The following is a 288358-nucleotide window of genomic DNA, read 5'->3' as shown; positions in this document are numbered from 1 at the left end:
AAAATAACTCTGTCCCTATCCAAGACTTCCACATGGATTAATAAAGGCCTAATAGTAACAGTCTACGCTGCCGTCCATCTATAGACACGGAGCTAACTCTTCTTATACCAGATCCACAGCACAAAATGAAGAGAACTATACTGGAGACACATATTGCTGCATATTAAATCATTGACTTCACTGTATATTAATTTTCACAATGTTGGTTACTTAATTATTTATTTTGCCTTCCCGAACATCTGACTCTATTGTACCATTAAGAGATAATGCCTAAACATGATTTTAGGCACAAATTGTAAGTTTCTCTGCCAGGTCTATGCAAATTGTCTTTTCAGAGAGAAAGAGGATTAGAACTATAGCGTCACCTATTGGAAGCAGCGATCCTAAAAGTCAATATCGACCCTTTATCAAACCTTGCAATAGGAGTTAGGATAAAAGCCAAACCAGAATCTCAATTTGGAGTCAGTCCATTGCTGCCTTCACACAGACCCCTTGTCACGCCGTTAACGGCGATAAAGGGGCAGGACGGCGTACTGGGACCCGCACCTGTCCCTGCCACTATAATGGGGCCCTGGCTTTCCCTTATCTCAGGGGTACCTATGATGGTTAAGAGGCCTGAGCCGCCAGCATATCCCTGTCTCCTGTGCAGGCCCTGTCAGTGGCCCCCTCTCCCCCCAAGGGAGGTGGACTGCACCAGTGTATAAATAAAACAATAAACAGGGTTTACAGACAAGGTAACTAAAAGTCTCAAACTCACCAAATGCTCACACAACCACAGAGGAAACACAAAGAAGGGAAGAGAAGGAAAAAACTAGGAAGGAAAACAGGTTTAACATGCAACCAAAACAGCAGACACCAATCTCTGTAAATAAACCTCCAAGCTCCTAATACCACGCTCCTTCACACTCCAAGCCAGGCAGCAGAACTGATCACTGACAACAGTTGTAGACAAAGCTGAGTCTATGTAGGAGCGCAGATTACCAAAAACAAATCAGCTGAGAGACATAGCTCTCAGTAACTTCAGTAACAAGATTTAACTCCTGCCCTGCTGGCACAAGACAGCCAGGTCAGAATTCAGGAGAAGAGCTTCTGTTCATCGTGTGTGAACGAGGGCCAGAGCGCTGCGGTTCTCTGAAACCTCTCTGTCGCGGTAGCCCCGTGACACCTCTGGATGGTGTTTGCTATGCTTCTAATGAAGTGAATAAGACCTGCAGAACCCAAAAATGGCCCCTACCCAATGTTAGAAGTTGTGCAGCTCTGCTCTGCTGCCGGCACTCAAACATCTGAACAGTAGGAATGCCGGATGTCGAAGCCCAACTGATTTGATATTGATTACTTATTTTCAGGAGTTTAGGTCATAAATATCTAAGTAGTGGAAAGAAACCTTTAACGACCCTGGAAAAAAATTGAATTTTTAACATTATTAGGTGCTATCAGCAAAATGGTTAATTTTTCTTGGCAAATGAGACCAATTTCTGTGCCAAATTCAGAATTTTCAATTTTAATACATCTCCTACTGTAAATAAATGTGTGTATCCACAAAATGACCATTGTGTATATGAGATTTTACTGCGTAAAATCTGTAGCTGTCAGGAGCATAATGTAATACCAATGAGGGAGACCTTTGCCCGGCGCACTTATAATTTATGGTTGATTTCTGTCTGGCTCGGAATCACCAGAGCTATCGTTCTAGAAGGACACGTTGCCTATTTGGTGCATAAAATACGAGCTTCTCCTAAAGGACAGGATAATTTAATTCATGCTTCATAAGATCCTGTGACAATGCAGAAGAATGTGTCATTTTTATCTGCTTTTTTTACATTTCCTTCTTCCTTTATCACATTATTTCCTAGAGGCGAATAATTACTTGCTTAAAATTCAGGCATTTAATCCACCGCTCTCTACGGATATTTTTTTTTAAATTTCTTAGGAAGAAATTGATAAGAGACAATCTTGCAGGTGAATATATGCATGAATGAAATATGAAGCGATAATATTTGACTTACAAATTGACATTTCGAATTTCTCTCCGGGACTGGAATCCGATCACTGTTAAATTTGTCAGGGAAATTCAAGAGGAAAATAGTGATTGCAAAAAAAGCTATCACTGCCTGAGAAATAATCCTGATGGTATTTTAGAAAGGGAAATGATAACGGGATGAAGGGATTCCCCAGTGCTGACAAATCATTGCAGAATACTTCAAGATTACTAACAATGATGATAGCTTATTATATATATATATTACATGTTATAATAGTTGTTTAGAACAGGATCAGAGATGAATCAGAGCTGTACCTGTGCTGATTGGTCAAGCAGAGTAGAGATACTTTATCAGAATCATTGCTACAAAATAGCAGATTTCAACTGCGATGTAGCAGTGTCTATATACAATAATGTCACAGAACTGACCTATTGATGTAGCAGTAGACACAATATTGCAGAACATTGGACCCAGTGTAGCTGCTGAGTTTGCAATGGTGGCAAAAGTGTAGTAGACCTGGCATAGCGTTGTAAAAGAACTGATTAGCGGCAGTACATCAACTATCCAAGAGGCTAAGAACAATGCTCAGTGCTCAAGCCAGGGCAAGTGAATAACTGTCACGCTCCACCAAGAAACAGACAAGAGTAAAAGAAAACAGCAATCACTCTAAGTGCCCCCCCCCCCCCCCCCCCGTCTATAGAATGGTATAAAAAGGGAAAGGAATGGATAGGCAAATCAAAAGGGAGATAAGGAAAAGGAGGACACCAGACAAACTTCCAGCATTCTCCAGAGATGACTCCAGCTCCAAAACCAATTCCAGGATATAGCAAGCTATCACTGGCAACTTCCCAAGCTAAGAGGTGAGTACTTACAGTATATCAGAGGGGAGTGGAGAACTCAGAACAGCTGAGATCACTCAGGACAGAAGGCTTTAGGAGACAAACAGGAGAGTTTAACTCTTTCAACGAACGAACAAGGGAAATCCCCAAAGCTAACTGGAAAGCAAATCAGATCCAACCAGTGCAGGTGTGCGTGTAGCCAAATGCTGTGATCTTCTGACCCATGAAATAGAGAAAAGCACTCTCTGTCCCATTATCCCCTTTACAGTAACACAATAACAAAAATCTTGTTTTTCAGTGTTCTTCCTTTCTTTGGTCTACCTAGAATTTCGCTTGGACAAGCAATAGGTTTCTCATGAGAACATACATATATACTGTATTTCAGGATTTGTCCTAGGGTTACTGTCAGACTGCTGCAGTGCAGTACAGCGCAACCTCCACCGGGGGGAGCTTGAGATGAAAGTAAGACTGCACACACAGGACAGCAGAACAGATGCCACCAAGTGGTGAGAAAGTGGTCAGGCAAGCCGAGTCAAAAAACACGAGATAGCACAACAGTATTATAGGATAAGACAGATGGATAGTCAGAACGTAGCCAGAGATCAGTAAACCAAAACGGGCAATATACGGTACAAAAGGGACAAACCGCAACAACGTAGAAAACCAAGCCAGGGGATCAGAACCGGAGAATCAAGCAGATAAACAGACAGAGAAACACTGGGAAAAAGGGCAGACAGAGGGAGTTAACAGACACAGGACAAGTCAGCATTCACAGCAGGGCAAATCAAGAGCTACCAGCAGGGTCAGGTTAACATGCCGAAGGCAGAACTATAGCTGACACTGCCAGCAAGATTCATGGGAGCTAAATAGCAAACCTGAACCCAAAATGAGGCAGAGCACAGTTAACCCTTGACATGATCCGTCCAGAAAGAAGGGCAGCCACTAATAAACCCTGGAACGGATCATGACAGTTACAACATTTTCTGTCCTGTGTTACACAGACGATTGATTTTACTCGCCTCTTTGTAATACTTAATTATCCCTGAAAGGAAAATTAGTATGCAAATTGCTTCTTCATAGAGCAAGAGGACTTGAACTTTAGTGCTACCTATCGGAAGTAGCAATCCTAAAAGTCAATATCACAACTTTAACGAGCCTTGTCACATGACACTATAAAAGCCAAACCAAAATCTGTATTTCAGACATGTATTTCGAGATATTGCCCCTCATCAGTGCAAAGCTTGAGATTTGATTGGCTGTATGAGAGGCCCCTGACTGAGGGTGTAAGGGGTAATGTCTCTCCTTGTAAAGAGTGAAATGCCAGTGTAAGGAGACTTATAAGCCATGCAATGCTCCTCTGAGAAAATAAATATGCAAATTTCTTCTTCAGAGAGGAAGAGGACTTGAATGTTAGAGTCACCTATTGAAAGTAGCAATCCTAAAAGTCAATATCGACCCTTTTAACCAGCCTTGCCACAAGACGTAGGGAAAAAGGCAAAACAGAATCTCTATCTGCAAACCTGTGTTTGAGGTGTTGCCTCTCCTCATGTGATTTGGTTGTGTGAGAGGCCTCTCAGGACTAAAGGGTAACAACTCTTCATGGGGAGAGTGACAGTGTAAGGAGAATTATAGGCCATTTAATGCTCATCTGGGAAATTAAATATGCAAATTTTCTCTTCAGAGAGGAAGGGGACTTGAACTCTACTGTCCAATTTTGGAAGCAGCAATCCTAAAAGTAAATATTGACCATTTGAACACTTAGGGTACTGTCACACAGTGGCATTTTGATCGCTACGACGGCACGATCCGTGGCGCTCCAGCATCGTAACAATATCGCTCCAGCGTCGTAGACTGCTGTCACACTTTGCAATGTACGACGCTGGAGTGATAATTTCATGACGTATGTGCGATGTAGAAGCCGTTGGCTACTATGCGCACATCGTATACAATATCGTGCACACCTTTGTTACACCATGCGATCATGCCGCCACAGCGGGACACTAGACGACGAAATAAAGTTTCAAACGATCTGCTACGACGTACGATTCTCAGCGGGGTCCCTGATCGCAGGAGCGTGTCAGACACAGCGAGATCGCTGGAACGTCACGGATATATCGCTGGAACGTCACAAATCGTGCCGTCGTAGCGATCAAAATGCCACTGTGTGACGGTACCCTTACTGCCTGGTTTAGATATCAGTAGATAAGCAAATGTTTCTCCAGCGACCATGTAAATATGTTGAATTTGTTCAAAAAGGAGAAAACTCCTTTAAGTAAGAAATGCTATTTACCGTATATACTCGAGTATAAGCTGAGATTTTCAGCCTATTTTTTGGGGCTGAAAGTCCCCCTCTCGGCTTATACTCGAGTCATACCCGGGGGTCGGCAGGTGAGGGGGAGCTGGGGCAGTGTAATTATACTTACCTGCTCCCGGCGCAGTCCTTGGATGTCGCTGCTTTTTCCAGCGCTGCAGCATCTTCCGGTACTGAGCGGTCACATGGTATCACTCATTACAGAAATGAGTATGCGGCTCCACCTCCCATAGAGGTGGAGCCGCATATTCATTACTGTATATGAGCGGTAATGCTGCCCACTCAATACAGGAAGAAGATGCAGCGCCGGGGAAGAAGCAGGGACGCAGCGCCAGGACCAGGTAAGTATACGGGGAGGGGGAGCGCTGCGCGACATTTACCTGCTTCTCATTCCAGTGCGGCTCCGTCTTCATCGTCCTCTGGCAGTGATGCTCAGGTGTTGTGAATTCTGTGGCAGAGCTCCCTCCTGTGGTCACAAGTGGTACTTCGGCTGATTCTCTCTGTGAGCTTCTGTTGGTGGAGGGAAGTGGTACTGTGGCTTCTGAGTTTCCTCCCTCAGGTGATCTGGTGAGGTCGTTAGGTGCTTCTCTACTTAACTCCACCTAATGCTTTGATCCTGGCTTCCTGTCAATGTTCCAGTGTTGGACTTGCTTTTCCCTGGATCTTTCCTGTGGCCTGCTGCTCTGCATAGCTAAGTTCTTCTTTGCTATTTGTTTGCTATTTTTTCTGTCCAGCTTGTCTAATTTGTTGCTGGAAGCTCTGGGACGCAAAGGGTGTACCTCCGTGCCGTTAGTTCGGTACGGAGGGTCTTTTTGCCCCCTTTGCGTGGTTTTCTTTAGGGTTTTGTGTAGACCGCAAAGTTACCTTTTCTATCCTCGATCTGTTAAGAAAGTCGGGCCTCACTTTGCTGAATCTATTTCATCTCTACGTTTGTCTTTTCATCTTAACTCACAGTCATTATATGTGGGGGCTGCCTTTTCCTTTGGGGTATTTCTCTGAGGCAAGGTAGGCTTATTTTCTATCTTCAGGCTAGTTAGTTTCTCAGGCTGTGCCGAGTTGCATAGGCAGAGTTAGGCGCAATCCACGGCTGCCTCTAGTGTTGTTTGGAGAGGATTAGGGATTGCGGTCTGCAGAGTTCCCACGTCTCAGAGCTCGTTCTATGATTTTGGGTTATTGTCAGATCACTGTATGTGCTCTGACCGCTATGTCCATTGTAGTACTGAATTGCCTTTCATAACAGTACAGGAAGCCAAAAGTACTAAAGATTCTCAATAGAGGGAAAAAAGAAGTTCTGAGACCATTTTTTTTTCTTTGCACTGTGTTTTGCCTTTTTTTCCCCTAGACATTTGGGTGGTTCAGTACACAGGTGTAGCGATGGACATTAGAAGTCTGTCTTCATTTGTGGATCAGCTCTCGGCAAGAGTACAAAAGATTCAAGACACTATTGATCAGAAAGCTATGTTGGAACCAAGAATTCCTATTCCTGATTAGTTTTTTGGAGATAGAACTAAGTTTCTGAGTTTCAAAAATAATTGTAAATTATTTCTGGCCTTGAAACCTCGCTCCTCTGGTGATCCAGTTCAACAGGTTTTGATTGTTATTTCTTTTTTGCGCGGCGACCCTCAGGACTGGGCATTTTCTCTTGTGCCAGGAGATCCTGCATTGAGTAATATCGATGCGTTTTTCCTGGCGCTCGGATTGCTGTACGATGAACCTAATTCAGTGGATCAGGCAGAGAAAAATTTGCTGGCTCTTTGTCAGGGTCAGGATGAGATAGAGGTATATTGTCAGAAATTTAGAAAGTGGTCCGTGCTCACTCAATGGAATGAATCTGCGCTGGCAGCTATGTTCAGAAAGGGTCTCTCTGAAGCCCTTAAGGATGTCATGGTGGGATTTCCTATGCCTGCTGGTTTGAATGAGTCTATGTCTTTGGCCATTCAGATCGGTCGACGCTTGCGTGAGCGTAAATCTGTGCACCATTTGGCGGTATTACCTGAGCTTAAACCTGAGCCTATGCAGTGCGATAGGACTTTGACCAGAGTTAAACTGCAAGAACACAGAAGTCTGAATGGGCTGTGTTTCTACTGTGGTGATTCCACTCATGCTATCTCTGATTGTCCTAAGCGCACTAAGCGGTTCGCTAGGTCTGCCACCATTGGTACGGTACAGTCAAAATTTCTTCTGTCCGTTACCTTGATCTGCTCTTTGTCATCATATTCTGTCATGGCGTTTGTGGATTCAGGCGCTGCTCTGAATTTGATGGACTTGGAATATGCTAAGCGTTGTGGGTTTCTCTTAGAGCCCTTGCAGTGTCCTATTCCATTGAGAGGAATTGATGCCACGCCTTTGGCCAAGAATAAGCCTCAATACTGGACCCAGCTGACCATGTGCATGGCTCCTGCACATCAGGAGGTTATTCGCTTTCTGGTGTTGCATAATCTGCATGATGTGGTCGTGTTGGGGTTGCCATGGCTACAAGCCCATAATCCAGTATTAGATTGGAAATCCATGTCGGTGTCCAGCTGGGGTTGTCAGGGGGTACATGGTGATGTTCCATTTCTGTCTATTTCGTCATCCACCCCTTCTGAGGTTCCAGAGTTCTTGTCTGATTACCGGGATGTATTTGATGAGCCCAAGTCCGATGCCCTGCCTCCGCATAGGGATTGTGATTGTGCTATCAATTTGATTCCTGGTAGTAAATTCCCAAAAGGTCGACTGTTTAATTTATCCGTGCCTGAGCACGCCGCTATGCGCAGTTATGTGAAGGAATCCCTGGAGAAGGGGCATATTCGCCCGTCATCGTCACCATTAGGAGCAGGGTTCTTTTTTGTAGCCAAGAAGGATGGTTCGCTGAGACCTTGTATAGATTACCGCCTTCTAAATAAGATCACGGTTAAATTTCAGTACCCCTTGCCATTGTTATCTGATTTGTTTGCTCGGATTAAGGGGGCTAGTTGGTTCACCAAGATAGATCTTCGTGGTGCGTATAATCTGGTGCGAATCAGGCGAGGAGATGAATGGAAAACTGCATTTAATACGCCCGAGGGTCATTTTGAGTATCTAGTGATGCCATTCGGACTTGCCAATGCTCCATCAGTGTTTCAGTCCTTTATGCATGACATCTTCCGAGAGTACCTGGATAAATTCCTGATTGTGTACTTGGATGACATTTTGATCTTCTCGGATGATTGGGAGTCTCATGTGAAGCAGGTCAGAACAGTTTTTCAGGTCCTGCGTGCTAATTCTTTGTTTGTGAAGGGATCAAAGTGTCTCTTTGGTGTGCAGAAGGTTTCATTTTTGGGGTTCATCTTTTCCCCTTCTACTATCGAGATGGATCCTGTTAAGGTCCAAGCCATCCATGATTGGACTCAGCCGACATCTCTGAAAAGTCTGCAAAAGTTCCTGGGCTTTGCTAATTTTTATCGTCGCTTCATCTGCAATTTTTCTAGTATTGCCAAACCATTGACCGATTTGACCAAGAAGGGTGCTGATTTGGTCAATTGGTCTTCTGCTGCTGTGAAAGCTTTTCAAGACTTGATGCGTCGTTTTTCTTCTGCCCCTGTGTTGTGTCAACCAGATGTTTCTCTTCCGTTCCAGGTCGAGGTTGATGCTTCTGAGATTGGAGCAGGGGCTGTTTTGTCGCAGAGAGGTTCTGATTGCTCAGTGATGAAACCATGCGCTTTTTTTTCCAGGAAGTTTTCGCCTGCTGAGCGAAATTATGATGTGGGCAACCGAGAGTTGCTGGCCATGAAGTGGGCATTCGAGGAGTGGCGTCATTGGCTTGAAGGAGCTAAGCATCGCGTGGTGGTATTGACTGATCATAAGAGCTTGACTTATCTTGAGTCTGCTAAGCGGTTGAATCCTAGACAGGCTCGTTGGTCGCTGTTTTTTGCCCGTTTTGACTTTGTGATTTTGTACCTTCCGGGCTCTAAAAATGTGAAGGCGGATGCTCTGTCTAGGAGTTTTGTGCCCGACTCTCCGGGTTTGTCTGAGCCGGTGGGTATCCTCAAGGAAGGAGTAATTGTGTCTGCCATCTCCCCTGATTTGCGGCGGGTGCTGCAAAAATTTCAGGCTAATAAACCTGATCGTTGTCCAGCGGAGAGACTGTTTGTCCCTGATAGGTGGACCAATAAAGTTATCTCTGAGGTTCATTGTTCGGTGTTGGCTGGTCATCCTGGAATCTTTGGTACCAGAGAGTTGGTGGCTAGATCCTTTTGGTGGCCGTCTCTGTCGCGGGATGTGCGTGTTTTTGTACAGTCCTGTGGGATTTGTGCTCGGGCTAAGCCCTGCTGTTCTCGTGCCAGTGTGTTGCTTTTGCCCTTGCCGGTCCCGAAGAGGCCTTGGACACATATCTCTATGGATTTTATTTCTGATCTTCCCGTTTCTCAAAAGATGTCAGTCATTTGGGTGGTCTGTGATCGCTTTTCTAAGATGGTCCATCTGGTACCCTTGTCTAAATTGCCTTCCTCCTCTGATTTGGTGCCATTGTTCTTCCAGCATGTGGTTCGTTTACATGGCATTCCAGAGAATATCGTTTCTGACAGAGGTTCCCAGTTTGTTTCAAGGTTTTGGCGAGCCTTTTGTGGTAGGATGGGCATTGACTTGTCTTTTTCCTCGGCTTTCCATCCTCAGACTAATGGCCAGACCGAACGAACCAATCAGACCTTGGAAACATATCTGAGATGCTTTGTTTCTGCCGATCAGGATGACTGGGTGTCCTTTTTGCCTTTGGCTGAGTTCGCCCTTAATAATCGGGCCAGCTCGGCTACCTTGGTTTCGCCATTTTTCTGCAATTCTGGGTTCCATCCTCGTTTCTCTTCAGGACAGGTTGAGTCTTCGGACTGTCCTGGTGTGGATACTGTGGTGGACTGGTTGCAGCAGATTTGGACTCATGTAGTGGACAATTTGACCTTGTCCCAGGAGAAGGCTCAACGTTTCGCTAATCGCAGACGCCGTGTGGGTCCCCGACTTCGTGTTGGGGATCTGGTTTGGTTATCTTCTCGTCATATTCCTATGAAGGTTTCCTCTCCTAAGTTTAAACCTCGTTTCATTGGTCCGTATAGGATTTCTGAGGTTCTTAATCCTGTGTCTTTTCGTCTGACCCTTCCAGATTCTTTTTCCATACATAACGTATTCCATAGGTCATTGTTGCGGAGATACGTGGCACCTATGGTTCCATCTGTTGATCCTCCTGCCCCGGTTTTGGTGGAGGGGGAATTGGAGTATATTGTGGAGAAGATTTTGGATTCTCGTGTTTCTAGACGGAAACTCCAGTATCTGGTTAAATGGAAGGGTTATGCTCAGGAAGATAATTCCTGGGTTTTTGCCTCTGATGTCCATGCTCCCGATCTTGTTCGTGCCTTTCATGTGGCTCATCCTGGTCGGCCTGGGGGCTCTGGTGAGGGTTCGGTGACCCCTCCTCAAGGGGGGGGTACTGTTGTGAATTCTGTGGCAGAGCTCCCTCCTGTGGTCACAAGTGGTACTTCGGCTGATTCTCTCTGTGAGCTTCTGTTGGTGGAGGGAAGTGGTACTGCGGCTTCTGAGTTTCCTCCCTCAGGTGATCTGGTGAGGTCGTTAGGTGCTTCTCTACTTAACTCCACCTAATGCTTTGATCCTGGCTTCCTGTCAATGTTCCAGTGTTGGACTTGCTTTTCCCTGGATCTTTCCTGTGGCCTGCTGCTCTGCATAGCTAAGTTTTTCTTTGCTATTTGTTTGCTATTTTTTCTGTCCAGCTTGTCTAATTTGTTGCTGGAAGCTCTGGGACGCAAAGGGTGTACCTCCGTGCCGTTAGTTCGGTACGGAGGGTCTTTTTGCCCCCTTTGCGTGGTTTTCTTTAGGGTTTTGTGTAGACCGCAAAGTTACTTTTTCTATCCTCGATCTGTTAAGAAAGTCGGGCCTCACTTTGCTGAATCTATTTCATCTCTACGTTTGTCTTTTCATCTTAACTCACAGTCATTATATGTGGGGGGCTGCCTTTTCCTTTGGGGTATTTCTCTGAGGCAAGGTAGGCTTAATGTCTATCTTCAGGCTAGTTAGTTTCTCAGGCTGTGCCGAGTTGCATAGGCAGAGTTAGGCGCAATCCACGGCTGCCTCTAGTGTTGTTTGGAGAGGATTAGGGATTGCGGTCTGCAGAGTTCCCACGTCTCAGAGCTCGTTCTATGATTTTGGGTTATTGTCAGATCACTGTATGTGCTCTGACCGCTATGTCCATTGTAGTAGTGAATTGCCTTTCATAACACTCAGGTCAGAGGGCGCGGTGACGTAGTCAGTGCGCGCCCTCTGCTGAACGTCAGTGCCGAAGACGGAGCCGCACGAGGAGCAGGTAAAAGTGCTGGGGTCCTGAGCGAAGAGAGGTGAGTATGTGTTTTTTTTTTTAATGGCAGCAAAAGCAAATGGGGCAAGTGGCTGTACGGAGCATCTTATGGGGTCATAACACTTGTGCAGCATTATATGAGGCAAGTGGCTGTGCGGAGCATCTTATGGGGCCCTTATTACCCTTTATGCAGGATTATGTGGGGCATATTTTAATATGGAGCATCTAATGGGGCCTATCAAACTTTATGGAGCATTATATGGGGCTCCTGATTCAATATGGATATTCAAAAACACGTAACCTACTGATGTCTCAATTAATTTTACTTTTATTGGTATCTATTTTTACTTTTGACATTTACCGGTAGCTGCTGCATTTTTCACCCTAGGCTTATACTCGAGTCATTAAGTTTTCCCAGTTTTTTGTGGCAAAATTAGGGGGGTCGGCTTATACTCGGGTCAGCTTATACTCGAGTATATACGGTAATTGATATTTGTACAGTAAAATGTATTTTTTTCACAACGTTTTCCATCCTAACTTAAAAAATTGGACGATCTGATAATATCCACAATTTCAACCTGTTTCATCAGACTTGTCACTACACATTCTGGGAATGATTGTCCAGCGGTGGAATCTTCTGCAGATCTCTGGGAATTATACCTAAATTTAGAATACTGTTACTGAGCCGGTATCTTATATCTTCGCCGTGCAGGTAATTCCCAGTGCACTTGCCATAATTTCCTGCAGAAGCTACAAAGGGCAATGGTTTAGCGATGACTTCACTCCTGGTAGCGGACAAATGCATGTTTCTACATTTCTTGAACTTGTATAATGCTGAGCTGATTTCTTTCTTCTCTTTCATTATGAAAGCCATAAAAATACCTCTGATTCTATTCTACTTCAGCAATGAAAGAATCACATGGCCACCTCTAATTTCTGCCTCCAAAATTCCATGCTTTTTACATTTTTTAATCCCTTCCCTTTGGAGTCAATTTTTCAATTTTGCGCTTTTGTTTTTAACTCCCAATCTTAGCGTTTTAAATTATTATTAATTTTTGTCTGCCAAATTAGCTATATAAGAGTTTGAGTTTTGCAGGATGACTTGCAGCTGTGAATGACACCATTCATTTTACTATATAACCTGCTGAAAAAATTGGGACAAAAAAATATTAATTTTTGTCAGTTTCATTTTTATTGCATTTAATGTGTGGTAAAAATGACCTGGCAATATGTATCTCCAAGTCATCTGGCAATTACAAACTTATATGTACTGTTGAAACTAGAAGTTTACATACACTATATATAAAGACACATATGCAGGTTTTTCCCAATATCTGACATGATATCAGAATAAACCTTTCCCGTTTTAGGTCAGTTAGGATTACCATAATTATTAATATTTGCCAAATGCCAGAATAATGAGAGAGAGAGAGAGAATGTTTTAAGTCATTTTTATTACTTATTGCAAAGTCAAAAGTTTACATACACTAAGATTACTATGCCTTTAAACAATTCTGGACTGCCCATATGATGATGTCATGTCTTTGGAAGCCTCTGATAGGCTTTTTGGCAACATCTGAGTTAATTAGAGACACAACTGCGGAAGTATTTTAATGCACACCTGAAACACAATGCTTCTTTGTGTAGCATCATGGGAAAGTCTCATGAAATCAGCCAAGATATCAGGAAGATAATTGTGGACTTGCACATGTTTGGGTACACAACAGCACTTGGTTCTGGTGTATAACAATTTTAGATTTATTTATCCATCATAAATCATAAATAGCCTGTCTTCTTTGGATGTGGATTTTATTGGTACAATTCTGGTGTACATAGTATTGCTTGATTGCTTTTAATTGCGTTTTTTAAAGGTTTTTAATGATGAGCAAACGTGCTCGGATAAGGTGTTATCCAAACATTCTCGGGTGCTAACCAAGTGACTTCAGAGTGCTCAAAAAATATATTCGAGTCCTCGCTGATGCATGTTTGTTTGTTAGGCACTTCATGCATGTGTTGTGGCTGTCTAAGAGCGTCGAGACACGCAGCATATTTTTTGAGCACTCCGAAGTCACTCAGTTAGCACCCGAACATGCTCAGATAACACCTTATCCCAGCACATTTGCTCTTTACTAAAAGTTTTGTGACCAATACCAGCAATTTTAGCTTTCAGATTTATTCTTTCCTCTTCATAGCGTTTACCATATGGGTTAAATTATTTAACATTGTAATAGATCATGCTTTTACAGATGAAGAATTAGTTAGATCAGGGTTTTACAGATGATGAATTAAAATGTGCTTTTCTAAGAAAAAAAAAATGAAATTTCAGTATTGAAAAGATGTAATTACTTACCGGTAATGGGATTTTTCAGAACTCATGACAGCACCACGGAGAGAGGGGATTTGCCCTTCAAGGACAGGAAACCTACAGGATAAAATGAGTTGAACCTCTCTCACGCAGCTGGATTGTAGAACATGAGAGAACCTCCACAATAGTAGCGAAGAAAAAAATGAGCACATCACACTATTTCCTTAAGCGCAATGTTACCTTCATATGAGAAAGCGAACTAGTGATGGGGGGGGGAATATAAGAGTGCTGTCATGAGTTCGTAAAAATCCTGCTACTGGTAAGTAACCTTTCTTTGAAAGTATAGAACAGTAGAAAAGGCCAAATCCAGTCTATAGTGCTTACAAAAGGCAGAAGGAGAGGTCTACGTTGTTACTTTACATATCTGATCAATGGACACATCTGCCCTCTCCACTCAGGAGGCTGCAATGGCTCTCGTAGAGTGAGCCCTCAGATCCCCTGGAACTGCTATATCACTTATGAAATAAGATAATTTCCTAGTGTCCTGGAATGAAATGAACAGTGACTGGCATCTTCTCCAAGATTCTGTAACCGATATATTTTTTATTAGGCTTCTCCTGAAATCCAGTGTCTGAAATTTATCTTCTTCACGAATTTTAGGGTCAGCGCAGAATGACTCAAGAATAACTTATTAACTCCTATAAAACCTGAAGGCCACCTTATGGAGATAGGCCGGATCTGGCTTTAATATGACTCTATCCTCCAGGATTTGAGTAAAGGGAGAACCTAAAGACAGGGTCTGGATATCGCTAACCCTACGGACTGAAGATAGGGCCACTAAACCGACAGTCTTTAACTTGAGGAATTTGACCGATGTCGAGTCCATGGGTTCAACGGATTCAAGAAAGAGGTTCTACCCATTTTATTTTGTAGGTTTCCTGTCCTTGAAGGGCGGATCCCCTCCCTCCATGCTGCTGTCATACATTGATGTAACTAGAGTCTGATGTGCCCCAATGTAAGATTTGGATTTGGACCTGGGGCCCCCTCCCCTCATGATGGTCAGATGTATGGGCCCTTGTAGCGGTCTAAATTCTATAAGGACATAAAAGTTGCACCTTCTCCCCCATTATGTAGTAATGTCCCTCATCCTGGGCTCCTTCCTAGTATATACAGTACAGTGGCATGTAAAAGTTTAGGCACCGCTGGTCAAAATGACTGTTATTGTGAATAGTTAAACAAGTAGAAGATGATCTCTAAAAGGGTTAAAGTTAAAGATGATATCTTTGCTTTGTATTTTAGGTAAAAAATATATATATACAGCTCTGGCAAAAATTGAGAGACCAGCACATCAAAACCCTGTTATGGGCAGCCCAATCTCCAGACCTGGGCGCCATTAAAAACCTCTGGAATTAAATCAAGAGGATGATGGATAGTCACAAGCCATCAAAGAAAGAAGAACTGCTTAAATATTTGCACCAGGAGCAGTGTGAAAGACTGGTGGAAAGCATGCCAAGACGAATGAAAGCTGGGATTAAAAATCATGGTTATTCCACAAAATATTGATTTCGGACCTCTTCCTGAGTTAAAATATTAGTATTGTTGTTTCTAAATGATTATGAAATTTGTTTTCTTTGCATTATTTGAGGTCTGAAAGCACTGGTTTTTTTTAAATTTTGACCATTTTTCTTTTTCAGAAAAAAATACAAAATTTATTGCTTGGAACTTCGGGGGGCTTATTGCCAGAAGTTAAGGAATAAAAGAACAATTTACATTTTACTCAAATATATACCTATAAAGAGAAAAATCAGACAAACTGAACATTTTGCAGTGGTCTATTAATTTTTGCCAGAGTTGTGTATATATATATTTTGTCATTTTTTACATTTTAAAAATTACCAAAAGGAAATGGGCTAATGCAAACGTTTGGGCACCCTGCATGGATAGTACCTAGTAGCACCCCCTTTTACAAGTATCACAGCTTGTCAAGACTTTTTGTAGTCAGACAAGAGTCTTTCAATTCTTGTTTGAGGGATTTTCATGCATTCCTCCTTGGTGCTGCATACAGGGGAGATGGATGAGAGCACGCCCGGCCGCGTATTGTTGGGGCTAAGTGTCCTATAGCAGGGGTGTCAAACTGCATTCCTTGAGGGCTACAAACAGGTCATGTTTTCAGGATTTCCTTGTACTGCACAGGTGATAATTTAATCACCAACTCATTATTTGTGTAGGTGATTAAATTATCACCTGTGCAGTACAAGGAAATCCTGAAAACATGACCTGTTTGCAGCCCTCGAGGAATGCAGTTTGACACCCCTGTCCTATAGGACTTTATAAGTCGTTTAAATCATGTTGCGAGATTGACATATTCCCTTTAAAAGGGATTTTTCAAAACTTAAATGAGCCATCATTGCTTCATTGGTAACTCAGAACTCTAAGGCTATGTGCACATTGAGTTTATGGGGAGAACTTGGAGCAGAAACTAAGCACAAACTCCACAAATCCTCCTCAAATGTGTAAAACGTCTCAATAATTTGGAGTTTCTGCTATGAAAATTCTGCAAAAACTCTGTGTGCATATATTCTAAGATCATCAGAATGAAGACACTGCAATGTTCCAGCGACCTTACTGTTTTGTCTGCGTAGTGCCATATATATTTTGTATTTTTACACTCATGTGCAGATAGGGTGTGCTGGAGCCCCCTTTCAATATACTGATTTAATGGGACGGAACCCTGACTAAACAAATATTGATGATCTACCTTAGGGCATCAATATTAAAGTCTATATTGAAAGCAGCATGGATATATATTAAAAATAAAAATGTAAAAAAATATTTCTATGTAGAAACAGCTTTTCTAAGTCTCCACAATGATTTATTATAGGTCTCCCTCTGAGATTACACATTGACAGACCGTAATGGGAGAAAAATGAATAATTCCTAATTTTGCAATATCTACCATAATTGTAGAAACTAAAATGCAAAAAGAAGTACAAGGAAAATATTATAAAATCCTAATACACTTTTTTTGCTTTATTTATATTTGTTCTAATTTGAAATGAAAATTAGAAATAATCAGTCGTCTTTATCACTACTTTCATGCACATGTCAAAAACACTGATATAGAAGGTTTATACTGAGCTTATAAAACTAATAGCACAAGTAATATTTAATGTCCATGTGAATTTTTTACATGTGGTCGTATTTCGAAGAGTCGCATTATGTGAATATATAATTATGGCTTTCTTACATGACCGTAGTAAAATGTAGCAAGGATAAGTCATCAAACCACTGAAAACCAATTGTTTAACCATATAAGAGCCCCAAGCCATCGAGAAGTTATCAATAAATGCCATCCTAACCCTAGACCCCTTATCTACCTTGGGTGTACCTACTGACCTCATGATGTTACATTCCCAGTAACGACATCATTAACTAGATATGAGTGGATGGATAAACAAATTTGCGTCGTATTTCCTGAAATTTGTGGTTTCATCTGAAACAACCTTGCCCAGCACCACTCCGCACACTGATGAAGCTTCAGAAGACCGTGATAGCAGCATTTTACATGGCTGCTTGGTCTCCCCCATAATGCCCTGCAGCTATGACATCTAGTGGATTATCATACATTGCTTAAGGGGTCAGAAGCGGGGTCATCATAGATCAGCGGTTCCCAGTGGAGGACAGTTTGTGAGACAGAGTCGTTTCCCGTCTCCAGATTGACTGTGTAAAGGTACCTTCACACTGAACAACATTACAACGATAGCGATCCGTGACGTTGCAGCGTCCTGGATAGCGATCTCGTTGTGTTTGACACGCAGCAGCGATCTGGATCCTGCTGTGACATCGCTGGTTGGAGCAAGAAGGCCAGAACTTTATTTCATCGCTGGATCACCCGCTGACATCGCTGAATCGGCGTGTGACACCGATTCAGCGATGTCTTCACTTGTAACCAGGGTAAACATCAGGTTACTAAGCGCAGGGCTTGTCATGTCCCCGGCATCCGCTTCCCTGCACTCCTCCTGCATCCTGTGTCAGCGCCGGCCGGTCGTAAAGCAGAGCACAGCGGTGACGTCACCGCTCGGCTTTACGGCCGGCGCTTACACAGGATGCAGGAGGAGTGCAGGGAAGCGGACGCCGGGGACATGACAGGCACCGGAATGTGAGTATGTGTTTTTTTTTTTTACATTTACAATGGTAACCAGGGTAAACATCGGGTTACTAAGCGCGGCCCTGCGCTTAGTAACCCGATGTTTACCCTGGTTACTTGGGGACTTCGGCATCGTTGGTCGCTGAAGGGCTGTCGTATCGCTGGTCGTGATCGTTGGAAAGTTGCTGAGTGTGACGGTACCTTGAGTCTCTCTGTCCTGAAGACTGTCAGCTCTTATGGTCAGCGGGAGGGTCGGCTCCAGGTTTTTGTGGGCGAAAGTGTCTCAGTGGGACCCTTTAACACATACCACGATTCATGATGCACAGATACAGCAGAGAAATATAGGTATAGTACACAGGGCCCAGTGTATCCCCTCATCCTTCACATATGCAGATACGCACACACACAGTACACGGATATGCACCCATACAATACATAAACAGTTATGTGAATTTTGTAGACAAAATTCACATTGTGCTATCAGTGATCTCATTGAGGTCACCACAGTTCATTGTCCCGGCTCACAGTGAACTGAGCCTATGAACGCAGCTTCAGTGACCGGCGGTGACCTCTATGATGTTACCGCTCGCCACTGAAGCTGCACTCCTGGTTTTTAGCCTGAACGGTCGCATTATGCCACCGTCCAGTTTGAAAACCAGATGTAGCAGAGATGGATTACGGCATGAGGCAGTATGGATTATCTTCACGTGGGACAGATGAGGGATATGGTTGTTTATTATTTTTGTTTTTTTTTACAGGGGACACAGGCTTCAATGGATTTTAGGCATAAAGTTGAGTATAACTTTGTTTTTTTTATTTTTTAATAAATGTGTAAAAGAGGGTGTTGAGTTTGATTTCAAATGAAGGATTTTATTCTTGCTGTGGGTCTATTTCAAAACTTACTATGGGGTTAGTAATGGGGGCATCTTATAGATGGCTCTCTATTAGTAACAACTGGGCTTGATGTCAGCTGACAATACAAAGCTGACATCAACCCAACCCTGTTACCACACTGGCCACCCTCACAGGGCAATTGGGAAAAGCGCCATTTCTGGGACAACTGAGTGCTGATGTTGGTAGCCTGGGAGGAGAGCAATATCTCAGGCCCCTTCCCAGGATATTAATATCAACCCACAGCTGTCTGTTTAGCCTTTGCTGGTTTAAATTTCAAGGGGGACCCTATGTCATTTTTTTCTGGGATCCACCATAAATTCACCAATAAAGTCTAAGCAAACAGCTGTAAGCTATTATTAATAGCCTGGGAACCTTTTGGGATATTGTCCTTTTTCCCAGATTATTAACATCAGCCCCCAGTTGTGGGCTTTCCCTTTGCAGGTTAAGAAAATTACAGGGGAGCCCACTCCATTTTTTAACTTTCTTAATTTTACATAGGAGGGACACAGCGGGTGCTGAATACAACTCCCATAATTGTCACCTGGTCGCACTGATCACAGGAAGACCAGGCGACAATGATGAGAGCTGCCTTCAGCAGCCGGCATCTGGGAACAATGTGAACTGTACCGCTTCTCTCCAGGCTCCGGTACATGTCACGCTGATGACACACGGGTGTCATCCGTATGTCATCAGTGTGCACATGTGCAGCACATATTTTGTCTGTTCTGCTGAATAAAAACGAAAATGTCTGGGTTTTTCACATGGACCATGTGAAAACTTGATGTGTGCACCACCATTGTATACAATAGATGTGCGTGAGTCCGTATTTGTGGGCCTTAAAAAAATGGACGTGTGACGGGGACTTTACGGCGTTTTCACATTAACTTGTTAATCAGCATTCTTGCTGCATTTTATAAAGAACAAGTTAGGAGAGAAGGAGAAAAAAGCAATAATAAGTAGTCAGGGGGATCGATGGTGACTCTTGAGACCTCTATAAATACGTCTAAGCGTAAATATTTACACTGACATTAAAGCTTACAGACTCTGATTTTTATAAGCTCAGTGCCATCAACACCTCCTACATCAATACTGACGTCTTGTGCATAAAAGTGATAATAAATAAGAGTAAGTATGTCTTTTTCTGATTATGTATACGGTACAGAAAAAAATACCAAAATGTTTTTGGATTTTTACAATTTTTTGAATTTGAAATTGTAGTTTTCACGTATAAAAATTAGATCATGCCAAATTGTAACTTGCTGCAGAATTATGCATCACTCTCCCTATGATGTGTTCATGTCTAATATGTGGGATATTACAAACCCGCAATAATTTGGTTTTACGGAATTATAAAAGCGGAGAAATCCTCTATTACCAGCCCCCCACCCCCTACTTTCTGCGACTGTCCTCAAGGAGATGATTGATGCTCATAGCTTTCATTGTGTTCAAGCAGCAGAAATCGCAGCATATGTATTATTAAAAAGCTCAACACCGAACACACAAGTGGATAAACGCAAGTCGGTGTCCAACCAGTGCTGGGCAGAAAGCAGAAAATAAGGCATGGATTGCATGAGAGGACATGAAAATAGAACTGTGAGCTTTGTTTGAACTGTTAGAAATTTTCTCAAATGCTGCATTAAAGGGGCCTGTCAGGGTTAGACAAGCCCTTGTTATTTGCTGGATTAGGGGCATACATTTTTACAGTCCGATACATACTAAATGTAATAAAATCCATATGTAATTAGGATTCAAAGCGACCTAAGGCTCCATATAAATCTTTTCATGTAGGCTGAAGTCATGAACTACCGAACTGTAAAATGGACTTCAAGGAGAAGTCAGTGTTCGGAGTTCAGGACCGGTACGAAACCTGAAATTTTACAGTTCAGGTTCGCTCATCTACGGACCCTTTTTTTCATAATTTGATACTTGTAAGATGTTGACTGCTTTTACAGCAGTAATACGACCCCTCACTTACTGGGCAGTTGTCAAGTTACATATATGCTGTATTTGTAAACATATATTGGAATATTTGTAAACATTTTTGTAAAAAGTCTATATGCTAAAATAATCGTGGTCTGACATGTGTGACCTGTACGTTAGCGCTGTGTTACCCCACTATTCAGCATATTGTCTAGCTTTTACAATAGTTTTCCCAGAAGGTATTAGAAGGTGTCACTCCGTCTCATGCACCAGACCCACAAAATGTGCGTTTTGATACTGGTGATCCATCTGGTGTCAGAGCATCCAGGCATTACGCACAAGAAATCTTCTCGGAGTGCTAGTTATCAGCTTTTTGGGAGATTTTGCCCATGTCTAGGGTGAGAGGACTACCTTTTATTGAGCTAAAGGAACTGGAGATATGCCATAAAGGGAATTTTCTTTTATGCTGCCATATAGTCCAGCAGTAGCTGCAGGAGCAGGAAAGTACAAGCGCTTCTCACTAAATTAGAATATCTACCACACTTTTTCCTTCCACTCAACTGTCCAATAATATGCTTAAATCCAGTGTCATGATCCGTTCCAGGGTTTATTAGTGTCTGCCCTTTTTTGGACGGATCATATCAAGGGTTAACTTTGCTCTGCCTCATTCTGGGTTCAGGTTTGCTATTTAGCTCCCATGAATCTTGCTTGCAGTGTCAGTTATAGTTCTGTCTTCGGCTTGTGAACCTGACTCTGGAAACCCTTGGTTTGTCCTGCTGTGAACCCTGACTTGTCCTGTGTCTGTTATTCCCCTCTGTCTGCCCTTTCCCTGCGTTTGTCTGTTCTGATTGATTCTCTGATTCTGATCTCCTGGCTTGGCTATTGACTCTGTCTTTATTTGTCCCTATTGTACCGTATTTTGCTCGCCTTGGTTTACTGATCTCTTGCTACGTCCTGACTATCCTTTCTGTTTTAATCCTTTTTGTACTGACGTGTTATCTTGTGCCCTGACTCGGCTTTTTCTGACTACTCTCTTGCCACTAGGTGGCATCTGTTCAGCTGCTCAGTGTGTGCTGTCTCACGTCCCTATTAAACTCCCCCTGGTGAAGGTTGCGCTGTATTGCACTGCAGCTTCATGACACCAGCACTCTGAACAGCCGGCTTCATTACCAATGACCTTTTGTGGCTTCCCCTCCTTGTGGAGTGTGTCAATGACTGCCTTCTGGACATCTGTCAAGTCAGCAGTCTTCCCCATGATTGTGGAGCTACTGAAACAGACTAAGGGACCCTTATAAATGCTTAGGAAGCCTTTACAGGTGTTTTTTGTTAATTATTCTAATTTACTGAGATACTGACTTTTGAGTTTCCATTGGCTTTAAGCCATAATCATCAACATCAATAGAAATAAACACTTGAAATACATCACTCTGTTTGTGATGACTCTATAGAATATAGGGGTTTCACTTTTTGCATTGAAGAACTGAAATAAATTGAGTTTTTGATGATATTCTTCTGTAGTGAGAAGCACCTGTATCTTACATGCACTTGATTTTGTGGGTGCAACTTTTTTAAATAATTTGAATTAAAAAGCTGTGACATATTTTGTATGCTCTAAGGCTATGTGCACACTGAGACTTTTTTCAGAGTTTTTTTTTTTTTAACAGAAATTGAGCAGAAACTCCCAGTTTTTGAGGATTTCGGAAGAGTTTTTAGAGTTGGAAGAGGATTCTACCTGTTTTTAGTTCCAAAAACTACTAGAAAACCATAATGTGCACATAACCTAACCGAGAAATGTAATTAGAAATCATTAGACATCCATCTGTGAAGTCCAAATAGGCTTGGTCTGTAAGAGGTTAAACTCACTAACTTCATTCCTGCACGGGAATTATAGATGTCCTTCCATGCACGTAAGACCAAAAACTTACTTGTAAATAGCGCAGAAGAAATAAAACTCCAAGGTGAATGACGAAATTCTTTCAGGATGAGTAGTTTTGTTGCTCTATACATGTAACGTCTGTCCTTGTCCTCAATAGCAGTGAGTAGGAGTAATGTAATCAGGATTTATGATCTGCGGCGGAGCTATGAACACTATGAATGCATAGTGCACTTGTGTAGTATTACCTGGAGCTATTGCATCGGCTTATTAAAAAAACTCTACTTAATGATTTACCTTAAGTTATATTTAATGATTTGCTGCACTATTTTAATTCTAGAACATTCCTGTAAAAATTACATTTTTTCTGTAGGGGAACATTAAATATTTCATAATGGGGCACAGGTATAGGTAATGCTAAAGTAGCAGTCGGGACACTGCTCTGTTCATTTTTCTCCCTGTGTAGATTATCCTCCTCTGCCTTATTAGATAGGGAGAGTGGCCGCTGACAACTATCTGTGCCCAGTATATACCGTATATATATATATATATATATATATATATATATATACTGTATATATATATATGTAGTACAGACCAAAAGTTTGGACAAACCTTCTCATTTAAAGATTTTCTGTATTTTCATGACTATGAAAATTGTAAATTCTCACTGAAGGCATCAAAACTGTATATAATGACTTAGTTAATTTGCTTTTCCGTAAGTGTGGTCATATAACTTGTAGCATGGCGTACAGAAACTTTAGCAGTGAGCCACGGGCTTAGTCTATGAGGATTTTCTCTACCTAAAGATCTAAATAGTATTCTGGCACTTGCCTCTGACTGCAGCGATCATAGCTAGCTCCAATAACTGCTGCTTAACTATTTAGATGCAATTCTCAATCACTAATATTTGCACTTAAATGGCTTCATGCAGTGGCATCCATTGCCTCCCTGCAACGTTATCGCAGGGTGGTGATCAAATACAATAGCAGTCCTCCGCTCTACCTGCTCCCCTGCATCCATGTACTACTTGTAGTGAATAAAGAAGGATTGTTTTATTGCATTACGGAGTGTCACCTATTTTTTCCTCTTTGGCCTGGATGCAATAGCAGCCCCAAAGCCTACTGTAGATAGGGCTTCAATTCCAATATATACTGTTGAACAAGTGATCAACTGATCGCAGGTTCAAATCTGCTAGTCAGATTAAAAATACAGTAACATTTATTTTAAATATGAAAATAATAATAATTAAAAAAACGTTTTAATTATTCCCCTTTTTTCAAATTCAAAAATATAGAAATATAAAAACAATGAACAAAAAAACATATTTCATATTGTTGCTCCTTTAACCCCTTTACCCCCAAGGGTGGTTTGCACGTCAATGACCAGGCCAATTTTTACAATTCTGACCACTGTCCCTTTATGAGGTTATAACTCCGAAACGCTTCAACGGATCCTGGTGATTCTGACATTGTTTTCTCGTGACATATTGTACTTCATGATAGTGGTAAAATTTCTTTGATAGTACCTGCGTTTATTTGTGAAAAAAACGGAAATTTGGCGAAAATTTTGAAAATTTCGCAATTTTCAAACTTTGAATTTTTATGCAATTAAATCACAGAGATATGTCACACAAAATACTTAATAAGTAACATTTCCCACATGTCTCCTTTACATCAGCATAATTTTGGAACCAATTTTTTTTTTTGTTAGGGAGTTATAAGGGTTAAAAGTTGACCAGCAATTTCTCATTTTTACAACACCATTTTTTTTTAGGGACCACGTCTCATTTGAAGTCATTTTGAGGGGTCTATATGATAGAAAATGCCCAAGTGTGACACCATTCTAAAAACTGCACCCCTCAAGGTGCTCAAAACCACATTCAAGAAGTTTATTAACCCTTCAGGTGTTTAATAGGAATTTTTGGAATGTTTAAATAAAAATGAACATTTAACTTTTTTACACAAAAAATTTACTTCAGCTCCAATTTGTTTTATTTTACCAAGGGTAACAGGAGAAATTGGACCTAAAAAGTTGTTGTCCAATTTGTCCTGAGTACGCTGATACCCCATATGTGGCAGTAAACCACTGTTTGGGCGCATGGGAGAGCTCGGAAGGGAAGGAGCGCTATTTGACTTTTCAATGCAAAATTGACAGGAATTGAGATGGGACGCCATGTTGCGTTTGGAGAGCCACTGATGTGCCTAAACATTGAAACCCCCCACAAGTGACACCATTTTGGAAAGTAGACCCCCTAAGGAACTTATCTGGATGTGTGGTGAGCACTTTGACCCACCAAGTGCTTCACAGAAGTTTATAATGCAGAACCGTAAAAATAAAAAATCATATTTTTTCACAAAAATTATATTTTTGCCCCCAATTTTTTATTTTTCCAAGGGTAAGAGAAGAAATTGGACCTTAAAAGTTGTTGTCCAATTTGTCCTGAGTACGCTGATACCCCATATGTGGCAGTAAACCACTGTTTGGGCGCATGGGAGAGCTCGGAAGGGAAGGAGCGCAGTTTGACTTTTCAATGCAAAATTGACAGAAATTGAGATGGGACGCCATGTTGCGTTTGGAGAGCCACTGATGTACCTAAACATTGAAACCCCCCACAAGTGACACCATTTTGCAAAGTAGACCCCCTAAGGAACTTATCTGGATGTGTGGTGAGCACTTTGACCCACCAAGGGCTTCACAGAAGTTTATAATGCAGAGCCATAAAAATAAAACAAAATTTTTTTTCCCACAAAAATTATTTTTTAGCCCCCAGTTTTGTATTTTCCCTAGGGTAACAGGAGAAATTGGACCCCAAAAGTTGTTGTCCAATTTGTCCTGAGTACGCTGATACCCCATATGTGGGGGGGAACCACCGTTTGGGCGCATGGGAGGGCTCGGAAGGGAAGGAGCGCCATTTGGAATGCAGACTTAGATGGAATGGTCTGCAGGCGTCACATTGCGTTTGCAGAGCCCCTAATGTACCTAAACAGTAGAAACCCCCCACAAGTGACACCATTTTGGAAAGTAGACCCCCTAAGGAACTCATCTTGATGTGTTGTGAGAGCTTTGAACCCCCAAGTATTTCACTACAGTTTATAACGCAGAGCCATGCAAATAAAAAATATTTTTTTTTCCACAAAAATTATATTTTAGCCCCCAGTTTTGTATTTTTCCAAGGTTAGCAGGAGAAATTGGACCCTAAATGTTGTTGTCCAATTTGTCCTGAGTACGCTGATACCCGATATGTGGGGGGGAACCACCGTTTGGGCGCATGGGAGGGCTCGGAAGGGAAGGAGCATCATTTGGAATGCAGACTTAGATGGATTGGTCTGCAGGCGTCACATTGCTTTTGCAGAGCCCCTAATGTACCTAAACAGTAGAAACCCCCCACAAGTGACCCCATATTGGAAACTAGACCCCTCAATGAACTTATCTAGATGTGTTGTGAGAACTTTGAACCCCCAAGTGTTTCACTACAGTTTATAACGCAGAGCCGTGAAAATAAAAAATCTTTTTGTTTTCCCACAAAAATTATTTTTTAGCCCCCAGTTTTGTATTTTCCCAAGGGTAACAGGAGAAATTGGTCCACAAAAGTTGTTGTCCAATTTGTCCTGAGTACGCTGATACCCCATATGTTGGGGTAAACTCCTGTTTGGGCACACAGGAGAGCTCGGAAGGGAAGGAGCACTGTTTTACTTTTTCAACGCAGAATTGGCTGGAATTGAGATCGGACGCCATGTCGTGTTTGGAGAGCCCCTGATGTGCCGAAACAGTGGAAACCCCCCAATTATAACTGAAACCCTAATCTAAACACACCCCTAACCTTAATTCCAACGGTAACCCTAACCACACCTCTAACCCTGACACACCCCTAACCCTAATCCCAACCCTATTCCCAACTGTAAATGTAATCTAAACCCTAACCCTAACTTTAGCCCCAACCCTAACTGTAGCCCCAACCCTAACCCTAACCCTAGCCCTAACCCTAGCCCTAACCCTAGCCCTAACCCTAACCCTAGCCCTAACCCTAGCCCTAACCCTAGCCCTAACCCTAGTCCTAACCCTAGCCCTAACCCTAGCCCTAGCCCTAACCCTAGCCCTAACCCTAGCCCTAACCCTAGCCCTAGCCCTAACCCTAGCCCTAACCCTAGCCCTAGCCCTAACCCTAGCCCTAACCCTAGCCCTAACCCTAGCCCTAACCCTAGCCCTAATGGGAAAATGGAAATAAATACATTTTTTTTTATTTTTCCCTAACTAAGGGGGTGATGAAGGGGGGTTTGATTTACTTTTATAGCGAGTTTTTTAGCGAATTTTTATGATTGGCAGCCGTCACACACTGAAAGACCCTTTTTATTGCAAAAAATATTTTTTGCAATACCACATTTTGAGAGCTATAATTTTTCCATATTTTGGTCCACAGAGTCATGTGAGGTCTTGTTTTTTGCGGGACGAGTTGACGTTTTTATTGAAAACATTTTTGGGCACGTGACATTTTTTGATCGCTTTTTATTCCGATTTTTGTGAGGAAGAATGACCAAAAGCCAGCTATTCATGAATTTCTATTGGGGGAGGCGTTTATACCGTTCCGCGTTTGGTAAAATTGATAAATCAGTTTTATTCTTCGGGTCAGTACGATTACAGCGATACCTCATTTATATCATTTTTTTATGGTTTGGCGCTTTTATACGATAAAAACTATTTTACAGAAAAAATAATTATTTTTGCATCGCTTTATTCTCAGGACTATAACTTTTTTATTTTTTTGCTGATGATGCTGTATGGCGGCTCTTTTTTTGCGGGACGATATGACGCTTTCAGCGGTACCATGGTTATTTATATCTGTCCTTTTGATCGCGTGTTATTCCACTTTTTGTTCGGCGGTATGATAATAAAGCGTTGTTTTTTGCCTCGTTTTTTTTTTTTTTCTTACGGTGTTTACTGAAGGGGTTAACTAGTGGGACAGTTTTATAGGTTGGGTCGTTACGGACGCGGCGATACTAAATATGTGTACTTTTATTGTTTTTTTTTTTTTATTTAGATGAAGAAATGTATTTATGGGAATAATATTTTTTTTTTTATTTCATTATTTTGGAATATTTTTTTTTATTTTTTTTACACATTTGGAAAATTTTTTTTTTACTTTTTTACTTTGTCCCAGGGGGGGACATCACAGATCAGTGATCTGACAGTTTGCACAGCACTCTGTCAGATCACTGATCTGACATGCAGCGCTGCAGCCTTCACAGTGCCTGCTCTGAGCAGGCTCTGTGAAGCCACCTCCCTCCCTGCAGGACCCGGATCCGCGGCCATCTTGGATCCGGGGCTGGAGGTAGCAGGGAGGGAGGTGAGACCCTCGCAGCAACGCGATCACATCGCGTTGCTCCGGGGGTCTCAGGGAAGCCCGCAGGGAGCCCCCTCCCTGCGCGGTGCTTCCCTGCACCGCCGGCACATCGCGATCATCTTTGATCGCGGTGTGCCAGGGGTTAATGTGCCGGGGGCGGTCCGTGACCGCTCCTGGCACATAGTGCCGGATGTCAGCTGCGATAAGCAGCTGACACCCGGCCGCGATCGGCCGCGCTCCCCCCGTGAGCGCGGCCGATCGGCTATGACGTACTATCCCGTCCAGGGTCAGATAAGCCCAGGGCACCTCGACGGGATAGTACGTCTAAGGTCACAGAGGGGTTAAAACATTTTCTGATTCCTTTTCAACCACCAAGATAGATAATAATATGTTTGGTACTGACATAATTGTACTGAACTGCAGAATAATGTTACTGGACAGAATATCATAAAAAGGAACCTCCCCACCCTCCCCCCACTCTAAAAATAAAAAATGGTGGAATTGCATTTTTTTTTTACTTTTTAATCTTTTTTCAATTCTTTCTTCCTTTTTCAATGCATTGCATGATAAATTGAATTCAAAACTTACTAAACTCATCCCTTAAAAAACAAGCCCGTATACGGCTCTATCTACAGAAATTTAAAAAAAAGTTATGGTTTTTGGAAAAAGGGGAGGAAAAAGAAACAAAAGTGCAAAAATGAATATTGGCCGCGGTAGGAAGGGGTTAATTTTATACCTGTATTCAGGGTTCTGAATTATTGAAGAAATGTATTATTTATCAGTGGGAATGCTCCTTTCCAACAGATATTTCCACTGTAACCATAGTTATTATTCTAAAACTTACAACACTTTAGTTTTCGGTTCGCATAATGAATTGGTGCTTTCTGCAAAACAATCATATCAAGTCTGACTTCCAGCAGTTTTCTACGAGCTTTGCACAACAATTTATTTTGCGCCTCAAGCTTTTTCTTTCTTGAACGAATTCCCAAAGCTCTCCCTGAAGACCGTTCACACACAACCCACACACAAGTAATGCTGCAGAGCTGAAATCTCAACGGAGGCCTGCGAATTACAAAGCAACAAGAAAAATGTTGATATGCAAAAAATGACTCGTTAGTAATCACAGGCGATAATCACCATGCAAATGGTAGAACTAACAAAGGGAAAATAAATGTGCAGGTGCAAATGTGCCGTAATGGCAATGCAGAAGCAAATTAGCACAAAGATGCTGAAGCTAAGATACATGCAAGAGTGTAATAGTCTTGATATTTTAAATTACTCAGTGCACATTTTGATCAAATTGTGTGAATCCACCTACCAGAATAAGATGACCTCACTCAACGTACATGCACTTCTCTTTCTTGGTTCCAGTACTTCAAAATAAACCCACGCTAAGGCCTCATTTACTGTAGTATGTTGACTGTATTACTGTATTTACTGGTTTGTGAAGTTTACCGGTATATTAAAAAGTGTTTTACAAAAATGTGATTATGTTATTTGTTTTCTTTTATTATGTTATGGGTAAAAAAAACTATTTTTCAGCATTTTTTGTTTTACTTTACCACTAATGTACTAGTATATAGAGATGTATTTATATGTACCTGTACACTGTGCCTGTAAAGAAGAAGAACACTTAGATCTTTAGGTAGAGAAAATTATATTATATTTAGTTGGGCAGCCTATGACTCACTGGTTTCTGATTGCTATGCTAGGTGTCCCAAGAAGGGCGAGGAGAAGGGTCCCTTCTCCCAATGTCCTGAGGCAGGGAAGAATCTACTAGGGGAGAAAACACTGCAGTGTCCTGAGTGAGATACCATGCCATATGTTGTACAGTGTTGTAGTGCTCCCAGTATAAGTGTTGCAACAGATTTTCCTCACTGGTTCCCTCACCCTCCTCCACCATTAGTCACTGAGCAACTGAACCATCTGTACAGGTGCTATGTCTACTGATGGGTGAGGAATCCATTTTGGATTCCAACAGTTTGTCAGCTAAACTGTTTTTTTTTTTTTTATTGTTTAAGAGGTAGGAAAAGTTTTGAAATACATACACGTGATGGTAAAAATGTACAGCGGACGAAAAATAGATGAAAATTGGATTCAGCACACTGACGAAAAACAGTTCCTTTTTTTATCTTATGCAAAAAAAATGACTTAGGCTACTTTCACACTATCGTCGGAATCTCCCCGTCGCAATGCGTCGGGCTGAGATTCCGACACTAGCGTTTTATGCGCCGCACAACGGGTGCAGCGGATGCATTTCTCCGGCGCATCCGCTGCCCCATTGTGAGGTGCGGGGAGGTGGGGGCAGAGTCCGTCGGCTGCAAAAAACATTTAACGTTTTTTGCTCCCGGCGGTCCGCCACAACACGGCGCAACCGTCGCTAGATGGTTGCGACGTGTGTCAATACGTCGCAATGCGTCGGTAATGTAACTCTATGGGGCAAAAACGCATCCTGCAAACAACTTTGCAGGATGCGTTTTTTCCCCTAAACGATGCATTGTGACGTAATAAAAAAACGCCAGTGTGAAAGTAGCCTTAGACAGTAAAATACGGATTGTACTTGGATGACACACAGTTGACATCAGCATATTATCAGTTTTTTTTATGGATTAATGCACTTGAAAGGGTGAGTTTGACCAACCACATTGGTCAAATCCAGTCTTCTTTCTGTAATTTTATTAGGACAATCAGTCCTCAAAAAAAAAAAGAACATACATCTGAATTTTCCTTTAGACTAAAATGGGTACACATGTATGACGCAAAATCGGAATGAGACCTATGTAGGTTCTGGAAAAGTTTTTCTTTTTTTTCTATGCCCTACTGTTCCAAGGTTATGTCCCTCAGTGAAAGAGAAGCAAATTTTCCCTTCAGCAAGGTTGGCACATATGGCCGGGGTCACACTTGCGAGTTCAATGCGAGAAACTCACGCAAGTCTCTAGAATCAAGTCCCGACACTGCCGCCGGAACTCGGGACCGGAGTGTGCGGCTGCATCTATTTCTATGCAGCCGCACGCTCCGGTCCTGAGTGCCGGTGGCAGTGCTGGGACTTGATGTGAGAGACTCGCGCGAGTTTCTCGCATTGAACTCGCAAGTGTGACCCCGGACTATCACAGAGCTTCTCAGTGAGTGCGGCTGTGTTTTGATTGGCCAGTGTCAAAGAAAGCAAATTAAACACCCAAAGAGAAGTTCTGTGGTATACACCCAGTTGGATAAATAGAAAATTTGCTTCTTTTTTACCAAAAGCCATAACTTTGGAATGGACAAACACAGAAAAAAAAGAAGACCTGTTCCAGAATCAGTGGAGAAGCACCAACTAGAGAAGGCAATTAGTTTAAATATAAAAAAAAATTTCATAGAAAGGTCGTCTTTCATTTTCTGTTTTAAGGTTGAGTAGTAGTGATGAGCAAGTATACTCGTTGCTCGGGTTTTCCTGAGCACGCTCGGGTGGTCTCCGAGTATTTGTGACTGCTCGGAGATTTAGTTTTTGTTGACTCAGCTGCCTGATTTATGGCTACTAGCCAGCCTGAGTATACGTGGGGGTTGCCTGGTTGCTAAGGAATCCCCACATGTAATCAAGCTGTCTAGTAGCCGCAAATCATGCAGCTGCGGCGATGAAAACTAAATCTCCGAGCAGTCACAAATACTCGGAGACCACCCGAGCGTGCTCGGGAAAACCCGAGCAACGAGTATACTCGCTCATCACTATTGAGTAGTAGAAAATACGTATATGTTTGAGACATTTTCAGAAAAATATTTCTCACTTCTCAAATTTCTAAGGAGCTGCCATTCTATTTTCTCAGGTTAAATAAATCAGTGGCCTGCAAATAAAAGTTCCTCCAGTGAATACACGAACATCAGACTCATGTTACTGAGCGGCTAATCTCTGGTTCTGTATTACCAGATTGCAGACTTCAGGTTACATGGCGCTGAGATGTGTCTAAAAGCACCTGGAGGGAAAATTATGTACAGATGGGGTCAACCTGCGATTGCCACTCCATATCTGAGCTATTGTTTAGGGGTAGTTTGCAAAAAAAAAAATCATAACTCTCAAAGGGTTTTTTTGACGTGTGTTTGCTCAAATGCATACAATACAAAAATGTAAAAATAACTGCAAATAGCAGATTTTTCTTCCCGTGCCGCTTTCTGTCACACTAGGGGCTCATTCAGACAAGCGTATAAATCGTTCAGTGTGCTATCTGTATGCGAAATGGGTAACATACGGACTGCACAATGACCAAGTCAAGTCAATGTAATAGTTCGCATGAACGTTTTTACACCCGGATTGGCGGTCTAGCGTAAAAAAATAGACTATTTTGTATCAGACTTGCCCATTATAAGTCAATGGATGCTCAGAAAACGGATCACATATGGGTCACCATCCTTATTCCATGTGATTTTCACAGATACATAATATTATAGAAATAGGAAACTGTATTTGACATTTCTTATTTATGAACATACAGATGGAGCACAGATAAAAAAAATGGACATACGGAACATAAAACAAATGTTAAATGTATTTTTTCAGGACAAAGGAGGGGATGATATTGCAGAGGCTCGTCTGGACTCAGCATAAGGCTGAAATATAATTGTCCGCACTCACCCAGGATCTACCCTAAAAGTATAGGATCTACCCTAAAAGTAGTGTCTTCTGTTTTCCAAGAACATACTGTATGTTTCTCCTTATTCATCCTCTCTATTTCCTATTTATGGCAATTCCTCCATTCCACAGAGTATGATTACCGTAGTTCTCATTCAGACTATGGCTTATGTAAGAAGATCATCTCTTTTTGGTCTCAATAGCTTAGACCTTAAAATTACACATGAACTAAATTCCATTTTGAGTGCCGTAGTGTAAGAACTGGGGAATCCATGACCTTTTTGGGCAAAACAATGAAATGATTTCCCATTTTAATTTTTCAATACTTTCTTAATCAATAAGGGGCATCATACACAATAGATAGCTGTCGGTCAAACAATGGTTCGGCCAGTCGTTTGACTTGCAGCTATCTTTCGTGATCCATCCATACACAGGAGTGTTTTTGGTCTACCGAGCGCTCCTATCTTCTCTATGATAGAGCCGCTTCTAGACTCTTCTGATGGCCCTTCTGGCAGCTTATCCTGGCAGTCCAAAATCGGACAAGCCAAATCCTTAGCTCCTCTGACTTCATTTGTCGGAGAAGTGTCGAAAGACCTCCATACCTATTGGATTGTTGGGTTCAGTTGACGTTACTCTAATGCATGGGGGCCTTTAGTTATACATATACAAACATATACAACAGTGGTAAATGTGTACCCCGCAGCTGTAGAATGTTTGTATATATTTTAAGAATCACAGTTTGCACAGGAAATAGAGTAATATAGACAATATTCCAGACTGCTGCCTAATAATATCGAATATGCTGTTTGGATTCAATACCTTTCCCTATCCACCCCAATTTTGCTGCTTCCTGGTGGCAAAAGAACTGCTATAATGGGGTTGTTTTTTAATATTGGTCAAAGATTCCTTTTTCGACTTAGCTGACAATAACTTCTAAGCTTTCACCATTTATAACTGAAATAGTTTCATCAAGTTATTGAATGTTTGCAAAAGCAAATTTACCGAGTGCCCCTAATAATCGCCGTTCCGCTTGTTTACATAAAAAGAACGCCGGTTATTTGGCTGTGCACACAAGGTCAGGGAGCTGGACAGATTTAGCATTGCAAAGTAGTTTGCTGTCAGCCTGCCATCTTCTCTGTGATGGTAAAACCACACTGGCATGGTGACAATGTCACCGCAATTATCAGTGATGAGGTTACCAGAATGGGTTCATGTGCATTGATTTATTCAAATTTTGATTTTTGTACATGATGTCCACTTAAGATGAATAGGTAAGAGGGATAACTGCAGCAATCAAAAAAATGTGCATAAAATGAAAAATATATTAGTTTTTTTTAGGGGGGGGGGTGCAGTATCCTCCTGCTTCTTTTGCAATCTGTCTGCAAATGTTCAGATATTTCCTTTTTTTTTGTTTTTTTCAACAAAAATAATTAAAAAAGTATCTAAGGAGAGACAGGAGAGAAGACCAGAGGAAAGCAGGGGAAAGAGGAGGAGAGGGATGAAGAGGAAAGGAGAACAGGGGAATGGGGAGAAAAGGAGTGGATAGTAGAAGAGAGGAGAGAAGGGAAAAGGTGAGGAGAGGAGAGAAGAGGTGAGCAGGAGAAAGGAGAGGAGAGGAGTGGAGAGAAAATGAGAAGTGAGCAGGGTAAAGGGTGAAAACAAGCAGATAGTGAAAGAGTGGAGATAAGAAGAGAGGAGAGGAGAGCAGGAGAAAGTGGAGGAGAAGAGAAGAAAGGAGAGTAGTGGAGGCAAGAGGAGAAGAGAGCAGGGGAAAGGGGGAGAGAAGAAGAAAGGATAGGAGAGCAGGGGAAGGGGAGGAGAGGAATGAAGAGGAAATGAGAGAACAGTGGAAAGTGGAGGCCAGGAGTGGAGAGGAGAAGAGAGCAGGGGAAAGGGGAGGAGAAGAGTGGAGAGAAGAAGAGAGAAGAGCAGTGGAAATGGGATGAGAGGAGAGGAGTAGAGAGAAGAAGAGAGCAGGAGAAATGGGAAGAGAGCAGACACAAAGAAAGGAGATAAGAACAGGGGAAAGGGGAGGAGAGGAGAAGAAAGGAGAGGAGTGGGGACAAAAAGAGAAGACAGCAGGGAAACGGGGAAATGAGCAGATAGGGAAGGCCTGGAGAGAAGAAGAAAGGAGAGGAGAGCAGGGAAAAGGGAAGGAGATGAGAAGAAAGGAGAGGAGTGGAAAGGAGAGCAGAGCAGGGGAAAGGGAAGGAGAGGAAAAGAAAGAGGAGTGGAGAGGATAAGAAAGGATAGGAGAGCAGCGGAAAGGGGAGGAGAGGAATGAAGAGGAAATGAGATGAGAACAAGGCAAAGGGGAGGAGAGGAGAAGAAAGAAGATGAGTGGAGATGTGGCACCCCAGGAGTCCGGTTGCCACAGTGGCATTGCCTTCCTCAGGGGAAGTGATGCCATGCCTGGAAGCAAGGTAATTCCAGGTAATTTAAGCATACAACACCTTTCCTGACTCCAGACCAGAAGGGGGAGCTCTAACACCTGTTTTAGGGGAACTTCCCTATAAATTCTGTCCTGGAGGCGGGGTTAGTCAGTTCAGTGTGAGAGAGCAGACAGTGAAGGAGGAAGAGGCAAGAACTGAGGAGAATCTGGGGGATAGGAGCTGCGACTGAGATCACCTCAGGACTAAGCGCCGAAGACTGGACACCGGAGTCCATGATTGTGTGGGAACTTCAGGCCCCGCAATCAAATCCGGAGGACAGGAGATTGCAGGTCTTCTGGCCCCAGCTGACACCCGAAGGCACAGCAGTATACGAGAGCCCGAAGTCACCACGAGGAAGTGACACCTGGAACAGGCTCATGCGGTTAGTGTTTCACTTAGTGGACAGACAGAGAGGGACTTGAGGAGAACTAAAAGCACCAAGCACACAGAGAACAGCGCAGTAGGAAGGCCTCCAACCCCACCTGGCTAGGTGGGCTCTGAATTACTTCCAGGATGCCAGGATCTCCATCACCAGCTGTGACGTGTGCCCCGGACTGCACCTTCAACCTGAGATTAAAGGTAAAGAAACTACAGTCCTTGTGTCCTCCACTCATTTCCTGCACCTCATTCCTGCACCCCAATGTCCACCATCCCTCATAAACTGTTCTGGTAGCCCTGGGGTCCCGCTCCACCTGTGGGGAGCCGAACCATCTCAGCTGCAACACCACTGGCTCCAGATCATAGATAGATAATAGATAAATGATAGATAGATAGATAATGAATAGGTAAATAATGGATAGATAATACATAGATAGCTAGATAATAGATAGATAATACATAGATAGCTAGATAATAGATAGATAATAGATAGATAGATAGATAGATAATACATAGATAGCTAGATAATAAATAGATTTGATCTCCAGTACATCTTATTTTTCTGGAATCAAAGCCATATTCTTAGAAGCTTTCCATAGACAGCAGACTATGACTTTATCATTATAGCAAGAAGTAATTGCTGTTCTCAAGAAAGAAAAGTTTGTCTCCTGAATGATGGCGATGATAGCAATTCTCTAATAATAGCCACATAGAGTGCAGGAGTTCTGCTTTTTATGTTTCTTTTTTTAAAGTCCTCTTTGATGGAAGTATGTGTCCCTGATTGTTTGGGAGTTGTTAGTCCAGTCTGTACTCTTAGGTTTTCAAAAAAACTTTTTCTTGTCATTACTGCAATTGCTGTGGCTCTTAGATGTCTTTTTTTGTAGGTCACTTTTACTCTGTATGAGATTTGCTCTTAATAACCTCCACTATTTGTAAGTCGCTTTGCTCCATTTCTTATTATTAGCGGTGAATTGCTCAGCTTATACTGGAATTTACTGTATCCTGCCTTCCCTACAGAAGTAGAGTCCAGGATTTGGGTGCTTCCTCCTGCTTTACCCCATCACGACCACAAGAAAAATAGATAAATGCAAGTTACATAAAGTTCTGTAGCAAGCAGCAAATTGTCACCTTGTTTGGGTACTTTTTACATCTGGTGCAAAAAGGTGTGGTGTCAGGGAATCTGGAAGAAACTATGCTATCCATGACCTAGTGTTGTAGACGTTATGACTTTCAGAATAGCACAGAAATTTGTGGCTTCAAGCTTGGGTGTATGTGTCATCAAGCCCTGAAAATCCAGGGCCTAGGGCGGCAGTAATAAAAGGGCGGCACAAAATGCAATGGAAAAAAATCTTTTTCATCTTCCTCTACTGCTTCCCACTGCAATTCTTTGCCAGCTTAGGCCATCAATATGTTATCAGTGGGAATGCTACACCCAGCACCCCTGCCAATTAGCTGTTGCCGATGCTGGACAGAAGTTTTTGAACACAGCAGCTCTGTCATTTCTACATTGGCCATGGTACTGCAGATCCACCCCTTATTCAGATGAATAGGAAGTGGATCTGCAGTACCCAGCCATCATCACTAGTTTTGATGGAGTTACTGTGTTCCAGCAGCATCCGAGAAGTTATGGCCCGCACCTGTAACAGCTGATTGGCAGAGGTGCCGAGTGTCACCCCCCACCAATCAGTTATTGATGACTTCTCCCAAGGATAAGTTATCAATAAAAAAGCTGTGGACAACTCCATTAAGTAGTACATGTCTTCACCCTGTAGTGCAGCGGGGTTGGCAGTGTGACAGACAGGCAGTAGCCCAGGAAAGTTCAAAACAAATGTGTTTCAATGTCCAGAACTCACAAAGTAAACAGCACATGGTATCCTCCGGATCGCAGCTGGGAATCAAGACAGTCTGTTTCCAAGACCAGTTGTCATGGGCGACTGAACCACTGAGCTACGCTAAGGGGTGCCAGGCGTTTTGGCTTCGCTTGGCTCCATGTTGTTACTTCCCACAGGCTGGGCTTTGCAGAGCTACCTGCTCTGCAAGTTTGCAAACCAAGTCTGACACCCCAACCCTTTGCTGCAGGGTTTTTAAATGGAATCTGTGGACGTGGACCACTTGTAAGACCTGGCCTGGAGGGAGCGAACTGCCCCACTACCATCCTGTAGTTCGCTCCAAAAATAAAAGCCCATGGCAGGTTTTCTTAAATCTGCCTTGGGCAAATGGCTTGTCCAAAACACACTTACTTTTAGCTATATCTGTGACTGCAATGATCTCCAGCTGTCTTAATACGCTTCTATGCGCATCCTGAGGGACACATAGCAACCCTCTCATATAACACCTGCCACTGCCTCACAACCCCAAATGTGTGAAGCAACTGAGCCAGCTCTTGCCCACCTGCAGCTGTCACTTTAAGCCAGCGCTGCGATTGATATAACTCTCTTTCCCGACAATGTCCATATTTGTCTGATGAAGGTCCAAGTACGATCGAAACGTTATAATTTAATGGATTGGTTTGGATAATAATATAATAATCACATTTTTCATCATGTAGTGCAGCGCCCCAGGGTCCTGGTCGTTGCAGTAATGTCATTTTCCTTTAGGGGGGAGTGATGTTACGTTTGGAGGCAAAGAAGGACAACTGAATCCAGGTATCACAAACATGCAACACATTTCACACTCCAGGCCACCAGGAGGAGCTCTGCTCCTATTTATTAGGGCACTTCTCACACTTAGGGCAGTCCCACATGTCCAGATAATTCCGGTACCGGAAAAATCGGTACCGGAATTATCCGTGTCCGTGTGCCCGTGCGTTTCTGTGGCACATCAGTGCGGCACACGTGTGCCGCCCGTGTGCCCACTGGGTACCACACGCACCGTGCAGGAGACAGCGCTAAAGTTTAGCGCTGTCCACTGCATCTGGTGCTGAAGCCGCAATTCATATCTTCCCTACAGCAGCATTTGCTTTAGAGAAGATATGAATATTCCTTTTTTTTTGTTTCTCGTGTTTAAAATAAATATCCCTGTCCCCAACCCCCTCCCACCCCCTGTGCGCCCGCCCGCTGTTCTTAAAATACTCACCCGGCTCCCTCGCTGGCTGGCGCTGCTTCCTGTCCTGGCCGCACTTTCTACTGTATGAGCGGTCACGTGGGGCCGCTCATTTACAGTAATGAATATGCGGCTCCGCCCCTATGGGAGATATTATTCATTATACAGTCATATTCATGACTGTAATCGGCGGCCCCACGTGACCGCTTATACAGTAGAAGATGCAGCGAGGACAGGAAGCAGCGTCAGCCAGCGAGGGAGGCGGGTGAGTATTTTAAGAACAGCGGGCGGGCGCACAGGGGGTGGGAGGGGGGTGGGGACATGGATCTTTATTTTAAACACGAGAAACAAAAAAAAAAGGAATATTCATATCTTCTCTACAGCAAATGCTGCTGCAGGGAAGATATGAATGGGGCTTCAGCACCAGTGGGGGGGACAGCGCCTACTGTAGCGCTGTCTCCTGCACGGCACACGGACTTTAATGGGTCCGTGTAATCCGTGCGCTCCCACGAACACTGACATGTCTCCGTGTTTGGCACACGGAGACACGGTCCGCAAAAATCAACGACATCTGCACAGATGCATTGATTTCAATGTGTCTACGTGTGTCAGTGGCTCTGGTAAGTGAGGAAACTGTCACCTCACGTACCGGAGCCACTGATGTGTGAAACCGGCCTTAGGTAAAACTGATTGCCTGGGGAGGAAGTTAGTTAGTTGCTGGCTGAGCTTCGCTCAGGTAGTTGGTCCCTAACAGGGGTGGGATCCTGTCAGAGATCGAGGAAGAAGGGCACGGAGCTGTGCATGCAATGAGAGTTGCAGCGTCTAGAAAGAGACACTGAAGGAGAACTGTATTGTAGAGAGGGTTAAAAAAGTCATAGCAAAGGAGTGGATTCCAGGAGGGGAACAGCCCTACACAGGCTGCCTCCTTCTGAGGCGCAAGATCCCGGTAGCTGGAACACCGAGGGAGCAACGATCCTTTATGCCTTGCTCCAGAGACCGGCAGGACAGCTAATTTCATGTTACCTGCCCGCACTATACCCAGGAGGCAAGGTGGCACCCCTAAGAGGCTGGGGCATGATAGAGTCCTTGTAAAATGCCTCAAGCCACCGGTCATACGGGTTTGTCCTATCCATCTGAGGGACAGAGAGAGAGAGAGACATCTATATCATCTGTGAGGACCTTATGAGAATCTTAGCAGTAAGGGACTACAACACTGCAGCGCTAGAGGAAGGCTACTGATTTCCACCTGGACAAGGGGACTCTAGACTTGCCTCCAAACCGGCCGGACTCTTTCTGTCCTGTGATCTGGTGCTCTGGACTATGGATGCTGAAGTCTTCAGTAAAGGTAAAGAGTAGTGAAAGAGACTGCAACCTTGTATCCTCGTTCTTCACTGCGTCATTCATCATACACCATCTACACACTAGGAATCCCTAGGGACATACTTCACCTGTGGGAAGGTATACCATCTAGCTGCCATAACATCACCCCAGCAGACCCCTTAAAGCAGCGTCAGTCACCCTGACCGAATACCACAGGTGGTGTCATGAATATTTCCCATTTAAAGACCTTGCTTTTTTACACGGACGTCCCAGGGCCACGGACCGGGTCAGCCACCGTGACAACCCCCCGAACCGAAGGGCCCGGTACCAAGTACCCCACGTGTTATGAATAGGTAATTCAGAACCACAATGGACCTTGAAATTCAGAGCACACAAGTGACCTGACAATAACCAAAAAACATAGGACGAGCTCTGAGACGTGGGAACTCTGCTGACCGCAATCCCTAATCCTATCACACCACACTAGAGGTAGCCGTGGATTGCGCCTAACGCTCCCTATGCAACTCGGCACAGCCTGAGAAACTAGCTAGGCCTGAAGACAGAAAAATAAGCCTACCTTGCCTCAGAGAAATTCCCCAAAGGAAAAAGGCAGCCCCCCACATATAATGACTGTGAGTAAGATGAAAACACAAACACAGAGATGAAATAGATTTAGCAAAGTGAGGCCCGACTTACTGAATAGACCGAGGATAGGAAAGATAGCTTTGCGGTCAACACAAAAACCTATAAACAACCACGCAGAGGGGCAAAAAGACCCTCCGCACCGACTAACGGTACGCAGGTGCTCCCTCTGCGTCTCAGAGCTTCCAGCAAGCAAGAAAAACCAATTAAGCAAGCTGGACAGAAAATATAGCAACAAAAGAAACACAAGCAGAACTTAGCTTATGCTGAGCAGACAGGCCACAGGAACGATCCAGGAGGAAGCAAGACCAATACTAGAACATTGACTGGAGGCCAGGATCAAAGCACTAGGTGGAGTTAAATAGAGCAGCACCTAAGGACTTAACCTCATCACATGAGGAAGGAAACTCAGAAGCCGCAGTACCACTCGTGACCACAGGAGGGAGCTTGATCACAGAGTTCACAACAGTACCCCCCCCTTGAGGAGGGGTCACCGATCCCTCACCAGAGCCCCCAGGCCGACCAGGATGAGCCATATGAAAGGCACGAACAAGATCGGCAGCATGGACATCAGAGGCAAAGACCCAGGAATTATCTTCCTGACCATAACCCTTCCACTTAACCAGATACTGGAGTTTCCGTCTCGAAACACGAGAATCCAAAATCTTCTCCACTATATACTCCAACTCCCCCTCCACCAAAACCGGGGCAGGAGGATTAACAGATGGAACCACAGGCGCCACGTATCTCCGCAACAATGACCTATGGAATACGTTATGGATGGAAAAAGAATCTGGAAGGGTCAAACGAAAAGACACAGGATTAAGAACCTCAGAAATCCTATACGGACCAATGAAACGAGGCTTAAACTTAGGAGAGGAAACCTTCATAGGAATATAACGAGATGACAACCAAACCAAATCCCCAACACGAAGTCGGGGACCCACACAGCGTCTGCGATTAGCGAAACGTTGAGCCTTCTCCTGGGACAAGGTCAAATTGTCCACTACATGAGTCCAAATCCGCTGCAACCTGTCCACCACAGTATCCACACCAGGACAGTCCGAAGACTCAACCTGCCCTGAAGAGAAACGAGGATGGAACCCAGAATTGCAGAAAAACGGTGAAACCAAGGTAGCCGAGCTGGCCCGATTATTAAGAGCGAACTCAGCTAATGGCAAAAAGGACACCCAATCATCCTGATCAGCAGAAACAAAACATCTCAGATATGTTTCCAAGGTCTGATTGGTTCGTTCGGTCTGGCCATTTGTCTGAGGATGGAAAGCCGAGGAAAAAGACAAATCAATGCCCATCCTAGCACAAAAGGCTCGCCAAAACCTCGAAACAAACTGGGAACCTCTGTCAGAGACGATGTTCTCTGGAATGCCATGTAAACGAACCACATGCTGGAAGAACAATGGCACCAAATCAGAGGAGGAAGGTAATTTAGACAAGGGTACCAAATGGATCATCTTAGAGAAGCGATCACAAACTACCCAAATGACCGACATTTTTTGAGAGACGGGGAGATCCGAAATAAAATCCATAGAGATATGTGTCCAAGGCCTCTTCGGGATCGGCAAGGGCAAAAGCAACCCACTGGCACGAGAACAGCAGGGCTTTGCCCGAGCACAAATCCCACAGGACTGCACAAAAGAACGCACATCCCGCGACAGAGACGGCCACCAAAAGGATCTAGCCACCAAATCTCTGGTACCAAAGATTCCAGGATGACCAGCCAACACCGAACAATGAACCTCAGAGATAACTTTATTCGTCCACCTATCAGGGACAATCAGTTTCTCTGCTGGGCAACGATCAGGTTTATTAGCCTGAAATTTTTGCAGCACCCGACGCAAATCAGGGGAGATGGCAGACACAATTACTCCCTCTTTGAGAATACCCGCCGGCTCAGGCAAACCCGGAGAGTCGGGCACAAAACTCCTAGACAGGGCATCCGCCTTCACATTTTTAGAGCCCGGAAGGTACGAAACCACAAGGTCAAAACGGGAGAAAAACAGCGACCAACGAGCCTGTCTAGGATTCAACCGTTTGGCAGACTCGAGATAAGTCAAGTTCTTGTGATCAGTCAAGACCACCACGCGATGCTTAGCTCCTTCAAGCCAATGACGCCACTCCTCGAATGCCCACTTCATGGCCAGCAACTCTCGATTGCCAACATCATAATTTCGCTCAGCAGGCAAAAACTTCCTGGAAAAGAAGGCGCATGGCTTCATCACCAAGCAATCAGCACCTCTTTGCGACAAAACAGCCCCCGCTCCAATTTCAGAAGCATCAACCTCAACCTGGAACGGAAGTGAAACATCTGGTTGACACAACACAGGGGCAGAAGAAAAACGACGCTTTAACTCTTGAAAAGCTTCCACAGCAGCAGAAGACCAATTGACCACATCAGCACCCTTCTTGGTCAAATCGGTCAATGGTTTAGCAATACTAGAAAAATTACAGATGAAGCGACGATAAAAATTAGCAAAGCCAAGGAACTTTTGCAGACTCTTCAGAGATGTCGGCTGAGTCCAATCATAAATGGCCTGGACCTTAACAGGGTCCATCTCGATGGTAGAAGGGGAAAAAATGAACCCCAAAAATGAAAGCTTCTGAACACCAAAGAGACACTTTGATCCCTTCACAAACAAAGAATTAGCACGCAGGACCTGGAACACCATTCTGACCTGCTTCACATGAGACTCCCAATCATCCGAGAAGACCAAAATATCATCCAAGTATACAATCAGGAATTTATCCAGGTACTCTCGGAAGATGTCATGCATAAAGGACTGAAATACTGATGGAGCATTGGCAAGTCCGAATGGCATAACTAGGTACTCAAAATGGCCCTCGGGCGTATTAAATGCAGTTTTCCATTCATCGCCCCGTTTAATACGCACAAGATTATATGCACCACGAAGATCTATCTTGGTGAACCAACTAGCCCCCTTAATCCGAGCAAACAAATCAGATAGCAGCGGCAAGGGGTACTGAAATTTGACCGTGATTTTATTTAGAAGGCGGTAATCAATATAAGGTCTCAGCGAACCATCCTTCTTGGCCACAAAAAAGAACCCTGCTCCCAATGGCGATGACGACGGCCGAATATGACCCTTCTCCAAGGATTCTTTTACGTAGCTCCGCATAGCAGCGTGCTCAGGTACAGATAAATTAAACAGTCGACCCTTAGGAAACTTACTACCAGGAATCAACTCGATAGCACAATCACAATCCCTATGCGGAGGTAGGGCATTGGACTTGGGCTCATCGAATACATCCCGGTAATCAGACAAGAACTCTGGGACCTCAGAAGGGGTGGATGATGAGATAGACAGAAATGGAACATCACCATGTACCCCCTGACAACCCCAGCTGGACACAGACATTGATTTCCAATCTAATACTGGGTTATGGATTTGTAGCCATGGCAACCCCAATACGACCACATCATGCAGATTTTGCAACACCAGAAAGCGAATATCCTCCTGGTGCGCAGGAGCCATGTACATGGTCAGCTGGGTCCAATACTGAGGCTTATTCTTAGCCAAAGGCGTAGCATCAATTCCTCTCAATGGAATAAGACACTGCAAGGGCTCCAAGACAAATCCACAGCGCCTAGCAAACTCCAAGTCCATCAAATTCAGGGCAGCGCCTGAATCCACAAATGCCATGACAGAATAGGAAGACAAAGAGCAGATCAAAGTAACGGACAAAAGAAATTTCGACTGTACCGTACCAATGGTGGCAGACTTAGCGAACCGCTTAGTGCGCTTAGGACAATCGGAGATAGCATGAGTGGAATCACCACAGTAGAAACACAGCCCATTCTGACGTCTGTGTTCCTGCCTTTCAGCTCTGGTCAAAGTCCTATCGCACTGCATAGGCTCAGGTTTATGCTCAGATAATACCGCCAAATGGTGCACAGATTTACGCTCACGCAAGCGTCGACCGATCTGAATGGCCAAAGACATAGACTCATTCAGACCAGCAGGCATAGGAAATCCCACCATGACATCCTTAAGGGCTTCAGAGAGACCCTTTCTGAAGATTGCTGCCAAAGCACATTCATTCCATTGAGTGAGCACAGACCACTTTCTAAACTTCTGACAATAAATCTCTATCTCATCCTGACCCTGACACAGAGCCAGCAAGATTTTCTCTGCCTGATCCACTGAATTAGGTTCATCGTACAGTAATCCGAGCGCCAGAAAAAACGCATCAATATTACATAATGCAGGATCTCCTGGCGCAAGGGAAAATGCCCAGTCTTGAGGGTCGCCACGTAATAAAGAAATAATGATCTTAACTTGTTGAACTGGGTCACCAGAGGAGCGAGGTTTCAACGCCAGAAACAGTTTGCAATTGTTTTTGAAACTCAGAAATTTAGCTCTATCTCCAGAAAACAAATCAGGAATAGGAATTCTTGGTTCTAACATAGAATTCTGAGCCACAAAGTCTTGAATATTTTGTACTCTTGCAGTGAGAAGATCCACACATGAAGACAGACCTTTAATGTCCATCACCACACCTGTGTTCTGAACCACCCAAATGTCTAGGGGAAAAAAAAGGCAAAACACAGTGCAAAGAAAAAAAAATGGTCTCAGAACTTCTTTTTTCCCTCTATTGAGAAGCATAGTACTTTGGGCCTCCAGTACTGTTATGAATAGGCAATTCAGAACCACAATGGACCTTGAAGTTCAGAGCACACAAGTGACCTGACAATAACCAAAAAACATAGGACGAGCTCTGAGACGTGGGAACTCTGCTGACTGCAATCCCTAATCCTATCACACCACACTAGAGGTAGCCGTGGATTGCGCCTAACGCTCCCTATACAACTCGGCACAGCCTGAGAAACTAGCTAGGCCTGAAGACAGAAAAATAAGCCTACCTTGCCTCAGAGAAATTCCCCAAAGGAAAAAGGCAGCCCCCCACATATAATGACTGTGAGTAAGATGAAAACACAAACACAGAGATGAAATAGATTTAGCAAAGTGAGGCCCGACTTACTGAATAGACCGAGGATAGGAAAGATAGCTTTGCGGTCAACACAAAAACCTATAAACAACCACGCAGAGGGGCAAAAAGACCCTCCGCACCGACTAACGGTACGGAGGTGCTCCCTCTGCGTCTCAGAGCTTCCAGCAAGCAAGAAAAACCAATTAAGCAAGCTGGACAGAAAATATAGCAACAAAAGAAACACAAGCAGAACTTAGCTTATGCTGAGCAGACAGGCCACAGGAACGATCCAGGAGGAAGCAAGACCAATACTAGAACATTGACTGGAGGCCAGGATCAAAGCACTAGGTGGAGTTAAATAGAGCAGCACCTAACGACTTAACCTCATCACCTGAGGAAGGAAACTCAGAAGCCGCAGTACCACTCGTGACCACGGAGGGAGCTTGATCACAGAATTCACAACACCCACGGCCCCATGGGGGCGCTTCAGTATCCCTCCAAGTGCCTAGTTTTACACTTACTATTCTAGAGACAGATCATCAATAAAAAAGTAGTAGACAACCTCTTCAAATATTTATGGAAACAGGAACACATGGGCTACTTGCACAGTGAACAAGTCTGTATGATCATGTTCACACACCACCAAGAAACCTGAAGACACAAAAGAGAATAGTAAAACCAAAAACACTCAGTTTGAAAAAATGTTGCAGTAATCCGCAAGTGCTAGTAAAAGATGTAAAAAACAGGGTATTTGGTTGATACGTTTTTTGCAAAAAATGTATACTAAGCTGCTCTACCAATCTTCACGGTATACCCTTATCAGAGCAGTCCTAACTAATGTATGCAATCCCTATCTGATGTATTTAAAAACCTGATCATCTGTATATAACCTGTGTGAACAGGGTTCAGAGAGGAAAAATCCATGTGTGCATACAGGGTAGAACAGCTTTTGTGCAGATAGCCCAAGAGGAGTGGTGGAACTCCCCAGTCTTGTAGACACAAGAGAACAATTATGGAAACAGGAACACATGGGCTACTTGCACAGTGAACAAGTCTGTATGATCATGTTCACACACCACCAAGAAACCTGAAGACACAAAAGAGAATAGTAAAACCAAAAACACTCAGTTTGAAAAAATGTTGCAGTAATCCGCAAGTGCTAGTAAAAGATGTAAAAAACAGGGTATTTGGTTGATACGTTTTTTGCAAAAAATGTATACTAAGCTGCTCTACCAATCTTCACGGTATACCCTTATCAGAGCAGTCCTAACTAATGTATGCAATCCCTATCTGATGTATTTAAAAACCTGATCATCTGTATATAACCTGTGTGAACAGGGTTCAGAGAGGAAAAATCCATGTGTGCATACAGGGTAGAACAGCTTTTGTGCAGATAGCCCAAGAGGAGTGGTGGAACTCGCCAGTCTTGTAGACACAAGAGAACAATTATGGAAACAGGAACACATGGGCTACTTGCACAGTGAACAAGTCTGTATGATCATGTTCACACACCACCAAGAAACCTGAAGACACAAAAGAGAATAGTAAAACCAAAAACACTCAGTTTGAAAAAATGTTGCAGTAATCCGCAAGTGCTAGTAAAAGATGTAAAAAACAGGGTATTTGGTTGATACGTTTTTTGCAAAAAATGTATACTAAGCTGCTCTACCAATCTTCACGTATCAACCAAATACCCTGTTTTTTACATCTTTTACTAGCACTTGCGGATTACTGCAACATTTTTTCAAACTGAGTGTTTTTGGTTTTACTATTCTCTTTTGTGTCTTCAGGTTTCTTGGTGGTGTGTGAACATGATCATACAGACTTGTTCACTGTGCAAGTAGCCCATGTGTTCCTGTTTCCATAATTGTTCTCTTGTGTCTACAAGACTGGCGAGTTCCACCACTCCTCTTGGGCTATCTGCACAAAAGCTGTTCTACCCTGTATGCACACATGGATTTTTCCTCTCTGAACCCTGTTCACACAGGTTATATACAGATGATCAGGTTTTTAAATACATCAGATAGGGATTGCATACATTAGTTAGGACTGCTCTGATAAGGGTATACCGTGAAGATTGGTAGAGCAGCTTAGTATACATTTTTTGCAAAAAACGTATCAACCAAATACCCTGTTTTTTACATCTTTTACTAGCACTTGCGGATTACTGCAACATTTTTTCAAACTGAGTGTTTTTGGTTTTACTATTCTCTTTTGTCTCTTCAAATATTTGTGCAGAGAAGGCACGGATGGCGCCTTAATCACTAAGAAGAAGGGTGAGCACAGGTGGCACATGCAGAGAATCAATTACTCCAGACTTGCATGAGAAGGGTATTTTCACAGCTCATTATTATATACATCGTAATATTTATTTTGCGTGTTTAAATGGATAATAATACATGTTAAAAACCACCTACATTTTTACCATAATTTGCCAAGGTTTTGTGACTTATTTTTTTGCAGAGCAATTTTTGTAAATTAAATTTCATTTCGGAATGTGCTTTACACATAAAAAAAACTGCTTTACAAAATTAAGGGGAAAACTCTCATGCAATTTTTAACTTGTTTTTTATATACCTTGTCAGGAAATAGGAAGTTCTGATTGCTTCAATTACACATACAGAGCTCTCAGCTGCAGTTTCCTCTGCCTGGCAGCACATGGTCAGCCATGAGATGAAATGATATTAACAAACTGTAAGTGCTTTTCAACTTTAGTCCCATTTTATTTGTAATTGTGTACTGTACATACGATACTTGTCTACTTTTGTAATATCTTTTTTTACTTCTGAAAACACTGCCTACCTTTTTTTGGAGTAAAATAGATAAAATTACTAGTTTTGTTTCTCCTTGCTCTATAACAAACTGTCACGTCCTCTGAAGTGAATTACGTTACTAATCTGGGTTGGCTCCGGGACAGTTATTAATTAAGAAGTCAGAGCTGGTGGCAGCAGATTTGTCCTGTGCGTTTGGAAAACTGGCAGTGTTGATAATTATTGTTCCGCCTGAGTGGGAGTAGTTATATCGCCCTCACTGCCGTGTACCCATTAGCCAGTACAAAGTAAGGCAGCCTTTCTGGTGACTAATTATATTAGGTGCAGTACCCTGTCTGACTGTATTGTATCTTGTCCTCCTGTATTCTTTATCAATAGGTTAAAAGTGTGCAGTTTGTGCTCTTATTTTAGTCCTGTTGCTCTTTTATATACCTGTTGGGTTTTTTTTTTGGTTTTTTGTTTTTTAAATCTGCCATATAGGTCCAGAGATAAGGACTCAGCAGATCGAGCGTTAGGGTACCGTCACACAGTGCAATTTTCATCGCTACAACGGTACGATCCGTGACGCTCCAGCATCGTAACAATATCGCTCCAGCGTCGTAGACTGCTGTCACACTTTGCAATCTACGACGCTGGAGCGATAATTTTATGACGTATGTGCGATGTAGAAGCCGTTGGTTACTATGCGCACATCGTATACGATATATGTTACACCATGCGATCATGCCGCCACAGCGGGACACTAGACGACAAAAGAAAGTTTCAAACGATCTGCTACGACGTACGATTCTCAGCGGGGTCCCTGATCGCAGGAGCGTGTCAGACACTGCGATATCGTAACTATATCGCTCGAACGTCACGAATCGTGCCGTCGTAGCGATCAAAATTGCACTGTGTGACGGTACCCTTACTGTGTATGTGAGAGTCAGAGGAGTTAGCTGAACAATGGGGGAATATCTACAGTACACGATATAAATGTAGGAATAATGATTATTTATTTAGCTCAGTTATATAGCGCCATTAGTTCTTCAGCACTTTACAGACTTCACCGTCAATATGATTGGCGCATGTTCTCTGATCAGTAATGGAGGGCTGACACTTCTTTAATATCAGAAGAAATCAAGTTCTATTATTTTTATTTGAATGGTTTCCTGGGGAAAAGAGAGATGAGGAGAGTATCACAAAAAGTAACACAAACTCCATACTTTCTACTGCTATCAATAGTGTTCGCATGTAATCTTCTGAAACAAATAGGAACGGCTGAGTGGCAACCTGCTGCTTTATAAATGAGATAGGGCCATTCATCAAAATCCATCAGACTCTTATCCACTCTTCATTCTTCAGAAACTTCAGAGGAAACAATAGTCTACAATTACCTGAAAGGCCCTGAATGTGCAGATAGAAAACGACAAGAAGTGCCGCTATCATCATCATCAGCCATTGTTACGTGGCCATGCAGGGGAATGCTCTGATTGACTAGTAGGTGGGTAAAACCTCCCTTTACAGAGGGGCATATGTAGGAGGGATGTGCATAAGAAGAAGATTAAACTTATGTATGTATGTAACATAGTATTCAAGTGGTCACATTTGCAGAAGAACATTGATTTTCCATCGTACACACCCAGGGGAACAACAAGCTCGATGATTAAAAATCTTATATAAGGCACTATTGTTTGAAAATTTCAGAAAGAAACACCCTTACAACCTGAAAAGTCTTCAATACACAGCGGCTATACTGCAGTTCTCTCCCTCTTTCACACACAGGTCACTGTTGGTTCTACTGGGACCTCATTACATTGTTAAAGGTCACTTGACTTCACGTCAACAGAGCAGCTCTTCCTCTTCTGATGTGCTCTGTTGACGGGACGTCATGCTGATTGACAGCTGGCTCCCCGCAATTGGGCATGATATAGGCAGTGATGCCCCATCGACAGAGGAGAGGGGAAGTGAAGAAGCTGCTCTGTTGACGTGATGTGAGCGAAAGCTGAAGAATCACCAGCAGGAGCGGTCCGTCACTGCTCTAAGCCATCAACGTTCGGCACCTGGTAGAATAGACAGGTAGTGTGCAACAGTCTTAGCCTTATAGGTAAAAATATCCAAAGTCCCAGATAACCCCTGTAACTTCACACAGAACCCCAAATAACGGTGACTTCACACTGCTTTTCACAGCCGCAACAAATAAATGAAGTTCAGCTTTATATCACAACTTGCCGGGTGGAGGAGGGTCAATACAATTCCATTCTTTCCTCTAAGAGCCCATTATCATCCACTCTCCTCTAATCACACTATCGCTTTAGTCTAAGTCACTGAACTAGGTCACTCCACTTTGGGTGTCCAACCGTCTGCTACATTTTTTTTTGTTTAACAGCCAATCTCACTTTGTCACTCTCTTACATTTCTAACAATAAAACATTTCTAGAGCACCTTTTCCTAAAATTCTTCCAAGAGCTGTTCCTCTGTTATTCTATCTAGAAATGTATGAATAAATTAACAACTGATTGTTGCTATACACAATTTTATATTGTCCAATCACTACTGACCCGATAATTCTAGAATTTGTAGGGAGAGACCCAAGCTCGGACTGGCCCACAGCAGAACAGGAGAATCCTCTGGTGGGCCGTCACCCTCTTATATGAGCAGTACTTGGCACTACATACTTGAACCACTATTTACAGACAGAGGCGGCATCTCATTCATGAAACAATCTACCCAGATAATTGATATAAAAATTTCATAATCCAAAATACAAGGCTTTGAAGCCCCTTAGAATGCTGGAGGGTGAATTCTAGGGACAGGAATTCACTACAATAATATAAGCTACAGATTAATCTCCTCTGACAGATTTTCATACCAGTTATCATGCTATCTTCACTTCTTCTAATAAATGCTAAATTACTTATGACAACATCCTATTTAAATAGTGATTAAAAACTAACTAGCTGAATCCTTCTAAGCTCTATGTAGAAACAGGAGGTCAATTTTCCCTGTATGAGTGGAAAAGTCCCTGACAGGGAGAGGAGGGAGCAACAGGGGAGTGATAAATGCAGGGACAAGAGACTTCCTGGTTAGAGCAAAGAGAAGAATTATCTTGGTAGAAAGGCAAAAGGAGCAATTGTACACAGTACACAGTGCTGTATAATATGATGATTGCAATATATTAAGAGGATAAAAACTTTGATGGGATGAGGAGGAAAGCTTCTTTAAAGCGACAATCACCTTTTTATTGATCCTATTCTATCTTTTCATTCAGTCTTCACTGGTAAAAAAAAATAATAGTCATAATATATGTATTTCTAGAAGTTTAAAACTTTGCATAATATTCCGTGAAATCACTCCTAAAATGCAGACAAATCAGGGACAGCCCCAGAAAATATGCATCAAAGAACATTAATGAACTGTATTTCCAACACAAGGGAGAGGTAAAAGGATACATTGGTGAACATACACTTTAATGGGTCTGGCTGTGGTGGACGCTTTAGATGGTTGGAGATTTAGAAAGCAATAATTTATATTTTTCTCCTGTATAAAAGCAGATCTTGCTGATAATTGTTGGTATTCATAACCCTGAATGTAACCGTTGTTGATATTTCAGAAGATAAGTGTACTGCACATGGAGGCATCTATACAATCGTCACATTACTTTAATGCAGCCAACGGAATAACGCTCTTTTGAATTAACTTCTCGCCCCTTTTATATAAAGCCGCAATCACGCCGTGGCTCGGAGAGCCTTGACATTCGATTCTATACAAAGCAAGTTTATTTCCAGAGACCAACATGGAACGTAATTGTAACTTATACACGCAACATCTGCTATTAAAATGCAAGAATCCCCATTTACAATGCGTTCAAGTCTCCAGAATATCTATTTCTCGGCACAGGGTTCGAATAGAAAAACAAGGAGGCTTTTTACTGGAGGCAGAAGTACGGTAGTTAGAGTTCATTTTCAGAGCTTTAATTTTGTAAGAATAGAAAAGAAAACTAAGTCACAGGTCGGGTCCCAATGGTTTGAAAAATCAAGATGGTTCAGTAATGGCGAAAAATAATTATACCATACTGTATATTTTAACCTTTAATTACAGCATAGTCCAGAATATACAAGACCTTGAAACGAACAAGCAGCAGGATGGAGTGCGTAATCTCAGATCATGGAAGAAAACTGACTCCCTTTATCTGAGCTGGCTAAGGCTACGTTCAGACTAGCGTTGCGCGCCGCTGCGTCGGCGACGCAACGCACGACGCACACAAAAACGCGGCAAAACGCACGCAAAAACGCTGCGTTTTGCGACGCGTGCGTCGTTTTTTGCCGAAAAACGGACGCAAGAAAAATGCAACTTGTTGCGTTTTCTTGGTCCGACGCTAGCGGCAAAAAAGACGCAAGTGTTGCAAAACGCAACACACAAAAACGCATGCGTCCCCCATGTTAAACATAGGGGCGCATGACGCGTGCGTCGCCGCTGCGTCGCCCGACGCTAAGGCGACACACACTAGCAGAACGCTAGTGTGAACGTAGCCTTAATTGAACCCCTTCACCCCGAAGCCTGTTTTCAACTTCCTGACCAGGCCATTTTTTTCAATTCTGACCACTGTCACTTTATGAGGTCATAACTCTGAAACGCTTCAACGGATTCTGTTGATTCTGAGAATGTTTTCTCATGACATATTGTACTTTATGATAGGGGTAAAAGTTCTTCAATTTGACTTGCGTTTATTTGTAGAAAAAAAAAGGAAATTTGGCGAAAAGTTTGAAAATTTTGCAATTTTTAAACTTTTAGTTTTTATACCCTTAAATTAGAGAGTCATATCATACAAAATAGTTAATAAATAACATTACCCACATGTCTGCTTTACATTAGCACAATTTTGGAAACATAATTTTTTTGTTAGCAAGTTATAAGGGTTAAAAGTTGACCAGCGATTTCTCATTTTTACAACAAAATTTGCAAAACCATTTTTTTTAGAGACCACCTCACACTTGAAGTCACTTTGAGGGGCCTATATGACAGAAAATGCCCAAACGTGACACCATTCTTAAAACTGCGCCCCTCAAGGTACTCAAAACCACATTCAAAAAGTTTATTAACCCTTCAGGTGCTTCATAGGAATTTTTGGAATGTTTAAAAAAAAATTGAACATTTATCTTTTTTCACAAAATGTTTAACTTCAGATCCAATTTGTTTTATTTTACCAAGGGTAACAGGAGAAATTGGACCACAAAAGTCGTTGTACAATTTGTCCTGAGTGTGCCGATACCCCATATATGGGGGTAAACCACTGTTTGGGCGCATGGCAGAGCTCGGAAGGGAAGGAGCGCTGTTTGACTTTTCAATGCAAAATTGGCTGGAATTGAGATCAGAACCCATGTCGCGTTTGGAGAGCCACTGATGTGCCTAAACAGTGGAAACCTTCCACAAGTGACCCCATTTTGGAAAGAAGACCCCCTAAGGAACTTATCTAGATGTGTGGTGAGCACTTTGAACCCCCAATTATTTCACTAAAGTTTAGAATGTAGAGCCGTGAAAATTAAAAAATCATTTTTTTTCCCACAAAATCATGTTTTAGCCCACAATTTTTTATTTTCCCAAGGGTAACAGTTGAAATTGGACCTCAAAGGTTGTTGTCCAATTTGTCCTGAGTACGCTAATACCACATATGTGGGGGAGGGGGAACCACCATTTGAGCGCATGGCAGAGCTCGGAAGGGAAGGAGCGTAATTTGGAATGCAGACTTAGATGGAATGGTCTGCAGGCGTCACATTGCGTTTGCAGAGCACCTAATGTACCTAAACAGTAGAACCCCCAACAAGTGACCCCATATTGGAAACTAGACCCCCCAAGGAACTTATCTAGATGTTTTGTGAGAACTTTGAACCCCCAAGTGTTTCACTACAGTTTATAACGCAGAGCCGTGAAAATAAAAAATCTTTTTGTTTTCCCACAAAAATTATTTTTTAGCCCCCAGTTTTGTATTTTTCCAAGGGTAACAGGAGAAATTGGACCCCAAAAGTTCTTGTCCAATGTGTCCTGAGTACGCTGATACCCCATATGTTGGGGTAAACCCCTGTTTAGGCGCACGGGAGAGCTCGGAAGGGAAGGAGCACTGTTTTAATTTTTCAACGCAGAATTGGCTGGAATTGAGATCTGACGCCATGTCGCGTGGAAACCCCCCAATTATAACTGAAACCCTAATCCAAACACACCCCTAACCCTATTCCCAATGGTAACCCTAACCACACCCGTAACCCTAATCCCAACCCTATTCCCAACCATAAATGTAATCCAAACCCTAACTTTAGCCCCAACCCTAACCCTAACTTTAGCCCCAACCCTAGCCCTAACCCTAACCCTAGCCCTAACCCTAACCCTAAACCTAATGGGAAAATGGAAATAAATTCATTTTTTAAATTTTTTAGTTTTTCCCTAACTAAGGGGGTGATGAAGGGGGGTTTGATTTACTTTTATATTGGGTTTTTTAGCGGATTTTTATGATTGGCAGCCGTCACACACTAAAAGATGCTTTTTATTGCAAAAAATATTTTTTGCATTACCACATTTTGAGAGCTATAATTTTTCCATATTTTGGTCCACAGAGTCACGTGAGGTCTTGTTTTTTGCGGGACGAGTTGACGTTTTTATTGGTAACATTTTCGGGCATGTGACATTTTTTGATCGCTTTTTATTCCGATTTTTGTGAGGCAGAATGACCAAAAACCAGCTATTCATGAATATCTTTTGGGGGAGGGCGTTTATACCGTTCCGCGTTTGGTAAAATGGATAAGGCAGTTTTATTCTTTGGGTCAGTACGATTACAGCAATACCTCATTTATATCATTTTTTTATGTTTTGGTGCTTTTATACGATAAAAACTATTTTATAGAAAAAATAATTATTTTTGCATCGCTTTATTCTGAGGACTATAACTTTTTTATTTTTTCGCTGATGATGCTGTATGGCGGCTCGTTTTTTGCGGGACAAGATGACGTTTTCAGCGGTACTTTGTTATTTTTATCCGTCTGATCGCGTGTTATTCCACTTTTTGTTTGGCGGCATGATAATAAAGCGTTGTTTTTTGCCCCGTTTTTTTTTTTTTACGGTGTTCACTGAAGGGGTTAACTAGTGGGACAGTTTTATAAGTTGGGTCGTTACGGACGCGGCGATACTAAATATGAGTACTTTTATTGTTTTTTTTTTTTATTTAGATAAAGAAATGTATTTATGGGAACAATATATATTTTTTTGGGGGGGAATTTTTTTAAATTTTTTTACACATGTGAATATTTTTTTTTCTTACACTATAACATTGCCCCGGGGGAGCGGAGGGCATCATGTTATTGTGTAAGATCGCTGATCTGACACTTTGCTGTGCACTGTGTCAGATCAGCGATCTGACGTGCACTCATAGAGGCTTCCCGGCGCCTGCTCTGAGCAGGCGCTGTAAAGCCACCTCCCTGCAGGACCCGGATGCAGCCCCGTGGCCATTTTGGATCCGGGGCCTGCAGGAACGAGGAGGTAGGAGACCCTCGGAGCAAAGCGATCACATCCCTCCCTGCACGATGCTTCTCTATACCGCCGGAACACTGCGATCATGTTTGATCGCAGTGTGTCGGGGGTTAATGTGCTGGGGGCGGTCCGTGACCGCTCCTGGCACATAGTGCCGGATGTCAGCTGCGATAGTCAGTTGGCACTCGGCCGCGCTCCCCCGTGAGCGTGGCCGATCGCTATGCCGTACTATCCCGTCGGTGGTCATACGGGCCCACCCCACCTCGACGGGATAGTACATCACATGTCAGAAAGGGGTTAAGCTGGTTTGGAGGCATTGTTCTAATTATGTCATCTTATGCACTGTTTCTAATAAGAATGCTATATACAAGTCTCTTTAGGGCTATAATTGTCTTGTATTTTCATCTGAGTGGGAGGTGGAAGAACTTTTGTATATACAGCTCTGTCAAAAGAGACCACTGCAAAATGTTCAGTTTGTCTGATTTTTCTCCTTATAGTTATAGTTTTGAGTAAAATGTAAATTGTTGTTTTATTCTATAAACTTCTGACAACATGTCTCCGAAGTTCCAAGCAATAAATTTTGCATTTTTTTTTCTGGCAAAGGAAAATGGTCAAAGTTAAAAAAAACAACAAACAAACAGTGCTTTGAGACCTCAAATAATGCAAAGAAACATCAATATTTTGTGCAATAACCATGATTATTATTCACAGCTTTCATGCGTCTTGGCATGCTTTCCACCAGTCTTTCACACTGCTTCTGGCGTAAAAATGTAAGCAGTTCTTCTTTGATGGCTTGTGACTATCCATCATCCTCTTGATTACATTCCAGAGGTTTTCAATGGAGTTCAGGTCTGGAGATTGGGCTGCCCATGACAGGGTTTTGATGTGGTGGTCTCTTGAATTTTGCCGGAGCTGTATTTGTAACGCTTGTTATACTTTTCTAAGAAATACCCTGCCATATCACACGGTTTTGTATGATTTGTAAGTTTATTGTCTGTTAAAGGGAACCCGTCAGCAGGAATACCTAATCAGAGCACCACATGCAGACCCCCTCTAGACCCACCTTAGGTCAAGAGCATCTCGTTAGCACAAAACCAAAAATAAAGATTAAAGAACAACCATAAGATGGACTGCATCAACCAAAGTATCATTTTAATCCGTAATCTACTGTGTGTCGATTACTGTGCACAATCCTGCTGACAGGTTCCCTTTAACTACTCAATAAAATCTCAATAAAAATTACAGTTATGCAATTTTTAAATGTCCTAAGAAGCCAATTGACCTATCGGTGTTTTTTTTAATATGAGTGAACACAAAGGAGACCATATATGTAGATGTTGGTTTTGATTTGATGGAACCCATGTAACAGTGCCAACCTCTGAGGTACCATGCTGCCCATGTATTGGAAAATAATGGCTTCCTCTGCTATTTTAAAATGTATTTAAATGGAGGGTGAAAGATGAGAATGCATTTTTAATAATGCTTTAATGTATATATGCACCTTTAGCGCCAAGTTAATACCATTTTAGACTGATTTCCCCCTACACGTATGGAAAGATATCTACATTTGTCATAGTTAGGGCGCAGCAAGACGACCATATACATCGGGCCACAGTGCACGGACTGGCTGGTGGTTCTCCCGACCCGAGCGTGACAGATCCATATATTTCTATGCTCGGGTTGGGATTACCAAGCTAGTCCGTGCATTGCGGTCCGATCTCGGTCTGATTTATACAGTCATCTGACTCTATAGCGTAAAGGTTCAGGCAGATGCTTTATTGCTCATACAATGTCAGCAAATAAGTATGCAAAAGAATAATGAACACGATGTCACCTTGATCTGGGATTAGCAAGATGCAGGGAAAGAAATAAGTGACTGTAAGGATTGTTTTTCCCTGGGGCCGGTGCCAGTCCGGCATTAGTCACACAGTGTTTGTATTCGGTCAATCCCCGCCATTGATTCCACATTAACCTGTTCTACTAAGTAACACAGGCAAGCGACTTTCCCTGCCATGCTCACAATTTATTGTGTCAGTCTTTTCACACCGATCAATAAACTAAGAAAACAGTGATTCGATGCCAGGACCACATTATAAGAGCATAAACATATTTACTTGCTGCTTTTTTTTATTTTAGTTTTTTTAGCATTACAATATGGCGTCATATTTTCCTTGATCTTATTAATGTGATTGTAGGTTTTGTAGGAGAGGACTAGAGACCTCACCTGGATGGATCATAGGACTGTGCATGTGTTAAGGTCGTAGAGATAGAAAGGCTTAAAATTGCTTCCACATAGAAATCTGCTGCTATTTATATTATAACCTATAATTTATAGGGCAGATATGGCAATAAGTGAAGTCCTGGACAGAGCCAAATTAAAGAGAGTCTGTCAGCCCAAATTGACAGTCTATGCTAAGTCCATAGTCTTGTAGCGGATAGGGCTCCTATAAAAATTACACCTTTACTGTTCTAATCGCTGCCTTCGTTCTGTAGAAACTGAAAATTAATCAAATATGCTAATTAGGATGATGAGTCTACCCTGGGTGTGGCCAAAAGGTGTACTGTTCCACCCACTAGTTTTGAATATCCCCGCCTGCACAGGAGCGCGATTGGGGGCGCTGAGGGGATGACATAGGACGCATCATCCACATGAACCAAAACAGGAGAAGGACAATTGCAGGGAGAGAGAAGACTCCGAGCAAGACCGGCGATGGCCATCGGACTGGATAGCCCCACATAGAGAGATTATAAAAGGTATTTTTGAGGATTTACAGACGGGGTTGGAGGTTTACATTCCGGTTTTTAGGCTACTGAATAAATGAGGAGGGACCGGTGGTGGCCTTAAGGAACCGTCACATTTAGCGACGCTGCAGCGATCTAGACAACGATGCCGATCGCTGCAGCTGTGTGACAGCTCTCCAGTGACCAACGATGCCGAAGTCCCCGGGGCACAAGGGTAAACATCGGGTTACTAAGCGCAGGGCCGCGCTTAGTAACCCGATGTTTACCCTGCTTACCAGTGTAAATGTAAAAAAAAACAAACACTACATACTTACATTCCGGTGTCTGTCCCCCGGCGTTCTGCTTCCCTGCACTGTGTAAGCGCCAGCCGTAAAACAGAGCGGTGAAGTCACCGCTGTGCTTTACGGCCAGCCGGCGCTCAGTCAGTGCAGGGAAGCAGGACGCCGGGGGACACGACAGACACCGGAATGTAAGTATGTAGTGTTTGTTTTTTTTACATTTACACTGGTAACCAGGGTAAACATCGGGTTACTAAGCGCGGCCCTGCGCTTAGTAACCCGATGTTTACCCTTGTGCCCCGGGGACTTCGGCATCGTTGGTCGCTGGAGAGATGTCACACAGCGTCACACACGCCAATTCAGCGATGTCAGCGGGAGATCCAGCGACGAAATAAAGTTCTGGCCTTTCTGCTCCGACCAACGATGTCACAGCAGGATCCAGATCGCTGCTGCCTGTCAAACACAACGATATCGCTATCCAGGACGCTGCAACGTCACGGATCGCTAGCGATATCGTTGTTAAGTTGTTCAGTGTGAAGGTACCTTTATTTTATAGTGGGAAAACCTGGTGACAGGTTCACTTTAATACTAATGTAAACTGTTTAATGAATTTGGGCCTCCGTTTTGGGGTAAAAGTATGGGTGTTGGTATACAGCAGTTCATTTTGGGTATTTTCTATGAGAGTTGAGCAAAAAGATTCATAGGACCTTGGTCCCGCAGTCACGTTGGTAGTCCATGGCTGTCAACCCCTCCTGATTTGTAGGCCTAGCACGATGCCAGATCCTGCGAATCTCCTATCACCGGCTGACATCCCCAGTGCCTCGTCTAATAGACCAAGTGTGACATTATATATGTGTCACACCGGGCCCAATAATCAGAAGAGGCACTGGGGATGCCGGCAGGTAGTAGGAGATTCGCAGGCTTTGGTATCACGCTAGGCCTTCAAATTAGGAGAGGCTGACAGCTATGGACTACCAACTAGTGATGAGCGAACGTGCTCAGATAACGCATCATGGGAGCACGTTTGCTCATCACTATTACCAAGTGACTGCCGGACCAAGGTCCTACAAATCTTTTTGTTCAATTCTCATAGAAAACAGTAAAAAACTAATAGGAGGAAATTCAAGGTGTTCTGGTTCAACAGCCACGGTCATGGAGTACCTAGGTGGCCGCTGGTGACTGGACCAAGGTGTTGCAAATTTTTCTTGCTGAATCTAGTATCTCGAGTAAACAGCCATAACCACAAATTCTTTGTGTTATCGATCTTTACCCCAGGATATTGAACACATTAAATGCAGAGATATAATTGAAGCAATATATCGTATGTAAAGTTTTTATAATCCTATGAAATAAAGCTGTCCCAAGGTGAAGCCTGTCACTGTGTCAGCAATATACTTCCACATCCCATTATTATTCCTATAAAGTACAGCTTGGGGACACATCACGCCACTGACTGCTGCTTTGCATATCAGGGAGTTGAGTTTTTCTTGGATAAATTCATTTATTTTTAATGTATGGGAATTCTATTTCTCAAGCTTGCTATTTTTCTTACTCCAGACATAAACCTACAGCAGTTTTGATCCTCGGGAATTATTCTTACACAAGATTTCCTGTGCACTTCACAGAACATAAAAATATAACATTTTTATTATGCTCAGTATGTGCATGAGAGTTTTTTCCACCTTTCCCGCTGTTATGGACCCTAGTTGGTGCATTATTCAGATCCATTCCTGCAGAGGATGTGCCAAGCTGAAAATCAATGTTTCCCGCTGCAATCATCCTCTTAAATTAATTCCAGTGTGGGCCATAGCGGCAGCTTTCTTGTGGTCCCAATTCAGATTGGCCCCAAATATTTTCCCGATGCTTGTGACATGAGTAAGGAAGCAACAGTGGTCCAAAATGCAAAAGTTGTAAGAGGGCCACCCCAAACTGCCTCGTGCCATTTATTTTACTAACTTAAATAGCGCCATCATATTCTGCAACACTTTTCAGACATCGGCACTGCTGTCCCCATCGGAGCTCACAATCTAAAGTCCCTATCAGTATGTCTTTGGAGAGTGGAAGGAAACTGGATAACCAGGAGGAAACCCACGCAAACACAGAACATATACTTCTTGCAGATGTTGTCCTTGGTGGGATTTGAACCCAGAGCACCAACACTGCAAAGCAACAGAGCTAACCACTGAGCCACCATACAGTGATAACCACTGAGCCACCGTGCAGCCATGAAAAAAGAAGCCCTCTTATATGGCACAGGGATCTTCAGACAGTAGGATCCAAGTGGGACTGCAAATTCTACATTTTGTGTTAAAGGATAGCATCTTTCTGAGCCTACCATTGGGACCCCACCAATCCTGAGAATAGGACTTTGGAATGGAGTGGTGGTTGCATTTGTGGTTGGCGATCTCCGGCAATTAAACAGAGAATGGATGGAACGGTACAGATCACGTCTGCCCAAAACTCCATTCCTACAGGACATTATAGAGACAGTTCCCGGGATCAGTGAGGGTCTCAGTGGAGGAAGCTGAGTGCTATAGTTGACTATCTCCGACAATCTCAAAGAAAGTGGATGGATCGGCGGCACGTGTGTTTACAACCACTGTTCCATTCCGATGAGTCATTTCAGAGCCCCATCCTTGGAACCAATGGAGACCCCCACTGATCCAAAAGTTATCACCGACTATTAACTTTCAAATTGGGAATAACCCTTTAATCATGAAATAATTAAATATACTCTATATTCCCACTCTAGACAACTATACGAGAGCCAAAGCATAGGTCAGAAACGTCTGATAGAGTACTTTCACGTTGATCCTGGGTGGAGAAGTTATTGGAGTGATCTGCGCATTTGAACCGTCATCTCTCCATTCATTCACTGGTCAGATCCCATGGATATGCCATAAATCTCTAAATTGGGAATACCCCTTTAAGAAACTTCTTGTTCTCAGTCCTTAGTCAATAGCCGCTACCACAAGTATAAAAAGCATCATCTGTTTCTCCTGATCTCCATTAGTAGCTGCATCGTGATCAGACTACAGAAGCAAAACGTCTCCTTAATCTGATTCCAATCATTTTCATTAGTTTAATGAAAAAAAAAAAGGAGAAGGAAAAAAGATGAACAATATCTTTATGGCAGCAATTACATTCCACTTCACGTGCAAAAATGGTATTAAAAGCCACAAAGGTATCGTTTTATGTGACAAGAGTTGCGATACAAAATCCCCGGAATGAAAAAAAACCCAAAGGAAATAAAATAGTGAAACGAACAGTAACAATAAAAAGAAATATAATATCAATGAAGTGCGTGGGGGCTCCGTCATGGTGGAGGAAGGGGATATGTAGTAGTATATCGTAAGTTTGCGCATGTAGCAAGTGTTGGTTGGTGTATGTATTTAGTGTATGTATATGCATGTAGGGAATGTTTGTGTGCAGATATGTAGTGTATGCCTATGTGCTTACCTACATAGTACACTTTAAAAAACCTTTTAGTTCTTAGTTTCATGGATTTTAACTTAACATGTTGATCCAAGGGAAGAAAAAAATCCCATGAAGTAAATGCTGATTCCTTCCTGCCTCCACCTACAGCAATCAGACTAGTTCCCTGGATGAACCGAATCTAATACCCCATAACCGGCAATAATATATTTTTAAAGAAACGTTTCCAGCCCCTTCTTGAACTTTTTTAGTGAATGAACCAATATAACATGTGCTAGAGAGTATCATAACCTAACTGCTCTTACAGTAGAGAATCACCGCCTGTAATGATGATTAAACCTTTTTCCTCTATTTATAAGGAATACCCCCTTGTCACTGTTGCAGTCCTAGGTGTAAAAAGATCATTATGAAGATCTCTGTACTGTCCCTTCATATGTTTGTATATAGTAATAAAATCCCCCCAAAGCCTTTCTTTCTCCAAACTGAATAACCCCAAGTTTGATGACCCGTCTTCTGCAGTTCACCCATTTCCTTAACAACCTTGATCGCTCTTCTCTACACCCGCTTTATTTCAGCAATGTCCTTCTTATACACCAGAGATCAAAATTGTACGCAGTATCTAAGTGTGGCCGCACTAGTGACCTCTATGGAGGAAAACTATGTTCTCGTCATGAGCGTCTATGCCTCTTTTAATGCATCCCATGATTTTATTTGCCTTGGCAGCAGCTGCCTGACACTGGCCACTAAAGTTGAGTTTGCTTACCACCCTTATGCCCAAGTATTTTTCAGTGACAGTTTTACCCAGTGCTTTAAATGTACAGTATGTATTCTGGGCTAAGATTAATCTTTGAAATCGGTTATCAATAAAACTTTTGCACCATTTGGTTTTAAGGCTGCTTGTTTCCCTGCTCATTGCTGGCTGCAGAATGATATTAGCCAGCCAGCTCGTTCTTATGGGCAGTTTTATCTTCTCTCATGTCAGCTGACTTATAACCATGAACAGGACTGATGTCACCACCCGACGCACCCGGGCAAGTGCCGGAGCCCTGAGCAAGTGCAGGGGGGGGCCCAGTCACCGTCGGGACACAGGCCCATGGGTCGGGGAAGCCCGGTGTCAGCGCCCATGAGTGAGCCCCCCAACTTGCTCAGGACCCTGGCACTTGCAATACTTACCTCTACCTGTTCCTGCCCAGCTCCGGTGTCTTCCGCGTTTTCTGACACTGTGACGTCTCAGGGCAGAAGGCGCGATAGATAACATCACTACTGTGTGTCCTCTGATCTCAGAAGTCACAGTACAGACAGCTGGAAGATGGTGACACTGAGGAGTCCGGACCTGCGGCCATCGAGGAGAGATGATTATTTGATTTTTATTTATGTAAAAATAAATGAAACTAATGTTATTCTATGATTCCCTTTTCATAGGAATATATGCACTATTGTTACCATTCTTAAACAAAAGACACAACACGGTTGGATAAAAATAGGCCGCAACGCTTTATTAAGGATAATGCATTAAATTAGATCAATAAATTACCTGATCTAATAACTGCTCAGTCCTTAAAGAGAATCTATCAGAAGATTTTGCTAAGTAAACTACAGACAGTGTCAGGTTGGCAGTGTTAAACTGATTAAAATGATACCTGGGGTGATGAAATCCGTCTTGTGGTTCTTGTGTAATCAGTGTTAGACGTTTTCAGCTAATGAGATGCCCGTGCTCCGGGGCGGGACTGTAGGCAGAGTCTTATCTTCCTGCTCTAAGCCAGATAAACCAAGGAAAGACCTGATCACAGGCACAAACAGTCTGTCTCTATGATCAGACCAATCTGCATATGAGGCCTGTGAGCGGTGCTACTGAGTGACTGACAACTATCCCTGCATGCACTGACATACAGGGGAGACTGTCAATCACTGGCTAGGACCGCCCACTGGACTCATGTGTACAAACAGCAGGGATTTCAATGAATAAAATGCAAGTTTTATAAAAAGTTTTCCAAATTTTTTTTTATCAGTCTGATTAGCTCGTCCTGCTCTATAACATCCTGCCTGCAGATCAGATGCCATTTTCAACATGACAGCTTATATTCAAGGCATTAACATATTTTATAGATATTACCTATGATAATGATTATGGCCATTATTGGACTATTAGCCCCTCTGTTATGGCTTTTTGGGGGATGTGTCCACTGCTGCATGTTTCAGTGTGTACTATTAAAAATGTTTTCTGTAGACCGCACAAATCTCCGCTGCCATCTCCAGCTGTCAGTAAGATATGCAGCAATCCAGGAGAAAATCAGCCCATAATTTATGATATTTCATAGCTGGAGAGAGCTGGAGGTGGGAGCTGAGGACTTATTAAAGGAGAATTGCAAGTGTGAAAAATGTTCGGTCTCCGGTTTTAAACATGAGATGACAACTTGATGAGAAACTGTATTCTTCGAACCAACTAATGGATATGAACTGAAGGACTAAAACTGATTCTTAGGCTATGTTCACACGTTTGCTGCATTTTTTTCTCCTTTTTTATGCAAATTAAAATTTGCTTTTTTACCGTACCAGCAAAAGCTAGGAGATTTCAGAAATCTCCTACACACGTTTTTTTTCCTGACTGATTTGGAAAACTGCTGTTTTTAAAAAAAAAAACATCAGCATGTCACTTGTTTCAGCATTTTTGCAACTTTTTTTATACCCATAGAAAGCAATGAATAAGTGCAAAAATGCAACAAAAAACATTGCTGCGTTTTTAGTGAAACGCGTTTATTTTTGGGATTTTTTTTAAAGTTTAAACCAAAATGTCTGGTCTCCACGCATGAGAAAGGCAGTTGGGATTAGTATACAATTCAATTAAATTAGTGATATGTGTAAAATTAAACATTGCCTGACCAACTCAATGGCTGTGACCAATGTGCGAAAGTAAACTATGTCCACCCTACAAAATGTACTGTTAATGTGTTAGGTAAACTATTCCAGACCAAATCATCTCCCCCTCCCCCTCCCCGCTGTTGTCACATTTGCAATTGTGTATTTTTTATTTATTTTTGTATTATTATTTTTATTGAGTTTAACAATAGGTAAATGATATATCAACAATATCAATAATAATTATCTTTTAACCGGGAAATAGAAAGAGGGAGGGAAATACGAGAAGGAAAAGAATGGAAAAATGAGGATGAATTTTATTAGCATAAAACTAAAATTATTCACTTAATAGGAATAAAGGAAAAAGAGCGAAAAGGGAAAGGGACAGGAGAGATTTGGGAAAGAAGGGTAAGGAGTCATACAAAAAAAATAAAATGTGGTGTTTTTTTAAGGCATGTTTAAGTTCATAAATATTTTGCTCAGCATTCCATGAACTCTTTTGTTCGGAATAGTCATTACTTTTTCAGACACAAAAATCTTTTTCCATTAAATAATTTGATCAATTTGCCCTTTTTTCCAAAAATGTTTTATGACTTCACATACGGTATTTCTTGCATTGATGGTCTAACGCCTTGCATTGCTTGTATGGTGGAAGCAAAGCTAAATTTTGGAATCCTGAAAAACTCAGCAAAAAATACAATAAAAACACAGCAAGAAAAGCAGCATAAACCCAGCAAAACCTGCTTTTTGTCTTCAGCTTTGTTTACTGCCAAAAGATCAGGTTTTGGCCGCAGAAAAAAAAGTTGCAAAAAAGCAACGGGCGAACATGGCCTAAAGAATATAAAAAATGTTATTTGCACTAGGAAATCTAAAAAATTTTTTATAACTATACCATGATAAAATAAAAAAGACTAATGAAACAGGTTGGCCCATATTCTGTCCTCAGGACTGCACTGCTCCCCAGATTTCCAGTTTGTGGCCTACCGGGGGAATGTTGTGCGTCTGATGATTGACAGATTGGATAAAAAGCATGGTTGAATCGCTTGTTCAAGCTGTGCATGCTCCGATGCTGCAAGCATGTGAGCACTGAAGCTGGTCAGATCCAGCATTTTTGTTAGCTTCGGAGGAGCTGTGTTCCTCACCTAGGAAACTATCTACCATTAAGGACTTGTTCACACTCTGCATTTTTTACGCGTTTTTTATATGGCCCCGTCTGCACATGTGTTCGAATCCCGTTTTGAGGGGATGATTAGACACAAACCCTGTCGGAACCAACAAACGTGGGCAAAAACACTGTATGAAAAGCTCCATAAAGGCATTCTCTTCTGAACGGTAAAGTATAATTATGTCAGTATATACTCAAATGAGAGATGCTGAAAAAAAACCTAAATTTTACCATAACTGTGTGGCCAAGTCAATGATCCAATAATTATGATCTCCGGAGACCGGGAAGAGTAGCTAAAAATGTACAGCAGTATGGTGTAAGAACTGATGGCGGAGCCAGGCTCTCAGTAATAATTACTACTGAGATGTTTGGGAAGAAACAGTTTTGTAACATATGACAAGAGAAGATCAATCATAAACAATAAGGAAAAAAAAAAGAAAATCAATCAGAATGTACATGATAGAAGTATAAAAGTGCATAGAAAAGATAGAATCAGGGAAAAGTCCTGGTAAGGAGGCCACATCCACCTCCAAAGCAGGTGGAATTGTGCATTTTGATGAGTTATTGCAAGGGGCCCAAATTTTTTTTTTGCACAAAGGACCTTCTCTGTCTGTGTCTTCCACTTGTGCGCATTGTAGGCAGGGAGTTGTAGCTTTCTTAGAAGGGATTTCTGTATTGTTTCGATTTTATTACTGCTACTATCTGCATGTTTCAATTTGTCCCTAAAGGTACCTTCACACATAACGATATTGTTAACGATATCGTTGCTATTTGTGACGTAGCAACGATTTCGTTAATGAAATCGTTATGTGTGACAGCGACCAACGATCAGGCCCCTGCTGGGAGATCGTTGGTCGCTGAATAAAGTCCAGAACTTTATTTCATCGCTGGATCTCCCGTGGACATCGCTGGATCGGCGTGTGTGACACCGATCCAGCGATGTCTTCACTGGTAACCAGGGTAAACATCGGGTAACTAAGCGCAGGGCCGCGCTTAGTAACCCGATGTTTACCCTGGTTACCATGCTAAAAGTAAAAAAAACAAACACTACATACTTACCTACAGCCGTCTGTCCTCCAGCGCTGCGCTCTGCTTCTCTGCTCTCCTCCTGTACTGGCTGTGAGCCGGAAAGCAGAGCGGTGACGTCACCGCTCTGCTTTCCGGCTCACAGACAGTACAGGAGGAGTGCAGAGAAGCAGAGCGCAGCGCTGGAGGACAGACGGCTGTAGGTAAGTATGTAGTGTTTTTTTTTTTTTGACTTTTAGCATGGTAACCAGGGTAAACATCGGGTTACTAAGCGCGGCCCTGCGCTTAGTTACCCGATGTTTACCCTGGTTGCCGGGGACCTCGGGATCGTTGGTCGCTGGAGAGCGGTCTGTGTGACAGCTCTCCAGCGACCAAACAGCGACGCTGCAGCGATCCGGATCGTTGTCGGTATCGCTGCAGCGTCGCTTAATGTGAAGGGGCCTTAATATTCTCTGTCCCTTTAAAACAGATCAGGGGAAAACTTTGGAATTCTTCAACCCAAAACTCAGACCGAGATAGTGCACTCCAATGTCATTTTACGACTGCCTGTATTTTATATAACTATTGATGGTATTTATTCAGAAAATGGATATGCTTATCTGTCTCATTGCTGAGCTTTACCAACCATGGTTGTGCAGATCTCCCTTTCAGAAATAATGACAGAAGATAACCTTGAAGTGGAATTATTTTTTACCATTTCATCTAGCCCCAGTTCAAGGGCTTTTGTTGGGCCACAATGTGTCTCACTCTTTGGAACTGAGACCTTGGTAATGATTTTTTTCACAGCTGAATGATGTTGGCTAGAAAAGTGTAAAAGACTATTTCTGTCAATGTCCTTCCTGTAGAAATCAGTATATAGATGGTCAACCAACCCTTTAATGAATCATGTATCCAAACAGACTGATTTTACACATTTGATGTTTTGCGAATTTCAATTGTAGAATTAAGATGGGTTCTGAAAATCTCTAGGGTCAGAATATCACCCCTATATATGCAAAAAACATAATCTATGAAATAATGCCATAACTTAAAATGCCCTAATGTAAAGTGAGTTTCAATCCAGGCCTTGTAGAGGTAAGCGGTATATTGAAAGCCTCCAGGGTCTGATTATTGCTCCTCCATATGCAAAACAACTCATCTATTAAACAAAGCTATCATTTACATTTGTAGAGAGGATGTGGATACACATAATACTCCTCTAACCAGCAATTTGCATGTAGAGGAGCGATGTTCGAACCCATTGTGGTCCCCTATTGCTGCAAGAAAAATATATTGCAGAATAAAAAATAATTGTCTCATTATATCATACTCACAAGGATCATAAAGGAAGCGATTTCCCATGGTGAAAAACTGCCCTCTAAAAGCTAGGATGTGTAACTGTCACCGTTTTAATTTGTAATGGATGTATATAAACTAAATACATCTCAAGTGACTACTATAAAATTATTATTAACCCCTTTATGACGGAGGTATTTTCGTTTTCGCGTTTTCGTTTTTGCTTCCCTTCTTTCCAGAGCCATAACTTTTTTATTTTTTGGTCAATATGGCCATGTGAGGGCTTTTTGTTTTGTAGGACAAGTTGTACGTTTGAATGATTGGTTTTACAATGTCGTGTACTGGAAAACGAGAAAAAAAATTCCAAGTGCGGTGAAATTGCAAAAATAGTGCGATTCTACAATTTTTTTTTTATTATGTTCACTAAATTCTAAAACTGACCTGCCATTATGATTCTCCAGGTCATTGTGAGTTCATAGACAGCAAATACGTCTAGGTTCTTTTTTATCTAAGCGGTGAAAAAATATCTAAAGTTTGTTAAAAAATGCACCATTTTCCAGTACCCGTAGCGTCTCCATTTTTTGTGATCTTGGGTCGGGTGAGGGCTTATTTTTTGCACGCTGAGCTGATGTTTTTAAATATACCATTTTGGTGCAGATACGATTTTTTTATCGCCCGTTATTGCACTTTAATGCAATGTTGTGGAGGCCAAAAAAGGTAATTCTGGTGTTTTTACTTTTTTCTTGCTATGCTGTTTGGCGATCGGATTAATTCTTTTTTTTTATATTGATAGATTCTGAACGCAGCGATACCAAATATGTGTAAATTTGATTTTATAGGGTTTTATTATTCTTTTATTGTGAATGGGGCGAAAGGGGGGTGATTTGAACTTTTATATTTTTTTATTTTTTAAATATTTTTAAAAACAATTTTTTTTACTTTTGGCATGCTTCAATAGCCTCCATGGGAGACTAGAAGCTGCCATAACCTGATCGTCTCTGCTACATACAGGCGATGATCAGATTGCCTGTATGTAGCAGAATTGTTGACTTACTATGAGCGCCGACCAGGTGGCGCTCATAGCAGTCTGGCAGTGACAGCCATAGAGGTCTGCAGGAGACCTCTGGTTGTCATGCCAACCCATCAGCGACCCATGGTTATGTGACACGGGGCGCCGATGGATGGGACTTCCAGCGTGCATGCTGGAAGCGCTTATTAAGTGCAGCTGTCAGAGTTTGACAGCGGCATTTAACCGGTTAATAGCAACGGGAGGATCGCGATTCCTCCCGCAGCTGTTAGCGGCACATGTCAGTTGTTCAAAACAGCTGACATGTGCTGGAATAGATGTGGGCTCACCACTAGAGCCCACATCAAAGGCAGGGTTTCCGCCTGGCCACAAGAGATGAGCATATCGCCTTGCAAATTTCCTTAGTTTCTGGGTTCTCCAACACGGTGCTTGATTTACTGTCCTGGAGTGATGCCATCTATGTATTGTGCGACGTGCAGATGACCTCTCACCAGTGCATCTAATCGTAAGCGGAGCCTGGGATCCCCAAGTAAGAAAATTTTGGCAGCTCCTCTCCACAGCCAGAGATCACTGACCTGGAATGTTGACCTGGGTTGCGTGAAGCGATCCATTTATCTCTAGTGGCCACTTTTCTACTCTCATCAACACTTTGCCGCATTCGGCCATTTTCAGCAATTTTTCAAGAAGGGAATACCGCTTTCGTTATCTTGATTTTTCTTTTTGCTATATGTCAGTGCCTTTCTTCATTTTTCTTTTTTTGCATATTAGAGTTACATTTTTATATACGATTTTTTTCACAGAGGGAAAAACAATATACTTATTTGACGCTCTTGCATTTCTGCAGGTTACTAGGAAGCACTAGTTTGTACGGTACGTTCCTTTGTTTGCACGTCCCTTACAGATGTCCGGAGTTGCAGGTAAGAAACGACATAAGCAGATGAATTCTTCTCGATGGAGCGTGTGCTTCATCCAAGTCCAGGTGATTATTACTGTGGGCAATGACAATCGATGTTGTGCCAGCTCGTGAAACTCGCCGTATTCCTGTCATCTGCTGTTTCACAGCTTGAAGGGGATCAGATTTGACTCAGTTCACAGTCTTTTACGTTGCAGAAAGAAATCAAAAGAAAATGGTACAATGGTACCCAATTCACACTTATTAACTTTGGAAATTGCGTCACAGTTTCCACATTCAAAGCCAAGCCTGTTTTAACTTGTTTGACAAGACTGATATCAGACACCCTTTAACAAGCAAGCATGGAAGATATTGTCCTAGCAATAAATAAATGTGATAATCTACAGTCTATCATACAAAAACCTCCAAGAGGCAAAAAAACAGATGGACAATTTAAAAACAAAGTTTAAGTTTTAACCATGCTGAAGACCATGGACAATAAGGAGACTTTAGAAGTGTTACCCCAGTTTAAAAAAAAAAAAAAAAAAAGTTCATAATTATCGTCAACAGAAAAGTTGAGTAACTTTGGAATTAGAAGTGCAATTGTATTTTTCACCTGCTATGTATCATTATTTTAATATGAAAACAAAACCACAAATCCACCCAATACAAAAAGTATACTATCCGCAGGTAAAGTATCGGACAGGAATGCCAAAGGCCCACCGGTAACATTAATCCCGGTGGGCCCTACTGTTTTGCAACATGCAAATCTTACTTGAACCCTATTCACAAATTTATATAGTTTGTTCCTATATATTAGTAAGCTGAGCAGTTTGTTAAATAAACAATGAGTTGCTGCTTTTGTCTGTACAAGTGGATTGTGCCAACTATTGCCCAAATAGAGGGTGGGGTCCACCGGTGGATTTACCTGTTCCCCCGTGTGCCAGTCCGAGCCTGCACAGATGAGTTCACTTATAGCGTCTGTGCCCCAAATATTCTCTGCTATTGGTGTCACCCAGGGCCGCCATCAGGGCATTACAGGCATCACTGCCGTATGGGGCCCGGTGATGAGGAGCAAAAAGGGGGGCCCGAGCGAGCACGCTGGCAGCCGGTCCGGTCCGCGCTCTGCTCGGGCCCCCCCTGACATTTTTATTGCGGCTGCGGCTGCAGTGCCACTCTGCTGTGCCTGCTGTCCCTAAAAGTGCCTTGTACCTTTAAGGCGGCCGGGCCCGCGGTGCATCATGGGCCCGCCCGCCGCAAGTTAGTGACGTCACACGCTGCCCTGCTCCACTTCCTCATTCCGGGACCAGAGCAGAGCAGCGTGCGGCGCCGCGGTGTGACACCACGTGGTCCGTGGACGGCGGAGGGAGCAGAGAAGAGGCAGCGTGGGACCACCGGACGACGAGGGACCCGGCCGGCGGACGAGAAAGGCAGGCGGCTGCAGCGGGGGACCGGCAGAGGAGAGGGCAGAGGCAAGCGCCGGCCCGGCGGCAGCGGGCCCGGGGCCAGAAGAGGCAAGCACCGGCGGGCGGCGGCAGCGGGGGACCGGCAGAGGAGAGGGCAGAGGAAAGCGCCGGCCCGGCGGCAGCGGGCCCGGGGCCAGAAGAGGCAAGCACCGGCGGGCGGCGGCAGCGGGGGACCGGCGGGCGGCGGAGGACCAGTCAGACGGCAGAGGAGAAGAGGCAGGCGGGGGGGGGGGCAGAAAGCTGGACACGGGGGGGGCAGAAAGCTGGACACGGGGGGGGGGGCAGAAAGCTGGACACGGGGGGGGGGGGGGGCAGAAAGCTGGACACGGGGGGAGGGGGGGGGCAGAAAGCTGGACACGGGGGGAGGGGGGGGCAGAATGCTGGACGGGGGGGGGGGCAGAATGCTGGACGGGGGGGGGGGGCAGAAAGCTGGACACGGGGGGGGGGGCAGAGTGCTGGACAGGGATGGGGTAGAGTGCTGGGCAGATTGCTGGACAGAGATGGGGCAGGATTGGACACAGGTGGGGCAGAGTGCTGGGCAGAGTGCTGGACAGAGATGGGGCAGAGTGCTGGACAGAGATGGGGCAGGATTGGACACAGATGGGGCAGAGTGCTGGGGCAGAGTGCTGGGCAGAGATGGGGCAGAGTGCTGGGCAGAGATGGGGCAGAGTGCTGGGCAGAGATGGGGCAGAGTGCTGGACAGAGATGGGGCAGGATTGGACACAGGTGGGGCAGAGTGCTGGGCAGAGATGGGGCAGAGTGCTGGACAGAGATGGGGCAGAGTGCTGGACAGAGATGGGGCAGGATTGGACACAGATGGGGCAGAGTGCTGGGCAGAGTGCTGGGCAGAGATGGGGCAGAGTGCTGGGCAGAGATGGGGCAGAGTGCTGGGCAGAGATGGGGCAGAGATGGGGCAGAGTGCTGGGCAGAGATGGGGCAGAGTGCTGGGCAGAGATGGGGCAGAGTGCTGGGCAGAGATGGGGCAGAGTGCTGGACAGAGATGGGGCAGGATTGGACACAGGTGGGGCAGAGTGCTGGGGCAGAGTGCTGGGCAGAGATGGGGCAGAGTGCTGGGCAGAGATGGGGCAGAGTGCTGGGCAGAGATGGGGCAGAGTGCTGGGCAGAGATGGGGCAGAGTGCTGGGCAGAGATGGGGCAGAGTGCTGGGCAGAGATGGGGCAGAGTGCTGGACAGAGATGGGGCAGGATTGGACACAGGTGGGGCAGAGTGCTGGGGCAGAGTGCTGGGCAGAGATGGGGCAGAGTGCTGGGCAGAGATGGGGCAGAGTGCTGGGCAGAGATGGGGCAGAGTGCTGGGCAGAGATGGGGCAGAGTGCTGGGCAGAGATGGGGCAGAGTGCTGGACAGAGATGGGGCAGGATTGGACACAGGTGGGGCAGAGTGCTGGGGCAGAGTGCTGGGCAGAGATGGGGCAGAGTGCTGGACAGAGATGGGGCAGGATTGGGCAGAGATGGGGCAGAGTGCTGGACAGAGATGGGGCAGAGTGCTGGACAGAGATGGGGCAGGATTGGACACAGATGGGGCAGAGTGCTGGGCAGAGTGCTGGGCAGAGATGGGGCAGAGTGCTGGGCAGAGATGGGGCAGAGTGCTGGGCAGAGTGCTGGGCAGAGATGGGGCAGAGTGCTGGACAGAGATGGAGCAGAGTGCTGGACAGAGATGGGGCAGGATTGGACACAGATGGGGCAGAGTGCTGGAAAGAGATGGGCAGGATTGGACACAGATGGGGCAGAGTGCTGGACAGAGATGGGGCAGAGTGCTGGACAGAGATGGGGCAGAGTGCTGGACAGAGATGGGGCAGAGTGCTGGACAGAGATGGGGCAGAGTGCTGGACAGAGATGGGGCAGAGTGCTGGACAGAGATGGGGCAGAGTGCTGGACAGAGATGGGGCAGAGTGCTGGACAGAGATGGGGCAGAGTGCTGGACAGAGATGGGGCAGAGTGCTGGACAGAGATGGGGCAGAGTGCTGGACAGAGATGGGGCAAGATTAGAGACAGATGGGGCAGGATGGATACGATGGAGACAGATGGGGCAGAATGGGGAGATCATATGGGGCAGAATGGATACTCATGAGGGCAGGATGGGAGAACATATGGCTGGAGCCTGGAATGAGACACACGGGGGCTAGGATGGCGAATATTACCATAGGGGCTAATTAAGGGATATTATTATTGCAGTGATGTATTTATTTTATTTTTTGAGTATACTGTTTTAAATGGGGGGGCGGTCCTGTTACTGGGTAGAGTGATACTATGTTGCCTTCTTCATGTGGTGTAATGTAGAAGTTGGGAAAATTAAGTAATGTGTTCTACAATCGGAACTCGAGATAACTGTTTTATTTCCTGCACCTGCAGAGACGAGTCCTGGCTGGATGAAGTGATGGCGGTCTGTGCTGGATGAAAGATGAAGGACTTCACCTAGAGACGTCACTGGTGAGTCAGTGTTACCTATACACTGACACTATACACTGTATACTATATACAGAGGTCCTGTGTACAATGTCACCAGTGATCACTGTATTACCTATACATTATATACAGAGCTCCTGTGTATAATGTCACCGGTGATCACTGTATTACCTGTACACAGACACTGCTTACTAATTACAGATCTCCTGTGCATAATGGCACTGCTGGTGATAGTATTGTGGGTTTTTTTTTTATTACTGATCAGTATTGTAGTATTCAGTCATTGGTGGTAATATGTGGTCTGGTCATGGTGTAGCGGTATTTGTTCCTTGTATTTTATATTATTCGATCACTGTGGTGGTAATATGTCATCTGGTCATAGTGCTGTGGTATTTGTTCCTTGTATGTAGTATTATAGGTCATTTTAAAAATTGAAAAAGAAATAAAAATATACCTAAATTGTATTGCATATTTTAACAAATATTTAATAGGTTACAGCAGAGTAGGGCCCGGCCAAAAGTGTCTACCGTGTTATGGTGGCGGCTTAAAAAATCTTTTTGGCCAAAACAAAAGCTGCCGGCTATATGTGTGATCTGGTGATGGGAACTGTCAATGTGTGATAGGTGAGAAGTGGAGATTTTCCAAGAGAGAGCGGTGGGACTGTGGACAGTTCGTGGGGTGGAGCCTGGAGGCGGGGCTGGGGTGGAGCCTGGGCGGAGTCTCAAGGGGGCCCCGAAAATTTTGCCAGTATGGGGCCCCGAAATTTCTAGTGGCAGCCCTGGTGTCACCTCTATATTGCATCTGCTACAAAGGAGAAAAATGGGGTAAACACAAAACTGAAATACATAATAATAATTATTAATTATAAATAATTTTAATTTAAGCATAAACTTTAACAAAAATAAAAAAGGGAAATGCCTTTATGACTGAGATTCTGCAGAGACCAACGAAGGTCAAAAAGAGCTGGATTCCTGTTATAAGAACCAAATCTGTCATGTTTTAAACATTGTTCTAGGCAATGCCAAGGTCTTTCCTTGATGTTGTGATGGAGGTTTGGAAAATAGAGAGGATAGCCACCTCCAATGTGCATTTAGTCTGTGAATTGCTAACCTAGGGAACCTGTGGAGGTCAATAAATTGAATGATAGTGAAGATACATAACACCTACAGAAAAATACTCCCATGCAGACAAAATGATGATAAGAAATCTTTATTTTCAACAGAAAACAGTAAAAACAATTAAAAAAGGAGATATATAACAGAATGAAAAAAGTCGGTATATAAATCAATAATACATTTTGCAAATAGTAAACTGATCCATGTGGAGTGCAGACACATGCGTGCATATACACAGCCAAAAAGGGTTTGCTCAAAATATTGGTAATATAATAGTGTCACCTAATGGTACAAAGGATGAGTAAATCTGCAAACGTGTCAGCATATAAAATAATTAGCCAGTCCACATGTTAGGAAAGTGCCAGTGGTCATATGAGAAAAACTATATAAAGTGCAAGTGCAAGAGGCTAAAGTGCAATTGCAGATTAATGAGCTTGCATAAACTGCTCTGAAGTGACAAACTAACCTAGTTGAACAAATCTTTGATGAGATGCCAAAATGGTGCAATCTTAGCAAAATCCAACCAAATTTGGGACATAGTGGCGCCCCAGGGTCCTGGTCGTCACAGTAGCATTGCTTTCCTCACGGGAGAGTGTTGTTACGTTTGGAAGCGATGAAGGATAACTCTTATCAGGTAACCACCATACACACAACATGTTCACACTCCAGGCCACAGGGTTGAGCTTTTGATCCTATTTACTAGGTGACTCCCCTATATATATTGTGCTTTGGAGGGAAAGAGAGGTTAGATTGTCAGAGAGACAAAGAGTTAAAGAGTTAATCTGTTTAAAGAACATTTGAATCATGGACGGTGAATGGTTCACAAACTTTCTTATAAATAGTTTGTACCCTCTTAAAGGTGCTTCCTACTGGTTTTACAAAGAAGCTTTTAAGAGACTGCTTCTAATATTACTGTGAAAGTTGCCTTGTTTTATAGAGACCTGTAGAAAGACCCGTTTGGCGCGGCAGTATTCCAGGTCTGGATACACGCCTTGTAGCCCACACAAAGCCTACGTTGGGGGTTTAGGACGGGTCCATCGCATCGTTGCTGCTGTCCTAAAGTATTAATTGACTTGAGTATTGATTGCACCTTTAATTGTTAGTCTTCTTTTCCCAGTCCGTGAGTACTGGATTTAACAGGGGGAAGTGTGGCGCCCCAGGGTCCTGGTCGTCACAGTAGCATTGCTTTCCTCATGGGGAGAGTGTTGTTACGTTTGGAAGCGATGAAGGATAACTCTTATTAGGTAACCACCATACACACAACATGTTCACACTCCAGGCCACAAGGGGAAGCTTTTGATCCTATTTACTAGGTGACTCCCCTATATATATTGTGGTTTGGAGGGAAAGAGAGGTTAGATTGTCAGAGAGACAGAAGGGAGCAGACCGACCTAGAGGGTCAGAAGGTCTGAAGGGGCCGTGTGGTTTGAAGTACCACAGCTCCTGAAAAGAGACATACAAAGAGCACAACATTGTTGAGTGAGCATGAAGGAGAGCGAAGCACAGGAGTAGGATATCAGGGGAGACCAGCTAAGAGCAGGCTGCCTCCCTCTGAGGCGCAGATCCATTAGCCGGACCACCGAGGTTGTAAAGACTCTACGACTTACATCAGAGACCGGCAGGACAGCTGAACTGCAAGTTACCTGTCCGCCTTATTACCCAGGAGACACAGTGACACCTTTAGAGCCCAGGGCGTGCTAGAGTCCCTGTAAAAAGGCTCAAGTCACCAGTCATACAGTATGGGTTATGTCCTATCCTATAAGGTGGACAGAGAAGAACAGTGAGGACCTTATGTGAAGCCATAGGCAGTAAGAGACTACAACACCACCACGCTTTCAGGAAGGCTTTCAACTACCACCTGGTAAAGGGGACTCTGGATTTGCTTCCAAGCCGGCCGGACTCTGCCTACCCTGTGATCTGGTGCCCTGGACTGTGGCTGCCTGAAGTCTTCAGTAAACCAGGTAAAGAGACTGCAAACCTGTGTGCTCGTTCTTACTGCGCCATTCACCATCTTCCACACATCGGGAGCCCTGGGGATACACTTCACCTGTGTGAAGTTATGCCATTTAGCTGCCAGAACATCACCCCAGAGGACCCCTTAAAGCAGCGTCGGTCCCCACTGACCGAATACCACAGGTGGCGTCACGAACATAAACTCTATTCACCACATCCCTTTAAAGACTTTCCCCTTTTACATGGGCGCCCAGGGCCTCGGACCGGGTCGCCACCGTGACATCCCCCTGTGAACACCACCGGACCCGGTACCGAGTACCCCACTGCCCTGGCGGGCGACTCAGACCCATATCCTCCACATCACCAGCACATATCTGGACGATCTGGGAAAATGTTGTGGAGGAGGGCACCAGTTATAGAGGACAATTAGACCGGCACGTCTGAGGTGTGAAATACGCTTGGTTGTTTTTTATTTAATCGACATACCTGATCCTGTACTTGTAGTTCCTTAGTATCACGTCCATTACTTTTCCTTATAATGTTAAATGAGACGTATCATTTTATCTTCGCATAGAAATGTAGAACCAGTCAAGTCAAAATGCGTTGTAATCTGCTGGGCAAAATTCCCAAATGCACTATTCAATGAAATATTACAAATGTTATTTAATATTCGATTGGTGTCTACCTCAAAGGCCACACAGCGTCTCCTCTTAATGATTCCCTACGGATTTGCCCGGCATAAACCCATAAAGCAGAGCTCATTTAAAGGTTAAGTGTTAATTTAAAAGTAAAATGTTTAAATTATTTTTTTTCAGGATTGCCTGCATAATTTATATGGAAAGTGGTTCTCTGGGATTTAGTAAGTAGGGGCAGAGGTGAACACATGCAGTTCTCTTCTTAGATCTCTTGTGAAATTCAGCACTCAGCAACTATGGCTGCATCGGGGATAGAGGCAGTGTCTATTACCATACAACTTTAAATACAATCTTCTCTATCAGTGGAATACTTGGAACAAGATTTTATTTATTCTTATATGATTATGCAACTAATAATTTTAATAATTTTATTATTTATTATAATTTAATTTTATTATGCAACTAATATTTTTAATAGTTGCATTATTTATTATTATTTAATTGTATTATGCAACTAATAATTGTAATAATTGTATTGTTTATTATAATAAAATTTTATTATGCAACTAACAATTTTAATAATTATATTTATTATTTTATTTTATTATGCAACTAATAATTTTAATTATTGTTTAATTTATTATCATTTTATTTTACTTAGCAACTAATAATTGTAATAATTGTATTATTTATTATAATTTTAATTTATTATGCAATTAATAATAGTAATTATTATATTATTTATTATAATTTTGTTTTATTATGCAACTAATAATTTTAATAATTGTATTATTTATTATCATTTTATTTTATTATGCAACTAATAATTGTAATTATTGTATTTATTATCATTTAATTTTACTTAGCAACTAATAATTTTAATTATTGTATCATTTATCATCATTTTATTTTATTATGCAACTAATAATTTTAATTATTGTATTATTCATTATCATTTTATTGTATTATGCAACTAATAATTTTAATTATTGTATTATTTATTATAAGTTTATTTTATTGTACAACTAATAAAATGTAATTTTAGCCAAACTAAAAGAAGAGGGCAATCCAAAGATTTAACTTTGTACATTAGTGTACCTTCAATATTTATTGAGGTTTATCTGTATATAATCTCGAGAAAAAGAATTGTGACATTCTCCATGGCTTTTTGTTTTATGCAGGTATACTCCCTTAGGGCTTGTGCAGACAACTGTAAAAATCGGACGAGTGCCGTCCACTGTTTTGACGGAGAGCACTAGTCCCCTTGATATTTTATGGGTCAATGCACATGTCCGATTTTTTTCCTCACCGTCTTTTTTTTTTTACTGAGTGGTCCGAAGAAAAAGATTGCAGCATGCACAAGTGGCATTCGATTCAGATCGCACTCGGTCATTCATGTCTACGAGTTCGTAGAAAGAATCGGACCACATTCAGATGACATCTGATTGCAGTCCAATTTTCACGGACAGATGGAAAAATTCGTATGAACTGCACCAATATTTACTGCCACAACTATTTCTCTTGTCCCCATATTGATAGTTCTGCTACACATCACATGTCTTAAAGGAATATTCTTAAGTTGTTTCTCGAGAAGCTCAGATCTATGGAGATCTTACTTCCGCGTTGCTTATGGGGATGGCCCTTTGCTCCTTGAATGAAAGTTGTCGTCTGGAGCTCCATCTTGCTAGAACAAATTAACAGTCTGTGGATGTGTGATGCCCCAGGGTCCTGGTCGTCACACTGACATTGCTTTCCTCAAGGGGATAGTGATGTCATGCTTGGAAGAGATGAAAGACAACTCTCACCAGGTAACACAAACATGCAACATGTTCACACTCCAGGCCACAAGGGGGAGCTTTTGATCCTATTTCTAGGTGACTCCCCTGCATATAGAGATATATTGTGGTTTGGAGGGAAAGTTAGCTAGATAGTGCCGGAGAGCAGACAGGAGCAGTCTGAGGCAGGAAGAACGTATGAGGAGCCGTGCAGCCACGAGAAAGTGCTGCAGCTCCTGGAGAGAGATAATTGTTATGAACAGGTGATTCAGAACCCCAATGGACCTGGTGGTTACGAGCACAGAAAATGACCTGATAGTTGCTAATCACATAGGACGAGCTCTGAGACGTGGGAACTCTGCTGACCGCAATCCCTAATCCTATCACACCACACTAGAGGTAGCCGTGGATTGCTCCTAACGCTCCCTATGCAACTCGGCACAGCCTGAGGAACTAGCTAGCCCTGAAGATAGAAAAATAAGCCTACCTTGCCTCAGAGAAATTCCCCAAAGGAAAAGGCAGCCCCCCACATATAATGACTGTGAGCAAAGATGAAAACACAAACACAGAGATGAAATAGATTTTAGCAAAGTGAGGCCCGACTTACTAAATAGACCGAGGATAGGAAAGATAGCTTTGCGGTCAGCACAAAAACCTACAAACAACCACGCAGAGGGCGCAAAAAGACCCTCCGCACCGACTAACGGTACGGAGGTGCTTCCTCTGCGTCCCAGAGCTTCCAGCAAGCAAGAAAAACCAATATAGCAAGCTGGACAGAAAAAATAGCAAACAAAAGTAACACAAGCAGAACTTAGCTTATGCAGGGCAGACAGGCCACAAGAACGATCCAGGAGAGAGCAAAACCAATACTGGAACATTGACTGGAGGCCAGGAACAAAGAACTAGGTGGAGTTAAATAGAGCAGCACCTAACGACTTAACCTCGTCACCTGAGGAAGGAAACTCAGAAGCCGCAGCCCCACTCACATCCACCAGAGGAAGCTCACAGACAGAACCAGCCGAAGTACCGCTCACGACCACAGGAGGGAGCTTGACCACAGAATTCACAACAGTACCCCCCCCCTTGAGGAGGGGTCACCGAACCCTCACCAGAGCCCCCAGGCCGACCAGGATGAGCCAAATGAAAGGCACGAACCAGATCGGCAGCATGAATATCAGAGGCAAAGACCCAGGAATTATCTTCCTGACCATAACCCTTCCACTTAACCAGGTACTGGAGTTTCCGTCTCGAAATACGAGAATCCAAAATCTTCTCCACTATATACTCCAACTCCCCCTCAACCAAAACCGGGGCAGGAGGATCAACGGATGGAACCACAGGTGCCACGTATCTCCGCAACAATGACCTATGGAATACGTTATGGATGGAAAAAGAAGCTGGAAGGGTCAAACGAAAAGACACAGGATTAAGAACCTCAGAAATCCTATACGGACCAATGAAACGAGGCTTAAACTTAGGAGAGGAAACTTTCATAGGAATATAACGAGATGACAACCAAACCAAATCCCCAACACGAAGTCGGGGACCCACACAGCGCCTGCGGTTAACGAAACGTTGAGCCTTCTCCTGAGACAATGCCAAATTGTCCACTACATGAGTCCAAATCTGCTGCAACCTATCCACCACAGTATCCACACCAGGACAGTCAGAAGACTCAACCTGCCCTGAAGAGAAACGAGGATGGAAACCAGAATTGCAGAAAAATGGCGAAACCAAAGTAGCCGAGCTGGCCCGATTATTAAAGGGAACCTGTCACCCCCGTTTTTTGAGATTGAGATATACATACTGTTAAATAGGGCCTGCGCTGTGCGTTACTATAGTGTATGTAGTGTACCTTGATTCCCCACCTATGCTGAGAAATACATTACCAAAGTCGCCGTTTTCGCCTGTCAATCAGGCTGGTCAGGTTGGGTGGGCGTGGTGACATCGCTCTTTTCTTCCCCAGCTTTCCGTTGGTGGCGTAGTGGTGTGCGCATGTCGCAGTGACGAATCCACTGCACGCACGTGAAGAAGCAGCGCGCGATCTGCGCTGTTACCCCCTGTCATCGGGGGGTGCGGCCATCTTCCTGGGGCCGCGCGTGCGCAGATGGAGTGCTCTGCTGCACAGGGCTTCAGCAAAATGGCCGCGGGATGCCGCGCGTGCGCAGAAGAGATCGCGGCGGCCATTTTCCCAAAGCCGAGATGCAAACTCGGCTTTGGGAAAATGGCCGCCGCGATCTCTTCTGTGCACGCGCGGCATCCCACGGCCATTTTCCTGAAGCCCCGTGCAGCAGAGCACTCCATCTGCGCACGCGTGGCCCCAGGAAGATGGCCGCCCCCACCGATGACAGGGGGTAACAGCGCAGATCGCGCGCTGCTTCTTCACGTGCGCGCAGTGGATTCATCACTGCGACATGCGCACACCACTACGCCACCAACGGAAAGCTGGGGAAGAAAAGAGCGATGTCACCACGCCCACCCGACCTGACCAACCTGATTGACAGGCGAAAACGGCGACTTTGGTAATGTATTTCTCAGCATAGGTGGGGAATCAGGGTACACTACATACACTATAGTAACGCACAGCGCAGGCCCTATTTAACAGTATTTATATCTCAATCTCAAAAAACGGGGTGACAGGTTCCCTTTAAGGGCGAACTCAGCCAAAGGCAAAAAGGACACCCAATCATCCTGATCAGCAGAAACAAAACATCTCAGATATGTTTCCAAGGTCTGATTGGTTCGTTCAGTCTGGCCATTTGTCTGAGGATGGAAAGCCGAGGAAAAAGACAAATCAATGCCCATCCTAGCACAAAAGGCTCGCCAAAACCTCGAAACAAACTGGGAACCTCTGTCAGAAACGATGTTCTCCGGAATGCCATGTAAACGAACCACATGCTGGAAGAACAATTGCACCAAATCAGAGGAGGAAGGCAATTTAGACAAGGGTACCAAATGGACCATCTTAGAAAAGCGATCACAAACCACCCAAATGACCGACATTTTTTGAGAGACGGGGAGATCCGAAATAAAATCCATAGAGATATGTGTCCAGGGCCTCTTCGGGACTGGCAAGGGCAAAAGCAACCCACTAGCATGAGAACAGCTTAGCCCGAGCACAAATCCCACAGGACTGCACAAACGAACGCACATCCCGTGACAGAGACAGCCACCAAAAGGATCTAGCCACCAAATCTCTGGTACCAAAGATTCCAGGATGACCAGCCAACACCGAACAATGAACCTCAGAGATAACTCTACTCGTCCATTTATCAGGAACAAACAGTTTCTCCGCTGGGCAACGGTCAGGTCTATTAGCCTGAAATTTTTGCAGCACCCGCCGCAAATCAGGGGAGATGGCAGACAAAATTACCCCCTCCTTGAGAATACCCACCGGCTCAGGCAAACCCGGAGAGTCGGGCACAAAACTCCTAGACAGGGCATCCACCTTCACATTTTTAGAGCCCGGAAGGTACGAAACCACAAAGTCAAAACGGGAGAAAAACAGTGACCAACGAGCCTGTCTAGGATTCAACCGTTTGGCAGACTCGAGATAAGTCAAGTTCTTGTGATCAGTCAAGACCACCACGCGATGCTTAGCTCCTTCAAGCCAATGATGCCACTCTTCGAATGCCCACTTCATGGCCAGCAACTTTCGATTGCCAACATCATAATTACGCTCAGCAGGCGAAAACTTCCTGGAAAAGAAGGCGCATGGTTTCATCACCGAGCCATCAGAACTTCTTTGCGACAAAACAGCCCCTGCTCCAATCTCAGAAGCATCAACCTCGACCTGGAACGGGAGCGAAACATCTGGTTGGCACAACACAGGGGCAGAAGAAAAACGACGCTTCAACTCTTGAAAAGCTTCCACAGCAGCAGAAGACCAATTGACCACATCAGCACCCTTCTTGGTTAAATCAGTCAACGGTTTAGCAATACTAGAAAAATTATTGATGAAGCGACGATAAAAATTAGCAAAGCCCAGGAACTTTTGCAGACTCTTCAGAGATGTCGGCTGAGTCCAATCATAAATGGCCTGAACTTTAACAGGGTCCATCTCGATAGTAGAAGGGGAAAAAATGAAACCCAAAAATGAAACCTTCTGAACACCAAAGAGACACTTTGACCCCTTCACAAACAAAGAATTTGCACGCAGGACCTGGAACACCATTCTGACCTGCTTCACGTGAGACTCCCAATCATCCGAGAAGACCAAAATATCATCCAAGTATACAATCAGGAATTTATCCAGGTACTCTCGGAAGATGTCATGCATAAAGGACTGAAACACTGATGGAGCATTAGAAAGCCCGAATGGCATAACCAGGTACTCAAAATGGCCCTCGGGCGTATTAAATGCTGTTTTCCATTCATCGCCCTGTTTAATACGCACAAGATTATACGCACCACGAAGATCTATCTTGGTGAACCAACTAGCCCCCTTAATCCGAGCAAACAAATCAGACAGCAGCGGCAAGGGGTACTGAAATTTGACTGTGATTTTATTTAGAAGGCGGTAATCAATACAAGGTCTCAACAAACCATCCTTCTTGGCCACAAAAAAGAACCCTGCCCCCAATGGCGACGACGAGGGGCGAATATGACCCTTCTCCAAGGATTCCTTTACGTAACTCCGCATAGCGGCGTGCTCAGGTACAGACAAATTAAACAGTCGACCTTTAGGAAATTTACTACCAGGAATCAAATCGATAGCACAATCGCAATCCCTATGCGGAGGTAGGGCACTGGACTTGGGCTCATCAAATACATCCCGGTAATCTGACAAGAACTCTGGGACCTCAGAAGGGGTGGATGATGAAATAGACAGAAATGGAACATTACCATGTACACCCTGACAACCCCAGCTGGACACAGACATTGATTTCCAATCTAATACTGGGTTATGGACTTGTAGCCATGGCAACCCCAACACGACCACATCATGCAGATTCTGCAACACCAAAAAGCGAATATCCTCCTGATGCGCAGGAGCCATGCACATGGTCAATTGGGTCCAATACTGAGGCTTATTCTTGGCCAAAGGCGTAGCATCAATTCCTCTCAATGGAATAGGATGCTGCAAGGGCTCCAAGAAAAACCCACAGCGCCTAGCAAACTCCAAGTCCATCAAATTCAGGGCAGCGCCTGAATCCACAAATGCCATGACAGAAAAGGATGACAAAGAGAAGATCAAAGTAACGGACAAAAGAAATTTCGACTGTACCGTACCAATGGTGGCAGACCTAGCGAAACGCTTAATGCGCTTAGGACAATTAGAGATAGCATGAGTGGAATCACCACAGTAAAAACACAGCCCATTTCGTCGTCTGTGTTCTTGCCGTTCAGCTCTGGTCAAAGTCCTATTACATTGCATAGGCTCAGGTAATACCGCCAAATGGTGCACAGTTTTACGCTCACGTAAGCGTCGATCGATCTGAATGGCCAAAGACATAGACTCATTCAGACCAGCAGGCATAGGAAATCCCACCATGACATCCTTAAGGGCTTCAGAGAGACCCTTTCTGAAAATTGCTGCCAGAGCACATTCATTCCATTGAGTGAGCACAGACCACTTCCTAAATTTCTGACAATATATCTCTACCTCATCCTGACCCTGACACAGAGCCAGCAAGATTTTCTCTGCCTGATCCACTGAATTAGGTTCATCATAAAGCAACCCGAGCGCCAGAAAAAACGCATCAATATCACATAATGCAGGATCTCCTTGCGCAAGGGAAAATGCCCAGTCTTGAGGGTCGCCACGTTATAAAGAAATAATGATCTTTACTTGTTGAACTGGGTCACCAGAGGAGCGGAGTTTCAAAGCCAGAAATAGTTTACAATTATTTTTGAAATTCAGAAACTTAGCTCTATCTCCAGAAAATAACTCAGGAATAGGAATTTTAGGTTCTAACATAGGATTCTGAACCACTAAATCTTGAATGTTCTGTACACTTATAGCGAGATTATCCATCAAAGAGGACAGACCTTGAATGTCCATGTCTACACCTGTGTTCTGAACCACCCTGATGTAAAGGGGAAAAGAAAAACAAAACACAGTGCAAAGAAAAAAAAATGGTCTCAGAACTTCTCTTTTCCCTCTATTGAAAAGCATTAGTACTTTGGGCCTCCAGTACTGTTATGAACAGGTGATTCAGAACCCCAATGGACCTGGTGGTTACGAGCACAGAAAATGACCTGATAGTTGCTAATCACATAGGATGAGCTCTGAGACGTGGGAACTCTGCTGACCGCAATCCCTAATCCTATCACACCACACTAGAGGTAGCCGTGGATTGCTCCTAACGCTCCCTATGCAACTCGGCACAGCCTGAGAAACTAGCTAGCCCTGAAGATAGAAAAATAAGCCTACCTTGCCTCAGAGAAATTCCCCAAAGGAAAAGGCAGCCCCCCACATATAATGACTGTGAGCAAAGATGAAAACACAAACACAGAGATGAAATAGATTTTAGCAAAGTGAGGCCCGACTTACTAAATAGACCGAGGATAGGAAAGATAGCTTTGCGGTCAGCACAAAAACCTACAAACAACCACGCAGAGGGCGCAAAAAGACCCTCCGCACCGACTAACGGTACGGAGGTGCTTCCTCTGCGTCCCAGAGCTTCCAGCAAGCAAGAAAAACCAATATAGCAAGCTGGACAGAAAAAATAGCAAACAAAAGTAACACAAGCAGAACTTAGCTTATGCAGGGCAGACAGGCCACAAGAACGATCCAGGAGAGAGCAAAACCAATACTGGAACATTGACTGGAGGCCAGGAACAAAGAACTAGGTGGAGTTAAATAGAGCAGCACCTAACGACTTAACCTCGTCACCTGAGGAAGGAAACTCAGAAGCCGCAGCCCCACTCACATCCACCAGAGGAAGCTCACAGACAGAACCAGCCGAAGTACCGCTCACGACCACAGGAGGGAGCTTGACCACAGAATTCACAACAGATAATACCGAAAGCTGAACAGATTGTAGTGAGCGTGTGGGAGAGCGAAGCACAGAAGAAGGAACATCAGTGGAGCAGAGCAGTGAATTAGCTACCTCCCTGGCTGGCACAGATTACCGGTAGCCGGAACACTGAGGTTGTAAGGAACTCTAAGACTGACAGCAGAAACCGGCAGGACAGCTGGATTACACATCACCTGTCTGCCCTAATACCCAGGAGGCACAGTGACACATAGAGCCCGGGTCATGATAGAGATCCTGTAAAAAGGCTAGAGTCACCTGCCATACGGGTTTATGTCCCACCTTTATGGAGGACAGAGAGAACTGTGAGGACCTTATCAGAAGCCATAGGCAGTAAGGGACTACAACACCACCGCGCTAGAGGAAGGCTTTTAACTCCCACCTGGTAAAGGAGACTCTGGATTCACTTCCAAGCCGGCCAGACCCTGCCTGCCCTGTGATCTGGTGCCCTGGACTGTGGCTGCCTGAAGTCTTTAGTAAACCAGGTAAAGAGACTGCAAACCTGTGTCCTCGTTCTTTACTGCACCATTCACCATCCTCATCTATACACCGGGAGCCCTGGTGATATAATTCACCTGTGGGAAGGTGTACCATCTAGCTGCCATAACATCACCCCAGTGGACCCCTTAAAGCAGCGTCGGTCCTCACTGACCGAATACCACAGGTGGCGTCACGAACATAAGCTTTATACAATTTCCCTTTTACATGGGTGCCCAGGGCCATGGACCGGGTCACCACCGTGACATCCCCCTGTGAATACCGGACCCGGTACCGGGTACCTCACGGCCCTGGCGTGCGACTAAGATGTCCTAATGAAGAAGTTGTATACTTTGAAACGCTAAACAGGAGGGGAAGGATTTGTACTCAGCACTCCGTCCAGGTAAATCAAATTAAAATGTATTAATCAATGGTTAAAACAAGAAAAACATAAAAGCAATCCGACGCGCTTCTGGCACGGTAAGCTCGCTTAGTCATAGGGTGTCAGTAAGTGGATAAGAGCGGATATAAGTAGAGGATAGGATTCAACCACAATGCAATTTATAATTACATGTATAAAACAGCAGGTGTTCACATATCAACAGACAAGTTAAAATGATATATACCATTAATAGATTTTGATAGTGTTTGATGATACTAGCACTAATACCAATGACTCCTTAGAGACTAAAGATTTAATCAAACAGCTCGAGAAACTATCGAGTCAGGAACAGCGCACCTGGTGGGATCACAATATGCTTAAGAAATATTTAGAAAAACAAATGATCCCCTGTGGTTTGCGTATAAAGAAGATCCCAAAATATATTTTCTCTGAGGATTTTTCTGCTAAATGGAATTTCATTCTATCCCATTGCTCATTTAAATTAATGGAATTTATTATATCATTTGAAGAAACCAGATTACAGAACCTAAAAAAGGATATGGATAAGGTGAAATGAAAGCCTCACAACATTCAGTGGCACTCCTGATATGGACAATTTATCCAAAAAAATGGCTGAACAATATAATTAAAATTAAAAAGTTAAAATTTAATAGGGACATGATGGATTACAATATGAATAAGGTATATTCTTGCAACATCAAATCTGCCGACAAACTCCGCACCAGACCGATTCTGAGACAAAATGTATCCAAAAAACGCATGGATAATTCACGCCAGAAAGCAGTCTCCTTTTCTTCTTCAGACTGCAATAGCACTGATACTTCATATCCTGGCTCAGAAACCAGACATGCCTTTGCCAAAAACTGCAGGAGGAGGGGCGGAAGAAACAGATGAGGAGGAATAGAGATGCTCTCCGGTGAGGAACAAGAGAAGAAGCCATTCCTATTAAAAGATCATTCTTCCAGTGTCCTTATACTCACTCCAACAATCCTAACCTCGGCTCAAATCAGGGTCCTGGAAAAGGGTTTGAATGTTGTTCCAACACGGAATTTTTATTTGTTTCAGACACTAAAGGATGTGAACAGATTCACAAGGTGCTGGCTGTCAAGAGACACTTTTCAGAAGAACCCGAGAAAGCTATTGAAAGATTCTTCACTCGTCCTTCAATGCCTCGAGGATACATCTACATTCTCGTTGAGAGAACGTAATGTGGTTCTAGCTTTGACATCATTATGGAGTCGTACAGATGTTGATGATTTTGTCACAGATAAAGATATTGTTGTCGCACCAAACAACTCTACCTATTATCCTTTACAATCAAGAGTTCCGTCACTTGATTTGTTCCAGACATTAGTAGACACAGACTTGTAATTGCTCCATACACAGACCAAATCTACCAACCACTTCAGTAATACTAGTCCTATTGAGCTTAAAGCTATCAGTGATATGCAAGTGAACCCAAATCAAACCATAAGACAATCAGATAAGGGGGATGCATTACAGTACTTGACACATCTTTATACATTAAATTGGTCAATGACATTCTTAATGACACCTCTACTTTCATCTGACACATCCCTTTCATCTGACCCTACTGCAAATTGTCTCTTCAGAGAGGAAGAGGACTAGAACTCTAGTGCCACCTATTGGAAGTAGCAATCCTAACAGTCAATGTCGACCCTTTAACGAGCCTTGTCACATGACTTAGGATAATAGCCAAACCAGAATCTCAATTTGCAGACACTGTGTTTCGGGGTACTGCCCCTTGTCAGTGCAAAGTGGAGATCTGGTTTGGCTGATTGAGAGGCGTCTGACCGATATCCAAGAAGTATCGTTTCTCCTTGCGGAGAGTGACATGATAAGCATGCCGAGGTGAGGAGACTTAAAGCCGCAATGCTCCTCTGGAAAATATGCAAATTGCCTCTTCAGAGAGGAAAAGGACTAGAACTCTAGTGCCACCTATTGGAAGTAGCAATCCTAAAAGTTAATGTCGACCCTTTAACGAGTCTTGTCACATGACTTAGGATAACAGCCAAACCAGAATCTCAAATTGCAGACACTGTGTGATGAGGAGCAGTACCCCGAAACACAGTGCCTGCAAATTGAGATTCTGGTTTGGCTTTTATCCTAAGTCACGTGACAAGGCTCGTTAAAGGGTTGACATTGACTGTTAGGATTGCTACTTCCAATAGGTGGCACTAGAGTTCTAGTCCTCTTCCTCTCTGAAGAGACAATTTGCATATTTCCCAAAGGAGCATTGCGGCTTTAAGTCTTCTCACCTCGACATGCTTATCATGTCACTCTCCGTAAGGAGAAACAATACTTCTTGGATCCCGAGGTTATTGACAACAAATTGCACAGATGGCTGCTGTTGAACCACCCTATTTTGCCAGTGTTCCATGGGCTACCCAAAATCAACAAAAAGGTTTTTCCACCTCTCCTTTGGCCAATCCTGTCAGGTATAGGCTCCCTGAACGAGAATTTGAGTCAGTGGGTGGATGATCACCTACAACCACTTGTGATCAGAATTCCTGGCTACCTGAAAGACACCACTACTGTCCTCAATGTTTTCGATCATTTCACTTGGAATGATGAATATTGATTGGTTCATAACATGCGATGTTGTGAACCTCTATTCCACCCTTTCCCATCATTTAGGAATCACTGCCAACAAACATCATCTGGACAATTACGATAATTACTCATCACATTTAAAACAGTTCTTCATCATGGCTCTTCAATATTTACTGCACCATCATTTTTTCATGTTCGTTTCCAAATGTTTTCAATTTTTTCTTCTAAACTTATTTGTTGCACCAATATTACCTTTATAGAAGAAGGGTTCACCATTAGCAAATGGTTAATTGACTGAAGTTACAACAATCGAGAGGTAAATCGAGTGTTCAAAACTATTTCAAATGGACCCAGACCTCTCTTATGTATAAACAGACAACCATCTCGTGACAGTGACACACAATCTGCTATCACCTTACTGACACCCTATGGCTAAGCGAGCTTACCGTGCCAAGGGTGCGTCAGGTTGCTTTTATGTTTTTCTTGCTTTAACCATTGATTCATACATTTTGATTTGATTTTACCTGGACGGAGTGATGAGTACAAATCCTTCCCCTCCTGTTTATTGTTGCCATGTTCACCAGCAGGATCGTCACCCTCCAGCGTTATCTGGCTTATCTCATTTGCATGCCTGCTGCTTGTGTGGAGACTCCCTGTTCCTCTCTGCTCCATACTTTGAAATGTGTTGATGAATAAACCACATACTACTGGATCGCGATCTTCCATTCTTTAACGCCAGCACAGAACAACCCATTCGCTCTTCCTTTTATGTATGGTGGCTAGTAAAGTCACAAATGGTGCCCATTTATGGAGAGGACAAGTAAAAAAGGTAAGGGGCATCTGGTGTACCAACATCTAGTTTAATTTTTTAGGATTCTGAAAATATTATTTTTTATTACAGAGACTAAACGTAATAGTTAAATTGAGCCTGGTCCAAGTGAGTCAAGCGAAGACACTAATATTGACAATCTACCACAATCTGTTCATGGGACTGGTTGGAACCTGTGTGAAACCTACTCTTCTGTCTCCCAACCACTGTGGTGGCTATTCCCCGATTAGACCTGTTTTTCATGCTCAGTGTGGAGCTAGAGCCCTAAAAGATGGGTATTCTGTGTCATGAGAGAATGGCTTCCTTTGGACTCACAGGGGATGTGTCTTACGTGCAGACAAACTCTGGTGGGCAGTGGAGTAACTTGAAGCTTGTAGGCCACAGTGCAAAATCTCCAATATGGCCCTCAACTATCATTGGTCTTCTTTAATAGTATCGGTCTTCTAATAAGAGCCAAAGGGACCTTTTGGTCCACTAGTCATCATGGAACCGATGTAACTGCACTCACTATAGTTACGCCTCTACTGCTGGCTTCTTGCGGTGGTTAACACACCACCCCATGGTTGTTTGTGAAGTTTCACGAAAAGCAAATGGTTGTGTCTATCAAGCATTACAAGACCATTGTCTCTTTCATTGTGGAAGCCCACTTGTTCGTACCACTCTAGGATGTAATGTCTTCTCAGTGCCCCCTTTATCTCTACCACTGCTGAGATGGTTCTTCTCAGTTACTGCAGCCTATTATGTGACATCAAGGAGAGGAAACAGCCATCAAGGACAATGTATGTGCCAGGGAGCCGATTTAGAAAATGTCATCAAAATCCCCAAATCAAGCACAAAATTCTGTACACGGGCAGCGGTTACATCCAGACAGGACTGAGAAAACAAAACTTATTGGGTCTACAACCTTTGCATTTCCTCTGGCGATAAATAATTGTTTTGTGGTATAATATATACGTAGTGACGGGTGGATAGGCTTTGGATGATATAAAATGATTCCCCGGAGAAGTAATGGAGTGTGAGATTAGTGCTCCCTGTCTGGTAGCATTAGCTATTAATATCACTTTCTCCACACTTCCAAACTTTAAACACTTTCATCAAAGTTTAAAAAAATTAAATTTAGCCTCCAAACCCACATTCTTAGTATCTCTAATAAAAGCCGAGATATTTGTCTGTCGCCAAACCCGAAGGCTTTCATGTTAAATTGGCATCAATAAGATAATTGAGACGCGCGAGTATTCCGGCTCCTGCTCATAGAACGTGAGCGCATCTGATGTCTGCTATCGATAATGAAACAAAATGACTTTCCATTGGTTCAGTACAAAATAATGACATGGGTTTTTTTCCCTTTTATGTTGAGTACATAACACGAAAATAAACTTGGAATAACAAACTGTGCAGCTGCTGACGCTTTAGGTTTATGTAACAAGGAATGGTTTTAGCAAGAAAAGTCATTATCTCCTTTGTATAAATGTGAATATTGTAATATTGCATCATTGCTGAGCGGATATAGCAGTAGGGATGTTCAATAATGAGAAATTACATGTAATAACGTATGCTATGGATGCCACCGTACCATCATTTATTTACTGATCCACCACTAGGGGGGCCTTCTTATAAAGCAACTCTTAGGACCCCCATGTAAGTAACAGGTACGGACGAAAGTGTAATGTAATCTCTTCTTTTTTTGGCGAAATTTTGAACAAGTTGTGGGTTTTTGCTCAAAGAGTCAAAAAAATAAGTGACAGGAAAAAAGCAATTTTTTTAACTTTATGCTAAATTCACAAAGTATGCCATTTTGATAAATTTGTCGCAATAAAGGTCAGCGAAGACCACAAAACAAAAAGAGAAAAGTGTTTTTAACCAAAATGAAAAGCAAAAAAATTGGTGCCTTTTTTTCTAGAATATCTAAAATCAGCAAGCACACAAAATTCTACCTACGACTCCAAACTGATATCAGGACTACGGGCAGTTTCAGACGAGCACTTTATGGGCAAACAAATGCACCGATACTACTGATCTAAGTCATTAGCTCAACTGTGGAGCTAAGGACCTGAACTGATGGCTTTGAGTTCTATGAAGGTGTCATTTTAGGTCTTTAGATCCATGAGTGTGCCAGGACTTACGACCATAATATTGAGGCAGAAATGTTCCTGCAATATTGTCTGAAATTGGAATTTTCCGACATTGGTTTCGGTCTCTGGATATGAACAAGAAAGTGCTTCATTTACAAAATAATGAAGACGCAAAACCACATGGACCAATATGTGAACACCTAATCACGAGACTTTTTATGTCCACCCCAGTCCAGAATAGGAGACCCCTGAAAATTAATCTTTTAGCACAGATCCATTTTCAGTCCAGCATGTTCGATCGTCTCGCGAAATATCAGGACAATTCGCAAGTATCACCAAACAGCCAACTAGATTTCCCAACCCTTTGAAGATCGATACAGGTAAAATAGAATATTCATCAAATATTCCTGCTTTATTCCATCCGTCTGGTGGATACTGGCAGGAATAGAGGGAGACTGTTGTGAATTCCACTCTTGGGCTCCCTCCGGTGGTTGTAAGTGGCACTTTTGTGAGTTCTGCTCTTGGGCTCCCTCCGGTGGTTTTAAGTGGTATGGCTGCTCCTTGGATTTAGCAGTCTGCAGCTGCTTCCACTGATGTTTTTCTGCTCGGCTATTTATGCCTGGCTCTTCCCTTCAGCCAGTGCCACTTGTCAATGGTTCCTGGTTGGATTCACATCTCTCTTGGATTTCCCTGATATCCTGACCAGTTCAGCAAAGTTAAGTCCTTGCTTTGCTCTTTTCTGTCCACATGTTATGGACTTATTCGTTCTGTACATTCTATGTTTTGTCCAGCTTGTTAGTATGGATTAATTCAGTTAAGCTGGAAGCTCTGGGAAGCAGATTTACCCTCCATACCTTTAGTCAGGTGTGGAGATTTTTGTAAACTCTATGTGGATTTTTGTAGTTTTTAATACTGACTGCACAGTATTCTATCCTGTCTTATCTATCTAGCTAGACTGGCCTCCTGTGCTACATCCTGGTTTCATTCTGTGTATGTCCTTTCCCTCTCCACTCACAGTCATTACTTGTGGGGGGCTATCTATCCTTTGGGGATTTTCTCTGAGGCAAGATAGTTTTCCTGTTTCTATCTTTAGGGATAGTTAGTTCTCAGGCTGTGAAGAGATGCCTAGGGAGAGTTAGGAGCATTCCACGGCTACTTCTAGTGTTGTGTTGAGCTTAGGGACTGCGGTCAGTACAGGTACCACCTCCTTCAGAGCTCGTCCCATGTTGCTCCTAAACCACCAGTTCATAACAGGAGACCTAAGTTTTGAGTGGTTCCGAAACATTTCTCATTGTGTCTGATCTTCTTTTTCCAATATAAGGATTTGTTTTCCTTCAAGAACACGGTGTAAAGAAAGGAGCGGTATCGTCCCGCTGAGCTAACACGCAAAGAGTCGGCTCTATTAACATCTTTTTTTTTTTTGCCTAATGAGTCTGAAGTACCGAGATGTAAAAGAAAAGCAATCTTTGATGTTTCTCGCTGTTTGGCACAAAAAAAATCTGAAATAGTTTGTATAATAAAGCATATAGTCATAGTACAAGTTATGTATATAGGATACAGTTACATATGTCACCACCAAACAGACCCATGGCCCAACGTGAGCTATCAGATGTAAGGCAAGTAGTCTTGGTAGCAGTGGTGTAACCTGAAGATCATGGGCCCCAATCCAAAATCTCCAAAAGGGCCCCTAATTATTATGGGTCTCATCAGTATTGGTCTGCGCCAACTGGAATAGGTGCGAGTACAACCCCTGCTCCAGCTATAGTTACATCCCTGTTTGTTAGGTTCCTGGGCCTCCATATCAAGTCAAGGGCTAAATCTATTTTTTCTGCTAAGTTGGGTGCACAAAAAAGTTCTGATCTCCTGGAAAAATTACACAGGAAACCGAATTAACAATTTCTTTATGCAGATTTGAGAAATGGTCCACATACTGATATTATTTTAGCACTATTTACAGTAATGGCCGAAACTGTTGACACCCTTGAAATAAAAAAAAAAATGAAATATGTCTCCCAGAAAGTTATTTCAATTACACATGCTTCGCTATACACGTTTGTTCCCTTTTGTGTGTATTGGAACAACACAAAAAAAAAACAGGAAAAAAAGGCAAATTGGACATCATTACACACAAAACCTCCAAAAATGGTCTGAATAAAATGGTTGGCACCTTTCCAAAATTGTCGGTAAACATCTTTGTTTCAAGCCTCTGATGCTCGGACAAATTCACCTGTGGCCGAAATTTATCAGTGTAATAAAAACCTTTACTTTATAGCATCGAGGATTCTTCATTTCCGCAAGCGTAACCCAGGTACCGTGATCCCCCCTCCATGGAAGCCAGATCAGGACACGTCTCAGTTCAGGAGCACCGGCTGATTCCGTATCTGATTTTATGTGGCATTCTGGATTTGTGAGGTTTTCCGGTCCCTACAGCAATGCATACGTTGAAGAAGTGGTGTCAGTCGGGATCAGGATGGGCCATTATGATTTTTCTGTAGGGTTCCTCGTCTCAATATATGCTCACGATAATAGAAAAAGCAAAAAATATGCAAAAAAATAGCATCATACTAATCTCATTGAAACCACAGTATGGATTCTTATTACACAGATACAACGGGCAGAAAACCAAAGTGATAGAAATGTTCTACGTTCACGTAAATGTATGACAGCTCATACACAAGGTGCAGCACGGTGGCTCAGTGGTTAGCACTGTATGATGGCTCAGTGGTTAGCACTGTATGGTGGCTCAGTGGTTAGCACTGTATGATGGCTCAGTGGTTAGCACTGTATGGTGGCTCAGTGGTTAGCACTGTATGATGGCTCAGTGGTTAGCACTGTATGGTGGCTCAGTGGTTAGCACTGTATGGTGGCTCAGTGGTTAGCGCTGTATGGTGGCTCAGTGGTTAGCACAGTATGGTGGTTCATTAGTTAGCACTGTATGGTGGCTCAGTGGTTAGCATTGTATGGCAGCTCAGTGGTTAGCACTATATGGTGGCTCAAACATTATCACTGTATGGTGGCTCAGTGGTTAGCATTGTATGGCAGCTCAGTGGTTAGCACTTTATGTTGGCTCAGTAGTTAGCACTGTATGGTGGTTCATTGATTAGCACTGAATGGTGGCTCAGTGGTTAGCACTGTATGACAGCTCAGTGGTTAGCACTGTATTGCGGCTCAGTAGTTAGCACTTTATGGTGGTTCATTGGTTAGCACTGAATGGTGGCTCAGTGGTTAACACTGTATGGTCGCTCAGTGATTTGCACTGTATGGTGGTTCAGTAATTAGCTGTAGCTGTGCGGCGCTGGAATCCTGAGTTCAATTCCCATTAAGGACAACATCAGCAAGGAGTTTGTATGTTCTCCCCGTGTTTGTGTGGGTTTCCTCCGGGTTCTCCGGTTTCTTCCTACACTCCAAAGACATACTGATAGGGAATTTCAATGTTGAGTCCCAATGGGGACAGCAATGATGATATCTGTAAAGGTATATAAGCGAGTAAAATGATAAAATAACACATCCGATGAAGGCAGAAAATTAAATGACTTGCTGAGGGGAAGTGCCCAGCTATAGAAATTCCTGGGTGACTTATGGACCACTTTCATTGCAACCTGCTATTTATACTCCCGTATAGACTGCAAAAAGCTTGAAAACCGTACAATAATCAAACACTTCATAAACGTTCTGTGAAGCAGCTGAGCACCATGCAAAGATAAAAAGACAAAAGCGGAGACATTTTTAGACTGCAGTAGACAAGTATCTTAAGTGATTTACTGCAGGAAGCTTTTAGCCGACACAATGGAGGAATTCCAGTATAGACACTTCATACGTAAGCTTCCGATTTCTCCTATTCATAGGGAATAAATTATGAAGTCTTTTATGGACAATAGACTGAGATGATCTGAGATTGGGTGGGGGAAGGTTACTGGTCTACGGCATCATGGGGGCAGCAAGACCTGAGGGAACTTCTGTGAACACATTTATATACTCAGTACCATTAGTCCTAAAAAAGGCAGAGGACAAGATGTGTGAAAATACCTGATAACATCACTTATGTAATTTACTGGCACTCAGCCCTTTTAGAAAACCAATTATGCTGTGTTCCAGAGCTGCTCTGTGCGTTGCCATCACTATGTGTATTACACTACTGTAATAGAGTGCAGGGTAGAGTATGTCACCACGGAACAGACAGACCAACTGTTGAGGGGAATTTATTAACAGGAGTAAGATTCTCCTCGCAGGGAGTAAACAGGGGGTTAATAGAGATAAATCAAGAGTAAACAGTTAAGTGGAATCAAAAGGGTTAACAAGTGTTCTTGTAAATTATCAGTCCAGGGAGGTCCTGACTGGAGGGTCCTTATTCCAATGTGGGTACAGTCACCAGCAGCGCTTGAGATCCTGAAGTCTCTCCTCTGTCTCCTGGGAACTGGAGACTCCGGGGTTAAGTCTTTGCAGTCTTTTCTCCCAGTGAAGCTGGAAGCAGGAAGTAACACAGCCACTCTGCTGCAAGTCTCTGTATATCAAGCTGGCAGGCTCTCTGCAGTAACAATGCTATACACACTGAGCAGTTTACTTTGTCACACTCAGGGGTCCTGGCTTGTCAGTGTGATCACAGGGGCTGCGAGCTCAGGTCACTGTCAGGGGATACGTCTTCTCTGATTATGGAGGCTTCCAAGTCCACACTGTCACATCCAGCCTCCACTACGGCTGGTATCTTAGCCTCAGTGCCCTCACGGGGAGCAGTCTCTTTCAGGGAGCGCGGCGCTGCAGCCTGCTCTCTGTCTGGCATGCTGTCCCCCCTGTCTCCGGCTCTTTTCTGACCACACCCCCTCTCTTTCTCTCTGCCCCAGCGGTCACATGGTCCCTTCTGTCCAGGGCAGAAAGTCTTCCCCCCGACAACCCAGCAGTCTGACTAAGTGGTTCCAGGTAAGGAGCAGGGAAAGCAGCCTCCTTAGAATACTACACACATTATCTTTGTACTGTTATTCACAGTGTTCATTAGCCCTGAATTCTGACATCATTATTGCTGTTAATCACTTGTCCTGGCTGCAGGGCTGTATGCGTCCAGCAGCTTCTGTCTTTTCTCCTGCAGTGATGATAACATTAACCTGGGTGATTACAAACCCAGACCAGGTGGCAGGACACTGCCTGAGTATTCAGGTAGTTAGCATTAGTGCAACTACAGTGCACCACTACTGTAAATTCAATTACTCAGGGCATGACAGTCCTAACACTGCTACACCATGCTTTGGTGTACTATTCTGCTATTCCAGTTTTCAAGTTTAGAGCCCTGCTACATCAATCACCACTGTACTACTCTGGTTGTGTGACTCTAATGCTGCTACATCAAGCTCCGCTGTACCACTCTATTATTATAGTCACTGTGATTCCTACTCTGCTACATCAAGCTCAGCTGTACTACTCTATTATTATAGTCATTGCGATTCATACTCTGCTACCTCAAGCTCTGCTGTACTACTCTATTATTGTAGCCATTGTGATTCCTACTCTGCTACATCAAACTCCACTGTACTACTCTATTATTATAGTCATTGCGATTCATACTCTGTTACATCAAGCTCAGCTGTACTACTCTATTTTTATGGCCATTGTGATTCCTACTCTGCTACATCAAGCTCAGCTGTACTACTCTATTATTATAGTCATTGCGATTCATACTCTGCTACATCAAGCTCAGCTGTACTACTCTATTATTATAGTCATTGCGATTCATACTCTGCTACATCAAGCTCAGCTGTACTACTCTATTATTATGGCCATTGTGATTCCTACTCTGCTACATCAAGCTCTGTTGTTCTACTCTATTATTATAGCCATTGTGATTCCTACTCTGCTACATCAAACTCCTCTGTACTACTCTATTATTATGGCCATTGTGAATCCTACTCTGCTATATCAAACTCCGCTGTTCTACTCTATTATTATAGTCATTGTGATTCAAGCTCTGCTATATCAAACTCCGCTGTACTACTCTATTATTATAGTCATTGTGATTCCTACTCTGCTACATCAAGCTCCGCTGTGCTACTCTATTATTATAGTCATTGTGATTCCAGCTCTGCTACATCAAACTCCGCTGTACTACTCTATTATTATAGCCATTGTGATTCCTACTCTGCTACATCAAACTCCGCTGCACTACTCTATTATTATAGCCACTGTGATTCCTACTCTGCTACATCAAGCTCCGCTGTACTACTCTACTATTACAGTCATTGTGATTCCAGCTCTGCTACATCAAACTCCGCTGTACTACTCTATTATTATAGCCATTGTGATTCCTACTCTGCTACATCAAACTCCGCTGCACTACTCTATTATTATAGCCACTGTGATTCCTACTCTGCTACATCAAGCTCCGCTGTACTACTCTACTATTACAGTCATTGTGATTCCAGCTCTGCTACATCAAGCTCTGCTGTGCAATCTCTACTGCATTGACCTTTTGTTGCAAACACATCTCTGTTACACTGGTTCCACTACTCTCAGTCTACTCTGGTACATCAGTGTTCCAGCTCTGCTGCATTTAGATCTGGTTGAAAAATCAGCTCTACTATACCAGCTACTCAATGCTGAGTCAACTCTGCTACATCACCGTGCTAGCTCTGCTTCATTGAGCCTCCATTGAAAAGTCATGTGCTATCTGAATTGTAAAATGCAGTGGAATATATTGATGCCATACATGGAAATATCCCATTGGTATGTAGCCTTCCATATACATAAGTGTAGAAGGTAGCTATATATCTAAGGGCTTATGTCACATCATTGTTTTGCATCAGTGTTTGAAAACCAAAATTAGGAATGGAGCTTACAGGGAAAAACTGTTCTGTGTTTTGGAGACACTCCTGGTTTTGGTTTACAAACACTGATGAGATACTGATCAAAAATACAGATGTGTGAATAAAGCCCAAGACACACTACTATTTTTTCAAATATGTGACAAACAGGGGCATATATAGGGAGAGAGGCTGAATGAGCTGTAAAAAAGAAAGCACAGACAGAAAGCCATAGAGGGGGCCAAGATCTCCTCCCCACCCAAAAAAAAACCCAAAACTTTGAATTTGCTCCAAGTATTGTGCGCTCTTTTTGATGAATTTTGGCACAAAGTCTACCAGGGTGAAAATAGAGGAAAAAAATTTAAAAAAAAAGTAAAAAAAAAACACAAATGGTGAATTGTTGTATTTGAGTCTTTGGTTTTCGTTTAACCATGGAGGAGTTAATGCAGCGAGGCGAGGCACGTCCTTTTAAATGAAAGTCTCTGACATGGACGTGTCACACTGACGTCCCTCCTGGATAGCCCGTTGGGCGGCTTTCCTTTGCAATAAAACTAACCTGGGATTTGAGGTGTCTGATCTTGATCTGTCGTAGCCCGAGGGGTGTGTAGACTTTATTCTATCTCATCAGGGAGATTGAAGCAAGTGATTCATTCTGCTCCTTCGGACTCTCCAGCATTTTATATTTGGAGTGGATAGTAGATTGCAATGATTTATTGAGTAGGCTTGGAGGAAGTGACAGTAGGAGTTTTGCACTGCTGATATGCCAAGGTTTCCAAAATATCAAAGCTCCTAGAATTGCCAAAAATGTAACAAGGGTGACAGCTTCAAAATTTTCATGAAAACCGCTGGTCGTGCTACCAAAGATCCTTATGGGGCGCTGCGTCACTGAGCAATGCAGGTGAATGGGGTCACATTGGGACCCGTAGGACACAAAAAGGCTAAAAAAAAAAAAATCCAACTAGGTCTGACTTTTTGCGTAGTGGCTTGTGTGGCCTTAAGAGTTGAACGGTACAACTTGCTCTGGGAAGTCAAGAGTGATTAATAGCGTTTTATTCAAGGCCTTGTACCAAATATCACCCCATTATTCACATTGTCACTGTACGCTTTATGCCGTGAAAAGGTTATGAATTATCGCTGCGTTCTCTAAAGGGGTATTCCAATCTCAGGATATGCCAACAAGGAAAAAGTAACAACACAATCCCTGTATCCAAAGACTTCCTTAAGTTCTATGTAGTCTTGTGCAGCCTGGTATTGTTTTTCGGTCCTGCTTATTGTACAATCTGTTCCGCATGGGACGGCACACCTGTTAGATTTAAAAAATGGAAAGTTTGTGGTCTGTATCCGCGCTGCCAGCTGATGAAGAAATGCCATGCCCAATGCCGGAGATAATGTAAAATAAGGGTTTTGGGGGGTTCTATGCGTTTCGAAGTGTAACCCACTTCTTCAGGAAACAAAAACCATATTCATATACAGGGTTCACAAAGATTTAAATAGAAGAACATTTTGAAAAAAAGAGCGCCAAGAGAGACATATGGCACTGATGTGTCAGAGTTCAGGGTGGACGCATGATGCGGTCCAAGTGAGAAAAAAAAAATGCGTGTAAATGTATATAATAATAATAATCTTTATTTTTATATATATATATATATATATTATATGTATATATTAAAGAACAAATTAATAAACACCTAGACATATAGAAATGGGGGTAATAAAAAAAATAACATAAAATATATGATTATACAAAAATTTCATGCAATAAATGTCTTCATTGAATGGAGCAGCATTGTGCGTATGTAAGTGCTGCTCAGGGGCATGGGGATCGCTGTCACAGGGGCAGAGTGTAGCATTGGGGGTCTCATGGGCGATTACCCCAGGAGCCAAATTCAATGGGGGGTGCAAACATTTCACCCCCACAGCCACTATTTCTTGGAAAGGGGCAGGGGTACAGTGAGTGCTGGCCCACGAGGGCTGTGAGATAGATTTTGACATCTCAGTTGATGCTACAGGTTCATATGTAGAGCCCAGCAGTCACGTCAGGCCGCTGCACTCTGCTTAGGCCGAATCGTAGATGATAAAAGATGCGCTGCTCTCTCTTATGGATCTCCACTTGTCCTTTTTACCTTAGATTTTGTGAAAGAAGAGGCAGAGATCTGCTGGGACTAGGGATAGGGATAGGACTATGTTTAGGGCGATGACTAGAGATAGTGGTAGGACTAGGGTTAGAGTTAGGTTTAAGGCTTAGGTACGGTAATAAAAATAGTTACAGAAAAAAAATATAGAACAAATGTAATACAAAAGTAAAAATACCTAAGGATGATCAACTTTTTATTTTTCAAAGTTTATGACAAATTTCAGCAAAAATAGGAAAATAACTAGAAGGGCCAAAGGGCAAATGCTAAACTATAATACATCAGTATTTTCTTACAATATACTGTATGCGCTTGGGGAATAAAAGGTTCAATACAGGACTGGGGGAAGGGAGTGATAACGGTCCACAGGTTAAGGGAGCAACATATTTGCCTTGCCCTGGGCGCTAGTAATCCACACTATGCCCATTGCAATCGGAACCAGGAATGGAGGGAAGCGAGGTCAGCCGTGCTGCATGGAAACCTATAAAAAATCGGCAGCGCTGTCTTGAGTCGTGGATGCCCAATGCTGGCATCCGACATAGTGCCATGCATAAGAGTAGGTCTGAGTTAAAAGTGGGGTATTAATAATGCAGGGGGCATTGGTGGAGGTTGCAGGGGGCGGTGAGTTGCGCTTTTTAGGGACCCGTTGGGCCCTCTACATCACTCCAGTGCTGCTGTCCCATAGAAAGACATTTTGGTTTATGAATGACTTATTTATATATTAGAAATAATAGTTAATATACACAAGGTGCAGGTTAAAAAACTAAAAAGCATAAAATGTGTTAAATGTAAGAATAGCGCGATCAGTTATTATATTGTATTTTATTTCATGCAGTGCCCGTTTTTTCACACAATACCATCAATATTTTTAAACACTGTAATGCATGAAACAAGACACAAAATGGATTTATGACAGCAATTTGTGGTGAGAACAAGAAAACCATGAGATCTTAGGCTGCTGGTTATGTGACCACACTGTGACTGGTGTTTGATCATAGCTTGGACATTCGAGGCATCTAAATGTCACAGCATTGTCAATCAGATCCCAGCGAGAAGACCGTGCATATTTAATAAGTGATCACTGTCAATTACGAACCCAATTAATAACATGCTTCCCTATGTAAAAGTCATGAATCCCGATGCAGTGCATTGATGTGCAGCCATTAATCTTGATACATTGACACTTAATGTCATGACCTTGTGTGCGCTGGCACATTAACTTCATGATCGTAAGAAGCTTCTTGTCAAGGAGAGCATGAAGCTCTTACTCAATAAATATTAAAAACTGGTTATGGATTGCTTAAAGGAAAACTGTCACTTGCCATAAATATTGTATTTTTATTCCATTGTGTGAATGCTGCTGTTCTCCTGAATCCGGCGATGTTTTTCTTCTGTTCCTGCTCCTCTCCATTCCTGAGATATGACCCCTTCTTGCCTGTATGTAAATCTAGTCTTGTTAGCCAAGTGGGAGCAATCATCAAGAAGACGCCCACTTGGCTGAAATGATTAGATTTACGTACAGCCAAAAGGGGACCATATCTCAGGAACGGAGAGGCTCAGGAACAAAAGAAACACAACGCCAAATTCAGGAGAACAGCGGCATTTACACCAAACAAAAATGTAAAACATTTAGAACTTTTCCACAGGATAGTCGATAATGTATGATTGTTCATTCACACATCAGTATTTTTGTATCAGTATTCTAGACCAAAACCAGTAGTGTCTCCAAAATACAGAAGAGGTGTCAATCTTTCAATTATAGTTTTTCTATGTAAGCGCCACTCCTGGTTTTGGCACAAAAAAAAAACACTGATGCAAAATAGTGACCAAATACTGACTGAGTTATGTGAAAATGTATTATTTAGCGCAAAATCAAATTTGCTCTTCGGTTTCATTAAAATTGTGCACAGTTTGGCTTATACAGGCTCTTTGCACAGAAAACTGTAATGTGGTTTGGGGTCATAAATCAGCAGAGAAAAATAGAGATAAGAATTATACACTTGGAGTCAGGCCATCATAGTGAGCTGACTAACAGAATCTAAGCTAACTCATTCTGCCTCGAGCAGTAGCCAGGATAACACAGAAGCCATAGAAAGCAAACTGTGCAATTTTTTTTTTTGAAAACTCAAGTTGCAAAAATTATTTTAGTCCAATATACATGCATGCATATGAGTAAAAAATATATCTCCAATTATGGACAGCCCCTTTAATACAGTCACGGCACTCTCAAAATGTTTCCATAAATTAGGAATTTCTTCTAATTGCACATGTTTTGTTACACATATTTATTTCTTTTGTGTTTATTGGAACAGAGGAAAAAAAAGGCAAATTAGGTATAATTTAATACAAAACCCTTAAAGTGGGATGGACAAAATTGTTGGCACCTTTCCAAAATTGTGGGTAAACAATTGTTTTAAGCATGTGATGCTTGCTCAAAATCACCTATGGCCAGTAACAGGTGTGAGCAATATGAAAATCACACCTGAAACCAGATAAAAAGTGGAGAAGTTAACTCAATCTTTGCATTGTGTGTCCCACACTAAGCATGGAGAACAGAAAGAGGAAAAGCGAACTTTCTGAGGTCTTGAGAACCAAAATTGCTGAAAATATCAAGTCCATCTACAAAGATCTTGATGTTCCTTTTTTCACTGTGCACAACAGAATCAGGTAGTTTACAACCCATGGCACTGTAGTTAATTTCCCTGGATGTGAACAGCAGAGAAAATTTGATGAAAAGTTGCAAAACAGGATAGTCTGGATGGTGGATAAGCAGCCCCAATCAAGTTCTAAAAAAATTCAAGCTGTCCTACAGGTTCAGAGTGCATCATTGTCAGTGCAAACTATCCATCGACATTTGAATGAAATGAAATGCTATGGCAGGAGACACAGGTGGACCATACTGCAGACACAGAGTCAAAACAGCTACACTGCAGTTTACCAAAATGTACATGAGTAAGCCAAAATCCTTCTGGGAAAGTGTGTTGTGGAGAGATGAGACCAAGATAGAGCTTTTTGGTAAAGCACATCATTATGCTGTTTGTCGAAAACTGAATGAGGAATATAAACAAAATAAAGTGGGATGGACAAAATTGTTGGCACCTTCCCAAAATTGTGGGTAAACAATTGTTTTAAGCATGTGATGCTTGCTCAAAATCACCTATGGCCAGTAACAGGTGTGAGCAATATGAAAATCACACATGAAAGCAGATTAAAAATGGAAAAGTTAACTCAATCTTTGCATTGTGTGTCCCACACTAAGCATGGAGAACAGAAAGAGGAAAAGAGAACTTTCCGAGGTCTTGAGAACCAAAATTGCTGAAAAATATCAACAATCTGAGGGTTACAAGTCCATCTACAAAGATCTTGACGTTCCTTTTGTCCACAGTGCACAACAGAATCAGGTAGTTTACAACCCATGGCACTGTAGTTAATTTCCCTGTATGTGAACAGCAGAGAAAATTTGATGAAAAGTTGCAAAACAGGATAGTCTGGATGGTGGATAAGCAGCCCTAATCAAGTTCTAAAGAAATTCAAGCTGTCCTGCAGGTTCAGAGTGCATCAGTGTCAGCGCAATCTATCCATCAACATTTGAATGAAATGAAATGCTATGGCAGGAGACCCAGGAGGACCCCACTGCTGACATAGAGTCATAAAAAGCTAGACTGCAGTTTACCAAAATGTACATGAGTAAGTCAAAATCCTTCTGGGAAAGCGTGTTGTGGACAGATGAGACCAAGATAGAGCTTTTTGGTAAAGCACATCATTCTACTGTTTGTCGAAAACTGAATGAGGAATATAAACAAAATAACATACTGTAATACAGTAAAAAATGATGGAAGTTCAATTATGTTTTGGGATTGTTTTGCTGACTCTGGCACTGGGTGCCTTTACTGTGTACAAGGCATCATACAATCTGAAGATTACCAAAGGATTTTGGGTTGCAATGTAGTGCCCAGTGTCAGAAAGCTGGATTTGCGTCCTAGGTCATGGGTCTTCAAGCAGGACAATAACCCCAAACATACTTCAGGAAGCCCCCAGAAATGGATGGAAACAAAGCGCTGGAAAGTTCTGAAGTGGCAGCAATGAGTCCGGATCTAAATCCCTCTGAACATCTGTGGGGAGATCTTAAAATTGCTGTTGGGAGAAGTCGCCTTCAAATATGAGAGACCTGGAGCAAAAGAAGAGTGGGCCAAAATTCCACTTGAGACATGTAAGAAGCTTGTTGATGGTTATAGGAAGCGATTGCAGTCATTTATTCCACAGGGTGTGCAACCAAATATTAAGTTGAGGGTGACAGCAATTTTTTCCACCCATTTGGGGGGTTTTGTGTGAAATTATGTTCAATTTGCTGTCACACTGTGACAGCCTTGAGTTAAGAAAAGGGGCCTCAAACTGTCCCTGGCGCTGAGACCCCAACAATCCATGTCCTAGGGGTACTCTTAAAGTTAGAGAGGCCTGAGTCACTAACCTTAAGGTAAGTTCACACAGGACGTTTTTGCTGCTTTTTTTTTCTGCTGCAAAACCTGATCATCTTGGCAGGAAAGAAGCTGCGTCAAAAATGCAGGTTTAGGTGCGTTTTTGGTGTGTTTTTATATGCGTTTCTTTGGTGCGTTTTTTTTTCTCTTTGTCCAGGCTAATGTCCTTGGATTTTCAGCAGCAAACAATGATACCCGCGTTTTTGCTGCATTTTTTTTCAATACCCATTCAAGTCAACGGCTGAAAAAACACAGCAAAAAACGCTGAAAGAAATGACATGCTCTATGTCCAAAAAGCGCAGCAAAGCACAAAATACTGATCAAACAAAAAAACAATGTGTGTGCATGAGATTTCTGAAATCTCATAGGCTATGCTGGTACTGTAAAAAGCAGCTGAAAATTAGCAGAAAAAAAAAAAACGCAGCAAAAACGTCCTGGGTGAACTTAGGGTACCGTCACACAGTGGCATGTTGATCGCTACGACGGCACGATCCGTGACGCTCCAGCATTGTAACAATATCGCTCCAGCGTCGTAGACTGCTGTCACACTTTGCAATGTACGACGCTGGAGCGATAATTTCATGACGTATGTGCGATGTAGAAGCCGTTGGTTACTTCAGATGGATTTACATCGTTGGACTTTACAGATCTGCGGAAGGTAAGGATATTGTTGGTTTATTATGTTATTTTTGTTACAGAACGAGGGTCTTCAGTGATTGGATTGGGCGTTAAATAAAATATTACAACAACCTTTGTTTTTATTTCATTAAAATAATTTTTAATAACGTGTTTGTGTATTTTTTTAACCCTTTATTAGTATTTGATTAATAATGGATAGGTGTCATAATTGACGCCTCTCCATTATTAATTAGGCTTAATGTCACCTTACAATAGCAAGGTGGCATTAACCCTTCATTACCCCATATCCCACCGCTACACGGGAATGGGAAGAGAGTGGCCAAGTGCCAGAATAGGCGCATCTTCCAGATGTGCCTGTTCTGGGGTGGCTAGGGGCAGGTGTTTTTAGCCGGGGGGGGGGCCAATAACCGTGGACCCTCTCCAGGCTATTAATATCTGCCCTCAGTCACTGGCTTTACTACTCTGGCGGAGAAAATTGCGCGGGAGCCCACGCCAATTTTTTCCGCCATTTAACCCTTTAATTTAGTAGATAGAACGGCCAAATTTTGCATATACACACTACTAACATTAGTAGTGTGGAATATGCAAAAAAGGGGGATAGGAGATGGTTTACTGTATGTAAACCAGGTCTCATATCATGTCGGGTTTAGGAAGGAGAAAGCAAAAGCCGGTAATTGAATTACCGGCTTTAAAGCTGTCTAGCGCTGGAAGAAATATTAATATATATATATGTGTCTCACTGACATATATATATATATATATATATATATATATCTATTCTATGTGTACACATTTATTCTACCTATTCTATTGTAAGCTGTCAGTGTGATTTTACTGTACACCGCACTGAATTGCCGGCTTTTCTCTCTAACACCGCTGCGTATTTCTCGCAAGTCACACTGCTGGTCCGTGTGTGATCCGTATTTTTCAGGCTTCCATAGACTTTCATTGGCGTATTTCTTGCGCAGTACGGTGACAAACGCAGCATGATGCGATTTTCTACGCCCGTAGAAAGCCGTATAATACTGATCAGTAAAATACAGCAGATAGGAGCAGGGGCATAGAGAATAATTGTGCCATTTGTTTTGCGAGTTTTACGGACGTATTTTCTGCGCTCATACGTCCGTAAAACTCGCAAGTGTGACGGCGGCCTTATACTTCTGAATTCCATTCATTTTATTAAGTCATGCCTTTGAAAGCAGGAAATACATTTTAAATGCGGTGAAATTGCACAATAAAAGTACAATTCCACAATTGTTTTGGGTAGTTTTAAATTTACCATGGTCACTATATGGTAAAACTGACCAGACAATCTGATTCTCCGGGTCAGTACAAGTATACAGATATACGTATTAATTTTTTTTTATTCAAGTGGTGAAAATTTTTTGGACATTTCACGATACAGGTCTGTGTGGCAGCTTATTTTCCGCGCTCTGAGCTGACTTTTTTATTGATACCACTTTGGGATAGATACAATGTTTTGTTCGCTTATTATTTCATTTTATTGCAATGCTGCAGCGACCAAAATAATGTAATACTGCCATTTCGATTTTTTTCTCGTTATGCCGTTTACAGATCGGATTAATTTATTTTATATTTTTATGGATCGGATATTTCTGAACGCAGCTATACCAATTATTTTTTGTTTATTGATTTATTTTCAAGGGGGTGGGGGTGATTGGAACGTTTGTGTTTTTCTTTATGTTTTCAACTTTTTTTAAAAAATTATTTATCAAGGGAACTTGAAGCTGTGATGTGATCAGATGATCGCTAGTGTTGTACATATACAGTGCTTCAGTTCCTCACCAATCAGCTGTTATTTATTTACTTGCTTACTTCCAACAGGTGGCGCTATAAAGTTCAAATCCTCTTTTTCTCTGAAGAGGCAATTTGCATATTATATAGCGCCATTAATTCTGCAGCGTTTTATCATCACTGTCCCCATTGGGGCTCACAGTCTACATTCGCTATCAGTATGTCTTTGGAACATGGGAGGAAACCTACGCAAACATGGGGAGAACATAAAAACTCCTTGCAGATGTTGTCCTTGGTGGGATTTGAACCCAGGGCTCCAGTGCTGCAAAGCAACAGTGCTAACCACTGAGCGACCATACAGTGCTAACCACTGAGCCACCATAAAGTGCTAACCACTGAGCCACCGTACTGTGCTAGCCACTGAGCAACCATACAGTGCTAACCACTGATTCACCACACAGTGCTAACCACTGAGCGACCATACAGTGCTAACAACTGAGCCACCACACAGTGCTAACCACTGAGCGACCATACAGTGCTAACCACTGAGCCACCATACAGTGCTAACCACTGAGCAACCATACAGTGCTAACAACTGAGCCACCACAGTGCTAACCACTGAGCGACCATACAGTGCTAACCACTGAGCCACCATACAGTGCTAACCACTGAGCCACCATACAGTGCTAACCACTGAGCCACCATACAGTGCTAACCACTGAGCCAGCATACAGTGCTAACCACTGAGCCACCATACAGTGCTAACCACTGAGCCACCATAAAGTGCTAACCACTGAGCCACCGTACTGTGCTAGCCACTGAGCAACCATACAGTGCTAACCACTGATTCACCACACAGTGCTAACCACTGAGCGACCATACAGTGCTAACAACTGAGCCACCACACAGTGCTAACCACTGAGCGACCACACAGTGCTAACCACTGAGCCACCATACAGTGCTAACCACTGAGCCACCATACAGTGCTAACCACTGAGCCACCATACAGTGCTAACCACTGAGCCACCATACAGTGCTAACCACTGAGCAACCATACAGTGCTAACAACTGAGCCACCACACAGTGCTAACCACTGAGCGACCATACAGTGCTAACCACTGAGCCACCATACAGTGCTAACCACTGAGCCACCATACAGTGCTAACCACTGAGCCACCATACAGTGCTAACCACTGAGCAACCATACAGTGCTAACAACTGAGCCACCACACAGTGCTAACCACTGAGTCACCATGCAGTACTAACCACTGAGCCACCATACAGTGCTAACCACTGAGCGACCATACAGTGCTAACAACTGAGCCACCACACAGTGCTAACCACTGAGCCACCATACAGTGCTAACCACTGAGCCACCATACAGTGCTAACCACTGAGTCACCATACTGTGCTAACCACTGAGCCACCATACAGTGCTAACCACTGAGCCACCATACAGTGCTAATCACTGAGTCACCATACAGTGCTAACCACTGAGTCACCATACTGTGCTAACCACTGAGCCACCATACAGTGCTAACCACTGAGTCACCATACAGTGCTAACCACTGAGTCACCATACTGTGCTAACCACTGAGCCACCATACAGTGCTAATCACTGAGTCACCATACAGTGCTAACCACTGAGTCACCATACTGTGCTAATCACTGAGTCACCATACTGTGCTAACCACTGAGCCACCATACAGTGCTAACCACTGAGTCACCATACAGTGCTAACCACTGAGTCACCATACTGTGCTAACCACTGAGCCACTACACAGTGCTAACCACTGAGCCACCATATAGTGCTAACCACTGAGCCACCATACGGTGCTAACCACTGAGCCACCATACGGTGCTAACCACTGAGCCAACTGTGGCAGATAGACATACTACACAGTTCCTTTTAGTGACAACCATGGGGCTCACAATCTACTTTTTTTCCCCAGAGGCGAGTTGCTCTCTAATTGTCTACTTGACGCCTTGTGCCGACATATCGCACGTTCCCGGCCAGTTGTCATGACCGGCCCCATTATGTACATGCTGCTTTCTTAGATCACATTTATAAGACAGGAAAACATAGGATTACCATTATTTCCAGCAGGAGCGGCGTAATTAAGGAACGCCATGAAGAACGATTCCCAGTAATTCAGATGTAACGTCTTCTATAATTGTAGCATTTTGTCCCTAATTTCCATAAACCAACACTTTGAACACATACAGAAAGCCGTTCATTAAAGGTAGAAACAAATCTGCTACACAATTCCGGGAAAACGAAGGGCTACAAAATATGTGTTATTGCAATTATCCGATATAATCAGCAAGCTGGAAGAGGAGTTTTCCACAAACACGGAGTTTAATTACACCCTTTACAGCATTCACATACACCGCCCCGGTCCCAAGGCGCAGATTCCCCCCACCACACACACACACACACACACACACTCTCTTCCATTCAAGCTGCATCAAATAATTATCTCCGAGAAGCAATCAGCAGGTGAATGACCGAACGCACAGATTCGCAGTTATCTTGTAGATTGTGAGCCCTCGCGGGCAGGGTCCTCATTCCTCCTGTACCAGTTATGACTTGTATTGTTTAAGATTATTGTACTTGTTTTCATTATGTATACCCCTCCTCACATGTAAAGCGCCATGGAATAAATGGCGCTATAACAATAAATAATAATAATAATAATAATAATAATTTTCTATGGTCGGAGTCAAAATAGAAATCATCTTGTTATTTTGTCCCAATAAATTATGTCGGCTACTTACAAAAGTCATTATTAGATTTCATTATAGGAGCAGCTTGTATCGTGTCTTGAAATAATTTCTGGATGTATTCTGCAAACCGTGTTTGAGGAAAGCTATCTTGCAAGCAAAGGTGAAGGAAAATGAAGATCATATTTAATGGAGGACCATAGCCAGGGCATGCGGACCTTGGGAAATAATGGGCGTGCAAAACCCAATTAATATAATGCATACATAATGTACGTAGCAGAAATAATACTCACTTGCTGTGAGCGGCAACCACCGGGTTATGACAACCATAGAGGTCTGCTGGAGACCTCTGGTCGGTGACCCGCGATCACGTGACGGGGTCACCGATGGGCGGGATTGCCGGAAGGGCAAGTTAAATGCCTCTGTCAGAGGTTGACAGCGGCATTTAAGTAGTTAACAGCTGCGGGTGGATTGCGATTCCATCTGCAGCTGTTGGTGGCACATGTCAGCTGTACAGATCAGCTGTCATGTGCCCAGAAAGGTGCAGACTCAGCGCCGGAACCCGACATCGGTGTACTATTATGTCCGATGTCGGAAAGGGGTTAATCTTTAATAACAAAATCTGTTGCGCTAATCACCCAATTAGGACCATGTAACATATGGAAATAACCAGTATACAAAGCTAGACAAACAATCTTTTTGTTTTTCTTATTAAAATCACGCTGTTAGTTTATGAAATAGACGTCAATTTAATAATAAACAGAGATTTGTAGCCTTTGGTAAAAATGTCAGCTTGGCTGCTTACTTCCGTGGTGTAGACGGTCACTGTGCTCCTTGGCAAGGACAAAATTAAAGTGGTGTCAACAACTTTCACTAAGCACCTGTTGGTGTTCGTCATTGGTGATACAGCGTTATATTATCAGTAACACAACTGAGCTGTTGCTGTACCTTTAAGAAGCATTGTCAACAGATCGTGCATCGAGGATTGCCGTTGAGGAGATAGTGGTGTCCGTGGATCCGGGGAGGCCTGCAGCCGCAGACCGATGATGAAGCAGCAGGGCAAGGAAGGAAGATGGAGGCCTCGGGCATAGAGGCAGAGGTGCTCCGATCCATAGCGCCCCTGGATGCAAGGTTTTTTTTTTTGGTATCCAGGGATGTTAAACCTTCAGTGATCTGCCTCCTATTTCCAATACTGTGCTTGCGCAGTAAATATTGTGGTCTTTAAAAAAAATGTAACTCCAGCAAAATGGCACCAGTGGCGGCGCATGCGCAAGCGCAGCTTTTTACGTCGGCGCACCTGGAACATCAAATTGTGTGGGCAGCGACATCGGTGACTGAATGAAATGAAGCACACCCCTATGACTAAATGAGCAGGTACAATCTAACTATATAAAGTGCTTTTTGCACATGATTACAGCGCCGCGTTATTGATGCACGTTGCATCACTAGCAATACACTGGGGACAGTTTAGATGCTAAAAAGAGCACGACAGGTTCCCTTTGAAGAGCTTTTAGCTGTGCCCAGATGCAGTTGCCTTTTACTAAAGGGAACGTTTTCTTGTCTTTTGTTTCCTTTGTTGGAACTTTTGAGAGCAGCCTTGACAATAGAATATCTCAATGGAAAGGAAGATGGTCTCGAGGAACTGGATTCCTTGATTCAGGGTTATATGGGTTTGAGATTAAACTTACTTTTATAAAAAGAAATTAAAAAAAAAAAATCTAAAAAAATATCTGAAATTAGGAATTTAGAAAAAATGACACATCCACTGGGATCTCATCTTAATATCAGCGTTGGCGAAATGAAGGTGCTAATGTATTACTAAGCCCCAGAAGAGCTGCCATAGGAATCTCTGTGCAGTTATAGTCTGAGCCCGATCTCCATCATTACCAGAAGGGGGAAATGAAAAATAATGGATTGAGGTGAGACGCAAACTCTGCGGTGTTCTTTGGAAGGGCATGGGGTAGAGAATTAATTGGAAAGATTAGGTGGCATGACTCGATGTGGAAAATTACAAGGGCGGGAAGGAAGTTAGGAGCGGACAGAACGAGACATGAAAAATAAAAAATAATGGGCCTTGGAAAATGGCGACATAAACCAAATGTATTATTTTTAAACTAAGTTCATAAGTTTTCCGAGGCACTAAAATAGTAAAAATAAAACTATACAGTTATATACAGAGCGAGATCGCCGTAATCACCCGGGGAATCGTGTTGCCAGATCATTTTTACATTGAACGCTATAGAAACAAAACATGAAAATCAGTGCTGAAATTGCGTTTTTGTTTCATAATTACACATCACTTACAATTTTTTTTTTCCTGGTTTTCAGTATATTATATGGTGAAATGAATGGTTTCATTCAAAACTACAACTCGTCCTGAAAAGAACAAGATATGGCTTTTGGAACAAAAGTAGGAAAAAATTAGAATGCAAAAATGAAAATTAGCTGCGTCCTTATGGGGCTACATGAAACCTTCATTTATTTAGTCTTTTTGCTACGCTTTATCCTTACCCCAATTATAACAAAATATTAACACAATGATCTGTGTTCCGTCCCCCGATATACACACACAGCTTTTAATTCACCAAAGTGGAACACTAATTTTGGTTTCGCTGTGATAATGAATACTCCGCACTCGCCATGAGCGGTAGGATCACGCATGGTAAGCACGGCTCTGTGTGACCCCAGGTTTTTCTTCAGCAGATCTTCCTTCCTTTTCTCCAGTGGTAGAATTATGACATCGAGCGTGAATCTAAGTCACTTAAACAGAATTGTTTGTTTTTCATTTTTTCAATAGGTGGTCAATCAATCTTAGTGATGAAAAAGCGTAATCAGCCGTAGTCAATTTTCTCCTATTAACAGAATCTACTCCTTCATGCTGCGACAAAGTAAATGATTTCTTCCCCGTGTTCTTGTTGTTTGATATATTTATGCTTCTGTGCGAATAAAAAACGACTCTGACCTGTTGGACTCCACAATATCTCTGGACATGTCTGCTGGTATCTGGCACCAAGACGTTAGCAGCAGATCTTTTCCACCCAAGCTTGCGATACGCGGCCTTCATGGATCGGTCCTTGTTTTTTCAACAATGTCCACTGATGATGGATCAGATTGAGATATGGGAAATCCGTACACCAAGTCAACACCATGAACTATGGAGTACAGGTTTCTCAGACCATTTCTAAAGAATATTTGCAGTGTAGCAGGGGGCATCATCATGCTGAAAACAGGCACCGCCAACAGGGAATACCAGCTGCCATGAAGGGGTGAACTTGGTCTGTACAATGTCTACAAAGATATGACATGCTACATCAATGTCAATAACAGGAGCCAAGGAGTTCCAGCAGATCGAGTATGTAGAAATAGCTATTTCTGGCCATTAGATGACTTCAATTCAGCATTTTTCACCGGTTTTCCCCTCTGCCTCTAATTTTCAGTTGTCTCCAAGCTGGTGGGTGGAGAATAGCTTATGCAATGTCTCCCATACCATAGTTCACAAAAGACAAGGGTGGTTCATGCCCTCTTGTCTGTATGTAACTTCTATAAGGAAGCAGCAAACTGGAGTATAATATACTGAGTACTCAGTGGTGTAGCTGTGAATCCAGCACTGGGATAAGATAAAACACCTACTCAAAATCAGCAGCACAATCTGTTTTTCTGCCTTTCTCACTCGGTTCCACCTTCATTCTTTCTCCATCGACTTAATTAGGCATTTCTAACCCGATTTCTCAAAGAGTGGGAAGTCCTTCTTGTATTGCGCAAGATTTTCAGAGTTGATGGTGAATTTAGGAGGCAAGGAATGGAGGTGAGAAGTGGCTTACAAGTTGAGAAAGAAGCAAAGTTCTCTTAAAAGATATACTACAAAGTTTCTTATATTTGCTTATGCTATTGATGCAAGGTTTGTTGAATGCCGGAGACCGGGGCAGACAGACCGTTGGTGAAACCTGTGAAGTCGTACAGGGGCCAAGGTGTAAAGGGGCCACTACTACCTCCAAGGCAGGTAACTGTAGGGGACATAGTACAAGTATAATGTTCTAGTCCCTTTTTGCCTTTCTTGTATATATGTTTCTTTGACACAAGTGATACTGCTACATTCACTAGTGTATTATCACTACTTATTACTGGCACTGCTGAGGGAATAGTTCCTGGAAAAGTTGAGTAGGGCGGGAGCGCCCAAAGGGTCGGCATGGGCTATAGGCCCAGGACACAGCAGCGCTAAGAATGGGCCCAGCATCTAGCATCCAGGGGGCCAGAGCACAGAAAGAAGTACAGTAGCAGCAGTGCTAGCGGTGCAGTGTAACTGGGACTGCAGTTGCTAGAGGAAGAAGGTTAAGCAGAACGGGAGCAAGCTATCCAACATGTGGCAGATTTTTGCGTGGGCCGCTATTCTAAGGACCGGGGCGAGACGGCAGAGAATACCCCGAGAAGAAGTTCTGTGCATTAAGGACACTGAGGGACCAAAAGATACGGTCTGTCCTGGGGACAGATTTAGCGACATAGAGAAGAGGCAAGGGAAAGTATTGCCTATTGCTGTAATGGAATGTGCCCTGGATGAAATCATGCGGAGTAAAAGAGTTGGTTACAGTGAAGGCGGGCTGTGACTCTTTCATTGCGGGACCATCTGCAGGGGAGACACCCCCGTACCGGGAGAACCCCGATGACACAGAGAAGCAGAGCCAAGGTACTCAGAGAAGAAACCCTGATCTTGTGCTGGGAGGGGGCGATACAGGGATTACTGTCGGCCGTGACTACGACCCTGGCCCCGGCTTCCTACATAACAACAACTTATTTCACAGACACATTATTGAACTCCAAAGGGCCCCATTCTCTCTATTTCTGCCCCTGCCAGAGACCATTTAACCTTATCCTCCAGGGAGAATGAACATGATCTAAATGTAATCAATCCAGTAATTTTCTGATTTTCATCCCAGATCATAACTGAAATATTGCATTCAAATAGCGAGGTTGGACCAAACCAAACTGCTTGTTTCTAAATGTTTTTTTGCTCACCTGTGTGAGCTGAATCTATTTAATCTTCAACAAACTCCACTCTGTACGAAAGAAAATGGCTCATCTATGAAAAATACATGAAGTGTAATTGAAGATTTCACAGAAGAGAGCGCACACAGAACATATTGACGCGGAAGGAATTTTTTGCATTTGGAACATCAAACCACAGCAGAATTCCAATAACAATAGCTGAAAGTTAAAAAAAAACCCTTCTAATTCACAAAAGTCTCGTCGTGCAGCGGAGCGGATCGAACGGAGCAGGTGTGGGAAGATGAAAAACTCCTGCCTTCTGCTCTGAAGTCCCTGCTATAGAGAAGCGGTCACCAGACTTTCAGGACATTGTACCCAAGAACAAACAGAAAGCCCAGCGGAATTATCTGCCCGGTACACAGAAACCTATCTTTGGGCTTCCCATTGCTTTTGCTGATCTCTTCTATAACTAGGGAAAGTTTAAAAACTTTCAAGGGGGCCTTTTACCAATGTATGTTTGCTGGAACAGCCATAATTAATCGTGTTTCTCCAAGCCTTAAAGTACTGGACCAGTATAGAGGTCAGCCTAAAAATTATCCACTAGCTTAACCCCTTCCCGCTGCACCACAAACAAATTTTGTGATTTGTTTTTTTTTTCATATCCCTTCTTAGAACAGCCATAATTAACCATGTTTATCCAAGCCTTAAAGTACTGGACCTGTACAAAAGTCACCTATCATTTAAAACGTATGTAGCCTAAAAATTATCCACTAGCTTAACCCCTTCCAGCTGCACCACGAACAAATTTTGTGATTTGTTTTTTTTCATATCCCTTCTTAGAACAGCCATAATTAACCATGTTTATTCAAGCCTTAAAGTACTGGACCTGTGCAGAAGTCACCTATCATTTAAAACGTATGTAGCCTAAAAATTATCCACCAGTTTTCTCCCTTCCCGCCGCACCACAAACAATTTTTGTTTTTGTGCTTTTGTGTTTTATCCTCCCCTTCTTCCAAAAGCCATACTTTCTTTTTTTACTTTCCATTAACATTGCCATATGAGGGCTTATATTTTTGCAGGACAAGTGTGGTTTTGAATGACAGCAGTCATTTACCCCCGCAACCAATTTTCATTTTTTTTTTGTATACTATGGTTTCTTCTTCCCTTTAATCCAAGAGGCATGTCTTTATTTTTCTTTTTTCCATTAATATAGCCATATGAAGACTTTTTTTTTGCAGGCTGAGTTACATTTTTTAATTACACCCTTCATCTTACCGCCACAACCAATTTTCATTTTATTGTGCTTTCCTTTCTTCCTCCCCTGCTTTGAAGAGCCATAACTTTTTTTTTTTACCTTTTTGTTGATCTTGCCATATGACGGTGTAGTTTTGATTGACAGTATTAATTTTACCATATAATGTACTGGAAAATGGCAAGAAAATTAAATTCTGAATGAAGTGAATGGGTGAATAAATAAAAAAAAAAACATTTTGGGGGGTTTTGGTTTTGTTTCACAGCGTTCGTTTTAAAGTAAAAATGACCCAACAACATAATTCTTTAGGACAATACAAAGCAAAGAGGACCAACTAAAAAGACACAGGGGCTTCAGCCGGCCCCCAGGTGCCATGAGAACTTATCAGCAATCACTCATCTTAAAAATTGGTGTCAGTGGTTGGCAATGACATTTAAGGGTTTTTTTTTGTCTTTTTTGTTAGAGATACCAGCTGTATAACACTCCTGAGCCCACTCATGTCACATGCTGTACACCTATGCCAGATGTTGGGAATATTTCAAGGGAATCTGTCGGCATGATTTTACTACTAAAACTAGTGGTAGAACAATGAGAATTATACCTGATTTGTAGTAATCTGATGTGCCAGAACGGAGAAATTAAAGCTTTGAAGTCATATGCAAATTAGGCCAGAAGTGCGCTGTGGGCGGGTGAATTCACTGAGTGCATAGACACGCCCCCAATGCAATTTTAAGCTAATTTTCTCAGCCCTAACACATTGCATTAATACAAATCAGGGATCATTTTTAATATTTTGCTCAGACTTCTAGTGTGAGACTAGAGTTGCTAAGGGCCCACCAGTAACATCAACTCCCCCATTTTTCAGCTACAGGCAAACGTGATTTTATCCTCATTCGCAAATTTGTATAGCAATAAAATGGGTTGATCATTGAACAAAATAGATGCCGCCTTTGTCTGTACATAATGAATCAAGAGTATTCTGCCACATACTGCTCATATAAGAGGGTGGTGGCCACTCCTGCACAGAGGCCCTCCGGGGATTCTCCTGTTCTCCGGTGGGCCAGTCCGAGTCTGGCCACACCACTATTTCCAGTAGTAAAATCATGTCAACAGGTTCCCTTTAAAGAGTTGTGTTGTGCAGGCGCAGTTCTCCGAGAAACTACCCAGACACGGGGACACTGCACTCATCTTATACAATTTATTATGACCCATACAGGACATTCGTTCCTCATCAGATCACATGTAAGAGGACGTCAGCTTAGTTTTTTGCCATTTTTAAATGTTTGCAATAAACATCAACAGTATGGATGAGCGGACCGTGGATGTTCGGGTTTTGGTACCTGACCTTTAGTCCAAAGTTCGGTTTGTGTACCAGAACTGCAGCCAAACTAGAACCAGAACCCCACTGAAAACAATGCAGACCTGAACTTTATCTGCTAAAAAACATATATATTTCTCTCTGCAGCGGACTCGAGAGAAGTGTGCGCATTCTGCGTTTAGCACTGGACACTAACTATACGGTATGAACCCCGCACTTTTAAGTTCGGGTTCTCTCATCTCTAATCATCAGCCTTTTCTCCCATCATTTTTTGGCAGTTTTTTTATTTTATGACAGTTAAAACATTGAAAAAAAGGTCAGAAAACAACATATCTAGAGCACAGAGACAGGTCACACACCGATGGGAAAAACAGACACATGGATGACACACTGATGGGAAAAACCGGCACATAGGTGACACACTGATGGTTAAAAAACGGCACATAGGTGTCACACTGATGGTTAAAAACCGGCACATAGGTGACACACTGATGGTTAAAAACCGGCACATAGGTGACACACTGATGGTTAAAAACCGGCACATAGGTGACACACTGATGGTTAAAAACCGGCACATAGGTGACACACTGATTGTTAAAAACCGGCACATAGGTGACACACTGATGGTTAAAAACCGGCACATAGGTGACACACTGATGGTTAAAAACCGGCACATAGATGACACACTGATGGTTAAAAGTCAGCACATAGGTGACACACTGATGGTTAAAAATCGGCACATAGGTGACACACTGATGGTTAAAAACCGGCACATAGGTGACACACTGATGGTTAAAAACCGGCACATAGATGACACACTGATGGTTAAAAGTCAGCACATAGGTGACACACTGATGGTTAAAAATCGGCACATAGGTGACACACTGATGGTTAAAAAACGTCACATAGGTGACACACTGATGGTTAAAAAACGTCACATAGGTGACACACTGATGGTTAAAAACCGGCACATAGGTGACACACTGATGACACCAGTACCATTTTTTCACGTACGTGTTTAAACATGGATGTGTGAATGAGACCTTAACATCATAGACAGAAACAAACTAGCGTTGAGGGAAGAGGAGCTGTAAGTCACCAGACAATGTAGTTACATTTAGTGACCCTGCTACATAACCTCCGATGCATCCGCTGATCGCTCCAGGCTTCAATCGACCATGTGAGCAGAGGGGATCTGGTGGTGATGCTGTGTCTGGGCAGTAATTGGATTTGATTTAGGAATGAATTGGGACAAGTTGTTACAGGGAATTCACCAAAGCAATTGATCAGGGTGTTCGAATGATGCGGATGGAGCCGGTCTGGACTGATTAAACCCCATGATTGTCATGATCCCAATGGCAGGGGATCACAAAAGGACAAGCACAAAAACAAAACAAGCTCTAAGGTGATGGAACCTGAGCTGACCGCGATCCTGAACCTAAACACACAACTAGCAGTAGCCGGGGAACGTGCCTACGATGATTCCTAGACGTCTCGCGCCAGCCGAAGGATTAACTTCCCCTATTAGAAGAAACACAGACCTCACTTGCCTCCAGAGAAACACCCCACAGAAATAGCAGCCCCCCACATGTAATAACGGTGAAATGAGAGGAAAGCACATACGTAGTTATGAAAATAGAATCAGCAAAAATGAGGCCCGCTAAAGCTAGATAGCAGAGGATACAAAAGTGAACTGCGCGGTCAGCGAAAAACCCTTCAAAAAACCATCCTGAAATTACTTGAACTCATGTGCCAACTCATGGAACATGAGGAGTAATTTCAGCCCACTAGAGCAACCAGCAGCAAGGAATCACATATCTGCAAGCTGGACTAAGACAAAAATAAAGCAAAACGTGGAACAGGAAAATCAAAACTTAGCTTGTCCTGAAGATAACAGACGCAGGGAGCAGAGGTAAAAAGACACGCTGATTACATTGATAGCCGGCGAGGAAATGACAAAAAAGCCAGGTTAAATAGGAAACTCCCATAACCTGATGGAACAGGTGGACACCAGAGACCGCAGAGAACACAAGTTACCCAGTACCATCAGTAACCACCAGAGGGAGCCCAAAAACAGAACTCACAACTGCTGAGCCCTCTCCTGGGACAACTTCAAATTGTCCACCACATGACTCCAAATCTGATGCAACCTATCCACCACCATGTCCACTCCAGGACAATCAGAAGGCTCCACCTGACCAGAGGAAAAACGAGGATGAAACCACGAATTACAAAAGAAAGGAGAAACCAAGGTAGCAGAACTAGCCCGATTATTAAGGGCAAACTCGGCAAGCGGCAAAAAGGAAACCCAGTCATCTTGATCAGCAGAAACAAAACACCTTAAATAAGTTTCTAAAGTCTGATTAGTTTGTTCCGTCTGGCCATTCGTCTGGGGATGGAATGCAGACGAAAAGGACAAATCAATGCCCATCTTAGCACAGAACGTCCGCCAAAATCTAGACACAAACTGGGATCCCCTGTCAGAAACGATGTTCTCCGGAATGCCATGCAAACGGACCACGTTTTGAAAAAACAGAGGGACCAACTCAGAGGAGGAAGGTAACTTAGGCAAGGGTACCAGATGAACCATCTTAGAAAAGCGGTCACACACAACCCATATGACGGACATTTTTTGAGAGACAGGGAGATCCGAAATAAAGTCCATGGAAATGTGCGTCCAAGGCCTCTTCGGGATAGGCAAAGGTGACAACAATCCACTGGCCCGAGAACAGCAAGGCTTAGCCCGAGCGCAAACTCCACAAGACTGCACGAAAGAACGCACATCCCTCGACAAGGAAGGCCACCAAAAAGACCTGGCCACCAAGTCTCTAGTACCAAATATTCCAGGATGACCTGCCAACACAGAAGAATGGACCTCGGAGATGACTCTACTGGTCCAATTATCCGGAACAAACAGTCTTTCCGGCGGACAACGATCAGGTTTATCCGCCTGAAACTCCTGCAAAGCACGTCGCAAGTCTGGGGAGACAGCCGACAAAATCACCCCATCCCTAAGGATACCAGTGGGCTCAGAATTTCCAGGGGAGTCAGGCACAAAACTCCTAGAAAGAGCATCCGCCTTCACATTCTTGAACCTGGCAGGTATGAAACCACAAAATTGAAACGGGAGAAAAACAGTGACCAACGAGCCTGTCTAGGATTCAGACGCTTGGCAGACTCAAGGTACATCAGATTTTTGTGATCAGTCAAGACCACCACACGATGTCTAGCACCCTCAAGCCAATGACGCCACTCCTCAAATGCCCACTTCATGGCCAAAAGCTCCCGATTACCAACATCATAATTCCGTTCAGCGGGCGAAAATTTTCTAGAAAAGAACGCACATGGCTTCATCACTGAGCCATCGGAGCTTCTCTGTGACAAAACCGCCCCCGCTCCGATCTCGGAAGCATCAACCTCAACCTGAAAAGGAAGCGACGTATCTGGCTGACGCAACACAGGAGCAGAAGAAAACCGGCGCTTAAGTTCCTGAAAGGCCTCCACAGCCGCAGGAGACCAATCAGTAACATCAGCACCCTTCTTAGTCAAATCCGTCAAAGGCTTAACAACACTAGAAAAATTAGTTATGAAACAACGATAAAAATTAGCAAAGCCCAAGAACTTCTGTAGACTCTTAAGAGATGTAGGCTGCGTCCAGTCACAAATAGCCTGAACCTTGACGGGATCCATCTCAATAGTAGAAGGGGAAAAAATATACCCCAAAAAAGAAATCTTCTGGACTCCAAAGAGACATTTAGAACCCTTTACAAACAAAGAATTGGCCCGCAGGACCTGAAACACCTTCCTGACCTGCTGAACATGAGACTCCCAGTCATCAGAAAAAAACAAAACATCATCCAAATACACGATAATAAATTTATCCAGATATTCACGGAAAATATCGTGCATAAAAGACTGGAAGACAGAAGGAGCATTAGAAAGTCCAAAAGGCATCACCAAATACTCGAAATGGCCCTCAGGCGTATTAAATGCGGTTTTCCACTCATCACCCTGCCTTATCCGCACAAGATTATACGCACCCCGAAGATCAATCTTAGTGAACCATTTAGCCCCCTTAATGCGAGCGAACAAATCAGTCAACAATGGCAAAGGATACTGATATTTGACTGTAATCTTATTCAAAAGACGATAATCTATGCAAGGCCTCAAGGAACCATCTTTTTTGGCCACGAAAAAAAAACCTGCTCCCAAAGGGGACGAAGATGGACGGATATGTCCCTTTTCCAAGGACTCCTTAACATAATTCCGCATAGCAGTATGCTCTGGCACGGACAGATTGAACAAACGACCTTTAGGGAATTTACTGCCAGGAATCAAATCTATAGCACAATCGCAATCCCTGTGAGGAGGAAGCGAACTGAGCTTAGGCTCCTCAAAAACCTCCCGATAATCAGACAAAAATACCGGAACCTCAGAAGGAGTAGATGAAGCGATAGAAATCGGAGATGCATCATCATGAACCCCCTGACATCCCCAGCTTAACACAGACATTGTTTTCCAGTCCAGGACTGGGTTATGAGTTTGTAACCATGGCAGACCAAGCACTAAGACATCATGTAAATTATACAGTACCAGGAAGCGAATCACCTCCTGATGAACGGGAGTCATACGCATGGTCACTTGTGTCCAGTACTGAGGTTTATTCATAGCCAAATGTGTAGAGTCAATTCCTTTCAAAGGAATAGGAACTTTCAGAGGTTCCAGACTAAACCCACAGCGATTGGCAAATGACCAATCCATAAGACTCAGGGCAGCGCCTGAATCCACATAGGCATCGACGGAAATGGATGATAATGAACAAATCAGAGTCACAGACAGAATGAACTTAGACTGTAAAGTACCAATGGCAACAGACTTATCAACCTTTTTTGTGCGTTTAGAGCATGCTGATATAACATGAGCTGAATCGCCACAATAAAAATACAATCCATTTTTCCGCCTATAATTTTGCCGTTCACTTCTGGACTGAATTCTATCACATTGCATTATCTCAGGTGCCTGTTCAGAAGACACCGCCAAATGGTGCACAGGTTTGCGCTCCCGTAAACGCCGATCAATCTGAATAGCCATAGTCATGGACTCATTCAGACCTGTAGGCGCCGGGAACCCCACCACATGTAATAACGGTGAAATGAGAGGAAAGCACATACGTAGTTATGAAAATAGAATCAGCAAAAATGAGGCCCGCTAAAGCTAGATAGCAGAGGATACAAAAGTGAACTGCGCGGTCAGCGAAAAACCCTTCAAAAACCCATCCTGAAATTACTTGAACTCATGTGCCAACTCATGGAACATGAGAAGTAATTTCAGCCCACTAGAGCAACCAGCAGCAAGGAATCACATATCTGCAAGCTGGACTAAGACAAAAATAAAGCAAAACGTGGAACAGGAAAATCAAAACTTAGCTTGTCCTAAAGATAACAGACGCAGGGAGCAGAGGTAAAAAGACACGCTGATTACATTGATAGCCGGCGAGGAAATGACAAAAAAGCCAGGTTAAATAGGAAACTCCCATAACCTGATGGAACAGGTGGACACCAGAGACCGCAGAGAACACAAGTCACCCAGTACCATCAGTAACCACCAGATGGAGCCCAAAAACAGAACTCACAACACGATATTGCCCTGCGGGCTTAGGATCCTGGTCATCTGCTCCTCATCATCTAGGCACTGAGGGATCTTATTCTATTGAACTGTGCTGAATTTATCACTGTAGGAAATTAACTAAGGTAGCCAGAAGCGGAAGACATGCCATTTGTCAGCAGCACAAGGAGGACATCAAGAGATACAGCACCAGCAAGCCTAAAATCCAGGTTTGTTTATATTGGAACCGACATTAGCTTACATGATATATATAACTCCAATAGGTGGCATCAGAAAGGTCATTTTCTTTCAGCCCAAGAAAGAGAAAATGTCCATGTTTTTCCAAAGCAGCATTGTCAATAAGACTCCATATTGACAACAATAGCCAACTACACCAAAGGCTTTAAGGGGTTGTCCAGCTATAGGTTACAAGTCTGCAGTCACTGAGAGCGCTGTGAGGATTCCCCGATGCAGAAGGCCATGTGACTGCAAGTATGCGATTTGCACACTTCCTGCTACATGCCAACTAGACTGTCTGGCCTCGCTCAATACACTTGCATTGAGCGAGGCCAGATACAGTCTAGTCGGTATGTGACCACATGTACACACTTGCAGTTACTTGTCCGCTGCTCCCATTGACGGCATCAGGACTCAGGAGCTAAATGATTTACAGGCCCATAGAAACCTCCACTTTTTTTTTCACCCACCAAACTTGGGTCTATGCCACTCTGCTGAAAATCACATCCATAATCAAGTGGATGTTTCCTTCTGTAGCCCACCATAGAATAATAGGGCTTCTTCCAATGTTCAAGTTTTCTTCTGGAACTAATAAACTTTGTGAACAGAAATAATAGGGTTAAAAAAAAAGTAATAAGCCTCAAAATTCCAGTTTTCCCCACTTCAAAATATGGTTTAACTTTGGGTAAAAAGAATACCTGGTACTTCCTGAACAACCCATACTATATAACTACTAGCTATTGAACCCGTTCTACGCCCGGGTGGCGAGCATTTATATTGGTATATGGTCTCTATCCTGGTATGTGCTGCTCCATCCTGCGTCCCCATCCTGTCATGTGCTGCACCCATCCTGCGTCCCCATCCTGTCATGTGCTGCACCCATCCTGCGTCCCCATCCTGTCATGTGCTGCTCCATCCTGCATCCCCATCCTGTCATGTGCTGCACCCATCCTGCGTCCCCATCCTGTCATGTGCTGCACCCATCCTGCGTCCCCATCCTGTCATGTGCTGCTCCATCCTGCGTCCCCATCCTGTCATGTGCTGCACCCATCCTGCGTCCCCATCCTGTCATGTGCTGCACCCATCCTGTCATGTGCTGCTCCATCCTGCGTCCCCATCCTGTCATGTGCTGCACCCATCCTGCACCCCCATTCTGTCATGTGCTGCCCCCATCCTGTCATGTGCTGCACCCATCCTGCGTCCCCATCCTGTCATGTGCTGCACCCATCCTGCGTCCCCATCCTGTCATGTGCTGCACCCATCCTGCGTCCCCATCCTGTCATGTGCTGCACCCATCCTGCGTCCCCATCCTGTCATGTGCTGCACCCATCCTGCGTCCCCATCCTGTCATGTGCTGCACCCATCCTGCGTCCCCATCCTGTCATGTGCTGCACCCATCCTGTCATGTACTGCTCCATCCTGCGTCCCCATCCTGTCATGTGCTGCACCCATCCTGCACCCCCATTCTGTCATGTGCTGCCCCCATCCTGTCATGTGCTGCACCCATCCTGCGTCCCCATCCTGTCATGTGCTGCACCCATCCTGTGTCCCCATCCTGTTATGTGCTGCACCCATCCTGCGTCCCCATCCTGTCATGTGCTGCACCCATCCTGCGTCCCCATCCTGTCATGTGCTGCACCCATCCTGCGTCCCCATCCTGTCATGTGCTGCACCCATCCTGCGTCCCCATCCTGTCATGTGCTGCACCCATCCTGTCATGTGCTGCTCCATCCTGCGTCCCCATCCTGTCATGTGCTGCACCCATCCTGCACCCCCATTCTGTCATGTGCTGCCCCCATCCTGTCATGTGCTGCACCCATCCTGCGTCCCCATCCTGTCATGTGCTGCACCCATCCTGCGTCCCCATCCTGTCATGTGCTGCACCCATCCTGCGCCCCCATCCTGTCATGTGCTGCACCCATCCTGCGTCCCCATCCTGTCATGTGCTGCTCCATCCTGCGTCCCCATCCTGTCATGTGCTGCACCCATCCTGCGTCCCCATCCTGTCATGTGCTGCACCCATCCTGCGCCCCCATCCTGTCATGTGCTGCACCCATCCTGCGTCCCCATCCTGTCATGTGCTGCACCCATCCTGCGTCCCCATCCTGTCATGTACTGCACCCATCCTGCGTCCCCATCCTGTCATGTGCTGCACCCATCCTGCGTCCCCATCCTGGTATGTGCTGCACCCATCCTGCGTCCCCATCCTGCATCCCCTTCCTGTCATGTGCTGCACCCATCCTGCGTCCCCATCCTGGTATGTGCTGCACCCATCCTGCGTCCCCATCCTGTCATGTGCTGCACCCATCCTGCGTCCCCATCCTGTCATGTGCTGCACCCATCCTGCGTCCCCATCCTGTCATGTGCTGCACCCATCCTGCGTCCCCATCCTGTCATGTGCTGCACCCATCCTGCGTCCCCATCCTGTCATGTGCTGCACCCATCCTGCGTCCCCATCCTGTCATGTGCTGCACCCATCCTGCGTCCCCATCCTGTCATGTGCTGCACCCATCCTGCGTCCCCATCCTGTCATGTGCTGCACCCATCCTGCGTCCCCATCCTGTCATGTGCTGCACCCATCCTGCGTCCCCATCCTGTCATGTGCTGCACCCATCCTGCGTCCCCATCCTGTCATGTGCTGCACCCATCCTGCGTCCCCATCCTGTCATGTGCTGCACCCATCCTGCGTCCCCATCCTGTCATGTGCTGCACCCATCCTGCGTCCCCATCCTGTCATGTGCTGCACCCATCCTGCGTCCCCATCCTGTCATGTGCTGCACCCATCCTGCGTCCCCATCCTGTCATGTGCTGCACCCATCCTGCGTCCCCATCCTGTCATGTGCTGCACCCATCCTGCGTCCCCATCCTGTCATGTGCTGCACCCATCCTGCGTCCCCATCCTGTCATGTGCTGCACCCATCCTGCGTCCCCATCCTGTCATGTGCTGCACCCATCCTGCGTCCCCATCCTGTCATGTGCTGCACCCATCCTGCGTCCCCATCCTGTCATGTGCTGCACCCATCCTGCGTCCCCATCCTGTCATGTGCTGCACCCATCCTGCGTCCCCATCCTGTCATATGCTGCACCCATCCTGCGTCCCCATCCTGGTATGTGCTGCACCCATCCTGCTTCCCCATCCTGGTATGTGCTGCAACCATCCTGCGTCCCCATCCTGGTATGTGCTGCAACCATCCTGCGTCCCCATCCTGGTATGTGCTGCAACCATCCTGCGTCCCCATCCTGGTATGTGCTGCAACCATCCTGCGTCTCCATCCTGCGTCCCCATCCTGGTATGTGCTGCAACCATCCTGCGTCCCCATCCTGGTATGTGCTGCACCCATCCTGCGTCCCCATCCTGTCATGTGCTGCACCCATCCGGGGGCCTGAGCAGGCGGGGACACCGGCGCGCTGTGGGGGTCAGGTGCCGGTATCGCCGCCAGCTCAGGCCCCCCAGCACTTACTATACTCACCTGTCTGTCCCGTTCCACCGCTGGGCGCCGCCATCTTCCCGGTCTCCTGGCTGTGACTGTTCAGTCAGAGGGCGGCGCCGGCGCGCATTAAGCGCGTCATCGCGTCCTCTGAACTGAAGGTCACAGGCCGAAGACCGGGAAGATGGCGGCGCTCAGCGGTGGAACGCAGGACAGGTGAATATGGCCGATACTCACCCTCCTGGCGGTCCCTGCTTCTCTGTTGGAGATCGCGGTGTACGTTCAGTGTGAACGCATACCGCGATCTCCCGGCAGCGTCACTCTGTGAGGCCCAGACTGCGCCGGCGCTTGCGCCTGCGCAGTCTATAAAGGCTTCGGACAGAGTGACGCTCCCAGCGTTATATTATAGATTTCAATACTTAAGCCCTATGGTGAAAAAAAAAAATATATATATATATATGTATATATATATATATCACAAAGGCAGAATAATTTTTCGTTCATTTTGCTTCACCAAAAAGATTAAATAAATTACTAAAATGAAAACATGCATAAAATAAGTTATGGCCAAAGTAGGCTAAATCAAAGCGCTGCGGAATATGTTGGCGCTATATAAATAAAATTATTATTATTTATTATTAAATGATGGGCAGACCTGTCAAATGATGGATCCCCTTAGCATACAGTGGGATTCATCAGGGGTCCTTTGTTTTAATTGCAATAATTTTGATGTCTGCTGCATTTTTCTTGCTATCAAACATGATGGAATTGCCGATGGCAATGTGAACAGAGCCTGAGATAAAGCTTTCTACCTTACCTCTGTGAAACTTTCTGCAGCCTGACAATTCTCACCTGGGGGGGATGAGTGACATCTGCCTTTGGGGACAAACATATGTAGTGATGTTTTTGCAGGATTATATTTTTTTTACTGTTTTGTGACTAGAGTTTGGTAATCATAGTTCATTCGTTTAAATATAATTAACTTATCTTCATACATAACATATGCAGGGAGGGTCTCGCCTACATTCTTTCGGCTCTTTTGTACATTCAAGTTTAATATTAGTGCAGAATCCAAACTAAAAATAAATGAACCTTATCTTCCAGTGCTCCGCTCAAAAACAGAGACGTATAAGCCAGTTTTTCACATTTTATTTTTATTGTAATAAAGATGATTTCCATTATATTGTGTATGTGTGCCCCCTAGTGGTTTGGCCAAGAAGTTAAAAAAAAAAAAAAAAAGCAACAGTGGGCATGAGTTTTCATGAATTCACATTCATTTTGCTTGAACTATTCAACTCAGCGGATTTTAACCCATTTGGTTCCCGCTCCCATCACAACTCAGACAGCCCTGACCAAAATTACTAACGACCTACTTACAGCCAAAGCTAATGGACAATACTCTGTACTCCTCCTCCTAGACCTGTCCTCTGCGTTCGACACAGTTGACCACTTCCTCCTACTACAGATCCTCTCCTCCTTTGGCATCAAAGACCTCGCCCTATCCTGGATCTCCTCATACCTCACCAACCGCACATTTAGCGTTTCCTACTCCCACACTAACTCCTCATCCCACCCTCTGTCTGTTGGAGTCCCCCAAGGCTCTGTTCTAGGACCCCATCTCTTCTCAATCTATGCACTTGGCATGGGACAACTCAAAGTCCCATGAACTCCAGTACCACCTCTATGCTGATGACACTCAGATCTACCTCTCTGGCCCAGACGTCACCGCTCTGCTGTCCAGAATCCCAGAGTGTCCATCAGCCATATCCTCCTCCTTCTCCTCTCGCTTCCTCAAACTCAATGTGGACAAATCTGAACTCATTATCTTTCCTCCATCTCATAGATCTTCTTTACCTGATCTATCGCAATGCTTTCCCCCGTACCAGAAGTCCGCTGCCTCGGAGTAACCGTTGACTCTTTCCTGTCCTTCAAACCGCACATCCAAGCTCTCACCACCTCCTGTCGCCTCCAGCTCAAAAATATCTCCAGAATCCATCCTTTTCTCAACCGTCAATCAAGTAAAATGCTTGTGCATGCCCTCATCATCTCCCGCCTTAACTACTGCAACGTCCTTTTCTATGGCCTCCCTGCTAACACCCTTGCACCTCTCCAGTCCATGCTTAACTCTGCTGCCCGATTAATTCATCTCTCTCCTCGCTACTCCCCTGCTTCCCCCCTCTGCAAATCTCCTCACTGGCTCACATTCCCTCAGCGTATCCAGTTCAAATTACTAATACTGACCTCCTCCATATATCTCTGAACTAATCTCCCAATATCTTCCCTCACGTGATCTCTGATCCTCCCAAGACCTCCTTCTCTCCTCCACACTTATCCGCTCCTCACCCAAAGGCCTCCAAGGCTCCTCCAGAATATCCCCCATCCTCTGGAATTCTTTGCCCCAACACATCCGACTATCAACCACAGTCTGATCCTTCAGACGGAACCTGAAAACTCATCTCTTCAGGAAAGCCTACAGCCTGCACTGACCCCGCTGCCGCCTCATCACTATCGAAGCTACCGCCTCACCAACACCGGAGCTCCTGCAACCCTCAGCCTACTGTCTCCTTCCCCGTAATCCTGTAGAACGTAAGTCTGCAAGGGTAGGGTCCTCGCCCCTCTGTATCAGTCTGTCATTGATAGTTTGTTTACTGTAAGTGATACAGTTAGGGCCAGAAATATTTGGACAGTGACACAATTTTCGCGAGTTGTGCTCTGCATGCCACCACATTGGATTTGAAATGAAACCTCTACAACAGAATTCAAGTGCAGATTGTAACGTTTAATTTAAAGGGTTGAACAAAAATATCTGATAGAAAATGTAGGAATTGTACACATTTCTTTACAAACACTCCACATTTTAGGAGGTCAAAAGTAATTGGACAAATAAACATAACCCAAACATAATATTTTTATTTTCAATATTTTGTTGCAAATCCTTTGGAGGCAATCACTGCCTTAAGTCTGGAACCCATGGACATCACCAAACGCTGGGTTTCCTCCTTCTTAATGCTTTGCCAGGCCTTTACAGCCGCAGCCTTCAGGTCTTGCTTGTTTGTGGGTCTTTCCGTCTTAAGTCTGGATTTGAGCAAGTGAAATGCATGCTCAATTGGGTTTAGATCTGGAGATTGACTTGGCCATTGCAGAATGTTCCACTTTTTGGCACTCATGAACTCCTGGGTAGCTTTGGCTGTATGCTTGGGGTCATTGTCCATCTGTACTATGAAGCGCCGTCCAATCAACTTTGCAGCATTTGGCTGAATCTGGGCTGAAAGTATATCCCGGTACACTTCAGAATTCATCCGGCTACTCTTGTCTGCTCTTATGTCATCAATAAACACAAGTGACCCAGTGCCATTGAAAGCCATGCATGCCCATGCCATCACGTTGCCTCCACCATGTTTTACAGAGGATGTGGTGTGCCTTGGATCATGTGCCGTTCCCTTTCTTCTCCAAACTTTTTTCTTCCCATCATTCTGGTACAGGTTGATCTTTGTCTCATCTGTCCATAGAATACTTTTCCAGAACTGAGCTGGCTTCTTGAGGTGTTTTTCTGCACATTTAACTCTGGCCTGTCTATTTTTGGTATTGATGAATGGTTTGCATCTAGATGTGAACCCTTTGTATTTACTGTCATGGAGTCTTCTCTTTACTGTTGACTTAGAGACAGATACACCTACTTCACTGAGTGTTCTGGACTTCAGTTGATGTTGTGAACGGGTTCTTCTTCACCAAATTAAGTATGCGGCGATCATCCACCACTGTTGTCATCCGTGGACGCCCAGGCCTTTTTGAGTTCCCAAGCTCACCAGTCAATTCCTTTTTTCTCAGAATGTACCCAACTGTTGATTTTGCTACTCCAAGCATGTCTGCTATCTCTCTGATGGATTTTTTCTTTTTTTTCAGCCTCAGGATGTTCTGCTTCACCTCAATTGAGAGTTCCTTTGACCGCATGTTGTCTGCTCACAGCAACAGCTTCCAAATGCAAAACCACACACCTGGAATCCACCCCTGACCTTTTGAGCCCATATTATATATATAATTGTATTTCTGAACATGTTTTTGTAAACAGCTAAAATAACAAAACTTGTGTCACTGTCCAAATATTTCTGGCCCTAACTGTATCTGTAATTTGTATGTAACCTCTTCTCATGTACTGAATGGTGCTATATAAATAAATAAGAATACTGCTAAGTGTTGGCTGTGTTTGCTCAGATTCCAAAGATGCCTCCCGCCTCCTCTGCTAAGCACTGCTTGTGTCGACATACAACACTTCTAGTACTTGACAGTGGACGTGGCACCAACACAGGGGGTGAGTGCCATCTTAGATTTTGAGCTCCGAAGCACACTTCTGCATTGCTCTGACCAGCTCTCCTTACAGGATTAGTGGAGGTCTGATCCTCCCATGTCCTCATCTCGTGGGTGACATAAAAATGATGTGGCGCCCCAGATTCGGCTTTAGGGCCTCAAGTGTGACACCTCTTGCAAGAAAGTTAATGTAAAACTAAACTGGTTGTAGTGTTCAGCTTTTCCACAGCGCAGAGAACGCCCTCTGAACTGGTGACGTGAACAACGGAGAGCAAAACTAGAATGGGCGTTCGCAGGAAAAATGTAATTCTTTTATTTGGAATCCATTAGAATGTACTTGAATATAAAGTAAAGTCAAGACATCTCATGTGTCCTCCACCGTCGCATTTATAAACCACAAACTATCGATCCCACACCATAACTAATATATTTATTGGAATTACACATTTTTGAAGTTAGAGGCAAAACATTGGGGGTCATCCAAACCTATGACCTTGATCGTGAGCCAGTCTATTTTTACTGGTATATATGTATATATATAAAGACAACTCGATGTTGGACAACCCCTTTAGGACATGTGAGCACGGCATCCAAAAAAATGAACATATGCACAGCAATGTAAAAACAACCAGGGTGGATCCTCATTTCATACCCTTGTCTACCTGAAGTACATATGATAAAGAAACGTATAAGTGTTAGGTTTTGTGAAATTATTATTTTATTACATACTAGGATCCATATTGGTGGAAAATCCCAATATCTGGCAGAGTAGCTAAAAATCATTCTTGTTCCGCGGTCCTTTACACCCCAAAGGTAATTTCTTTGGCTTCCCTTTGCTTTTGGTGAAGGTCCTTAGCACGATTTTTTAACGTTTCCGCCTTGGCATCATCTCTTTTGACCCCATCACCAAGTTTGTACATTCGGCTGGCATTGGCACAAGCCCATATGTGTCCCAGCTCACAGGCCTTCTCAGAAAAGTGCAGAGCCCGCTTCATATCCTTGGCAAGGCCGGGCGATCCTTCCAAGTACATGGTGCTTAGGTTGAAGCAACTTGGTGCAAATTTGTCATCGCAAGCCTTTGTATAATAATCCCTGGCTAGGTGAAGATCGGGTTTCTCATCATTTACGCGACCGTCTTGTGCCAAGAGCCCCACATTATGGCAGGAATCAGCAGATTTCTTTCCTCCCTTACCACAGGATTTTATAAAGCAGCTATAGGCAGTTTTTAGATCGATTGGGACTCCTCCTGCAAAACCAGAAACAGCATAATGGAAAAGAGAAAACCGAAAACGACTGGAATCAATCACACTAAGTCAAATTTGCAAAAAAAACAAATACCCAACTTTAGGGGTTTGCCTGAAAATAAAGTGTGTTTTTACTATAGGGCAAACCCTTTAACCTTTATCACCATGGCCAAATTTTGTTTTTATGCGCACTCATTATTTATTTATTTATTTTTTGGGGGGAGATGGCTACACAATAGGACACCTATTTAGTAAAGGAGGTGTCAGATCTTGCAAACGGAGATTTAGCGTAACAGCAGGAAGGGAACAATAAAATAAAACCTAACTTTTACTGAAATGCATTCAAAATGACAGTGCCTTAAATATAGTCCAATAAATGAACAATAATGAATTATGACCTCCTGTGTCAGGGGAAATCTCAAGCCGCTACAGAATATAGTCCTAACCCGGACCCGTTGAAGCGCAGTAGCGTGAAACGGCCGTCGTCCTTCTGTTCCACGTTCTCCCAGTGTACCTGCACATGTTTTGATTAAAGGACTGTTTGCATTTTGGACCGGTGAGTGCACTTCATTTTTTTCTTTGTTTTGGATTATCATGGACTGACAGGCGTGCACCCAAGTGTCCAGCAGCAGGCATATAGGCACAACAGCTTGGAATTTCTGTGGTGGTATTAGAAATATTTAGTAGCAGTGCCATGCATCACTTTTTTTTCTCTCTATAGCTACAGAATATAGTGATGGGCAGCACAACACAAATAGAAAAAATATGGGTGCCCAAAATCAACAGTGCTCATATACAGCTGACTGGAGCTCACTACTGACCTACTGAAGTGCTTCAGGACTCACATAAGCACTTTAAGGGAAGAAAGGGTAAATTAGGACCCTCTAATGACCCCGTGTCATGCCCATCTAATAGTTCCCACCCTGACAAGAGCAGAAACCACGTGTCAGTACGACACCTTAGTTCCTCCTAACGCATTTCAGCCTCAACCCTGAGGAATCATCAGGGGACAGAACATGTAGTTACTAGAACCCCTAAGCAGACGTGCCAAGTACCGCACCACCTGTCTATGATAAAGATACAATAGGACAGAAAAGAGAGTACACCCCTCACATTTTTGTAATTATTTTATCATATTTTCATGTGACAACACTGAAGATCTGACACATTGATACAATGTAAAGAAATCAGTGTACAGCTTGTATGACCGTGTAAATTTGGCGCCATCTAAATAACACACAGCCATTAATGTATGAACCTCTGGCAACAGAGAATTCCAATTCCATTTTCGCACCAGTGACCTCAATGCCCAAGAGGGTTACGGCAGTGCTTGAAAATAAGCTAGATAATAATGGTCGCCACACAAAATATTGGCACTTTTGGTACAATTTGGAAATTTTCACTTAGGGTGTTGTGATGACACATTGTTTAATCTTAATTATTCAGACATCTATTTTCAGGAGGCATAGACTTATCTTTATGCTAATTCTTGAATTTATGTATTTTTCTCTGGTTAGTCAAGAAACACAGACTATTGTTCGTATGAGCATTGAGTTGACGTTTGTTAAAGCATATTGTGCTGTTATCTTGGATGACAGGGATGCAGGGTAATTGAACAATAGATATTTTTTAAATCTGTTGATTAGACACTGTAAACGTCACCAAGTTTGTTGACCAGCAAAACAGAGAAGAACGAACTATGCAAATTGATTAAATGCTCAAACAATGACCTGTGGATGATGATCTGAGCCACAGATGTGGGTATAAAAAAGGATTTCTATCGTTCTGCAAAAAGATTCATAGTGACATGACAGAACAACAGACAGGACACCATGACTCCATAAAGGAACACTCTACCAAGACAACATCGCTTCATCAAAAGGGACACAGATTTGACTTTATTCAGGATGTCAGTTTAGGAGACCAAGGCCCCAGCTGGAAGAACAAAGATCATCAGGAACTCATGGATACGTTTGGGGAAGCTAAAATTATGACCTTCCAGTCACATGACACCATGGAGACGTTTGGGGAAACCAGGTTGGAACCATCCAGTCAACTGAACCCCATAGATAAGTTCAGAGAATCCTGGTTGGGACCATCCGGTCACCTGGCCACATGACTCAATGGATTGTCAACTTCCTAAACTTGTTGTTACGTCCTCTCTGTGGGTGCCAGCCAAAATCGGGGCGCAATTGGCAGGGTAGTCGGCCCTGGCAGCCCTAGAGTCGCGACTGCTCTAACCCTGGCAAGTCAGCAGAAGGGGTGGGACTCTAGTGTGAACCATCTTAGGTATTTTGCTGGGACTATTCTATGTGACATTTGTCTGTTTGGTGGTTCAATAAAAGTATTGTCACCCTGTTTTATTCTCATCCTGTGTTGTCTGAATAGTATTATGCCCACGATAAAAGTAGAGTGGGCGTTCAGTGGGATGAGCCCTGATCCATGCGGTCTCGGGTCAGCGGATGAGAGCACCCACTGACAGCCCCGTGTCTCCACAGGTGTACACACTTTTGTTGCCAGCGGTTCAGACATTAATGGCTGTGTGTTGAGTTATTTAGCGGGCACCAAATTTACACTGTCATACAAGCTGTACAGGGACGACTTTACATTGTATCAGCGTCAGATCTTCAGTATTGTCCCATGAAAAGCTATAAAATATTTACAAAAACGTGAGGGGTGTACTCACTTTTGTGACCCCTCCACTGGGTGAGCAAGGCGCACAGTACGTACCTTTCCCCGTTATGTGATAAGCTCCCAGTTTGTAGCAGCTCTCGCTGTGACTGTTCTGCTCGCAGTTAAACGTCAGCACTTTGGCTGTAGCTTCAAAGTTTTTTTTTATATTCTCTAAATACTCAGCTAACCGATGACATCCTGAGAAAGGAAGAAGGAAACGTGTGAATATACGGAGAGAAGGACAAGACAGTATAGATCCAGGACAGCAGCCCCATGTAAATATGTTCAATCCCATGCATGTACAGTATGGCGGCACATGAACCCATTGTATCCAGTGTGCCAGCATATACGGAGAAGTGACAAAAAACACGTAATGATTCCGCAAGAACTATTGTGGTCTGTTTTACAGACTAGAAGATTGCATGGAATAGAAGGCAACTGCTGCTGATCTTAAAGGGGATGTCCACTGCTGCACAAGCCCTTAGCAATAGCGCCAGTGTGATAAATAAAGGCGCCAGGGTGCTAAATAAATATTATAATTGCCAGACCTGAAATAACAAGCACTTTTCACCTATTGTGTCCCCCCATTTCCTTGTAGATTGTAAGCTTGCGAGCTGGGACCTCACCCCTAATGCCACTGTTTAAATTGTCTTAACTTGTACCCGATTTATTGTCTGTACATGTCCCTGCTTAATTGTAAAGTGCTGCGGAATATGTTGGTGCTATATAAATAAAAAACATTTTTCCCATCACTCAGAAACATGAATAATGCAGCGGATCAGCAGCTACCGACTGGCTGCAGCGGTCATGTGGCCTCACAGAAGGGAAGTATACTTTTTATTTTTTTGTCCTTCACACTGGGACATTTAACAAGGGACATTCTAGTATTAGACCACCCCTTTAAGTAAATAATAACCAGTATGTGATGTGTGCAGGTTCGTCCCTTCGCTGACACATTGTAACAAACCATCAGGACAGAACTGATAGGACCTAGGTGTTATACATACAATACACACTGGCTGTGACACTACCGCTGCATGCTGAGCCTTGTAGTGCACTGACTACAGGTCAGACAGAGGTGATAGCTACACTCTGCTCCTGCTCAGTTACATCTCCCCATGCACATGCGCATTGTGCGCGCTGCTCTCACCGTCCGCGTCCTTCTCCCGGTGGCACTGGTAGTAATACTCGGTACCCAGATTGTCCAGAAACTCCTTCACTTCCTCCTCATTCTTAAAATCCACCAGTCCGGCCATAACGACCACATGCAGCGGTCACGGTCACCTCCGGGCCCCGCCCACCACACACGACCCGGAAGTGAGCGGCGTTCCCATGATAACACGCCGAAGCCGGGCGCTGCGTGATGACGTCATGAATACGTGTCTGAGTGACGCGCATATACAGGACTGTACGTACAGTGTGCCTGAGTAACTGTATATATACAAAGTCAAGCAGCCGAGCACCGGTATACGGGCTGCACTAGAGTCACAGCCAACGTGCGGCACACTCACCTCCCCTACATGCTTCATGGGCACACTCTGGCACTGGTTATGGGGCACTGGCACTGTGTGTGGGCACACTACTACAGTATATGAGGGCACTGGTTATGGGGCACTGTGTGTGTGTGGGCACATTAGTACAGTATATGAGGGCACCGGTTATGGGACACCTGCACTGTGTGTGGGCACACTACTACAGTATATGAGGGCACTGGTTATGGGGCACTGTGTGTGTGTGGGCACATTAGTACAGTATATGAGGGCACTGGTTATGGGACACTGGCACTGTGTGTGGGCACATTAGTACAGTATATGAGGGCACCGGTTATGGGACACCTGCACTGTGTGTGGGCACATTAGTACAGTATATGAGGGCACTGGTTATGGGACACCTGCACTGTGTGTGGGCACATTAGTACAGTATATGAGGGCACTGGTTATGGGACACCTGCACTGTGTGTGGGCACATTAGTACAGTATATGAGGGCACTGGTTATGGGACACCTGCACTGTGTGTGGGCACATTAGTACAGTATATGAGGGCACTGGTTATGGGACACCTGCACTGTGTGTGGGCACATTAGTACAGTATATGAGGGCACTGGTTATGGGACACCTGCACTGTGTGTGGGCACATTAGTACAGTATATGAGGGCACTGGTTATGGGACACCTGCACTGTGTGTGGGCACATTAGTACAGTATATGAGGGCACTGGTTATGGGACACCTGCACTGTGTGTGGGCACATTAGTACAGTATATGAGGGCACTGGTTATGGGACACCTGCACTGTGTGTGGGCACATTAGTACAGTATATGAGGGCACCGGTTATGGGACACCTGCACTGTGTGTGGGCACATTAGTACAGTATATGAGGGCACTGGTTATGGGACACTGGCACTGTGTGTGGGCACATTAGTACAGTATATGAGGGCACCGGTTATGGGACACCTGCACTGTGTGTGGGCACATTAGTACAGTATATGAGGGCACTGGTTATGGGACACTGGCACTGTGTGTGGGCACATTAGTACAGTATATGAGGGCACTGGTTATGGGACACCTGCACTGTGTGTGGGCACATTAGTACAGTATATGAGGGCACCGGTTATGGGACACCTGCACTGTGTGTGGGCACATTAGTACAGTATATGAGGGCACCGGTTATGGGACACCTGCACTGTGTGTGGGCACATTAGTACAGTATATGAGGGCACTGGATATGGGACACTGACACTGTGTGTGGGCACATTAGTACAGTATATGAGGGCACTGGTTATGGGACACCTGCACTGTGTGTGGGCACATTAGTACAGTATATGAGGGCACTGGTTATGGGACACCTGCACTGTGTGTGGGCACATTAGTACAGTATATGAGGGCACTGGTTATGGGGCACTGGCACTGTGTGTGGGCACATTAGTACAGTATATGAGGGCACCGGTTATGGGACACTGGCACTGTGTGTGGGCACATTAGTACAGTATATGAGGGCACCGGTTATGGGACACTGGCACTGTGTGTGGGCACATTAGTACAGTATATGAGGGCACTGGTTATGGGACACCTGCACTGTGTGTGGGCACATTAGTACAGTATATGAGGGCACCGGTTATGGGACACCTGCACTGTGTGTGGGCACATTAGTACAGTATATGAGGGCACTGGTTATGGGGACACTGGCACTGTGTGTGGGCACATTAGTACAGTATATGAGGGCACTGGTTATAGGACACTGGCACTCTGTGTGGGTACATTAGTACAGTATATGAGGGCACTGGTTATGGGACACCTGCACTGTGTGTGGGCACATTAGTACAGTATATGAGGGCACCGGTTATGGGACACCTGCACTGTGTGTGGGCACATTAGTACAGTATATGAGGGCACTGGTTATGGGACACTGGCACTGTGTGTGGGCACATTAGTACAGTATATGAGGGCACCGGTTATGGGACACCTGCACTGTGTGTGGGCACATTAGTACAGTATATGAGGGCACTGGTTATGGGGACACTGACACTGTGTGTGGACACATTAGTACAGTATATGAGGGCACTGGTTATGGGGACACTGGCACTGTGTGTGGGCACTTTAGTACAGTATATGAGGGCACTGGTTGTGGGACACTGGCACTGTGTGTGGGCACATTAGTACAGTATATGAGGGCACTGGTTATGGGACACTGGCACTGTGTGTGGGCACATTAGTACAGTATATGAGGGCACCGGTTATGGGGACACTGGCACTGTGTGTGGGCACTTTAGTACAGTATATGAGGGCACCGGTTATGGGGACACTGGCACTGTGTGTGGGCACTTTAGTACAGTATATGAGGGCACTGGTTATGGGACACTGGCACTGTGTGTGGGCACATTAGTACAGTATATGAGGGCACCGGTTATGGGGACACTGGCACTGTGTGTGGGCACTTTAGTACAGTATATGAGGGCACTGGTTATGGGACACTGGCACTGTGTGTGGGCACATTAGTACAGTATATGAGGGTACCGGTTATGGGACACCTGCGCTGTGTGTGGGCACATTAGTACAGTATATGAGGGCACTGGTTATGGGACACTGGCACTGTGTGTGGGCACATTAGTACAGTATATGAGGGCACTGGTTATGGGACACCTGCACTGTGTGTGGGCACATTAGTACAGTATATGAGGGCACCGGTTATGGGGACACTGGCACTGTGTGTGGGCACTTTAGTACAGTATATGAGGGCACTGGTTATGGGACACTGGCACTGTGTGTGGGCACATTAGTACAGTATATGAGGGCACTGGTTATGGGACACTGGCACTGTGTGTGGGCACATTAGTACAGTATATGAGGGCACTGGTTATGGGACACCTGCACTGTGTGTGGGCACATTAGTACATTATATGGGGGGACGGGTTATGGGACACTGGCACTGTGTGTGGGCACATTAGTACAGTATATGAGGGCACTGGTTATGGGACACTGACACTGTGTGTGGGCACATTAGTACAGTATATGAGGGAACCGGTTATGGGGACACTGGCACTGTGTGTGGGCACATTAGTACAGTATATGAGGGCACTGGTTATGGGACACCTGCGCTGTGTGTGGGCACATTAGTACAGTATATGAGGGCACTGGTTATGGGACACCTGCACTGTGTGTGGGCACATTAGTACAGTATATGAGGGCACCGGTTATGGGGACACTGGCACTGTGTGTGGGCACTTTAGTACAGTATATGAGGGCACTGGTTATGGGACACTGGCACTGTGTGTGGGCACATTAGTACAGTATATGAGGGCACTGGTTATGGGACACCTGCACTGTGTGTGGGCACATTAGTACAGTATATGAGGGCACTGGTTATGGGACACTGGCACTGTGTGTGGGCACATTAGTACAGTATATGAGGGCACTGGTTATGGGACACTGGCACTGTGTGTGGGCACATTAGTACAGTATATGAGGGCACTGGTTATGGGACACTGGCACTGTGTGTGGGCACATTAGTACAGTATATGAGGGCACTGGTTATGGGGCACTGTGTGTGTGGGCACATTAGTACAGTATATGAGGGCACTGGTTATGGGACACCTGCACTGTGTGCGGGCAAATTAGTACAGTATATGAGGGCACCGGTTATGGGACACCTGCACTGTGTGTGTGGGCACATTAGTACAGTATATGAGGGCACTGGTTATGGGACACTGACACTGTGTGTGGGCATATTAGTACAGTATATGAGGGCACTGGTTATGGGACACTGGCACTGTGTGTGCGCACATTACTACAGTATATGAGGGCACTGGCTATGGGGACACTGGCACTGTGTGTGGGCACTTTAGTACAGTATATGAGGGCACTGGTTATGGGGACACTGGCACTGTGTGTGGGCACTTTAGTACAGTATATGAGGGCACTGGTTATGGGACACTGGCACTGTGTGTGGGCACATTAGTACAGTATATGAGGGAACCGGTTATGGGACACCTGCACTGTGTGTGGGCACATTAGTACAGTATATGAGGGCACCGGTTATGGGGACACTGGCACTGTGTGTGGGCACTTTAGTACAGTATATGAGGGCACTGGTTATGGGACACTGGCACTGTGTGTGGGCACATTAGTACAGTATATGAGGGCACCGGTTATGGGGACACTGGCACTGTGTGTGGGCACTTTAGTACAGTATATGAGGGCACTGGTTATGGGACACTGGCACTGTGTGTGGGCACATTAGTACAGTATATGAGGGCACTGGTTATGGGACACTGGCACTGTGTGTGGGCACATTAGTACAGTATATGAGGGTACCGGTTATGGGACACCTGCACTGTGTGTGGGCACATTAGTACAGTATATGAGGGCACTGGTTATGGGACACTGGCACTGTGTGTGGGCACATTAGTACAGTATATGAGGGCACTGGTTATGGGACACCTGCACTGTGTGTGGGCACATTAGTACAGTATATGAGGGCACCGGTTATGGGGACACTGGCACTGTGTGTGGGCACTTTAGTACAGTATATGAGGGCACTGGTTATGGGACACTGGCACTGTGTGTGGGCACATTAGTACAGTATATGAGGGCACTGGTCATGGGACACTGGCACTCTGTGTGGGCACATTAGTACAGTATATGAGGGCACTGGTTATGGGACACCTGCACTGTGTGTGGGCACATTAGTACAGTATATGAGGGAACCGGTTATGGGACACCTGCACTGTGTGTGGGCACATTAGTACAGTATATGAGGGCACTGGTTATGGGACACCTGCACTGTGTGTGGGCACATTAGTACAGTATATGAGGGCACCGGTTATGGGGACACTGGCACTGTGTGTGGGCACTTTAGTACAGTATATGAGGGCACTGGTTATGGGACACTGGCACTGTGTGTGGGCACATTAGTACAGTATATGAGGGCACTGGTTATGGGACACTGGCACTGTGTGTGGGCACATTAGTACAGTATATAAGGGCACTGGTTATGGGACACCTGCACTGTGTGTGGGCACATTAGTACAGTATATGAGGGCACTGGTTATGGGACACTGGCACTGTGTGTGGGCACATTAGTACAGTATATGAGGGCACTGGTTATGGGACACTGGCACTGTGTGTGGGCACATTAGTACAGTATATGAGGGCACTGGTTATGGGACACTGGCACTGTGTGTGGGCACATTAGTACAGTATATGAGGGCACTGGTTATGGGGCACTGTGTGTGTGGGCACATTAGTACAGTATATGAGGGCACTGGTTATGGGACACCTGCACTGTGTGCGGGCAAATTAGTACAGTATATGAGGGCACCGGTTATGGGACACCTGCACTGTGTGTGTGGGCACATTAGTACAGTATATGAGGGCACTGGTTATGGGACACTGACACTGTGTGTGGGCATATTAGTACAGTATATGAGGGCACTGGTTATGGGACACTGGCACTGTGTGTGCGCACATTAGTACAGTATATAAGGGCACTGGCTATGGGGACACTGGCACTGTGTGTGGGCACATTAGTACATTATATGAGGGCACTGGTTATGGGGCACTGTGTGGGCACGTTAGTACAGTATATGAGGGCACTGGTTATGGGACACTGGCACTGTGTGTGGGCACATTAGTACAGTATATGAGGGCACTGGTTATGGGACACTGGCACTGTGTGCGGGCACATTAGTACAGTATATGAGGGCACTGGTTATGGGACACTGGCACTGTGTGTGGGCACATTAGTACAGTATATGAGGGCACTGGCTATGGGACACTGGCACTGTGTGTGTGGGCACATTAGTACAGTATATGAGGGCACTGGTTATGGGACACTGGCACTGTGTGTGGGCACATTAGTACAGTATATGAGGGCACTGGTTATGGGACACCTGCACTGTGTGTGGGCACATTAGTACAGTATATGAGGGCACTAGTTATGGGACACTGACAGTGTGTGGGCACATTAGTACAGTATATGAGGGAACTGGATATGGGACACTGACACTGTGTGCGGGCACATTAGTACAGTATATGAGGGCACTGGTTATGGGGCACTGGCACTGTGTGTGCGCACATTAGTACAGTATATGAGGGCACTGGCTATGGAGACACTGGCACTGTGTGTGGGCACATTAGTACAGTATATGAGGGCACTGGTTATGGGACACTGGCACTGTGTGTGGGCACATTAGTACAGTATATGAGGGCACTGGTTGTGGGACACTGGCACTGTGTGCGGGCACATTAGTACAGTATATGAGGGCACTGGTTATGGGACACTGGCGCTGTGTGTGGGCACATTAGTACAGTATATGAGGGCACTGGCTATGGGACACTGGCACTGTGTGTGTGGGCACATTAGTACAGTATATGAGGGCACTGGTTATGGGACACCTGCACTGTGTGTGGGCACATTAGTACAGTATATGAGGGCACTGGTTATGGGACACTGACACTGTGTGTGGACACATTAGTACAGTATATGAGGGCACTGGATATGGGACACTGACACTGTGTGCGGGCACATTAGTACAGTATATGAGGGCACTGGTTATGGGACACTGGCACTGTGTGTGGGCACATTAGTACAGTATATGAGGGCACTGGTTATGGGACACTGACACTGTGTGTGGGCACATTAGTACAGTATATGAGGGCACCGGTTATAGGACACTGGCACTGTGTGTGGGCACATTAGTACAGTATATGAGGGCGCTGGTTATAGGACACTGGCACTGTGTGTGGGCACATTAGTACAGTATATGAGGGCACCGGTTATAGGACACTGGCACTCTGTGTGGGTACATTAGTACAGTATATGAGGGCACTGGTTATGGGACACTGACACTGTGTGGGCACATTAGTACAGTATATGAGGGCACTGGTTATGGGACACTGGCACTGTGTGTGGGCACATTTGTACAGTATATGAGGGCACCGGTTATGGGACACCTGCACTGTGTGTGGGCACATTAGTACAGTATATGGGGGGACTGGTTATGGGACACTGGCACTGTGTGTGGGCACATTAGTACAGTATATGAGGGCACTGGTTATGGGACACCTGCACTGTGTGTGGGCACATTAGTACAGTATATGAGGGCACTGGTTATGGGACACCTGCACTGTGTGTGGGCACATTAGTACAGTATATGAGGGCACTGGTTATGGGACACTGACACTGTGTGTGTGGGCACATTAGTACAGTATATGAGGGCACTGTGCTCCCTAACACTACTTATGGGGCGCTCTGCTACTGTTCTGTGTGCTCCCTGACACTGCTTATGGGGGCGCTCTGGTAATTATGTGTGCTCCCTCACACTGCTTATGGGGGCGCTCTGCTACTGTTATGTGTGCTGCCTGACACTGCTTATGGGGGCGCTCTAGTAGTTGTGTGCTCCCTGACACTGCTTATGGGGGCGCTCTGGTAATTGTTATGTGTGCTCCCTGACACTGCTTATGGGGGCGCTCTGCTACTGTTATGTGTGATCCCTGACACTGCTTATGGGGGCGCTCTGGAAGTTGTGTGCTCCCTGACACTGCTTATGGGGGTGCTCTGGTAATTGTTATGTGTGCTCCCTGACACTGCTTATGGGGGTGCTCTGGTAATTGTTATGTGTGCTCCCTGACAATGCTTATGGGGGCGCTCTGCTACCGTTATGTGTGCTCCCTGACACTGCTTATGGGGGGCTCTGGTAATTGTTATGTGTTCTCCCTGACACTGCTTATGGGGGCTCTGGTAATTGTTATGTGTGCTCCCTGACACTGCTTATGGGGGGCTCTGGTAATTGTTATGTGTGCTCCCTGACACTGCTTATGGGGGCTCTGGTAATTGTTATGTGTGCTCCCTGACACTGCTTATGGGGGCGCTCTGGTAATTGTTATGTGTGCTCCCTGACACTGCTTATGGGGGGCTCTGGTAATTGTTATGTGTGCTCCCTGACACTGCTTATGGGGGCGCTCTGGTAATTGTTATGTGTGCTCCCTGACACTGCTTAGGGGGGTCTCTGGTGCTGTAATGTGTTCTCCCTGACACTGCTTATGGGGGCGCTCTGCTACCGTTATGTGTGCTCCCTGACACTGCTTATGGGGGCTCTGGTAATTGTTATGTGTGCTCCCTGACACTGCTTATGGGGGCGTTCTGGTGCTGTAATGTGTTCTCTCTGACACTTCTTATGGGGGGCTCTGGTGCTGTAATGTTTTCTCCCTGACACTTCTTATGGGGGGCTCTGGTGCTGTAATGTGTTCTCCCTGACACTGCTTATGGGGGGCTCTGGTGCTGTTATGTGTGCTCCCTGACACTGCTTATGGGGGGCTCTGGTGCTGTTATGTGTGCTCCCTGACACTGCTTATGGGGGCTCTGGTGCTGTTATGTGTGCTCCCTGACACTGCTTATGGGGGGCTCTGGTGCTGTTATGTGTGCTCCCTGACACTGCTTATGGGGGGCTCTGGTGCTGTAATGTGTTCTCCCTGACACTGCTTATGGGGGCTCTGGTGCTGTTATGTGTGCTCCCTGACACTGCCTATGGGGGGCTCTGGTGCTGTTATGTGTGCTCCCTGACACTGCTTATGGGGGCTCTGGTGCTGTTATGTGTGCTCCCTGACACTGCTTATGGGGGGTTCTGGTGCTGTTATGTGTTCTCCCTGACACTGCTTATGGGGGGCTCTGGTGCTGTTATGTGTGCTCCCTGACACTGCTTATGGGGGGCTCTGGTGCTGTTATGTGTGCTCCCTGACACTGCTTATGGGGGGCTCTGGTGCTGTTATGTGTGCTCCCTGACACTGCTTATGGGGGGTTCTGGTGCTGTTATGTGTTCTCCCTGACACTGCTTATGGGGGCTCTGGTGCTGTTATGTGTGCTCCCTGACACTGCTTATGGGGGCTCTGGTGCTGTTATGTGTTCTCCCTGACACTGCTTATGGGGGCTCTGGTGCTGTTATGTGTGCTCCCTGACACTGCTTATGGGGGGCTCTGGTGCTGTTATGTGTGCTCCCTGACACTGCTTATGGGGGTCTCTGGTGCTGTAATGTGTGCTCCCTGACACTGCTTATGGGGTGCTCTGGTGCTGTTATGTGTGCTCCCTGACACTGCTTATGGGGGGCTCTGGTGCTGTTATGTGTGCTCCCTGACACTGCTTATGGGGGCTCTGGTGCTGTTATGTGTGCTCCCTGACACTGCTTATGGGGGCTCTGGTGCTGTTATGTGTGCTCCCTGACACTGCTTATGGGGGGCTCTGGTGCTGTTATGTGTGCTCCCTGACACTGCTTATGGGGGCGCTGTGGTAGTTGTGTGCTCCCTGACACTGCTTATGGGGGCTCTGGTGCTGTTATGTGTGCTCCCTGACACTGCTTATGGGGGCTCTGGTGCTGTTATGTGTGCTCCCTGACACTGCTTATGGGGGCTCTGGTGCTGTTATGTGTGCTCCCTGACACTGCTTATGGGGGCTCTGGTGCTGTTATGTGTGCTCCCTGACACTGCTTATGGGGGCGCTGTGGTAGTTGTGTGCTCCCTGACACTGCTTATGGGGGGTCTCTGGTGCTGTAATGTGTGCTCCCTGACACTGCTTATGGGGGGTTCTGGTGCTGTAATGTGTGCTCCCTGACACTGCTTATGGGGGGCTCTGGTGCTGTTATGTGTGCTCCCTGACACTGGTTATGGGGGCGCTGTGGTAGTTGTGTGCTCCCTGACACTGCTTATGGGGGGCTCTGGTGCTGTAATGTGTGCTCCCTGACACTGCTTATGGGGGGCTCTGGTGCTGTTATGTGTGCTCCCTGACACTGCTTATGGGGGCTCTGGTGCTGTTATGTGTGCTCCCTGACACTGCTTATGGGGGCTCTGGTGCTGTTATGTGTGCTCCCTGACACTGCTTATGGGGGCGCTGTGGTAGTTGTGTGCTCCCTGACACTGCTTATGGGGGGCTCTGGTGCTGTTATGTGTGCTCCCTGACACTGCTTATGGGGGCTCTGGTGCTGTTATGTGTGCTCCCTGACACTGCTTATGGGGGCTCTGGTGCTGTTATGTGTGCTCCCTGACACTGCTTATGGGGGGTCTCTGGTGCTGTAATGTGTGCTCCCTGACACTGCTTATGGGGGGCTCTGGTGCTGTTATGTGTGCTCCCTGACACTGCTTATGGGGGCGCTGTGGTAGTTGTGTGCTCCCTGACACTGCTTATGGGGGGTTCTGGTGCTGTAATGTGTGCTCCCTGACACTGCTTATGGGGGGCTCTGGTGCTGTTATGTGTGCTCCCTGACACTGCTTATGGGGGCGCTGTGGTAGTTGTGTGCTCCCTGACACTGCTTATGGGGGGCTCTGGTGCTGTAATGTGTGCTCCCTGACACTGCTTATGGGGGCTCTGGTGCTGTTATGTGTGCTCCCTGACACTGCTTATGGGGGCTCTCGTGCTGTTATGTGTGCTCCCTGACACTGCTTATGGGGGCTCTGGTGCTGTTATGTGTGCTCCCTGACACTGCTTATGGGGGGGTCTCTGGTGCTGTAATGTGTGCTCCCTGACACTGCTTATGGGGGGTTCTGGTGCTGTAATGTGTGCTCCCTGACACTGCTTATGGGGGGCTCTGGTGCTGTTATGTGTGCTCCCTGACACTGCTTATGGGGGCGCTGTGGTAGTTGTGTGCTCCCTGACACTGCTTATGGGGGGCTCTGGTGCTGTAATGTGTGCTCCCTGACACTGCTTATGGGGGCTCTGGTGCTGTTATGTGTGCTCCCTGACACTGCTTATGGGGGCTCTGGTGCTGTTATGTGTGCTCCCTGACACTGCTTATGGGGGGTCTCTGGTGCTGTAATGTGTGCTCCCTGACACCGCTTATGGGGGCTCTGGTGCTGTTATGTGTGCTCCCTGACACTGCTTATGGGGGCTCTGGTGCTGTTATGTGTGCTCCCTGACACTGCTTATGGGGGGCTCTGGTGCTGTTATGTGTGCTCCCTGACACTGCTTATGGGGGCGCTGTGGTAGTTGTGTGCTCCCTGACACTGCTTATGGGGGGCTCTGGTGCTGTTATGTGTGCTCCCTGACACTGCTTATGGGGGGCTCTGGTGCTGTTATGTGTGCTCCCTGACACTGCTTATGGGGGCTCTGGTGCTGTTATGTGTGCTCCCTGACACTGCTTATGGGGGGTCTCTGGTGCTGTTATGTGTGCTCCCTGACACTGCTTATGGGGGGTTCTGGTGCTGTTATGTGTTCTCCCTGACACTGCTTATGGGGGCTCTGGTGCTGTTATGTGTGCTCCCTGACACTGCTTATGGGGGCTCTGGTGCTGTTATGTGTTCTCCCTGACACTGCTTATGGGGGCTCTGGTGCTGTTATGTGTGCTCCCTGACACTGCTTATGGGGGGCTCTGGTGCTGTTATGTGTGCTCCCTGACACTGCTTATGGGGTGCTCTGGTGCTGTTATGTGTGCTCCCTGACACTGCTTATGGGGGGCTCTGGTGCTGTTATGTGTGCTCCCTGACACTGCTTATGGGGGCTCTGGTGCTGTTATGTGTGCTCCCTGACACTGCTTATGGGGGCTCTGGTGCTGTTATGTGTGCTCCCTGACACTGCTTATGGGGGGCTCTGGTGCTGTTATGTGTGCTCCCTGACACTGCTTATGGGGGGCTCTGGTGCTGTTATGTGTGCTCCCTGACACTGCTTATGGGGGCGCTGTGGTAGTTGTGTGCTCCCTGACACTGCTTATGGGGGCTCTGGTGCTGTTATGTGTGCTCCCTGACACTGCTTATGGGGGCTCTGGTGCTGTTATGTGTGCTCCCTGACACTGCTTATGGGGGCTCTGGTGCTGTTATGTGTGCTCCCTGACACTGCTTATGGGGGCTCTGGTGCTGTTATGTGTGCTCCCTGACACTGCTTATGGGGGCGCTGTGGTAGTTGTGTGCTCCCTGACACTGCTTATGGGGGGTCTCTGGTGCTGTAATGTGTGCTCCCTGACACTGCTTATGGGGGGTTCTGGTGCTGTAATGTGTGCTCCCTGACACTGCTTATGGGGGGCTCTGGTGCTGTTATGTGTGCTCCCTGACACTGGTTATGGGGGCGCTGTGGTAGTTGTGTGCTCCCTGACACTGCTTATGGGGGGCTCTGGTGCTGTAATGTGTGCTCCCTGACACTGCTTATGGGGGGCTCTGGTGCTGTTATGTGTGCTCCCTGACACTGCTTATGGGGGGCTCTGGTGCTGTTATGTGTGCTCCCTGACACTGCTTATGGGGGGCTCTGGTGCTGTTATGTGTGCTCCCTGACACTGCTTATGGGGGCTCTGGTGCTGTTATGTGTGCTCCCTGACACTGCTTATGGGGGCTCTGGTGCTGTTATGTGTGCTCCCTGACACTGCTTATGGGGGGCTCTGGTGCTGTTATGTGTGCTCCCTGACACTGCTTATGGGGGGCTCTGGTGCTGTTATGTGTGCTCCCTGACACTGCTTATGGGGGCGCTGTGGTAGTTGTGTGCTCCCTGACACTGCTTATGGGGGCTCTGGTGCTGTTATGTGTGCTCCCTGACACTGCTTATGGGGGCTCTGGTGCTGTTATGTGTGCTCCCTGACACTGCTTATGGGGGCTCTGGTGCTGTTATGTGTGCTCCCTGACACTGCTTATGGGGGCTCTGGTGCTGTTATGTGTGCTCCCTGACACTGCTTATGGGGGCGCTGTGGTAGTTGTGTGCTCCCTGACACTGCTTATGGGGGGTCTCTGGTGCTGTAATGTGTGCTCCCTGACACTGCTTATGGGGGGCTCTGGTGCTGTTATGTGTGCTCCCTGACACTGGTTATGGGGGCGCTGTGGTAGTTGTGTGCTCCCTGACACTGCTTATGGGGGGCTCTGGTGCTGTAATGTGTGCTCCCTGACACTGCTTATGGGGGGCTCTGGTGCTGTTATGTGTGCTCCCTGACACTGCTTATGGGGGGCTCTGGTGCTGTTATGTGTGCTCCCTGACACTGCTTATGGGGGCTCTGGTGCTGTTATGTGTGCTCCCTGACACTGCTTATGGGGGCGCTGTGGTAGTTGTGTGCTCCCTGACACTGCTTATGGGGGCTCTGGTGCTGTTATGTGTGCTCCCTGACACTGCTTATGGGGGCTCTGGTGCTGTTATGTGTGCTCCCTGACACTGCTTATGGGGGCTCTGGTGCTGTTATGTGTGCTCCCTGACACTGCTTATGGGGGCTCTGGTGCTGTTATGTGTGCTCCCTGACACTGCTTATGGGGGCGCTGTGGTAGTTGTGTGCTCCCTGATACTGCTTATGGGGGGTCTCTGGTGCTGTAATGTGTGCTCCCTGACACTGCTTATGGGGGGTTCTGGTGCTGTAATGTGTGCTCCCTGACACTGCTTATGGGGGGCTCTGGTGCTGTTATGTGTGCTCCCTGACACTGGTTATGGGGGCGCTGTGGTAGTTGTGTGCTCCCTGACACTGCTTATGGGGGGCTCTGGTGCTGTAATGTGTGCTCCCTGACACTGCTTATGGGGGGCTCTGGTGCTGTTATGTGTGCTCCCTGACACTGCTTATGGGGGGCTCTGGTGCTGTTATGTGTGCTCCCTGACACTGCTTATGGGGGCTCTGGTGCTGTTATGTGTGCTCCCTGACACTGCTTATGGGGGCTCTGGTGCTGTTATGTGTGCTCCCTGACACTGCTTATGGGGGGTCTCTGGTGCTGTAATGTGTGCTCCCTGACACTGCTTATGGGGGGTTCTGGTGCTGTAATGTGTGCTCCCTGACACTGCTTATGGGGGGCTCTGGTGCTGTTATGTGTGCTCCCTGACACTGGTTATGGGGGCGCTGTGGTAGTTGTGTGCTCCCTGACACTGCTTATGGGGGGCTCTGGTGCTGTAATGTGTGCTCCCTGACACTGCTTATGGGGGGCTCTGGTGCTGTTATGTGTGCTCCCTGACACTGCTTATGGGGGGCTCTGGTGCTGTAATGTGTGCTCCCTGACACTGCTTATGGGGGCTCTGGTGCTGTTATGTGTGCTCCCTGACACTGCTTATGGGGGCTCTGGTGCTGTTATGTGTGCTCCCTGACACTGCTTATGGGGGGTCTCTGGTGCTGTTATGTGTGCTCCCTGACACTGCTTATGGGGGGTTCTGGTGCTGTTATGTGTTCTCCCTGACACTGCTTATGGGGGCTCTGGTGCTGTTATGTGTGCTCCCTGACACTGCTTATGGGGGCTCTGGTGCTGTTATGTGTTCTCCCTGACACTGCTTATGGGGGCTCTGGTGCTGTTATGTGTGCTCCCTGACACTGCTTATGGGGGGCTCTGGTGCTGTTATGTGTGCTCCCTGACACTGCTTATGGGGTGCTCTGGTGCTGTTATGTGTGCTCCCTGACACTGCTTATGGGGGGCTCTGGTGCTGTTATGTGTGCTCCCTGACACTGCTTATGGGGGCTCTGGTGCTGTTATGTGTGCTCCCTGACACTGCTTATGGGGGCTCTGGTGCTGTTATGTGTGCTCCCTGACACTGCTTATGGGGGGCTCTGGTGCTGTTATGTGTGCTCCCTGACACTGCTTATGGGGGGCTCTGGTGCTGTTATGTGTGCTCCCTGACACTGCTTATGGGGGCGCTGTGGTAGTTGTGTGCTCCCTGACACTGCTTATGGGGGCTCTGGTGCTGTTATGTGTGCTCCCTGACACTGCTTATGGGGGCTCTGGTGCTGTTATGTGTGCTCCCTGACACTGCTTATGGGGGCTCTGGTGCTGTTATGTGTGCTCCCTGACACTGCTTATGGGGGCTCTGGTGCTGTTATGTGTGCTCCCTGACACTGCTTATGGGGGCGCTGTGGTAGTTGTGTGCTCCCTGACACTGCTTATGGGGGGTCTCTGGTGCTGTAATGTGTGCTCCCTGACACTGCTTATGGGGGGTTCTGGTGCTGTAATGTGTGCTCCCTGACACTGCTTATGGGGGGCTCTGGTGCTGTTATGTGTGCTCCCTGACACTGGTTATGGGGGCGCTGTGGTAGTTGTGTGCTCCCTGACACTGCTTATGGGGGGCTCTGGTGCTGTAATGTGTGCTCCCTGACACTGCTTATGGGGGGCTCTGGTGCTGTTATGTGTGCTCCCTGACACTGCTTATGGGGGGCTCTGGTGCTGTTATGTGTGCTCCCTGACACTGCTTATGGGGGGCTCTGGTGCTGTTATGTGTGCTCCCTGACACTGCTTATGGGGGCTCTGGTGCTGTTATGTGTGCTCCCTGACACTGCTTATGGGGGCTCTGGTGCTGTTATGTGTGCTCCCTGACACTGCTTATGGGGGGCTCTGGTGCTGTTATGTGTGCTCCCTGACACTGCTTATGGGGGGCTCTGGTGCTGTTATGTGTGCTCCCTGACACTGCTTATGGGGGCGCTGTGGTAGTTGTGTGCTCCCTGACACTGCTTATGGGGGCTCTGGTGCTGTTATGTGTGCTCCCTGACACTGCTTATGGGGGCTCTGGTGCTGTTATGTGTGCTCCCTGACACTGCTTATGGGGGCTCTGGTGCTGTTATGTGTGCTCCCTGACACTGCTTATGGGGGCTCTGGTGCTGTTATGTGTGCTCCCTGACACTGCTTATGGGGGCGCTGTGGTAGTTGTGTGCTCCCTGACACTGCTTATGGGGGGTCTCTGGTGCTGTAATGTGTGCTCCCTGACACTGCTTATGGGGGGCTCTGGTGCTGTTATGTGTGCTCCCTGACACTGCTTATGGGGGGCTCTGGTGCTGTTATGTGTGCTCCCTGACACTGGTTATGGGGGCGCTGTGGTAGTTGTGTGCTCCCTGACACTGCTTATGGGGGGCTCTGGTGCTGTAATGTGTGCTCCCTGACACTGCTTATGGGGGGCTCTGGTGCTGTTATGTGTGCTCCCTGACACTGCTTATGGGGGGCTCTGGTGCTGTTATGTGTGCTCCCTGACACTGCTTATGGGGGCTCTGGTGCTGTTATGTGTGCTCCCTGACACTGCTTATGGGGGCGCTGTGGTAGTTGTGTGCTCCCTGACACTGCTTATGGGGGCTCTGGTGCTGTTATGTGTGCTCCCTGACACTGCTTATGGGGGCTCTGGTGCTGTTATGTGTGCTCCCTGACACTGCTTATGGGGGCTCTGGTGCTGTTATGTGTGCTCCCTGACACTGCTTATGGGGGCTCTGGTGCTGTTATGTGTGCTCCCTGACACTGCTTATGGGGGCGCTGTGGTAGTTGTGTGCTCCCTGACACTGCTTATGGGGGGTCTCTGGTGCTGTAATGTGTGCTCCCTGACACTGCTTATGGGGGGTTCTGGTGCTGTAATGTGTGCTCCCTGACACTGCTTATGGGGGGCTCTGGTGCTGTTATGTGTGCTCCCTGACACTGGTTATGGGGGCGCTGTGGTAGTTGTGTGCTCCCTGACACTGCTTATGGGGGGCTCTGGTGCTGTAATGTGTGCTCCCTGACACTGCTTATGGGGGGCTCTGGTGCTGTTATGTGTGCTCCCTGACACTGCTTATGGGGGGCTCTGGTGCTGTTATGTGTGCTCCCTGACACTGCTTATGGGGGCTCTGGTGCTGTTATGTGTGCTCCCTGACACTGCTTATGGGGGCTCTGGTGCTGTTATGTGTGCTCCCTGACACTGCTTATGGGGGGTCTCTGGTGCTGTAATGTGTGCTCCCTGACACTGCTTATGGGGGGTTCTGGTGCTGTAATGTGTGCTCCCTGACACTGCTTATGGGGGGCTCTGGTGCTGTTATGTGTGCTCCCTGACACTGGTTATGGGGGCGCTGTGGTAGTTGTGTGCTCCCTGACACTGCTTATGGGGGGCTCTGGTGCTGTAATGTGTGCTCCCTGACACTGCTTATGGGGGGCTCTGGTGCTGTTATGTGTGCTCCCTGACACTGCTTATGGGGGGCTCTGGTGCTGTAATGTGTGCTCCCTGACACTGCTTATGGGGGCTCTGGTGCTGTTATGTGTGCTCCCTGACACTGCTTATGGGGGCTCTGGTGCTGTTATGTGTGCTCCCTGACACTGCTTATGGGGGGTCTCTGGTGCTGTTATGTGTGCTCCCTGACACTGCTTATGGGGGGTTCTGGTGCTGTTATGTGTTCTCCCTGACACTGCTTATGGGGGCTCTGGTGCTGTTATGTGTGCTCCCTGACACTGCTTATGGGGGCTCTGGTGCTGTTATGTGTTCTCCCTGACACTGCTTATGGGGGCTCTGGTGCTGTTATGTGTGCTCCCTGACACTGCTTATGGGGGGCTCTGGTGCTGTTATGTGTGCTCCCTGACACTGCTTATGGGGTGCTCTGGTGCTGTTATGTGTGCTCCCTGACACTGCTTATGGGGGCTCTGGTGCTGTTATGTGTGCTCCCTGACACTGCTTATGGGGGGCTCTGGTGCTGTTATGTGTGCTCCCTGACACTGCTTATGGGGGGCTCTGGTGCTGTTATGTGTGCTCCCTGACACTGCTTATGGGGGCGCTGTGGTAGTTGTGTGCTCCCTGACACTGCTTATGGGGGCTCTGGTGCTGTTATGTGTGCTCCCTGACACTGCTTATGGGGGCTCTGGTGCTGTTATGTGTGCTCCCTGACACTGCTTATGGGGGCTCTGGTGCTGTTATGTGTGCTCCCTGACACTGCTTATGGGGGCTCTGGTGCTGTTATGTGTGCTCCCTGACACTGCTTATGGGGGCGCTGTGGTAGTTGTGTGCTCCCTGACACTGCTTATGGGGGGTCTCTGGTGCTGTAATGTGTGCTCCCTGACACTGCTTATGGGGGGTTCTGGTGCTGTAATGTGTGCTCCCTGACACTGCTTATGGGGGGCTCTGGTGCTGTTATGTGTGCTCCCTGACACTGGTTATGGGGGCGCTGTGGTAGTTGTGTGCTCCCTGACACTGCTTATGGGGGGCTCTGGTGCTGTAATGTGTGCTCCCTGACACTGCTTATGGGGGGCTCTGGTGCTGTTATGTGTGCTCCCTGACACTGCTTATGGGGGGCTCTGGTGCTGTTATGTGTGCTCCCTGACACTGCTTATGGGGGGCTCTGGTGCTGTTATGTGTGCTCCCTGACACTGCTTATGGGGGCTCTGGTGCTGTTATGTGTGCTCCCTGACACTGCTTATGGGGGCTCTGGTGCTGTTATGTGTGCTCCCTGACACTGCTTATGGGGGGCTCTGGTGCTGTTATGTGTGCTCCCTGACACTGCTTATGGGGGGCTCTGGTGCTGTTATGTGTGCTCCCTGACACTGCTTATGGGGGCGCTGTGGTAGTTGTGTGCTCCCTGACACTGCTTATGGGGGCTCTGGTGCTGTTATGTGTGCTCCCTGACACTGCTTATGGGGGCTCTGGTGCTGTTATGTGTGCTCCCTGACACTGCTTATGGGGGCTCTGGTGCTGTTATGTGTGCTCCCTGACACTGCTTATGGGGGCTCTGGTGCTGTTATGTGTGCTCCCTGACACTGCTTATGGGGGCGCTGTGGTAGTTGTGTGCTCCCTGACACTGCTTATGGGGGGTCTCTGGTGCTGTAATGTGTGCTCCCTGACACTGCTTATGGGGGGCTCTGGTGCTGTTATGTGTGCTCCCTGACACTGCTTATGGGGGGCTCTGGTGCTGTTATGTGTGCTCCCTGACACTGGTTATGGGGGCGCTGTGGTAGTTGTGTGCTCCCTGACACTGCTTATGGGGGGCTCTGGTGCTGTAATGTGTGCTCCCTGACACTGCTTATGGGGGGCTCTGGTGCTGTTATGTGTGCTCCCTGACACTGCTTATGGGGGGCTCTGGTGCTGTTATGTGTGCTCCCTGACACTGCTTATGGGGGCTCTGGTGCTGTTATGTGTGCTCCCTGACACTGCTTATGGGGGCGCTGTGGTAGTTGTGTGCTCCCTGACACTGCTTATGGGGGCTCTGGTGCTGTTATGTGTGCTCCCTGACACTGCTTATGGGGGCTCTGGTGCTGTTATGTGTGCTCCCTGACACTGCTTATGGGGGCTCTGGTGCTGTTATGTGTGCTCCCTGACACTGCTTATGGGGGCTCTGGTGCTGTTATGTGTGCTCCCTGACACTGCTTATGGGGGCGCTGTGGTAGTTGTGTGCTCCCTGACACTGCTTATGGGGGGTCTCTGGTGCTGTAATGTGTGCTCCCTGACACTGCTTATGGGGGGTTCTGGTGCTGTAATGTGTGCTCCCTGACACTGCTTATGGGGGGCTCTGGTGCTGTTATGTGTGCTCCCTGACACTGGTTATGGGGGCGCTGTGGTAGTTGTGTGCTCCCTGACACTGCTTATGGGGGGCTCTGGTGCTGTAATGTGTGCTCCCTGACACTGCTTATGGGGGGCTCTGGTGCTGTTATGTGTGCTCCCTGACACTGCTTATGGGGGGCTCTGGTGCTGTTATGTGTGCTCCCTGACACTGCTTATGGGGGCTCTGGTGCTGTTATGTGTGCTCCCTGACACTGCTTATGGGGGCTCTGGTGCTGTTATGTGTGCTCCCTGACACTGCTTATGGGGGGTCTCTGGTGCTGTAATGTGTGCTCCCTGACACTGCTTATGGGGGGTTCTGGTGCTGTAATGTGTGCTCCCTGACACTGCTTATGGGGGGCTCTGGTGCTGTTATGTGTGCTCCCTGACACTGGTTATGGGGGCGCTGTGGTAGTTGTGTGCTCCCTGACACTGCTTATGGGGGGCTCTGGTGCTGTAATGTGTGCTCCCTGACACTGCTTATGGGGGGCTCTGGTGCTGTTATGTGTGCTCCCTGACACTGCTTATGGGGGGCTCTGGTGCTGTAATGTGTGCTCCCTGACACTGCTTATGGGGGCTCTGGTGCTGTTATGTGTGCTCCCTGACACTGCTTATGGGGGCTCTGGTGCTGTTATGTGTGCTCCCTGACACTGCTTATGGGGGCTCTGGTGCTGTTATGTGTGCTCCCTGACACTGCTTATGGGGGCTCTGGTGCTGTTATGTGTGCTCCCTGACACTGCTTATGGGGGCGCTGTGGTAGTTGTGTGCTCCCTGACACTGCTTATGGGGGGCTCTGGTGCTGTAATGTGTGCTCCCTGACACTGCTTATGGGGGCTCTGGTGCTGTTATGTGTGCTCCCTGACACTGCTTATGGGGGCTCTGGTGCTGTTATGTGTGCTCCCTGACACTGCTTATGGGGGCTCTGGTGCTGTTATGTGTGCTCCCTGACACTGCTTATGGGGGCTCTGGTGCTGTTATGTGTGCTCCCTGACACTGCTTATGGGGGGTCTCTGGTGCTGTAATGTGTGCTCCCTGACACTGCTTATGGGGGGTTCTGGTGCTGTAATGTGTGCTCCCTGACACTGCTTATGGGGGGCTCTGGTGCTGTAATGTGTGCTCCCTGACACTGCTTATGGGGGCTCTGGTGCTGTTATGTGTGCTCCCTGACACTGCTTATGGGGGGCTCTGGTGCTGTTATGTGTGCTCCCTGACACTGCTTATGGGGGCGCTGTGGTAGTTGTGTGCTCCCTGACACTGCTTATGGGGGGCTCTGGTGCTGTAATGTGTGCTCCCTGACACTGCTTATGGGGGCTCTGTGGTAGTTGTGTTCTCCCTGACACTGCTTATGGGGGGCTCTGGTAATTGTTATGTGTGCTCCCTGACACTGCTTATGGGGGGCTCTGGTGCTGTTATGTGTGCTCCCTGACACTGCTTATGGGGGGCTCTGGTGCTGTTATGTGTTCTCCCTGACACTGCTTATGGGGGGCTCTGGTGCTGTTATGTGTTCTCCCTGACACTGCTTATGGGGGCTCTGGTGCTGTAATGTGTGCTCCCTGACACTGCTTATGGGGGCTCTGGTGCTGTTATGTGTGCTCCCTGACACTGCTTATGGGGGGCTCTGGTGCTGTTATGTGTTCTCCCTGACACTGCTTATGGGGGGCTCTGGTGCTGTTATGTGTTCTCCCTGACACTGCTTATGGGGGCGCTGTGGTAGTTGTGTGCTCCCTGACACTGCTTATGGGGGGCTCTGGTGCTGTAATGTGTGCTCCCTGACACTGCTTATGGGGGCTCTGGTGCTGTTATGTGTGCTCCCTGACACTGCTTATGGGGGCTCTGGTGCTGTTATGTGTGCTCCCTGACACTGCTTATGGGGGCTCTGGTGCTGTTATGTGTGCTCCCTGACACTGCTTATGGGGGCTCTGGTGCTGTTATGTGTGCTCCCTGACACTGCTTATGGGGGCGCTGTGGTAGTTGTGTGCTCCCTGACACTGCTTATGGGGGGCTCTGGTGCTGTAATGTGTGCTCCCTGACACTGCTTATGGGGGCTCTGGTGCTGTTATGTGTGCTCCCTGACACTGCTTATGGGGGCTCTGGTGCTGTTATGTGTGCTCCCTGACACTGCTTATGGGGGCTCTGGTGCTGTTATGTGTGCTCCCTGACACTGCTTATGGGGGCTCTGGTGCTGTTATGTGTGCTCCCTGACACTGCTTATGGGGGGTCTCTGGTGCTGTAATGTGTGCTCCCTGACACTGCTTATGGGGGGTTCTGGTGCTGTAATGTGTGCTCCCTGACACTGCTTATGGGGGGCTCTGGTGCTGTAATGTGTGCTCCCTGACACTGCTTATGGGGGCTCTGGTGCTGTTATGTGTGCTCCCTGACACTGCTTATGGGGGCGCTGTGGTAGTTGTGTGCTCCCTGACACTGCTTATGGGGGGCTCTGGTGCTGTAATGTGTGCTCCCTGACACTGCTTATGGGGGCTCTGTGGTAGTTGTGTTCTCCCTGACACTGCTTATGGGGGGCTCTGGTAATTGTTATGTGTGCTCCCTGACACTGCTTATGGGGGGCTCTGGTGCTGTTATGTGTGCTCCCTGACACTGCTTATGGGGGCTCTGGTCCTGTTATGTGTGCTCCCTGACACTGCTTATGGGGGGTCTCTGGTGCTGTAATGTGTGCTCCCTGACACTGCTTATGGGGGGTTCTGGTGCTGTAATGTGTGCTCCCTGACACTGCTTATGGGGGGCTCTGGTGCTGTAATGTGTGCTCCCTGACACTGCTTATGGGGGCTCTGGTGCTGTTATGTGTGCTCCCTGACACTGCTTATGGGGGCGCTGTGGTAGTTGTGTGCTCCCTGACACTGCTTATGGGGGGCTCTGGTAATTGTTATGTGTGCTCCCTGACACTGCTTATGGGGGCTCTGGTGCTGTTATGTGTGCTCCCTGACACTGCTTATGGGGGGCTCTGGTGCTGTAATGTGTGCTCCCTGACACTGCTTATGGGGGCTCTGTGGTAGTTGTGTTCTCCCTGACACTGCTTATGGGGGGCTCTGGTAATTGTTATGTGTGCTCCCTGACACTGCTTATGGGGGGCTCTGGTGCTGTTATGTGTTCTCCCTGACACTGCTTATGGGGGGCTCTGGTGCTGTTATGTGTTCTCCCTGACACTGCTTATGGGGGCTCTGGTGCTGTTATGTGTGCTCCCTGACACTGCTTATGGGGGCTCTGGTGCTGTTATGTGTGCTCCCTGACACTGCTTATGGGGGGCTCTGGTGCTGTTATGTGTTCTCCCTGACACTGCTTATGGGGGGCTCTGGTGCTGTTATGTGTTCTCCCTGACACTGCTTATGGGGGCGCTGTGGTAGTTGTGTGCTCCCTGACACTGCTTATGGGGGGCTCTGGTGCTGTAATGTGTGCTCCCTGACACTGCTTATGGGGGGCTCTGGTGCTGTAATGTGTGCTCCCTGACACTGCTTATGGGGGCGCTGTGGTGCTGTAATGTGTGCTCCCTCACACTGCTTATGGGGGGCTCTGGTGCTGTTATGTGTGCTCCCTCACACTGCTTATGGGGGGCTCTCACAGCTGAAGCTTTCTCAGTGTCCCCGGTGATTATACCATTATCACATGATATTCTGTGGTGACTGTGGCCGCCTTGTGACGCTGCTTGCCGCCAGTGAATGCCCCTGAGCAGCAGTGTCCGGTGTCTTTCCCGTGAGCTCGTTATGTAAGCGGCTCCGTCAGTGATTCGCTCTCCCTGTCCTGAGTGACCCCGCACCAGCTATAAGATCTGCGGTCCCTTTAAGAAAGGTTGCGTAGCAACGCGTTCATTTCCCGGCCTGCGCCGCCCGGGCCTCCCACCACCGCCGCCTCTCCGGGCTGGAGGCCGTGACTTCCTTACGGGCAGAGCCGGGCACCGCCGACAAGTCAGCCCGAGGTGCGGGGCCTCCCTGCACAGGCCGAGGCGGCGGCGGAGGAGGAGCTGCACGGCGGCGGCTGATCCCGGAGTAAACATGGTGGGTGCAGCTCCGTGTACCCCCTGCAGATCACACAGGACACCGGTGGTTCTCCCATGTGTGGGGTCTGCGGGACTACTACCCCTATCTGAGTGCACTGCGGGTGTCATAGCTGACAACTTCCCCCCCCAGTGACAATACACATTGGAGGAAGGGGCCAGGACCACCTGGTGGGGCCGCGGAGGAGGGGGCCAGGACCACCTGGTGGGGCCGCGGAGGAGGGGGCCAGGACCACCTGGTGGGGCCGCGGAGGAGGGGGCCAGGACCACCTGGTGGGGCCGCGGAGGAGGGGGCCAGGACCACCTGGTGGGGCCGCGGAGGAGGGGGCCAGGACCACCTGGTGGGGCCGTGGAGGAGGGGGCCAGGACCACCTGGTGGGGCCGTGGAGGAGGGGGCCATGGCCGAGGAGGAGGGGGCCAGGAGCACCTGGTGGGGCCGCGGAGGAAGGGGCCAGGAGCACCTGGTGGGGCCGTGGAGGAGGGGGCCATGGCCGAGGAGGAGGGGGCCAGGACCACCTGGTGGGGCCGTGGAGGAGGGGGCCAGGACCACCTGGTGGGGCCGTGGAGGAGGGGGCCAGGACCACCTGGTGGGGCCGTGGAGGAGGGGGCCAGGACCACCTGGTGGGGCCGTGGAGGAGGGGGCCATGGCCGAGGAGGAGGGGGCCAGGAGCACCTGGTGGGGCCGCGGAGGAAGGGGCCAGGAGCACCTGGTGGGGCCGCGGAGGAAGGGGCCAGGAGCACCTGGTGGGGCCGCGGAGGAAGGGGCCAGGAGCACCTGGTGGGGCTCTGGGGCAAATTAGTGTTTTAGGTCCCCCAAAACATCATTCCTGTGCCACATCTCCACAACAATGGACCCTCATACTTTTCGATCTTTTCCCCCTCCCCCAGACGTATACATTTCTGCTAGTGATGTGCAAATGTGCTTGGATTAGGCGTTATCTGAGAATGCTCGGGTGCTAACCAAGTGTCTTTGGCATACTTGAATAATATATGTTCCTGCCCCCACAGCTGCTGCATGTCTCCCAGCTGGTTCGCTCTGCAGGACTGTATGGGGATTTGTTTGCGTTATATACTTGTAGTAATCCCTGAACTCCCCCGATTCTTCAGCTCTTTTCCATTTTGTGCTGCATTGCTCCATTGCAGAGATACTCACATTTGTTTCTTCTGCAGTGCAATATGTGCAATCTCTTCTTGTTGTCCAACTGGGCATTTCTTCATAGTTTTCGCTGGGGTCGTGAGCTCTCCCAACTCTGTCGCTGATCTAGCAGTCGCAGCGGCTGCTGAGCTTTGATTGTCAGCAAGTAAAGAAATAGTCAGTTGGTCTTTAAGCATAAATTTCCCATATTGTGCTACAAATTTGTAACGCAGCGAAAAACGGAAAATAGTGATAGAATTACAGGAGCTTGGAGATTTTATAATGTATTTAGCCTGTCACTTGCTTAAAAAATTGAGTTATCTTTAAAGGGAACGTGTCAGGCGACTCGTGCTGCTCAAACTGTGGGCAGCATGAATCGCAGCCTGGCTTCACAAAGTTTCAGAGATAATATACTTTGAAGATTTGTCCCGGAATGTGGAGCTGACTAGTCCAGCGATGTCTTTGGCTTATTTCTCCCAGTGCCACCAAGGATAATTGATAAGTCTCTGCCTTGCATGAACATAGGGAGAGAGCTGTCAATCTCCTGCTGTGGCGCAGGGAAGAGCCGGCCAAGGACCATAGCCGAAGAGCAGACAAGTTCGGTGCCACTGGAGCATTTCAGAGAGTATTCTTTGTACCCGCAGTGTGGGCACCATGAAACGCCTGACAAGTTCCCTTTAAAATTTCAAAGTAGTTGGAAAAACAGGCAAGTTTGCAATTTATTTAAATAAAAAAAAATCATCTCCTTTCCTAAGAACAGTGGGATTTTTTATTTTATTGTGTACAGAAGAAGAGTCTTTAGTGGAGTGGTCCGCTGCGGTCCGACTTGTGTTCTGATACTCCGCCCCCCCTCCCCCCCCCCCCCCCCCCCCGGTGAAGCAATAAAGGGACCCTGATGAGTTGATGGGGGCCCTTTTGAAACCCCCATGGCTGCCATTTTTGTACTCCTATGACTGAGCTTCATTGGAGGTTGTTAGTTTAATTACAGACTGAATACTGAAATATTGTATTGTTGCACAAGTGATCAAATGTTCACAAGATCGATGGAGACTAAAAAATAAAAAGTAAAAAAAAAAATGACAAAGAAAAAAGTAAATTAAAAGTTCGAAAAGCATTTCAGTATCGCCATGTCCAATTTTTCGTCACCGCACCTCTCCCACTAAATGCACTACAAAGTGATTGAAATGTCGTAGGTAACCCTGATGGTATCAAGAAAAACTGCAGCTCGGCACGCAAAAAAATAATCCAGCTATGTAAACGGATGGATAAAATCAAAGGAGAAAAAAAACAAAAGTGCAAAAATGAAAATTGTCTGCATCATTATGCTTTTAAGGATAATAATGTAAAATTAACTTTTATCTTCCAGGAGGAAGCCACCCCAAAGTCATTGATCGACACAGCCCTACATTACTTGAGCGCTCACCTTGAAAAGTTTTGCTGGAAGAGACCGGACGGGACGTTTTGTCTCCATGATGCGGCGGTGTTCCCTCAGGAGGTGGCCGATCAACTGCTGCGCACCATGGCTGTACAAAGTAATCCACACCAGCAATATTAGGGTAGCTCATAAATATCATCAGTGGGGTCCGACATCCGCCACCTAATAGCAATGGCGGTTTCTCAGCCACTTCACAGTGTGTGGAGCTGCTCCTTCTCTGTACATTGTGCACTTGATCAGTGGGATTGCCGAGTGTCGGACCCCCCATGGTCTGATATTGGTGACCTTTTTTATGAATCCTCTATATCTTAGTCCTGACAAGCCCATTTATTATAATATTGTTTTGCTGATTTTGCCATGGTTCTCCTCTTTAGGACAGCTCAATGAGGTGACAGTCGGAATCTTCCGCGGAAGCCAGTTACGACTGAAGCGTGCATGTATCCGCAAGGCGAAGATCTCTGCCGTAGCTTTCCGTAAGGCTTTCTGCCATCACAAATTGGTTGAATTGGACGCGACGGGGGTGAATGCTGATATAACCATCACTGACATTATAAGTGGGCTCAGTAGTAGTAAATGGATCCAGGACAACCTCCAGTGCTTGATCCTCAACTCCCTGACGCTGTTCCTGGAGGATCCATACGAGCGTTGCTTCAGTCAACTGTCCGGACTCCGTGCTCTGAGCGTCACCAACGTGTTGTTTTACAATGAGGATCTTGCCGATGTCGCTTCTCTTCCCAGGTTGGAAAGCTTGGATATCTCCAATACAACAGTGACTGACATCTCGGCTTTACTGGACTGCAAGGACAGACTCAAATCCCTTACGATGCACCACCTGAAGTGTCTAAAAATGACGACATCGCAGATATTGGAAGTGATCAAAGAACTGAAGCACCTCACCCATTTGGATATATCTGACGACAAGCAGTTCACATCGGACATAGCCTGTCGTCTGCTGGAGCAAAAAGATATCCTGCTCAGCCTCGTCTCGCTGGACATCTCCGGGAGGAAACACGTGACTGATAAAGCGGTGGAGAGCTTTATATCGCAGCGTCCTCAAATCCAGTTTGTTGGTCTTCTGGCCACCGAGGCTGGGTATTCGGAGCTCCTCTCTGGAGAAGGCAATGTGAAGGTGTGACATTAATGTCTGATAGGTGTGGGGGGCCTTTCTGGTGGTCGCACAAGCACATCTGTCTTTATTAGGCTGCTTTTACACTTGTAGTGTTTTTGCGGCCCAGATAGATTTCAATGGGTCCGCAAAAACGGGCTGCCAAAAATCGTAGGAGCACCGTATGGCCGTGAGGGCCATATTTACGGCCGTGAAAAAATATTGCTCTTGCTCGATATTGTAAATCAATGGGGCCGCAAAAACAACGGAAGATTGTTTTTGCAGTGTGCCGTGACTTCCGGTTTTGCGGACTGCCGTTTTTTTCCCCAATACTTTTGCTATAGTATTGGGAACCTGAAAATGTCGATCTGGAAGTTTTTTGCCGTCCGATATTGCGGCAGACCTTGAAAATTGCGTTGATACGGCCCGCAAAAAAAAAACGGCAAGTGTAAAACAAGCCTTAACGTCTATGGAAGTTCTTGAAATTGCCAAGCAGGCTTTTATTGGGTGTTTGCAGAACATAAGCATGAATTGTAAGACCATCCAATAATGTATTTCTATAGGCGAATAGTAAGACGTTTGTCTGCCAAACCCTTGTCTTGTCAAAATATATATTAGGCTATGTGCTTCCATCTGGAGAACAGCATTGGGACAATACCCGGGACAGAGACCTTCACTATAGTGAGGCAGACAGTCACTTTGTGCTCACGCTCCAGCAGTGCCCGTCTGCAACACTTTTGAACCTGCCTAAAAAGGATGGACACTGCTGGAACAGAGGTGAGGCATAGGACAAAGTGAATGTCTGCCTTATAGTCAACGGCTTCATCATGGGTTGTATCTCAGTGCCTGCCTTCAGGGCTATAGACAGATGTCCCCAGACGGAGCTATAAATGTGGCAGAAACGTAATGTGTACACAGCCCTATGTGTTTGGCTGGCGTAAGGGTGCGTTTTCTCATAGTCATAGCTGTAGTAAAAAAACATGAACCATAGCCAAGACTTATACATTGATCTATTGCGGCTAAGCAAAAATTAACATAGTTAAACCAAGAACCTCATGTTTAGTTATCTGATCATATGGTATGCAGGCTACTACCACTGGCGGTGGGCGACCGTAAAGATGTGCCAACCACCACCGCTGCAATCTGAGTGCAGAGTCCTGAAGCAGGGATGATAATAATTAAGTTTTGGATATTACTAATTATAGATGCACTGCAGAAACTGTATAACCTAAGGGTGCGACCGACACTTATACTGTTAACTAATGCAACTCCCTTTTCTTCATTGATTACTAGAAACTGTTTCTGCACTGTTACGACTAGAAACGTACAAATAAAAAAGTAATATCCATTGTTACAAAGTGCTGGGATGTTGCTAGGATAAGCAATCATTTTTTTGCAAGATGGGGTCCGGTCTTCCGATCCTGAAAATGATTGGGGTCTCAGAGCTGCTTTAGTATTGCATCTCCTTCTAAGTTTTCCCTGCAGAGCAGCGCTCCTGTCACCCCACTGAGCAGGTAATTGCTTCCATCCCCATTCACTTAAATGGATCAGTGCTGAAGTTTTTTGTACCGTGGGTGGCTGGGGCCCGCACTGATTTTTAGGATCAGTAAGGGTACTAGAGAATGGATCCCCTAGTACATATCTCACGCTTTAACATGAACAGAGCCAGTGACCTTTTTTTTTGGGGGGGGGGGAATTCTTAAAAGTACTTAAATCCCACTGTTTTTTTTTTTTTTTTTTTTTTACTTACATGAACTTCTTACATTAGGATCCTGTTCTGATTTAAATTTATTGTGGTGTGTGTTTGTTTTTTTTGTTTTTTTTTTAGGTTTCCGGAGAAGCAAATCAGATCCAGATTGCAGAAGCGCTGCGCCGATACAGCGAACGCTCCTTCTTCGTTCGCGAGGCCCTCTTTCACCTGTTCAGTCTAACACATGCCATGGAAAAAGCCAATCCAGAGATGTTGAAGGTAAGGAGTCAATTTAAGGTGAGGACCTACTGGCAGCATTGTCATATCTGTAATGAAACTTTGTGATTTCTTTACAGTTAGTAGTCATAGGCATGAGAAACCATCCGACTAATCTCCCCGTACAGCTGGCGGCCAGCGCCTGTGTATTTAACTTGACCAAGCAAGATCTAGCGGCTGGGATGCCTGTGAAACTACTGGCTGATGTAACACATTTACTACTTAAAGCTATGAAGAATTTCCCAAACCACCAGCAGGTACGACCTAATCATTTACCAGCAGAATTTAGATAAAGACAGTGTTAGAAAGCGACGTACGCCAAAGCACTTGTCACTCAGATCATGGGTTATACAGTAAACCTCTCCTAATAAGACTGTGGTCACCTCTTCGGCTCAGACCTCTATTGCACTCGACTCTGCCATAATCGCGCCCACTCGACTCTGCCATAATCGCGCCCACTCGACTCTGCCATAATCGCGCCCACTCGACTCTGCCATAATCGCGCCCACTCGACTCTGCCATAATCGCGCCCACTCGACTCTGCTGATTGTGTATGCTCATCTCAATAGGGCGAAAGGTATAGGCTTTTATTGGTCCAGTTTTGGATTTCGAAATGGGTTTTGGAGCAGTGACCCTCTTATCTATGACGTCCATATGGCTTATGACAAGGAAAGAGGATTTTAAAAATGCATGACAATCGTAAGCAAACTTAAAGAGCACAGCTGACCGCACAACCTCTGCAGCTGACTGCGTCCGCTCCAGGTCAATTAGCCACAGCTGACCCACAGATCTCGGGTGCTTCAGCCAGAAAGACAGATATCGTGGATGCAGGAGAAAGAAAGCGGCAGCACTCACCGATCTTCTAAGCAGGTTCCTTTATTGATTAAAGATCTTCACGGCACGGGGGTGTCTATACAGGAGAATGTGGGAGCAGAACGACGGCCGTTCAGCGGGTTGAAGCGCCAGACCGGCGTGAAACAGCCGTCGTTCTGCTCCCACATTCTCCTGTATAGACACCCCCGTGCCGTGAAGATTTTTAATCAATAAAGGAACCTGCTTAGAAGATCGGTGAGTGCTGCCGCTTTCTTTCTCCTACATACATGACAATGTGGCTTTTTCCACAATCTGTCAGGATTCTCCGGTATCGGCAGCAATAGCAGAATGTCATGTGACTGCAAGTATGTGATTTGCATACTTCCGGCCACACTTCAACTTAGACGTGCCCGGCAGTGCGTGTCTAGTAGTCATGTGACAGCGTGTATGCAAAAAACATGCTTAGGGTCACAGGACTGCCTGCTCTTACCGCCGGCAGCAGAGAAGCCTGACAGCGTGCAGTGTGCACACTGAGGATTCAAAAGACTTTCATCCCAAAAATGGACAACCCCTTTAAGTAATATGGGGTTTATGATTTCTGGAACTTGGCAGGTAATTTTTGAACTTTTTTGTTTTTTTTGTTTTCATGGTTTAGTTGCAGAAGAACTGTCTACTGTCCCTCTGCAGCGATAGGATATTACAAGACGTCCCATTCAACAGGTACTTATACATTCACTGGTTACATTGGTTGGCCTTTGGTAAGAACAAACATTACATCATTTACGAGGACAGATATTGTCTAGATAGAAACTCTTCCTGTGCATTCATGTCAGTGCTGACACTATGGTACAAGGTATATGCTGTTCTGATCATCCTGAAAAAAAAATCACTGGTGGCTTGCAGCTGTAAAAAAAATAAAAATAACAAACTAAGTGATAATCTCCTACCTGCACTCACCAGGATCTAATTCAGAGGTGTGCACTCACTCTGGAAGTGGAGACCTCTCCGTTCCTCCAGCAACAGGACTACTGTATTGTGTGATTGATCAGGTATGTATTGTTGAATTCACCTGACCACTGCAGCCAATCAAAGGGCGGAGTGGTCTTGCTGATGATGGAACAGTGACGTCTCCATTTCCGATGTCAGTGCGGACCCTGGAGCAGCGTGTACTAGATCCATGAGGGTGTCTGTAGGTGAGTATCACTCAAGTTGTCTTTTTGTGTTTTTGTTTTTTTTACATTTGAAAGTTACGGTGAACCTTTTTTCATTTTGCCCGGACAACTCCTTTTAATTACAACATTTGTACACTTCTTTTCTAGGTTTGATGCAGCAAAGCTGGTAATGCAGTGGTTGTGCAATCATGAAGATCAGAACATGCAGAGGATGGCGGTTGCCATTATCTCGATTCTTGCTGCAAAGGTTTGCATGTTTATCACAAAAATCCTAATATAAGAGGTTAGCACTAGTAATGAGCAAGCGTGCTCGTCTCGTAGTCGAGTATTTCTCCTTCACCTCAATGGGGGACACAGCCCGTGGGTGTATGCTGCTGCCACTAGGAGGCGACACTAAGTGATACAAAGACAGTTCTCTCCTCCCCTGCAGTATACACCCTCCTGCTGGCTCCCAGCTAACCAGTTCTTGCTTAGTGTCCGTAGGAGGCACACGGACGGGTCTGCTATTCAGACCCAAAACTCTTTATTTTATTTTTCCATTTTTGATTTTACTTTCTACAACGAACGAATGGGCGACGGATTCTTTCATGTTCCGATCTCCCCGAACCATCAACAGGCGCGCACGGAGAGTATCGCCTCTCCGTATCCTCTCCTGCGACGTGGGATGCCACTGCCTGGGCTGATCCTAGGGGCGACTGGTCCCTTCAAGGGCACCGATCTCCCCACACCCTGAACAGCGACCACATGGAGTGTCGCTTCCACGTATCCTCTTCCCCAGCCAGGCCTAATGCCGGACAACTGGCCCTGTCCACCCAGGGGCTGAACTCCGTGGATGTACAGAGGCCCCTCTCTATGGCGTCCAAACAGCCCCCACTGTCCCACCACTGTAAAAGCGGATGGCACAAGGAGGCGGACGATTTCTCTCCACCTCCCTAACAAAGGGATGATGGATTGAGGTTTATCCCTCTATCCCTGCACCTGCAGCAGAATAAGAGTGCGTGCGCTTTCCTCGGCGCTGAAATCCAGTCATCGCAACGGCTCCATGCCGGGACGCACACCGATGGTGAGTGGATCAGCGATGGCCTCTGCAGCGGGATATCCACATGCTGACAGGCAGCCTCAACTTCCCTTTGGCCCACCTCTCTGAGGTAACGCTCCGGCCGGCTGCAAAAATGTAGCCCCCGGCTTCAGCCAATGTGTAGGCCGCATCCCGGAAGCTGCGCCCGCACTATGGCGCGCTAAGGCGGCTCCGCCCACCTTTTCTGGCACTTCTTCCCAGGCACGGGGGGATCACTTCTCTCGGCAACGCCCCTCTATTCTACCCCTGGTATTGCTCATGCTGGCTGCAGAAATTTAGGCCACTGCATGGGCCTATTCATGGAAGTCACTAGGCTCCGCCCATATCACATCTGTGGCTCCGCCCCCCGAATTGCCGCCTCACTCTTTGCGAGACTTTACCACCTCTGCAATTCCCGGTGGCCATCTTGGTCCACCCCGCCGGCACACACACAGGGGCGATGGTTTTGCATTAAAGGGGCACAACGACTCTGCAACCGGGTAAGGAAGTACTGCTCTCTTCCCCCTGTGCTTAAACACACATGTCCAGTATCTCCTGCCTGGTCTTAAAGGTACACAACCAGTATTCCCTAGTCTTAAAGGTACATGACCAGTATTCCTGCTCTTAAAGGCACATGACCGGAATTCCTGGTCTTAAAGGCACGGGACCAGCATTCCCTGGTCTTAAAGGCACGGGACCAGCATTCCCTGGTCTTAAAGGGACACTGTCACCTGAATTTGGAGGAAACAATCTTCAGCCATGGAGGCGGGGTTTTTGGGTGTTTGATACACCCTTTCCTTACCCGCTGGCTGCATGCTGGCTGCAATATTGGATTGAAGTTCATTCTCTGTCCTCCATAGTACACGCCTGCACAAGGCAATCTTGTCTTGCGCAGGTGTGTACTATGGAGGACAGAGAATGAACTTCAATCCAATATTGCAGCCAGCATGCAGCCAGCGGGTAAGGAAAGGGTGAATCAAACACCCAAAAACCCCGCCTCCATGGCTAAAGATTGTTCCCTCCAAATTCAGGTGACAGTGTCCCTTTAAGGGCATATGACCAGTCCGAAGCCGGTCACCCTAAATGAGCTCAGGAACCCTCCGCCTGCAATCCGACCTTATCCCAGAGTACTTAGTTCCCTGAGTGGGCTTCGTCACTGCCGCAACCCATGGATTCTCTGACCAAGAGATTGAATCCCTCCGTGAACCCTCTGTGGCTCGGAGTGCTCGCAGGACCAATATAGATGTCCCTTTCCTTCATGCGAGCTGTCGGCTAGCAGGAGCCGCAAGTTTTCTAGAAACGTACAGGCGTCTAGAAATGTACATGCGCCTAGAAAACGGAAGTTTCATTTCCTGATTCCTCGCCAATGATTTGCTGAGAACAAGCCTCTGAATATGGATTGGATATTGCCTTGGTTCTGGACTCACCAGAACTTCAGAAAAGGATGGATTCGCCTATTTATATCATCAACCAATCTCTGTAGATTGACGAGGACTTCGGTTCTACTCTAGATCACGCAGTGTCCCTCATAAGGAAACTAAACTCCCTCGCAGAGCATTTGCCATTCACCCTGACTGGTAGCGTCCGGATAAGCGATCCACTGGACAGAAACCTCTGCAAGCGTGGTATCCTTTTTCAGCCAATATGCAAACTCACTGGGTGTTCCCGCCACGTATTCCCATCTAAGACGTGAGATGCCATGCCTGGTCTGATTCTTAGGGGTTACGGGTCCTTTTAAAGGGCACCGATCTCCCCACACCATCAATAGACGAGCACATGGAGTGTCGCCTCCAGGTATCCTCTTCTGTAGCCAGGCCTAACGCCGGACAACCAGCCCTGTCCACCCTTGGACCTTAACTCTGTGGATGTACAGAGGATCCCTTTTTGGCATCCGAACACCCCCCTCTGCATCTCCACTATTTAGCAGATGATGCAAGAAGGCGAACGATCCCTCTCCACTTCCGTTAAGAGGATGGTGGATCGAGGGTTCTTGCACCCTAGAGGCGTGGTCGTCCTGCCCTATCTGCCCTAGCCGCTCTTCCAGCCCTGCACTGAATCGTCTATATCTCTTGCTATACCCTCTCTCTCCTGGGCTGGCACCTAAACTTAGACAAGTTTTTCCTCATTTCCAGCCCAGCAGATATCCTTTTTGAGGATGATCCTGGAATCTTCCAGAAGGTTGGTGATTTCTCCCTTGAGACAAGGCCGTGGCCCTTCAACAGGGAGCTCGCGCACTTGTTTACTCATCCCCTCATTCCATTCGATTTGGTAGGAGGGTTCTGAGGAAAATTGGAGATGACAATGGAAGCTGTTTCCTTTGCTCCTCGCGTTTTCTGCAGGTCAGTCAGATTTTCAGAGGGTAGCCTCTGAGCTCCTTCCTCATCCAGGAGAGATCCTTTCTCCCGGTTCAATGGTTATTAGTGACTACCGATGCCAGTCCTCTTCTCCTGATCATTGTTCTGGGGATCTAGTTCTACAGCAGTCCACTGCCTTCTGGCAGGTCACCCCATCTGATTCAATAAGACAATCCTACGTCTGTGCCATACATAAATCATCTAGCAGGTACCCATGATCAGGCGTCATGGCCGATGTACCTCACATTCTCTGTTGAGCCACGATCTATCATTCGGTGATCTCGGCACTACACATCTCAGGTGTAGAACTCTGGGTGGCGGACGCTGTCAGGGTCCCGCCTCATGTGAGTGGGAACTTCACCCGGAAGTCTTCCATCAGATCTGTCTTCTCTGGAGCACTCCAGATGTAGGTTGGATGGCGTCCAGACTGAACACCAATGTACTCTAGTTCATGGTTCGGCCTCCAGATCCAAAAGCCATCGCAGTGCATGCTCTGGTTCTTCCATGGTATCAGTTTCCATAACCCCTCTTCCAATACTTCCAAGATATTTTAAGAAGCAGGAAGGGCCCCAGTGATCTTGGGAGATCCGCACTGACCATGACAGGTTTTCCCGTTTGCGGAACTAGTATTTTTCCGTCTTATTGCAACAAAACTGCCAATATGGACTTCGTCGCAGGGAGTCTTCACATGTGGTTCTTCCCTATCGCATACCGTTTGATCTTTGGGACCTTAATGGTCCTGGAAGTCTTACAGTAGACTCCTTTTATCCAGACAGACTTTACGATCATGGAAGGTCACCCTTTTTTCTCTGCGATCTCCTCATCCTTACAACTTTTCGGAGCTAGCCGCTCCGTTCTTTCAGACTTTTTTCCCTTATTACCATCAAGGCAAGGTTGTCTTCAGGCCATCCCCGTCCCTTGTTACCAAGGTGGTATTGTATTCCCACAGTTATGAGGGCATCGTTCTTCCCTCATCTCTTTCGGCACCAGTCCACAAAACGGAATGGGTTCCCCATATTCTGGACGAGATGAGTGCTCTGAGTAGGTACGTCTCGAGGACGGCGTCCTTCCAAAGGTTGGACACTTTATTTGGACTACTTCACGGTAAGAGGACGGCTTCCTGACGGTTACAGAAAGGGTTTAGCCGTTTCATCGGCCATGTTAGCCTGGTGGATTCGTTACACCATCCAGGAGTCCTTCCGTGTTAGATGTCAGCCTATTTCCCTTTCTATCGAGGTTTCTTGGATTCTAGGCACCAGGCATCGGCACAGCACGCCTGCAAGCTTGCGGGTTCGTCCAGTCTGCATGCATTCTTGAAGCACTATAATTCCCAGACTTCCACAGATGTGAGTCTGGGCAGGCGGACTCTGCAGGCCGAGGTGGTGCACTTGTAAGTAGCGGTCACACAGGGCCTGATATGATGTTGCCCCCACCCAGGGACTGCTTTGGGACGTTTCACGGTCTGTGTTCCCCAATGAGGCGAAGGAGAAATAGGGATTTTTGTGTACTCCCAGTAAAATCCTTTTCTCCGAGCCATTCATTGGGTGACACCGCTCCCACCCTGTTACTAGCTTGTGCTTGTTTTACAATTTGACATGCTATACTCTCACATATAATGTGACATGCTATACGCTCATATTATTGATCTCCTACTGCTTTTGCACCAAACTGGTTAGCTGAGAGCCAGCAGGAGGGTGTATACTGCAGGGTAGGAGGTAACTTTCTTTGTACCACTTAGTGTCAGCCTCCTAGTGGCAGCAGCATACACCCACGGTCTGTGTCCCCCAATGAATGGCTCGGAGAAAAGGATTTTACGGTGAATACACAAAAATCCCTATATTCGCCATGATCGAAGAAAAATGCTTGTCGCCGCGGCTGCATGTCTCGCCGCTGTTTGACAGACGCAACTCATGCAGGGATTGTCTGTTTTCTCACTCATCACTAGTCAGCACTTGATAACAAAACCTAACAAGACCATGGGTTTATTGTGTTAAGCCTAATAACACCAAAGAAGTGCAAAAAATGACTAAAATATATATTTTTATTGGAATAAAATTAAAAACAAAGTTTGTTTTTTTTTTTTTTTTTTTAAAGTGCTGAAATGGAGGAACACTTACTCCAATGTAATTAACAGGACATCCAAATTATATATGAATATCAATACTCGTTAGAATTATATGCCCAATACAATACTGTACCCTATGTGAAAGCAATGCCCCTGCAAATCCTGCTACCACAGAAAATAGAAGAAAACAACAATGTCTTTGGCAGAAAAATGTCCTCCAGTATATTAAGAGGATTCTGCATTGACATTAAATTTCCTCTAGTTTAAGAAATGTAGTATTTTATGTTGAACACAACAATATCAAGTGCAATGCTTCTAAAAGTACATGATGAATTGTGCAGGAATACCAAAGCATTTCTTCCTGCTTTTTATGCAAAGCTCTTTGTATCATCCTTTCTCACAATAGCTTCAGTAATAAGATATTATAATTATCTCAGGTGATTATAGAGCTAAAGTGCTTTGCATATAAAGAGTGACTATGTAACAACGTATAACTTGCAGCACACCGAGGGCTTTTTGTTACATTGTATGTAAACTGTGAATCTGTCTGACAACATATGACATGCAGCATATGAAAGGCTTTATATTATATGTAAACACACTCATTTCCCATACAACATCCCAAAGATTTGATGTTATAATATATGTTAACAGTAACTCTGAGACTACATAAATCAGGCAGCATCACAAGGGCATTACATTCTATCGCATACTTGCATCATGCAGCATGTGAAGGGCTTTGTTATCTTGCATGTGAGCAGTGATTATACGCAGCCACATGTATATTGCAGCATGTAAGAGCCTTTTGTTGCTGACTCTGCATTCACCTGATCTTGGTATACATCATCTTTGGGTCACAGCAGCGGAGCTTCTTACTGCACATGCTCATAATACATGTCATCTCCGGGTCACAGCAGCGGAGCTTTTTACTTCACATTCTCATGGTATTGTCATCTCTGGGTCACAGCAGCGGAGCTTCTTACTTCACATTCTCGTGTTATAGGTAATCTCCGGGTCACAGCAGCGGAGCTTCTTACTGTACATTCTCATGGTATAGGTAATCTCTGGGTCACAGCCGCAGAGCTTCTTACTTCACATTCTCATGGTATTGTCATCTCTGGGTCACAGCAGCGGAGCTTCTTACTGCACATTCTCATGTTATAGGTCATCTCCGGGTCACAGCAGCAGAGCTTCTTACTGTACATTCTCATGGTATAGGTCATCTCCGGGTCACAGCCGCAGAGCTTCTTACTTCACATTCTCATGGTATTGTCATCTCTGGGTCACAGCAGCGGAGCTTCTTACTGCACATTCTCATGTTATAGGTCATCTCCGGGTCACAGCAGCAGAGCTTCTTACTGTACATTCTCATGGTATAGGTCATCTCCGGGTCACAGCCGCAGAGCTTCTTACTTCACATTCTCATGGTATTGTCATCTCTGGGTCACAGCAGTGGAGCGTCTTACTGCACATTCTCATGGTATTGTCATCTCTGGGTCACAGCAGCGGAGCTTCTTACTGCACATTCTCATGTTATAGGTCATCTCCGGGTCACAGCAGCAGAGCTTCTTACTGTACATTCTCATGGTATAGGTCATCTCCGGGTCACAGCCGCAGAGCTTCTTACTGCACATTCTCATGGTATAGGTCATCTCTGGGTCACAGCAGCGGAGCTTCTTACTGCACATTCTCATGTTATAGGTCATCTCCGGGTCACAGCAGCAGAGCTTCTTACTGTACATTCTCATGGTATAGGTCATCTCCGGGTCACAAACGCAGAGCTTCTTACTGCACATTCTCATGGTATAGGTCATCTCTGGGTCACAGCAGCGGAGCTTCTTACTGCACATTCTCATGGTATAGGTCATCTCCGGGTCACAGCAGCGGAGCTTCTTACTGCACATTCTCATGGTATAGGTCATCTCCGGGTCACAGCAGTGGAGCTTCTTACTGCACATTCTCATGGTATAGGTCATCTCCGGGTCACAGCAGTGGAGCTTCTTACTGCATATGCTCATGGTATAGGTCATCTCCGGGTCACAGCAGTGGAGCGTCTTACTGCACATGCTCATGGTATAGGTCATCTCTGGGTCACAGCAGCGGAGCTTCTTACTGCACATTCTCATGGTATAGGTCATCTCTGGGTCACAGCAGTGGAGCTTCTTACTGCACATTCTCATGGTATAAGTCATCTCTGGGTCACAGCAGCGGAGCTTCTTTCTGCACATACTCATGGTATAGGTCATCTCTGGGTCACAGCAGCGGAGCTTCTTTCTGCACATACTCATGGTATAGGTCATCTCTGGGTCACAGCAGCGGAGCTTCCTACTGCTCATGGTATAGGTCATCTCCGGGTCACAGCAGCGGAGCTTCTTACTGCACATTCTTATGGTATAGGTCATCTCCGGGTCACAGCAGTGGAGCTTCTTACTGCATATGCTCATGGTATAGGTCATCTCCGGGTCACAGCAGTGGAGCTTCTTTCTGCACATACTCATGGTATAGGTCATCTCTGGGTCACAGCAGCGGAGCTTCTTTCTGCACATACTCATGGTATAGGTCATCTCCGGGTCACAGCAGTGGAGCTTCTTACTGCATATGCTCATGGTATTGTCATCTCTGGGTCACAGCAGTGGAGCTTCCTACTGCTCATACTCATGGTATAGGTCATCTCCGGGTCACAGCAGTGGAGCTTCTTACTGCATATGCTCATGGTATAGGTCATCTCCGGGTCACAGCAGCGGAGCTTCTTACTGCTCATACTCACAGGCTCCTCTGTGGTAGTTTTAATCCTATAGTGATGGACTCCTTGTCAAAACAAATGTGAAGTGCTAATTAAAGGTATTTAGGAATTTATTCATAATTACATTTTTCATTCTTTTCCCCTTGATATAAAGCCCTTGGTGTAGAAATTATAGATAAGGTACAAAATAACATTTGGCTGTATGTCATTTTGTTTTACAGCTATCAACTGAACAAACTGCACAGTTGGGAGCTGAACTCTTCATCGTGCGGGTTCGTATTGCAGACATTGTGGAACACCCTGGAACGGACGTGCACATTTCAGTTTAAAGATTCCTGATGAACCTGTAAATTGAAATTTCATTAGGCTATGTGATTCCCTTACACATTGTTAGGGAAGAGTCAGACAGACGTAGAACACGGACAAGAATCACAACACAATGCTCAGACTGGCCGGCAGCTCTTCCATCCCAAGTGTCCGAGCATTGCGTTGTGATCGTGGTTCGTGTTATACAGCCAACTGACTCTTGCCTTTCAGTGTTACTGGGTTTTTAAAACTCCTGCACTTCCGCTCCCAATATGTTTTTAACTTCTTCCAGTGATTACCAATTTTTGTTCTACGCTTTCATTTTTTTCTGGCTGTGATGGCTTTCTTTTTATGCTGACATTTTTAGTTATACCATTTTATGGTACATGCATTGTATTTTTTGTTTTTTTTTGCCTTACATCATTTATTGTGGATCTATTTTTTTTACTACTTTTTAAACTGCAAAAAAGAGAAAATACTAATTTTTATTTACATATTTTTAGCCCTTTAGGGAACGTGAGCATGCAATAGTTTGATCAATAGATACTGCAGTAATACGCAAAGGCTGGGCTTCAAAGGACTAAGAGGGTTGCAACAAGGGCCTTCAGCGGGCCCTGGCTGCCATGATAGCTCATAAACACCTTGTGGTTGTGGCATAAGGTGGCGATGGGAGCCCATGAATGCTTGGTCTATCAATGACACAATTTAATTGTCGCTACCAGTCACGGACAACAGAATTTGAATGCTTAAACAGCAATGATCGGAGCTAGCAGCGGTATAATGCAGCCGGAACCCGCTCGGTATGGTGTGGGCTCAGACTCCATCTAGGACGTACAATTGCATCCTACATTAGGAATGAGTTGTAGGCCTAGTTTGGAGCTTTTGTGTAAAGAATATTCTGCCTGAAACATCTATTTGTCAGAGAATGCAAATTGTTCTTATATTTATTTATTTTTTTCTTTCTATTTTCTGCACCTGCTTAGTCAAGACTAAGGTTGGTTTTGTTACATGCATATAAATGTCATATTTTAATTTTTTTTTCTCTCCTTCCTTCCAAAGCAACTGCTTCAAATCGTGCGACAAAAGACCAGCCAGAGTCTTGTGGACACCACCTTGAAATTCACTCTCAGCGCTTTGTGGAACCTGACGGATGAATCGCCGACCACATGTCGACATTTTATAGAAAACCAAGGCCTGGAACTCTTTATGAAAGTCCTTGAGGTAAGGGAGAATTGGCACATTTTTTTTTTCTCCTTCGCCTCATTGGGGACACAGGAGCATGGGTGTTATGCTGCTGCCACTAGGAGGACACTAAGCAAATACACAAAGTTAACTCCTCCTCTGCAGTATACACCCTCTGCTGGCTCTCTCGTGAACCAGTTCTTGCTTAGTGTCTTTAGGAGGCACTAGGGTCTGATTTCAGACCCAGACTTTATTTTATTTTTCTATTTTTTTTCTGCATTTTTTATTTTTTTTTCACGGATTCGACGGGTGACGGGGCCTTTCAAGGCTCTGAACTCCCCAAAATCTTCAGGCGGGAACGCGTAGTGTCTCCTCCCCGTACCCCCTCCTGCAACTTATACGTCTGCCTTGGCTCTTATAGGGGCGACGGATCCTTAAATGGGTCCGCTCTCCCCACACCAACAAGGGACGGGAACATGAGGTGTCGCCCTCATGTACCCCCTTCCAGAGCCAGGCCTTCATCGAAAAGCTGTTCTCTGCAGTGGAGGGCCCCCCCCAATGTGGCGAAGGAGAAACCCCTGCAGCAGCTATGTGCCCCTGCACCACCACTGTCTGAAAGCGGCTGATGCCAGGAGGCAATGGGACCCTCTCCACCTCCCTGTCAAAGGGATGGTGGATTGAGGAAGAATCTAGTGCCACAGACCCCCACAGTAACCGTGAGCACCCAGAGGCTGGAGATTGCAGAAAATGCACTCAGTTGGCAAGGGGGGAGGAAGGCTTGTTCCCTCCCCCCTCCAGGGGTCCTGTGTGGAGGGCCGGAGCCCAGAGGGGATTGGTGCTCCTCATTTTTCTCTCCTCGCGCTGCCGTTTGAGCCCCCAACGCCCCCGTCCTCGCTGGAACTTCACCACCAACCCCCACACCGCGTCCACTGCGCTGTCCGTGGCGCGTGACGGCGCTGTCAGTTGCGCGCCACAGCACTGGCTGCGACTCGCGTCAGCGCCGACCGGCCATTGCGACTGTCACTGGTAATTTATGCCCCGGCTTATTGCCATGGTAGGCCAGATCCCGCCCACCCGGCCGACTCCGCCCCTACTTCCTGGCACCTGCCAGCCGGCTTTTCTTCCCAGGACGCTGCACATTGCAGGCTGCGTCCCTCCCCCCATAGCTCCGCCTACTCCTTCTGGTGCTTCTCGTTGCCCACGAGAAGCGCCGACTCCATTCTCGAGCCCTGCTTCTTCGATAAAGGAAGGAAGTTCAGCGTGGACCCTCCACCACTGACGCTGCAGCAGTATGGCAATCACTGGGGGCACGGACGCAGGACCTGGGTAAGCTAGCGATCGCTGCTTAACCCACTCCACGGCAGATACATATTTAAGCCCTCCGCTGCAGACTCACTCTGCTAGCCAGGCACATCCCTACAGCTCTCCGCAGCATCTGCAGCTCCCTACAAATGTCTGCAAAATGTCTCAGCCACAGGCTAATAAAAAGGCAGATAAAACGTACACAGTTATCTACACCTCATGCAATGCTTCCCTACCGCGGAAGCACCCAAAACCCTTCTGTACCGTCTGCGAGGCTTTAGGTTCTCAGGAGACCCCCGCTGCTGTAGAACACAGCGGTGCCAGCCCCCTGAGTGGGCTACTTCTTTGACACAGTCCTTGGCTTCCCTCGCACGGGCCCTAGAATCCTTTCGTGATTCATCCTCAAGTCAGGGCATTGCTGTACCCTCAATAGAGGGTCTCCCTGCTGCACAACAGTCTTCAGACAGGGGCTGGACGGCGATGGGGAGTACTCATTCCTCCAGGAAGCGTACCCGTGCGGCATCCCCACAGAACTCCGATGTTTCCTCAGCCGGTTCCGTATCTCGTTCCCCTTCTCCAGGGGCTTACAGCAAGCACGATACAGAATACGAATCTGATGTGGCCCCAGACCCGGAATCCCCTGAGTTCCAGGAGTCTATTGATTCCCTCATTGAGGCAGTTAATCACACTCTAAAAATAGACGATGTGCCCGATACTAATTACGACCACACAGTGTCCTTTAAGCATACAAAACTGCCTCACAGGGTTTTCGCCAATCACCCTGAATTGACAGACATTGTTACAAGGCATAGAAGCCGCAGCAGCTACCGGTAAATGTCAAAAATAAAAATAGATACCAATAAAAGTAAAATTAATTGAGATATCAGTAGGTGGTGTGGTCACAGAAAGGGTTTGCCTGCCTCGAAGGCCACGATAGCCAGATGGCTTCGTTCAGCAATTCAAGAAGCTTACGGTGTCAAGGGCCAGCCTATCCCCGCGGGGATTAAGGCACACTCCACTCGGTCAGTGGGGGCCTCCTGGGCCATTTGGCACCAGGCATCCGCTCGGCAAGTGTGTAAGGCCACGACTTGGTCCAGTCTTCACACGTTCGCTAAACATTGCAACATTCATGTTCAAGCCTCCTCAGATGCAGCCGTTGGCAGACAGATTCTGCAATCGGCAGTTTCGCATCTGTAGGCTTCATTTAATCACTTAATTCTTTAAGCATTGGGTGCGTGAGGTTTCACCTCTTGTGACGTTTTCCCACCCAGGGACTGCTTTTGGACTTCCCATGGTCCTGTGTCCCCCAATGAGGCAAAGTAGAAACAGGGATTTTTGTGTACTCACCGTAAAATCCTTTTCTCCGAGCCAATCATTGGGGGACACCGCACCCACCGTTAGCCCGTTGGCTTGTAGTCTTTAGTGGTTTTGACATATTGCAATTCTGTTTGTGAGCTCCTACTGCTTTGACACCAAACTGGTTCACGAGAGAGCCAGCAGAGGGTGTATACTGCGGAGGAGGAGATAACTTTTTTGTGTATTTGCTTAGTGTCCTCATAGTGGCAGCAGCATAACACCCATGGTCCTGTGTCCCCCAATGATTGGCTGGGAGAAAAGGATTTTACGGTGAGTACACAAAAATCCCTGTATTTGCTACGTGCATAGCACAACATCTTCCACAGTTTTGTACATGCATTATGATCACATCATTCATTTCTCTATCGCCTTTCATTGGGGGACACAGGAACCATGGGTGTATGCTGCTGCCACTAGGAGGCAGACACTATGCAAATAAAAAAGTTAGCTCCTCCTCTGCAGTGTACACCCTACCGACAGGAAGCAGGATATTCAGTTTAGCTTGGTGTCAGTAGGAGGTGGACACGGGTCTTTCATTAGACCCTTATCTACCTCAATGTGCGTCGTTTCTTTTCAGGTTTCTCCGGAGGGATACAGGGTGAACAGTCACACCTGTACTCCCACAATGCGGACTATGAGTACGGTGTGTACTGCCACCCCGTATCCTCATAGATCCCTCTCCAGGACCAAGATCCTAGCACACAAGCGTGCTTAGAAGTCCGGTCCTGGCTCCGTCCCCCACCCACTCGCCCACCAGAGCCTGTCGGTTGGAGGAGACGAGGACGTCCATCACAGCTCCGTGGACGTCTCTTCCCCTCAGGTTAGTAGCAGACTAGGTGAGTATTTTCCCTATATCCCCCAGACCTTTCCCTGCCCACCCTCAGTGTGGGGGAGTAGAGGTTCCTAAGGCGCGCTGCACGACCCTTTATGGCGGCGCTGACCTTATTTTAATAGGGATCCCAGGGGCCCCTAGATGAGCTTATCTTGCGTGGTGGTGCCGCCGCACTTCCCCCCTTAGCTAATCCCCCTCATCCCTGCGGCCACTCTTTTCGGCGGCCGCTATGCCACCTCTTACAGGGGCACCGCTTCCCCTGCGGCTGCTATGTATCCTGTGCCTGCGCGGCGGCCTTGGCAGGCTGCCGCGCTACTTACTTCCTACGGGCTTGGCGCTGCGAGGCGGCGTCTCCTCTATCCGGCGGCACCGACCTAATTTAGGCCCCGGCTTCGGCCGGGGCCTACTTCGGCGCCGCGACCCTGGCAATTTCGGTCCCTCTGGTGGCCCTGGCAGGCGGCCGTGCTGCTCTGCGGCGCTCTGCTCCGGGACCGCGGTCTCTTTTCCGGCGGCGCCGGCCTCTAATTTAGGTCCCGGCTTCTGCCGGGGCCTACTTCCGGTACCGCGCTCCTTCACTTCCGCTTTTTTCGGGCGGGCTTTCTCCCGCTCGACAATCTCTTTACTCCCCGCCCACCGGCGCCATCTTGGTACACCCGGGCCCATGACTTCTTTGCCGCTGCTTGGCGCCACATCGCAGCAGGGCGCACGCTCCAGTGCCCTTTCAGCGGTCACCATCGGCAGTTCATCCAGACTGCAGCCGAGTCCAGCACACGCTTTCTCCGGCGGGGTCCCCTGCAGCCTCCTTAGGTTGCCGTCTCATCGCTGGTGCCCTGGACCTGTGCCATGTTGCCGGTCGCAGCTACAGCTGGGAGCAGTCTACAGGACTCTACTATTTTTGTGAGTAGCTCTGCTATGCAGTCTATTACTCCCCTCTCCTGTTCCCCTAACCTTCGGGCATCATTTAGTGGGTCTGCTCCCAGTCCTATCCTATAAGGAGAGCGTTCCCGTCCTCCTGCTTCCTCTTGTCAGCTGCAGCAACTCCCTGTCCAGGAGTCCCTACCCCGGGTGAGACTGAGATCCATGGCTATCCCTGGGTGGGCTTTTCCCTTTGTCTCAGTCTGGGGCGGACCTCACCAGGATGTCACGTACTTGGTGTCCGTGCCCGACCGCAATTTCTAGTGGGTCACAGGATTCTCTGTCCAGCCCTGTTCAACTCAGGCTACAAGAGCACCCACATTATGGACTATGAGTACGCCATGTACTGCCACCCCGTATCCTCATAGATCCGACAGTAGGACCATGATCCTAGCACACAAGCGTGCTTAGAGGTTCGGTCCCAGCTCCATTCCCCACCCACTCGCCCTCCAGAGCCTGTCGGTTGGAGGAGACCAGGACGTCCACCATCAGCCCCATGGACGTCTGACACCTTTCTTTCCTGCTCCATCTTGCCCTCTGGTCTGGACCTGTGAGATCCCTCTTCCTGATCCTCCTCGAGAGAGAGAGAGAGAGAGAGGGAGACGGGCTTCCTCGGTCATGTTTGCAGAGGAAGTTTCAGATGCGATCAACCAGACCCTAAGCATCATGGATACCTCTATGGAACCCGCAGAACAGGCGGTTTTCGTTTAGACGGTCAAACCACCTTCCAAGGTCTTTGCCCCACACACTGAATTTGTAGTGGTACTTGCCAGGGGAAATGCGAGCCATACCAGATGCTGTCAGACAGGGAAGCATCTCGGCATCCTATATTCCTTCTCTCCTGAGCTCATCGCTAACTGGACTGATTCCTCGGCAATTCTGGACTCGTCACTTCCTAGACTGTCTACCAACTCGGCATGGGTTCAAAGGATATAATTTTAGATCCGCTGGATAAATCAGCCTTTGAAACGGCTGCTTCTACTTTGTACCTCGGCTATTGCCTCTACCTGGGTCTCAGGGACCATAGATAGATGGACCAAACAGCCTTGTAAGAGCACCCCGGCTGGAGCTCCTCCGGGGGAGCTAGCTGGCCTGACAGACCAAATTTCCTATGCAGGTAAATATTTGGTATCGGCCTCCCTAGATGCGCGGCTTGTGCAGTTCACGCGTCCAGCAATATGGTGGCCATCCGACGCAGCAGGTGGACTTGTCTTCAAGAAGTCCCTTACCGGCCTCCCCTTCCAGGGGGCCTGTCTCTTTGGCTACATGCTGGAACAAAGTATTAATGACGCCACGGGAGGCACGAGTTCCCTTTGTCCTTTCGCTGTTTTGCGGCGTCGGAAGATTCTTCTAGCTAACACACACTGCGATTTCGTCTGGCTAGAGAAAAGGCTTTACGCTTATCCCTTCCCGGCGTTCCCGCAACTCCCATGGTTGGTCCACCAGGCCTAGACCTGGCAGATCTTCCTCGGCATAATTCGTGCTAACGGCCCAGCGTTTCTTCCAGTTTGGGCAGGCATCCCCTGCCTTCTTCAGGGATGTTTGGTTGGCTTCGGTGGAGGACGCTTAGATCAGGGAGGTGGTATCCTCCGGATACAGGATACGGTTCGCTTCGCGGCCCGGAATTGCTTCTTCGAATCCCGCCCTCTGAAAATCCTCCTCTGATCCCAGATTTCTTTGCGTCCATTTCCTTCTTTGTTTGTTCGGAGGTTATTGTTTCCGTCCTACAGCTGGTACGCTTCTCAGATTTCTATTCAAACCTGCTTGTAGTGCCGAAGAAGAACTGCGCTGTTCGACCCATTCTGTCTCTGAAGTTAGTGAACAGAAGGTTCCGCCTGCGGCATTTCAAGATGAAGTTCCTCTGTTCAGTCCTGGCTTCCATGGATCCACAGGAATTCCTGTGCTCCATGGATATTCAAGATGCCTTGCTCCATGTCCTGTTTTTCCTTGAGTATCAAGGGCCTAGTGCTCATTCCATACCTTGTTGTCATCCTCATCAAGCCTCAGGCCCAGAAGAGTCTGACCATCGTCCTCATCTTCCTGTCCCGTTTCTGGTGACTGGCCAACAGAACAAAGTCTTGTCTCGTTCCGAGTCAGCGTCTCGTACTCTTAGGCATGTTCTTCGACACCGCCGGGGGTTTATCCTCGCGAGAAGCAGGCAATTCTCCACACGGAGCTCGCTCTCTGCAGGGCCCTCGGCTGCCTTCCTTCCGTTCAGCTACGACGTTTCTGTGATGCATGGTGACAGCTCCGTAAGCGTTCTCTTTTGCGCTGTTCCACGTGAGACCAATTCAGCAGGCCATCCTTCCTCAGTGGGACACGTCTGTACTGTCTCTGGATCCTCCAGTCCGACCGATTCTAATAGCCTCTCAACTGGTAGCTGTCATCCCCTCTCATTCCCCAGGTCCGGTCCTCCCAAGGCAGGTGGTGACGGTCACCAGCCTTCCTGGCTGGGGTTCATTTTCTCGCCATCCGTCATTGAAGGGGGCGTTGGTCAGAGCAAGAGTCCTCTCCGCCGTTCGATACCCTTGAGATAGGGGCCTTTCTTCTATCCCTGAGTCTCTGGGAAAGGCTTCTCAGAGGTCTGCCAGTCAGAATCCAGACTTCCAATGCCTCAGCTGTGACTTACGTCATCCGCCAGGGAGGGAATCAGTCTCTGGGCAATGGCGGAGGTATCTATTATCCTCCTCTGGGCAGAGGCGACTGTCTCTGCACTATCTGCAGTGCTTATCCCCGGCGTGGTTTACTAGGCCGCAGTATTTTCTCTGCCGCGACGGTCTTGCGGCAGGACAGGGGTCCCTGATTCAGGAGGTCTTCCTTCAAATTTGCCTTGGATGAGGAACTCTGGACACGGATCTCCTGTTTAGGAAGGTTCCACCGTTTGTTTCCAAGTCCGCGATCCTCTTGTTGTGGATACCGATACTTTGACCATTCCTGGGTCGCAATTTGTACTTCCCTTTCTGTTCCTCCCTTCCCTTTCTTACCAGGCTGTTGGAGATCAAGGCGGAGGGGGTGCCGGTCATTCTGACCGCACCACATTGGCCCAGAAGGGTCTGGTTCGCTGAGATCGCCCATCTCCTCGCGAACTCCCACTGGAGACCCCCAGTCTGGTCAGATCTTCTGTACCAGGGACCCATCTGCCACAGAATTCTTGGTGGCTCAAGTTAACAGCTTTGCAGTTGAAACCTTCCATTTTGGCCGTTTTCTCTAGACAGAACTTGATGCCGGTCTTGCCCTTAGTTCTCTGAAGGGTCAGATGCAACCCTTTCCATCCTTTTTCTGAAGTCCCTTTCAGAGGTCCTTAGCTACTGGCTATCACGGTACAAAGATTTATATACGTCCCGTTCTCAGATCAGACCTTTTTCTCCAAGGTGTGGCGCATGCGGCTCTCCTGTACCAGACTCCCGCGGATCCCTGGGACCTCAATCTTGTTTCTGGAGGCTCAGTGAGGTTCCCCCTTTGAACCTCCCCATGAGGCCTCACTGTCTGTTCTGTCCCGCAAGGTGGTGTTTCTGGGGCCCATCACCTCCATTAGGCGCGCCTCGGAGTTGGTGGCTCTCCTGTCGCCCCATTTCTTGGTTCTTCACCGGGATAGGGTAGTTTTACGGCCTTCGTCACCTTTTCTTCCCAGGTTGGTGTCCTCCTTTTACTTGCATAAAACCGTCCTTCCCACCTTTTGTCCTGCTCTGATCGATTCTCTGGGGCATTCGCTGAACAGGCTAGACCTGGTCATGGCGGTGAGGATCTATTTGTCTAGGACCGCCTTCTTTAGGAATACGGACTGTCTTTTGTCATTCCAGACGGTACGCCAAGAGGCCTGCCGGCCTCCAAGGTTACGATTGTTCTCTGGATCAGACCTGACATTCAGGAGGCTCACCGGGTCAAGACCAGAGTGATTCCTCTTGGTGTTAAGACTCACTCTGCCCCGAGCAATGGGCGCCTCCTGGGCGGTACTCCATGGGGCATCCCTATTACAACTTTGCTTGGCGGCAACCTGGTGTCGACAGTTGCCAGTTTAGGCGGAAGGATCTTGCAGGCGGCAGTGGTGATTCTTCCGACCTGAATGGAGTTTTTCTGCTGTTCCCACCCCAGGGACTGCTTTGGGACGTCCCATGGTTCCTGTGTCCCCCAATGAAAGGCGATAGAGAAAACAGGATTTTTGGTTGCTTACCGTAAAATCTGTTTCTCGGAGCCTTCATTGGGGGACACAGCACCCTCCCAAGTTGAACTGTTAAGGTTTGTGTTCTTTGAACGCTCTTTGAGTGTTTGAAGCTGTTAGACTGTAAAGCGCTGCTTAAGTTGGTTGGCGCTGTATAAATGAAGATTATTATTATTCTTTCTTTTCTACACGTTGCTTCTCCTACTGCTTTCTCACTAACTGAATATCCTGCTTCCAGTCGGTGGGGTGTACACTGCAGAGGAGGAGCTAACTTTTTTATTTGCATAGTGTCAGCCTCCTAGTGGCAGCAGCATACACCCATGGTTCCTGTGTCCCCCAATGAAGGCTCCGAGAAACAGATTTTACGGTAAGCAACCAAAAATCCTGTTTTCTCCGTGGTCCTGTACTGCACACACACCCAGCACGTTCTTGAGTTGAGATAAATTCCATATAATCTTCATCAAATATTGACCTTCCACAGAGATAAGCTCAGAACCTGAGTTGTACATATTCTAATAATTCCGTATTCTCTCTCTCTTTCAAGACCTTTCCATCAGAGTCTTCCATTCAGCAGAAGGTCCTGGGTTTACTGGTAAGATGTTAACCATTTGTCTGCACGTGACATATGCATTTGCTATTACTTGTTATGGTCATGGCTGGAAGGAGCTCGGATGATGACGTTAGGGCTATTTCTCCTGAGATGGATTAGTGACTCATTTTTTAAAAAACTGCAAGGAATCTGATTTGTGCCAAGATTCAAGAAGCTAATCTGGCTTAGCAGGATCCGTTTGTTATCCTTTATTTTTGACATGTTTTAGAGACAGCTTAAAGGGGGTCGTTCAGGATTAGAAAAAAACGTGGCTGTTTTCTTTGCGTAACATTACCATGCATGCACCTGAGTTCTTCCATCTCCGTTCCATTGAAGTTTGCAATATCGCAGATAACTTGTGGACTGGGATAGCTCTTTACTCCTATCTTTACAAGTTATCCGCTCATGCACACCCCTTTTGTACATCTTGGAAGAAATTAAGCCAGACATGTCACTGGAAGCAAGGATCACCAAGCTAAGACTTGCCTACGTTGGACACCTCATACAAAGAGGGCGATCACTGGAGAAGAACATCATGAAGAACGGGAGGAACAAGATGAAGGTGAAGAGGAAGACCGGCAACCCGATGGTTTGATACTATTACGATAACACTGGAGAAGACCCTGGTGGACCTACCTAGGCTTCCATAAGAACGACCTTCCTACAGATCGTTTACCCATCACGTGTACAAAGCTTGAGATCGAGCTGAGGACCGTTAAATAAAATCATTGCCTATCTTCTATCTAAGGTGTATATGGGCCAATAAAAACTGGTCATACACATGAAATACTACAGGTCAGCTAAAACTGCTGTTTCTGGCAGGAACATCTCACCATCTAATGTATATGGGGGTGCCTGACTCTCCTCCAGAAATAGATGTCATGGGTAAGAAGTATCAGGCATGTTGGATTTTAATATGCTTTATCTCTTAAGGGGGACAAGCCATATGTCTCTGATAGTTACTTATTCCGCATATGCAAGCACAAGCTGAGGATCCATGTATATGAACTGCAATAGCTGTGTAAGGCCGGTTTCACACATCCAGCCTCTTGGGCGGTATCGAGTTCAAGTCAGGACGTGTGTAACCGGCCTAAGGTGTATGGTATCCTATCGGCATTAAAGGGTATATCCGAGACTATATAAAAAACAAAAAATGTCCCCAAGCACTAACAGGCAAGTAATTGCAACTTACCTGCCTGCTGTATGGGGTGCTGTGTTTATTCCCGGACACGGAGGGATCACAGACCGCTCATGTCGGGGAGTCTGCTGTCTCTTCTGACATCATTCTGATTGACAGCGGTTATGCAGCTGGGATCCTGCTGCCAATCAGAATGACATCAGAAGTCCTGCCCTGTCGACAGAGCGGAAAAGAAACCTCTGCTCTGTAGACGTGACGTCAGCAGAGGCCTCTGAATCCCCAGCAGGAGGAGTTTGTGCGCCGGGTAAAAACGACGCCGTGCGCAGCAGGCAGGCAACTTGCAACTACCTGTTCTTTAGTGTTGAGGTCCTTTTTTTTTTTTTTTGTTTTTTCCTTCCTAATATATAAAGTCCCGGATATACTCCTCAAGTCTTGTTGTTCAGTAATTAGAAAGACTTTGCATAATTAGTAAATGAGTTTGGGACAGAACTCCTTTTCAGTATGTATTCTCACACTTACGGGTGTGTCCAGGAGAAACATAAGATTAATGAGCATCAATTGGGTTTATCTGGAATCAGCGTGTAGTGATTATCTGATATTAAATGCTCCAATTATTACGGTATTTTAGTGTCATGTCGAGTAATTTTGCTGATTTCTGGTGTTATGCACTTTTAAATATATATAATTTTTTTTTTTTTCTTTTTCCACAATTGTTTCTGTTACTTGTTGTAGAACAATATAGCGGAGGTGAAGGAGCTGCATTCAGAACTGATGTGGAAGGATTTTATTGATCAGATCAGTAAGCTCCTGCATAGTGTGGAAGTAGAGGTCAGTTACTTCGCTGCTGGGATTATTGCGCACCTCGTGTCACGGGGAGAAGAGACCTGGACCTTAAGCTCAAGCTTGCGAGATAAATTGCTGGAGCAACTTGTGAGTCACAACCAACACATTCATACAGATCAAAAGTTTAATGATATTTACAAATCCTGACATTTTTATTTTACCCGTGAGACTTTATACTGCACTGAATTATTATTTTCCTTTTATTTTGTGTTTATTTGTATTAATTTATTAAGCATTAATTGTATCTATACTAAGAATGTAATTTCATGAGTGCCAAGTTTAATTATCATGGACCCCACTAATATAACTGCATATTCCTAATTTTGTATGTACGGTATCTGTTTTTTGCAGCATTCTGCCATACTCAGTTGGCCAACACCAGAGTGTGAGATGGTGGCGTACAGGTAAGAATTACAATGCCCTCGTGTACCTATTGTGATGACAACCACTTATGAAAGCCGTTATTGTAGGCATCAGGAAAATCCCGCTCCATGAGCTGCTTTATGTTCCATCATCAATATTACCTGTTGTGTGAACCAGATAAACCATCCATTGTCTGATACACACTAACATGCGCACACAGGGAACTCTGTACAGATTTATTTTGGTGCAATACCTTCTGAGAACTACAGGGCAACTGCAGCTTGTGATATATCTATCTCTATATCTCTATCAAGATGGCAACGTTCATTATTTGCAAGTAAGGCTTGGTTCCCATTGCGTTATGGGAACGCGCTTAACGGACAGCGTTGCACGGCGAAATTAACGCCGTGCAACGCGTCCGTTAGCGCGCCCATTCACGGCAATGGGAACGCGCAGCACTAGCGCGTGCCATGTTCGGCACGCGCTAGCGACGCGCCGGTGTTTCCTGGCGCGCCGCAGACGCTGCTTGCAGCGTCCGAGGCGCGCCCGCGGTCCGTTCCCCGCTCTCGCAGATCGGGGATCTGTGAGAGCGGGGACGTTACCGCGACCCCAGGTCGCAGCCCCATTAAAAACATTGCGTTAGCGCAACCCGCTAGCGCTACCGCTAAACGGGTTGCACTAACGCAATGTGACCCTAGCCTAAGGGACCAATAAATGGATGAGTATTTTATAAATATACTCTTACACTTTCATCTAAAATTGTAAAGTGGATACTGTAATTAGTAGGAAAGAATGATACTGGTCTTAGTTAAAACATACCTAATGAGATAGAGGGTGAGCCATTACCGATCTGACCCATCCGGCACCAGAAGATCCTAAGAGCGCATCTCCAGTTGGTGCCGTCTTGTGGTACTAGAAACAGATCGTCAGCCCCCAAAGCATTAGATTAACGTCTGATTGAACAGATTATGGGGTAGCTAAGGATCCGATCGAAGACTGCCGATCCTTTTGCTCTCTTAATAGAAGAGTTAGATGGCAATATAACTTACGAGGCTAGAAACGCAATTCTCGGAATGACCATCGGCTGTCCTGCTCGAGTTGTGAGGACAGACTGCCAATCCAAGCATTGCGTTGCAATTCTTGTCCACGTTGTACCGCCATTCAACTCTTCCCTAAAAGATAAGCCACCGCCAGAGATGTCTCCCATGGAGAACACATGAGTACTCGCCAGAGCAGTAAGACTTTCAGCCGATGGTTGTCTAAAGTGCATGCGGGGCTATGATTACGTTCTAAGATTACAATGTAACTTCTCCATCTTTGCTTCTTCTTTGCAGGTCCTTTAATCCCTTCTTCCCTCTCCTCGCCTGTTTTAGCACCCCTGGTGTACAGCTTTGGGCAGTCTGGGCCATGCAGCACGTCTGTAGCAAAAACCGTATGTACTTTGGAAAAGTTTTGCAAATTTCCTTCTTCCATTTATATTTATTTGTAGACTTCTGTGATTTAACGTTCTACCTCCTGTCCCTGTTTTAGCCGTTCGGTACTGCAACATGCTGATTGAAGAAGGAGGCTTGGAAAAGCTGCATCTCATCCGAGACCACACGAGCGCCAACCCGGATGTACTGCAGATTACAATCGCCATCTTAGACCACCTCGATAGACACTTTACGCGGCACGGTAACACTTTCTGTCCAAGACCTTCTACATCTACAAAATAAGTCTGGAGTCCTCTTTTCTCTGGAGTCTTTCAATGTCCCACCAGATGTTCCTTTTTATTTAAGGAAGCAGAGACTTTTGCGTTAGGAATGAAAATTGGCATTACCACTCATCCGCCTCCCCTCATAATTTTTTTTTTTTTGCATGAGCGTGTTAAAGAAAAAAAAATGCTGTAAAAATTAGGGGTTTTTTTTCAAATTCTCTGTCGTGTACTCTCGCTTCTGGCCAGAGTAGCTTTGCTCCCATACTTCAGTCCTGATGGAAGCGAGTTTGCTAGAATATGAAATCTACAGTTTATTTGTGATCGCATCACTCCTAAAGGGGTTGTCCCAAAAGCAACATGTATGTTTGGGGGATCCAAATGTTGGGACGCCTACAATCGGAGTCTGGCATCCCCCTCAGGATCAGTAGTGAGCATTTGTTTTGTTTTTTACTTAGGTTGCTAAAATAATGAAACTATGAATGTGTGGATGAAAAAGTGTATATAAGTAACATGAGAGATTATATTGTAAAAAAAAGATAAAATTTATAGTCTGTAAAATTGCATTGAAAACATCTGGATAACCATTACAGGGTAGGTTCTCTTTTTATAAAATAAAAAGGAACCAAAGGACGGCTACATGGTTTAATCTACTCGGGTCTAAAAGTTTTGTGCTAATGTTTCATAGAGGTCCAAGCTTTCAACTTCTACTCTAGAGCTCCGCTGCTTCCTCTGCAGCTTAAAGGGATGTCTTAGATTTTTCAGCGTAATGGTAAAGGTAGGAAAAGTGTGTTCGTTACACTTTTTTTTTTTTTTTTTAAATGCCATCTGGTTGTCCCTCTCTGGTGCTGTAGGATGACATTACATCAATCATTCAAGTAATTGCTGTAGCCAATCACTGGCGTTAGTTTCCATACATTCTATGGTGATCGCTAACTGGCTGCAGCAATCACGTAAGTGGTATAGCTGCAGAAAGGGAGCACTGGAACAGCGGTGCTGAAACAGTGAGGATTTGAATAGATGACTAATGCTGCTTTTTCTTTTTCTTTTTTTTTCATCCCCTTTTCTCTTTATTGCCTCAACCCCATTAAAAAAATATTCTGGACAATTCTTTCATTATAAAATTCTGTCTGCTTACAGTCACCACTAGGGGGAGCAGACTGAAGACTGATTTAATGTAAGCTATATATATTTTTTTTTGCAAGCTCCGTCTAGTCGTGGCTGCAGACGGTCTGGTTTTTATCAATTAAAGGGTCTATCCAGAACTTTTGGTTTGTTTTGTTTTCTCTGTGGGTATAAGCACTTACAACCTGCTTGTTCTGCCCTGCGCCAATCTCTTCTGTCTCAGAGGTCATGTCGACAGAGCAGTTCCTTCTCACCCACTCCACTCTGCTCTGTTGACAGGGTGTATTTGCCGATATCATGCTGGCTGTCAACCAGCATGACATCGGCAGTGATGCACTGTCGACAGCAGAGCGGAAGAGAAGGAACTGCTCTGCCAGTGCAAGGTCAAAGGAAGTAGGAGAATCGATGTCTCAGCCGGGAGAGATCAACGCAGATTGTTAGAAACTACCTGCCAATAAGTTTTTGGGCCCATAGAAGAAAAAAAGATAAAGTCCCAGATAACCCCTTTAAGTCGATGGAGGTGGTGAATTTAGAGCTTGATGTCTCTGCATTTTATACTAACCAGCACATAGTTTGGATCTACTTTGATTAAAAAAGGTAAAAACTACAGGGGAAAAAAATAGGAAATTATAGGAATAGATTAAAAATGAATATTGATGTGTAGGTGGTAAACCAAAAACTGTGCAGTATGGAGTAGATGGGAGCGCACACAGAATTGAGTACACCTGCAATAGAAACCCCATGCTTCCTACTATACTCCCATCTGTGCGTGCTCCCATCTCCTGAGCCCCAGGGTGTTTTTGAGTGATTTGTGGGGGTCTCAGGACTTTGAACCCCCCACCAACTCTACTTGCAATTAAGATGTGGTCAATAACATAAAAAATAGCCGCCACTGTTTAGTGACTGTCTAATGAAAATCATGGTTTACTGCACTAATGCTAAAAGCTTGTGGTGTGTACGTCTCCTGTGTTTTTTATTTTTTATTTTTCATTTACAAAGAGGAAATTGAGCAGCAGTGGTAAACTCTGGGTTGCATGCATTGGAGTTGGTCATGTCACCCAGACTTGGTATATTCCAGGGCCGATGCTCTAGTGGTCCCCGGTGGTATTTGCCTGAATCGATAACTCTAGCCAGTCATCGTAGCGGAGGTCAGTGATCCAATGTCAGTATGTCACGTCATTTCACCAAAGACCGACGCTAACCACTGGAGCATCCCTGCTAGACTGGCGGAGAATATTGCAGGTAATTCATAAACTTTTCCTGCGGCTGGATTCATTTCTTGACCTCTCTGACAAACCCCTTTAACATTTCATAGGCAGTGCTGTCTATTGGCAGCTGATAGTGTAACTGAACCAAATCACTAAATGTTATAGTGTAGGATAAAGTTAACTTGCGTTGATGGGGGACCAACCTTTGTGGCCCCCAGCGATCCCAAGAATGGGGCTCTGGAACCGGAGGAACCCTGGTTAAAGGTGCACATGCTCAAAAGAGCTGATATTATTGCAAAAAAAATACATTTTTATTCTCCGTGCTACATTTATACACCATTCCTACTGTTAATATTCTGGTTATCCAATATTTGAAAGGGTTATTGTCACTTTTAGACATTTATGGCATATACAAGTCATGAATGTCTGAGAGATATCTGTCCCACCTCTGTGACCGCCACCTGTCTTCAGGTGGCCAGCAGTTTGGTGGACCCCTATTCATGAGATTCATGCCAGTCGCATCTATTGGACATTTATAACCTTTCTTGCGTGCATGCCATAAATGCCTAAGGCAGGAACACACCTTACACGGTGCAGTCACGGATGTATATGCACCGCTTGCATAAAATCTGCTTTCTATTAGATCTGAGGTGTGAGACACTACATGCGGGGGGCATACAAGGAGGATGCAAAGTGAATTATTTTTCAATTTGCAATATAATATAGGACATATTCCCCATTTATCCCGTCTCCACCCAGGTACCTTCACATTTCTGCCTTTAGCAGTGTTATTTGTTTTTTAATGAATTTCCAGACAGGTTGGCACTCTCTGCTTTATGCAAGGGGCTCTGTATACCCCTGAAGCTATTACAGGGCAGATCCAGTGGGTTGCTATAAATGTAAGACATGACGTTCGCCTGCTGATCTCAGAACCATATCCGTTGTCCCCTTACTAACCGATCGGTCGCTGCCAGTGATATTTCACAGTGTGTTTATAATATAGGTTGGTTTTCTTACTTAACAGTATCTCCAGATGTCTATTCACCGTATAATGCAAAGAAAAAAAGTAGTAAAACTAGAGAAAAGTGTTATATTGTATATAAGCTACTTAAGTTGTTTATTACTGACATTTTAATTGAGGAGTGCTATTGACTACAGGACGTGCTGTAAGTTATTACTTTTATTTTGAGTGTTTAAAAGGAAGCTAAATTTTGTTTATAAAACCAGGATTTTTTGTTGCTTACCGTAAAATCTCTTTCTCGGAACCTTTATTGGATGACACAGGACCCATGGGTGAATACTGCTGCCTCGAAGAGGCTGACACTATGCACAAAAAAAAAGTTAGCTCCTCCTCTGCAGTGTACACCTTACCGACTGGCACTAGGTTAATCAGGTAGTGAGAAAGCAGTAGGAGAAGCAACAACATAGAAAAAAAAACAGACAACTCAAACTGTAACAATAGAACACAGAAGAAAGAATGAGCTGTTAAACATTGCAGCCTCTTCGCGCACCATCTGGAATGATGAAAAGAGAGTCCGTCTTTCTAAAGGGGGCAGTCCTAGCCAGATAGACCCTCACCATGTCTAGCCTGTTTAACGAACGCCAGAGAATGAGCCGGAGCAGGACAAAAGGAAGGGAGGACAATATCCTCACTTAGGTTAAAAACGGACACCACCTTCGGAAAGAAGGCGGAGGCCGCAAAACCACCTTATTCTGGTGATGAACCAAGAAAGGAGAGTGACAGGAAAGGGCCGCCAACTCCGAAACGCGTCTAATGGAGGTGATGGCCACCAGAAATGCCACCTTCCAAGACAGGACAGGGAAACCTCTCGGAGCGGTTCAAAGGGAGAACTCCTTAGGGCCTCCAGAACTAGATTGAGGTCCCAGGGGTCCCCAAGTGTCCGGTACGGGAAAGCCACATACACAACCCCCTGAAGAAAAGTTCTGACCTGAGAAGGAGAGGATAGATTCTTCTGGAAAAGAATGGAAAGTGCTGACACCTGGCCCTTTAGCAAACTAAGGGCAAGATCAGCGTCAAATCCCGCCTGGAGAAATGTCAAATTGGAAGGGAGAGAAAAGGACATAGGCGGGATGTGATTAGACTCACACCAGCTGAAATGGGCTTTCCAGGTCCGATAATAGACCCCGGAAGATGACTGCTTCCTAGCCTGGATCATGGTGTGAATCACCCGATCAGAAAATTCGGACGCTCTCAGAACTGCGGTTTCAACAGCCATGCGGTTAAATTGAGCGACTGAAAATTCTGGTGGCAGATCGGTCCTTGAGACAGAAGATCCGGCCTGTCTGGAAGCCTCCAGGGGGTGTCCGCGAGAAAATTGACTATCTCTGCGAACCAGGACCTTCTGGGCCAATCCGGTTCGATCAGAGTGACGGTACTTCCTCATCTTTGATCATCAATAGCCTGGGAAGAAGGAAAGGAAACGGGGAAGCACGAACGACGACCAGGGAAAGGCCAGAGCATCGGCGCCCACCACGAGAGGATCGCGGGACCTTGAGACGACCCGTGTAACCTTCTCATTCAGCCGGGACGCCATAAGGTCCATGTCCGGAGTTCCCTATCGAAGGCAAATCTGATGGAAGACCACCTGATGCAGTGACCACTCTCCTGCCACGAGACCCTCGAGGCTGAGAAAATCAGCGGCCCAGTTGTCTATGCCGGGGACATGCACTGTCGATATCGCCGGAACCATCGCCTCTGCCCAGAGGAGAATCTTTGATACCTCCGCCATCTCCGTTTGAACTCTGACTGGCAGACCCCTGAGAAGCCTTTCCCAGTGACTGAGGGACAGAAGGATGGCCCTTATCTCGAGGATGTCGATAGGCAGCAAGGAGTCCTGTGCCAACCAACGCCCGTCCATCTTCGCCACCTGCCAGTGAACGGGAAGGAAGGACCGGCCCTGGAGGATGAGAGGGGTTGACAGCCACCAATTGAGAGATCGTTTGACTCGGGAAAAGAGACGAATCTGACGAGCCAGAGACAGAACACACCTGTCCCACTGCGAAAGAATGGCCTGATGAAGTGGTCTTGAGTGGAACTGCGGAAAAGGCATAGTTTCCAACGCTGCCACCATTTTCCCCAGGACCTTCAGTTGTGAATGGAAGGAACGAAGCCGAGGGCCTTGCAGAGAGCGAACTCCCTGCTGGAATATTGCTCTCTTCTCTTTGGGAAGAAAAAATCCTTGTCTGACGGGTGTTGAACAGCATGCCTAGAAAAATGAGGCGCTAAGTCTGAACAATCAGGACTTTTTCCTGTTGACAAGCCACCCAAAACCTGTGGCCAGGCTTTCCTGAGCCTTGATGAGGATGTCGTCGAGGTACAAGATGAGGTCTAGACCTCTGATCCTCAAAATGGCTATCAAAGCTGCCATGATTTTCGTGAAAACCATGGGAGTGGTTGCGAGACCGAATGGCAGGGCGACAAACTGGAAATGATGCTGTTGTACTGGAAAACGCAGGAATCTCTGATGCCCTGGGACAATAGGGACATGGAGATAGGCCTCTTGAATGGCTATAGAGCACAGGAATTTCCTCCATGTAAGCAATTACTGAACGAAGGTACTCCATCCTGAAATGTCTCAGGCGGACTCTTTTGTTCATTAACTTGAGATCCAGGATGGGCCTAACCGCGCCGTCTTTCTTCAGCACCACAAACAGGTTTGAATAGAAATCTGTGACATGCTCCTGGTCTGGGATGGGAACGATTACCCCCGAACTGAAAGGGGAGGTTATGGATGCAAAGAAACCTGGAACCAGAGAACAATATCTTTGAGGACAGGACTCGAAGAATCGATCTCGGGGCCGCAAAGCGAACTCTATTTTGTATCCTGTGGATACAACCTCCCTGACCCATGCGTCCTCCACTGAGGCGAGCCAAGCGTCCCTGAAAAAAGAAAAGACGACCGCCCAGCTTGGGAGATATGCTGGGTTCTTGATATGAGTCATGCCGAGGAAAACCTGCCAGGTCTAGGCCTGAAGACACAAAAGCGCACAGAGCGGTCAAAAAAATACTCTGTTGTAAAAAAGTCACAGTAAATAAGCAAGTGCTAGTCCAAAAAATGAAAAAATACAGGGTATTTAGTTAATACGTTTTTTTTGCAAAAAAAGTATGTTAAGCTGCTCCACCAATCGCCAAGGTATACCCATAATAGAGCAGTCCTATCTAATGTATATAATCCCTATCTGATGTATTTAAAAACCTGATCATCTGTATAGTACCTGTATCAGCAGGGTTCAGAGAGAAAATATCCATGTGGAACTTGCAGGATGGAACAGCTACAATGCAAATGACCCACAGAGGAGTGGTGGACTCCCCAGTCTTGTAGAAACAAGAGAACAATTATAAAACAAGAGAATGTCCAGCTTCACTGAATCCGTAAAAGAGTTTTCTTTATTCAAACTTTAAGCATAGAGGATACAGACTTCAGCACGAACCATATGGGTAAGAATCTCAACGTGTTTCTGGAGACTAAGCTCCCTTAATCAGCCGGGAAGGACTGGGGGGCGAGATGGAGTGGGAAGAGGACCCAGAACAATATGCCTGCCTGGATCTCTTACAGCCTGTGTTGGAAGGCCCAGATGGTGAAACCTGTGACCCCCTAGCAACTACGGGAATCTGAAGGGGCAACCTGTCACGCACGGACACCAGGGTCTGAGATACCTTGGTGAGATCCGCCATGGACTGCGACAGAGGAAGCCCACACTGGAATAGGGGCCTCTCTCCCACCTGGGGCAGAAAGGGACTCCTGGGCGGTGGGCACAATGGGGTTGTGGCAGTCCTGACAGGAGAGAGGACTGACCTGAAGGAAGCTTGCACTTACACGAAGAGCACACACAATGTCTAACAAGCGCAGAGGAAGAAGAAAATATAATAGGGTGAGAACGCTCTCCTTTAGTATTAGGCATGATGAAACAGACCCACTAACAGGTGCCAGAAGGTTAGGGGACAGGAATATGCAAAGGAGAGTGTCAGTCTGCAGAGCAGCTACTCACAGTACTATGCCAGTGTCCTGTAGTCTGCTTCCAATAGTAAAGCCGTTGCAGGTCCAGCAAGAACTAAACAGCATCCAGAGTATCCAAAAAAAGAAAATGGCAACGGCACTGGGCGTAGGGTGAAGAGCGCGCGCAGCTGTGGAGTAGAGCACACTCTGGATAAAGAAGCCTGCTCTCGGTCCAGAGGAAGAGGCGGAGTCAGCCGCAAGATCCTGGAGGATAAAGATGGCGGCATTTATAGAACTTTAGCTCGGGCCAGGAGTAATGGGTGGAGCCAACCACCGGAGGAGCAAGGGAGAAGATACGGGCAAGAGAAATGCCCGCCCAAACACAAAGAAGGGGGTTAGAGCCAACGCCGAACACTAGGCCCGAGAGAACCCGGGACCTAGATTAATTTTCCTGATCGCCGGAGCCGCGCGGAGGCCATAAAGGAACCGCAGAACAAGGTAGCCTAGTGCCCCATTCCACCTGGAAACTAGGGGAAAAGGGCACCTATCGTCTAAAAGTGCCCCGACACTCCAATCCAAATAATTAAATGAGGAAAGAAAACCTTTTTTTTTTTTTCCTTCGATACTGTTCTTTTCTTCTGAATTTCTCTTTGCCACCTCTGGAGAACCTGGGGGAGGGAAAAAAAGTACCTCTCCTTCCAGGAATGTAAGACGTCCGAACGTGCTGCGTTGCGGGACGTCCACACCTCCTAACCGAAAGGCTCTGGTGGGCGAGTGGATGGGAGACACTAGCAAGGTCCGGATAGTCTGAACACGCTTTTGTGTTAGGGGCTGGGGTCCTGCCGACTAGACGCATGAGGATACGGGGTGGCAGTACACGCCATACTCCTAGTCTGCGTGGGAATACAGTTGTGACCGTTCACACTGTATCCCTCCTTGGTACCTGAAAAGGAACGACGCACACTGAGGTAGATATGGGTCTAATGAAAGACCCGTGTCCACCTCCTACTGACACTAAGCTAAACTGATTAACGTAGTGCCAGTCGGTGGGGTGTACACTGCAGAGGAGAAGCTAACTTTTTGTGCATAGTGGCAGCAGCATAAACCCACGGTCCTGGGTGCCCCAATGAAGCGATAGAGAAATCTAATTTCTCCCCCACAAAAAAACTCACCCTTTAAATGATAGAAAATATGTTCTCGCTGATCTGCGTGGAGCCAAGCTCCGTGTTTTGTTTAGCTAGTTGACTTACGATTTGGTTATCTCGCGTTACATCTACATCAGAGTTTCTGATTACAGATGTCATTTGATTTGTATTAGCTGTAATGTGGTGCTCTGAGTTCTCACTTGCACTCTGGGAAGGTGGGGGTGTCACCTTTTAAGTTTTTCTGAACTTTTGATAGCAGAAAAAAGTGCCGTCTGCAACACCATTCCAGCAGAAAAAACTCCAAAATCCTAATGAGCATGATTAAAATCCATCAGGGCCTATTTGTTTCAGAGAACAGTCCATCACAGCACTGGTGTGAGTGGAGCCGTACACTCGCTTGCCGTACACTCACGGGTAGTGTTGCGAAGTGAAATTGCCCAGCCCAATATTGAAAACGTTGGTAATAGTGGTCAAAGAGCAAGAAAAGTTAATAAAAAAAAAGTCTTACCCATTAAATACCTTACCGTTACAGCGCTGTGTAACTTTGCCAGTTCCCAGCATGACGTTGCTAGTCTTAGCAGTGATGCCTGCATGACTGCTGAGCCCTGTGATTGTTTGCAGCGGTCATGGTAATGATGAGACCTCATTGCTGAAAAACCGATAGACTTAGCTGGAGAAGTGATGTATATTTATTTATTTTATTTTTTTGCTCATTAGACCACTTTCTTGAAATCCTGGACTGCTGTAATTAAGAAGCCATTACCCCATGTAACAGAAAACCTTTAGGCTATGTGCACACTTCTGGAATTTCCATGGCAATTCCGGAACTCCCTGCCGCGGGAAAAACGCATGCAGAATTGGGATGCGTTTTCCCGCTAAACACTAGCGTTTTACAAGCGTAATCCGCTTGCAGAATGCTAGCGTTTTACAAGCAATCTGTAGCATCGCTTGGAAAACTGACAAGTTGGTCACACTTGTCAAACATAGTGTTTGACAAGTGTGACCAACTTTTTACTATTGATCCTGCCTATGTAGCATCAATAGTAAAAGATCTAATGTTAAAAATAACAAAAATAAAAAATTGTGATTATTTTCACCTTCCGGCGGCCCCCGCAGCCTTCCCGTTCCTCCAGTCTCAATAATGCATTGTGGCAATGACCCCAGATGACGTAGCAGTATCGAGGCCCACGTCATCACAGGTCATTGCCGCAAAGCATCCTTGGGAATGCGAGCATCGCATTATATTGTGATTTTTTTTTATTTACTTTTTTTTTTTTTTTTTTTAACAATTTTATATGCTTCCCAGGGCTTGGAGGAGAGTCTCCTCTCCTCCACCCTGGGTACCACCCGCACATGATCTGCTTACTTCCCGCATGGTGGGCATAGCCACATGCAGAAAGTAAGCAGATCAATGCATTCCTATGTGTGCGTAATCCCCGCGATGCCGTACAAAGAATGAACATGCTGCGTTTTTTCCCGTAATGCGATTCCGCCGCGGAAAAAAACGCAACATGTGCACAAAAAATGCGGAATGCATTCTAATAATAGGATGCTTAATGTATGCGTGTTTTTCTCTGTTATCACGTTTTTATAGCGAAAATTCCTGAACGTGTGCACATAGCCTAAGCCAAACACAGATTGCGTCCGTGTAAAGCTGTGTTGCAATAGTGAATAATATTTTATCAGAAAAGGGTATTTGGGTAAAACTTACACATTATTCAAAGGCTGAGGGACAATGTGGGTATTTATACGCTATAATTGTGTTTGTGGGATGTTCCTTGTAAAAGATGTGCATGGTTGATTGTATCTTTACAGGAAACTACAAACAAATGACCAAAAGAGAATTTCTGTTTTTTTTGTTTTAAATCCTTTAACATTTTTCTGCAATGTCTTCCAATAATGTATATAATTTATTAATATACTCACTGATTGTAGTCTTCCGCCGTTCCCAGCGCTGCTCCAATCCTCTTCTGACCCACGTGACTGCACTTCAGTGTTGCCGGCTCACAGATCCGTCTTTTGCTTTTCCTATGTAAGTCTATGAGATGTGAAATAAGGATCCATAGATTTTCATCCATAAAGTGACTTCCGGACCATACGCAAACCCCTGTGTGAGCCGGCGAGTCTGATTTTCAGAAGAGGACTGGAACGAAGCTGGAAACTGGAGAAGACGGCAATCTGTAAGTATTTTAATACATATTTAGAAGGTATTATGGAAAATAAAATTGGCCAAGACCCCTTCAAGGGCAAAAGCGCAAATTAAAGATTTCGTCCCAACAAAAACCTAAATGGGCATATGGATCAGTTACAACACTGCAGACAAGACCCTATCTTTACGGGTGATGTTTTTGTATCATCCTGCGAAATGTCTTATCCAAAATTTCTGGGACAAGATAAAAAAAATAAAATTGATTTGTTGCTGTAGCATTTCTCTGAGAAGATTTGGGAAGTGCATGAAGTGTTTTGCTTTATCTGTTCTTGAAATTTTAAATTTATATTGTATGAGAATTTCACTACCGCTGTGTTTTGCCAATACCTGCAACCTCCAGCACTAACGGAGCACTAAATGTAAAAATATGGGCAAAAATAAAATCCAATTACTTTTTTTTTTTTTGTTTTTTTTAAATGGAATATAAAATGTATATTTAAATACAAATGTAATATGAATATTTTTCTATATGTTTAAGATCAAACCCCACCCAAACCTTTTACCTGGCTGTTCGGCAACTGGCTGCAGCAGGAGACCAGGAATTGTAAGACTCTGCAAAAATTGAATGTTATCCAGAGCTTTCCTCCTACGTTTAGTGTTCCTTTTAAGTTGTTGCTGGCGTACAATCATTTACCATTGACCTGGGCTCCGTACAGGACTGGAGGTTATCGCTATGGTCTAAGTGGCGTATTCTGATCTTTTAGTATCTGCCACTACTCATGTTACTGTAAATGCATAAGATGTGTCCCGTCGGCCACCTCGTGTGTGCGTGTACATCACACTGTATGTGAACCAGACACTGACTCTTGTGTAATGCACCAGAAAATAAACTCGCGGTGACTACCTGACCCTGGCATAACTTTCCTTTTTACTAAAAGTTACAGATTTGTATGATTGGTTTGTGATTTGGGCAATAGTAAGCTTTTTGATTCTTAGCTGAGGATACCGGATGCAGTGCTGCGAGAGGGTCCTGCCAAATACTTAATAGGGGTTGTGCTGGACTGTTCCGTGAGTCAGGAGATTGCATTGCTCTGAACTTCTCTAGAGACAACATTTTTAGCTGCTTTCCATATTTATTCATTTTATGACCGATCCATCTGATGCCAGATTGAGAAGTAATCGCTGCACAGAACACTTTCTCCAGAATCCAGTGGTGGAGGCTTTACACCACTCCATCCGACGCTCGGCATTGTGCTTGGTGATATAAGGCTGAATGCAGCTGCTCGACCATGAAGCTTCCAACGGGGGCGCAGTGTTTGTGCTGATGTTATGGAGTCAGCAAAGTGTTGGTGACTTTTCTGTTCTCTGCTCCTCGGCACTCGGCCCCCTGCTCTGTAACGTTACAGGGTCTCCACTTCAGCCCAGTTTTATAGAGTGACGAATTAACCATTTATCACTTATACTTAATATAGGCAGTGAGACTGTGCTTGCTCCTAATACGGGAGTACAATCCAACACACATTGTATGCACTGAACCAAGTAATATAAAAATGACACATTTTGTGCACTGAGAGACATTACCAGGTCAGCGCCAGAATATGTGCCATAGGCTGAATTTTAACAATTCCTGATCATGTCCTATTTCAGGAGCCTATTTGACCACTATCCATATAGCTTGGCAGAGTAAGTTAATGAATGACTCGTTTTTAGGGTGCAAATTCCAAAATATAATTCTGAGATTAATGTAAAAGATCTAAATCCATGTTCCTGGAACAAGAAGCCATTATTCCATAAGTATGTGACGGTGTTTTCCAGGGGAGGTGTGAAGCTCAGACTAACTGATTCAATGTATCTCGGCCAGTTTTCTGAAATTGAGGCGTCCAGGATAGAACTTGGCTTTATTAGTCTGTTACTCGCCCGTGTAACGAGGGGGCCGCTTCTCCTGGAAAGCTGCCATTCCTTCTAAACGATCCTTGGTAGGAATCACCTAAACGACATGAGATTTGTTTAAGAGAATGGGAACATTACAATTCTGATCTAAAACTTTTATTCCAGGGCAAACATGGAACCCGCAGATCTAAAAAAAAAATAAAAATATTGTGATGGCTATACAGCCATACAATAATTTCATATGATATTCCATTTAACAAAAACCACAATTACGTGTTTTGTTTTGTTTTTTGCTGGGTTTTACACTCCAATAATAATCTAAGGCTTTTGAGCAGCTCCAAAATGCAAAGGCTGAACCCAACCTATAGCAGAAAACCCACCTGTCCGTAGCACATTCCCTCTATGGCCATTCCAGAGGCAATGTCCACCTGTATAAAACAAATGCTGAAAGATCAGCTGCAAACGCAAGTAACAAAGGGACAGACAGTGACCACTAACCTACCATATGTTAAACAATGCCTAAACTTTACATTTATTAAGATTTCACCAAGAACGGATACGCAGCAGATTTTACACTCAGAATTGAAGTACAAAAAAATAGGGATTTTTGTGTACTCACTGTAAAATCCTTTTCTCCGAGCCATTCATTTACGGTCTGTGTCACCCAATGAGGCGAAGGAGAAATCCACTGCTTATTACAGAAATTGGCCTGGGGGGGTTGACATTTTAAGAAATCTCCGCTATTTGCGGTGTACCAGTCTTCAGTGTGTGACCTGGTCATGTCAATTTGTCTCACTTCACTATCAGATTGGTGGGGGTCCGATTCCTGTAACTCATGATCTGCTGACGGAAGGGGCCGCAGTAATCCAGCTCCGTACATCAATCCTATTAAGTGAAGTTTCCTATCTGGCGAACCTCTGACTATCTTTGCTTCGGAGAGACTCTGCCTCTCTAACATGCTCTTTTTATACACAGATTTTATTGAACATTGTTCTTCCGGATGGCTTTCATTAATACCACTTAATTTTGGAAACTATGTTCACAGATTTTAATGAAATGAACTTTTAATAAAAATTTGAAGATTTTTAGTTAAGACTGTGCCGTCCCTCCACTTTTCTTTTTTCCAGCCTTTTGTTAACCCTGTTCCAACTTTTCTGAGATGTGTTGCTGCCACTAATTTCTGAATGAGTTAAGTGTGTTTCATGGAAAAATGGTTAATATCCACTTTCTGATCAGTGTTCTATATTCTCTTGTGAATACAATATGGCTATCAGATTAAAGGAAAAAAACAAAGACACAATGCAATTCAAGCACTGGAAACGTGCACATGAACCATTTACCTCACTTCCTTTATTCATAGCCAACTTGGCCATCCTCACAGCGACTGGGGCCTAGAAGAAAATACAGGGGATATTGGGGTCAAGAACTCAAATAGATCTATTCATCTAGGGATTAATGTCCAATTTGTATGCAATAAGCTCTGAAGCGCCCCCTAGTGGCAACTCCAAGCAGATACATTTAAAAATGATTGAAATCCATGGGAAGGAATTTGGAGTTTTGACGACCCTTATCCTAAAATTAACCGGCACCGAAATTTAAACTTAATTACAGTAAGAAAAAAAAAAAAAAATCAAACAATAGACATCCAGTTTAAATATAAAATACGACCCGTACCTGCGGCAAGATTTCATGGGCCAGTTCCAATGCCTTCTTGTAGGCAGAGTTCCCCTCGTCATTTTGGGGAACAGAATCATTTACTAGTCCGATCTGGAATGCCTGCGTACCCTCGATCTGTCTCCCGGTAAAGATTAGTTCTTTGGCTAAACCAATACCAACTAGGCGAGGAAGTCGCTGTGAACCCCCTAAATTAAAAAAAAAATAATCCCCATCACATATTTATAACGTGATAATTGCTATGTACCGTGGGTGCATCCTCTTACCTGCCCCTGGAAGCAGCCCTCTGGTAGTTTCAATGAGCCCCAGTTTGGCTGAAGATGCTGTAAGACACGCACCCGTCATTTCCCGCAGGTCTAAGCACATAGATCACGAGTGACGAAGCTCCTACACGCGAGAATTTTATACCTGCTACACGGAGATCACATGCCAGCGCCAACTCCAAGCCGCCCCCCAGGGCGTATCCATCTACTGCAGCAATTGTGGGCATAGGCAGAGCCGCTGGGTACATAAAAAGAAAAGCACTCAAAACTCCTGGCAAGGTGGGACAATAATAATTTTTTATTTATATAGCGCCAACATATTCCGCAGCACTTTACAATTAAGCGGGGACATGTACAGACAATAAATTCAGTACCAGTTAAGACAATTTAAACAGTGACATTAGGGGTGAGGTCCCAGCTCGCAAGCTTACAATCGACAGGAGACAATACCCATGATCTCAGTATGGTGTAGCTATAGGGGACACAGCGGTAGGAGTTGCACCCTTCTTTTTGTCCGAGGGGCGCTCTAGGCTCCTCTGCCACATTAGGGGACTGCAGTACTAGAGATGGCAGGTGGGGACTCGTTACAGATCTTGAATCTTCATGTTACTTCACCAATTTCAATATATACTTGATAAAAAAAACAAAAGCATTCAAAAAGTAATTACTTATATGCAATTTTATCACAAAAAGGTGATTTCCGTTTTTTTTTTTAAAGTCACTCCTTGTCTTTAAGTTCCTCTCTGAGTGCACTGATAGCATGGCAGAAAGGGGCACTGAAAATCTGGCGTACCAGGGAGATGACCCAGGGGGGGCACCGACTGACCGAGAGACATCGGGGGGCGCTGATTCTGATCCAGAGGCACCGAGGGGGATCCGACTGACCCAGAAGCACCGGGGGAGAGGGTGGAGCGCTGACTCTGACCCAGAAGCATCGGGGGGGAGCCGACTGACCCAGAAGCACCGGGGGAGAGGGTGGGGCACTGACTGACCCAGAAGCATCGGGGGGGAGCCGACTGACCCAGAAGCACTGGGGGAGAGGGTGGGGCGCCGACTCTGACCCAGAAGCACCATAACTCCCCTAGGGTCGCTCCAAGAATGTCATCGCAGACGGAGCTTTTCCATTCTCAGAAAGTACCGTATACCTCATTATTGATACACTGCAGCTGACCCCAGGAAAGCTGGATTGCAGCTTAGTGATGGTACATTCTGGGACTGCTGCTGAGACTGAGAAAGCTGGGTAACATCTCAGGGATTAGGACAATACAGTGTGGGACTTCTGCTGACACTGGGAAAGCTGAGTTACAGTTCAGTGATGATATATCCCAAAACTGCTGCTGAGAAATATGCAGTGTCAGAATTGGGCCATCTTCACACGTTACAAAGTTTTGGGTCTACATTTATTGTATACACTAAATATATTCACGGTACACCAGTTACCTGAAGGAGGTCAAAAAAGGTGTCCCTTTATCAGGCTGGTGAGTTGGTATCTTTACGTGGTATGACATAGCAAGGAAAAATACACCATAAGAAGGCAGACAGTGGAAAAATGGATATCACCTATTTTCACCCGTCATCGCCCCTTTAAGAGAACAATCGAGTTGTCATTCTAGACCTCCACGTACGATCATATTGAGGCCACACTGCAGCACGTGGTAAACTGGCAGTAGTGTTCTCTGCCACTCGAGTTTTATAGAAGTACAATATTTTACATTTTAACTAAAATTAAAAAAAAAAAAACCGTAATACGTTTTTTTTCTGAAGGAAGTTTCCTATAAAATCAGGTAACGTTTCCAATCCTCTCCCGGTAGATGACCTATATGTGGCCGGGGTAAAGCCCCTCCGATAGGGATCTGCTCTGACGATCACTTATGATCCGGTCCGATGGACTCACCAATTTCATTCATTAACTTTCTCAGACTCTGAACAAACAGAGAAGCTTCAGAATTTCCCATCTGTGCTCGCTCCTTCAAATCAGCGCCTGCGAGTGATACGGAGAATAACATTACAATCCTTTATAGTCAAGTATGCCGTCTGCATCACTTTAAAAGTAATGAACTTACTGAGAAATATCCCTTTAAATAGGAAAGAATCCCTGTGTGTTAGAAGGGATCCTAAAATTAAACTGATCAACAATCATCATCCCAGCGATGAGATCTAGAGAAACCCAAGAGCTAGTGCTCAGTTATCCTGCAGCGCCACCACGGGGACAGAGGCATTACATGCAGTCTATGCACATCTATAGGCTGTGTATGTTGTTGGTGGAGACGAGCTGACAGTTTTGCATGGTGATATATACTGCAGGTAATGACATCACAAGTAGTAAGATACGGCACTCACCGGACTATCTCCACTGCGGCAAGAAAAAGAAACGAGAGCGGGTAATGGAGCCGATCACCACATTTACTGATGTATAACTTTTCATGCATTTTCAAGTGTAGCAGTTGTAGTCTACAGGAATACAATATTATAGTTGTTCTTAAAGGGGTTGTCTGGCCTTAGGGTACAAGTCTGCAGTCACTCTATGACTGCAGACTCCAACGCCCAAAGTGGGGGGGCGCTTGACCGCAGGTATGTGATGTGCACACATGCGGTGACGTACCGACTAGACGTGCGCAGCCCCCGCTCAATGAACGAGGCCGGACAAGTCTAGTTGGCATGTGGCTGCAAGTATCCAAAAATCACATAACTGCCCGTCCCGACACCAAAGAATCCTGACAGTGCGCGCTGTGAGGATCCACAAGTCTGCAGTCACATAGATGGCAGCGACCGGGGGGGGGGGTTCAGCAGACCCCTGGCTGTAGTGGAAACACCAGTTGGCTTCATGCAATCACCTGAGATGTAGGCAACTGGCATCAGAATGGGCCTCGCCTTTGCACCCTTCAATAAAATGCCACTTAGGTAAGAAGCAGATGACGGCTGCATAGCACAGCCAGCACCCACCAGGTGTACAGAGCGCTCAACTTGCACCGGACGCCAAGAATGGATGAAATGAGTGTCACCGCCAACACTTCCCTGGTCCCCCGCCAGTCTCTAGTCACATCGTACTCCAGCGATGATGTGTTAACATGATGTGACCGCTACAGCCAATCACTGACCGCTACAGCCAATCACTGACCGCAGCAGTGTCACCATAGCTGGAAGGAGCCACCATGCCAGAACTCGTTAAATAGAACAGTAGACGTCTCATATGCCGCATACAACAGACGGGTGAAGTAGTAAGATCGTCTCGTGTTACTGACCTGCACAGAAGACCCCGGGGACTGCGCTCCTGACCACCACCACTCGGACACCGCCGTCATGGCGCAGGCTGTCTACACAATGGAAGAACTGGAACCAGATGGGTATAGGGAGAATTAAAAAAAAAAGCAATAATGTAATATACACTGCAGCAGTAACGCCCCATCATCAAGTCCTGAGACAGCCGAGAACATGAAAGGTTAATGTCTAAATACCCCGGCCCAGGCAAAGTGACCCCCACTAATCCCCCCAGCTACGACCCAGGCTACTCCTAAATTTCACCCTGACCTAAGCCCACACGAAGGCTATGTGAACACGTAGTCTGGGTCCACTGCGGATTTTTCCGCAGCGGATTCCAGCAGATTTGATAAATCCGCAGTGAAAAACCGCTGCGGATTTATCGCGGTTTTCCTGCGGTTTCCACTGCGGATTTACAACTGTGGTTTTCCATAAGGGCAGTTGTAAATCCGTAAAAGAAGTGACATGCTGCGGATTGTAAACCGCTGCGTTTCCGCGCATTTTTTTCCGCAGCATGTGCACTGCGGTTTTTTTTTCCCATACGTTTACACTGAACTGTAAACGCAGGGGAAACTGCTGCGGATCCGTAGCAAAATCTGCATCGTGTGCACATAGCCGTAAAGTACGAATCCCACGAATGTTCCCAAATATACCATGCTGCGGCACATAGGAGTTGTCATGGGGGCCGACATTACCTCATTAACAAACAGTTTGCCCAGGGAGTTTCGAGCACGAGGCCGGCACATGATGATCTCCGCGATACCTGAAAGAGGGGGGGGGGGGAAAAAGAGTTTTATGACATCACGCTGAGACTTGTAAATAAAAAATAATTCCTTATTTATTTAACCTGTTTTACGACTTTTTAATTAAAAAAAAAAGTTTTACTTTCTATAAAAAGAAAACAAAAAATGCAAAATGTGCTTTAAAAAGAAATAAAAAATCTGATATATATAAAAGTCACTCCTGGGTTGGAGGGTGGAGGGGACTGGAGTATATTTGCTACAAAATGCAACTTTTTAAAAAAAACTGAAATTGATGCATCGGTGATAACATTTGGAAACAACACAACCTTGTCCATAATAAACATAAAATAATAATTAAAAAAAAAACACAATTGAAGACATGAAATAGACGCAAAGAATAACGCAAGTGAAAAATAAAGAAGAAAAACAGGGAAAAAATAAAATAAAAAAAGCAAAATGCAATAATGAATCTGCCCCCAAATTTTCGATATAATTTTTAGTCTGTAGATCGCCCCGAATAATAATCAGCACAACCCAATGTGCAATATTAGTGGAAGTGTCAGTGACATTGGTGGCAGAAGTTTTCCATCAAGGACCCCCAGGGTCTGTAGCACTACTAGTACCACCGATTAGTAATAAACCCTATAACTCAGCAGGGTGGTCGTCACCTTCACACGTCAGGGGTCACTCACCCGCATTGTGCCCTTCTAGATGGGTGACCCGGACCTCTGTGTGCCCGGCTGCACTGCTGAGCCCCCTGAACAGCCCCCAATGGAAAGACCCCCGCAACCGAGACAACTGCCGCGCTAAGCCGCCCATGGTGTAATATGTTATCCGGCAGTGCGCCACCCAGTGGCCAACCCTTGTTATGTACACCGGATCTGGATAGGCGGGACAATTCTTGTGATTGGCTCTTCGAACCAGCGCTGTCATTCCAGCGCTTCCTGATTGGTCGGGTTACTCACTTTCACCACGCCTTCTTTAAAGGGACGACGTTCTGGTCAGTAGGCACTAAGCAAACAATCACACTGTGTGCCATCGCAGCTTTAAGCTGTCAGAACAGGGCGGCTGCGGCCAGTGCTGGCAGATCAGTGTCCTAGGAGGTCAGCTCGGGGGTTGTGCACAGACTGCAGAGACCTGAGAGCTGCCGAGACCTAAGAGCTGCCGAGATGGGATCCAACCAGAGGAAAGTCTATGTGGCGGGCGTAGGAATGACCAAGGTCTGACAGTGACAGTGTGATCTGCCTGGTTTGGGGAGTGTTCACACCTGCTGCGTTTATTGTCCTGTTTGTTTTCTGTGCAGTTGTGTGACTTCATGACTTTGCAAAAACTTTGATACAAAATTAAGTTGCAGCAGGAAAGTGAGAGACTGACACAGAGCGATCCGCCCTGATCACTGATGGTGTCGATCAGTTCTGATCATGTTTGGCCTCCGCCATCGATATTTGTAATTCTAGCGCAGAATTCAGCAGCACTTAACCCAACCCAACAAACCCGACTGCAAGCGTCAGATGCTGCTGATCCGTAACGATGAACATAACCAATCTGCGGTGGAAAATTGGCGTTTTTTATTAATTTGCATAATAATTCTGCAGATATTCTAGGAGGAGTGAGGTTCTGTTTCGGTTTATTGACCTTTGACAATTTGTACTTTTATTACTAAACAAACACAGCGCTAATTGTGTACACAGTATAATATCCCATGCGCTTCGCTGACAGTGAAAATCAGCGGAGAATCCGCTCTATATTATTCTATGTGGAAAGTTATAGGGGAGGCTCACAGGTCGCAGAAAGGTCTGAAACAGCAAAAGGGAATTTCTGCCGAAAAATCCGTAAAGTGTGAATTCACCATCCGTTCACTGCGGATCGTCCCTGCGAAGCTCAACCTGTGAGGGCAGCAGGAAATAACAATATCTTAACGCATAGAAAATGTTATTTGTTTGTTTTTGCTTTTTGTTTTTATTGAAATCCACATTTTGGATTTTGCTGCAGATTTCACTCTTTTTACATTGCAAAATCCATAATTAATTCTGCGAAAGCCGTTTCCATGCAAAAAAACATTTCCGCAATGTATAATAATAATAATAATCTTTCTTTTTATATAGCGCTAACATATTCCGCAGCGCTTTACAGTTTGCACACATCATCATCACTGTCCCCGACGGGGCTCACAATCTAAATTCCCTATCAGTATGTCTTTGCAATGTATACATTAAATTTATTTTATTTATTAAAACCTTATTTGCTGTTAATTTTCTGCATGCTTCCTACATGGCAAAGTGTCAAGAAAAGAAAAATAAAAAAGTCTGCACAATTCAAGATTGTTTTGGAAAGTTTTCTGTAACTTTCCAAATCGTGGTGAAATGTTGCAGAACAGTCAGCTGTCGCCCTTTGATCAGACAGAAGCAGTAATCCTGTGATGGCGTCCTGATACGCACTTGTTAATCAGTACGAGCCTAATATAGATCTGTGATGGAGAAGGTCAAGGACCAGTTTACATACAGCGTTAATTAATTAGTTATTGCATTAATTATCTAGCACTGATCCAGAGTTATCGCCGGTACAGGGCTGAGATCTCCCAGCATTTTCTTGCTGTTGGAAATCTCCTCTTTGCTCCTGGTGCTGTAAAGTAATCCTATATAATGTGATAATAGGATGCAATGTGTGTAAAGCGCTGCGGAATATGTTAGCGCTATGTAAAAATAAAGATGATTATTCTATAGAACTGATTCTCGTACAGCATTATAAGAAATCTGGGGGAGATCAAGAAAGTTGTTCAGTGTTTCCAATAGAAATGTGACTAACTCAGGAACTAAGAGATCAAGGATGATCCCTGATAACAAGCCCATAGCATTACCCCTTCCACCCGCAATACAGCGGGCACAATGCCATCAGGGGGTAATGCTGTGTTGGCATCTACAGAACCCAGACTCGTCCATCAGACGCCAGATAGACAAGTATGATCTATCACTGCACAGAACTCGTTTCCTCCACTTTTACACTTCTCCGTCTGACGCTCGGCATTGTGCTTGGTGATGTAAGGCCATATGTAGCTCCTGGCGGGGGCGCAGTGTTTGTGCTGATGTTATACCAGAAAAGGTCTGGACTCTGCAGTTATGGAGTCAGCAGAGTGTTGATGACTTTTCTGCTCCTCAGCGCTCAGCTCCCCGCTCTGTAATATTACGGGGTCTCCACTTCGGGGCGTTTCTTTGTGCTCTGTATAACGTCTCTGCTCTTGTAGTGCAGAAAGTAATTTGTTTTCCTGTTTTTAGTTCCTGAAGCCACGAGATGCAGTTGACTATCCGGATATGGCCAAGGAGGCAGGTGAGTGTGAGCCCAATGTTTTCTACTGCCACGGGCCCCATCTTGTATGTTTGCCTTCTGCTTCTCGGAGGAGGACTCGTCTGAAAGTCCAAAAATACAGGATCCCATATTATCCATGTGTTTCTCATGAGCAGGTGACCGTTATCCATCCAGACTCGGATTTTCTAGGCATCTGTACACTTCCTAATCTTCTGCATCTAGGACAGGCTGACAAAATCCAAGTAATCTGGAAATCATTTTACCGAGAAACTTTCTTCCTGAATCCATTAACGTCTTTGACAAAGGCCGGCGCCCGCTGCACCTTCCTCTCTGTCGCCGGCTCCTTCTGCAGCTCCTCCATGATCATTTTCTCCATTACAGGACAGAAGGCTCTGGCGGATGCAGGAGTTCCATACAACTTGGTGGAGCAGGCGTGTGTGGGCTACGTCTACGGTACGCGATGTAATGTGTGCTATGACCAGCTCAGCTCTGCTACATCTGAAGACTAAATGCAGGAATGTGTCAGTCGGGAGAAGAATCTTAGATTTCTGTAATGGCATGAGAAATAAAAGTACAGAAAGGCGAGATAGATAGATATATATATATTATAGATTTGTGAATTTTGGAAGGGGGGGAATTAAATGGTAAATTATTTCTTTATTTTTCTTCTTTCTGTTACTTCACCATCAGCTGAAAGATCATTTAAAAAAGTTACGGCTTTCAGAATATGCCAAATGAAGTCCCTTTTGTTTTTATTTATCATTATTTTTATTTATTTATTTTAGTTACCGGTAGTTTAAGCAAAAAACAACTTGGTGAATTTGGTATTCCCCGAACTATAACACGGCTATTTCAAAATTAAGCCAATGTGGTTTCGAAGAAAAGAAACGGTGGAATGTCCGTGTTTCAATATATTGTATATTTATGACTGGTTTCAATCCAAACTACAAAAATAAAATAATAATGTCTTCATATGTTGATGAAAAGTTCTGGCTTTTGGAAAGCTGCCAGATATTAGGATAATCGCCTTGTCCTTAGGCACACTGGCCATGTTCTATAACCTATCAGAAGATGGGAAATCTTGTCTGGATGCTGGTGGGGTCTTCTCAGAAAGGTGGTCGGGTACCAGGGTATCACTTTCTAAAATGTGTTTTTTTTTTCCAGGTGATTCAACAAGTGGCCAGCGAGCGATCTACCACAGTCTGGGGCTGACCGGGATCCCCATCATCAATGTTAACAATAACTGTTCCACAGGCTCCACGGCGCTCTTCATGGCCAGACAGCTCGTCCAGGGAGGTGAGCGATGGATGCGGCTTATATATCGCTGTGACAGATCCACATCGCTGCACAATATGTAATCAGTGATGGCGTCACAGGGCCGGCTCCAGGATTTTGTGGGCCCCGGGCAAAAGAGTCTCAGTGGGCCCACATACCACGATTCATGATGCACAGATACGGAGGAGAAATATATATATATTACACAGGGCCTAGCCTTCCCCCTCATCCTTCACATAGGCAGATATGCACACACACAATACGCAGACATGCACACACATGTACAGTACGCAGACATGCGCACTCACACACACACACTATGCAGACATGCACACACACAAATACGCAGACATACACATACAGTACGCAGACATGCACACACAGCACTCAGACATGCACACACACACAATATGCAGACATGCGCACACACACACAATACTCAGACATGCGCACACACACACACAATACGCAGACATGCACACACAATACACAGACATGCGCACACACACAATACGCAGACATGCGCACACACACACAATACGCAGACATACACATACAGTACGCAGACATGCACACACAGCACTCAGACATGCACACACACAGCACTCAGACATGCACACACACACAATATGCAGACATGCGCACACACACACAATACGCAGACATGCGCACACACACACACAATACGCAGACATGCACACACAATACACAGACATGCGCACACACACAATACGCAGACATGCGCACACACACACACAATACGCAGACATACACAATACACAGATATACACATACAATACGCAGATATTTACATACATATATTTGAAGACAAATTCACAAAAATACATAAATATGTACAGTCAAACACACTGATATACACAGATATGCACATCATACAGGCATACACAGACATACAGACAGACACAAGCCTCACTCACCTCCCCCAGGCCTGTCACCCATCAGGCTCCTCTGGCATGTAGATATGGAGGGAGTGCTGCTTGATCGATGGCCGTCACTTAAACAGACATGGCCACCCACAGTGCACGCTGCAGCTGTGTCTGCTGCTAATGATGCGGTCAGGCAGACACTGTGCCTTTAACTTTGCTTGTGTGTCCGCCCGGCCGCGTCATTACTAGCAGAAGCAGAGACATCGCTGCAGAGTGCACTGTGTGCGGCCATGTTTATTTAAGTGACGGCTGAGCTCAAGTAGTGGCGAAGCTGCTGGAGGAGCAGCCCGGGCTCCCTGGTATCCCGGCCCTGAGTGGGCCCCCCCATTTGTTCAGGGCCCCGGCATTTGCCCCGGTACGCCGGGTGCTGACGCCGGCCCTGGGCGTCAGCCTCATGGGGAGCAGAGATATGTAAAATAAATGTGACGCACTTGTCTACCACTTCCCTCAGTATTAAAATGGTGTCCAACCTCTTTTAAAGGGAACCTGTTAGCACATATTACATATGGGCGCAGTGGTATGGCTGTATAGGCGCTTGTTCCCCAATTAAAGTGATACCTTATTTGTAAAGATCCGATGTGCCAGTCATGAGAAATCTAGTGTAGAAACCATAAGCAAAACAGGCTGGAGGTACACTGGGGCGTCACGGTGCACTTAGACTTCATCTTCCAAGTGCATTGACACACCTCCTATACATTTCCTACCTATATTAGACATAAAGGTGGCCTCATACACATTCTGTTCATATTGTCATGTATTGTTACTCCTAGGCTCATAAAGGCTATGCACTTTTGAGGGTTATATGCCAAGGAAATGTACTCCAGACCACAGAGTAGTCTATGAATGAGCAATATAATACCGATATAGGGATGAGCACATGTGGAGTAAAATTTCTGCATCTCTTGGCAGGAAAAATGCACAGAGAATTCACAATCAGCAGATTATTTTCTGCACCAAATCTGCAAGTCAGAAATACTCAACGTGTGCATGGCACTTCAGGTTTCTCATTCACTTTGTGGCTTCAGCTTTTGCATCAGGTTTTGTCACGAATCCACGCAGAAAAACGCGACAAGCACACAAACAAAGTCTACAACGTGTGCATACAGACTCAATTTTTGGAGACTTTCTTGAGGGTTATATACCAAGGAAATGTACTCCATAGGCTATTCCATGGTCTGGATGAACTTTATAGCGATACAATTTTGAAAACTTCTTTTGGAGGGTTATAAAACTACTAAATGTACCAAAGAACACGTAATGCTGTATGGCTGAGAAATGTAACCCAGCAAAAAATTTTAACTTTTTTTTTCTAATGTTAAATACCACAAAAATGTGACAGCACATAATACTGTATGAATGAGTAATCGAATCCTGAAATATTTTTCTACACTTTTTGTAAGTTTTACATACCACCATAATGCAACAATAACCGTGTTTTTTTAAAGTGTAGATGATGTACTTGTACAGTCATAAAGGCTTTGCAGAAACTGCAAAGCGAGACAGAAATACGGTTAGGGTCATCCATAGACCCCTGAAAGGTAACAACTGGCGGGCCTCATTAAAATATTGAATATTAAAAATGCTTTAGGTGGTGCTGTTATCTGTTAGTGTGAAAAAGTGTGGGCTAATCCAGGCTTTGTTAATTTTGGAGTGAGCCTGTCTGCATTCTCTGTAGAAAGTGCCTGTCTGTTATAACCTAACCCCATCCCCGGCACTAAAAACCCGCTCAGACAAGACTCTAGCGGCAGGGCAGCACAACACCTCCAAGGCATAGAGGGACAGCTCAGCCAGGTGTCTAGCATTGAGACCCAATAGTTGAAAGTCGCAGTGGAATTAGGGAGTACACTGGTTTGGTCGATCAGGTGACAATTTTAACAAAAAAACCTTTTCCATCCTTTTCAAAAATACCCGGTCATCAAGCGCTGGACTGGTGTCTTGAAATTGGCCCACTCCTTTGACAGTGTACCCCTGCCTCTGCTGTCTGTCACTGACCTCTTCTCCTTCGTTGAACAAGGAACCTTGCCCCCTGCCACTGGTGTTTTCTGATAGGAATTTTTGCAACATTTTCCACTATGGCCTTCTGGTATAGCAACATTTTAGAAGACCTCTCAACCTCAAGAAGAGAAGCAAAGTTCTCCGTGTAGCGTGGGTCTAGCAGGGAGAACAGCCGGTTCCGTTTTTTTTTTTTTTTTTTGCCGAGATGAATGTAATTCAAAGGTAATGGGATAGGCAGCGGTACATAAAATAGGCCATATGTGCCAAGCTCCATACAGCCAACACTTCCCTGTGTCCAACATGATGACTACTCTCCATATCCTCATGCCTATTCATATAGGAGAGACGAGACGAAGGTTATGCGGCTACTAACCTGTGTTGCGCTAGCCACCAGCTCCTGTTCCGCCTCTTCCTCCACCTCCTCACTGTTGCCCAATCCAAGCTTAGCGGCTGAGATGAGGCTGGGTAGTATCTCCCTGTCTCATGTCTTCCTCCATCCCCACCTTCTCTGCATGCAAAGCTTCATGTTTAATTGTGAGCAGCGACTGTTTAAGTAGGCACAGAAGCGGGATTGTTGCGCTGAAGTCTTGGAGAACCACACAAATGTCAGACATCCATGCTCACTCTTAACTTACGGTATGTGTGGAGGCCGACCAGTATACCGACTGGCGTGTTGGAGCTCATACTCAACCACTGGCTTCTTCTGCTCACAAAGCCTTGCCAGCATGTGCAATGTGGAGTTCGGTGAACCGGCACTTGCATGTGCTGCCGCAGTAGTGTCAGAGTGGCGGCAGCTGTAGACGGCTTGTGGAAATGGGCTCTAACACCGGTGTCCCTTGACCAGAAACTCTAGCAAATCTGGGTATGTTTTCCGAAACTGCTGAACTACCAAGTTGGGCACATGTGCCAAGTATGGTAGGTGTGCGAGCTTGCCAAGCTTCACAGCCGCAATCAAATTACACCCATTATCACACACGGCCATGCCTGGTTGGAGGTTCAGTTTCATAGAAGTAGGGCCAGCAATCCTCAGACTTGGGAGCACATGCACCGTGCCAGGGTGAGACTCAACTCCAGCCTCCACAATGTTCACCCAGTGTGCCATCAGGGAAATGTAGCGTCCCTGGCCACAAGCGCTTGTCCAAGTGTTGGTTGTTAAGTGGACAATGCTAGTAGGTGCACGAGTGATGTTTCTGGACACGTGTTTGTACAAGGCTGGGACGCCACACCAGGAGACAAAATGGTGGCTAGGGACAGTTGCCTCCATGAGTCGGCGGAAATCCTCCCTGTCTACCAGCCTAAATGACAACATTTCCACAGCAAGCAGCCTAGATGTGTGCCCGTTTAGCATTTTGAGCTTGTGGCTGGGAATTTTCTTTTTAATTCTAAGTTCTGAGGTATGAACAGCTGGAGAAATCTGCGCCAGTGTTTTGGACAGGGGATTGGGAAGCACCGAGCACAGGGGAAGAGGCAGTGGTGTTATCCTATGGCACCAATCATGTCCCCAGGCATTCTGCCCACTGAGTCGGGTGCTTAGATGACATGTGCCTGATCATGCTGGTGGTGGTTAGGCTCTTAGTGGTCAGGCCCCTGCTGATCTTTGCGTGGCATAGGTTGCAAATGGCCATTTTGTTTGTCTCAGATCTCTCTTTAAAAAAAAGTCCCAGACTGGGGAATACTTACCGTAACTCTTTGACAGAAAAATTCAGGAGTGTTGGTGATCGTAGGAATAGTTGCCAGCCTTCTCCCTCTGGTCACCCCACTGCCTCTTCCTGCCTGTTTTGGTGCTGCCGATCCTTCTCCCCCCTCAGCACTGCTGGCCTCACTCTGCATGACAGCTTCCCAGGTTGGGTCAGTCACTTCATCTTCCACCACCTTGTATTCCACCACCGCATCCTAGTCCTCCTGACTTTGTGACTTAACAACAACAAGTCTTGGCGGCAACTCATCATCTTCTTCCTCTTTGTCCCAAATTTGCCGTCCCCCCACCATCAAGTTCTTGTGGCAGTGGCTGCTATAAGGTCTGTGCATCGCTAAACAATATGTCCTCCTGTCCCTCTTGAAGCGTGCAGGTCGAGAGGCCACAATCAAGAAATTTTGTGGTAAATGGCTCCTCGGAGTGTCCTAGTGTGGTATCACTAGTCTCCAGGAACTCGGCATGGTAGGAGGAAGGAGGATCAGGGTGAGGAATAAGTGATCTAGACTGTAGGAAGGAGGATCAGGGTGAGGAATAAGTGATCTAGACTGTAGGAAGGAGGATCAGGGTGAGGAATAAGTGATCTAGACTGTAGGAAGGAGGATCAGGGTGAGGAATAAGTGATCTAGACTGTAGGAAGGAGGATCAGGGTGAGGAATAAGTGATCTAGACTGTAGGAAGGAGGATCAGGGTGAGGAATAAGTGATCTAGACTGTAGGAAGGAGGATCAGGGTGAGGAATAAGTGATCTAGACTGTAGGCTGGTGAGACTGGACCGTGTGGTGCTGTCAAGCCTGCTGGAAGCATTATCTGCTATCCAACCAACCACCTGTTTGCACTGCTCTCGCTTCAGAAGTGGTGTACCGTGCCTCCCGGGAAAGTGGGGCAGGAACAAATGCGTCTTGGATGGGCTTGTCTCTTGGGCGTAGTCGCACCTGCCCCACATCCTCGGCTTCTGTGTGCACCATCATCAGCTCTTCCACTTCCTGTCCCTTAACACACGCATTACGCATTTTGTAATTGCTAGGTCTCTGGAAACCAAATTAATTTTTAACTAGCTGTACTACCCGGCTTCGCCCGGGTTAATAACTGCTGTTAGCAAAATAGAATGTGTTAACAAAAATTTATTCTGCACACAAAACCACAAAACAAATATATAGAAATGTAATTATTAAAAGGCAAAAACTAAGCTAATAGAAGCATTTCACAATTGTACTGGTACCTGTCATCAGAGACTTTAGGGGATCTGGTGGTGACAGGAGAGGTGGAAGTTTTATCTTGCCATTTGCACAGCATAAACCTGGCGGTTCATCTCTCCATTTCAGGGCACTGCAGTACATGCAGACCACATCCATTTTTCCTATCTGAACTTTAGGGTTATCCTGATAGTTTATGTCTGACTGGTAACAAAAGGCAGCATGCTTCAAATCTCCAACCATTTCCTGTGCCCTGGTGGAAGAAATAGCAATTCTCTTAGTGGCAAGTCGCCTTCTCTCTGCTGAGATGACTCATTGCCCCTTGAGGAAGCAGCTCTTCTTCTCTTATCTGCAAGCCTCGCTTCCCTCTCCTCAGTAAGTTCATTGGCTCTTGAGGAAGCAGCTGCTGTTCTCCATGTGTGTCAGCCTTGTTTCTCGGTTTTCACATTTTTCATTGGCCCGTAATGCAGCTTTTCTTTTCGCGTCAGCTGACATTCGTGCCATGGAATTCCTTTTCTTATGAGGCATTATTGTGGTAAAAATAGTCTGTAACTGGCAGTTTCTTGTTATGATTAGGTAATTCAGAACCACAATGGACCTTGAAGTTCAGAGCACACAAGTGACCTGACAAAACCCACAAAACATAGGACGAGCTCTGAGACGTGGAAACTCTGCTGACCGCAATTCCTAATCCTATCATACCACACTAGAGGTAGCCGTGGAGCGCTCCTGACCAGACCTAGGCGCCTCGGGCACAGCCTGAGAAACTAGCTAGCCCTGAAAATAGAAAAATAAGCCTACCTTGCCTCAGAGAAATTCCCCAAAGGAAAAGGCAGCCCCCCACATATAATGACTGTGAGTAGAGATGAAAATGCAAACGCAGAGATGAAATAGATTGAGCAAAGTGAGGCCCGACTTACTGAATAGACCGAGGATAGGAAAGAGAGCTTTGCGGTCAACACAAAATCCTACAAACAACCACGCAGAGGGGCAAAAAGACCCTCCGCACCGACTAACGGTACGGAGGTGCTCCCTCTGCGTCCCAGAGCTTCCAGCAAGCAAGAAAAACCAATTAAGCAAGCTGGACAGAAAAAATAGCAAAACAAAAATAACACAAGCAAAACTTAGCTTATGCAGAGCAGACGGCCACAGGAACGATCCAGGAGGAAGCAAGACCAATACTAGAACATTGACTGGAGGCCAGGAGCAAAGCACTAGGTGGAGTTAAATAGAGCAGCACCTAACGACTTCACCACATCACCTGAGGAAGGAAACTCAGAAGCCGCAGTACCACTTGTGACCACAGGAGGGAGCTCTGCCACAGAATTCACAACAGTACCCCCCCCTTGAGGAGGGGTCACCGAACCCTCACCAGAGCCCCCAGGCCGACCAGGATGAGCCACATGAAAGGCACGAACAAGATCGGCAGCATGGACATCAGAGGCAAAGACCCAGGAATTATCTTCCTGACCATAACCCTTCCACTTAACCAGATACTGGAGTTTCCGTCTCGAAACACGAGAATCCAAAATCTTCTCCACAATATACTCCAACTCCCCCTCCACCAAAACCGGGGCAGGAGGATCAACAGATGGAACCATAGGTACCACGTATCTCCGCAACAATGACCTATGGAATACGTTATGGATGGAAAAAGAATCTGGAAGGGTCAAACGAAAAGACACAGGATTAAGAACCTCAGAAATCCTATACGGACCAATGAAACGAGGCTTAAACTTAGGAGAGGAAACCTTCATAGGAATATGACGAGATGATAACCAAACCAAATCCCCAACACGAAGTCGGGGACCCACACAGCGTCTGCGATTAGCGAAACGTTGAGCCTTCTCCTGGGACAAGGTCAAATTGTCCACTACATGAGTTCAAATCTGCTGTAACCTGTCCACCACCGTATCCACACCAGGACAGTCCGAAGACTCAACCTGCCCTGAAGAGAAACGAGGATGGAACCCAGAGTTGCAGAAAAACGGCGAAACCAAGGTAGCCGAGCTGGCCCGAATATTAAGGGCGAACTCAGCCAAAGGCAAGAAGGACACCCAATCATCCTGATCAGCAGAAACAAAGCATCTCAGATATGTTTCCAAGGTCTGATTGGTTCGTTCGGTCTGGCCATTAGTCTGAGGATGGAAAGCCGAGGAAAAAGACAAATCAATGCCCATCCTAGGACAAAAAGCTCGCCAAAACCTCGAAACAAACTGGGAACCTCTGTCAGAAACGATGTTCTCTGGAATGCCATGTAAACGAACCACATGCTGGAAGAACAATGGCACCAAATCAGAGGAGGAAGGTAATTTAGACAAGGGTACCAAATGGATCATCTTAGAGAAGCGATCACAAACCACCCAAATGACAGACATTTTTTGAGAGACGGGGAGATCCGAAATAAAATCCATAGAGATATGTGTCCAAGGACTCTTCAGGACCGGCAAGGGCAAAAGCAACCCACTGGCACGAGAACAGCAGGGCTTAGCCCGAGCACAAATCCCACAGGACTGCACAAAAGAACGCACATCCCGCGACAGAGACGGCCACCAAAAGGATCTAGCCACTAACTCTCTGGTACCAAAGATTCCAGGATGACCAGCCAACACCGAACAATGAACCTCAGAGAGAACTTTATTCATCCACCTATCAGGGACAAACAGTTTCTCCGCTGGGCAACGATCAGGTTTATTAGCCTGAAATTTTTGCAGCACCCGCCGCAAATCAGGGGAGATGGCAGACAAAATTACTCCCTCTTTGAGAATACCCGCCGGCTCAGACAAACCCGGAGAGTCGGGCACAAAACTCCTAGACAGGGCATCCGCCTTCACATTTTTAGAGCCCGGAAGGTACGAAACCACAAAGTCAAAACGGGAGAAAAACAGCGACCAACGGGCCTGTCTAGGATTCAACCGTTTGGCAGACTCGAGATAAGTCAAGTTCTTGTGATCAGTCAAGACGACCACGCGATGCTTAGCTCCTTCAAGCCAATGACGCCACTCGTCGAATGCCCACTTCATGGCCAGCAACTCTCGATTGCCAACATCATAATTTCGCTCAGCAGGCGAAAACTTCCTGGAAAAGAAGGCGCATGGTTTCATCACCGAGCAATCAGTACTTCTCTGCGACAAAACAGCCCCCGCTCCAATTTCAGAAGCATCAACCTCAACCTGGAACGGAAGCGAAACATCTGGTTGACACAACACAGGGGCAGAAGAAAAACGACGCTTCAACTCTTGAAAAGCTTCCACAGCAGCAGAAGACCAATTGACCACATCAGCACCCTTCTTGGTCAAATCGGTCAATGGTTTAGCAATACTAGAAAAATTACAGATGAAGCGACGATAAAAATTAGCAAAGCCCAGGAACTTTTGCAGACTCTTCAGAGATGTCGGCTGAGTCCAATCATAGATGGCCTGGACCTTAACAGGGTCCATCTCGATAGTAGAAGGGGAAAAAATGAACCCCAAAAATGAAACCTTCTGAACACCAAAGAGACACTTTGATCCCTTCACAAACAAAGAATTAGCACGCAGGACCTGGAACACCATTCTGACCTGCTTCACATGAGACTCCCAATCATCCGAGAAGACCAAAATATCATCCAAGTATACAATCAGGAATTTATCCAGGTACTCTCGGAAGATGTCATGCATAAAGGACTGAAACACCGATGGAGCATTGGCAAGTCCGAAAGGCATAACTAGGTACTCAAAATGGCCCTCGGGCGTATTAAATGCAGTTTTCCATTCATCGCCCCGCTTAATACGCACAAGATTATACGCACCACGAAGATCTATCTTGGTGAACCAACTAGCCCCCTTGATCCGAGCAAACAAATCAGATAGCAGCGGCAAGGGGTACTGAAATTTGACCGTGATTTTATTTAGAAGGCGGTAATCAATACAAGGTCTCAGCGAACCATCCTTCTTGGCCACAAAAAAGAACCCCGCTCCCAATGGCGACGATGACGGGCGAATATGACCCTTCTCCAAGGACTCCTTCACGTAACTCCGCATAGCGGCGTGCTCAGGTACAGATAAATTAAACAGTCGACCTTTAGGAAACTTACTACCAGGAATCAAATCGATAGCACAATCACAATCCCTATGCAGAGGTAGGGCATTGGACTTGGGCTCATCAAATACATCCCGGTAATCAGACAAGAACTCTGGGACCTCAGAAGGGGTGGATGACGAAATTGACAGAAATGGGACATCACCATGTACCCCCTGACAACCCCAGCTGGACACACATTGATTTCCAATCTAATACTGGGTTATGGACTTGTAGCCATGGCAACCCCAACACGACCACATCATGCATATTATGCAACACCAGAAAGCGAATATCCTCCTGATGTGCAGGAGCCATGCACATGGTCAGCTGGGTCCAGTACTGAGGCTTATTCTTGGCCAAAGGCGTAGCATCAATTCCTCTCAATGGAATAGGACACTGCAAGGGCTCCAAGAAAAACCCACAACGCCTAGCATACTCCAAGTCCATCAAATTCAGGGCAGCGCCTGAATCCACAAATGCCATGACAGAATAAGATGACAAAGAGCAGATCAAAGTAACGGACAAAAGAAATTTTGACTGTACCGTACCAATGGTGGCAGACCTAGCGAACCGCTTAGTGCGCTTAGGACAATCGGAGATAGCATGAGTGGAATCACCACAATAGAAACACAGCCCATTCTGACGTCTGTGTTCTTGCCGTTCAACTCTGGTCAAAGTCCTATCACACTGCATAGGCTCAGGTTTATGCTCGGATAATGCCGCCAAATGGTGCACAGATTTACGCTCACGCAAGCGTCGACCAATCTGAATGGCTAAAGACATAGACTCATTCAGACCAGCAGGCATGGGAAATCCCACCATGACATCCTTAAGGGCTTCAGAGAGACCCTTTCTGAAGATAGCTGCCAGCGCTCCTTCATTCCATTGAGTGAGCACGGACCACTTTCTAAACTTCTGACAATAAATCTCTATCTCATCCTGACCCTGACACAGAGCCAGCAAATTTTTCTCTGCCTGATCCACCGAATTAGGTTCATCGTACAGCAATCCGAGCGCCAGGAAAAACGCATCAATATTACATAATGCAGGATCTCCTGGCGCAAGGGAAAATGCCCAGTCTTGAGGGTCGCCACGTAATAAAGAAATAATGATCTTAACTTGTTGAACTGGATCACCAGAGGAGCGAGGTTTCAAAGCCAGAAACAGTTTACAATTATTTTTAAAACTCAGAAATTTTGCTCTATCTCCAGAAAACAAATCAGGAATAGGAATTCTTGGTTCTAACAACATAGAATTCTGAGCCACAAAGTCTTGAATATTTTGTACTCTTGCAGTGAGATGATCCACACATGAAGACAGACCTTTAATGTCCATCACTACACCTGTGTCCTGAACTACCCAAATGTCTAGGGGAAAAAAAAGACAAAACACAGTGCAAAGAAAAAAAATGGTCTCAGAACTTCTTTTTTCCCTCTATTGAGAAGCATTAGTACTTTGGGCCTCCAGTACTGTTATGAAAGGCAATTCAGTACTACAATGGACCTTGAAGTTCAGAGCACACAAGTGACCTGACAAAACCCACAAAACATAGGATGAGCTCTGAGACGTGGAAACTCTGCTGACCGCAATTCCTAATCCTATCATACCACACTAGAGGTAGCCGTGGAGCGCTCCTGACCAGACCTAGGCGCCTCGGGCACAGCCTGAGAAACTAGCTAGCCCTGAAGATAGAAAAATAAGCCTACCTTGCCTCAGAGAAATTCCCCAAAGGAAAAGGCAGCCCCCCACATATAATGACTGTGAGTAAAGATGAAAATACAAACAGAGATGAAATAGATTGAGCAAAGTGAGGCCCGACTTACTGAATAGACCGAGGATAGGAAAGATAGCTTTGCGGTCAACACAAAATCCTACAAACAACCACGCAGAGGGGCAAAAAGACCCTCCGCACCGACTAACGGTACGGAGGTGCTCCCTCTGCGTCCCAGAGCTTCCAGCAAGCAAGAAAAACCAATTAAGCAAGCTGGACAGAAAAAATAGCAAACCAAAATAACACAAGCAAAACTTAGCTTATGCAGAGCAGACGGCCACAGGAACGATCCAGGAGGAAGCAAGACCAATACTAGAACATTGACTGGAGGCCAGGAGCAAAGCACTAGGTGGAGTTAAATAGAGCAGCACCTAACGACTTCACCACATCACCTGAGGAAGGAAACTCAGAAGCCGCAGTACCACTTGTGACCACAGGAGTGAGCTCTGCCACAGAATTCACAACAGTTTCTATATCCTCTCACATAGAGGTTATGTGACTGACATCAGCCTTTCCACCAACACACCCTAACTGACATGCTATTACCTCACACAAGCTTTGTTATACTGAGAATGTCCTTTGTTGCCTATATTAACCAATCAGAGCTCAGATTAATTAACTGTAGCAAAATAGAAGCTGAGCTGTGATTGGTTGCTATTGGCAGCCTGATAAATCCCCAGCCAACAGGAAGCCCTCCCCCCTGGCAGTATATATTAGCTCACACATAATAGACAGGTCATGTGACTGACAGCTGCCGTATTTCCTATATGGTACATTTGTTGCTCTTGTAGTTTGTCTGCTTATTAATCAGATTTTTATTTTTGAAGGATAATACCAGACTTGTGTGTGTTTTAGGGCGAGTTTCATGTGTCAAGTTGTGTGTGTTGAGTTGCGTGTGGCGACGTGCATGTAGCGACTTTTGTGAGATGAGTTTTGTGTGGCGACATGCGTGTAGCAACTTTTTGTGTGTTGAGTTGCACTTGACAGGTTAGTGTAGCAAGTGGTGTGCAGCAAGTTTTGCGCGTGGCGAGTTTTATGTGTGGTGCGTTTTGAGTATGTGCAAGTTTTGTGTGAGGCAACTTTTGCATGTGTTGCAACTTTTGTGCATGTGGCAATTTTTCCGCGTGTGCTAGTTTTGTGTGTGGCGAGTTTTGCGTGAGCCTAGTTTTGCATGTGGCGAATTTTGCGTGTGGCGAGTTTTGAGCGGCGACTTTTGTGTTTCGACTTTTATGTGGCGAGGTTGGTGTATGTGTGGTGAAATCTGTGCTGAGGGTGGTATATGTGTTCAAGCACATGGTAGTGTGTGGCGCATTTTGTGTGTGTGTTCATATCCCCGTGTGTGGTGAGTATCCCATGTCGGAGCCCCACCTTAGCAACTGTACGGTGTATACTCTTTGGCGCCATCGCTCTCACTCTTTAAGTCCCCCTTGTTCACATCTGGCAGCTGTCAATTTGCCTCCAACACTTTTCCTTTCACTTTTTCCCCATTATGTAGATGGGGGCAAAATTGTTTGGTGAATTGGAACGCGCGGGGTTAAAATTTCACCTCACAACATAGCCTATGACGCTCTCTGATTCATTATACTGTGCTCACACAGGCCTGTACAAGCTTCTCTCCCTGCAATACAAAGTGTGACGGAGCTGTGCAATGGAGTCTGCATTCCAAGCCGGGCGGCGCATGTCCTTTTATAACCTCTGATGTCACACGGCCAGCCAATCACAGTAATGCCACAACCAAGATGGCTACAACATTACAGTGCCTCACAGTCAATCCCTGCATGCTTATTGGCTGCGTAACAGGCGCCAAAGATGCGGGACTGGGATGCATTCGCGTCTTTATCCAAACTGTGTTGTTTTAAGCTCAATACTTTTTTTTTTTTGTCACTTTCGTATAATATTGGTAGTTTCTTCAGATCTCTGACTTATACTGTTCTCCGCAGGGTTGGCGGACTGCGTCCTAGCTCTCGGCTTCGAGAAGATGGAACGAGGCTCATTAAAACCCATGGTTGGTATTTAATTTACTGTCGTGATACGGTTTCATGCTGTGATATCAGCAATTTATGAGATATAAAAAAAAATAACTTCTTTAAATAACTTTTTTGGGTAACTTTTGTATATTTTAGTACACGGACCGAGCCAACCCAATGGATAAACATGTGGAGGTTGTAGCCAACAAGTATGGCCTGGAACCTGCTCCATTGGCTCCCCAGTTGTTTGGCAGAGCTGGATTAGAACACATGGAGAAATATGGTAAAATTGTGTGAAAATGTATATTGTTTCTTGGAGATAAGCACAATTCTAATCAGATTTATTGCCGCCAAATTCGTGCTCCCGTGAAGTGAGGTCACTGGCTGGGGTTCAGAGAGGATTGTGAATTTTACTATATACTGGAGTATTGCAGTATTTGGTAGGTGATCAGATGATTTCAGGCTCAAGTCCTCTAAGGGGACTTACATAAAATGAGTGGAAAGAGTTTCTGTAAAATAAAAAAAATCAAATTGGCCCCTCTTCCCAATCCATACATTTGGAGATTAAATTAAAAAAAAAAACGCATAAAGTAATATTAAAAAAAAAAAAGTGTTCAGAAATGTGCGATCTATCCAAATATATAACACATTAATCAAAACTCCAGAATTTTTTTTGTTTTTCTTTGGCCATCAAAACATCTTATTTACCCCAAAATGGTATCAGGGTGCAAATAAAAAAAAATAAAAAAAAACCTTATCCAGACCTGGATCCCAAAAAATAAAAAAAATGTTATGGGTTTCTGAAAATAACAACATAAGTGAAAATTATTTCTTTTTTTCTTACAAATTTCGGAAATTTTTTTTTCACCACTTGAATATAAAAAAAGCCTATACATATTTGGTGTCTGTGTACTCGTACTGACCTAGAGAATCATATATTACCAGGTCAGTTTTACCATATAGTGAACACGGTTAAAAAAAAAAATCCAAAAAACAAGTGACGGATTGACGGCTATATTGAAAAGGAAAAAAAGATATGGCTCTTGGAAGAAGGAGGGCAAAAAAGTGAAGGCACAAAAAAAATGGACAATTGCAAGGTCATAAAGTGGTTAATACCAGGGCTGCGCTGTAAAATATAGTTACGGTAAAATCGTGGGTTACATGACCATCTTGCAACCGTAAATTGGGGGAAATGTTTAATAATACATAAGTTTTCCAGTTTGTCGCTCCGGTGTCAGCACCTTCCTGCTCCAGAGATGTTCTATGAACGCAGCCTGTGTGCTCGTCCTGTACTGCTCCACTGCTGATGTCAGTGCCATAAGGGATGGGATGCTTGATTTTTTTTTTTTTTGAGTCGTTAGATATGAGAACCTTAGATATAGGGGATGACTGGGAAGGTCGCGTTCACCCTCCTTGTCAAACTCTCAATAAGTACAGTATATCATTTTTTCTATTTTTTTTTTTTGCTCGTAGGAACAAAGATGGAACATTTTGCGAAGATCGCCTGGAAGAATCACAAACACTCAATAAACAATCCGTGAGTCGTATAAACCGTCAGTCATCAGCTGTGACCCCATTCTCTAGTCCTATATGAGACTGTCAGTTTAGATGAAGATCTCCATAGTTGGTCCAGAATTTACAGGACCGTGAAAAGCCGATATGTGAAGCCGAAATTATAGTCGACCGTCCTCGAAAAGCAATCCTTGTGTTAGATGAGCGTCTTGGAAATGGTCAAAGAATCTTATTATTTCCGTGCATTCTTTTCTGTAGCTGGAGATGCTTTACACCGCAGCCATCACTCGCTCGTTTCATCTTCTCCTCTCTGCAGGTTTTCACAGTTTCAAGAGGAATACAGCTTGGATCAAGTGAAGAATTCCCGGAAAGTGTTTGATTACCTCACCGTTCTTCAGTGCTGGTAAGCAAAGCCTAATAGTGGGGTATGGAGTCTAATAAATATTAGTCTGCCCTGATTCAGCTGACCTTTGCCCTCATATATAAAGGGCTTCCTGAGAATTCCCCCTCCTAATTGCAGCAAATGGATGCTCAGCTGAAATGAGCATGCACGCAGAGGTCATTCTGGGCCAAACGAGATTTCCACTGATTTCTTTTTAACTTCTGTACTCCAGTCCTACTTCTGACGGTGCAGCAGCTGCCATCCTGGTAAGTGAGGATTTCGTGAGGAAGCACGGACTGCAGCATCAGGCGGTGGAAATCGTGGCCCAGGAGATGGTGACGGACACGTCCAGCACGTTTAATGAGGAGAGCTGCATCAAGGCGGTGAGTGCAACGCGGGCAGACTCCGCTTGGCATATAGTGTGTGTGTGTGTATATATATATATATATATATATATATATATATATATATATATATATATATATATGTATATATATATATATATATATATATATATATATATATATATATATATATATATATATATATATATATATATATATATACTAGATTGTGGCCCGATTCTAAAGCATCGGGTATTCTAGAATATGCATGTCCCCGTAGTATATGGACAATGATGATCCCGGAATTCGCGGCAGACTGTGCCCGTCGCTGATTGGTCGAGGCGGCCTCGACCAATCAAAGAGGCTGGATTTCCAGGACAGACAGACAGAAAGACAGACAGACGGAAAAACCCTTAGACAATTATATATATAGATATATATCTCTATGCCAAATAGCAAAATCGGCTGAGCTGCACATAGCAACCAATCAGAGTGCAGCTTTCGCTTTACCAGAGAAGTGAAAACTGAGCGTTGATTGGTTGATATTTGCAACAAAGCCAGCCTTAATATTAGACAGTTTTTTTTATTATCTCCCCCATTGTGTGCACTTTTAAAAAGTGAAATTATGATGTGCATCTTATATGTAAAGTTTTTTTTTTTTGCTATATATATATATATATATATATATATATATATATATATATATATATATATATATATATATATATATATATATATATATATATATATTTATTTTAATATAACTTTACAGCTGGGGAAATAAGTATATGATCCCTTGCTGACCTTGTAGGTTTGCCCGCTGACAAAGACAAGCATAGCCTATAATTTTAAGGGTAGTTTAATTTTAACATTGAGAGATAGAATATCAAGAATAAAATCCAGAAAATCCCATTGTGTAAATTTATATAATTTATTCAATGTGATTTTACTGTCGGCACCATGACCTTAGCATCCAGTCTCTCTCCTACAAAAAGAAACAAACTCAAGACATGAATTGTCCCCGATATTAAGGGAAAGGCCACGGAGACTTTATATCGGGCTTTTTTTTATAACTTTACATTTTGCAAAATACAATATAGGTTTAACAATGATAAATGTAAGGTTATACACATGGGAAGAAGGAATCAATGTCACCATTACACACTGAATGGGAAACCACTGGGTAAATCTGACAGGGAGAAGGACTTGGGGATCCTAGTTAATGATAAACTTACCTGGAGCAGCCAGTGCCAGGCAGCAGCTGCCAAGGCAAACAGGATCATGGGGTGCATTAAAAGAGGTCTGGATACACATGATGAGAGCATTATACTGCCTCTGTACAAATCCCTAGTTAGACCGCACATGGAGTACTGTGTCCAGTTTTGGGCACCGGTGCTCATGAAGGATATAATGGAACTAGAGAGAGTACAAAGGAGGGCAACAAAATTAATAAAGGGGATGGGAGAACTACAATACCCAGATAGATTAGCGAAATTAGGATTATTTAGTCTAGAAAAAAGACGACTGAGGGGCGATCTAATAACCATGTATAAGTATATAAGGGGACAATACAAATATCTCGCTGAGGATCTGTTTATACCAAGGAAGGTGACGGGCACAAGGGGGCATTCTTTGCGTCTGGAGGAGAGAAGGTTTTTCCACCAACATAGAAGAGGATTCTTTACTGTTGGGGCAGTGAGAATCTGGAATTGCTTGCCTGAGGAGGTGGTGATGGCGAACTCAGTCGAGGGGTTCAAGAGAGGCCTGGATGTCTTCCTGGAGCAGAACAATATTGTATCATACAATTATTAGGTTCTGTAGAAGGACGTAGATCTGGGGATTTATTATGATGGAATATAGGCTGAACTGGATGGACAAATGTCTTTTTTCGGCCGTACTAACTATGTTACTATGTTACTATGTAATATGTATTCGTTGATCCTGCATCAGGAAAAAACGAATCTTGTCACAAGCATTTGACCAACGAGGGTCGGAGGAGCCGACGCCATCATATTAATCAGGAGCTCTCACAACATTGGGTTCCGTGACACCATTAAATTCATTGAGAATGCTCGTTTTTTTTATCCTAAGTCATGTGACAAGGCTCGTTAAAGGGTCGACATTGACTGTTAGGATTGCTACTTCCTGTAGGTGGCACTAGCGTTCTAGTCCTCTTCCTCTCTGAAGGGACAATTTGCATATTTTAACTATTATTATTATTTTTTTCTTCTAGGTTGGATTTGACATGAGCAGGGTCGCAGCGGAGAGGTGTTACCAGAAGGCTGGTGTGAAGCCGACCGATGTGGACGTGATCGAGCTTCATGACTGCTTCTCTGCTAACGAGCTCATTACATACGAGGCGCTCGGCCTCTGCCCCATAGGTAATCCAACGTCTCTAATCATTACTTGTTTGTTTTTTTTTGTCTAATGACTGAAAATAAACCATTAACTTAAATGCCTGTATTTGTTCTAAAATATAAAAAATATATATAATTTTCAAGTGTGTACCATTAAAAAAAACAAAAAACATTCCAGCATATTTATCCTTGATGTGGTCATAAACCAGCTGAAGACGATCTTAGAGAGATATAAGAGTTACAAACTTTATCTTTGGTTCACTGATGGATTCTCATTTAACTCCTTCTGCAGCCAGCAATAGACAGTGCGGTACGGTGGATATTAAATGAAATTCAATTGCTAAAATGATTTTAGCCCCAAATACACACATTTAAATAAGGAAGAAAGAAAGCTGTCCCTAAAGGTGGACAATCCCTTGATCATTATGTTGGGGATCTTTGGGTCCTGGTTCTATAGTTGGACCAGGACTTGTAATTGTCAGGTGCAAAAAAAAAAAAAAAAAGTGCCCATCTGCCACCTCTTTGGACCTGACCTGAGTGAGCGTCACCTCTGACCTGTTTTTCTTGGATTCCTTCTTGCAGGTAAAGCAGGAGAATTGATTGACAGAGGAGATAATACATACGGAGGACGCTGGGTCATCAATCCGAGTGGAGGTCTGATCTCCAAGGGGCATCCGCTGGGTGCAACAGGTCAGCATTGCCTAAAATTGTTGTAATCGGTGGATCTCCGATGCAGATTTTAAATAATCCCAACATCTGTTTGAAGCTGGTTTATTTTATTTTTAAATGTATTTATTTATTAGGCTACTTTCACACTAGCGTCGGAATCTCCCCGTCGCAATGCGTCGGGCAGAGATTCCGACGCCAGCGTTTAACGCACTGCACAACGGAGGCAGCGGATGCATTTCTCCGGCGCATCCGCTGCCCCATTGTGACGTGCGGGGAGGTGGGGGCGGAGTTCCGGCCGCGCATGCGCGGTCGGAAAAAGCGGTCCGTCGGGAGCAAAAAACGTTACATGTAGCGTTTTTTGCTCCCGACGGTCCGCAAAAGCAATCCGTCGCAAATGCGTCGTCAATACAAGTCTATGGGGAAAAACGCATCCTGCAAGCACTTTTGCAGGATGCATTTTTTTTCTGCAAAACGACGCATTGTGACGGATTGCAGAAAACGCTAGTGTGAAAGTAGCCTTAGTTGTTCCCGCAGGTTATCCATTGATAATCGTGGCTTCTTAGGCGATCATACACTCTGCAGATAAATTGCTAATCTCTTGCCTATTATCAGTGGCCGCTTGGTTTTACAGAAATCTTACAGCCAATTACAATAGGCCACTAGCCATTAATATCTGATGCTGCACACTGCTACATTAGGAAGACTCTTCTCGGCAGATTCGTGTGCTTGTTCTGTTTTTTATCTAATATTCTATTCTGCCCAATATGAAGGTGTGACCGATCGTACTAAACATGCGTGATTTCCTTTCTTTGTGTTGTCCACGTTCTAATTGTCGGGTTCTCGACGTTTGTTGCTTTAGATCTGATCTATTTTTGTGAAAAAGCTTCAGAATCTGCAAACGTGAACATTTTCCTGTTCAGTTAAAGAAATTGTTATTGAAGAGAATTTGTTTTTTTTTCTGGATATTTGTGCTTGGAGATTTACTTAAAAAAACACTTGAGACTCTTCTGATTAACTAAATCTAGGCACTGTCCAAACTCTTCAAGAAATTAAAAACTCCCACAAAGTGTCCACAGTGAAGCAGCATTTCCACAAGCTATTTCCACTGCTTAAAAAAAAAATATATATATATATATATAACGTCATGTTTTGAAGCAGAAGATGTTCCAGGAAAACACAGGTGGTTTTCTACCATCATATGTGTCCGTGTGTGTGTCCAGGTCGAATCTGCCTGGAATAGATGTCATGTGCATATGTGCCCTAACAGTTTTTTCCTTCAGGTTTTAGATGTGAAATTTTTACCACTTTTATAGTTACAATTGTGGCAAAACTTAAAGGGTCCGCTGGGGTCTCTAGACTGAGAGAATGCCAGGGTGGACCCACATCTCCACAGCTCTTTTGAGCTACAGCCACTCATCCATTTCCATTTTCACATCCATGTAACACTGACCAAACTGTCATGTATCATCTGTTTTTCTTCCATTTTTTTTCCTCATCCATTTTTAAAAACCGAAGTAGTCTGTTCACTTTTTTTTCATTAATCCATTCACCTGGATCATTTAAAATCCGCAGACTCTGCAGCCTCCTTTGTGCCTGCGAGGCGGCTGAGATTGGGTTAGGAGACCAACAGTCAATATACATTGTGGCCTGTCTGCTGACTGCGACACACGGATGTGTGAATCCGGCCTCAGGCATAATACATACAGGTGACCTTCACCATGTGCGGACCGCCCGGGAGTCTCCTGACATGCCTACGAGGCGACTGGGTACATCCAGACTTCTGGGTCCCATTGACCAACCCTTGCACATACAACAGCTGCTTCTTTGGGGCAGACTTTAAGGGTATGTGCACACTTACTGGATACACGGCAGATTCTCCATCCTCCTTGTCCTGGTGGAGAATCAGAGTTGGGTCTCATTCAGACGTCAGTGTTTGTTCACGTTTGCAAGAAAAAGTGGTACGAGTGTCATTAGTGTTTGGTCCACGTGTCACGTTTATAATAGGTAAAATCATGGACAGAACACGTACATGAATAACTATTGTCTGATAAGGCCCAACAGTGCTTTACTTAAAACCCTGCAGAGCTGATTGAGCTGAGCGTGTCCATTTATGCAGTGGATATTCACTGTGGATCCCCCTTTGTTGAAATGTTAGGGGGTTTCACAATTTGCACGGCAATGAAATCTGCACAAAAAAATCCATGTACCGTTTGGTTCGTGTTTAGTTTCGGGTTTTCTCGTGGGGGATGTACCCTGACTTTAAGGAACTTCTATTTAAGCAGATATTTCTTGCCCAACCCTACTTTCATCTGAAAACAACACCTTGGACCACTGACAACAGTCCAGTTCTTTTTCTCCTTGGCCCAGGTAAGACCCTTCTGGCGTTGTCTGTTGGTCATGAGTGGCCGGACACAAGGAATGTGACACTTGTAGCCCATGTCCTGGATACGTCTGTGGGTGGTGGATCTTGAAGCAGTGACTCCAGCAGCAGTCCACTCCTTGTGAATCCTCCAAATTTATGAATGGCCTTTTTTAACAATCCTTTCCAGGCTGCGGTTATCCCGGTTACTTGTGCACCTTTTTCTACCACACTTTTTTCCTTCCACTCAACTTTCCATTAATATGCTTGGATACAGCATTCTGAACAGCCGGCTTCTTTAGCAATGACCTTTTGTGGCTTCTCCTCCTTGTGGAGTGTGTCAGTGACTGCCTTCTGGACATCTGTCAGGTCAGCAGTCTTCCCCATGATTGTGGAGTCTACTGAAATAGACTAAGGGACCTTTATAAACACTTAGGAAGCCTTTACTGGTCTTTTTGGTTAATTATTCTAATTTACTGAGATAACGACATTTGGGTTTTCATTGGCTGTAAGCCATAATCATCAACATTAACAGAAATAAACACTTGAAATTGATCACTCTGTGTGTAATGACTCTATAGAATGAATTTCACTTTTTGTATTGAAGAACTGAAATAACTTTTTGATGGGTTTCTAGTTTTGTGAGAAGCACTTGTATCACCTGGTTCTCCAGCTTTTTGCTGCAGCTCTTTCCTTTGTCTAATGGAGGAGGATCGGGGCCCGTCCTCTTTAGCCCCATTAGGGCACTTGTGACGGCGTCATTCTGTGCACGATGATTTTTGTAAAGAAAGATCCAGCTTCACGAAAATCCCCAAAACTCTTCTTTATTGTTGCGAATTTAAAATGCCATGGTAGTAGATAAAACCGCTGGTTCTGATAACATGATTAAGGGTTTCACTACCTGCAATCACTACCATGGCTTATTAATTCACCGACTGGAGTGGGTTTTTTTTTTTTCATTCCCACCAATAAAGAAGAGTTTTTGGATTTTCGTGAAGCTGGATCTTTCTTTCTCTGCAATCATTGACGTCCATGGTCACGGACGCTTCCTTTGCTCCGGATCGTCAAATCGCGCATGCGGGTGAGCTGGACTCTTATCTTTCAGTGATTTTTGCCCCACAACCTTTCACCCTTTTATGTGCAGAACTATTGTATAATTATGGGATACGTAAACCACGGCGACTACCCACAGTACATGGGATCTGCAGACCTTGTACAGCGACACTAATAATCATACCTGATGTAGGGTAAAAGCCAAAGCCCAGGTGGAAGGAATCGGGCCGGATCAGCGCTTATCTGCCTGTTTATATGACATTCTGGAATTTGTGCCTTCTTATCTCCGTGCTTGATAGAGATAACGAGACTTTACACTGCGGGGATGAACTTCACTCTCATGGAGCTGGGTCACCTCTGACATTCATCAGAAACACAGATATCAGGACTTTTTGCCAAAGATTAAGAAAAAAAAACGTGGATAGCCTGGCACCGGACAACTGCCAGAGATCGACCCAACCCGATGATAGGTTAGACGTCTCGAGTATATCCGGCCCTTTATACAGAGAGGCCATCTCTCCACATTTAACTCTAATTTGTGTCCTTGGTAAGGACGGTTTGACCCATCCATACATGGTCCGAACTGGCAATGGGTCTCTTGACCTGATAACAGATCGTTTTGTGGTCATATATGAGGCTTTTGAGTCCAGGTCAAGAGCCCTATGGTCGATCCGACCACCATGGTCCGTACTCGGATCGTGACAGTAGGCAAGCTGCAACACATCCAAAGTTCATTAACGCAGCCCATACCTTCACCCTACTCTCAACGTCACTAGTGGGCCCAAATACCAGAAGAGGTGCAGAAGTTTCCATAAGGGAGGGTCCACAAGGTTTTGCTGTGGTTTTTAATATGGTTGGGATTTTTTTTTATTTATGACTTGTATATAAATTAATAAATGTATCTGTTAAATAGGGGCAATATAGATGATACTTAGGGATAGGAGTATTTTTGAACAGCCATAAACTTGAGTCTCAAAAAAACATAAGAAATTTAGCGCATGCTATGATGGTTTGGGCTCTTGGTCCAGGTGAAAAAAAAACATAATCCGACCTGCCCTATTCAATAACATTGGTCCCACAGCACATGTCCATGTAATGGCCGGCTCCGCGCACCCGTGCAACACGGACAATTCTTGTGAATGCACCTTATTGAGATCAGCTGGCACGGTTGTCATACAGGAAAAAAAATAATTTTATGTAGTTTTTTGCATAGTGGAATCGGCTTTGATAGTGTTGTTATTTTTTTTTTTTTTGGCCACATTAGCCAAATGAAGCCTCTCCGGGAATGATCTCAGTAACGACAAAAAAAATGAGTTCCTGTGCTGGGCAGTGAGGGGTTAAGTGGCTGAGCTGCAGTTGTGCATCTCAGCAGGTAGAGGGCGCACTAGAGCCGGAAGCTCAGCTGTTCCTCTACCTCTTGTGTGTCCGCAGGCCTGGCTCAGTGTGCAGAGCTCTGCTGGCAGCTCAGACATCAGGCCGGGAAGAGACAGGTACCAGGAGCCAAGCTCGCCCTGCAGCACAACATTGGACTTGGGGGAGCCGTTGTGGTTACGTTGTACAAGATGGGGTTTCCAGACGCAGCAGCGAGGTAAGAGGTCTGCACCGCAGGCTTGTGTGTAATAATGTCACTACTGTGTAATATTGTGATTTCTCATGTAATGGAACTCGTGTCATATTCTGCTTTCTGGTGTAACCTCAGCTGTATAGTGAATATATACGTTATTGCAGTGCGTGATCTGCGCAGATCGCGCCCTGTACACACCGTGCCTGTAAGGTCAAAGATCCCGGCAGGGAGAGGAGACAATAACCCTGAGAAAGTGATGCATTCTGGGAAATCTATAGGAGATCTATAGTGACGGGGCCATTTACTAACACCGATCTTCAGATCCCGAGATGTTCTTCTATCTACAGATCCCATACCCCATACATAAAGGAATAGCGCAGTTTATCCTCTCTCCATTTTCTATACCCGAGTGCTATTGCTCTCTGTTATCACAGGTTTCAGCTGCCTGCAGTATTCCTTATTGAGCTTGCAATAAATGTATCTACGCGCACTGTCTAGGCCATTTTCTCAATGGAAAGTGTCATGGCAGGTTGTACTTCCACCAATCTTTTTTTTTTTTTTTTTTTTTTTTTTTAAGATCAGCAGGTCTTGAAAAGATGGCAGTCCAGCCTAATATTTTAATTTTATCTATTAATCACTAAAGTTTAAAAGAACTAAAAAAATATAAACACTGTCAGGGGGGAATGTATAATATAGTATGATATATATATATATATATATATATCTACTATATAAAACTGAATATGTGTGTGTATGTGTGTATGTCCGGGATTGGCATCTGCACCGTCGCAGCTACAGCCACAAAATTTTGCACAGTCACACGTCTGGACCCCGAGAGCGTCATAGGCTACGTTGTGAGGTGAAATTTTAACCCCGCGCGTTCCAATTCACCAAACAATTTTTCCCCTATCTACATAATGGGGAAAAGTGAAAGGAAAAGTGTTGGAGGCAAATTGACAGCTGCCAGATGTGAACAAGGGGGACGTAAAGAGTGAGAGCGATGGCGCCAAAGAGTATACACCGTACAGTTGCTAAGGTGGGACCCCGACATGGGATACTCACCACACACGGGGATATGAACACACACACAAAATGCGCCACACACTACCACGTGCTTGAACACATATACCACCCTCAGCACACATTTCACCACACATACACCAACCTCGCCACATAAAAGTCGAAACACAAAAGTCGCCGCTCAAAACTCGCCATGCGCAAAACTCACCACATGCAAAAACTAGGCTCACGCAAAACTCGCCACAAGTGCAAAACTCACCTCATGGAAAACTCACCACACGCAAAACTTGCACACGCGCAAAAATTGCCACATGCACAAAAGTTGCAACACATGCAAAAGTTGCCTCACACAAAACTTGCACATACTCAAAAGGCACCACACATAAAACTCGCCACGCGCAAAAACTCTCCATGCACAAAACTTGCTGCACACAACTTGCTGCACTAACCTGTCACATGCAACTCGACACACAAAAAGTTGCTACACGCATGTCGCCACACAAAACTCATCTCACAAAAGTCGCTACATGCATGTCGCCACACGCAACTCAACACACACAACTTGACAAACGAAACTCGCCCTAAAACACACACAAGTCTGGTATTAGCCTTCAAAAATAAAAATCTGATTAATAAGCAGACAAACTACAAGAGCAACAAATGTACCATGTAGGAAATACGGCAGCTGTCAGTCACATGACCTGTCTATTATGTGTATGTGTGAGCTAATATATACTGCCAGGGGGGAGGGCTTCCTGTTGGCTGGGGATTTATCAGGCTGCCAATTTAGCTTACAAATACTGAGGTAAAAATACTGAGTAAACAACGTGTGAACGAGGTCTAATACAGGAGGAGATGACACACAGGTATATACTATATACAGGGGAGATGACACACAGATATATACTATATACAGGGGAGATGACACACAGGTATATACTATATAGAGGAGGAGATGACATACAGGTATATACTATATACAGGGGAGAAGACACACAGGTATATACTATATACAGGAGGAGATGACATACAGGTATATACTATATATAGAAGGAGATGACATACAGGTATATACTATATACAGGGGAGATGACACACAGCAGGTATATACTATATACAGGGGAGATGACATACAGGTATATACTATATACAGGAGATGACATACAGGTGTATACTATATATAAGGGAGATGACAAACATGTATATACTGAGGTGAAAATGAGAGGTGTGAGGTGAAAATGAAAAGGTGTGAGTGCAAAATGAGAGGAGTGAGGGAAAATAGTGGAGTGATTGGAAAATGACAGATGTGAGGTCGAAATGACAAGTGTTAGGGGGGAATGAGAGGAGTGAGGGAGAAAATGAGAGATGTGAGGGGGAAAATGAAAGATGTGATTGGGAAAATGAGAGGCGTGATGGGAAAATAAAAGAAGTGAGGTGCTATAACTAACCACAGATATTTACTATGCCCAGGCAACGCCGGGCTCTTCAGCTAGTGTGTGTATATATATATATATACAATATTATACATTCCTTTTTATTTTTTCATTTTATCCCACTTGGATTTCCCCCCTTCCTGTACTTAGCACATTAAATGGTTAGGTCACTCCAAACTCCCTCCACAACAACAACAAAAAAAAAGATACGGTTCCTAGAAGAAAGGGAGGGTAAAAAACAAAAGGCCACAAAAATGAACAATGTGCCACAATGGGAAGGAGTTAATAGCCCAGTCGGTCGCTGACTGCAGCTGTCGGTGCTGGCCGTCGGGGACTATTGGGTAACCATGAACTTTAGCATCCAAAGCTTCGTGTTCTGCCTGCGGATCTCTAAGGGGAGCAGAAATGGGACTTTATTCATGACTGTTACATTTTTTTCAAAAAACATAAGTTTCACATTAAAGGGTTTTCTGCTTTACCATCTTATCTGCCCGTAGACATGAAATAATGAAATCTATGTTACTCGCCCTCCTCAGGTCCAGCAATACCTCTTCGATGTTGCCACCAGTCTTTGTTTACTGGCTGCTGAAGTAACTTCACCACTGTAGTGCACATGACCGCTGCAGCTAATCACTGGGTTCAGCAGTGCCATCGATGCCACCATCGCTGCTACGACCAGTGATTGTCTGCAGAGGTCATGTGCACTGTAGTCACCACTGCAGCATGTCAGCACAGAGCAGCTGCAGGTACAGAGAGGCATCACTGGACCTGTGTAGGGTGAGTAAATCAGATTTTATTTTAGCCTCCCTTCCCAATCTCCATGCACCCTCAGTTTGGCTGAGCATGCATATGTTCTGAATGGGAAGAGCCAAGGACGCTACCCTGAGAAAAGGAATGCGAGTTGAAGTCCAGCACATCCGGTCCCTTTCTCATGGAGGAGAGTAACCTGTAAAATCTGCTGAACCAATAAACTGCATAGATTCACAGTAAAAACGTCCATAGTTTTGCCGCTGGTTACGGAGGGATATAAGCTCAGTACTATTGTGATACAGTGCTGCCTACAAATAATAGAATCATAGAAAGTTAGAGTTGGAAGGGACCTCCTGGGTCATCTGGTCCAACCCCCTGCGTCTGCCCAGCCTCTGTTTGAAGACTTCCATTGAAGGAGAACTCACCACCTCTCGTGGCAGCCTGCTCCACTCATTGATCACCCTCACTGTCAAAAGTTTTTTCTGATATCTAATCTGTGTCTCCTCCCATTCAGTTTCATCCCATTGCCTCTAGTCTTTCCTTGTGCAAATAAGAATAACGATGATCCTTCTACAATGTGACTGCCCTTGAGATATTTGTAGAGAGCTATTAAGTCTCCTCTCAGTCTTCTTATTTGCAAGCTAAACATTCCCAGATCCTGTAACTGTTCCTCATATGACATTGTTTGCAGACCGGTCACCAGTCTGGTCGCTCTTCTCTGAACTTGCTCCAGTTTGTTGATGTCTTTTTTACAACGTGGTGCCCAAAACTGGACACAGTATTCCAGATGAGGTCTGACCAAAGGAGAGTAGAGGACAATAATGATTTCGAGTGATCTAGACCGTATGCTTCTATTAATACATCCCAGAATTGTATTTGCCTTTTTTGCTGCTGCATCACACTGTTGATTCATGTGCAGTCTGTGATCTATTAGTATACCCAAGTCTTTTTCACACGTGCTGTTGCTAAGGCCTATTCCTCCCATTCTGTATATGCTTTTTTCATTGTATTGCCCAGATGTAGTACTTTTGCATTTTCCTTGTTAAAAAGCACTGTTAGTTGCTGCCCACTGCTCCAGTGTATTTATATCTTTTTGAATCCTCTCTCTCTCTCTTCTCTAGTATTAGCTAATCCTCCTAGCTTTGTGTCATCAGCAAATTTAATCAGTTTACCCTCAATTCCTTCATCTAAATCATTGATAAAGATGTTGAACAATATATACGGCCCAGGACAGAGCCCTGTGGTACCCCACTTGAGACATTCTTCCAGCTGGATGTGCAGCCATTTAAGACCACTCTTTGGGTCCGATCACTAAGCCAGTTATGGATCCACCTAACAGTTGCCTTGTCCATTCCATACTTAAGGATGGTGCGAGATACTTTGTCAAATGTTTTGCTGAAGTCAAGATATACTATAGCTACAGCATTTCCCTGATCCACCCAGTCAGTGATTCTCTCATAGAAGGAAATAAAGTTAGTCTGACATGACTTATTAGTTACAAACCCATGCTGACTCTGGTTAATCACTTCATTCTTATCCAGGTACTTACATACATGTTGTTTAATAATTTGTTCAAAGATCTTTCCTGGCATAGAAGTCAAACTTGCCGGCCTGTAGTTCCCTGGGTCCACCTTCTTCCCCTTTTTGAAGATAGGGACAACATTTGCTCTTCTCCAAGAATTTTTCAAAGATTATGGAGAGTGGTTCAAAAGTTTCTTTTGCTAACACCTTCAGTACTCTGGGGTGTAATTCATCTGGACCTGGAGACTTGAATTCATTTATATTAGCTAAGTGTTTCCTCACTATCTTTCTGTTTGATGATCAGTTGATGTTACATTTCCTTTCTGAGAGAAAACAGATGCAAAATAGGAATTAATAATAATAATAATAATAATAATTTTTATTTATATAGCGCCAACATATTCCGCAGCGCTTTACAAATTATAGAGGGGACTTGTACATACAATAGACATTACAGCATAACAGAAATACAGTTCAAAACAGATACCAAGAGGAGTGAGGGCCCTGCTCGTAAGCTTACAAACTATGAGGAAAAGGGGAGACACGAGAGGTGGATGGTAACAATTGCTATAGTTATTCGGACCAGCCATAGTGTAAGGCTTGGGTGTTCATGTAAAGCTGCATGAACCAGTTAATTAATTTTTTTTTTTTTTTTTTTAATATAGGCCACACAGGGATCGTTAGGTTAATGCATTGAGGCGGTAGGCCAGTCTGAACAAATGAGTTTTTAGGGCACGCTTAAAACTGTGGGGATTGGGGATTAATCGTATTATCCTAGGTAGTGCATTCCAAAGAATCGGCGCAGCACGTGTAAAGTCTTGGAGACGGGAGTGGGAGGTTCTGATTATTGAGGATGCTAACCTGAGGTCATTAGCGGAGCGGAGGGCACGGGTAGGGTGGTAGACTGAGACCAGAGAGGAGATGTAGGGTGGTGCTGAGCCATGGAGTGCTTTGTGGATGAGGGTAGTAGTTTTGTACTGGATTCTTGAGTGGATGGGTAACCAGTGTAATGACTGGCACAAGGTAGAGGCATCGGTGTAACGGTTGGTGAGGAATATGATCCTGGCAGCAGCATTTAATTCATTCGCGAATTAAAAAGTTCGGCCTTCTCCACATCCTTTCTTACCATTTCATCATTTTCATCCTGTAAAAATCCTATAGCATCTGTGACTTTTTTCTTTTCTCAAAAATCCTTTTTTATTGCTTTTGAAGTCTTTTGCAATACCGTCTCTCTGCAGTTCTTCCCGTATTCGACTGAATCCAACAAGTGCCGAGGACGGATTTAAAGCCCAGTTTGTATTCAAAGAAATTGAGAAGAAATTGGAACAGGTCAGTGACTTACTGTTGTGGTTTTTGTTAGTTTGTCATTCTTGAAATATGATTATGTAAAAAAAAAAAAAAAAAAGTTTCCTACTAGTGATGAGTGAGTATGCTCGGACACGGTGTTATCTGAGCATGCTCATGTGCTAACCGAGTGTCTTCGGCGTACTCGAATACTATGTATGAGTCCCTGCAGCTGCATGTCTCGCGGCTGTTCAACAGCCACTACACATGCAGGGATTGCCTAACAGCCGCGAGACAGGCAGCTGCGGGGACTCGAGCATAGTTTTCGAGCATGCCGAAGAAACTCAGCACCCGAGCATGCTCAGATAACACCTTATTGGAGCACTATTCCCTACTTATGTCCAAGTAAAGTCTTAATGCACGGCTGCCCCTCTTCCCTATCTAGCCACAGCTGTAATTTGTAAAATACTTACCGGCCGATACCTTTTGCTGTTCCCGGTCCTGCTCCGCCATCTTAAAATTTCAGCTCCTGACTGACTGTCTGCTACGAACTGTCACAAATTCTCAGTGTAAGTCTATAAGAACCTTGTTGAGTTGAGACCTCTGGAGCCATCCATCAGGTCGCAACTAGCAGGAGATGACCGGAGCAGCACCGAGGACTGAAGAAGACGGCGGCTGCTAAGTATATTGCTACCACTCCAGCGGTGAAATGTTAAAAAAAAAAAAAATGCCAGAGTGGTGCTTTAAAGGAGACTTTTCATTGCCAAAAATATGTACCGTAATTTTTTTTAAATTTTTGTTTACATTTTTTTTTTCTACATGGTGTAAATGCCGCTCTTTTTCTAAATTCAGTGTTGCTTTTTGTTTTCTCCCGTACCCCTCCGTTCCTGAGATATGGCATTTACACCAGGTAATAAAATAATCTAGATATTACTGGCAAGTGACGGGTCCTCTTTAAAGGGGCTGTTCACCATTAGAACGACCCCTTCTTAAAGTAAAATGTTCACCCTGATAAAATAATAAAGAACGCGAGTGCCGACACTGCTGGAACAGAGCCGGCCCTGGAGATGAGTATGGGCTTTATTCTTTTATCTGGGCCTAACATTTAGTTTATGAAGGGGTTGTCTTAGTAGTGGACAACCCCTTTAAGTAAATTGGTGCAAATGAAAAGCACTGTTCCTCAACAGCGCCACCACAGGTGAAATAAAGTAGCGCACAGAGGCTAGACCAGACCTCACATTTCTGGGTCAGAGCTGAATTGAAGGTGCAAATTCCACAACCGAAGCTGCAGAAAAAAAAATTCCTGCCGATTGGATCAAAGATCATTTTTCTAATCGGTGAAGCCGCCCTCTGATAAGAGGGTCCAGGGACCTGGAATAACTCATAAATTCTACTTTATGGAGGCATGCTAGTATATTGCAGGGGAAATGTAAAATGAAGTGGATCTGCAAGAATAAAGAAAAAATAAATAAAATACATTTTTAAATTAGTCTTTTTTTTTTAATTGCAACCGTAATTTATGTCACTTGTTGTTCTTCATCTTGCAGGAAGGGGAGCAGTTTGTTAAGAAAATTGGAGGTGTCTTTGCCTTTAAGGTGAAGGATGGACCTAATGGAAAAGAAGCAACTTGGGTGGTTGATGTGAAGAATGGCAAAGGCTCTGTGTCCTACAACTCGGGTAAGGACCTGCACAGTATGGATCTAGAAAATGGTGCCCTCAAAGAAAATTTTTTTTCACCGATTGCATATAAATATTACAAAAAAAAAAGTCCTATTCCATCAGCTGCTGCATTACAGAAATATTCGCCCCACATCACATAACTGTACACAAGATACCTATCGGCCTATAGTATAAAACCATAGGGTCCGTGCATGGGCAGAACTGTGTGACCAAAAAAGTCTGTAAATATCATATTCATAAAATTATTTTTTTTTTTAAATGACACGCTTTTTTTTTTTTTTTTTTTTTTTTCAGATCTGAGTTTTAAATTTTTATTTAATCTTTTTTTGGATGGTTTGTGTTGCAGACAAGAAAGCTGACTGTACAATCACAATGGGCGACTCTGACCTGCTAGCTCTGATGACCGGCAAGATCAATCCACAGACAGTAAGTACGGTGGAGTGACTGCAAATTTAGAAATCTGAGTCCCTTTTTAAAAAACAGAGTAATCTGCTCTCTTATATTGCGGATTGGTGCGGAATTTACGTTTCCTGCTGCGGAATGCAGGCTGCCGTTTATACACACGTATGGCGCTCTACATATGATCCGCTACACCTCGTCAGCCAAGAATTAAAGGGGAAAATTCATCATGAGAGGAATTTCTGAAATGCATTTTACTTCTGGCCATGTTGGATAAGTGTAGCGCCATGTTTGAAAAATTGGACTCTTTGATCTAGGGAGAACTGTACATACATCTTTTTTTTATGCCACATCCTCCGGGAATGATTTTGTGACGTTTTGCATAAACTTTTTGTTTTTTTAAAATTTTTCAGAAATGTATTTATTTTACTCACTTATATAGCGCCATTAATTCCACGGCGCTCTACAGACATCGTTATCACTGTCCCCATTGGGGCTCATGTTCTAAATTTCCTTATCAGTATGTATTAGGGGTGTGGGAGGAAACGCCCGCAAACACGGGGAGAACATACAAACTTCTTACAGATGTTGTCCTTGGTTGGATTTAAACCCAATACCCCAGCGCTGCAAGACAACAGTGTTGACCGCTGAGCCACCATGGCGTGTTGACCGCTGAGCCACCATGGCGTGTTGACCGCTGAGCCACCATGGCGTGTTGACCGCTGAGCCACCATGGCGTGTTGACCGCTGAGCCACCATAGAGTGTTGACCGCTGAGCCACCATAGAGTGTTGACCGCTGGGCCACCATAGTGTTGACCGCTGGGCCACCATAGAGTGTTGACCGCTGGGCCACCATAGAGTGTTGACCGCTGGGCCACCATAGAGTGTTGACCGCTGAGCCACCATAGAGTGTTGACCGCTGAGCCACCATAGAGTGTTGACCGCTGGGCCACCATAGAGTGTTGACCGCTGGGCCACCATAGAGTGTTGACCGCTGGGCCACCATAGAGTGTTGACCGCTGGGCCACCATAGAGTGTTGACCGCTGGGCCACCATAGAGTGTTGACCGCTGAGCCACCATAGAGTGTTGACCGCTGGGCCACCATAGAGTGTTGACCGCTGGGCCACCATAGAGTGTTGACCGCTGGGCCACCATAGAGTGTTGACCGCTGGGCCACCATAGAGTGTTGACCGCTGGGCCACCATAGAGTGTTGACCGCTGGGCCACCATAGAGTGTTGACCGCTGGGCCACCATAGAGTGTTGACCGCTGGGCCACCATAGAGTGTTGACCTCTGGGCCACCATAGAGTGTTGACCGCTGGGCCACCATAGAGTGTTGACCGCTGGGCCACCATAGAGTGTTGACCGCTGGGCCACCATAGAGTGTTGACCGCTGGGCCATAATTAATATGGCTAAATCTATGAATATACTGGGTTCCTGCCTCTTCTGATGAGCTTAAAAAAATAATTAATGGCTTTTAAAAATGTCACACGACTTTCATAAATGTAAGGCTAAATTGTGGGATTTCGCCCTTCGCGTAGCTGTTAACAGGGGAGACACTTTGCGGAAGAAAGAGCGGACTCCGAGATAATCCCAAATATCGATCATTAAGACTAAGGCTGCATTTACACTACCCTGCCCAATTACTAGGAAACGATCGCCCCTAGAAACTCCTCCCAACAATAGTGTGAACAAGCTGCTAATCAGGTGAAATGATTTATCTGATTGCTGATCCTTGACAGCACGTTGTTTTGCGTAAACAGATGTGCTGCCGAGAATGAGTCTGTTGTGCACTGAACGAGCTGTTACTGATCATTCCGTGTGCATCGGAAATGGGGGCGACTTGTGTGAGAAGTGACTGCCGATGGGCAAATATCTAGACGATTGGTGGTTTTAAGCCGCAGATGGTGTAACGTAAACCCACCCTTACAGTGGACCCCGTGCACGGCTGATCTGTAGGTGGCACAGAAGGGGCCGGGGAATGAGGTACCATTAGAAGCTGTGAGATAGCGAGTGCTTATAATCCAGGGATGACCTCTAGAACGGGTCATACATTCTGCAAAGGATTTTTGGGCTTGAGGTGCAGCAGTGTGGGGACACAATGTGGATCTGATGCAGGCGTCACAGCTGCCATTTTTCAGCAGGTGTTTTTTTTTTTTTTTATAATCCACTCTTGGTGACCTTTTGCAATTTGCATTGACCTCGTTTACTAATTTGGTTTGTGCCTTTCAGGCTTTCTTCCAGGGCAAGCTGAAAATCACTGGAAACATGGGCCTGGCCATGAAGTTGCAGAATCTGCAGCTGCAGCCGGTGAAGGCCAAGCTGTGAAGAGATCCCGTGTCCGAACAACGACGGATCTCACCCGCGCAGCAGATGCCAACCCTCCGATGCCATCTGCTGACTCTTAAAGGACCATCCACAACTGCTGTTTTTTTTCCCTACTCAAGAATAAAAAAATTAATATCCCCTTTAATTCCTATGCAGGCATTGTACGGCATGTATATATTTGTATGAATGTGACCCCGGTGGACTGCTGGGAGATGTCGGGGACTTTGCTTCGAACAACCTGTCGTAATCTGATGTCTTCTCAACACTAATGGATTGAAATAACTTCCAGCGCAGATTTATTTCGCAGCAGTGATTGAACTAATCCCGTGATCTTAGGACCTCAGCCGAGTCTCTGCCGCCCGGTGTCTATAGAAAGTTCTCTAACTTGTTAATAGTCATAATAACCTTTAATAAAAAGACCACTAATTTCACAATTTTTGGTTTTTGCTTTCTACTTAAAAAAAAAATTTAATTAATTAATTTGATGTTCAAAGGCGTCTAATTACAGTATGCATCGCCTCTCGTGCGGCAGAAGGGTTGTTTTGGAAACCTCAAGCACCTAAACTCGCCTGTACTTGGGTAATGGGCTTGATTCATTATTGCATTTGCCTTTTTTTTTTTTTTTTTTTTTTTTTTTTTTTCAATTTTATTTTATATACTCGTTTTTGTTTTATTTTTTTTTGTTTTTGCCAATATGGGCATAATCTTTATTTACCAGATATTTGCAGCCAATTGTAATTTTTTTTTTTGTTTTGTTTTTTTAAAGTTGGTTCAATTTTAAGTTATTTTTACATATGCCTGAACTTTTTAGGCAAATTACGGTATGTCACATTTTAGCACAACGTGCAACTGATTGGTCTAAAGAAGGTATCAGAGAAAAATAGAGCTCCAGTTGGAAGAATTTGTCGAGGTGAAAAAGAGAAAAATAAAAATGAATATCACAAGACAAAAAAAAAAAACAAAAAAACAAAAGCAATGAATTGAAAATGCACACAGTGATGTCACAGTATGGGAAGAATTGCCATTATTGTGGTCCTCACCTGTCATCTGTGACATCATTGAGCATTAGTATGGCGAAACGAAGCTTGTCACAGCCGACCTGTGCTGCCGCAGGTTCATAGTATAGGGATGATTGATAAAGTAATGCCATAAAACAAGAAACTCCCGACCTAGTGCTGTCACCGTGCAGGGATAATGCACACAGTCATGTCACTTAAGACAGAAATTAACGGTTGTGATGTCACAGCTCATTTATTACAGCAAGACAATGTGATGTGACCGCACACAGTGATGTCATAGTACAGAAATTATAAACCTTTTTGGCCCCTTAATAGTTTATGTCTGAAAAAACCCTTTAAGGCCAAAATTTGCTTAGTCTTTAACAGGTCAAAGTTGCCCAGATTGGACAGGACCTGGCCCATCGGCTGTGTCTGGATAGGAACCCTGAGCACAATCTCTTACCTGGCGGTATCAGGTTTTGATCATCCCACCTCACCCAACACTATAGTTGCGGCATTATTTACATGCAATGTTGCGTCACGCAGACTAATCCTAAGAAGGGCCGTGGACGCCGTCCGGTCAGGGGTAAAAAATCATCGGGCAATGGCCGTGTTCTGCACTGACATCCATGATTAGATATTGAAGGATGGTTTATTATTGACGCATTTCAGAGACGACTCCTTCTTCAGGACGGCCATACGTAAGACCACTTGGATAAGACCCTATTGCACTTTTGCATTTTATCTAGTCCGGTAAGAGGTAGTTTTCGGGACTCCCATCCAGTGGCCACAGATTACGGACGTGGCCTGGGTCTTTTTGAATACTCGTATTGCCCATACTCATTATGTGGATAGTATGTGGAAATAATGTACAAGGTGCTGATTTTTTTTTGCATGCAGTAATGAAGGTTCTCCTGCAGATGGCGCTGTTAGAGCTGCAGTAACTTGGCGGATAGACTATGTTCCTCGGTTGTTTTTGGCCAGAAATTTGCAGATGAGGCACAAATCAGAAATCCCGCCATGTGCGCAAACCTCGAGATCTGCTGTATATAGCGTGGTGCAAATGTCTGGATAGATAGGGATGCTGCATCCCGCGGTCAATCAGTACTCGGAGCGCTGACCATAAACCTGCCATTACTATCATGTTATTATTCATGGATTTTTTTTCCCCCCCATTTGTAGTCAGGAAACACTTGGACCAATAAGAGAAGTTTATTGAACAGTTTGATATTTTGAGACTTAATACAGATGTAAATTCTGGAAAAACCTCCTATGACCCAACTTCATATACCCCACTATGAAATTTGGGGGTAATCGAGCTCCAATTCAGGATCCTCCTCTCTTGGCTTGAGAAGAAATTGGCTACAAAGATTTATTCTAGCTCAGGAGGACCTGCCCTCCATTACACAGCCTATTGGTTTGAGTAGGCACTGTGTAATACTTCATTTTCCCTGTGGAGGCGCTGCCAGGAAACTGAACACTTACTGCCAGGTTTTCCTACAAATGACAGCTGATCATCGGAGGACATATTGTGAACAGACTCTTCCAATAAATAGTGATTATCCAATGCGGAGTACCTTTCTAAAAGAACCTGTCACTGGGTCAATAGTGTCCTGTTTTTGTTCTTGTTGATCCCGGAAGTATTTATTTATTTTAAATCTGGCATAAGTTTCCAGAAATATGGGCTGTTTTTATTTATTTATTTTATGGTCTGTTCTGAGGGGGCGTGGCTCACGGGATCCTCGGGGGCGTGTCTTTTGACTGCTGCGCTATTATTCTATAAGCCACACCCCTTTAGTAAACGCTACACAAATTAGCACTGAATAAAAAGGCCCCTATCTCTGGATCCGTATGGCGGATTTAAAGAAAACAAAAAAACGGGATACTCAGGGGAACCACAGGAATAAAATGGGAGTAAAATCTGGCTACTTTTGACTTAGTGGCAGGTCGTCTTTATTATGTAAACACCTATATTTACGCTTATGACACCACGTGATACACGTCATATACAGATCTCACACCTCGCGCTCCCTCAGCGATTTTTCTGTAAAAATCCATGCGAGGAGGTGAAACGTAAACTGTGAGATAGTTATAAGTTTAGAAAAATAAGTAAAAGTTCCGTACGATCGGACCAAGAACGAAAATCTGAATATTTGATTAAAAAAAAGTTGCGCAGTCCCTGAATGAGTGACATGGTCCCCGGGACTATTGTGACTCTTTTTTTGCTATCTTCTGGCCATAGTCATTTCCACCCATCCCGAGCCTCCTGCAGACAGGTGCGGTCCAGGCCCCGTCTAGGGTAGAAGGTGCATTGTTCATAGTGGTCTACAGGTGGCACCTAGACATCAGACTTGGTGTGTGGACCCTTCAAGGTCTTCCATTTATATGACAAGTTCTATACAATCCCATATCTGCCATCAGCAGGTCCGGCTTCCATGCTGGGCTCCTTCCCCTCCCCTTAGAGGCTCCTAGATGTTTCCACAAAGCCCCCTGACATCTGCCAGCGAAGGCAGGACCTCTCCGTCCCACATCTGGGCTGGATCCTTCTTACTGGGAGGCTGCAGCGATTAGTGCGATACTTGACATGGCATGAAGCGATTCTCTTCTCCGTCATCTCTGTCTCCGCAAGGTGAGGGGGAAGGAGGAGTGGTGAGAAGACATTAGCCAGGGGGTGTAGGTGATAATGGGGGGAGTAAGCGAAAACCGATGACGGGGGGCGTACGAAGAAAAAGCGGGGGGACTGGACGTAGAGGAGAATTTGGAACTTTGGGATTCTTAGTAAATTATTAGGATGCTACAATGTAAATGAATGTATCGGTGTGTTTGTGAATCGTTACGAAACTACAACTCCCAAAATGTCCTGATAATCTGCAGCTGTGAACATCCTGGGAGTTGTAGTGTTACAACAACTGGAGAGCCACCAGTCGGAAACAATGGCGCCAATTAATCGCTTTTTTTCTGGAGTAACACTAGTTGTAATAGTGACTTTTGTTTATTTGCTCCTTATTCATTATTTAATTTGTACCTTTTTAAAGATACCTTCACTTGGTGTCTTTTTTTTTTTCCTTTTTTTTTCTTTTTTAAGGGCATTTGAAAATGTATCTGATTTTAAGGCAGAAAAAAAATGGACGATTTTCATCCCCCGTTGTTATTTTACGTCCTTGTGACATCCGTATTTGTACATCAACCGTTTACAATGTATGCGATCGAATACGGTTTCCTATGTTATAATGGCGATACACATTCAAAAAAATCAGATTCCATACGGACCATTGAGATCGGATTTTTTTTTTGCGCACCCATAGACTTAAATAGTCCAGTCTCATCTAAAATACCGAGGAGACGCTGCTCGGTCCACATGTCAAAACTATCATCTGGACATCCCCATTGGTCTGTGTGTTATTGGATTTTTACAGATTTCTAAAATACTCTCGTCTGAATGAGCCCTTCCGGCCACGGTTTTATTTATCCCTATATTTTACCATAATTCGTTATTTGTAACTTTTTCAAAATATGGGAAACTTTTTTGCAAAGTTTTATTCCATTAGTTTAAGGGTGTGTGAACACTGAGTTTTTTGGATGAGTTTTTTTGGAGCAGAAACTCCACGTTTTTGAAGCGTTTCTAATTTTTGAGATTTTGAAGAGTTTCCACTCTGTGGCCTCGCGCACACGGAGTTTTTCGATGAGTTTTTTTTAGAGCAGAAACTGAATGGAAACTTTATGTTTTTTTAGAGAGGATTTGGAGAGTTTATTCTAAGTTTCTGTTCCAAAAAGACTCTATGTGCACAAAGCCAGTGTCTGTTCCAAAAACGGCATGAAAAAAAAATCAGTGTAAACAGTGTGATAGAATATATTGTCTCTTTTACTCAAAAAAGCACAAAAGAGACAAAAAAAAAAGCATCTTTAAATCTGAGCCAAAGTCGTCAAACATTATCCAACCACTTTAACGATTTTGGAATAAAGAGACAAAGCTAAAAATGACTGATTTTGGAGGGGGGAAGAATAAGTGTTATAGTAATGATGAGTTTGTCATTTCTAACAAGTCATCAGTAATTTTAGTTAAAGAAAATCTTCTGCATTTTCTCGTTAACTCATTGAACTGCTGTATGACGGTGCATTAACTGTGCAGTCGCTAAAGAGTTAAAACGCAAATTCAGCTCTGCTACTTCTGCACACGTCATACTTGTCTTTTTTTTTAATTTCATCCCCAACTGGTTTATCACGAGTAACTTCTCGCTCCATTTGCCAGACAAATATGAGTGTCCTCCGCTAAAAGACGTATTACGCGGCAGCTGCGGATCACGCTGGATGTTCTGGTGCGGCGCAGCATGTGTCGGAGTGATTAAGACCTGCGCTGTTCTCAGGAGACAGGAGCGTTACCAGATGCAATCAAACTGAGAAATACTGAGACTTCTGTGATGATTGGCCAAGGCTTTTTATTATGGGCCAGAAAGAAAAAAAAAAAAATCTAATTCCTATATTATAGACGTGTGACTTGATGACTGGAGATTGCCAGTAAGACTGGAGTTACGCCGTCACTTTTGCCTTGCAGCGTCCAAATGTCATAATCACATTTTATGTGCTTGAAACTCCATCCTCAAAACGTAATATACACCTAGAATTAAATGGCAAAATCCTAACTGCTTACAGCCACCACTAGAGGGAGCTCATTGCATGCTATCCACATTTCGGGACTTTTATTTTTACTTAAAAGCATGTATTTGGGGCTAAAGACGAGTCTTGTGATTGGGTTTCATTAAACATTTTGAACTGTTTGCCTTGTAAAGCATTTGCGTTGTACTGTCTATTGCAGGCTGCAGAATGAGTTAACTGAGTATCCGTCAGTGAGCTCATCCTGGCAGTCTTATGGGAGAGTTTACAGATCTCTTATCTGTTTTTCTTTTAGCTGATTTATGACTACAGACCACAGCAAAGCTGAATGTTCAGAGAAACAAAGTCTGTAAAAGTCAAACAGTACAAATGTTTTAAATAACTTTTAGCCCCAAATTCATGAAAATAAGTTAAAAAAAAAGTCCCCAAATGTGAACAGCTCCTTTTTAATACCCTTTAAATTTGCAGGCTCTTACAATAGGAGAGGCATGTTTGATGCATTTTAGGTTTAGGACCCAGCAGATAAAGGTGCGCCTTGTTGGGGTTGGCCAATTTATGTGTGAAGTACAGTACCGTCATTTTTATAACCGTATTCTATATAGCAGTAATGCAGTCCAAATGTCACATACTCAATGTCTGCATACATCTGAGCGCTCACAGAGTGCTGCTGTATGCTTTTCTTTGTATATTATGCAGTCAGAGCAGCGTGCACTTGTTCACATTTGCTTTATTCTGTTCGGAGGTGCTGGTCAGTTTTTTTGTAGTTATTTGTCTGTCTATTATCTATCTATTATCTATGTCATATCTGTCTTTCCAACTTTTATCTAGCTATCTATCTTTCCATCCATCTATCCATCATCCATCTTTCCATCCATCTTTCCATCATCCATCCATTTTTCCATCCATCCATCTTTCCATCCATCTCTATTTCTATCCATCCACCCATCCATCTTTCCATCCATTTTCCATCCTTCTATCATCCACCTATATTTCCATCCATCCATCATTCCACATATCCATCCTCCATCCATATATCTATCTTTCCATCCATACATCTATCTTTCCATCCATCTATCTTTCCATCCATCCATAAATGTTTCCATCCATCCATCATTCCATCCATCATTCCATCCATCCATTCATCTTTCCATTCATCTATCCATCTTTCCATCCAGCCATTCATCCATCCTTCCATCTTTCCATCCACCTATATTTCCATCCATCCATTCATCTTTCCATCCATCGATCTATCCATCTTTCCATCCAGCCATTCATCCATCCTTCCATCTTTCCATCCTTCCATCCACCCATATTTCCATCCATCCATTCATCTTTCCATTCATCTATCCATCCATCCATCTTTCCATCCAGCCATTCATCCATCCTTCCATCTTTCCATCCTTCCATCCACCCATATTTCCATCCATCCATTCATCTTTCCATTCATCTATCCATCCATCCATCTTTCCATCCAGCCATTCATCCATCCTTCCATCTTTCCATCCACCCATATTTCCATCCATCCATTCATCTTTCCATTCATCTATCCATCCATCCATCTCTGCATCCATCCATCTATCCATCTTTCCATCTTTCCATCCACCCATATTTCCATCCATCCATCTTTCTTTCCATCCATTTTCCCATCATCCTTCCATCCATCTATAATTCGATCCATCCATTCATCCATCTTTCCATCCATCCATCTTTCCATCCATCCATCTTTCCATCCATCCATCTTTCCATCCACCCATATTTCCATCCATCCATCTTTCTTTCCATCCATTTTCCCATCATCCTTCCATCCATCTATATTTCAATCCATCCATTCATCCATCCATCCATCTTTCCATCCATCCATCCTCCATCCATACATCTATCTTTCCATCCATCTTTCCATCCATCCATCCTCCATCCATACATCTATCTTTCCATCCATCTTTCCATCCATCCATCCTCCATCCATACATCTATCTTTCCATCCATCTTTTCATCCATTCATTCATCCATCTTTCCATCCATCTTTGCATCTATCCATCCATTCATCCATCCATCTTTCCATCCATCCATCCATCCATCCATCCATCCATCCATCCATCCATCCATCCATCCATCCATCCATCCATCCATCCATCGTCTGTCTATCTTCAGTATATGTAAGCAGCTTTTCTAGTTTCCCTCCCATTGTTCCGCGGTGTTCAGCCTCACACAAGGCCACATGCCTGGGGAACATTAGCGCGGTTCTGAGCTATAACCCATCGGCCGCCATCATTTTCCAGACATCATTAATTCCGTCCGTTTGTCTCTGTGTCCCACATTCCGAGCTTGATGTTCCCCAGCGCTCTCAGATCCTTGTGTAGGTGATATCATTCTGCACGGCACGTTATGACTTGACCCCATAATAGGAGAACGCGACGCTGCTCCGATATATTTACGCCGGCTGCTATCCGGCGTTTACAATCTATCACCCCGTCTGTTTCACTGTCCTCCTGCTGAAGTTTGTGATCAACTTGTTCTTATCCCAAAAAATACAACTTGTTCTTGAACTTCAAGAAATCAAATCAAGAAACGCCGTGTTACAAAGTTTGCTGAAGTGACCTTAGATTTCTATGAACGTCATACCTGGATCACTGCAATGTGATGCTGAAAAATAATTTAAAAAAATTAATAAATGAAATTATGCATTATATTTTACCAAAGTGGGGCCCATTACAACCTATGCAAGCTCTTTCCTTTTTCCATTTATAGTGTTCTAGTAAAAGCCCATTGGTTTCAGTGAGCATCATGTAATGCTCCACTTGCCCTGTGGTGGCGCTGTAGAAGAGTCTAGTAATTGCCGTCTGATTCTTCCACAGATTACAGCTGATTGATGAGAGTCCCAAGCCTAGGGGAAAGCGAGGTGGTGGGGTTGACCACAATTTTTATTTATTACGTAAATGCATATAATTAAGGCTAAAAATATATTTTTTTGCCATTGGGTTTCATTAAAAATTTTGCACAGTTTAGTCTTTACAAACCTTTTAGTTTCCTTGCACGCTCAACTTTGCTGCGGACTGCGGTCATAAATCAGCGGAGCTCAGTAAAAGACAGATAAAGGAGTTACAAACTCCCTATCAATAGTCTGAATGGGCTCACTGATGGATTCTCAGTTAACTCATTCTGCAGCCTATAATAGACAGTGCAACATGAAATACAACGTTTTTAACGAAACCCAGGCCTCATTCAGACATCTGTGTTTTTTACAGATAGTACTCATACCTATAATAGTTAATGGAATCATTCACAGGTCTGTGATTTTTCACGGTTCGAGCGGTCCATGCAAATTCTCGGAGACATGTCCGATTTTGATCCCAGTGTCAGACCAATATCGGCAATGCAAGTCTATGGGTGCGTGAAAAAAATCGGACTGCACTCTGATGCCATCTGTGTGCAGTCTGATTTTTAAAGACTGTTAGGGGAAAGTGGAGAAACTTTTTTTTCTTTTTATATACTAGAAAAACTAATGATAATTGGGGCCAAACTCTAATAAAACTGGGATGGAAATCACTGATGAAACTCGGTCAGTTTTTCTCACTGACGTGTGAATGAGGCCTAACACACAAAACTTGCTCCCTGGGTGGACACAAGACACATATACCCCACTCACAAAACATCATACACACATTTTGTGCGCCAAATTCTTAAAAATGGGGCACACGGTTCAGGAATTTGGTATTGGATCAAAAACGCTTTGGATTTTTGTCTGTAACCATTTTGTGCGACTTCTCGACACCAAAAGTCACAAAAATGCGCCAAGTTTGAAAACTTATCCAGAAACTTTGCTCCAGGGAGTTGGAGGTGGGGGATTGCGGTGATTTTGATCCGTGGGTCGGACATATTTTTTTTGCAGACAATTGATGCGCAAAAAATATGGAAATGAATGCATGAGTACGTGTTCTATCCATAAAACAAAACACGTGAAAAAACTGATGTCTGAATAAAGAATTATCTAGACTGATGCGCGGCTGATGTACGTCTTTCGTATTTCTATGGGTGGCCCTGATGGAAAAGTCATATAAACCCTTCAATATCAGCAGTGACGTTTAGTAATGTGAGACTTATATACAATTTATTCTAAGGCGACTCTTGGACGTTGGATTCGTTGATATTTGGATTTCCTGTTGAGGGATCCGTATCGTATGTTCGTCATTAATACACTTGAAAGATCCGGCGGTGGCCTCCGCCGCGCACTCCGGTTCTGGCTGTCCGTGCCCCCCGCATGCTGGGAATTTTGCTGTCCGTTTTCCTACAGACCTCGTTAAGTTGTCTGTTGTTTTCTCATCTGTCATTGTAATTACAGAGCAGTGACACAAATATGCAGACATCCTCCTGGTTTTGTATATTTTCCACGTCACGAAGAGGCCCCATCGTTCTGTAGAAACCACCAGCACCGCTCACACACTGAGTCTGAAATGCGGTGCACTGGTTTCCTTTTTTTTTTCTTAGTTTCGTGCAGTTTTGCAAAGATACTTGGATCTGGTGATTAGTGAGACCGCCAGCGATAGTGTAAACCTCCGTCATACCGGATTACAGACAAGTGCATAGATGGAGGAGTTCTACTTCCATGCAAAGCCTTTGGTGTCAAGAAGGTTCATTATGGAGAATTACGTTAACGTAAACCATACGGCGCTCAGGCATGATATTGTAATCACTGGCAGGTGAAGAACATAACATGGATTATCTCGTGACACCTGTCAAGTGGTGGGATTTCACATGCTGCAAGGGAACGAGTTTTTGAAGTTGAGGTTCTAGAATCCGGAAAATTGGGATCTGAGCAACGGTGACATAAACCAAATTGTGAAGTAGTTAGGTCAGGGTACTTAAAACATGACAGAACTTGTCAGTACCTACTAAAAGTGACCCAAGGACAACCAGTGAAGTAGTGCCAGAGTCATGTATGCCAAAAGCACAAATGGAAAGACTTATTTTCACAGGATTATCGCGACAGAGAGGAGCCAGAAGACTGCAGCATCTGATTTCTCCTACATTGGTTAAAAGTACTTCACCGTCGTATTAAACAATGTAAATTTCTTTTAGCAGAGCAGGGGTTAATCTGCTCAGTTGAGAGCTCCTGGAAGCTTACCTGCATTAAGGCTCTCAGCTGTTCACTGTTAGCTATCTCCTGTATTATCTGGGCCCTGGCTAGCACTCACTGTCAGAGGTAGCTTTTGCTCCATGGCTGGAGGTGGTTGTTGGTGGTTATTAGAGTAGGCGGTTGGTGGATTTATCTGTGACTGTTGCTATGTTTTGAGTGTGTGATAATTCCCTTTTTTTTTCCTATTTTGGATTATTTGTTATTTGTGTGTGTATATTTGTATGTTTGGTATTTTTTATTACCCGTGTTCGTATTTCCTTGTTAGTCTGGTTGGTGTAGTACGGTACACTACTACTCCCCTCTTCCCTGGGTGGGAGAAGAGTACAGACTGCAGGCAGATTCAGGAGCTAAGGCAAGGTACACGGCCCTGGCATCTTCACCATCAGAAGTAATTCGGGGAACAGGGTGAGCTAGGGTGCCACCTTGCTTTGGGGACAAGGAAGGAGCCCCTGGTCGCGAGACACACGGAAACAGAGTCATGACCTACTACCAAAAAAAGGCCATGGAAGGACAACTGGAGAATCGGTGGAAACTTCTTTGGTGCCAAAGGTTTAAATGAAAGTCTTACGTGATATGCGATGTTCTTGTTATGCACTAGCTGATACCTAGCAGAAAATGTCCATGAACGGACACTTAGGAATCGTCTCTGATTTCATATGGAGGAAAGTACAGTTTCTTTACTATCTTTGTAAGGAATTTATCAGATAGTAGTAGTACCCTCGCCTACTGTATTCTCACCCATCCCTTGTAGACTGTGAGCCTTCGCGGGCAGGGTCCTCTCTCCTCCTGTACCAGTCGTGACTTGTATTGTTTAAGATTATTTTACTTGTTTTTATTATGTATACCCCTCCTCACATGTAAAGCACCATGGAATAAATGGCGCTATAATAAATAATAATAATAATAAAAAGTTGCACCAAGTGGTAATGGATGCCATCGTATTGAGATATTCGACCCTACAAGATCATTGCAGTTGTGTAGCATAGCTCTATTATATGGTGCCATATATATGCTCCATAAATCAACCCCCCAAGGTCGCCTTATATTAGCTCAAAATGACTATAGTGAGCATTCAAAGTGAAATTAGCAATGATAATTCCCTATCAATATTTTTAACTCCACCCTAAAAAAATCACAATAGCTAGCCTTCTGCTTTATTTTCTGCAGTGCAATGCGTCTCAGTAGTTTGGCTTTTCTCTTCACGCTCCTGTTGATCTTCTCACATGGAGTACGAGGACAAGACGAGGAGGAAGAAGAAGAAGAAGAGGAGGAGGATGAAGAGGGGATTTTTTCCTTTGTGACTTCTGCACCATCAGAGTGTCCCAATGACTGTGACTGCACCCTAGAAGGGGTGGTGAACTGTGCCGGAGTGGATCTGAAGGAGTTTCCTGTTGACCTTCCCGAATATACAAACCACCTTTCATTGCAGGTCTGGACTGAGATTTTTTGGGGGGGAAATGCTCATTTAATTAGAGAGTGTATGACGGAAGGGGGGGAACCACAAATTATTTTCCGCACGCACCCTTTGTTGTGTCCTCCGAATTTATTATGAGCTAACTAGTTTTTTTTTTTTTTCAATACCATAGAATAACCGGATAGAAGAAATTCCTCCGGAAGATCTGATCCGTCTTCACAGACTGGAAACCCTGAACTTACAAAACAATCGACTTACTTCAAGAGGTGAGAATAGTAACACCTACAACTAAGGGTTCCCCAAACATCATAGAGAAAAGTCTAAATAACTCAACACACAGCCATTAATATCTGTGCATAATCAATTCCCTAACTTTACGGCGTCATGTAAAATACCGCTGACAAAAATAAAAGTTTGACCTACAAAATGTCTCCTATTATTTTCCTCCTAGGACTTCCAGATGATCTCTTTGAACAACTGGAACATCTAAATTATCTATACCTGGCAAATAATAGGGTAAGGCCAACGATAAAACTTAATAATTTGCCATAGATTGTAACCGGTTGTTCTTGTTTAACATTTTACAGGTTTCAATATACAATTTATATTAAAAAAAAAAAAAATGAGTCACTTTATAAATACATTGCATTAGTCATATTGTACTGATTTTTATACTACGGAGCTGTATTCACAATTCTGCTGGTAATTGGAAAGTCAACACATTTGTTTAGTTGATTGCTGTGCGGTGCCTGATGTAAAGATCATAGTGCAAATCATCAAAACAAGATCTGTACAGACACTTGACTCAACAAGGAATGCTGCCAGAGTTCAGCTCTGAAGGCTTCATGACTATGTGTTCACCTACGGGCTACGGTGTAATCTCTAAAGTTGGATTTATACCAGTTAGACAATTGCCAATTTTTGGTCATTTAACATCTTTTTAGACAGACACATAGATTTCTCGGCAGCACAAGTCCTGCTTACAGATGAGAATGTGCTGCCGAGAACAGTGATCTTTAAACCAAGCCAAAAACTAATTTCACCCAAAAAAAGAGCATTTTTCTCATTTTTGGTTGATTGGCAGCCTGATTAGTGCTCCGAGGAATGCTTGTTCCCCGTAATCTTGGGGTGTAATTATTCAGGCAAGTGAGAAAAATCTCTCTATTCAAGGAGTTGTCCCACAACAACCCCCTTTTTAATTCTCCAATAAACTCATTGGTAGTTTACCACCCAATTAAGTTTTTTTTGTTTATGGGCTGTGCTTAGTGATGAGCGAGTGTACTCGTTGCTCAGGTTTTCCCGAGCACGCTCGGGTGACCTCCGAGTATTTGCTAGTCTTCGGAGATTTAGTTTTCATGACCACAGCTGAATGATTTACAGCTACTAGCCAGCCTGAGTACATGTGGGGGTTGCCTGGTTGCTAGGGAATCCCCACATGTAATCAAACTGTCTAAAGGTACCTTCACACTGACCAACTTCACAATGATATCGCTAGCGATCCGTGACGTTGCAGCGTCCTGGCTACCGATATCGTTGTGTTTGACACGCAGCAGCGATCTGGATCCTGCTGTGACATCGTTGGTCGGAGCAGAAAGTCCAGAACTTTATTTCGTCGCTGGATCTCCCGCAGACATCGCTGAATCTGCGTGTGTGACGCCGATTCAGCGATGTCTTCACTGGTAACCAGGGTAAACATCGGGTTACTAAGCGCAGGGCCGCGCTTAGTAACCCGATGTTTACCCTGGTTACCAGTGTAAATGTAAAAAAAACCAAACACTACATACTTACATTCCGGTGTCTGTTGCGTCAATCGGCGTTCTGCTTCCCTGCACTGTCAGCGCCGGCCAGCCGTAAAGCAGATTACAGCGGTGACGTCACCGCTCTGCTTTACGGCTGGCGCTCACAGTCAGTGCAGGGAAGCACAGCGCCGGGGGACAGACACCGGAATGTAAGTATGTAGTGTTTGTTTTTTTTACATTAGCACTGGTAACCAGGGTAAACATCGGGTTACTAAGCGCGGCCCTGCGCTTAGTAACCCGATGTTTACCCTGGTTACCCGGGGACCTCGGCATTGTTGGTCGCTGGAGAGCTGTCTGTGTGACAGCTCTCCAGCGACCACACAGCGACGCTGCAGCGATCGGGATCGTTGTCTAGATCGCTGCAGCGTCGCTAAATGTGACGGTACCTTAACAGTCACAAATCATGCAGCTGCTGCTGAGGAAAACTAAATCTCCGAGCAGTCCTAAATACTCGGAGATCACCCGAGCGTGCTCGGGAAAATCCAAGCAATGAGTACACTCGCTCATCACCAGCTGTGCTCCCTATAAACTTGCTGGAAAGAGTTAGTAATAGGAACCAAATAAAACTTTTCTCGAGAAACTAGCGATTAACATGTCCAGGACCAAGAGACGTAAGAAGAAGCTTATCCTGGCCCTGGGCTGACATTTGTAGCTAGTACAAATACTGGGCTGATGTCCATGAGAGCTGGCTGGGATTTTGCTCCGTTACATTTCTTTAACCCTGACACTGTCGACAATCCAGGATTGGCACCAGCAATGTTCTTGGAAGCTTGCAGGAAACAATGAGAGAACATCAGAATGTGATGGCCCTAAATCACGAGCGGTCATGGAACATCCGTGCAGAAGAACATTAACTTACTAACCTATTTGGGACAAGTCTTGGCTTAATCCATTGGTTGTGTAGATGACTTTTCTATTTTCTTAGCCAAGACTCGGCAAGTGGCAAGAAAAAGCATAGTGGTTCCTCTAATAATTTCTAGTGATGAGCGAGTGTACTCGTCGCTCGGGTGGTCTCCGAGTATTTATGACTGCTCAGAGATTTAGTTTTCCTTGCCCCATCTGGATGATTTACAGCTAGTGATGAGCAAGTATACTCGTTGCTTGGGGTTTTCCAGAGCACGCTCGGGTGGTCTCCGAGTATTTATGACTGCTCGGAGATATAGTTTTCATCGCAGCAGCTGAATGATTTACAGCCACTAGCTAGCCTGAGTACATGTGGAGGTTGCCTGGTTGCTAGGGAATCCCCACTTGTAATCAAGCTGGCTAGTAGCTGTAAATCATTCAGCTGCAGCGATGAAAACTAAATCTCCGAACACTAACAAATACTCGGAGATCACACGAGCGTGCTCGGGAAAGCCAAAGCAACGAGAACACTCGCTCATCACTAATAATTTCCATTAATTGAGCAAAACTAGCATTGAGATTGAGGAACAAAATGGAAAATTGTGGTTAATAGAATTAGCGTTCTCAACCCAACTGGCCAGAAACATCTTCTGTAGGGAAAACCCATATGATAGAAATAAAACTTTACAAAAAACTATAATATACAAATTTTTCAATATATCTTATGAGGCACATATGCTTATTTCTCTACTTATGAGCCACTTCATTCACTCTGAAAAACAGCTAAAAACCCTGGTCCAGGTGTCGGCTAAATTAACAATCACATTACACAGCTGCTTATTGAAGTCCATGGGGAGGTGATGGGGGGGAGATAGGAGGGAAAAGCAAAGACCGTGAGGAACAGACAAACATACGTATGTTGGTTGCTGCTTTACAATAAGAGCTTTACTTCACTGCAGAGCTGAAGTCACAGCAACATTGCTCAGTAATGCTTTGTCATTACTGAGTAATGTTGCTGTGAATTCAGCTCTTGGGTAAGACAAGCTTCAGAGCTCCTTCATGCTGCTGCTTCTACTGAGGTTGTGCTGCATAGGAGAGCAGGAGTCCCTCGTGTCTGTGTGTGCTGTGTACAAAAGACAGCCTCCACCCACTAGCCCAGAGACAACTGAAAATTAGAGATAGAGTCTCCAGTGGGGAAAATTGGTGCATGTACACACACATGAAGCCACCAGAAATTAGAGGTATGCTTTTGTGTTAACACAGTTCCACTTTATATGGAAAATCAGGACTTATTTTGTCTGTAGTCTGAGCCTGGCGTTGAATCCGCATAACACACTTCCATGACATGTGCAGCTCCAGGTTTTCAGGTCCTTGCCAGATTTTCTCATGGCTTCTAAACAAACGTATCAAGGTTTCCAAACTTTTTTTTTTATCCTACTACTCCCAAAGCCAGCTGTATATTTCTGTTCCTGAATCTCATGCATATCATTCATACTCACAATTAATTTAATTATTGGAAGGTCAAATTTCCATAAATGTTGAGATCCTTTTGTTAGGAACGTTCTTCCGTCTAGGCCTCTGAGCTTTCAAGCTTTACACCAGAGGTTTTTCTGATGGGAGGCTTCAATGTATGACATTCATCGCTTAGGATGCCGTTGTATACGCAAGGTATATGGGATTTTTAGCGTTAATAATTTTAATTATATAGCGCCAACATTTTCCGCAGAACTTTACAAGCCCTTAACACTGTGATTTCCAATACAGTTGGAAAAAAATATTAATATTATAAGGAAACTTTTTTTTTCCACAAATAGGTATACAAAGCCCTATGGATACATTTATCATATATATGAAACCATAAAACTCTGACGCAGAGTCAAAAAGAACCACAAAAAAAGACAATAAATGAACAATAGATCCACTAACTTGTAGTCCTAAAGTGAATAGATTACAATCACCCATAAATGCGTGTGCAGGTTATTTTAATTAATTAAAGTTGCTCTCATCTGTGTCGATCTTTTACTAATTACATAAGAATTAAAGGGAATCTGTCAACAAGAAATTCACCTTCAAACTTCTTATATGGACATGTAGTTCTTTACCAGACAAGTCCAGCAATACCTTTACATCATGGCCGGTCCGTTCCTCCGTTCCTGATAAATCAGCGTTTGAATTGATATGCAAATGAGGCTGGTGCATCTGAAGCCTCTGTCACTCCAGCTCTATTCCCAGCCCAGCATCACCTCCTCCTTCTTGATCGATGGCTCCTTTTGCCTGAAGAGACACAGCATAGAGGCTGTCAGTCAAGCAGAAGGAGGCGGTGCTGGGTGGGGAGTAGAGCTGGAGTGATGGAAGCTTCAGATGCATATCAAGCCTCATTTGCATATCATTTGCATATCAATTCAAACACTGTTTTCTCAGTAACAAGGGAATGGACTGGACATGTAAAAATTAGTGATGAGCGAACGTGCTGGGAACGTGCTGGGCGAGTATGCCACTGATCCTGAGTTACTACTTATGTTATTGCCCAGAGCTGCATTCACAATTCTACAGACTTCAGAGCTGAAATCTACTTTTAGCATCTCTTTCCAGAGTTTGCTATTGATTTACATTTTGGGAGGTTGAAATCTTTATTCCAGTTCAATCAACTGATCGCACAGGACGATTTTAAGCTTTTAGGAGATGCAAGTTATAATTCTTTGTCTTTGGTCATCTTTGTACAAAAACTGTTTGGCTGAGGGGAGGACATGGGGAGCATGGTAGTCAGTGGGTGGGAGCAATTAGACAAGTGATTGCACATCTGACAAATACAATAATGACTGACGGTGGTGGGACAGATTCTGAGACCCCGGCCTTGGCTACCAAAGAGATCATGTCCTGCGCCTGACGGTTCCTATAAAATTTGTTTATAGGTAAATATACAAATTAGATTGGCTGAAATGTGAGGCTTTTTTTACATTCTCCCATGTACACTAGCTTGCTATAGGTAAATGTTCCCTTTTTTTAAGAATTCAAACATATGAAGGTTGTTATCGCTTCTCCAACTATTATTGTTTCTAAAGGATTTGTCCACTTTTATTTTGTTTAATAAATGTGTTGAGGACGTAATTTTGGGCAGTCCATGACCAGCTTTGGGGCCGTCTATGATGATTTTTTTGCCAGTCTATGACTAACTTTGAGGTCGACTATGGCCTGCTTTGGGGCAGTCTATGAACAGCTTTGGGGCCGTCTTTGACCAGCTGTGGGGTGGTCTATGACTAGCTGTGGGGCTGTCTATGACCAGCTGTGGGGCAGTCTTTGACCAGCTGTGGGGCCGTCAATGTCGATTTTTTTGCCAGTCTATGACTAACTTTGAGGTCAACTATGGCCTGCTTTGGGGCAGTCTATGACCGGCTTTGGGGCCGTCTATGACAATTTTTTTGCCAGTCTATGGCTAACTTTGAGGTCGACTATGGCCTGCTTTGGGGCAGTCTATGAACAGCTTTGGGGCCGTCTATGATAAGCTTTGGGGCAGTCTATCACCAGCTTTGGGGCAATATATTACCAGCTTTGGGGCAGTATGTTACCAGCTTTGGGACAGTATATTACCAGTTTTGGGGCCATCTGTGACCCGCTTTGGAGCAGTCTATGACCAGCTTTGGGGCCATCTTTGACCAGCTGTGGGGTGGTCTATGACTAGCTGTGGGGCTGGCTATGACCAGCTGTGGGGCCGTCTATGACCAGCCGTGGGGCAATCTATTTCCAGCTGTGGGGCAGTCTATGACCAGCTGTGGGGTAGTCTATGCCCAGCTGTGGGGCAGTCTGTAACCAGCTGTGGGGCAGTCTTTGACCATCTATGGGGCAGTCTTTGACTAGCTGTGTGGCAGTCTATAACGAGCTGTGGGGCCGTCTTTGATCAGCTTTGGGGCAGTCTATGACCTACTTTGGGGCCGTCTATGACGAGCTGTGGGGCAGTCTTTGACCAGCTGTGGGGCAATCTATGACAAGCTGTGGGGCGGTCTATGACCAGCTTTGCGGCAGTCTATGACCAGCTTTAGGGCAGTCTTTGACAAGTTTTGAGGCAGTCTATGGCCTGCTTTGGGGCAGTCTATGTCCAGCTTTGGGGTCGTTTATGACCAGCTTGGGGGCAGTCTATAACCAGCTGTGGGGCAATCTATGACCAGCTGTGGGGCTGTCTATAACCAGCTGTGGGGCTGTCTATGACCAGCTGTGGGGCTGTCTATGACAAGCTGTGGGGCCGTCTATGACATGCTGTGGGGCCGTCTATTACCAGCTTTGAGGCTTTTTTACCAGCAACACATCTATTGTATTTAATACATAATTCAAGATTTTGTACTTGACTTAAAAAATGGTATCCTCCATAAGGGTTTTGGATTCATACCTTTATGTGTGTGGCATGGAGAAAGGTTTCTTGGCTTAGAAAAGGGATCTGTGGAGGCCCAAGTGTGGGAGGTTTCCACTAGCGCAGAATGCAGAGGTTTGGCAGCCTCCTAATCCAGAGAGCGTGGCCAGATAACATGTTGGGATGTGTTTCGCTGGCTCCATCCAACGTATCTCTCTTCCAACCTGTATTTTATTTGGCCGACAATAGGGTCCGGATTGAGTTCAAGATTATCTGGGCTGAGTCAGGGATTTGTCACTTACTTTACAGCTTGTAAGCACAGACAGTGTGAGGATTTGATTCCGCTTTTAGCCTATTAACTCAAATGGTGCTGTAGAAATACTAATTGTCTTTTCCTTCACCTATACTATATACTGTATGTATGAAACAGCCAGTAAAGGACATAACCCATTGTGAGGCATATACTTTCTGTAACAGAAATGAACATGGTAATAGAAGGATAGCTTTAGGCTTTTTTTTTATTTTGTCTACATTGAATATACAGTTTTAATCCTACTTTCTGCCCTAGCCATATACCTAAATAGCAAGGATACCCCTGGTGCCCAAAAGCCTTTCCCCTTTACTACCCAGTAGCCATTAACGAACTGACGAATTACAGTGCCCAGTGCAAAGTCAGCCATATCCGACCCCAAAAAAAAAAATGTGAGTGGACAGCTGTCTTAAGAGCATGGGGCCTTTCGATACTCGCCCTCCAGATATTGTAGGGTTAAAGAAGGAAAAACAATGAAACGGAGCATAAGTTGGTATACGTGCAATGTGTAGAAGTACATTCACACTGTGGCCATTTAACAGATAAATCCCCAGGAAAAAAAACAATATGAGCATATACCCTGCAGTAAGTGAGCACTGAGCAGTATTAGTACATATAAATAACATAAGGTACTTAGTTAATACCATTTTGATTAAAAAAAAGTTTAAAAACGATCCAACCTCGACAAGGTCTACCTAATCAGGACGATCCTATCCTATCTATATATATAATTGCCTAAGGGTTTTTCCATCTGTCTGTCTGTCTGTCCTGGAAATCCCGGCTCTCTGATTGGTCGAGGCCGCCAGGCCTCGACCAATCAGAGACCGGCACAGCATCGACGTAGAAATCCCGCGTCTCTGATTGGTCGAGGCCACCAGGCCTCGACCAATCAGCGACGGGCACAGCGACGATGATGTCATAAAGGACGTAGAAATCCCGCGTCTGATTGGTCGAGGCCGCCAGGCCTCGACCAATCAGCAACGGGCACAGCGACGATGATGTCATAAAGGACGTAGACATCTCACGTTGCTGATTCAGCGACGGGCACAGTATCGACGTAGATGTCATAATGGTTGCCATGGCGACGATGATGTCATAAAGGTTGCCTCGACCAATCAGCGACGGGCACAGTGTGCCGCGAATTCTGGAATCATCATTGTCCATATACTACGGGGACATGCATATTCTAGAATACCCGATGCGTTAGAATCGGGCCACAATCTAGTCTACTATATAATTGTCTAAGGGGTACTTCCATCTGTCTGTCTGTCCCGGATATTCATTGGTTGCGGCCTCTGTCTGTCACGGAAATCTAACTCGCTAATTGGTTGCGGCAAAACAGCCACGACCAATCAGCGACGGCCACAGTCCAGCGCCAAAATGGCCGCTCCTTCCTCCCCACAGTCGGCGCCCGCTCCATTATCCCCTCCAGTCAGCGCTCACACAGGTTTAATGGCAGCGCTAACGGACCGCGTTATGCCGCTGTGTAACGCACTCCATTAATGCCGCTATTAACCCTGTGTGACCAAATTTTTACTATTGATGCTGCCTATGCAGCATCAATAGTAAAAAGATCTAATGTTAAAAATAATAAAAAAAAAAAAAAATCATTGTATACTCACCTTCTGCCGCCTTTCCCGCTCCTCGCGACGCTCCGGTGACCGCTCCATGCAAGCGGCAGGTTCCGGTGGCAAGGATGGTATGCGAGAAGGACCTGCCATGATGTCACGGTCATGTGACCGCGACGTCATCACAGGTCCTGCGCCCATACCAACCCTGGGACCGGAAGCTGCCGTGTGCACCGCACACAGGGCCAGGACTTCAATGGGCTTTCGGAGGATGAGTATATGTTTATTTTTTTATTTTAAGTCTGTATACTATGTGGCTCTGTGCTGTATACTCAGTCGCTGTGCAATATACTACGTGACTGGGCAATATACTACGTGGCTGGGCAATATACTATGTGGCTGGGTAATATACTACGTGACTGGGCAATATACTACGTGGCTGGGCAATATACTACGTGGCTGGGCAATATACTACGTGACTGGGCAATATACTACGTGACTGGGCAATATACTATGTGGCTGGGCAATATACTACGTGGCTGGGCAATATACTACGTGGCTGGGCAATATACTTCGTGGCTGGGCAATATACTACGTGGCTGGGCAATATACTACGTGGCTGGGCAATATACTACATGGCTGGGCAATATACTTCGTGGCTGGGCAATATACTATGTGGCTGGGCAATATACCACGTGACTGGGCAATATACTACGTGGCTGGGCAATATACTACGTGACTGGGCAATATACTATGTGGCTGGGCAATATACTACGTGGCTGGGCAATATACTACGTGGCTGGGCAATATACTACATGCTTGGGCAATATACTACGTGACTGGGCAATATACTACGTGACTGGGCAATATACTACGTGGCTGGGCAATATACTACGTGGCTGGGCAATATACTACGTGGCTGGGCAATATACTACGTGACTGGGCAATATACTATGTGGCTGGGCAATATACTACGTGACTGGGCAATATACTACATGCTTGGGCAATATACTACGTGGCTGGGCAATATACTACGTGACTGGGCAATATACTACGTGGCTGGGCAATATACTATGTGGCTGGGCAATATACTACGTGGCTGGGCAATATACTACATGCTTGGGCAATATACTACGTGGCTGGGCAATATACTACGTGACTGGGCAATATACTACGTGGCTGGGCAATATACTACGTGGCTGGGCAATATACTACGTGGCTGGACAATATACTACGTGGCTGGGCAATATACTACGTGACTGGGCAATATACTATGTGGCTGGGCAATATACTACGTGGACATGCATATTTTAGAATACCCGATGCGTTAGAATCGGGCCACCATCTAGTTAAAATATAACCTTGTGTCAGCCGTATTTCAATGTCCCAAAAAAGGTGTTTGGCCATGGCTTACTCTTCTCTGCCCTTTAAAAAGAGCACCTGCACTCTTGCACAGACCAAGTGTCCATGTCAGGGGCAAGCTGATTGCACGGTGCCCATGGGGAAGAGGCTCAGGTGCTTAAAGAAATCAGAGTACATGTGTATCTTCCATTAAAAATTCCCACTCTAAGTCCGCAGGGAAAGGAGTACCTTCTTTTCTGGGTCAGTACATGCCATTAATAGATTCTTCCTTGTTTTTTTCTGTTTGTTTGTTTTTTAAGTTTGTCATTGCCAGGTCTTCAATCTCCGCATCTGTACTGGGAAAGGCAGAAACATTGAGCCCCAGGATACACTGATATTAATGAAATAATTTGTCCTGCCTTTTAATGTAAATGAAATATTCTTCTTCTTTACAGGCACATTGTATTGGTATATACAGTACAGATAAACAGTATCTGTATGTACCGAATCATCATAACGTAAAAAGTTGCTAAATGTGAATTTCACTTCTGGATAAGAATGTATTATAAATCATGATAAGAATTTGTGCAAAATAAGTAAATGACCTGAGATTTCTATATACACTGTAAAGCAGTGTACTGTCATACTTGGCACAGTGGATGATGACGCTCTAACTCGAATCTGTTGTCATTTGTAGCTAACTCTGGCACCAAGGTTCCTCCCGAGCTCTCTCGTAAGCGCAGACTTTGCCGCCAATTCTATAACTAAAATCTATGGAATGACCTTTGGACATAAGCCAAATCTACGGTGAGATCATCAGAACGTCACGCGGTATTGATGTATTAGAATTTACGGTTATAGCCATGCTGCTTATTAGACCGAAATGCAAAATTCTATTTCTTTGAGTATATAAAAAAAAAAATCTCTAGAAAATAAAGCTACTAAAAGCCTGGAAGATCTCTCCCTATGGAGGTGTCACAAATCATACATCTGATGAATATGAAGGGTACTTGTCATATCTGATCTACAAACGGCATGTTCTAGACTAGGAGGAGCTGAGCAGAATGATATACAGATTTGTGGGTAAAGAATCAGTATAACTTGTATATTATTAATTGAAATCACTGCTCATCCTAGGATTAGGAGTCCAGGAGGCGGCCCTATCAATGATTGACATTTATTAGGACCGCCCACTGGACTCTAAATCCCGAATGAGCACGAGTTTGAACGAAAAAATAAAGGTTATACTAAATCTTTTCCGACAAACCTATACATCAATCTGTCCATAGAGCGCAAAGCTGAAAGGTTTCCTTTAAGAAAAACTATGACATCTACCACCTGTAGTAGGGAGGATATTTTTTTTTTTTTTTTTTTAGAATTCTCACTTACATTAATAGCATCTCACAGATTTTCTGCATCTCACATTTATCGCACAGGGGATTTTTTTTTAATTCTGGGGGATCCAGCTGTAGGACCCCCCACCGGTTAGCTTATATGAAACGTCATGCCATAAAAGATCTTTACGGCTTCCATCGCAACCAGTTAATTTGGCTGGCTGAATTCTGCGCCGGGTTTTCTGTTGCACTCCATATGAAAACATGTTATGTATTAGCCTCCCATAATAATGTTTTGTCCTCCTTCCAATTCCTATATGAAATATTAACTCTTTCACAGAGTGCCAGGAACTTCCAGAGGATTGAATTAACGTCTGGAAATAAAATCCTACATAAGTTTTCTGTTCAGTAACTGACCCAATATAAACTTTCCTGCACAGACAATGTACAGGTAGCAGCAGGACACAAGCTTTTCCTCGCTCCGTCCTCTTTTTATCATTACCATTCAGTTCCCTTAAATGCACTGAAAACATATGGTGAAAAGTGTATAATAAGAAACATCCCATCTCATATAAAAATAAGTCAGTTACTAAGCTGTTTTCAATTGTTTTCACACACAAAAAATATTAAAATGAAAAATTGGACTTTGAATCAAAAATGTTGGTGTTTCCATTCTTCTTTACTTATGTTGGCAAAGCAACAAAAAGCAAGAAAAATAGCAAATTGTTAGTCCTTGAGGCAGAATCTGTAACTAGGACCCCATAACTTTACTTGTAATTTATAATACTGGTATCCTCTTATTGGGTATAATGTCACAGAAAACCTCCAAAAATGGTCCAGACAAAATTGTTAGCACCTTTCCAAAATTGTGGGTAAACAACTTTGTTTCAAGCATGTGATTCTCGTTCAAACTCACCTGTGGCAAGTAACAAGTGTGGGCAATATGAAAATCACACCTGAAACTAGATAAAAAGGGGAGAAGTTGACTCAATCTTTGCATTGTGTGTCTGTGTGTGCCACAATAAAAATGGAGGACAGAAAGAGGAGAAGAGAACTGTCTGAGGACTTGAGAAACAAAATTGTTGAAAAGTATAAAAAACCTCAAGGTTACACGTCCATCTCCAGAGAAGTTTAGAAACCCATGGCAATGTAGCTAATCTCCCTGGACGTGGCCGGCAGAGAAAATTGATGAAAGGTTTCAACGCAGGTTAGTACGGATGGTGGATAAGCAGTCCCAATCAAGTTCCAAAGAAATTCAAGCTGTCCTACAGGCTCCAAGTTCATCAGTGTCAGCGAGTACTATCTGTTGACATTTAAATGAAATGAAACGCTATGACAGGAGACCCAGGAGAAAACCACTGCTGACACAAAGACATAGAAAATCTAGTCTGCAAAATGTATGTGAGTAAGCCAAACCTACAGTCAAATATGGTGGGGGTTCAAAGATGATTTGGGGTTGTTGTGCTGCCTTTGGCACTGGGTGCCTTGACTATGTGCAAGGCATCATAAAATCTGAAGATTACCAAAGGATTTTGGGTTCCAATTTAGTGACCAGTGACATGAAGCTGGATTTGCATCCTAGGTCATGGGTCTTTCAGCAGGACAATAACACCAAACATATTTCAGGAAACCCCCAGAAATGGATGGAAACAAAGCACTGGAGCGTTCTGAAGTGGCAGCAATGAGTCTGGATCTAAAACCCATTGAACACCTGTGCAGAGATCTTAAAATTGCTGTTGGGCTAAGGCACCCTTCAAATATGAGAGACCTGGAGCAGTCTGCAAAAGAAGAGTGGGACAAAATTACAGCAGAGAGGTGTAAAAAGCTTGCAGATGGTTATAGGAAGCGATTGATTGATGTTATTTATTCCAAAGGGTGTGAACCAAATATTAAAGGGAACCTGCCACCTGAATTTGGCGGGACAGGCTTGCGGTCATATGGGCGGGGTTTTCGGGTGTTTGATTCACCCTTTCCTTACCCGCTGGCTGCATGCTGGCCGCAATATTGGGTTGAAGTTCATGCTGTGTCCTCCGTAGTACACGTCTGCGCAAGGCGCAATCTTGCCGTGTAATTGCAATCATTTTTGGAGAAATGCTTAATTTTCTGTATCTTATAGCATAATAAACACAGTGATGTCGTAATACAGAATAATAAACAGTGATTTCACAAGTATGATAAGCACAATGATGTCACAAAAGAACTAGAACAAATACAGTGATGTCACAGTACAGCTATATTAAACACTGTGAGGTGATAACTCAAGCATAATATTATTTATTGTTATTATTATTATTTATTTATATAGCACCATTAATTCCATGGTACTGTATATGTGAAAATGGGTTACGTACAGGGTTATAGATATCGTTAACAGTAAACAAATTTACAATGACACTGGTACAGAGGGGAGAGGACCCTGTCCTTGCGGACTTACATTCTTCGGGATAATGGGGAAGAGACAGGAGGTCGGGGTGCGGCAGCTGGGGTGGTTGGTGAGGCGGCAGCTCTGGCGGTGGCGACGCGGCAGCTCGGGTGGTTGGTGACGTGGCAGCAGCTCGGGTGGTTGGTGATATCATAAACCAAGGGAACTAACGCAGTGATGTCACAGCACAGGATAATAAACAGTGACGTCACAAGTATACTAAACATACAGTGCCGGCAAAAAAAAATCTTTACACTTGCGCAGCAAAAAAAACTTTATATGTAAAATCCACATCATAATTTCACTTTTTAAAAGTGCACACAATGGGGGAGATAATAAAAAACTGTCTAATATTAAAGCTGGCTTTGTTGCAAATATCAACCAATCAACTCTCAGTTTTCACTTCTCTGGTAAAGCGAAAGCTGCACTCTGATTGGTTGTTATGTGCAGCCCAGCCAGTTTTGCTATTAGGCAGTCTTTTATTATCTCCCTCGGTTTTTTATTATCTCCCACAATGGGTCGAAAGAAGCTTAAAATGGAAGAGAAATCCCGTGCCTTGACTCTGCTCAAAAAGGGGGATTCGGTGATTGCTGTAGCTTGAGATCTGGGAGTGTCAAGAGAAGCAATTTATCAACTGAAGCGGTCGGCGGCATCATTGCCTCCTGGGATGGTACCGCAGAGGAAAACAGGCTCTGGCGCACCTAAGAAGACTTCACCAAGGACTGATAAGCTTCTGAAGCGTGAAGTGATGTCACATCCTTCTATAACTGCTGTTAAACTAAAAAACAAGTACCCTATGCTCCTCCACAACATCGCAACTAGGACAATTCGTCACCGCCTGCAGAAGGACCTGGGTCTACCAAGTAGCCGAGCCGCAAAGAAGACCCTGCTCACAGCAGCAATGAAGAAGAAAAGACTTGCCTTATGTAAGAAATATCAAGATTGGACATCTGAAGAGTGGAAGAAAGTCATGTTTAGTGATGAGAGCACTTTCAGGCCGGTTCAGGGGAGGCTCAAAGGTCGTGCGTCGCCCAAGTACCGTGTCACGGTATGACCCAAAATATACAGTTAAGACTGTTAAACACCCTGACAGTGTGATGGTGTGGGGTGCTGAATCCATGCCTAAACGACTGCAGATGGTGATAAAATGTAAGGGTGACATGACAAAATACTAATTGTAATAAAATATCCACAATAAAACACTTGAATCCACTTGAATATTAAGATTTTGTGGTTTCATTGAACTTGTAAAGATTTTTTTTTGCTGACACTGTAATGATGTCCTCTAGGCACTTCCTTTAGTTATGCCCCTGCATTACCCTGCCCATGACATGAGCCCTACCTATGAATCCCCTTGTGGTTGCTGTGTAATATGATCATAAATTATAATCTATAAAGTTTGAGATGAAAGACAAATATACATAAAGTAGAAAGCCTAATCTTGTACTTGTGATGATGCAGGACGTAGTATAATGGACGGTCTCTCTCGTCAGGTCTGTGTATCTGCACAACAATAAGCTGACAGATGCCGGACTACCAGACAACGTGTTCAACCAGTCTGACAACGTAGAGATCCTTATAATGTCCAGCAACTTCCTGAGACACGTTCCCAAGCACCTGCCTCCCGCACTGTACAAACTGCACATGAAGGTATCAGAAACCATCTGACATCCATTAAACATTGTAAGACTTATTAGAACTATTCGTACAGACGACACACTTTCCATTTTTGTTTTGCTCCCAACTCAAAAGACTGCGATTAGAGAAACAAGGTACAAAACAAACTCATGCAAGTTTAAATGGACTCTATCAGTGCAAAATGACTTTTCAAACCAAGCACAGGCGCTCGGTGCACCCTTGGTGTAGCTGAGCAGTTCATTGCCCCTTCCCACCTAATTGTTTTGCATCAATCTCCACCATCTCTTCCTTGATCGACAGCTCTGGCTTTACAGGAGACAAAAGAGGGTGGACAGAGATGGAAATCATGTATACGGGAAGGTGAACTGAACTGCTCGGCCACACCAAGGGTGCACGGAGCATCTGTGCTTGGTTTGAACAGTCATTTTGTACTGACAGATTTCATTTAAAAGGGGTTGTCCAGCTGAGAGAACCCATTTTTATATACCGTACCCTATTAAGGCACTGAGAGCTAATAAATGGAGGAGGAGGTCTTTGATGTCTTACCTTCATCAATTAGTAAAATGATTGCCTCTATTTATCTAGAAATCCGAGCACGCGTTTTTTGTGCGTTTTTTGTGCGTTTTTTCCCAAATGCATAGCATTGCGGGTAAAATGCAGAAAATCCGCAAAAATAATGAACATGCTCATTTTTTTACCGCAATGCGATTTTTTTGCGGAAAAAAACGCATCCATGTGCACAAAACATGCAGAATGCATTCTAAATGATAGAATGCAGAATGTATGCGTTTTTAATGAGTTTTTATAGCGTTTTTAGCACGAAAAAAACTGAACGTGTGCACATAGCTTAAAGGTTCTTTTCTCTGATGTCTGTGTCTTTACACTATGAGATTCCAGAGACCCTTTATCTGATCATGGACTCCATCTTGGAAGGAAAGAAATACATGTAGAAAGAAACTAAAATGAAGTCAGGGTAGATAAAATATAAATCCTGCTCTCACACGCTCATCAGGGCAGATGCCTCATGGTAAAAACGTTAAGGAACATTGATCTTCATAGACAATTGATGATCCCGTGCATTGTTTGAATGATTCCCGAGCACTCGCTTCCTCAAACACCAAATGTGCCATTAATGTCTAGGTTGGGATTCCACTTGTCGCTCGTCTTGTTGACCTGCAGCCGCCGACCTTCTATTCATTCTGGGTATAAGAATGTATTTATTTTCACAGAACAACAGGTTGGAGAAGATTCCTGTGGGAGCGTTTAGCCACCTCTTAGGTTTGCGTGAACTTTACCTACAAAACAACTTCCTTTCCAATGAAGGCATGAATAACGAGACATTTATGTAAGTGAATTTTCATTTGAGATTCAGGCTGGGGAAAACATTATTGTGTTTAAGAATATACAGAAATATAAAAAAAAAAATATTGATCCTAATGTTTGACGACTCTCAGGAAATAAGCTCTTTAAGGCAGATTGGTTCATGCATTATGCTTGTACCCCCACCTCTTCATTCAGCGTCCTCTGCCATCCCTCGGTTGAACTTAATGGACATAGGTCTTTTTTAACCACCATGTAACTATATAATATAAACTATAGATTCCACAGAAACAATAAATTCCATATGAAGGTAGTCAAACACGTTACACTAAGATTGGCTGAACCTGCTAAATTCAGCGGGATCGGATAACCACTTGATGTGTATATGATGTTTCGCCGATGTTCATTTGGAAAGAGAAGAGGACCGGACATGTTGAATATCAATTCTCAATCATTTTGTTTTCAGAGGTTTCACAGAAGTGCTTGGCACCTACTATGTGGCATTTTCAATACTGGTATCTTTTTATGTGTCAGAGGAACCTTTGGGATTCCTCAGGGACCATGACCTCGGTGCGACTACTATCTTTGACTACTATCTTTGCACCCCTTGCAGCTATACCTCTGTCATAACTAGTAGAAAGTTACATATCTGTATTGTTTGACCACTTTATTGTGTAACTGTATATGCACACAAGGTGGAGAGCCATATGGTATAGTTGTCAAATTTCAAGGATCAATACCTAGGAAGTTGCCAATTGTGAAATATTTTATCGTGACCATGCCCCTTTTTCCAAATCCTGTCCAAATCACAACCATTTCCTGTTGCCTTTACCCGCCCCGTGAATGTGCATTTTTACACTTGGTCTCTGATTAAATGGAACTCATTAAAATTGTGTTATGGTGACCCTGCTCAATGTAGGTTAAGCCCTAGTCTAACCATGATATTTACTAACAAAGCACTTGAAGGTTAGACCATAAAGTAATAGCAATAACCAATTGTAAGCCTGTAGATAATATTAATCGAATCACATATATGACGGCATAAAAATAAACAGTCCTAGATAGAATATACCTCCATGATATAGAATAAGAGTACATGTCTACAATATCATATTGCCACCTCGAATATTTTCCTCTGAAACGCTCCAGCGCTTCCCAGTATTTAAAGATCTGGCGAAGGACCAAAGTCGGAATCTGGACTAGTCCATCACTTCCTCCCAACGGCTTTTCCCAGCGCCGCTCTAGGTGATTGACAGGTCTCTTGCTAGCTCTGACAGTCAACCGGAAGAGACGATTATGTCTTGTCTCTGGCGGCGGATCTTCTAACTATAATTTCTCGGAGAGTTTCAGAAATGGTTCTGATTCACGCTGCCCGCAGTTTGGACAGCATAAATCAGGTGTTAAGTTCTCTTTCGAAACAGAGCATCTCAGCCTCAAACACAAGAAACCTTCTAACAGCGATTCCTTCCAGGAAGTTTTGGCAGTACATGCGATATTTGATGACTTTTCCAAGAGTCTAGAAGGTATTGTCTTTTTTTCAGGAGTCTCAAGGTAAATTTGGTTTGTATATAGTTAGATTGACTACAACATTTCTAGTCAAAAAGTTGTTTATTTCTCAGAGACTTTTTGAGGTCATCTTGACGTTCCTCTAATTTTCCTCCACTTTTGAGTCTATTACTTATCACTACTGTTATTCTTATCACTCCAGGAACCTAAACAGATTGGAGTACCTGGACCTCTCAAGCAATAACCTGACACACATTCCCAGTGGGCTACCACGTAACATTGTCATACTTCATCTGGAAAAAAATATGATCAGGAATATCTCTAATAATGTTTTGACCCAGATTAGAAACCTGGAGTATCTCCTGCTTCATAACAACAAGCTGAGGGCTCGAGGTATCCATCCAACAGCTTTCCTTGGTTTAAAGAAATTACATACTCTTCATATGTACAACAACTTGTTGGAGAAGATACCGGCTGGACTTCCACGGAGAGTGAAGACACTTATGCTCCTTCACAATCAGATCACTGGTATCTCCAAGGATGATTTCGCCACTACTTATCTCCTGGAGGACTTGAACCTGAGATACAACAAAATTTTAAGTAGTGCAGTACATAAAGACGCCTTCCGCAAACTGAGGCTCCTCAAGACCTTGGAGTTATCCGGCAACTATTTGAGATCTGTGCCACATGGATTACCCAAAAATTTGGAAATTCTGAGACTGAATGATAATGAAATTAGCTCCATACCACCAGACACGCTAACTGGGATGTCAAAACTGAAAGAACTGTATATGAAAAACAATAAACTCAAAATCAGCTCCATCTACACCGGGGCCTGGGTAGAGCTCACTAGCCTCCAGGTGAGGTCCTCAAAAGTTTGTAGAAGTTCTTTAGAGGGAGTCTGTCAGCACAAAATGACTGTTGAAATCAACTGCATCTTTTCCCTCTATCTCCACCCTCGCTCTTCTTTGATTGACAGCTCTGGCTTTATAGAGCCAAAAAGGTCAGAGATTGAGGGAAAACAAGTAGGTGAGAAGGTGCACTTAAATGTTTGGCCACACCAAGGGTGTACTAAGCTCCTGTGCTTGGCTTGTCACAGACAGACGAGGGCAACCATGTAAGAACATTATAAGAGCCCCTCTTGGCCCCATAAATCATCATAATGCTCACTTCCACCTAATTTACACTGTGTGCAGAATTATTAGGCAAGTTGTATTTTAGAGGATTATTTTTATTATTGATCAACAACTATGTTCTCAATCAACCCAAAAGACTCATAAATATCAAAGCTTAATATTTTTGGAAGTTGGAGTGGGGTTGTTTTAGATTTGGCTATCTTAGGAGGATATCTGTTTGTACAGGTAACTATTACTGTGCAGAATTATTAGGCAACTTAATAAAAACCAAATATATTCCCGTCTCACCTGTTTCTGTTCACCAGGTAAACCAATATAACTGCACAAAATTTAGAAATAAACATTTCTGACATGCAAAAATAAAAGCCAAAAACATTAGTGACCAATATAGCCACCTTTCTTTATGATGACACTCAACAGCCTTCCATCCATAGATTCTGTCAGTTGCTTGATCTGTTTACGATCAACATTGCATGCAGCAGCCACCACAGCCTCCCAGACACTGTTCCGAGAGGTGGACTGTTTTCCCTCCCTGTAGATCTCACATTTTATGAGGGACCACAGGTTCTCTATGGGGTTCAGATCAGGTGAACAAGGGGGCCATGTCATTATTTTTTCTTCTTTGAGACCTTTACTGGCCAGCCACGCTGTGGAGTAGTTGGAAGCATGTGATGGAGCATTGTCCTGCATGAAAATCATGTTTTTCTTGAACGATACCAACTTCTTCCTTTACCACTGCTTGAAGAAGTGGTCTTCCAGAAACTGGCAGTAGGTCTGGGAGTTAAGCTTCACTCCATCCTCAACCCGAAAAGGTCCCACAAGTTCATCTTTGAGGATACCAGCTCATACCAGTCCCCCACCTCCACCTTGCTGGCATCTGAGTCGGAGTGGAGCTCTCTGCCCTTTACTGATCCAGCCTCAGGTCCATCCATCTGACCCATCAAGAGTCACTCTCATTTCATCAGTCCATAAAATCTTTGAAAATTCAATCTTAAGATATTTCTTGGCCCAGTCTTGACGTTTCATCTTATGTTTCTTGTTCAAAGGTGGTCGTTTTTCAGCCTTCCTTACATTGGCCACCTTGTGCTTTTTGTTACTCCAGTAACGTTGCAGTTCTGAAATATGGCAAAACTGGTGGCAAATGGCATGTTGGCAGCTTCACGCTTGAGTTTCCTCAATTCATGGGCCGTTATTTTGCTCCTTTTTTGCCCGACACACCTCTTGCGTCCCTGTTGGCTATTTGCTATGAAACGCTTGATTGTTCAGTGATCACGCTTCAAAAGTTTGACAATTTCAAGACTGCTGCATCTCTCTGCAAGACATCTCACAATTTTGGACTTTTCTGAGCCTGTCAAATCTCTCTTCTGACCCATTTTGCTAAAGGAAGTTTCCTAATAGCACACCTTATATAGGGTTTTGATGTCATTAGACAACACCCCTCCTGATTACAGAGATGCACATCACCTGATTTACTTAATTGGTAGTTGGCTCTCAAGCCTGAAAAGCATGGAGTAGGACACATGTATAAAAAGTATCATGTGATCAAAATACAACTTGCCTAATAATTCTGCACACAGTGTAGAGGTAGATGTGGCCCCCTTACCTCTAAGGTCTCTGAGTGGCTGCATAGGCTGCTCCAATAGTATGTCCACCTCTGGTTGCCAGTTGTGATATTCACTTCAATGGGGCGACGGAACATTAAAAATTATGCAGCGCTCTCGGAATCCCAAGAGTGAGACCTCCATCTAATGTTGATGGCCTTTCCTAATAAAAGACTAAGTATTCTAAACCTAGAAAATCTGTTTAATGACAAGTCGCTATCCAAGCCACTTTGGTGAAAACAGTACTAGGCTGTAATTACACTGTTGGCAGTTCACGTTGGGCATTTGTGCTGGTAAAGCATACTCAGGGTACATATGCAAGCAACGCGTATGCATACATACTGTAATTTTTTTTATCAAAGAGGCAGACATTAGCATATGTTTTCCTAATTGTTTTGAACTGTCGGAGATATAGGTCAGAAGTCATCCTAGATACATATCTCTGACATGCACTGCAAACATAGAACCTTTACATGGCAGTGGTCTACAGAGAAGACAAGAGGTTTTTGTGCTCTCGATTATGGAGCCAGGTTTTGCTATCAAGGAAAGAGTGACCCTTTGGGCAACTTCTTACTCTCTTATTTGCTAGTAAAGTAGTCTAGGGGTGAATCCTGCACAAGTTCTTGGCACATAAAATTTAAGAAGACTGGACCAGCCATCAGTCTTGATATAAGCCCCATGCTAGGTTTGCCCATATGGTATACATGCCCTTGAAATGAATGAGAATCCCTTCAGAACATTAAGTGTTCTGCAGTCTACCAGTGCTAAGTTTACTTGGTCAATAAGAAAAGTGTGTCCTCTCCTTTCAGCTACTCGACTTGTCAGGAAACTTACTGTCCTATGTCCCACCGGACCTTCCCGAGAGTCTTGAGTATCTGTACCTTCAGAGTAACAAGATCTCTACCGTCCCTGACAGCGCATTTCAGTCCACTCCTAACCTAAAGGGAATCTTCCTCCGGTAAGAATGTAAAGTCTACTTCTTAAATAGATGTCATTTAATGATGGGTTTCCTAAGTAAATCTTCTTTGCTAGGTTCAATGCGCTAACACCGCAGTCAGTGATGGAGTCCGCCTTCGAGGGTCTGGAGAAATTACAAGTCTTAGACATTGAGAGCAATCTCACTTTCAAGGTCACCAAGAGGCAAAAGGAGGAAGAAACAGAAAAAGATGATTAAGACCAAGAATAATTGCGGTAAGTATCAGTATTAAAAAAAAACCTCTAATTCAAAGAATTACCGGTATTAGTTTTCCAAAGAAGGATGACAATAAAGTAAAGGAATCATAAGAAACAGAGGTAGACATTAAACACACGGTGGCTCAGTGGTTAGCACTGTTACCTTGCAGTGTTGGGGACCTGGTTTCAAATCCCATCAAGGACAACATCTGCAAGGGGTTTATAGACACACTGATGAGGGCAGTGAGAGCAGTGATGATTGTATCTGTGAAGCGCTGCAGGAATATGATGGTGCTATATAAGTGAGTAAAACAAATATACTCAAAAAGAAATAAATCTATGCAGAAAAAAAGGGGTGCATAATGTCAGAGGTAAGGAAGAGGACAGGGGTAGCAAACAGACCCTCACCCACAAATAATTTGCAATATTAACAAAATTATTTTAAAATAATAGAAGAAGAAAAGTAAAGAAGAAAAAAGAAAGAAAAGAAAAAATTAAAAAATAATAAATGTGAAGGGAATGGGACCGTGGAGGGATCCAGAACTACCCGTCCGCATCAGGGTACAATCGAAGAAGAGATATGTACCTGGTGGATTGGCTGACTTATAATTAGAAAAATGGAAGATTGGGGATGTAGTGTACCTGGGCGGGGCTGTTTTAATTTGACATGTTGTGAAATGTAGGTGACGACTGTATTAACATTTTTTAATAAAACTTTTTAACGTACTTGCTGATGAAATCATGGGGATGTGAGGCCCCATTTCATTTTTAACTACTGGACCCCATTATTACTTGTTACAGCTCAATTCAGGAAAAATATATCTTTATACCGTGTTAGCCAGTAGCTAGAAAAATATTAAAATTTGAGAGTCCTCAGTGGTTTATAAGATGAAGTGGAGATTATAACAGATTGCAAGTTTTCGAGTCTACACAGGTCCCTTCATGAGGCATATGGCCGATGAACAGACCTGAGTAGTCTTGAAAGCTGCAATTTGTTACCATCTTTTCAGTTAGCCAATAAAAGGTATCAACTGGTGATGAGCGAGTGTACTCATTGCTCGGGTGATCTCTGAGTATTTGTTAGTGTTCGGAGATTAAGTTTTCATTGCGGCAGCTGAATCATTTACAGCTATTAGCCAGGCTGATTACATGTGGGGATTCCCTAGCAACCAGGCAACCCCCACATGTACTCAGCCTGGCTAGTAGCTGTAAATCATTCAGCTGAGGCCGATGAAAACTAAATCTCCGAGCAGTCATAAATACTCGGAGACTACCCGAGCGTGATCGGGAAAACCCAAGCAACGAGAATACTCGCTTCTCACTAGTATCAACCACTGAGGACTCTCAAATCTTAATATCTTGTTACAGCTCTGCCTCAATCTAGATTCATTTTTTTTACACATAGTAATTCTAGTTTTCAATCTAAATGAGCACAATGCAGAAAAAAAAACCACTCTGGCAGACAGAATTCCATTTTATTTTCCACTCACAAGGTAAGATGGCATAAGGACCAACAGCTCCAACCGTAAAGCAGAAAAATTGGACCCTGCCTAACGTACAACTTTCCTATTTTTAGGATCTACATTCCATGACCTCCTCTCGTCTAGCTTAGCTGAACATTGTGGATTCCTCCGTCGATAAAAAAAATAAAATAAAATAAAGAAGACTCCGATTTAGTCAACATGAGAGAAATGTCCTCCATGGACCCTGCAAAAGCTGGCTTTTGTGATATTTTTATATTTTATTTCAGGTTTATGGTTAAATCAGTAGATCTCCTGGACAGGCAGAACCAGGTAACGTCCTGTTGCTAATACGGACAACATAAATTATTTTTACAGCTAGCATAATTCTAACGAAAGTCCTTACATGTATTGGTCAATTTTACGATATGTGCTAAAATATCGTATTAGGGTGAAATTCCAGCATCACTAATTATAATTGTCTGCATTTTTTAATTTGCTCAGTTAAATGTGTCATCATCATTACTGTATAAATTGCTGAATTTCTTTACCTTTTTGAGCATTTTTCTAAAAGATCTATGCTGTGATCTTCACCCTGTAATATATACATTGTCATTGTTTCCACCCCTGAACTATAATGTCCAAAAAAATGCAAGAGATGCTTTTTTTTTTTTTTTAAATCTATGATGCTCTATTTAGGAGGTGCGGTAACTTCACTTATATTGCATTAGGATAGGCAAACATGACACAACTTGAGAATGGAGCAGAAACAAGACAGTGCAGTTGAAGTAAAAAAATTTCGGTGCAGTGTTCTGTACGGTCAAATATTCCAGAACAGGGATGGGAATCACTTTTTTTTTTTAAAGGTCGTGACATACAACTTTACCGGTCCATATTAAAAAAACTGATAGAACTGACAGCAAACCGGGAAGGAAGTTGGGTAGGTCTTGTGAGAAAGTTCCCTTATTAGATTTGGAATACGTCTTTAAATGACCTGTTAATTTCTTTTTTTTAGTGAAGCATATATGTATGTAGTGATCATGCTGAAAAATTATGGTATCATACATAGTCTTATGCTTAATTGCTGCAATACGTTGTATAAAGTCAATTGTTGCGTCATCTTTTGGGACAGAATATCTCACATGTTAAAGTTTGAGTTCTCCTGTGGATTCAATTCAAGCAACAGTATTAAAAGTTAAATTACAAAAAGTACAACTAATCGTCCGGATTCTGTCCCAATGAGCAAGATAGAGTCACTTTTATAATACAGAAATACTGATCATGAAAAATAAACATTTCCCAAATTATTCTATTATATGTCTAAAGTGTTATAATAAATCCGACTGATTCTCAAACTCTTGGTTTTGCTTTTTTTTAAATTAAGTTTTATGCCTAGAGAACCTGGATACATATATCTATACAGGTGCATATCATAAAATTAGAATATCATCAAAAAGTTAATTTATTTCAGTTCTTCAATACAAAAAGTAAAACTCATATTATATAGAGCCATTACAAACAGAGTGATCTATTTCACGTGTTTATTTCTGTTAATGTTGATGATTATGGCTTACAGCCAATGAAAACCCAAAAGTCATTATCTCAGTAAATTAGAATACTTTATAACACCAGCTTGAAAATGTTGCTTGTGCACCTTTTTCTACCACACTTTTTTTCCCACTCAACCTTCCATTAATATGCTTGGATACAGCCCTCTGTGAACAGCCAGCTTCTGTAGCAATGACTATTTTTGTGGCTTCCCCTCCTTGTGGAGTGTGTCAGTGACTGCCTTCTGGACATTTGTCAAGTCAGCAGCCTTCCCCATGATTGTGGAGCTACTGAAACAGACTAACGGACCTTTATAAACGCTTAGGAAGCCTTTGCAGGTGTTTTTGTTAATTATTCTAATTTACTGAGATAATGACTTTTGGGTTTACATTGGCTGTAAGCTATAATCATCAACATTAACAGAAGTAATTACTTGAAATAGATCACTCTGTTTGTAATGACTATATAATATATGAGTTTCACTTTTTGTACTGAAGAACTGAAATAAATTAACTTTTTAATGATGTTCTAATTTTGTGAGAAGCACCTGTAAACCCAAAATATACTTTTTGTGCTCAATATTGTATGCATCTTTTGGGTCTTGATATTCGGAATATATTTTTTATCACCTGACGGAATATTCTGTTACATATAGGATATGGTTTTCGGGCTATCCTCAAATGACCTGCACCGAGAGGATAAGACACTACTAGCATGACATGGCTTTAGGACAGGAACCATCTGATTGTAAACTAACTCCGTTTTCCATGGACACTTTATAGTGGAAAATGTTTGTAAAATAAAGTTGTATGAATCTTTAAAATGAGAGAAAAACACAATCCCATACATAAATGCAAACATGCCCAATCACTTACTTCACATCAGACTTTCACAGGATTTCTGTATGTTTAGATCAGCACATATAATGTTTAGTGTTTGATTATTCTGTTGCATTTAAAGAGGTCTTTCAGTTGCTCAAAAAAATTGGGTTAAGTACCTTGTAAAAAACCCTGAGCTTCCCTGATTCTGCCACTCTTTTCCATTTTCCACTGTCGCACTATTGCAGAGATATTCACATTTGTTAATTTTCAAAGGCACTATGGGAAATTTCTTCTTGCAGACCAACTGGGTGTTTCTTGTGAGTCTTCTCTAGGGACATGTGCTTTCACTATTCCCTCCCAGACATTGCCAATTACAGCTCAACAGTGTCTGAAACTGCTAGACCAGTTGCCAAGCTGTGATTGGGATCTGGGAGGGAGAGGTGGAAGCACACACCCACAGAGAAAACTCTGAAGAAACGCCCAGTTTGGCTGCAAGCAGAGATTTCACATATTGTGCTCAGAAAAGTCACCGAAGTGTAAACTAAAGGCCCCCCATACACATCAGATTAATGTTGGCTGAACCATGAATATTGATGAGTTTGGCCGACTGTAGTGTGTTTTGGGGAGCCAGCCAACTGATCATATGGAGAGATATCGATCGAACATGTCTAATTTCAGACTGCTGATCGTATTGTTTTCCTGGAGATAAGCCGCCGGCTGTAGAGTCAGTTGGTGGCTTTTTCATAGAGAACACAGGAGCACTTGGCCAAACTAGCACTCCTGTGTATGGGAGAGGCGGATGAGATGGCTGTTGGCCGAATTATCATCCAAAGCATCGTTCATCCAAAGGCCATCTAATATGGATGGCCAACTTTAGACTAACAGTCTCTAGATCTGCCAGATTTATCAAACAGCATGAACCACTATGAAAAATTTGGTTAATTTTAAGATTGTATATTCTAGTTTGCCTTATTATTTTCCATATGCCACACACGCATCCATGTGTCATGGTGAGGCTGTCAAGTTTGGGTCAGGATACCTGAGC

The 288358-nt window shown here is 44.8% G+C and overlaps 5 protein-coding genes across 5 annotated transcripts; 3 read left to right on the top strand and 2 right to left on the bottom strand.

Annotated features, from left to right (window-relative positions):
• Positions 1–133015: 133015 nt before the first annotated feature.
• COA7 (cytochrome c oxidase assembly factor 7) lies at positions 133016–137843 on the bottom strand. The gene is made up of 3 exons (XM_069737899.1): positions 137675–137843; positions 136582–136722; positions 133016–133853 (listed from the first exon to the last, which is right to left on the bottom strand). Exons 1-3 carry the CDS (start codon positions 137778–137780, stop codon positions 133408–133410), a joined length of 693 nt encoding a protein of 230 aa, XP_069594000.1. The 5' UTR covers positions 137781–137843; the 3' UTR covers positions 133016–133407.
• Positions 137844–161018: 23175 nt separating this feature from the next.
• LOC138648288 (protein zyg-11 homolog) lies at positions 161019–192359 on the top strand. The gene is made up of 14 exons (XM_069737896.1): positions 161019–161193; positions 163694–163859; positions 164137–164891; positions 166696–166836; positions 166914–167090; positions 168302–168366; positions 168966–169065; positions 177259–177309; positions 178403–178564; positions 187634–187681; positions 189549–189746; positions 190011–190063; positions 191357–191454; positions 191553–192359. The coding sequence occupies exons 1-14, from the start codon at positions 161191–161193 to the stop codon at positions 191735–191737; spliced, it is 2202 nt and encodes a 733-aa protein (XP_069593997.1). The 5' UTR covers positions 161019–161190; the 3' UTR covers positions 191738–192359.
• A 10850-nt stretch (positions 192360–203209) lies between these two features.
• On the bottom strand, positions 203210–210977 carry ECHDC2 (enoyl-CoA hydratase domain containing 2). Its single transcript, XM_069737897.1, has 10 exons — positions 210821–210977; positions 210081–210148; positions 209370–209457; positions 208022–208108; positions 206273–206365; positions 206131–206187; positions 205865–206052; positions 205531–205581; positions 204571–204618; positions 203210–204287 (listed from the first exon to the last, which is right to left on the bottom strand). Exons 1-10 carry the CDS (start codon positions 210945–210947, stop codon positions 204210–204212), a joined length of 885 nt encoding a protein of 294 aa, XP_069593998.1. The 5' UTR covers positions 210948–210977; the 3' UTR covers positions 203210–204209.
• A 186-nt stretch (positions 210978–211163) lies between these two features.
• On the top strand, positions 211164–249428 carry SCP2 (sterol carrier protein 2). The gene is made up of 16 exons (XM_069737895.1): positions 211164–211348; positions 213401–213452; positions 213813–213884; positions 214596–214727; positions 228310–228374; positions 228493–228619; positions 229810–229873; positions 230165–230251; positions 230463–230613; positions 232808–232955; positions 233514–233621; positions 238444–238600; positions 244539–244629; positions 246132–246261; positions 246611–246690; positions 248899–249428. Exons 1-16 carry the CDS (start codon positions 211298–211300, stop codon positions 248992–248994), a joined length of 1611 nt encoding a protein of 536 aa, XP_069593996.1. The 5' UTR covers positions 211164–211297; the 3' UTR covers positions 248995–249428.
• A 2925-nt stretch (positions 249429–252353) lies between these two features.
• On the top strand, positions 252354–286299 carry PODN (podocan). Its single transcript, XM_069737894.1, has 11 exons — positions 252354–252621; positions 260905–261166; positions 261324–261417; positions 261603–261667; positions 272052–272161; positions 276604–276760; positions 277978–278093; positions 279777–280434; positions 283121–283269; positions 283344–283502; positions 285061–286299. Exons 2-10 carry the CDS (start codon positions 260909–260911, stop codon positions 283483–283485), a joined length of 1749 nt encoding a protein of 582 aa, XP_069593995.1. The 5' UTR covers positions 252354–252621; positions 260905–260908; the 3' UTR covers positions 283486–283502; positions 285061–286299.
• The last annotated feature ends 2059 nt before the right edge of the window (positions 286300–288358 follow it).

This window comes from Ranitomeya imitator, chromosome 8 (assembly GCF_032444005.1).
Source record: "Ranitomeya imitator isolate aRanImi1 chromosome 8, aRanImi1.pri, whole genome shotgun sequence".
Taxonomy (NCBI): domain Eukaryota; kingdom Metazoa; phylum Chordata; class Amphibia; order Anura; family Dendrobatidae; genus Ranitomeya; species Ranitomeya imitator.
The sequence above is the reverse complement of the archived record's forward strand: the minus strand, read 5'-3'. Positions and strand labels throughout refer to the sequence as shown.

Excerpts from the sequence above, each read along its gene's own strand:
- COA7 (XM_069737899.1), bottom strand. The coding sequence starts at position 137,780 with ATGGCCGGACTGGTGGATTTTAAGAATGAGGAGGAAGTGAAGGAGTTT. Across the intron at positions 136,723-137,674 it reads CCGGGAGAAGGACGCGGACG|GATGTCATCGGTTAGCTGAG; the intron begins GTGAGAGCAGCG and ends TTCCTTTCTCAG. Across the intron at positions 133,854-136,581 it reads TTATCACATAACGGGGAAAG|GAGGAGTCCCAATCGATCTA; the intron begins GTACGTACTGTG and ends CTGGTTTTGCAG.
- LOC138648288 (XM_069737896.1), top strand. Across the intron at positions 164,892-166,695 it reads CTGGAGAAGGCAATGTGAAG|GTTTCCGGAGAAGCAAATCA; the intron begins GTGTGACATTAA and ends TTTTTTTTTTAG. Across the intron at positions 168,367-168,965 it reads CAAGACGTCCCATTCAACAG|GTTTGATGCAGCAAAGCTGG; the intron begins GTACTTATACAT and ends CTTCTTTTCTAG.
- ECHDC2 (XM_069737897.1), bottom strand. The coding sequence starts at position 210,947 with ATGGGCGGCTTAGCGCGGCAGTTGTCTCGGTTGCGGGGGTCTTTCCAT. Across the intron at positions 209,458-210,080 it reads GCAAACTGTTTGTTAATGAG|TTCTTCCATTGTGTAGACAG; the intron begins GTAATGTCGGCC and ends ATCTGGTTCCAG. Across the intron at positions 206,188-206,272 it reads ATGTGATCTCCGTGTAGCAG|CATCTTCAGCCAAACTGGGG; the intron begins GTATAAAATTCT and ends CGTGTCTTACAG.
- SCP2 (XM_069737895.1), top strand. The coding sequence starts at position 211,298 with ATGGGATCCAACCAGAGGAAAGTCTATGTGGCGGGCGTAGGAATGACC. Across the intron at positions 228,375-228,492 it reads GAGGCTCATTAAAACCCATG|TACACGGACCGAGCCAACCC; the intron begins GTTGGTATTTAA and ends TGTATATTTTAG. Across the intron at positions 244,630-246,131 it reads TTGAGAAGAAATTGGAACAG|GAAGGGGAGCAGTTTGTTAA; the intron begins GTCAGTGACTTA and ends TTCATCTTGCAG.
- PODN (XM_069737894.1), top strand. The coding sequence starts at position 260,909 with ATGCGTCTCAGTAGTTTGGCTTTTCTCTTCACGCTCCTGTTGATCTTC. Across the intron at positions 261,418-261,602 it reads CAATCGACTTACTTCAAGAG|GACTTCCAGATGATCTCTTT; the intron begins GTGAGAATAGTA and ends TTTTCCTCCTAG. Across the intron at positions 261,668-272,051 it reads TATACCTGGCAAATAATAGG|CTAACTCTGGCACCAAGGTT; the intron begins GTAAGGCCAACG and ends TGTCATTTGTAG.